Source organism: Chironomus tepperi, unplaced genomic scaffold, assembly GCF_022539635.2.
Source record: "Chironomus tepperi strain 1889 unplaced genomic scaffold, CSIRO-AGI_Ctep_v1 contig_408, whole genome shotgun sequence".
NCBI classification, from domain to species: Eukaryota; Metazoa; Arthropoda; class Insecta; order Diptera; family Chironomidae; genus Chironomus; species Chironomus tepperi.
This window is the reverse complement of record NW_027226530.1, coordinates 64,123-283,025: the sequence shown is the minus strand read 5'-3', so window position 1 is coordinate 283,025 and position 218,903 is coordinate 64,123. Positions and strand designations below refer to the sequence as shown.

The following is a 218,903-nucleotide window of genomic DNA, read 5'->3' as shown; positions in this document are numbered from 1 at the left end:
ATAGTAAGTAGTGAATGCTCTAGTTCTATAATCTATTAATTGCATTTTATCATAAATTATAAACAATTTCTAGCTACGCATTGAAATGGACAATGGAAGGAGGAATCATTCCAGAAAACAAATATCCATACCTTGATGGACCAGGAACTTGCTCAAACCATAAAAGAGAGGCTATTGGATTCGTTGACGCTCCACTATTCCATGATTTTAGCAATGGAAATGCTGACTATATTAAGTAAGTATCAAATCAAGTCAGTCGAATTCCAATTCTAAAATTTGCTAATTAATTTAATTTTATAGGAAACTTGTTTCATCTTACGGACCAGTTTCAATTACTATTTGTGCTGACAGTAACTTCCAGCATTACAGTTCTGGTGTATTTAACGTTATAAACTGTTGTAGAAATGTTAACCATGCAAGTAAGTTGATACGGAGTTATTCACTTATTACGTAACGCTTTGAGGGTAGGGTGAGAAGGATTAAGTTCCGGGGAAAAGCAGGCTCGACAAAAAGTCGTTACGCAATAAATGAACTGAGCTAAATTATCAATTATTTCATAATAATTTCTAACAATAATTTTCTATAGTTACAATTGTTGGATATGGAACTGACGCTAGATTCGGAGATTATTGGTAAGAATTTAAAATAATCATAATTTTTCATACTTCATTGATCATTTAATTTCAGGCTGATCAAGAACAGCTGGGATCTATCATGGGGTGAAAATGGATTTGCTAAAATTGCAAGAGGGGTCAATCTCTGTCAAACTGAGACAACCGTTCACTATGCAAGAATTAAGGATGTTAACGGAAGAGTCTGTCCAGTTGCTGCAGAGTAAATGGCTGATCCAGACCTGGATCAATGAGAAAATTATACTGTAAAATTGTTAAATTATTGTTAAAATTTAAAAAAATTTTACGAAATTAATAATAAATTCATTAATTTTTTTCATTAATTTTTTCTGTATTTTTCATTCTCTTTATAACTTTTTTTGTTTGTTTCATTAACAAAAGACTACAATGAATGTTAAGAAGAGGAAATTATTTCTCATTTTTTTCACAATATTTATCCATTTTTCTTTTTCAGATTTTTTTTTTTATTTTAAATTTTCTATTCACAAAATTATTTAATTTTTTTTTGTATCTCCCTCATTTTTTTTTACTTTTCATATTTACTAACTAAATTATTTTTTTTTTTTATTAATTTGTGTTTGTTTTTATGTGTGTATGTTGGGATCATAAGATGAATTGAAGAGTTTTTTTTATTCTTTTCAAAAAATAATAATTAAAATAAAATTGATAGAGAGAAAAAAATAATTGGAAGTGTTTTTTGGGATTTAGATACAAGATAAGTCACTAAATCAGAATCTAGTAAACAAGGGCAACTCCCTATTCCTGAATACGCCCTTGCTATTAAAGTTGTAAATTAAACATTAGTGAAGTATCCATCCCATCTGTCACTAGCTAGTTTGCAATAACTTTTAACAAAACAATTGATAATTCATAGCAATATTTAAAAAAAATTGTTATTATTGAGACTTGCTTAGGATATAGTGACAGGAAGAAACTTCATTCATTCATTCATTTACAATTTCATTTTTTGTAACTAAGTCAATGAAATGTTTTTTTTTAACAAATAATTTTTAATTAATTACAATAATTTAATTAGGGTTAGTGCTTTAGCTTGTCTTTAGGCAACCATAGGTGACGTCATTACCTCATCAGTCCCAACCAAGCATCCAACAACTAACCCCAATCATACAAAACTCAAAAAAAAAATTCAATTTATTTCATCTAAAAACTAAAACGACTGAGCAACGTGGTGCTGTTGAAAATAGCTGAAAAAGTACCTAAGGCGGACCTAAGTCAATGCTTGATAATTTAATTGCAGGAATTGATGCCTTTTGTGGCATACTTTGTAGTGCTGCTGCTTGCTGTTCACGCAATTCTCTACGACGTCGCTTACTTGTTAGCTCATGACAGTCTTGAGATGTTGGAAGGTCGGGTGGTGGAAGACTAAAATAAATTGGAAGCAAAAATTAAGTAAAAGCTCAAAATTTTCAAAAAGTCATCAACTCACGTTTCAGGTTCAATATTCTTCAGCCATTGACTCTTGAGTGCATCCTCAGCAGTAATTCTCCTTTCTGGATCTAAAGTGAGCATTTTATCAAATAATTCCAACGCAGAGTCAGGCATATAAGCAAACTCTTCTCTCAGTCTACGACGATACTGTTTCTTAGGCTGTAGTGAATTAAAGTGCGGTAGCTTAATGACATTTGGCCATACAGCCGGTGTCGGTGATCCACAAAGGCGTGAAATAATTTCTAATTGTAGCGGCTCTGAACTTCCTTGGAACAGTGTTTTCTTTGCAAATAATTCACCTAGGATACATCCGACAGACCAGATATCGATTGATGGGCCGTACCTAGAAAGATGATGAAGTTTGGTTAGATTAAGGTGTTTATGGTTATAGGCAACTTAATAGTGAGTACTTACTTCTCTTCACCCAGCAACAATTCTGGCGGTCGGAACCATAATGTGATAACTTTATTAGTATATGGTCGTTCACGATCTTCAGCATCACGTGCAAGACCAAAATCTGCGAGTTTTACTTCTCCACTGAAATTAATCAAATCATTAATACCAAAGTACTAAATATGGTAAATTAGAACTTACCGATTATTCATAAGAATATTGCTACCCTTAATATCACGATGAAGGAAATTCTTCTCATGACAATATTTGAGCGCCCTAAGCAACTGCTTCATAATCGATGCAATATGAATCTCCTTAAACTCAACTTGCTCATTTTCTAATAATCCCATTAAATCATGTTCCATATATTCAAATACAAGATAGAAGGCACCGCGGTCTTTACAAAAGTCTATGGCTTCCTGCTTATCAGTTACTATTTCGCGTAGTTTAACTATGTTTTTATGATTGAGTTGACGAAGAATTTTTATCTCGCGTACGGCTGTGATTGGAAAGCCTTCCTTCTCGTTCTCGAGACGAACTTTCTTTAGGGCAACAACTTCTTTTGTAATTATGTCACATGCTTTATACACTTGTCCGTATGTACCTGAAATAATTAGCAAATATTAGAATTGTGTAAAATTATTGTCATCGACTTGAATCCTACCTTCACCAATCTGCGCAATTATCTGGAACACTTCAACACATCTCTCACCCCAATTGCCTTCTGGTCCATCTGATAACCTCCTATTAATTATCTTTGGCCGAAGTAGTTTGGCAGCAGAATTTGTCGTACCATTGCCCCTAATTTTCTGTCCCCTCTGTGCAATAGACGCATCATTTTCATCATCACTGAGATCCTCAGTTCCTGGAACTGTTGGTGGCATTGGCAATTCCGTAAGTTTTACTTTCTTTGACGGTCCAGCCATTGGTGCATCCTTAGGCGGTGATGGTGTTTTAATATCCATTGGCACAATCACACCAGGCGGCATTGGAAGTTCTGTCACCTTTCTTATCACAGCTGGTGCTTCACTTGGTAATGGTGGTAATGGCGGTTGCTGTTGATTCTTTATGACACTATCCACCTCGTGAATTTCAGTCGATGCCATTGGAATTCCATTCGCCGGTGGAACTGGAATGTCCTTGAGATCACCATTTGTGTTATTCATTAATGGTGGCGGTTCTGTCTTTCCTGTTGCTGTATCAATATTATTATTTGTATTTGTATTTGTTTCCGAGAGAATCTCTTTCAGTACTTTATCGCGCTTGAGTTTACTGCCTTTAACTAGTTCCGCAAATAATGACGTGTCGTTGATATTGATTGACTTTTTCGGCATAACTTTGGCGAGTAATGAAGGCGACGGTGAACGTGATGATGTTCGGCGTGGTGGCGGTGATGGAGTGCGATGATAGCGTGATGGTGGTGAACGGGTTCTGTGACGCCGTTTACGTGGTGGTGTTGATGATGATCTACAAGAATTAAGATATTTGGTCAGTTTTAAGGAACATGGATTGAATATCATTGACTACTCACTTTGATCTTCGTCTTCTCTCATGTCTTTTCCTAAGGCTACTACTATAAGGTGATGATCGTTCTCTATCACGACGCCTTCTACTACCAGGCTCGTATTCATAAGGCGACCGTTCTCGGCTTCTTGTTCTTTTGCGATATGATGATGATCTTTCGGGTGATACGTGTCGTCTCTTTGTTGCTGATGATATTGTTCCTTTTTGGGATGTGCCTAAAATGTAATGATTCATAGTTAATATAACAATTGTTGTTATTGGAAATGTTATAACGTAATTAATTTAAATTTTTTAAGATTTCTATAGATGGTTGTTATGAGAATTATTCTTGGACATGGACTAAAATCTGATAAGAAATCATGTGACTTGTACATCTTCATAAAATTGCATGCTATTTTAGTTGAATTAAATTGAATGTTCATTCAATTACAAACATTAAGCATAGGAATAAGCCCCAAACTAGAATGTATTGCACAATTAATTTGTATGACCAATGAAGTAAGTAAGCCCAAAAGTACATGTCTGAGCATCTAGAACGCAGGATGTGCAAGCTTATTTACATTATTAACTGAAATAATTATTTTTAAGAGGAAGGCCGTAGTCCAGAGCAGAAATTAAAAATATTGATATACGGCCATCATGACGGTTGATTTCGATCCATTTTTACAATATAGTAATACTTAACATAATTTAAGTCTGTTCCAGTATGGTATGATACCCAATTAATACAAATCAGTTAATCGATCATGGATTCGGTTTAAATTCGATTCTGTGATATTCAACAAAAAATATATCAATAGGCACTATGCCTGAGACACAACTGTCTGGTACCGGATTTTGGATCGATTAGCCGACTAGAAATACATTTTCAGATCTGTAGTATAGTTTATAGTATTTTAAGATATAATTTGCAGTATAGATCTTGCACAATTCAGGATAAACCATAAAAAATTTAAATATATCCAAGGACATTGACCTCATATCCATAAAATTTAATAAAATAGTTAACTTACTTGACGATAATGACGAATGTCTTCCTGAGCCATGTACAATACGTTCATCAACACTAAGTCCTACACTTCGATCATGTTTCGATGATTTAATTGGCATGGGTGGTGTATGAGGTGATCGATAGTCATTTCTTTTACTCGGTCCAGTTGGAGGAATATCAGACAATGGACTTTCTGGACTAATATTGATTGACTGAGGCGTACCACCACGCGATATTGGTGTATAGCTATTGAATTTTCTTTTTGGTGTATATGAGATTTGGTCGAGTGGTGGCGTAAATCCATCATCAATCTTTTTCGAGTGATCAACTTCATCCAGAATTGCATCATCGTCGGATATCTCCTCAATTGTATCGCTTGATTTTCGTCGTCTTTTTCTCTTTTTTGATTTCTTTAATTTCTTAGACTTTTTCTTTGACTTTTTGCGCTTCTTTGCAGACGTTGTGTCACTGTATGTCTCACTATTATAAATCTCGTCATCATCCTCATCCATTAACTTGTCAAGATCCTCATCATCGTCATCAATTGGCTCATAAATATTATTATTATTACCAATCGTTGATATCTCATCATCACTAACGATTGACAATCCATCCGATGGTAATTCACCGGCCTCTGGTGCTGATAATTCATTACTTGACACATCCGAATATTCAACGAGTTTATGTTGATGCGACGGTGACGATTTTGATGGCTTTCGTAGCTTCTTCGAGTGTTTTGAATTTTTCTCCATGTGGATGCTTGCCATTCAGCATCACATGCAGGAACCAAGTTTTTATCTTTGTTGACTTCCACGCGATTTTAGAAATGAATTTTTTTTTTGTGTGGATACCAAAAAAACAACAACAAAATAAATTTACTTTTTGACACTTTTTACTAGAATTTTCCACACTGGATCACAATTTTTTCACTCAATTATGTTCATTGTCACTGTTATTATGGCCCGGTCACTTTTAATCACTCAATTGCGGTTTATTTAATCAAATTCTAATTCACTTTTTACACGAAATTGACAAACTTTTTTTTAGAAAATAAATTCAGGTTCTTAAATGATAGTAAAGAGTTTAAAGTGAATCTATTGAGCTATATAGTAGTCGATAAAGTTTGACCGTTGTGGACATAAAGTTTCTTAAATTTTATCAAACTCAAAAACGTTTTTGTGATCGCAAAAAATGAAAAAAGTTTTTTTTTTTCTCTTTGATTTTCAAAAAAAAGTGAGTTTGCTTTTCAATTCTTATTAGAATTGGCAGGAATGGCTGAATTGTGCTGAATATATTATTGTGTGCAGGTGCGGACAGGCGTGTATTTAGGAGATGATGATTGTGTGAGCTTACAATATTGAATGAAGTAGTTTGACACTGCAAAGTGCTGAAAATGTCCAAATGAAAAGTTTGAATTTTTTTTGACCGTTAAAGAAAGTTTTGAGAATTTTTGAAATGAAGTTTCTAAAAATTGTGCAAACTTATTTTTGTAAATAATTCAAATTAAGGTTATTTTGATGAAAACTTTAATTGAGATTTTAGAATGTAAAAATTTAAATTTGGAATTTTAAAATGAAAAAAAAAAAAATTTTTAAAAATTCATACTTTTTTTCTTTTCTAGAAGTTGTATAACTTTTTGAAATTTTGTCACAAAAATCTCAAAATTCATAAAAAAAAATTTTATTTTTAAAAACGAATTAGAATAATTAAAGATTTTTTCAAATTAGTTGTCATAAATATCAAGAATCGCATCGCAATTATTCAACCTTTAAATGTTCTTTAGATTTAAATTTCATTTCAAATGTAAATATTTTAATATAAAAAATTTGTTTATTTCATGACTTCAAATTTCATTTGATTCATAAACAAATTGAAAACAATAAATGTCGTATTAAATTAAAATTAGTGAATTTGAAACTGTCAGAAGTTGTCTAAAGACAGATCCAGCTTCCATTTGTCAACAAGAGTATCAACAGGTCAACATGTCAAGCCAAAAATGCTGCACAATATTTATAGTAGTTATCCCCTAATAATCTATACCATGCATTGAAATCTTATCAAATATATCAGATAAAAAAAATATTTTCATTTTATCAGTAATTTTTAATTTTTATCGAATTCAGTTCAAATTTGATAACTAGTTAGTTCACATCTATTTAAGAAATTTCCGTACATTTCTTTTGTTATCAAATTAAAATTGAATATATTTTTAGAATTGATGAAAAAAATTTTGTGATTTAATTGTTGAAAGGTGAGGTTCCAAAATAAATCAATCTTTCGAATCCAAATTTGCTGGTCTGCAGTGCAGCAGAATTTGCAGTCAAAATCAAGTTGAATATTTTGAGTTGAATTTTTTGACTATTTTGAATTTTTTGAAATATTTAACTAAATAATTGTTCAATTTTTCTCATTAGATTCTCTTAAAATTGACATCCACTCCACCCCAACGACCCTACAAAAAATTATTATCAAAACAGCCCTCATTTCACTACCCAAAAATGTTCCGAATCGATTGTAAATTTGAAGCATGGCCATGGATCGATGATGACCGTTACTCATGCAGCATCAAACGCAAAACAATTCCAGATTCAAAGAATTTAATCCTCGATGGTCGTCATTTGGTTCCACATACCAATTATGATGTCACAGGTGTCAATTTTATCAAATGTCGAATCACAAAAATTCCAGCAAGTTTGATGATTAAAAGTTTTCCATTTTTGCAAGCCTTATCGCTGTCAAATTGTGGAATAAAGGAACTACAAAGAGAAAACTTTTATGGACTGCATGACTTGAAGGTTTTGTGGGTCGATGAGAATGAATTAGAGTTCCTGCCTGGTGACTTATTTATGGACATGAAAAAGCTCGAATTTGTGTCATTTGAAAAAAATAAAATTAGATTTATTGATGCTGAATTGTTGGATCCGGTGAAGAATTTAAAGTTGATTAACTTTTTTGGAAATGTTGGCATCGACAAAGTCTACAATAGTATCTTTTTGACTCAAGGTAATGCAAGTTTAGCGGAAATTAAGCAGGAAATTGCTGAAAAATGTAAACCGCCGTTTAAAGAAAATCCAAAAAAATTGGAAGAAAATGACGATCTGCAGCAAAAATTAAAAGCTAAGGAAGCAGAAGTTGAGCAACTTAAAGAAAATCTTGAAGATATGAAGGTTGTGGCTGCATCATTGCATGATGAAATTGAAAGAATGCAAAAGGAAGCGGAAAAGTTGAAAATTTTTGATGAAATTCAAAAACTTTTTAAGGACGATGAATTTAAGGACTTGACGGTGCTTGCTAAAGGTGAGAAATTCAAGGTTCACAAGATCATCATGGCTGCCCGAAGTCCAACAATGTCAAGAATGTTGAGGAATCGACCAGATGTTGAAAGTTTGACATTCACTGACATTCCAGTTCCTGCATTTAGGGAAGTTTTAAGATTTATGTATGAAAATTCAATGCCAGTTGATGATGCAAATTTTACAGACATTTTCGCAGCAGCAAGTAAATTGGAAGTGACAGAATTGAAAGAGTATGCAGTCACTAAATTAATCAATACGATTGATGAAGAAAATGCTGTTGACATGCTGTCAATAGCTAATAAATTTCAGAATGATGATTTGAGAGAAAAAGCATTCGAGGAAGTCCAAAAAATGTTTCCGGGAAGAGAATTGAAGCCAGAAATGGCTATGGATGCTGCCAAAGTTAGAAAACTGATTGAAGCTAAGAAGAAATTTGAAGAAGAATTTGAGAATATTTAAGGATATCGATGGATTGTGTGGGGTTTAAATAATAGAGGGTGAATTCAAATCAATTTGGATTTTAGTGAGGAAGCGAAAGGATTTTTGGGGGTCAAGTCTGCTAGAAATATTTCAAATATTTATAATTCCAATAAAAGTAAATTTATTTAAATATAAAAATATAAACTCAATTTCAATTTATTTATATTTTACAGTACTAAAGAGTAAGTATGTTTGTCACATAGTTTTGGCATTGTTGTATTGGACTGACTCACATTCATAAGGATAATAATCATATTCAACATGTTGGTGGCGTGTGCAAAATAAAATTAGTATAAAACAGTGCAGCATCTCCATCATCAGCATCATTAACGGTGGAAAATTTGTTAACTAAAGTTAATATTCATAAGTTGTTAAAATTCAATTGAATCTTGTTCAAATTGGTAAGGTTAAGTTCTGATCAGCTGTAATCTATTGCCACTCTCAGTTGACTTCTAAAACTGGCTTTATCGACAGTCTTCTTCCAAGAAAGAAAAATAAGTTTAAACTTTTAAATTTATAAAATTATTTAATTTATTTCATTTAATATAGACGAAAATATACACGAAAATGGACAAAGCAGCCAAAGACAACCATGGAATGCAATTGAATCCAAACAATCCACGCTATCAAGATGGAAAACCTGCTTTTAAGGGTCCAAATGAAAAACCAGTATTGGACAACCGATCAGAACAGTTGAATCCGAATAATTCAAAATTTCCAAAAGATAAGCAGCGCTAAAATGTGTGTGATTGCTTGTTTCAGCAAACAAAATGAAGCCAGATATAGTTTGGAGGAATTAAATTGTCAAATGTAAAATTTTCTGGCAAATAAATGAAAAGCAATTCCAAAATCAAGAAATTTTATTTCTTTTATTTTTCAGAGACTTACTCCATAGATTATCACTACGTACACCTTCAACTATCCACATTACAAACAATCTGCCTCAACTACTCTAAAATTGTTATAAAAAATTGGAAATCTAAATTTTTTCCAATACAATTTTCGAAACAATAATACAATTAGAAAAAATATGAAAATTATTGCTCAAATTCATTTGAATTTTGGCAACCGATCGGAACAGACAGAAAAGGAGAAAACGAGAAAAGTGCATAAAAATTTAAATTGAAAAAAAAAATCAAATTGAAGGACAGTAATTAAAAGAATTGAAGAAAATAAATATTTGATGACAAAAAGTTGTGAAAAATCTCAGGAAAAGTTCTCAGAAAAAAGATAAAAAAATTCAAAAAAAAAAAAATTCAAGGAGGAATAATGAAAAATTGATTTTTTAAGGATCATGATGCAAGAGTTTTGAGAATTGAGAGAACAAATTGTGAATTTTTTTTTGTGAAGGTTACCTCAATATCTGTGGATTATAACCTGAAATACTTGGATATCTTTTGGATTATTGTGGTTAAATTTGTGATGAAAATATTTTAAAAATTTAAAAAATAAATAAATTTTGAACCCATTTGGGAATTCCTGACTTTTCTGAAATGTCAGTAAAAATCTTGGTGCTAAATTTGAATAAAAAATTACCTGATTTGATCATAAATGAGATTGTCTGCAGTTTAAGACAGTAAGTTCAAGGACAACAATTTAAAAAAATTACAAAAGTTCAAATTTTGTGACTAAAATTCAAAATATGCAGTATATACAAATTAGGACCTAATTAATATAAAGTGAAAAATTGAATCTTTAGGTCATGGAATTTAATAAAATAAACAATCATCGGTGATTTTTAAATTAAATGTGGATTAAATATTTACAAAAATAAGTGAATATGTCAAAATGGATTTTATTGACAATAAAATCACAAATAAGGAATACGATTATGAGTAAGTGTGACGGATTTTTAAACAATTGTGCCTGAAACTTAGCATTTAATAAAGATTTTTGATTTTTTCTCTCAATTTTGTGAATTGTAAAATTTGACTCTAAATAATAGTCTCTGAATACATCCCTACTCATATGTTATGAAATGAATAATCCTTCGATCAGACTATGATAATAATAACCATGATACACATAAGTCTAGAAAACCTCAATATATCAATAAAATTTATGTTTTTTTTTTGAAATTTTTAAAAATCTTGATGTGTTGTGCAAAATTGTTACCCTTACTGACAAGAGTCTACCTTTTGGGAAAAAAATCTTTAATTTACTAGGGTTTTCCAGTGCTCGAAGTCGACTTAAATTTCAAATTCGAGTTGAGTCAACTTGAGTCTTGTGGATGCATCCTTATAAACTAGTCAATCTCAAATATAGCTTTATTTTATCAGCAAAACTGAGTGTTTGAGCCCTGTTATCAGAAGTATTTTAAAACCTAAACCAAAATTCCTAATAGGCAAAGAAACTGCTTATAGGTTCTGTAATGATCTTTCTTTACCAAGAAAGTATTCTATTTGCTTTTTAGAGACTTATCTCATCTACAAAAGAATTGAATGCAATATTCATGCTGACATTAAATGTGATTGATTTTTTGTCGTGAAAGTAAACATGAAGAACTTAAATGCTTGGGTCTGCACACAGCTAAATAATCTACGAAAATTTCATCGATTTTTACTTTTTCAATTATTTATTAAATTTCCTTAATTTTCTTTAAAAAATGATTGAATTTTGTATATAAAATCTTCAGTTATGTTCAATATTTTTGAAATTTTGATTGACCTTGAAATTTTTCCTATTATTTTTAAGTTAACCTGAGACTAACTTCATAATTCACTTTATTAAATTGAATTTTTCAAATTTCAAACAAAAACTTTTCCTAATTCATGTAAAAGCCTCAAAAATCCTAAAAATTTCGTCCTTAAAAAATAATTTTAAATTTCCTCAATATCGATTTTCATGGACACAAAAAGTGCTTACCCCACCCATTCCACATACCCAAAAATAAGCCCACCATGTCACATGCCTTTCTCAAAGTCTAATTGAATTTCCATCGACATATGAGCATGATATGATGTCATTGTCGAACGATGGAGGCTTAAAATCGATAATTTCTTTGCTATTTTGAAGCGTAAAAATGAGAACAAGGTGGCAATGATGGTGGCAATAATTGGTTGTCTGGCAGAGTTCAATTGAATATCGAAAATAGCGCAAAATATATATTTTTTATGCTGTTTTTATTTTTGTTATCTTTTGACTTTAGAAATATAGAGAAATTTTAATCGATATTCATCGACCTTTTAATCGCATTTTTAAATACATAGAAATTCTTTTTACACATTTTCCGTTTTGTGCAAAATATTTTTATTGTTATTGTTTGGTTTGAGATTGTATGGTTTTATGTATGTTATGATTATTAATTATTGATGGTCAATTCATAGACAGTGTTGGATTTTGGGGAATTCAAAGAAATTTCCTTAATTTTTAGTCAAAAATTAAGCAAAAAATTAAATATTTTCCCACATACGCTCTAGTGTGGGGTTGGATTCGGTGAAATATGGTCCCACACCAACATTGTTCTGGAGCCACATTTTTCGTCTTTTCTATGCTTCCGTTATTGTCTTTCGGGTTTGAATATAGGCTCAAAAAATTAAAAAACTAACCCCAAAATTGTGTATGCTAATTCAAAAATTTAGTAACTTAGCCTCAACATTCAGGATCCTTATTTAAAAAAATAGAATCATAACCTGAAAATTCATTACCAAAAATCTCAAAACTAAATTGAAATTTATTTCAGATCACTACCAAAGCTCAGCAGTCACGATAATGAGGAGGAAATTCCTGATAAGAAGAAGGAAGTAAATTATTTCGAGCCAATTCCTCATGATCATAATTTATGTGAACGGGTAGTTATTAATGTGAGTATGACCTTTATTGTTCTTCAAGCATTAAGTTGGAATTCTTGAGAAATTTGATAAGTTTCAGATTTCTTGAGCTTCAAAACAACCAATGATGTATCACTTATTGAATAAACATTTCAGATATCGGGTCTCAAGTTTGAAACACAACTGCGTACATTGAATCAGTTTCCAGACACTCTTTTAGGCGATCCGTCCAGAAGGATTCGCTATTTTGATCCTCTAAGAAATGAATATTTCTTCGATCGTAACCGTCCCAGTTTTGATGCCATTTTATATTATTATCAGAGCGGTGAGCATCAACATTAACGACATAACCTCAAAATTTTAATTTATATTCAAATCTTCATTCAGGTGGCCGACTTCGCCGTCCTGTAAATGTCCCATTAGATACATTTAGTGAAGAATTAACATTTTATGAATTAGGTGAACAAGCAATTAATAAATTTAGGTAAGTATCAACTTCATAGGTATCAACATTCATTGTTCTTAAATAAACAGCATGACTACTTCGATATATGCAGCATGTGTTACTCATAATTGCTAAACCCCCTTTTTCTATCTCATTATAGAGAAGATGAAGGCTTTGTGAAAGAAGAAGAGCATCTTATGCCTACAGATGAGTTTCAAAGAAAGGTTTGGTTACTCTTTGAACATCCAGACAGTTCTTATGCTGCTCGAGTTGTTGCCATCGTTAGTGTCTTTGTAATTCTTACATCAATTGTCATCTTTTGTCTCGAAACGATGCCGAAATTTAAACATTATAAGGTAATTTATAAAATATTTTAAATATTAAAAAACCGTTAAAAAATTAAAAATTTCTGAATTTTAATTTCAGATTCAAGCAATGAACATGTTCAAGACAGACCGGAAATCCATGGGAATTGAAGAAGATGAAGTTCCAAATTTGTATGATCCATTTTTTATAATTGAAACGCTGTGTATTGTGTGGTTTACAATTGAATATCTAGTCAGGTAAGCTTAACTTTAAGTCTTAAAAATGTCAATTCTAACCTCAAAATTATCTTCTATTTTTAGACTCGCATCATGTCCTGTAAAACGAACCTTTATCTGCGATATGATGAACATAATCGACATAATTGCCATCATTCCATATTTTATTACTCTCGGTACAGTAATGGCTGAAGATGAGAATCTCCTTTTACTACCTATGGCTCCGATTGGTGATAAACTATCAAATCAGGCTATGTCATTGGCCATTTTTCGAGTTATTCGTCTCGTACGTGTTTTTCGTATCTTTAAGCTGTCAAGGCATTCTAAAGGTTTACAAATTCTTGGACGGACACTGAAAGCTTCGATGAGGGAACTGGGATTGTTGATTTTTTTCTTATTTATAAGTAAGTAGGGGAACATTCGGAGATTAACTTTAATCTAACTCCAAAATTGATTATTTTAGGTGTCGTTCTCTTCTCATCCGCCGTTTACTTCGCTGAAGCGGGCAGCGAAAGTTCACAGTTTAAATCAATTCCAGATTCATTTTGGTGGGCAGTTGTAACAATCACAACTGTCGGTTATGGAGATATGGCACCAATCGGATCACTTGGAAAAATTGTCGGTGCATTGTGTGCGATTGCTGGTGTCCTTACGATTTCACTTCCAGTTCCCGTTATTGTCAGTAATTTTACGTACTTCTATCATTTAGAAACGGATCAGGAAGACATGCAGAGTCAAAACTTTAATCACGTCACGAGTTGCTCGTATCTGCCTGGAGTGCTAAGTAGGTTTGACTCAATTTTTTAGTGTAAAAATTGTCGACTTATTCCAGTATTGTCCAAACATTGTGCCACGACATACCGGTGTCATTTGTGAAAATGGCATGAATCGACAAGGTGTGCTTTGGCGCTAATAGTTTGGACAATACTGAATTATTACGTGAACAGCTCCTTTAGACATTTTAAATAAACTATCATATTTTCATTTCCAGTTCATAAAATGCGCACTGAAAATCTTCAACCACAAACTCCATCAGAATCGGATACAATGGAGACAACATCAGGTGTTTTGAGTGATCATACGCACTTACTGCCTTTATTGAGATCTTTTAGTGATCATACGAAGGAAGAAAACATTGCTGCAAATGCTGGCTGCAGTAGCATTAAAAAAGACATCAATATTGACGACAAAGACAAATCGCATCTAGTCAGCGATAACCAAACATATCAAAATGAAGACGAAACTTGTGATGATGATTTTAAATATCCAAATATTAGAGTAATTAATGAAACTGATGTTTAAAATAATGAAAAAAAAGTTGGGTCATTTCTAGTATTAAAATGAGTTTAGAGTTCTAATATCCATTAAGTGTAACTGCTTCACTATATTTGCTGCCAGTTATGATTAACTTTGCTGATCTTTCCTTTTAAAAAATATCAAAAATTTTAATTATTTTGATTTACATTTGCTCAATTGTTATGAATTATTAAGTAGGTAAAAAATATAAAATAAATCTTCATAAAAATATTTTCGTTATGAGCTAAAGTTGTATTTAGGCTTATTTGTTAGAAATACAATGTTTAATTTAATATTAGGTAAACAAAATAAATATAAAAAATATTAAAATAAAATTAATTAAATTTAAAATTTGAGTTTTTTTGACTTTTTGCTGATTTAAAAAATTTCAGGAAATTTTGCCATTAAATTTGAAAAAAATTCGATTTATGTGCCGGCAGTTCTTCAACCCAAAATTATTGCCACAACACCAAACATGATCTTCAAAAACCAGGAAACACAATTCAAAATTAAATTTCCTTTAATTCCGCTAATTTGATTATATTAAATAAAAAGACGGAAATTCAAATGTCACGGCAACACTGACAGCTCATTTTGTGCATTAATCAACTGCATTGCATGATTGTTGACACGTTGAAATTTCATAATTTCCTCATGACTGACATTTGACTCAATTAGATGTAAAAAAAATTGTGCTTTCTCTTTTTTCCGTGTGCAACTAGTTGAATTTTGATTCCTTTTTGTGTTTTTCCACGGCCTTCAAAAGTGGTTTTCAGGATAAATTGATTTAAATGGATGGAATGAGGAATTTATTGCAGAAATTTTTTGAAAAAATTGAGCAACTGGATTGGAAATAATTATGGAATATTGAAAAGTTTGTAAATTTATTGGATATTGTTGAATCGATGGAATTTTTTTATAACAAAATATCGATCGAAATTAGATTTTTGCGGGATTTTTTAAAAATATAGAAAAGACAGAAAAGTACAGAAAAGCGGATAAAAGATAGAAAAGCGCATAAAAGACAGAAAAGCGCATAAAAGACAGGAAAGCGCATTAAAGACAGGAAAGCGCATAAAAGACAGGAAAGCGCATAAAAGACAGAAAAGCGCATAAAAGACAGAAAAGCGCATAAAAGACAGGAAAGCGAATAAAATACAGAAAGCGCATAAAAGACAGGAAAGCGCATAAAATACAGAAAAGCGCATAAAAAACAGAAAAGCGCATAAAAGACAAAAAACCTCAAAAAACAGGTAAATATTTCACTAAATCTGAAAAAGAAATTAAAAACTCCAAAAGATTCTTTTTAGCATTTAAAATTTTCCTTTATTTTTCACTTTTTTAAATTTTCAAAAACCAATCGACAATGAAATCTATTCTTACCTAATTTTATAATTCATTCATTTTTTCATCATATATTTTTATATATTTCTTGCATATCGTTTTAAGTAGATGAGTGAGAGAGAAGGAGATAGAAAATAAAAGTATTTTTTAAATTTAGTTTTTTTTTTTCATTAAGATTTTTTAAGTTTTCAGTAATTTACGTTTTTTTTTGGTAGTTATTTAATATATTTTTTTACTTTTTCATATTAGATGTAGTTTTTTTATTTTTAAATAAGAATTCTTGAAAGTTTACGCACATTTTTGTTGATAATTTAAAAACTTAATTAAATTTTGATTTTTTAAAAAAAATAATTACTTTAAAATGAAAGAAATTAAAAGTTAATGTTTGATTTTTTCTGCATTATTTAATATTTTAAACTTTTTTCACTCCACAGAGTTCTAAATTCTCCCTTACATCATATTTTCTTCGATATTTATTGCTTATATTTTAACCCTGTATTAAATATACAAACATACAAAGTAGATTATTTCCATTCTTATTTAGTTTTAGTTTTTGGAAAATATTTCTATAATTTTTCTTTTATTTTCTGCAAAATATTTTCTATAAGTTAGAAATTTTTCAGTTTTATGGTTTCTCAGTCGGTGTTTTTGTGTTACTTTACGGAAATAAATGTTAAAAAAATTAAAAATTCTGTGCGTATCCTTCCAAATTTTTCTCATTTCATCATTTAAAAAATACTTTTTTCACATTTTTTTCGTAAATAAATTTTTCAATTCTTTCATTTTTTTCATTTCTTAAGTGTTCAAAAAAATATTCTTATTATTTTATTGCTCAAAATTGTCATTCTTTTCCTCTAAAGTTGTCCGATATTTGAAATACTTAAAAATAAGTTAATCTGCTATTCTTTTTTATTTTTTAATATTTTCTTCTGCTGCCATTATAAAAAATATATTCGACACTAAATTTTTTTTCATTTTCTTAAATATTTTTTACGTCTTTCTTTCGTCAACATTTTTTTAATTTAAAGTTAATTTTTTTTTTAAATCTTCTGTCTTTTTTTGGTGAAATTTTTGTGTGTTTTTTGTAGTCTTGTTGAGATTCTTACCTGTTAGACTATTGGTTTAATGTGAGATGCTTGATTCTTATGTGTATTTTTTGAGGTTATGTCTGATTTTTGTGTTAAGTTTGAGTAAAATCAGTAGGTTTTTGGTGTACATGGATTACTTTAGTCATTCGTTGTAAATTTTGAAACCTATTTCTAAAAATGCAGAGCTCTTTTTCAAAAACTTCAAATTAATCTAACCTCAGTCGAACCCTAAGTGCTTTGCAGTCGAACCACAAAGCATTGATTTAAAGTGATTGAAATCTAACCTCAAAATATTGAAATTTAATGCAAAATTAATTTAAAATCTAACCGAAATTTAAACCCAAAATGAAAAGTTTAGCCTCAAAAAATTGAAACTTAACCTCAAAATAATCAGCATAACCTCAAAAATCCTAGTCTGATTCTATTGCATTTTTTAACCATTTTAACTTACTTTAAATTTAAATTTATTTTTAAAAAATTTCACGCACACATTTTTTTATCCTCATAAACTTCGTCATCTACATAGAAAAATTCAGAAATAATTTATTCTTCATGTTGAACTTCCACGCGTAATTGATGAAAGCTTTTATAAATTAATTCATATGAGTTAATAGAAATTTAATATTATTTAGAGATATAAAATTTATGTATTATAGTAATTTTAAGTATAACATTATAATTATTTATTATTATTATTATTATTATTCTTATTATTATTTATATTGTTATTATTATTATTAATATTATTATAATTATTATTGTTGCTATTCATGAGTAGATATGTTTACGTTATATAAATTTCTCTTATTATCATCATTAAATGCTTATTAAATTTTTTTTCGTCATATATATAATAATATATTTTTCCATCAACTTCCACGCTGAATACGCAGGAGCTGATGTTGCTTTTTTAAAATTCAAGCAAAACTCAAACTGTTAATTAAACTAAGAAATCAAAAATTATTGGAAGTTTAAATCTGTAATTCATTAGAGCATTCCGTGTGTAAATTTTCATTTAATTCATCCAATGTTCTATGAAGTTCCATGCGGAAGCTGTTATTGGAATTTAAATATTTTTTTTTTCTTCATTTTTTATTACTTTTATGGCAGTTTTTGTCTTCACAGCCAATGAATATTTTTTTTCTTCTCTATTTTTTAAAATATTTTTTTATTTTAACTGTTATGTTTTTAAAACTACATTGTAGCTTTGTCTCGTGTCTTTTTTGAGCTTCTGGAAAAGGATGAAGGAGGATGAATGGAACTTTGAGATTTTTCAGTTCTTCAAAATTGGAAAAATTTTTTAAAACGAATTAAATTGCATTAGTAGGAATCCATTATGGTAACACTCCTTAGTGTATCCATATTCATAATTTTTCAATTTACTTTACTCCTGTAAAGTCAATTTCAAGTTTGAATTTTTCAATGACACACAAAACAAATCGTGTGTCCTGAGATATAATTCATGATACACCAAAGCAACACCTTTGATGATCAACATGAATTATAATAATTATATTAAAACTGCGGTCTCCAAAAGGTGGATAGCGCGTAATATATGCTGCTGCAGCCGCACCTAGCTTAACTCCACCATGCACAAACCTCATCTTCTCGCGGTGAAGACCGTTAATCCAAGCCACATAGTGGGGCGGGCTCAAACGAGGCTCTGGTTAATACAGGGTGCGTTGGCCTAGATAGCCGCAACCCTTAACAACATGCTAAGAAACCAAGTTGGAGGTCATGGATCACAACTGATCAGTACGACCAGCGAAGTAAGTAAGTATAATAAAACTTCACTCTTGTATCGTACCTCAAGATATATATAGATCACTGGGTCGATGTGCAATGGTTAAATCCCGTCCAGTAGAAACTGAATAATTTCTTGACAATCGAGTTAAATTTAACAAGACTAGTTTAAATTAAATTTGAGTCGACCTAGACCAGATTTTTGATTGATTAACCTATTAGTGCTATTTGGTTGTATTATCGAGTTTGCTCGAGAAAACAAAGAATTAATTTGAGTTCAATTGTCTTAAGTAAATTAGACTGTATGTTCTTAAAAATGCAAATAATAGCAAAATTGCATTTGAATATTTTACAATAGCTCTATTTTAGTTCCACTCATCCCAACTCACATCAATCCAGAAGCATCAAACCGTTCTAAAACATTTCTCATACATTTCCACATTTCATCCTTAATAAGGGAAATATAAATTTCCATTAGCTGCACTTGAAGATGCAGAATGTGAAATTTTCTTCATTTAAATTTATTTAAATTTTGATGTTTTTTTAATGAATGACTTAAAGGACATTTCTAATATAATATTTAGCTAATTGCAAATGCTCATTATTCTATCGATAAATTTTTTAATGATTTTATTAGCGAAATGATTTTTTTTTTTTATTTTTTTAGATGCTCTTATGAATCAAAAATTTGATGATGCAACAAAAACATTTTTTGGTCTAATAAAATAAAAATTAAATTTAAATATTGCACGGTAGAAAAAAATGAGTCAAAAAAGCTATAAAAACGGCAATAAAATTTTTTTCTCTCTTAATTTATATAATTTTTTTTGGGGTTATAAATCTATAACATATATCGTTTATTAATCAATCAACATCTATCGCCACACAATATAAATAATTTTTTTTTTTTTATATTTTTAATATATTTTTTTAAATTTCTTGTGAATATCATCATTTAACTTCCATGCAGATGCATTAGATCTCTCTCATGTTTAGCACGGAAGTTTAGGGTTTCGTGAAAAAAGTTGCAAAAATTATTGAATATCGTATAATAATATATAATATATAATTCGTTATAATTTATATCTTCTGTGTTTTCTATTTTTTAAATTTATCAAAATAATTCTTTTTTTTTCTTCTTATGCTTATTGATCTTTAGATTTAGATTTTTTTAACTTTAATTTTTCCATGTTTTTCAGTCGGTTTTTCTTATAATTTTCTCTTCTACAGTTTTCACTTTTTTATCTCAAATAATATTTTTTTGAGTTTATCTGTTTTAGTTTTAGAAATATAAATATTTATTCTGATTTTAGGATATTGCAAGATGATTTAGAGAATCGAGTTAGGAGAAGAAAATGAAAATCCATTCAGTAGGTGTAGTTTTGGATCTCTTAACAACAGTATTTATGCAAAGGGTCAAAGGATATTAAAGGTTTTGGAAATTTTATATGAAAAAACCGTAAAACAATTTCTCCATTGCAATAGATCACTAGAATTCGATCCTGTCAATGATGACCGATAAAAATCTATAAACTCCTTAAAATACTGTTTTTATTGAGATTATTTTGAAAGCTGAGTAAGCTGTACTTATAGAATCTTATTAAATTATATTGTTAAATCAATATAAACCTAATGAGAATGGACATTAAGTTCAACAATTGTCAAGTCGAAACTCGCATTTAGATGCGCTTGAGACAAAACAAATTGAGTTTTTAATGTTTTAGAATTTACCATGAAAAGGGACTTGACTCATTTGACTAAATCGAAATATTTTTGAATTCCTCTATTTTCACTAAATCGAAATATGTGTATTGAGCTCATGTCGAGCCAAGATAATAAATTTACACGAATAATTTGTGCAAATAAAATCGAGTAGTAAAAATTAATTAATCATTTTCTTCTCCTACTACCTCATAATTGTTCATGACTTTCAAATTTTTGATTTTTATTTTATTTTATTAAAGGAAATGTTTTAAAAGGACGTATGAGAAAAATTAAATTTTTGATGTTCTTTTTTTGGAATTTTAATTGATGCTCAAGTGGTCGGAGTTAGATTTGATTCCTAAAAATATAGGACATTTGATGTAATTTAATGTAAACTTTGTTAACTTAATTCAGAGCTAGAAGTCACCACAATTGAAATAGAATTGAGTCAGGATGGCTCGACTCAAATAGAGCTGATTTCAAGTTGTTTGCAGTTGATTTGATTTTTTTATGTTTACTATAATGAGTCAACTTGACTCAACTTCAGGCTCTGATTAAGTTTACCCCCAAATTTAAATTTGAGGTTTTTTGATTTATTGTTATAAATATGCTGAAATGACTCATGTTTAATTTTATGGCCTTATTTGATCATCAGTCTTGATTTCAAACTTTACTAACTCAGTTGATTTTAGCTAGTCAAGTTTCATATTTTAGAGCCTAAATTAGGTTCTAAGTAGGCCAATTTGTTCACTATAGTGCACTACTAAGAGTCATTTTACACAATTTAAGCTAACAAATTTATTGTTTTAGCCTGAGCCACGTGGTTGTTGTCAATAAACGGACTCAGACACAGTCCTTAAACCTGACCATCGAGAGCAATTTTCTGAGATTTTTGACTTGATTTAATTATTTAATGGAAAGACTTTTTTTAAATTTTTTCATTTTTGGTTCATAAAACTTTGCATTATTTTACGGTAAATCTATTGTAATTAAAGTTAATATAATTTATGTTAGTATATTTTATTTTATCTTATGTCTGTCAGCCTTTTCTCACTTATATAAATTTAAATATTTCTTATATTTTTTTATTATATTTCGACATTTATCGTACAAATGCATTTAAATTTATATTTTTTTTTCATCTGTTCTACATATAAAAAAACTTCTACTAAAATAATTTTTCTCACCTTTTTTTCCTTTTTATTTCTTTTTTTTCGTGTTAAAAAATATTTTTTGACTTTTTTGCCGAAGATTTTTTTTTATTTGAAATTGAACAAAAATTGTCACACATTTTCTTTACGAGGATTATTTTAAAATTATTATTTAGTTTTTTTTTGAAAATTTAGCATGAAATGTTTCGTAATGTATGGAAAAACAGTTGCCATCAATAAGTTAGTATGTGTCTGGGTATTAAAGCATTTTAAAACTTTTTAAAATTTTATAAAAATTTATAAAAATTTTTAAAGTTTTTTAAGTTTCAAAAATTTTTAAATTTTATAAATTTTTTAAGTTTTGAAATTTTTAAATTTTTAAAATTTTAAATCTTCTAAAAAATTTAAGTTTTGAAAATTTTCAAAATTTTAGAAATTTTTAAAGTTTTAAAAAATTTAAAAAATTTCAAATCCCCATTACAAACCTTTAAATGGCCAACTTCGTCACATTCTTATAAAATCGCATCAATTTAAAAAAATTTAAATATAATTTTAATATATAGATATAGAGATATATAGTTAAATTTTTCAATATAGTCATCATATATTTAAATTTTTTAATATAAATTTTTAGAGATAAATTTTTTTTTTCATTCATATATAAACTCTACTACGGTAAATTCAGCAAATAAATTTGTTAAAAAAATGAATTTAAATAAATTTTTATCTTTCATAATTTTTTTCTTTTCTGTATTAAACTTATTAAAATATTTTTTTATATATATTTCTTAAGAGCAATTAAAAATCGTTAGACTTTTATATTCACAATGACTTTTATGTTCGTGGATGTAATTAGGAGTCTTATTTTAATTAGTAGACCACCTTGAGGGGATGTTGTAGTTCTGACGTCATAATGACATCAGTAGACCCCCATCCTACATCCTAATATAAACTTTAAAAGTCTTTATCTTTCATAAATGGATAAATCTATGCATTTATTATGTATAATTCATATTATTTCTCGTTTACTGGAAGGATGTGGAAATGTTAATATAAATTTCATTTTGGTAACAAAAAATAATTTCATAAATTAATTTAATAGAATTTTTTTAAACTTCAAGTGACTGAATTGAAGTAAATAAATAAACTTTTATAAATTGTCCTTCTTGTGAGCTTATTTTTGCACGTTTTTAAAATGCAGATCATTTTTGAATAAATTCTTAACTTTTTTTTTTTTGCTAAATTTTCCTGTTTTTTGATTGCACATTTTGTCAAATAAAATTTTAAACTTTAATGTTTTATGAAAAAATCTGAAATTTTAAACTAAAAACGACAAGTTTAACAAAACACATTTCAAATAGTGAAGATGATTTTGATGATATGAAAGGTGATTTAAAATAATTTAAATAAAATAAATTTACCTCCTGAAAAATAAAAATTAAAATAATAAAAAAATAAAATTTTACAAGAAAAAGAAATTTTTTATTAAATAATAAAATTATAATAATCATAATAATAATAAATTTTAATAAAGATATAAAAAAAAAGATTTTCTGTTGAATTTAAATTTTTTTTAAATAAACTTAACAAAGAAACAAATATAAAAAAATTATATCTTTTTCTTAAACGTCTTCAGTTTTCTTTTTGTGATTAAAGAAAATTTTAAAAGGAAAATTTCTTGACGATCTTATTAGATTCGAGTAGCACATCGATCGAAATCTGGATTCAGACGTCTGTCTATGGTCGGGCTGTTGATCAATTAGCCGCTTTGTTATTTTTGAGAGAAATTTTGGTTTTATGAGGAAGGAATTAAAGAAGTTCATGAAGTTGAGATGAAATATGCAGAATTTTTGTATCATGAATGTTAGGATAAGGATGATTTATGATTAATAATGAGTTAATGATGAGATTGTGGCTGATAATGTCATGGATGGGATGAAAGTATCAAAAATATAAAGTTTTAATCAATTTTGTATGAAAATGCACTGGATTTATGCAAAATGGTGCAATGAAAAGTGAAAGATGATGAAATTAATGATGATGATTAAGATGATGATTAAGAGGGTGATGATGATGATGATAATGATGATGATCATGATGATGATGATGATGACCAAGAGCATATTCAAAGAGAAGGATATTGGGGGTCAACTCCGTTATTTCGATTTAAAAAAACCAAAAAGCCCCCTAAATTTTGTGTTCCAAACAAAATTCTGTCTATGCCCCTGATGATGATGACTAATGGGAGTATCGAGGGTATCGAATGACATTAGTGATATATGCTGGACTCAGAATGAATATGAATGAACATGAGTTTGATCAAATGATTAATTAAAATGAAAATGAAATGATTTAAGATGAATGATTAGTAATGAGTCATGGGTAAGGGAAAGATGGGTTAAGGTGTTAAATGAGTCGATAATGAATTTTAAAATCTCCTCAAATTCCTTCAGATAAAATTTCTTTTTCAATAATTTTCCTTAAAAAATTTTCAATCAGTAAAAAAAAGTTTTAATTAATTAAAATATCGTCTAATTTTTTTTGTCTTCCATTTAAATTAATTCTTTTAAAATCTATAAAAAATGAATCATTTAAAATATAATTTTAAATAAATCTATGCATATGTACTTTCCATTTTTTCGTATATGTTTTGCATTAAAATATCAACTTTGTTATAGAAATTTATTAATTATTTGTTTATATTTTTTAGCAGGAAATTTTAATTTGTTATGTTGAAAAAGGTGAGCTTTAACATTTTAAATTGTAAAAATAATTAAATTTTTCAATTTTAAAAAATTTAAAAAAAAAATTTAGATTTTTTAAATTTTGGAATTCGAATTTTTTTTTAAATTTTCCAGGAGGATCAGTTTTAAAAGAAAATTTAATTTCTCACCTTTTTGTTTGAAAATATAAATTTTTAAATTAATATTATTTAAAAAATTCTATAAATATAAAACTACTAAATCTCTTTTTCTCTTTCATATTTTTTTAATATAAATTCTTTGAAAACAGAAAACAAAAATTTTATAAAAAAGATTTTTAAAAAGTTTATAAAATTTAATAATAATAAAAAAGAAAAATAAAACAAAAAACAGAAAAAAGCCGGAAATTAAACTGGGAATTGTGAATTTTTTTAAATTTGTTTTTTCTTAGTTTTAAACTATTTTTAAGTACCAAAATGTCTTCCTAGTATGTCAATAATGTCTTAAGTTCCTTAAACAGAAATAGGAAAAAATTTCATGAGTAGAAAAATTTTGCGTCCATGACAACCAATTTTCACTTTTTTTTTAAATATATTTTTAATATCAAAAGTTTTTTTTTGAATTTAATCTAATTATATTACTTTTTAATAATAAAGAGCGCGTTTTTCGCGCACCTTCAGAGAGAATTTTTTCAACTTCCACGCGCAAATACTCGGAAATTTTTTTAAATATTTTTTCAAATTCCACACTTTGTGAATATCAAAAATCTGAATTTTATATAGTATTTATAAAAAAATTTCACTAGTTTCGATTAAACCTAATTATTATTTTAATTTAAGTTAATTTTTTATCAATTGTTGCCTCGTATAAAAATTTATAAATTTTTGGAATTTTGCTATTTTATCAATTTTTTAATTTCACAATTTTGAAGCTAAAAGCTTTCAACTTTTTTTTTAGATTATGTGCCCGATTTAATTTACTTTTTAACTACAATCGCCAATCTTGTAACGCACTTTTCACGAATATTAATTGGAATTTTACTCATTCTAACCTCAAAATTAGCGCGCTTCTCACTTCCTGTACTGTCTTCATTACCAATTTGATTTATTTTGAAATTCTACTCACAATTGTTTCAATAAATTTGCATTCAAATTGATTATTAAATGTTGAAATTAGATTAAAAAACAGAATCTATAAAGCTATATAGGACTTTTTAAAATATGAATATGAATAAAATAAATCTTTTAATTTCAATAGTTGCTTCTGTGGGATATCTTTTTTTCTTTTAAGTTTTGAATTTTGTTTAAAGTTTTTTTTGTTTTTAAAAGTGTTTAAATATTTTTTTTGTTCTTTTTTTATCGTTCACATTGTTCTTTTTGGTTTCTGTTGGAAGGTGCATTGTCACATATTGTTTTGAAAGTATTTTCTGGAGTTAAGGACGAAGTGCACTTTAAGTTTGGTATTCAGTTATGCTTTAAGGTCCATAGCTAGATTGTTATTAGGTGCAACATGCCCAGGTAGCACACGGCGTATAAATGGCATAAATTCAACCCAGAGACTGATTTTTTTATAAACGTGCTTGTATCCTAAAATACAGCTCTGAGTATGGTACCTAAGAGTAAATACCTTAGAGTAAGGTAACCTACACCTAAACTAAACCTTATTCTAAGTTATAACTCAGAATTCGAGCATCTGTAGGTTTAGTGTAGATGTAAACCGAGAAAATGGCTCCAAACTATCGTGACTCTGGATTTAAGGTAGATTCAATTAGATTCGGATTTAAGCCAGAATCAAATAGGCATGCAGCCGGATTTTTGGCCATTTCTACACCATCAGCCATCGGGAAATGTTAAGATGCCATGAGATACTCAATTGGACACTCTTCGACCAAATAAGCACTGAACGCATGTTAATCCCATCCCTTAAAATGCACAATTGGCCATAACGTCCAGAAAACTAAAGTGTATTATTATATATGATTACTCTATGTAACCGTTCCTGCATCAAATCTAAATGTACATAATAATAAAATCTATAATAATATATAATATAATATTGAATATTAAAAATTGTAAAATTATTATGTTATATACTCTGTCATCAATATAAACTTCTTCATTCGTCATTACTCGCTTAAAAAATAATTGCTTTACAATTTCATCTTAAAAAACGGGTATTTTTTAATTATTCTGAATTCGTATAAAAATGAATTTTTTTTATATTATTATGTTTTATTATTTATTGAGAGATTTTTTTTTCTTTCTTCCATTTTAAATATTTTTTTTTATCTCCGTTTAATGGCTAAAGTGTAATAATATCTCTGTGTGTTTATCATTATATGTTTTTATTATTATTAAGTAATTTTTTCTTCATTTCTTTGCGTTTTTTTTTAATTCTTTATACGATAAAATTTAAAATTTTAAACTTTATCCCGAGCAGCACAATGTGATGAACTGCATTGGTTTCCATAAAAATGGGTCTAAATTAGTCATCACAGTGCCATCAGGGCGACATAGCGTTGCCCCAGTGTGCACATTGTGCTGATCGGATACGTTATGAATTGTTTCAAAATTAACGAAATTATGTTTGATGTCAAATTTTCGAATGATTTGAAAACTCCAAAAAAAAATCAAATTTAAATTTTTTCTAGAAATTTTCAAAAATTTTCCGGAAGATTTTCTCAAAAGAAAATTAATAACATCTCGTTAAACGTCTTTATTTTTGCATTTTTACAGCACTAGTTCGCAATCACGACTCAATCACTCTACGTATATCCTTTACACATTCTTTATACAATTTATTGTAATCGCCGTATTCGATGCATTATTTTTGCATTGCTGCACGTTCATGTTTTGTCGTAAAATTTTGATAAATTTGAAAAAATAATTTATGGATTTTTTGGGTCTGCAAATTAAAATTTTCCATCAATCTTGTTTAGATTTTCAATTCGATATATTTCAATGGAATTAAATATTACTTGTTATTTTCAATTTAACAACTCTTATTTCCTATTTTTCCACAACCATGATTTCCATATTGAATTTCTTACGACAAATGACTTTGATTTTATTTTTCGACATCCATTCGTAGCTGATTTCTCATTATTTTTTTTTATCATTAATTCAATCTCAAAAATGTTATAAGAAAATATTTCACTTTGATTTATTAATTTTGAAAGCAATTTTAGCGCAATTTTCTCAAAATAACTAAAAAAATTTGCTTATTTTTTCCCATTTAAGAGCAATTGATTTTAATTTTTTTTTTGTTCCTAATTCCAATGGATGTAAATTTTAGCTAATTTTGAGCGCGTTTTTCACGCACTTTTTTACTATTTTTGGTTCAAAAAATTTTCTTTAATTTCGAAGCTCCAATTTTTTTTTATCTTATTTATAAAAATCAAAACGGAAAAAAATTCACTTTTGTTTCACATCGAAAATGTTTTATGAACTTCCACGCTGCTTAGGCATGGATTTTTATGGATTAATATTGCGACATGAAAGCTTACGTTGACAATTAATGACGACAATTATTATTCTTGTAACAAATAATTGTGAAACAATTAGATGGTGAAAAAGTAGTAAGGTTAGGGTGTTTTTGGCGGGAAATTTTGAATTTTAAGGTTAGTTCTGATGATGATCTCAAAATTAACCAGCCAAATTACCCAAACCCTTATGAATATGAACGATTATGATGACATTTTTTTTGCAGAAATGAATGGTTCAAGATTGGATTTTATACAAAAATTATGATTATTATTGTTATTATTCACATATGTGGTTTTTTTGAGATTTTATATTATTTCATTACATGTACGGCTAGTGATTTGCTGTTTGTGCGTTTTCATATTTGAAAATCATAGAAATGCAAAAAGATTATTATTTTCAGTTGAATATTCAAGGCTAGGAGGTTATTGGACATGAATTTTTATAGATTGATACCATTTGAGGTACAAAACTATAAAATATAGTCACAAACCCCATAAGACAATGAAATTTTCAATTTTTTGAGTATTTTACATTTTTCTGGCGTTATTACTTAATAACTTCATAAATTTGAATTGATTTTAAGTTTTGAACGTAAATACGAGAAAAAAAAATATTTTTCAACAGTTGCGATAATTTTGTCTTTTTAATTTTCCACGCGGAAGTTGGCATGTGGCCAGTTTTTTCAAGATTTCCGTAGACAATCCAGAATGTCTTTATTTCTTTTCAGACATTTTATCATTTGATAATCGATAATTTTTAGATTCTGAAATCTCAACTTCCGCGTGTATTTAAGAATTTAGCCATAATTTAAAGGCTTCTTTTTTAATTTAAATTAAATAAATTTTTTGTTCTCTTGGGCAATTACTTGATCTACAATGATTCTTATTTCTTTTGATTCTTAATGTCTTTTTTTACTAATTATGAACTTCCACGCGCATGCAGGGAATTATGAAATTAATTAAATTATCCAATTTTCTAAAACTTAACATGAAATTATAATCTTCAAGATTCAAAATTTTTAACATAAATTATTTTTCTTCAACTTTATCTTAGCTGCCGCCGAGAAGTGTCTCATCATTTAAAAATTAAAATAATCAACTAAAATCATTTATGAAATTTTTTTTCTCACTTAATTAATTACTACATTTAATCTTTGTGTATGTCTCTGTGTGTGTCTGTGTACATATCATATAAAAAAATGTTTCCTTTTATGTCAATTTAGACCATCGTCTTCATTGACTGTGTTGGTTTTTGATTACAGATCAAGCACGGTTCACGTGCATCACATGATCGTTCACTACATTCAGCACAATAGATCTGATGACCGCATGGGATGAGCATTGAGTTGATTTCCTTTTCTCCGCAATAAAAGCATGTTTTGATCTTATTTGCATGGCTAGACGTTAGCAGTGAGTCTGTTGGTGAGGCTGATGCTGTTGGTGATGAGCGAGATCCAAGCATTGATGAATTTGGAAGTGACCAGATGTTAATTGGTGATGAATCGCCAATACCCTCGTCGCAGTCAATTGAATTCTCATTTCCTATTGTCTTCCATAAATCTATCAATTCTGGTCGAATCATAATTGATGCTGATTTTGATGATGTTGATGAGCCAGATGATGATGAGCAAGTCGATGAGCCAGTCGATGATGTCATTTGTGCACCATTTGTGAATGCATTCATTTCTGTGTCCTTCATGTCTAATTGTTCGAGAAGTGAACTTAAACCGTTCTTGTAAAGGCTCGAGAGAAGTGGAGACGTAAGGAGTTCTTGATTCATGTCATTTGAGTGTACATTGCCGGTTCTTAATGCGATGTGTGCTTCAATTTGTTTTCTTGCTGACTGAACATTATCTGGTAGGCCTGTGACTTCAAAGACTGGCTCTTTGTCGCGTGATGGAGTCACAATATAAGTCTGTGTTGATTGCTGAATGTGCTTGATTGTTGCACCTTTTGGTCCAACTACTAGACCGACTAAAATTGAGAACATTAAGTCATGGATATTAAAATTATAAATTGAAGATTTTCTCAAATTTTGTGGAAAATTAAGCAATTTTTGATGATAAAAGGCAAATTTTGGAAAAATAATTGAATTTCTACGTACCAACTCTGTATGGAACTCGAACAAGTATGGTAACCTGTCCAGGAATTGTAGGCGGGCCTGGCGGCGTTCCCTTTAATCCACCCAACAATGATGGCTTTCTCGATGCACGAATCAAACTGAAATGTTCAGCTGCTGATAAAATTTCACGTTTTGCTTTGGCAACATCCTCTTTACGTCCTGTGACAACAAAAACTGGTTCCTCGCCACGTACTGGTGTCTTTATGTAAGTGTTTGTTTTTGCACGAAGTGCTTTGATTTTGCAACCTATAAAAATACAAAAATGATACATTTGGTGAGTAAATTAAGCCTTCTTTTAGATTAGATCATAATGTGTAAGGTAAAGTGCATCAAGTCATCCCATAGCTCATTCATAAAATCACAATTTACATCATGCTAAACAAAATTTGTATTTAGTGTCTGCAAAAATGTTCAATAATATCCATTCCACACCCCACCGAGAGTCAATTTACATGTCTGGAATTAAAAAAATTTCAATTCTTTTTTTCTATTTACGTCGTTGCATAAAATCTGTCTGCTCATGCTGTTCATGCATTCCAATGCACGTCGTCAATTGCAGAATTTCATCGCCCAGCCACCCAAGTCTGCAATAATTTTACTGGTTTAACAACACCATAAAAAAAATTCCTTGGAAACTTTCCAGCGCCCATTCAAGCCACCCACTTAATGTACTTTCTTGTCAGCCAGCAATAAAGAACCAGGAAGCAAAACTATGGCAACGACACATAAATGAGGGTGGCAGTGTCGAGACATGCGCGATACTACCACTCAACACGCATACAGTCACATCATAGAGTTCCTTCGCCCCGAGATTTTTCCATTGCAGAAAGGCACATAACAAAAAAAAAATCTATGTCGATGCGGTGTGTTTTGTCTGTAAAAAAAAACTGAATTCTGTGATGTTATGCCACCCTTTTATATATATGTCATGAGTATGTAGTTGTACGATGTGTACGTGCATATATACCATTAATATTTATGAATGTAGTCGAAGTTTTGTTTTTGGAGTAGAAAATTTTATTTTCACGATGAACACTTTTGTGTTGTGTGTTAAGGATTATTTTGATGTTTCTCGTAGGGAAATGATTAATAATGAATTGAAATGGGATATTTTTGCCTGCCTGCCTGCCTGTTTTGCAAGACGATGAAATGTTTCTTTTTGTGAGGTTGGGAGTTCTAATGGGAATAGCTATGAACATAAACATTTTTTGCTGTTCGGGAATTGAATGAATGAAAAACAGGAAAGTTCCGGAAAATCTGAGAATTTATTTTATTTTCTTTTACGTTCTATGCATTTCAGGACTAACGACAGTTTGAAATGGGTTCTGAACTACTCTTTACTGCCTGGAGTTTTCAACTGTTTGCAACAACACTGACAAAATAGAAAATAAAATTACAATTGCAACATTTGGCACTTTATGAACCTAACTCTCATAATTCATAAATACAAGCCAACCGGGAAAACTGATAACAACTAAACACGTACTGCACATGTTTATCAAGATACCAATACTTGGTATTCTAGGCGTATAAAGATCAAAATTCGAGCATAAACATCATTGCCCACAAATATCAAACTTCAATTCACATCAAACTGTAAACAACATCCTTTAAACACCTTTGTGCGTCGCTGCTTCCATAACAAGGAAGATTCTTCCATTTTATCATGTATTTTTGTGTTACAGCTTTCTGTAAACATTTACAATCACTTTGTTTGCCATCATTTTTTTTTTCAACTTTTTAGACTTCTTGTTCACATTTTCTGTCTCTGTCTCGTTCATTTTTTTTGTGCCAGAAGCTTCTTGCTTCCAGTTTGATGAATACGTAGTAATTTTTTTCAGTTGTTTATATTTTAGGGCTATTTGCTAGGGATATGATGGTGTATGGGAGGGGAAGAGTGATTGGTCATGATATTTATTTAAGAACATTTAAAAAAATCACCAGTGAAGACTGCATTAGACGCATCCTTAGGCAAATTGAACAAAATTGGTCATTTTTAGAGAAAAATTTAAAGAAAATATTCAATATAAATTTTTGAACCCCTCATAAATTTCTAAAAAGTCACTAAATTCACCCCCCAGAAAATCCACTTACAACTCCAAAATACTCTACAAAATAAACACAAGACGTAATGACATCATAAAAAATCACAAAAAAAGGTTTTCATTGTTATCAAAACTGGACCAAAAATTTGCATAAAAGGTAGATAAACTTTCCCACTCCTCAATACAATTTCATTTTGTGCAAAGAAAAAAACATCTTACAATGTTGTGGGCTTGAAGTAAGTTAGGCATTGGACAAGAAAATAAAGAATAATGAAAAGAATCAACAAAAGTTAAGTGATGGAGATTTTTGCATTTTGAGATGTAATTGTTGGTTTTAACAGTCACTTAATTAGGTAAAAATGGCATTTACGATGACATAAGGGAATCTTAACGCAATGTTGATGATTTAGAGTAGGACAAGGTGTCTTGATGGCTAGATTATGCCGCTACGGCTGTCCAGAATATCACAAATTGGTTAATTGAGCAAAAATCTGACCCTAAGCCGGCGTGACTCTGACTTAGTGACGGATTTGGTTTAAATGCCTAAGTCACGCTGACCTGGTGCTGGATTTTGGATTGATTAACCAACCTGTGCCAAACGTGCTGTGCAATTGACAACAAAATCCCCAACAACCCCAATTAATACTCAACTATGAAATCCTAAGCCACATTTTCAACCTTTAAACCATTAACAAGAATTCAATCGCATTCTTCTTACCACAATTTACAATTTAATTTTAAAGAATAGAACAGCAAAAAGTAGCAAAAAAAAAGAACAAGAACTAAAGAAAAATCGAATAGAACGCAATGCGAACCAATGACCGCACCGAAGGTCTTTTTTCTTCTCAAACCCATAAAAATTGCTGTTTTGATCTTCTTCTTCATCATACACGCTACTCTTCGCAGCAAAACTTAAAGCTGAAGGTGTAGTTAATGATTATAGTCGATGATTCTCTTTTGTTGAGAATTCTTTTGTTGCTTAGTTTCTCTTAGTGAACAACATGTGAGTTTCTTTGTCGAAATGAACAGACAAGTGGATGATGGATTTGAATTTTTTCTATTCTTTTTTAATTGAGATTATCGTGGATTTCGTGCTTCTTTTTGAAAGAGTATTTTGCTTTTTGGAATTTTCTTCGATGAGAATTTTTTGAGAGAACAAATCAGCTGGATTGTTTTGAGGTCTATATTGACTCAGCTGAGCGACTTGTTTGGTGAGATTTTGTTTTATTTTTTTGAGAATTTCAGAAGGTCTTCCGGTTTTTGGTGAGAATTGTGGAGAACATGTGCTGAGTTCAAGCACATGTTGGAAAGTTAATTTGCAAACTAATTTCGATGATTTATGATCGAATTCCGATCAAATCAACTCTCATCTATCCAAATAAACCCTTGTCACACCTTATCCACTTCCTATTTCTACTTTTAAATATCCTCCATTCCTTCTCAAATTATAACCAAATTTATTAGACATAAAAAACTCATGCAATAATATTAACACAAAATGAGTATCCATTCACATATTTATTACGTGTATGTGTACGCGTTATACGCATTTTGATCGATAAAAGTGAAAAATAAGAACAGAAGAGGATTTCAATTCACTAATGAATGTGAATGAATTGCATCGTTGTCGAGTTGACGTGAAACAGAATGTCAAGAAATTGGGGGAACTTTATTCTAATTTTTGTAAGGTAAATTAAATTAGGACTTCTTACGTGAGGTAATGGATTCAAAAAATTACAATATTATGAGTTACTTATGAAACATGTGCTTTGGTGGAATATTCCAGATTGTTCGATGTATTGTAAGTAAGTTGTTCATTTTTTGATGTACTTTTAGAAGTACTGAGTTAATACCAGAGTTGGTAGGAATTTGAGGGGTCGGACTGCAGTTGAAAACTTCCACACTAGAGTCCTGCCAATTCTGGCTGATACTTAATAAAGCATAAGAAAAAATAAACAAAACCTCGTGGTTTTCATTCGTTAATTCAACAATGTTGAGGTTAGATGCAACAAAGTAATAGACAGCTGATTTAAAACCTCAAAATCCCATAACAGAAATTCACTTTTTTCAATTTAACAGCAATAATCTAGAAAATTCAACAACTTCAGTCCCACTGCACCATCAAAACAACATAATCAAAAATCAGATAATCTTCATCAATTCCATCATCATAATAAACCTCCAGACTAGCCATAAATCTTTAACTATTGAATTTCCCATCAGCTCAATTATCGCCGTCTCTTATTTGATTATGATCGCTTCACTTTCTACTTCTTGTTACTTCTTGTTGCTTCTTTCTCAACTTTTTCTTTCAGCATAAGAATTTTAAAGAATTTCCAGTCGTTGTTCAATCACAGTCAATCATAAAAAAGTGATCGAGAAGAGAAGAAGAAAAAAAAACAAAAACAAAGAAGCAGCGAAAGTAAGAAGAAAATGAGAAAATTTGTTGCAAACAAACACAAACACACACTCAGCTTTACACACATACAAACAGGTTGGTAGACACTTACGTTCAAGAACATTTTAATTTACTTTCGCGATATGGAGAAGTAACTATGAGCAAAAGCACGTAACAATGTGAAGAAGATTTCATTATTTAAAGAAAGAGAAGTAAGTTGGGAAGGATTTATGGGATGATGGGTGGATAAAGGCGCATATGGAAGGGGGAGTATAGTGGTCTAAGTTTTCTGTATTTTAGGAATATAGCAGACATATTAGGCTTTAATGCTCATTCTTACTATAAGGATCTGATCACTAACCTTAACCTGAACAACAACTTTACATTCCCAATCCATCCAAATCCATTAATGACCCACAAATGACCCATAAATGATCAAATTAGTCCACTATCATAAAAATAAAGCTAAAAAATGTTAAACAATACTTAAAGATAGAACAGAAGAGAAAGAAACTGAAAAATCAGTGGTGAGGAAGAGAAAAAAAAATAACAAAAGAGTAAAGAAGAAGAAGAAGTCGGTAAAGCAAGCAAGCAAAGCAGGCAGAAGAGCGCGCGTCGCAAAAAAGGCCTTGAGACGCTCGATAAGGTTCAATGACAACTTTTTTTTTTATTTATGTATAAATGGATGAAGAACTTATGAAAGAAGCTCAGGTATAGGATGGATGGAGTAATAACAATAGCCATGTGAATGGATTTCGATCAAGTTTATGGAAGTGGAATGGATGAAAAATTATTTTTTTCAGGTTTTAACTATGACTTGACGGTTTTAAATGACAGTTGGATTAATTAATGAGATTGATTTGCTTTGGATGGAGTTAAGTGACCGGCGACTGTAAGCGGAATTCTCGGATTTTGGGTATTAGAGATAGTTAGGGGTTTTAGCATGTCTTGGCTTTATTGTATAATATTCTTTGAGGTCATGTTTGTGTATCTTCATGCTTATATTCCAAAATTATACTTTCCAAGAATTACTCGAAAATATTAATCATTGAAATTGATAACAACAGCCTCAATATTTCCAAATAGATCATTATAATGCTTTTGTCAGTTCCCCATAACACCCAAGTATAATCATAAGTCATAGTCATGACAATCGGCGTATCATTTAACAATATTCGGAAATTTTCAATTCAATTCCGTGGAAGAGGAAAATAAGGCAAATGAAAATCCTCATAGGGGTTGTTCACTTATTACGTACGCTATTTTGGGGGAGGTGGAACTGCAATTTTGTAACAGCTGTAATAGGAACGAAATGAAAATCTGATGTTTGCGTAACGTAATAAGTGAAGAGCCTCATAGCATTGTGATGAATAAATCTTTGTGAATCTGAGGCTTATCGAGGATTAATTTTGATGGTCGCTTTTTCCTTTTTTATTCTTCTTCTTGATTTTTCCGCTTTGGGCTTCAATGAGATTTCTGCGAGAGTTATGTGTGCATTTTATGTTATTATTTCAACGAGATATGATACGAACACTAAGTAGAACAAGCATACTTGACGGATGAGGGTGACAAATCTTTTTGAGTCAATGAAAGGATATTGAGTGATTGACATTTTGTGATAACTTTGTTGGCTGTATCTGGTGATGTAAATGTAGGAGTTTTAGATGGTTTAACGATTTGCTTGAATTGGACTTAATTGGATTAGAATTGAACTAAATTGAGTGAATTCTTAATGAAAGTTTTGCACGTTTTATCAAAACCAAATCTTTAATGCAGTATTCTCCTATTGTTGGTTTGAATTTTCATCTAAATCTTGCAATAAATCACGAAAATCTTCAACATTCCTGTCAAATTCAAACCTGACAACATTCAGAGAAACTTCAAATAAGGTCAAATGCTCGTTATTCTACCAACAAAATTTTATGCCTACGCATGAAGATTCTCAGAATTTAACCTAAAAATGACAAAAACTGAAAACTTTTTCAACAAAACAGACCCAAATAATATTTAAATTGAATTTAATTTTTCCTCAGTGTAAATCATATTAAAGGCACATTAAGTAAACTCGACATGAAGGAAAAATCTTCAACTATGTTGCTTTTTGGTTGATTTTCATCTTGTTTCTTTAACTCGTCGTGTAATTTCAGCTTTAGATTTCAAGAATTGAATAGAATGAGACAAGTACAGAAGATAGAAGAAAAGAATAAAAAGTGGAATTTTTTCAAACTCAATTAATTGTTTATCTCAATGCTCTTTTTCTATTATTGTAACAACATGTGCTCGATTAAATCTGCGATTTCTGCTGTCGCTGTAGAATTTTGAACAAGGTGAAACAGGTTCGTTTTGAGATTTTCTGCTAAGTCAATTTTCGTAGAATTTGGAATAGATTTTGTCTTAATCTAATCCAGATTCGACTGCATCTGGATTGAATCTGGTACAAATTATCTTCAATTTGGTGCTAATGTAGCTAAATCTAGTCCCAATTCAAATGAATCTAGATTAAATTCAAATGAATCTAGTACTAATGATGGCTAGATCTAGTCCATATTTGAGAAAATCTAGTCCAATTTCAGCTAATTCTGACTGATTCTAGTTCAAATTTGTCTTAAGGATTCAAGCATTCTTAAAGGTAAGCGAATCCAAAATTCTCATCATGAAAATCCCATCAGCATTCCCAAATCAAGGAGATTCACCTTCGCAACACGCGTAAATACACTTCTTCCACCAAATATACGAACGAAAAAGAATATATTTAAACATTATTTTTGGCTTTTCACGTAAAATTAAAAAATAAATTCTTTGTTGTGTTCTCTTTTTCAAGCTTCTAGCACGCCGATGACCGCACAAGACCTTGACTTTAGAATTTTATTTTGTATTTTACTAGAAACGTTCTATTGCGATGTGGTTTGGATTTCTTGTTCTCTCCGTGTGTTGCTTGAAGATTTTTTTTTTATTCTTTGAATTACTTTTCAGTTTTGAGAAATTTTTGAAATGGTTTAATTGATTTTATGGCGTGGATTTGATGGATGAAATTTATAGTTTTGAGATATTGATGGATCCGGGTTTATATGATGGCTTTGATCAGTGTACAACAGCCTGACTGATGGGATTGTGTTACCTAAAATCCAAAACACCGAACGTCACAATGCAGCGATTTTGCCTTAAAATGGATCGAAATCGTGATGCTGTCAGGGCTTAAAAATCCAATCCAACCAAAAAATTCAGAGTTTCCCTCTTGACCATAGCAGGCACAGTGTAAAAACTGGATCAATTCAAATCAATAGAACCCAATTCCCGGAAAATTAAGCACAATTGAAAACCACAAAAGGCTTTTTAATTATTTTCCCTCTCACTTGTTCCTCTTTCATCCTTCAATTATTAACTTACTGTTGATGCTAATTTTCATTACAACATTAAATTGAGCATAGAAGCATAACCGCAAACGTAAGCATTAAACATTCTTGGCTACTCAGCGTATTCATTCAAAGGTTTTTCTTGTTAAAGCACACGAAGATGGTAAAATGTGAGTCAAATGTGGCAACAAAAAAAACACACAAACACAAAGGAGAAGAAAACTTTTTTTTCATTCTTGAGCCACAGACACAGCTTTTCATCGCCTTAGTCACGTTTCTCATTTTTCCTCGATGTGAGTTTCATTGGGGGTACAACCACATAGGCAGATTTTTTATTTGATTTCTTTGTGTGCGTCAATAATCTCAATACAGGCCCATATTTCGCGGTTACTGACTTTCGCTTTTTCTCTTCTTCCGTTCTGAATTTTTTTTTTCTTGTTTTATTCTTGTTCTTTGCTCGGTTTATGTTGTTTTGTTAAGCAAGAATAAATTTTTTTTTTGCGCGTAAAAGAAAGTTTTTGTTCTGTGTTTTGCGCCATTGGGTTCTACCCCCTCCCCCTCTTTCCTTACACTTACATCCACACACACATACATAGATAAAATTTCCATTTTCCTTTCCACATCATCCTATGCGTATGAAATTTCTGACGCAAATATAACATAGAATGGATAAAGAATAGAACGCACACAAAATGTGTGGGAGGGGGTCATGAGGGGGGTGAGACATAAAAAATTTCTTTTTGAGCCGTGTTTTATCGATTTTTTTTTTCGCTCCCTTTTTTGCCTTTTTTTCTGTTTTTGTTTTCAAATGAAAATGTTTACTTTTCTTTTGTATTTTTCGTGCTGAGCTGCTTCTGTTGTTGTCTTTTGATGATGATGGAAAATTTTCTACACTTTTTTTTCTTTTTTTTGTAGATGGAAAATTGATTGTTTTGAAGTTTTCTGGTAAATTGATGAGATTGATTGAAACATTGAAAAAGTTTTTCTTTTTTCATGTGAAGGTTTTGATGACAAATGAAGGTAGACAATTGGGAATGTTTGATAATTTTGATGGGAAATCTCTGGTGTAACTAAAGGATTATTGGCTGTCAATTTGAGAATTTTTAGTTTAGTGAGAATTTATTCATTTTGATGCCATCAGCATTTGAGGTTATATTCCTAGAATTTGAGGTTATATTCCCAAAATTTGAGGTTATATTCCTAGAAAGTGAGGTTATATTCCTAGAAAGTGAGGTTATATTCCTAGAATTTGAGGTTGTATTCCTAAAATTTTGAAGTTATGTTTTGATATCTCAATATCTAAGCAACAACTCAAATAAACAACATTTGATGCCAGATGTAACAGGAAATCAGCAAACATCTATGATATCCGATAATCTACTTCCTTATCCCTTTAAACATCACTTAATTACGGTCATATCAAGAACATTACTTGCAAAAGTTCATAATGAAAATCATCGTAAACACTAAACATTAAAAGTTCATTCACACTGTCATCTACTTCATCTTGTCCCTTGCCGTCTCTTCCTTGCTTTTCATTTCATCTAAACTATTTACAACAATTTTCTTAAATTCCCTTTTCAAATAACCCATAGCCATTTTACTCTGACTATATTAAGCACAGTAATATCACACCATTAACAAGAAAAACGAAAGAAAAAATATAAAAAAAAGTTTCTATGTTCCAAAAGGAAAACAACATAGGGAAAAAAATATCAGGAAGAAGAAGGAAAAGCATGAAAAGTTTCTTCACCTTTTGCTATTAGGTTGAAAAATAAAGAATGAATTGAAGAGAATGAGAGAAGAGTTCTTCGTTTGCTCACAGAGAAAGAAGAAAAATTATTTTGCTGCGCGTTTAGAAAAAAGAAGAAAATTTTTCGTAAAAGTTGAAAATGCACTTTAGGGTGTGTGTTTTGAGGCGCATTTTTTGAGGCTATGTTGTTTAATATTTAGATAAAATTGGAAAATTTGATGCTCATTTTTGAGATAGTTTTAGAAAATTCGAGGTGATACTGCCCAATTTTGATTTAATATTGGAAAATTTGAGGTTATGTCATCAAAAATTGAAATTAAGTTACAAATTGTCGCACCTTAGCAAACCAAATATACTAGACATCAACCCAGCACATTCAACATGCCATCCCATCCACTCATAAATTTCCAATTCTAATACAAAATTGAAATTATTTTCTATTTCTTTCTTTTTTTGTTGTTGTAATCCCATTCTTAATGTTTATGTTGACTATGTACATTCACAAAGTTTTTTCTACACTGTTTGCTTCTAAAGAAGATTAAAATATTCTAAAAATAAAAGCCAAATAAATGTAAATTGAGTGAAAGGGAAGAAGAAGCTTTTAATTACAAATAATGAAGGATTTATTTTGCTTTGAGTTGTGTAAGCTTCTTGTTATTGTTTGTAGAAAGCACTTGTGTGCTTTTTTGGAAGATTGTGTTTTACAAATCGAGGTTATGTTTGCGAATTTTCAATTTTGACAGACTTTAAGGTTATGTACGCAAAATTTAAGTAGAATTCACAGATTTAAAGAGAATTTTCACAAAAATGTTTTATTTTTCCATTAAGTGCCTCCAAATTTTCCACTCCATAATCTCAATTACTTCCCCATTCCATTCACCAAAATTACCATTTCATTAATTACTTCCTATCCAATTTTATCATACACCCTCCTAATTATTATTAGTTCTTATACACTTAAGCAAATTTCTAATTTTTTTCATAACATATTTTTTCTTTTCTGAATCAAATCAAAAAACTGCCTCTCATTTTCATTTTCACGTCAAACTTTGTCCATCAACTTATGCAAGCCATTCACAGTCATTTTCATACGCTCAATATATATATATGAGTGAAAATTAATTGAATTGCCATGTCTGGATGTGTTTACGGCTCGTTGAGCTTTTTTTTTTTGTAAGTGAGTAGAGTGAAAGTTGGACGAGAATGAAGAAGGGGAGGAATAAAAGTTTCAGTGAGTTGAAATTTTTATTAATGATGACGTCCATGATTGTGGATGGAAAATTTCGTTTGCACTTGAGGATAATTAAATTATTAGTGGACTAGATTGGGGGCGACTTTGGATGAATGAACGTCATTAACGTGGATTTTTTGAGGTTAGGTTGATGAATTATTTACTAGGTATTTACAAATTTGCGTCTAAATGTCATCAAGTGACTTAATTTGATGTCTAATGAATGCTTAAGAATCAGTAATATAAAATTGAAAAAACACGTGGTTTTAAACATTGGACTTAAAAGGTTTAGTATGATCAGCAGCAAGCCTTTAAATATCAAATTCACAGCTTGAATTCGACTCGAATTTTTCAATGCTTTGCTAGGAGTTCATCGTTAGTCTAGCTTCATAACACGTGGTTTTCGAAACTAAATTTAAGTTTTTCTTCAAAAAATAAGATTTTTCGTTAAAAATCTGATCAATTATTAGATAAATCATGTCAGATCCGTTCATGGAGGAAGAATTGATTGAATAGTTCCTCAACCTTTAACACATTTGGCTCCTCACAAATCAACATAACCTCTATTTACCAATATTTATAAACTTGAAATTCATTTTATTCTTAATTCTTATTTTCTCCTATTTGACACTTACTGAAAAAACATTCGAAAAATTATCAACATGAAAACAAAAATACCTAACCGAATAAGAAGAAGAAAATGTACACAGTAATCTAAATAAACAACACACGACTGACATAATGAGACCATTGACCACCAAGAATATTCTCATCAAGAATTTCATTTTTGTTCTTTATGGTCGGTCGCTTAAAGAAAATTTATTAAAAATAATCAGATTTGAAATTTGCGTGACGCGATCGATTGGCTGGTGGACTAAAAAGTGCTTTAAAAAGCCACCGACCTAGCGTAAAATTTTGGTGGATTTTTTTAATGTTTATAAAATTTAAGAATTTTTAAAGCTAGCTAAGAGAAGATTTACTGCATTTTAATTGATTCCCGCAATTTCTTAGCTATTAAAACACCATAAAAAACTTTATATTTCCAGATTTTTTTCTCTTTTTTTTGACAATTTCTCGTTATCTTATCTCGTAATAGAAAATATTTCTTTGTCAATCTTAAATTTATCATTTTTATTTTATCAACGATTTGATTTATATTTTAAAGTCAATAAAAAAGCACGCACGTTTTGTGAATCCGGCGCCAAATGTATTGGGAATTTAATATTAGAAATGAGAAAAAAAAACTTCGATGAGGTCTTGAATTTATTAAATTTTATTATCTCTTGGGTCGTGTTGTGACGCATGGTTTGATATTAAGCCAGAATTTGGAGACAATTTAGAACAAATCCTTCTAATTTTTGTAGTGAATGAATTTTTTTGACAATAGCTAGCACATTCCTTGGTTAATAATTGCTTAACAAGCCAGGTTGCGTCACAGGAACCGAAGTACTAAGCCATTCCGCCACCGAGCCATTAAGAATCTCAATTTTTCCCAAAACATATCAAAATAACCGAATTTTCTCTTCAGGGACCATAAAGAATATTTACTAATATATTATTGATCTGTTTAATCATCAGTTCTAAATATTAAGCCTCAATTAGAACTTACTAACTATCTATAGATCCAAATCATCCAACGTAATACAAATTCACTCATCAAAACTTTTCAGACAAATCGTCAACACAATATCATCATCATTATTCCCCAACTTGAACCGTTTACATAAATTTTTTTATCCAAAACCATCACCACAGCTTCAAACTTTTACAAATGAGACATCAAAGCTTTCTGCATGCATCTAATACCAAGAAAGAATAAAACTTAGCAATGAGACACATAAAAAAATAACTTTACACATCCAAGAGAAAAAGCTTCCAAACGCATCGTCTTGTGCATGAATTTTTGGGAGATACGTGCAGTTACGATTAAATAAACTAAACTATTTTATGCTTGTGTCTGTCTGAAGACTTCATTGCCAATTCTTATTTTGAGAATTTCATCAAGAAAAAGAATGAAAATTTTGGTGCATTGTCTCGAGCAATTTTGCTGTAACTGTCTGGAATGATTCTTTTTTATAGGTTTTGAAGATGAGATGAGAAAGAAGACATGACGTAAAATTTGTCATTCGGATTTTTTGTCAAAGTGAATTCCATCAAATAAAATTGAATACTTAACTCAATTTTGGGTTGATTGAGATGAAGTTTGATGAAATGTTGACGATAGTTTGTATTTATTTTGGATAATGGAATCTTTGGGGTTGAGGAACTGATTATCTGTTGTGCTGTCATATAAGGTCTACAAACTATCTTTGTATTCCATCTCTAGATGTATTCTGAATAGCACAAGTCAGTTAATTGACCAAAAAACCGGCAACAGACCGGCGTGATTCAGGCATAATCAAATCCAACACCAAGTGACCAAGTAACCCCAATTACCAATTTCTGCTGTTCGGGACGACTTCTACATATTATACGATATCCAACTAAACTTTAATTTCATTCTATTAAAGAAATTTTCCTTTTTTCTAGAAAATCACACGTCTTCTTGTTCTAGTCAGTGCAATGAAACTATTTATAGATTTACACACATCAACTACGTAGTTAGAAATAATAATAAGAATCTTCATTAAAATTGAAGTGCAGAAGAGATGCGAAAAATGAAAACAAAATGGATTCGAGCTGACTAGAATTAGAATTGCAGGAGGAAAGAAGAAAAGAAAAAAAAAACTTTTTTTTCGTATGAGTACAGAAAGGAGTAAGATAGAATTGTGGTTTAAGCGCATTTTTTGAGGGACGATATCGATAAAAAATCTGGAAAATTTTCTCAAAACTGAATGTGAATAGTATGACTAAACCCAGCCTTACTAAGCTCAAGATACCCCAATCTGCTCCTAACACTTCTCCAAGATATCACGCTAACCAACATCACACTCGAAAACAAGAAGAGGAAAAATTGCAATGAAATTTTATTTCAAGATGAAAACCAGAAAGTAGCAGCAAATAAAAAAATCTGTCTTTGTGCTCATCTTGAATGCACTGGCATCCTACATGCACTGGCAATGTCAGTTTGGTTTTGAAAAACGGACGAAAAAGAAGAATCTTTTTTTTTTGCAATTTTTACTCTTTTTTTCGTGCAGAATTTTCTCATTTTAGGTATTTATAGAAGAAGAGATAAAATGTTCATGAAATGATAATTAAAACAACGTCTTTTAAATAGAAATTCTAATGCTCTTTGGGGGAAAATTTCAACTCCCTGTGGTGATAATGAAGTAAATTGGAATTTACTTATTGAATTTTAAAGTGAAGCATTTTTCAAGGTGTGAAGTCACAATTCAAGAATTTCAATAAAATGCATCCAATTGCCGGCACCATTACTGACACAAAAATCCAATTTATTGACATAGTTACTCAAAATCTTAAATAAAATGCCTATCAAGTCCAAACAATAGCATTAAGACATGAAGATACAAAACAACAAAAATTTGCCATGTGTTCAGGCACAGAACCCCAAAATATGAAAGCAAAAGATCGAATCAGGATGATGTAATTGCCGGATCACAAAAGCTTTTATTGTTATTGTTACGAAAGATGAATCAGAAACTGTAAAGAAATTTCAAAAAAATGAAGATTGAAAGGATCTTAAGATTTATTGAGGACGAATGTCAAGAGAAAGAAGAGATTTAGTACGGAAGTATCACCTGGATGTCCTGGGTCGATTTACTCAAAAGAAAAATAAATGAGATGCTTAATTGAGTGTGAAGAATTTTTTTCATAATTTTTGTGCCTTATAAATAGGATGAGATGGAAAGAAAAGTAAATTTGCAGTAAATTTTGCCAAAAATGAGGATGTGATAATGTAGAAACTTTATTATTGATGTATAGACAGTAAATATAGAGAAAACTATAACCTTCAACATGATGTACAGAAAGACTAAATCAATGGAAATTGGCTATCAGATTAGTAGAGACATTATGTGATTCGTTGACTTTCTAGGCAGAGTTGTAAGCCGACTTGAAGTTTTATAGATTTGAGTCGAGATTTTCTCATTGTTCGGAATTTTTGAGAAATAAAGCCAGCATTTATCCAGCATTAAAACAACTTTGGAAAACATACGGCTCAGAAATGGTAAACCATCTAGAGCCCAGCCGATGAGACACTGGTGTGGGATTAGATTCGATGAAATCCGGTTTGAGGAACCTTGAATCCATTCATCATATTCAGTATAGACAGTAAAATATTTCACTAAATGTGAACATATTTTGTGGACTCAAATTGAACATGCAGCTTTCAAATCAGAGCCTTTCTTTCATCTTCTTCATCCTTTTTTGATCTTCTTTACTTTATACCTTAATTCTTTTCCTTCTTGTTATATCCCAAAAACATCTTTCGTGCTTCATTTTGCATGCAATTCTTTAAACTTTTTTGTACCTTCATTTTTCTAGATTTTATGCAATATTGGCTCTTTTCAAATTTCACATTTGTTCCTCAATCTTATTTATCTTCCCAATTTGTTTTTTCTTTTCAGCAACAAAATTATTTTTACCTCGCAATTCTTCAATAAATAATGCCCCAAATGGAGATCAATTTCTTTTCTTTTTACTCAAAAAAAATTTCTTTTGTGTGTTGGAAGAAAAGGAACTGGGGAGAATAAGGATAGAATGAAAAGGAAGAACAATAACAATGGACAAAAAAATTAAAGAAATTATCGAAGAAGCACCTTGACTCAGCAGATGTTGTATTTCTGTTGTCTACAAATGAAAGTGTGTATTTAAGTGTTTCTAAGGAAATTGGTTCAGAAAAGTTTCGATGTTTGTGTTGATGTTCAGGGTATTAAGGATTGGTTTCAATTTGGTACAATTTTACTGATTCTGGAATTCAGGATAGCTTGTCATAATGTAATAAACAGTTTAGTGTTCTATTTTAAACCCATCTGAAGGCTCAGGACTCAGGTCGTTTCCCTTGCTCATCGTTTGTTGAAGTTGAGGATCACATTGCCAGAATCCTTCTTCATTATCATTATTATATGGCACACATTAACATATTCTAGAGAATCTGACTGAATTCATGAAAACTCAAACTATTCTTTAACATTTTACATTAATTTCAACTCGAGTAACTTCAGAATCATGATTCATGTCTCATGTACCATATAAATATTCAAGTACACCCCATCATTCCATTCACATTATTATTATCATCATCGTAACTGGAACAACAAGATTATTGCAGACATCATACATTTCCGTTCTTAATCATTTCTCTCTCTATTTCTTCCCAATTTCCATATTCCAATTCTTTTATGCAAAATGATTCCTTCAAGTATGTAAATGTGCATTATATTGAGGAACAGTCCCATCCTATTTCATGTTTATTTACTCATTTTTATCATGTAAAAATGATAGTTTTACTATTTAGAACTGTTTTTCAACATCATAATCTCATTTCTCCACTTTTGGATGCATTTGAATGGATAAATTAAAAGACTGTTTGTATTATGGCATGTAGATGATATCATGATGACGGTAATAAATGCATGTAATTTTCTTGGTTAAAATGCAATCAGAAATAGAGAAACGAATGATTCGTGATTGTCTGTTTGAATTTTGAACATTAAGAAAATGCTTACTGCCTGCTTTGAATGTGACGCACATACTCATAACTCAATTTAAGAGACACTTGACAGTAAATTTTGAGTTTCTATGCTCCTAGCGTAGGCAGAAGTGTTTAGAGGTGAGGAGGTTCTTGCATTGGTTCCTATTAATCTAATGAGTAGCAAACAGTTTCCAAATCTAATATACAATGTGTATAGTAAACTCATGTATCTTATATATCCCGACTACTACCACCCACATCTGTTTGCAATGAAAAATGGAAACTTCGAATTGCATCAGAATTGCAATAAGTATCAGGATTAGAATAAAAGTGCAAAAACTCGATGAAATGAGAGCACAGAAAAAAGAAGAAGACATTCACAACTTTCAGACAAAGAACAACCAAGGAAGAAAGCATTTGAGCATGAAAATGAGGAAAGTAAAAATACGAACTGAAAATTTTTTCAAGGAAGAATAAATTGCAGCATTGCATCAGAACAAAGAATGTTCCTCATGAGGAAGTGACGAATGGAGTATGAGGAAAAATTTCCAAGGTTCTTGCACTCACTCATTGATTCTATTCAGGATGCACAAGTGCTTAACATGATTGTCACAATAAAAAATAGAATTTGATAGTCAAGTTGTACAGCAGTAGCAATACAAGCTTTTGCTTCTTGATGTGACATTTAATGAGGATTCAATTGCTTGTTGTTAAGGATGATGGAAAGATTGCTCTCATGTGAAATGATGGCAGTTTCAATGACTAAGATGATGATGATAAAAGAAGGTTGATATGTAATCGAGGGGGAGTTATTAGACGTGATGTGGACATAGATGAGATTGGAATGCAGGTAGATGGAAAAATGAGGACAATTAATGATAATTTGAAGGTGATGTTAATGGGATTGTATATGGAATTGAGAGTGTTTTGCTGTTTCAATATTAATAATTCTCAAGAAGCCTTAAAAGTTAAGTGTTGGTTGTTTGTGGCTTACAATCTTCCTAAAACTTGTCACAAGACCTTAAAAAATCAAACTTATTGATGGTTTGATGGTCAGTTGCCCTTCATTGATTGTTAGTCTCCGTCCTTGTCGTCTGGTACACCAACCCCTAAGATTGAGGAGATCTGTAACAAACCACATGCTATTCCTAGACAATCTCCTTAAATTCCCATCAAAACAACCACCAGACAACACCACATAGATTGAAAATTAATCGATTATCATAAAAATATGAATATTACCATCATAAAAATTTAATTTGTCTCTTTGCTTCACCACAGAGCAGCACAAAAAAAGACAATAACATAAAAAATTATTAAGAGCATTTTGAGAGCCTCTCACATATGTAGACAAACAGTCAGTATACAAAACAACATGTAATATCACATAACGAGATATTGAAAAAAAAAGGAAAGAAAATGCGGCAAGGCTGAAGAAATGCCGAATACAACAACAATAAAAAGCAGGAAGAAGAAGAAAATTTTTCGTCTGCCATCAGCGCCAGATGTTTTTGTTGTTACACGTTATTTTTTTCCTGCCTATTCGTCTCACTCAGTGTATTTTTTGTTACTTGATATTTAATGATCGGAAGGAATGGAATATTTTTTATTTTGGTGAATAAATGAGTAAATTGTTTGTAATCGGAAGGATTTAGGAGGCATTGAATTAGCTATTTTAGGTGTTGATGGTAAATTTTGAGGTAAGGATTCAAATTAGTTAAATTGGATATAGGTACTTAATAGCATTCAATAAGATATGAAATCTAAGAATGGCAAACCTGATGAATTCAGAGCATGAATCAACAAAAGTAGGAAATCATTCCCTGATCACCCCAACTGACCTCCCACAGGTGTAAAAGGGCATTTTTTTCATGTCCATATAATTAGAAAATACGTCACAATACCCAAATGACCAGCCACTCAATCCATCAAAGTCAATGAAAAAAAAAATTTTTTTTGCTGACGAAATAAAAATTTTGTGACATGTCAAGGCTATGTGTGACATAAATGGCTTTCAGCATTTTCCATTCCACATTTTTTCTAATTTTTATTGCGTACGAAAAAAAAGTGGCTTTGTTGGAGTTAACGAGCCATGTGGGAATTATCATATGGTAGTTAAAAAGGTGGATCAAGCGGAAGGGTTCTTCTGTATTGCCAAATATGGACTGGGACTATAAAAATTGACTGGGAAAAAAGGATAAGAATCCATTCTGAAGATAGTATTTAGGAATGTGGTATTAAACACGTGTTTGGATAGAATATTGATAAATTTTGCTAATTTTGTGGTCAAATTACAATCAATTTAGGCAGAACTTAGAGAAATTAGACTCCAAATTGGGTAGTCAGTAGAGTTAACATTATCCCGACTCCAATGGAGGCGTCTTCAATTTGAAGTCCTGCCAATTCTAACTCCATTAATGTAACAAGCAATTCCATCCCCGAATAGAAATTTCAAAGACTTACTCAATTAACTCTACTTTATTGAGTCATTCTTGACCCTCCAAACTTGTCCTCAACTTTTACTTATTTTTGACAAAAAATTTTATTCAAAATTATTCAAAATATATTTTTTAAAACAACCACAAAGCTAATAAGCATAAACAAAGCTAACATAAACACTAGCAAATGCTAATGAGAAGGTAATTTATGTTTAAGTAATAATCCTCAATTTTATTGACTGTTCATTATCCACCATGTGGTGATGGTGTTTTATGACTGTAAAATCGAGTGACTTGTGAACGGTAATTTGTGTTTTATGGGTGGATGTTGTGTAAGAAAAGGGAATATGGATGCTTGAGTGATGAAAGATTGAATGATGAATAAGGAATTTTATAGAGTGTTAATTGACAAAGGTTGTTTGGTTGGAATCAAGTGGATTTGGATTTGTGATGAACTGATTCTTTGTGAAAATCAGAATTGACAAGACTCGAGTGGAGGTGCCTTTTGTGGTCTTCAAAAGTCCTATCAACCTTATGTAAACTTAAAATTTTTCAGATAATTCGTCGAAGTAACCAAATTTTAAAGGTTATGTTCATCCAATTCCTGTGTACTACCTCCAAAATTAGATCTTTATATTTATTTTACCCACTTTATTTCTGACTGTTCATCAACCTACACACGCATCCTAAAAATGCTAGTATCTTCAAAGTCAATACCATTCCTCGCCTGAAGAGCAAGAAACAACATTTACCTTGATCTCATTTTATGTTCTAGGAAGTAAAAAGTCTTTGAACAAGAAAGATTAACAGAGTTAAGGTGCAGTTATATGAATTCTTATAAGAATCCTTTTAAGAAACGTGCAAAGTAAAAAAAGGAATCAAAATTTCGAGAAGCACAAAAGAAAGAACCGAAAAAATGTTCATTCCAGTTTTTTGGCAGCTGCAATGTTATTACAACTTACTATTTGGTAAAATGTTGAGAAGTGGTTGTAAATTGTATTTTTATGAAGTAAAATTTTGGAAGTTTAGATCAAATTTGAGAATTTTGGAGGTTAGGGGTATTTTGATCAATTCCTACCCCTCTATTAGTACCCCAACTTCATCAAAACATGCTATATAGTTTTCAATTGCTACAATCGTAGTTCTTCCTTCCTCTATCATTATCTTTAATTGACAATCTAATGACGGCTCAAGACACACCCCAATATCCCCAAAATGCACATTGCAATGACCACATTTCAATTTTAATGACTTCAAACTCTTAAAAATGAATTTGAGTTAAAAAAGGATGTCAAGACCCCAAAAAAAATGGATATTAAAAAAGGGAAACAATTTATATAATCATTGACACAACAGCAGCTGATAAATGTCATGACAATAAAATATTTATAATAATGATGAAGTAACCTCAAGCATGTATTAAGTGCATCAACATATGATTAATAATTGAGTAAGAAAAATGAAGACAAATGAATGAATGAAGAGGAATAAGGAAAAAATATAATATACTTAAGGAATGAAGATGAGATGAACAAGTTTTCATATCGAGGACATGCGGGTTATTGTGAACCTTGTACAGTGTAGACAGACGTTTAATGGATATTTTAATTTTAAACTGCTTTCTAAAATTCAAATTTTAGCAAAATTTTGAAATCTAATTTCTCAGCCACAAATACAATAATCTACAGTCATATTGCCAAAAATGTCATCCAGTAGCACATTTTTTTTTCTTAAGAACGACACCGAAAAGACCCGAAAAACTCATCAAAAATGAAAGAGAAAAAAAAAACTAGAACAAGAAGGAATAAAATTAAGGATAAAAAAGAGAGAAGTAATAAAACGGGAAGAAGGGAACCCGAAAAAAAGGAAAAAGAAAATCGAGAAGAACAGAGGGGGCAGGTGCAAGACGATCGATACAAACATGAAGTCAGTCTGTCATTCATTTACTCAATTTTATTTTTTCGTTCTGTTTTGTGTATTAAGAATGAGAGAGAGAGGCGAAATTATACAAAACAGCAGATTGCATTTCAGGTAAAAACAGTCGATCCATGTTCCCCTTTTATTATCGGAGGTATAGAGCTGCACCATGTGCTTTTGGTTCCCGCCAAAAGACATATTATTAATTGAATAAATTTTGATGATTTTTTTGATCTAAGGATATGCTGGATGTTCTATGTTAAGACTGAACACTTAAATACCCCGAAAAACACAGCATGAGTTAAGAGACACTCAGAGTAACCTAGATGAGCCTATGGTAACTCTCAACCCGATGTAAGCTTGTGCAAATCACTAGACATCCTTAGTATCCCCAAAAAAATAAATTAAATTTCAACTCACCTTGTCGTCCAACAATTTCAGCAACATGCTCGCTACTTGGAACTGGTACACACTCTGTCATGTTCTGTGACTTTTTGCGATCATCAAAATGTACACCATTAAAATTAAGCATGGATGTGAATGCATTTAGTGTACTGCCGGGTACGATACCATCTGCAGGCATATTGAGTAATGCAGACGATAAGTCATTAAGTCCTTCAACATTTGTTGTTGTTCCATTGCCGCCCATATCAAGCATTGAGAGTTCAAGTGCTAATTTTTCCAATGCACGTTGATCGTTAAGATGATGATCGGAACCGACCTCAGTTACACCACCAATAGGCGATGATGGTGGTGATAGAAGACGTTCGGAGATTTCAAAAATTGATGTCATTTTTGTGTTCGCCGGGAATTTTTTTTTTTTGTTTTAATATTTTCACTCCACAAAAAATTTGGAATTTTCTATCTTAAATTTTTAAATTTTTATGTATCAAAAAATTGCTTATTATTTTTCTTTTTTTTGGAAAATTTTGCTAGATTCTTAATTTTATATATCTTTTTTTCTCCAGGGTTGTCAAATTTTGCACGAAAAAAAAAAAAATATTTTTTTTTATTCACCGCGTGCTGAGAGACAAAAAAATTTAATTTTCACAACTTTAAGGGAGGAAAAAAACTCTTAAAAAATTTTATTATTATGTTTTATTTATTCCTGTACGGCTGACTTTAAAAATTTCTTCTAATTTTTTTTTTTAGAAATTTTTATTTGATGTCTATTTTGAGTTATTTTGCGCGTGTTTATGGTACGATGAACTAACAAAGACTGAAATACATACAGGAAAAAATTCTCGAGACGGCGAGAATTTCTTCTTATTATTCACCCTTCTTTTTGGTGTTATTCTTATTTTGCCGCGACGCGTCGGCTGCTTGATGCGCAGCTTTGACTTCCCCTCTTTTTTGTATTCTGAGAGAATTTAGATTATAAATTGTGAAAAATGTGACTGGAGAACTTTTCTGAAAATTGTCAACTTTATGAATAAATTTTGAATTAAATTTAAATTTTAAAAACTTTGAATTTATTTTCACTTTTAAAATATTCAAATTTTATCAATTTTCAATCAAATTTTCATTGAATAATTTATAAAAATTTTAATTTTTCCTTTGTTGTTCCGCACAGAAAAAATCACAATTGAGAATGACTTTAAGGGGAATTGTTCTCATCTGTGTAATCCTAGAGAGTGAAACTTCTTCAAAGCCATCTGGTGATGGGATTTGAAATTAAATTTGAGAATTATTCTTGTGCAAATCTGAAAGAATGAATGGCTTAAGGTGCTTAAGATAAACAATAAGTTTGAATTCTTAAAATCCAAAAATAATTAAAATATTTCTAAACTTAAATTTTATTTCCTTTCTTCAATGTGCCTTTGTACATGCTACCATATCTATTCTGACTGTGAGGCTGCCACCATTCAGGCAAGGTTTGTTTGGATAGGCTTTTATTCCTTCAAGTTCATATCTCGATATAGAATTCGATTGTCTGCGGTGGATTATTGAGTAACAGAGGGTACGACTGACAAGTCCCAGCATTTTTCACTCGGGTCTGAATTTAGAGTCAGTAGAGTTGCATTTACAATTTCATATAACTTTGCGATTGAAAATTAAACAACAATTTTCAATATGTGACATTATGGATCCCGTAACAGGCACATTATGCAAATCCTTTTAGGTACCGAAGTGGAATTTCTGCACCAAGTAAGTATGTTCTTTGTCTGTTTGGTATCGTTACTATGTTCTATCAAATTTACTAACCAGCAAGGCGAACGCATGTTAAACACTTTCAATTTAATAAATTTTAATATTTTATATCCTTTTTTTCCTTATCTTTGGAGTAAATTTGAGCTAAATTAAGCAATGAATGCAAAATTCCAAAAAAAGGAAATAATAAAAACATCAAAGTAAACATTGGACATCTTCTTCTTAGAAATCATACAACCACGTGCTTTGACAATCATTTGTTCAGTAATTCAGTTCATTTCATTTCAGTTCAACTATTTACACATTCGAATATCCTCCAACTCATTTCATTTTATTTTCATAACTGATCTTCTCTTTTCATTCATTCAAAGAACGTCGTCGAGCAAACAAATAAAAAATAATTTTTGCTGTGTAACAAAAGAATTTTTTTGAAAAATTATCAGAAATTATGACGACTTTGTTGATTCCAGCTGGAGTGGCTGCCGGTCTTTATTTGATACGAAAACAAAGAGAATATTCTTGGGGTGAGTAAATTTGGATAATTGACATTTTTGTACTAACATATGGAAGTGAAATTTGTAATTATTGAAAGTTAATTTTGGTGAAATTTGAGAAGATTTAAAAAATAATTGAATAATTTTGAGGAAATTTGTATGAAAATTTAAAAAATGAATTTAATAAAATTGCAAAATATGGAATCAAAGACTATCAGTAAAGCAACAGATTGAAGAAATTATAAAAGAAATTCAGAACACAATCTAATTATTTTGTTTGCATTTATAATTATCAGAATTACTTAATAAATTTGGAGTGAACTTTGGACTTGTTTATTCGAAAATAATTTATTAAATTGCATTTAATTCAATAATTGTTTAAATTGTGTCACAAAATGTGTTGACAAAAACAGAACTTTGTAGTGATCAGCAATATTAAGTAGCACAAATAATTGCTAAGTGTCTTTGTACCTCAAATTGTGTGTGCTACTTACTTTTTCATATACATTATTTCGAGTGTTTACAAGTTTATTTTAAAAAATTATTATTAAGCAGAAATATCCAAAATAATTCAATCAAGCATTGCCATCTTTCACATTTTCTACATCTAAACTTTTTGGTTGCTTGCCGTGAACGATGCCATAATAAATTCTAAATTCTTGTCCAATTTTAGGCTGGGTCAAGACTAATCACAGCCTAGAAGGCAAAATCTTCATCGTAACAGGCGCCAATACTGGCCTCGGCTATGAAGTCACTCGCTATCTTATAAAATGTGGTGCAACTGTGATTCTTGCATGTCGTAACCACGATAGAGCCGCTGCTGCTATGAAGAAAATCCGTGAAGAAACAAAAAAGGGTGAAATGGTTCCAATTGAACTTGATCTTGCAAGTTTTGAGTCAATAAGGAAGTTTGTTGGAATAATTAAGGAAAAATATCCAAAATTTGACTGTTTGATCAATAATGCAGGATTGGCTGTGCAAACTGATCAGACTACAGTTGAAGGAATTGAACTTCATACAGGAACTAATCACATTGGACCGTTCTTGTTGACAAATTTGTTACTTGATGATATTAAGAAAAATAATGCTCGTGTTGTTGTTGTGTCCTCCAAAATGCATGAACGTGCAACTGTGGATTTTGAAAATTTTGGAAAATATACTGAAAAGCCACGCGGTGAAAGGTCAAATCATCTTTACAACAATAGTAAATTGATGAATTTTTATTTTGCCAAAGAACTGTACAAACGTGGAATTGATGTTCATGTCTGCTGTCCAGGATTGTGCAACACTGACTTTTTCCGAGATTATGATCCGAAATTTTATCATTATATCCTCTTTTCTCCTGTCATTTTGTTCATGTTGAGGTCAGCTGAGCAAGGTGCACAGAACATCATACACTGTGCATTGGACAACTTGAACAGTGAAGATAAGAATCCAGACAAGTCATACATTGTGATTGATTTAAAGCAAGCCAAGTCAAAGATAGATTTGAGTGACGAAGTTTCGGAAAAGTTGTGGAGTGAAAGCTGTAAACTTTGTGGTTTAAATTAAAGAATGATAAATGTTAATGCTTGCTGTTGCTTTTCTTGAGTGATGTGGACAAATTGTCAATTTATGGGTGTCTATTGGCTACATCGTAAGACTGTCTTATTCTATATTTTACAATTTTTAATGATATGAACGCTATGTAGGGACGTATTCAGGCTATGCATGATGATTTAATCCCAAAAACTCAAATTTCATCCTCCCCACCTAAACATTTCCTGACTATGCTCCTGAGGCTATCACTAGTGCTATGTTTTAATTTTTAAGATATATTTTGATCAATTTGGCATAAAAGAATCTAATAAATACCAAAGTGGACACTGAATATAAGTCCATAATTTGTCTCAGATCATTTGAGGTGTCCAGTATTATTGCAGAGCTTCAAAACAAATGTGGTTGTAACTGTTGACTATAAATACCTTTAACTTTAAATTTTTATATTATTTACTATGATATTTTCATCAATATTTATTTCATCATCAACTCCTGAGCATCATTAGTCGATTAATTGATCCAACATCTGGTACCAGACTGGTGTGAAGCTGACATGGTGCGAGGCATAACTCGAATTCCGTTTGAACCTAGCATGAGGCTAGATTTTTCATCGATTAATCGATTTGTGTTATTCGGGACCGTTTCATGCATAAATTTAGTAATAAAATATACTATATGTTATTTACAAATTACAATGTTTAATCTTTAATCAATAAATATTTCAAAAACTTAAGATTTCTGTGTTTTCATATCACTAAAAACATGCTTAAATCAATCTAGGTAGCATTTTATAAGAACTAGCAGGACCGATTTTCATTGGTTGAAATGATGTTGTTTTTAATGTTAATCTAGCGAATCACGTTGAGTTTCAAAGTCCCGAGCTGAATATTGTGTCGCTATGGCAGTGTTAAGTCACCGCTTTGAAGGTAAAACGTGAAAATGCCTAGATGGCAACATCATTGCTGCTTTGGCCAATTTATATAACGAAAATTGAAATTCAACGCATTGTGTTGTAATTTCTGATGAACATGCATTAGCTGAATAATTGAAACTTAATTGCATCAGTGATGGATAAAAAGGAAGCTTTCTTTATTAGTTCAAAATTCAAGTTGACTTGAAGCTCTGGATTAATCCAAATAAAAATATGCTGTTTTATAAAAGTTTGCACCAATCAATTAGTACCAATAAAACAAAATATTTGACTGTGTCAAGCAATACATGAATAGAACTAAAACAAGTTTTTTATATTCACATTTACGATCTGTTTTTGGTGTGGTTTTTCAAATAAAATCTCGTAGTAAAAATTATCATATAAATTCAAATTGCTAAATTATTCAATTCAGGAATTATCACTATTTTCTTAAAAACTAACAGTTTATTGAATTTCAAGCGATCAGCCCAGACCTGAGATCTAGGGATCCAGTGAAAAAAAAGAGTCGGAATCCAGTCTTTGGAGATCTAGTAAGATCCGGGTCACTTCTTGATAAACAAAACAAGATCCAGTAAGATTCAAGTCACTTCCCTACCCACAATGCAAGATCCAGTAGGATCCATGTTACTTCCAAACCCAAAAAACAAGATCCAGTAAATTTCAAGTCATCATACCAGGTTTTCAAGAATTTCGTCATTTAACGGATTTTCGAAATTTAAAACACATAACGGGTACGATAAATTCAAACTTTGTTCTGTAAACACTGTAAAAACATCAAAGAACATTGAAAAACACTGTAAATCAATGAAAAAACATGTTGTTGTTGTTTATCTTTGTTAATTATAGTATTTATGCTATGATTTGAAACTTTTAGCATTTGCCCGAGTAAAACAACAGTACGGATAATAAAACAAACCTGAGTTCTCTACGATGTCTGGTTTTCGAGATCTCGAGTCCCAGCCGAACAAAGTGCTTGAATAAGCTACCTTTTTGAAAAAAATTTCAAAAATGCGCTCCTTTCAAATGGATGGAGTGAAGAGTCGGAAGTCTTTGGGTCGAAGCCAGAATCACAGCTTGTAGATCAGCTTAGGGACACTCATTTTCCACTGATTTACTTCGTGCTCCTTTCGAGAATATCGGTCCCTAAGCGAAAATTTCTGAAATTTACTTAAGTCGCAGCATAAAGTTAGTCAAAGAATAGCTTTGACTACCTACACAACATTGGTAGAATTTTGAAGATTTTATTTCTAATTTCTGCCAAAATTTTTCTTAACAAAATTATTCAAATTATGATCAGTGTCTAAGTCTAGCTCAAAATTAATATTTGTATCTTTTAATATTCTCTCTCGAAAATTCCTTCAGTTCTTTGTTAACAGTGATTGCAGAATGTTGTCATTTAAAATTTTGCCAATTTTATTCTTCTTATTAAATTTTTCAAATTTGTCAAATGGAGATTGTGGTCGATCATATCAGGTCCGTGGTGCTGTAATTGGTGGAAGTAGTTTAACGTCAATTCAGCGAGGTCACTTTCCATGGTAAAAATCAAATTTATGTCAGATACTGTTTAAAAAATTGCCCAAAAAGTTAAGGAGCATCCTTATGAGGATGCTGGCAAAATTTAGCATAATCAATTATATTGAGTATTTTTGGATTATAAATATTAAAGTTATATATTTGAATTTCAGGGTTGCAGCACTAGTCATGAACGATAATTCATATTTTTGTGGTGGAGTTCTCATATCTAGCAACAAAGTCTTGACAGGTAATAATTTATCCTTTTTTTACTGCAAAATATTTTATGTAGATAAAACTTTCGTATCTTAGCTGCCCATTGCATGCTTCCAAAAGACCAAAGAAATCAACTTTTAGCCCGGGAAGTAAGGATACTTTTAGGCGTTTTTGACCTGAAAGATCCCTTTGAAGTTGGTCGATTTTCAGCAGCAACTCGAGAGATTAGATTACATCCAGATTGGAATCCTGATACAAAAAATTATGACGGTGATGTTGCTATATTGGTGATGGAGGAGCAAGCACCAATCAACAGTTATATCCAACCGATTTGTTTAATTCCACCTGATTCTCCATTACTGTCAATCGACCAAGGAGTTGTTGTTGGATATGGACTTAGTTCAACTGAAACATCAGCCCCCGAACCAATTCCTAAAATATTGGATGTTCCGATTCATGGAAATGAAAAATGTTTCTTAAAAAATAAAGAATTAGCTGGAATATCAAGTTCTAAAACATTTTGTGCTGGATCTGGAACTGGATCTGGTGTGTGTTTAGGAGACAGTGGAAGTGGATTGTACGTAAAGTCTGGTGAAACTTATTATCTTCGAGGACTTGTGTCTGCATCGCTGATTACATTGAAGAGAACTTGCGATGTTAATAACTATGCAATCTACACCAAGATTAGTGAATATTACAATTGGATAGCTGGAGAAACTAGCCTAGGTAGTGGTCAGTCTAATAACAATCAGATATCGAATGTTCCAATTGTGATCCAAAATAATCAAAATTTGAGGTATTGAAATAATTTTAGAATTTAAAAGAAGGTTCTGAATTTAATATTTTTTTAGACCAACTGGATATGACAACATATTTCTTAATAACATCGGAAGACCTCAACTTAATCAATCACCATTTGTAATTCAAAATTCTAATTTCAGGTAAGAAAAGACATAATTCACCGGTTTGGTAACGAGGTTCAAATTTAAAGAATTTCTGACATGATGTTGATCTACCTTTACATTTGTCACTTCACATCAAATCCAAGGGAGAAGTTCAATTAGGGGAATATCCAAATATTATTTGAATAGAAGGGAACTGGTGTTGTTTTGAAAATTGTTTGCATCAAACGCAAAATTTTAGGAGAGTTTTTGAATGAACGCAAAAGGGGAAGGGGGCTTGACCATAGCTACTATGTCTTTTATAAGAAGGCGGTTTGGCAAATATGTGCATAAATAATTTGGTAATAAAAACATGAATGACAAAATTTTAGGCAACAACCAATATTTTACAACAATCAGATTAGTCAGCGAATAATTGGACCGCAGCCAGTACAAAATGTTCAATTTATTCAAGATCCAAGGTTCATTCAGAATCCATTTCAAAGGTAAGCATCCTTAAAATTCCCAATCTAGATTGTATTACCTTTTTACAGATTATACTTGAAACAAATTAATTTAAATTTTAGAACAATAAATGTGCAACCAGGATTCAATCCAGCATTTTCCAACGGAAATTTTGGACCTTCACAAGGCTTTATTCAAGTTCAACGAGTTGAAACGTTTTGCATTCCATGCAGTGCACTACGAGGAGGAAATTTTGTTGGAAAATAAAATCAATTCAAATATTCAATAAATACGAAAAATTCTCATAATTTTATTAAATTGTTTGATGGCTGTTAAGGAAGAAAAAGTAAAGAAGTACGTATGCATAAAATACCAGTTTTTAGCGCATTTTTGAAATTTTTTTCAAAACGGTAGCTTAATAAGACACTTTGTTCGTTCGTTCGTTCGGCTGACGTTAAAAACTTTTTATCTAGACATCGTAAAGAGCTCGGAATGGTTTTAAAAGATGAGTTCCATAAAGTTATTGCGGCGCCGGGCATTCAAAAGTTTCAAATCAAAGCATAAATACTATAATTAACAATTTTTCATTTTTTTATACAACAACACGTTTTTTCATTGTTTTACAGTGTATGTTGGATATGGAACAAGTTCACCAACATCAGCGCACTATGAAAAAATACCAAAAATTTTCACTTTACTAGGAATATCAAGTCAATACACATTTTGCATAGAAACGGGAATGGGATCAGGTGTTTGTTCAGGTGACAGTGGAAGTGAATTTTATGTAAAATATGGGGATACTTATTATCTGAGAGGAATAGTGTCTGCATCTTTTGCAGCATTTGGAATGCTTTGTAATGTTAATGACAGCAGTGCTTACTGATGTAAGCAATTATTATGACTGGATTTTCGATGAAATCTCTATGGCTACTCAAGTAAATGAGTGAGTCTTATTCTAATTAACAGAATCATTTTAATTAAGCTATTTTATTTCAGTACCTACAATTTAAGATCCATTGATGACCTAAGAAATACAATCAATAATTTAAGTAATGAGGATGTGTAAGTAATCCTTAACTGGATGTAATCTTACTAATTTTAGCAATAATTGATTATTGTTTGTTTATTTAACTACATTTTTTCGCCTTAAATCATGTGTTGACAAAGCATGGCCAAATCAACTTAACGTACCCAGGATCTGTTCTCTTATTACGTAACACAAATAATCAGCATATCTTCCAAGTCTTGAATGAAAAATAAATCTAAATATTTTTTGAAATTACATATTTTTATTAAGCAGTTATATAAATACATTAAATTTATCTCCCAACAAGCATTGCATGAACTTCCTCAGGCTTTTTACTTAGCAATTGTTCCGGATTCGGATATTCACCGGAATGAATTTTCTCATACAATTGCTTATAAATTGCAGCAATCACACTGAATGCTCTTTTTTGAACAATTCCAGCATAATTTGTGCTTTGAAGTAAGTTGACTTGTGGTAGGATCAACATTTCTGGACATTCAATGAATGCGTCAAGCTTCTTCATGCACATTTTTAAATGATGAATATCAAGCTTATTATCACTTTCTATTGGACTCTGTAAGACTGTATAAATAGGTCCGAGGTTCAAATTAGCCACAATGCTGCTCGCTTGTTCACTTGTTAAAGTTTCAATTTGTGCATCCGCTTGACCATTCAGCCTTTCCATACGTTCATCAATAAACTCGTAGACACCAAGTGTACTGATTATTTCATATAAAACATTAAGGAAGTAGACAGCCATATCAATAGCTGGAAGATGTGTAATCTGTTCAGTCACAGTCAACAAAAGTGGATCAATGACAACTCCAACAATTTTTTGGATATCCTGCTGTCTTCCTTCAACCATATTTGCGACATTTAAGAGCTCTTTAAGCATATTGAGGAGTCTTTTAACCGCCGGTGGGGCAATCAGCATGTCTGATTGTTTCAAGTCCTGTTGGGTGTTTAAGATGTCTCGAACATTTTGTGTCAATGAATTCAAATAAAATTGCTCGGAAATTTTCTGAACTTCATTTAGGGAATTTTCCAGCTGTCCAGTTTTGACCATTCCTTTGATGATGTTGTAATAAAATCTGACTAAATTAGCAATAGAATAAAGCACAATTGTGTCATTTACTGTATTTAATACTGTATCAATTCTAACACGAAGTGGATGTGCTACACCATCCGCAATATTTGCCAAAGCACCATCAATGACCTCAGTCAAGTCATTCTTATCACAATTTCTACATAAAATCAGCAAACTTTCACGTTCGTTGTGGATTGATTGATGTAACCATGCAAAAATATCCGCAATATATCTTTTAGAGTCATGGACATGAAATTCAATTGGTTTATTGCCATTCTCACCAATTGTAAGTGCCTCAATGAATAATTTGACCAGAACTGATCGTCGATTTGTAGAAAATTCATCAATTACATATTTGAAGAGGACCGGACGATCCTGAAGCTTCGACATTGCCATAATTATTAAATTAGTTAATTCATTTGAGACATCAAGGTTCCTACAATGTGATTGTGTCCATCTGTATAGTCTCTCTAATCCAGCTTCTTGATGCAATGCCATTTCCTCCATTATATCCATTGCTAGACTTTCAAATCCATTTTGAATTAAGGAACGACATTCATTATGGATTGACTGAACATGTTCGAGAACTCGAAAGAATTCGAGTGAAATTTTTTCATCTCTTGTGGTTCCATAGAGAATCTGATGATCAGCATGAGATAGTTGGAAGTGAGACAGGAAGGCTACAGCAACATCATGATGAACTTGAAGTTTTGACCTTTCAATCTGCAAATCATTTGTTTGATTGATCAATTCATGAGTTTGTGTTTGTGTCTGTTGTAAAGTTTCTCGCATTTTACTGACTGACTTGTTCATTGAATCAACTTCCGATGACAGAGAATCCAGTGACACTTTTACAGATCGAAATGCGGCAAGAAATTTCTTATTGATTTCTAATGAACGTCTTTCAATTTGTGATCGAAGATTGCGACGGGAATCGAGCGTGTTGTCGGTGAAGAAGGTTGATAAGTCTTTAAGACTGTCCACAATTTCCTACAAAATATAAAAGTTTTTTGATGACGTGAAAATTGGAATCAAATTTTTAAGATTTTTACCCTGTCAGTGTCATAGCGTGTCTCGAATATTTTGTTGAGCTTCTGCTGGACATGGTCGATGTCTTGTTCAGTTGATTCCGGCATTTTTTGGAATGAATTTGATTTGATTGAAGTATTAAACTAAAAATTAATTTCTTGAAATTTTTTATTGTTGTGAAAAAAGTTTCTGATGTCAACAAAAAAAAACTTGGTTCCTGTGATTTGCTGCAAGGGCGGAAAAATTTAATTTTAGAATTTTAACTGTTTTTGGAATAAAGATTGGATTCCATGTATTAATGTAAATACCGGTATTGAATAGGTATTTCATACAAATTACTATTGTAAACCCTAGATTCATTATAGCTCAGCATTTATGAATAGCTTAATTTATGAATATCAGGACATTTTACCTAAAATTCATCATATCTTACTCATTTTAATATCCTTCAAAGAGATCATTCATTATTATTTCTCACTAATACAGCATGAAAAAATCTGTATATCTTTATCATCTAATGATATTGCACACCATACATGAATGAACCCTTAATCAATTCGTAATCATCTAATCCTCAGAATTAATTGATAACTCAATACTATTTTTAATCGATAAGAATTCTTATCAATTTTCACTTCCCAAATAAGATGTTCTTAGGATTTTCAATTTCAGTTGTTCGGGAAGTTTCAACTCGAATTATTGTGTTTTGGTTGACTTAAATAATAAACAATCATGTGGAAATTATTGATATTTTTACTTTTGCTTGTTGAATTTTCATGGCAAACTGAGATGATTTCAAGATATAATGATGAGTTGTGTGATCGACAGTTGGCTTTGTTTAGTGAATCTTTGGCGACTCCAAGAGAGGAATGGGCAGTGAGAAGTAATTTATATGTGTATTTAGGGATTTAAAGAATTGTGGATTATTTTGTCAGTGTCTGAGCCTCTTGAAATGTTAATCCGAATAGCTCAAGTCGGTTCATTGATTCAAAATTTGATTCTGACTTGTTGCCGGATTCGATATTGGTGGTGAATTTTTGATCGATCAACTGATTTATGCTATTGGGGGTTTATTCAAGCCGTTGTGTTTATTTGTCTGAACCGCTATGTTTGGCGTATAGACGACAAAATGGCAAAATTTTCTAAATTTTAAATTTAAATATTTTGCAGTGTTTGACTACTGGGCAAAAATTCAATCGGGATTGACCGCCGGTAATACTGCAAATTTTGGTCATTATGATGAATGCATTCGATTTTTACATGACACAAGGAATGAAAACGTGGGACACATTCAAGGACAATATTGCTTAATCAATCATCGTTCAACAGAAACTAGAAATGACACAGATTGGAATGAGAATTTTGATTGGCGAGAAGTGTAAGTTTTTTTTAAAGCTTGACATTGAAATATTTTTAAATTTAAAGTACTTTTTAAATTTTTTTGATATCTTCCAGTGGACTTTACGTCAGGTCACTCAATGTAGGTCTCCGTAGTGGAATCTGCATCCCAGCGACATGCTCACCATCTAAAGCTGTTGATTTTGCCAACAATTTCTTGATAAGTGCTGACTTGATCGCAACAGGTGCAAGTTGTGATATAAAAGATAGATATAGTTTCAATGGGCTGGATGTGTTCGCTATGTGAGTCTAAACTTTTTATGATAAGATATATTTATTTTCATTTTTGGAAACACGCGATATGGAAACAAGATTTGTTTTCATTGACGGAATTCGATAAGAAAATCCCTTATTTATTGTGCTTTCCCGAAAAGCACAGCTTGTTTGCTGGGGTAACGTTGCGTCATCCCATACAGTTAGATGCAAAGTTATCCTGACATGCCAACTCATAATTTGTGCTGCTCGGGCTTATCAATTAATTTTGTTTGTTTTTTCAGAGTTTTGCTTTCATTTTTTTTAATTGTTGTGGCTGCAAGTACAATCTATGAGATATATGCTTCCAAGAACTCAAGTAAGCTATGATTATAAATTTTATTTACCTGATATTGAGATTATTTCAATTTTTAGAGTCACCAAGCAAGCTCCTTTCATCATTCTCATTCTACAAAAATGGCTACGAACTCTTTGAAGTACAAAAAGATAAATCGCCATCCTCAATCAACAGCATGCATGGAGTTCGAGCTTTGTCAGTCTTATGGGTTGTCATGGGACATCGTCGATTCTTTCATCTTATCTTTGCTCTCACAAATGCAAATGAAGTCAACAATTGGCTTGAAAATATTAGAACTGTGATTTTCCAAACTGATCATTTAGCTGTTGACACATTTTTTGTCATGGGTGGATTGCTGGTTGTTTTGTCATTTATTAGGGATTTGGAGAAGAAACGGGCATCAATATGGAGGATGTACTTGAGAAGATATATAAGATATACTCCATTATTGGCTATAATAATTTTATTTCAAGTCACTTTATTGAAGTTTGTCGTATCAGGACCTAGTTTTGATTGGGAAGGAAATGCTAGAAATTGTCAAACTAATTGGTGGGCTGCACTGCTACATATACAAAATTATTTGGACTTTACTAAAATGGTAGGCAGATTTTCTAGCTTTAAGCTGCTTTCCCGGAAACATTCAACATAGAAATCGTAAAAAATTCATCTACGTGACTCTAGCTATAGCTGGATTATCGTCCATTTCTTAATCATGTGCTTTCCGGGCTTGTTGACATGAAAATCAAGTTTGATTAATCATTATTTATGTTCTTAGTGCATTGGCCACTCTTGGTACTTGTCAGCTGATTTTCAACTTTTCTTAGTATCACCACTGTTCATCTTTGGAATATGGAAACTAGGCAGAAAATTGCTCTGGATGCTACCACTTATAGCAGTAATAACAGTTGTGTACATTTTTCTGATGGCATTCTTTTATGAAGTGCCGGTATTTTACTTAAAATTGTGAGTATTTCTTGATTCCTGAATCGACCTTGCCTGCATAACACAGTTCGAATTTAAATCGAATCCTTCACCAACTTTGAGGCAAGCCAGATTTTAGATCGATTAGTCATCTTGCTTAGCTATTCAATTTTCTATTATAAATTTTAGGCAATTTCTAACATTTTATCAATTTATCAATTATTCAACAGGACACCAGAAACGAGTGAGATTTTCCATCGATTTATTTATTTCCCAACTCATGCTAGGTAAAATTAGTAAAATATTATTTAATGGTCGTAAAATAATTTTGCTTTTGACTTTTAGAATGGGACCTTGGTTCATTGGAATGACTACTGGATACCTAATCTATAGAAATCGAATTGAAAAATATAAGTTACCTAAGGTGAGTTTTGATGATAGTTCAAATACATGGTAATCGGTCCGAATTCCGGCCCCAAGTCAATGTGATTTTAGTATGGTGTCACCAGGTCAGAGTCACGCTTTGCTCAGCCTGGATTTGTGATACTAACCAATTTATGCGATTCAAATTCCTAGAAACATCAAAAGTTGACAAAAACATATTTTTCCTCAGATTTTCTTCACAATCATGTGGATTGTCGCCTTATCAACAATCTTTGCAGTCATCCTTGGCTTCTATCCATTCATGCAGATGAACAACAACACAACAACAGTTTTTCAAAATGCATTTTATCTTGCAACTTTTAGAAATGCATTTGCATGTGGAGTAGCTTGGATAATATTTGGATGTGAAAATGGAACTGGTGGAATAATCAGATGGTTCCTGTCGTGGCCTCATTGGCAGCCGATTTCTAGAATGGGTTTAAGTGCTTACTTAATTCATCCAATTTATCAAACAATTGTGATTTTTGGACAAAATCAGCCAATTCATTTTGATGAAATCACATTTGTGAGTATTTTAAATTGAAAATTTGGTGTAAATCTAGCTAAAATTCAATTTTTCATTTCAGTTGCATGCCTACTCTGGAGACATACTTGTAGTCTTAATTCTAAGTGCAGTTTTGTATTTAACATTCGAAGCTCCTTTCGCAAACATAGAAAATTATTTCTCAAAACGAAAGTCAAATCAAAGTTGATAAAGTTTATTATTTAAGAAGGATGTACAGAGCTATTTTAGATAAAAGTTATTTTGATTTTTGCAGAAATTTAATTACTTGTGTTTAGGCAGAACTTGAATAAATTTGTCAATAAATTTAATTTGTTTTCCAATTTTTCATGTATTATATCTTATGCTGCTTTTTTTAAATTCAGATTTTTGATAGATTTTAGAAAATGATATTGAAAAATCAGGTACAGGGATAACAATAATACAGGATTTTTATCAAAACAATAAACTTTTATTTAATACACTGAGATTTCAGGTACCAAAATGTCTTATAAAATGTATTGATTTATTAAAATTATTATTATTTATCAAATCGAATTAAACTTTGAACATTCAATCTATTTCAACTTGAAATTTTAAAAACCATCAAAATGAATTTCATTAAGAAAAGCTTCACAAATCAAATAAAATATAAGAAAATAGACAGCGGTGATCAACAAAATAAAAGAAAAGGGATTATGGATAGAGTTGGAGCATATTCAAACAATCAAGCTTTTGAACAACAAGTTTCAGAATCATTGCATTTCCAAGATGTAAATGGAAACAACAGTAATCAAGACAAATGTCTACAGACATCGAAATTTGCAACTAATAAACGAAAACTTGTAGATGGAGATAAGCAAGTACAGAGAAAACTTGATCGATGTGAAAACTCAAAAATTGTTAAATTAGATCAAAAAGTGCGAATGTCTGTAAATTTAGAGTTGAACCAGACCAACCACTCAAATATTGCCAATGAAGTTCAAAAATATCCTCAAATTATTGAAGAAAATGGAACAAAAACTAAAAAGTTATCCACAAAAGTCCAAGAATTTGATAAAATTGAGGAAATTTCCGGTGATGTAAATTTGAGTAAGCAGATAAAAAATAACAAAAACAAGATGTCAGGTATGAAAAGGGTGAGAATTGAAATAAACAATATAAAAAGTATGTGGGGACAAAAAACTACAAACATACGCAAAACATCAACAATCTCAAAATCAGGTAATGAAAATCTTCAAATCTCAGAGAATTATACAGCCTTAAATCCTGAAGTTTCAACAGTCGGAAATTTGTGTTCATCAAATAAAGTCACAAATAAAAAATCCAAACATTCGGTTAAATTTCCATCAAGAAAGTTAATCACAAAAGCTTGGAAGAATCGTTCAGCAGTTTATCAAGTAGAAAAAAGCCAACATTCAGCCATGCGAGTCAAAAAATTGTCAGATATGCCAAAATATCGACGAATTCGATCGAAATCCGTTGACCAAAGAATTGATGAGGAAAAGTCTTCAGATTTGAGGGAAGTTTTTCAGGAATCAGTTTCTTGGATGTCAAAAAGTACAGAAAATATTGATAATATTTTGGACTGTGGTAGAATTGAGGCGGATGATTCTGAAGATGAACATTCCAGAAATAACAATTTAAACCACAAAATTGAGATTAATCCAAAAATGTTAAATTGTGAAAGCTTTAAAATTTTGGATGAAAATGTGAATCAAAAAGAGAATATTGAGGAAGTCAATCAAGAAGAAATATCAAAAAATTGCCAAGTACATGATCATCAGCTCCAATTATCTTCAATTCATCAAAATTCAATAAATCACACAAGTTTATACGCCAGCAAATTTGCAAGGTCAATTCAAGAGTACAGTCAAAATAATCATTTTAATGACGCAAATTATGAGAATTTCAAGGATTTATCAATTTTGAGTGCAGAATTATCAATAAGTGAACAACAGTTGAAACTTAATGAACGTCTAGTGACCTGTTGTGAAGATAAAGAATCAACAATCTCAGGATCTTACAAAATTGAAGAAAGGATTAAAGATTCAGAATATAAGCTCAGAAATCTAGCTTCATATGCTGAAAATACCATGAAAATAATGAGTTTAAATCAAACAATTGAACGAAGTTTGAGAGATATTGAAGAAATTTCACCTTGTCCATCAGAGGATGTTGCAATCAATTCTCAAAGTTGGAACCTAAGCAAATCAAGCTTTTCAAATAATTTGCCAAATTTATCGACAAATCAAGATAAATTTACAGTAAATCCATCAGAAACAACACAATTAAATCCACAAATATTATCAGAATATTCAGTAATTGCTGAACTCAGAAAAGAAATTCAAGATCTCAGACTCCAGAACCAACTTAAAGATCTCAAAATCGACCAACTTGAGAAATGTGAAAAAATTAAAGACAAACAAATTGAAAAAATTACAAAAATTGCAATGAAAAAATTCTCGGAAGTACAAAAACGTGAAAATTTGTTAAAAATTGTTAAAATTCAATCGGAAGTTTTAAATGAAGTTGCAAAAGTTAAAACAGAATTGAAGATGAAATCATTGGAAGTGGAAAAATTTAAAGAAGTTATGACCAAAAAGGATGAAATAATTGTAAAACTTGATAAAAAATTGAATTCAAATAATTCAAAACTTAAAAGTCAGCTTTTAACAATTGAGGAACTACAAAAGGTACTAAAATTGCGCACAAATGAGCTTGCAGTCATGGGCAAATGTTGGGAAGAATCGCATGAATTTGCATGTAAACTTTATGAAGTCAAAAGGAACGAATGGAAGCAAAAGTTGCTTGATTTAAAGAAAGTCATCAACAATTTGGAATTAAGAGTTGACAGTGAGGAACTAAAGCTGCCTAAAATTCCTACAAAAAAGATAACCAGCACATCCACAGTCCCAAATATCAACGAAATCACAAAAAAATTCATTGAGAAAAATTTTGAAGCCGAAATGATTCCAAAGCTGATAAAATGTTTAGACAACATTGAGAACTGAGAAAATGAATAAATTGGAATCAAAAGGAACAAAATTCCTTCAGACTTAGACAATATTTCGTGTTAGGAATTAGATTAATTTGAAAAAATTTCTATTTGTACAATTGTTGTGACGTAAATTGAATAAAAATTGAATTTCTTTACTAAATAAAATTGTTTTAAAATATTTAGCACATATTGAATTTTTGCGGCTTTTCTTTCAGAGACTTGAACGTTCATGAATATTTTCAACTGAGACAACATTCTGCAGATGATTTACTTTAACTCAGTTGTTATTTTGGATATTATTACTATGAGAAGGACGAATTAATTAACGCAAATATATACAATATTGACTCTATAGATGTGATATGTTTGCAATATTAGATCATTTTTTGATTGTTAAGTATATGCCGGTTACAAGTAGTATTATGAGTCTTATCAAGTCATCTTATCAACTAGTCATCTTCACGTTGACTATGCCATATTAAATCTGAATTAATTTCGAGTTCAGATAATGATAATAAAATTATCAAAACTGACAGGATATTAGTTTAGTGGAAAAAGGAACTTTGGGAATTACATAACACTTATGGACTGCTCTTCCCATCTTTATGACAAGGTCCCTTAATGTCAAGGTCACTATTTTACAAACATAGATTTTTAAAATATTCAAGTAAATTAGATAGTAATCTTCAGAGTTGGCAGGACTTCAACATGGAGGAGCTTCCATAAAGGCGTTCAAAAAAATGCATTGAAGTGTTTTTTGGACATTTAGAATCCGTACCAGCCCGAAGATCTCCCAACTCTGGTCATCCTACTCATTTTACCAATCCATCCAACATAAATTTACTACAAAAATATTTCTTAATTAATTTTCTTCCTCAATCTTCAATTTAATACTACTACGAATCAAAGTCTTTACTTCACAATCTTATCAACAACTTTATAGTATCTAAATGGTTAAACCCGTCTTAACTTATCGACTTTTAAGATTTGATAAGCTTACCAAGACCCTTCATGTATAAATAAACAAGAAATCTGTAAAAATACTTTTAGTTTGCGCTAAAATGTTGCGTCAAGTGCTGATTATTTGTACATTGGTTGCTGTGGCTTTTGCCGGAAGTAAGGATAATTATTTACATAAGGAACTATCCACTCAAAAATAATATTATTTTCAGCCATCAGAGATTCGGACTTCCAAAGCCGAATTGTCGGAGGTGCACCAGCTGTCGATGGTCAATTCCCATACCAAATTTCCCTTCGTAGCTTCCCAGCTTTGGGACATTTCTGCGGTGGTTCCATTATTAGCGAACATTGGACACTTTCAGCAGCTGTAAGTTATTTTTCCTACAAAATCATATTTGTTTTTAAGTAAATCCTTTAATTTAATCTCCACAGCATTGCACAATCAACAGAACACCTGCAAATACCCGTATCGTCACCGGAACAGTCTTATTGAATGGTGGAGCTGCTCCAGTTCAACGTGAAGTTAGCAGAATTGTCAATCATCCAAATTACGACAGTGCATTGATTGCCCAAGAGTAAGATGAACACGTTGAGCACCAAAAATTGTCAATTTTAATATTATATTTTATAAATATCCAGTGTCTGCGTCGTTCGTGTAACAGTTCCATTTGTTTGGACACAAAATGTTCAACCAATCCGTGTTGGTAGTGAATTTATTGGCGGTGGAGTAACAGCTATTGTCAGCGGATGGGGTGGTACTACAGTCAATGGTGGAGCAGCACCAAAGTAAGTGTAAACCAGCTTAATTCACATTCGTAGCCTCCTTTACACCTATTTATAACCAATTTAATTCCAATTCCAGCAACCTTCAATGGATTGCCAAGCAAACAATCACAAATGCCGATTGTCGCGTCCGTATGGGAACAGCCAACGAAAGATTCGTTATTGACAGCAAGATCTGCACATTCACACAAGCTGGACAAGGAATTTGCCAAGGAGACAGGTATGAAAATTGTCAAATAATTGAAAAAAAGGTCAAAAATTTAATTAATTTTAAAAATATTCTAGTGGTGGCCCATTGACAGCTGCTGGATCAGTCATTGGTATTGTATCATGGAACATTCCATGCGCACGTGGATTCCCTGATGGATTCGACCGTGTTTCACACTGGCACAGTTGGATTAATGAAAATGCTGTTGGTTAAACATGTTTTCTGAATAAAAATTATGAAAATTTTGTGATTTTTTGAGAAATTTGAGTTTTTGAGAATATTTTAGATTTGGATGACAAGACACAAAATTCATTCCAAGGCTTGTTACGCGACCATGAAATATTTTCCCATACAAAATATAAACTAAGCTTATTTATCTAATATTCCAAACATTTCACATATGTTTTGCTAAACAAATTCCTATCTTTTGTATTCTGCCGTATCTCAATGCCTGATAAACGAGGTGGAATGCTTCAAAAATAGAAATTTTTTCGTACTTAAGTTGAAGTTATTTTGATAAGATTTGTTATCAATAATTGGCTAATTGGGAAAGCCAAAATCTTACTACGAAGCTGACCAAATGCCATGTGAATGTCATATCGATAATAGGGTTCAGTCACCATTAAATGCACCGCTTCCGACTGAGCTCTGTGTTGGGATATGTATTTGAAATGATAGTTTAAAAGCCTATCTAATTAACTCAGCCTGAAGGGTAGTAGATCAACAGTTAAAATATGATAAAATTAATTTTCAAGCCTTTAATTTACAATTTTCTGTATTTTTTATGAAAATTTGTAGATTTTTCAGCATTTGTCCAGCTTGGATGTCCAATTGTAAATTCCATAAATTCAGATATTTCTTACATTAACTTTAAAAAGCTCGGTAAAAGCTCTCTAGACATACTTGAACCTCCAAAAGCTTTTCTAAACCACACCCCATCCACTGATAAATTTTTACTTTATTTTCGTCCAATTAAAATAATTTCACGATACCAAAAACAAAGTGAAAGTGGAAGGAGAGCCGAAAATTGACGGAAATTTCACAATAAAAAGAAAGGAAATTATTTGGTCCATGTCATATCGATTTAATTTATCGAATAGTGAGAAAATATGAATATTAAAGTGATCTTAGTTTGTGCCTTAGTTGCGATCTTTTTCGCACAGGTAAGTTAGTATCTAGGATTAAATTTTGGAAATTGAACTTGACTACAATGATATCAAGGTCAGAATTGTATCTAGTTTGGATAGATTCTGTATCTAGATGTCTATGTGAACGAGATGATCCTGGACTGTAGTTTTGAACATAAAAAGTCCACATCATAGTTTCCAGGACTCTATTTTGGAGTCGAATCGGAAGAAATTGGAGTTCAGACTCTCGTAGGGTCGGATTCCTTTCGAGTCGTACTGTCCAGTGACTCCCGACTCCCGATGTCTTGTTAATTCTGATCTCCTGAATCTAAAGAAATCTAAATCTATTTTTAGGTCGCTGAAGGAGGTCCGATCGCTAACTTTGTTGCCTTCGTCATCTCGCTCTTATTCTCGTTGTTTGAAATCCTCTTGTCAGTTGTCTTTGATGTCTCATCATTCACAAGTTTGACTGCATCAACGGTCAACTCCACTGCTCCAGCATTTGCATCGGTGAGTATTTTTAATGCCTTACTTTTTTAAGGATTTAAATTTTTAATGATTTGAACAATTCTAGATTGTTGGTGGTGGCCGCTTCTCAGCCATCATTGCAGCATCATTCAACTTGGTTGCTATTATATCCGCAAATATGCAAGCAATTCAATGTGGAACAGATCCTGTAGCACCATCAAATACATCTACGACTAACTCTACAACTGCTACTAATACTACATCCACCAACTCAACTACAACTGCCTCTAATACCACATCATCAAATTCAACATGTTCTTCTGGATCTACACCCAGTTCCATCAGTTTGATTGATACCACAGGAATGGTATATCAAGACAGTTCCGTTGGAATTGCATACTTGATGGTCTCAATTTTGGCACTTTTCTATGGACAATCAGTTTCAGCACCACCATATCCAGATATGGGTATTCCTGCACTTCCATCCAATACTTCAGGTTCCAATGTTTCTCAATCTGTGCAAGTTAAAGCAGCAATTTCTTATGTCAATGTAACAATCAACTTTATCAACATGACTGGTCAACAATTTGAAGATTTACAAGGAGCAGTTTCAACCGATTGTGGATGTCCAAATACAACTAGTGTTGCTCCACTTGTTGCTGAATGGCAAGCAATATTAGCAGCACTTCAAGCTATGGCTAATAGTACTAGTAACTCAACTGCCGGTTCAAACACGACAACAGCTTCAAATTCAACTTCAACTACCAATTCGACTTCAACAACAAATTCGACTTCCACAACAAATTGTACATCCTCATCAAACACAACATCTTCTACAAACTCATCCACAATTGCTGGATCTATTGATATTGCTGCCAACCTTACAGCTGCTCTTAAAGATCTAGAAATGTTACTTCTTCAAGAAGCAACTTGTGCACCATGTTTGGCGATGAATGCTAGAAAGCATGGCGTTCAGGACATTGGTTCATGTGGTACTACAAATGCAACAGCATGTGCTGCATCTGGATCAAGAAAATTGAAACGTAAAGGACGATTGGAGAAATTACGTGCTAAATGCCGTCGTGCAATTGGTAACAGAATGAAGAACTCGATGAAGAAGCGTGTCCGTAGTCGTGCAAAGAAATTCGCAGCTGGAGCCAAGTCTGGAGTTAAGAGATTCTTCAAGAATATTAAATATGTCTACATTCCACCAGTTATGGCATCACTTAATGCTTATGCAGCTTTAATGGCAAATCTTAGTGACAGTATCGCCTATCAATCTGATTCCGCATTAAATTCAACCGATGCTGCATCCAACTCAACTGGAAATAGTACCGATTCAGCCATCTATACAGCCACAAGTAACGTAACTGACATGTTTGCCAACTTTACTGCTATGGTCATCAATAATACTGCTACATATCCTAACTGCACACAATATGGTGATATGGCATTGACAATGATTTCTCAAATTAACGAACAAATTATTGCATGCGGTAATCAGTCAGATACAGCACAATCATCAGTTTATGCTAATGTTACCATCAACATTGTTGCAATGGCTCAACAGTACAATAACTTTGCATCATTATCTGATAAATGTACACGATCATTTGCCAACAGTTGGTTGTGGATGTACATCAAGTGGGTCTTTTACAGAATGGGTATTACGTCTGGAATTCCAGCATTTGTCGCTTGCCAAACTCAGGTTTGAATGAAAATCTTTAAATTCTTTCCAAAAATTAATCAAGTTTAACTTATTTTCAGGCTCAAAGTAGTCTCTTAGCATTCTTGGCTACATTCAATGCCACAGCTAATGCCACAATGACAGCTGCAAGTTCCAACACCACTTCTGTACAAAGTGCCGAAGCCACTTGTATTGCCGACAGTCTTACTCAAGCTCAAGCAATTTTAGAGATGTTTAATGCTGCATATCAAAATTGCACAAGTCCTGGATCAGTTCCTGCTGAAACAACAACAACTACTACTACAACAACAACTACTAGTATGAGGATTAAAAAATTGAATTTATTAATTTATTGATGTGATTTTATTTTATTTACAGCCACAGTAGCTCCAACTACAACAACTAAAGCAGCCAATTCACCATTTACATGTAAGATTAAGGCTTAAAATCCAAAATTGACTCAATTTTTGCTACTTTTATTTTTTACAGATCCAACATGTAATTTATCAATGAACACGGCTTGCTTACTTGGCTTAGCTACATGCACATATCCATACATTTCCTCGTCTGGAAGTTGTCCATCTGGAACATCATTGAATACTGGCCTTGGTGGACGTGGTTGCTGCAAATAAATTCTGAAGCATTTTTAAAGGAAAATTTTTCTTTTTTGAAATGTTTATTTTTTATTATTTTTGATAAAACATTCTTTAAAAATATTTGAATCAATAAAAACTGTGTTGTGGTGACAGCAAACTTAAGATATGATTGAATTATTGTAAACTGAAACTGAACTTATCCTTTAAAACTGAACTTATCTTTTGAAACTGAATTTGTCCTTTCAAATTGAATTTATCCTGTAGAATTGAACAAATCCTGGGAATTCAACTTAACTTTTAAAACGAAACTTGACTGTTGAAACTGAACGTGTCCCTTTGAAGATAGGAACTTGGATGCGACTCGGATTTTTCTTAATTCAACTTCAGCTTTAATAATGAATTTTCTTTAAATTTCAACGAATAGCGAGTGGAATAGCGAGGCATGATTATAGTCATTCTATGATATTGCATTTCGACGCGAGACTGCAGCAGAAAGTTCATTACAGTCATTGTCATTACCCTTAAATTACATAAATCAAAAGAAATGCTCCAAAAATATCTCTTGTTCCTAATATGTCATTACATTGTAACTGTCTAGAGACAGAACTATAGTTCAGTATTTGTCTAGTTCCACGAAAATCAAGTTTTTCACTAAACACAAGGTCTGGTTATTACAACTTGTTCTAATACAGCAGATGGCCGCCCTACTTAAAGTCCTGTAAAGTAGTGGAGATGAATTGTTTGAACAGCACTGCTGTATAGGAAAAAGAGAGTTTAGATTCTGATATCATAATAATTTTGTATTGACTCAGAATCAATATAAGATCGACATGTGATCAGATTGATGCAAGGAATCTCCTGAAGTTGATTTTGAGAATGTCAATCAATCATTATGATGACTGAACAGATTCCTGAATTAGACAATTTGAAAATGAAGTAAAAATCCTATATATTCTAAAATATCAAAAAATTTCAAAGAATAGAGTCGATCTCAGCAGACTACGTGGCTTAAAAGTAGTTCAAAGCCTTAATATTTGTCCTAAAAGAGTCTCATAAAGGAACAAACATTCATCAAGGCATTGCATGTGACTATTTAGACAAGTGTCTCACTGTTTCCAGCTGTCATGTTGTCAGCTCTAAATTTGCGTCTTATTTCAATCCAAAGATCCACGTCAGTCGAATCCAATTGTTGGTCCTGACTTGTTGGCAATTTTTTTGAGAAGCTTTTAAGCTTTCCGACTTCGTTTTTGCGATAAAAAAATTGAACCAATGAGAAAAATTTGAAAAATATTCAAAATTAAGGCGGAGAAAAGTGATCCGAAGTATCAATGATGTTCGTTTGACAAAAAGTTGGTTCCGATCGTTCCATTTCAGTCACACTTGTCTCACGATTAAGTGAAACATGAGAAGAATTTTTATTATTTTTTTCGTCTTCCTTTTTGGATGGGTGAGCATTTTTTTGGACTTATTTTGTGCATTTATTGTGGATTTTTTAAATAAAATTTAAATGCATTTTAAAAAAAAAAGTCATTTGAACTTGAAAAAACCGTTAAAAATTCAAATTGAAAATTTGCGTGAAAATGCGTAAAAATTTTAAAACATTCAAAATTTAAAAAAAAATTTAATTTAACTTTTAACGTTTTTTCAAAATTTGAAATTTTTAATGGAATTTCAAAATTTAAAATTTATAACGGATTTTCTAAATTTAAAATTTTTAACGGCCGTCACATTTAAAAAATCCGTTAAAAAATTTAAATTTTGAAAAACTGTTAAAAAATTCAAAATTTTAAAAAACCGTTAAAATTCAAATTTTTAATATTCCACAGACCACAAATGCACAGTCCACAAATCCATTTACTCCGTACTGTGATGAGCTCACAGCACTTCTACCACAAATACAGTCATCAACAGTGAATGTGACATGCACATTTCCACTGATTCAAGACACTCAAATTGCTTTGCATTACTGCACAACATTCATGACGAGTTCACTAAGTCCATCATCAACAACAACTTTCCTTGCCACTATTTCTGGCCTTACTGCACAAATTGAGGGCTTATATGCTGATTGTCTTAAAAATGCTGGAAATGTAACAACAACAACTACAACAACGACAACAACGTTGCGTGAGACACTTTTTTATTTTGGTTGTTGTATTTGTTTTAAAATTATTTTTTAACAGCTCCTGATGAGAGGCTTACGTTGTTGCCACAATTTGACTTTATTATCAGCAACTTAACGTCGCTGTTTAATATGTCAACAGCATCGTCAGCAGGCAGTTGTTGTCTACAACCAATTAAAAATGACATTGACTTTCTGGTCAGTTGGACACAAACACTCAAGTCTGGCATTTTATCTCAGAGTTATGGACTAGAAATGAATTACGTCCAGAGTCTGTACAGCAACATACTACAACTTTATTCTAATTTCACAGATTGGTGAGTTTAAAAAAATTTAATTTTTTAACGGAAATTTTAAATTCAAATTTCAGTCAAACAGTTGGAAATTGTTGCAATTTAACATCAGTCTTAGCAACTACAACAACGGTTGCTACAACAACTGTAACATCTACTACAACATTGCCACCAACAACAACAACCACGACAACGACAACAACATTACCACCAACAACTACTACAACAACAACGCTGCCACCAACAACAACGACAACAACCGTCGATCCACGTCTTATTTTAATGATTCCATTGCAACAACTTCTTGGTCAACTGAGTGTCTTATTACAATCAGTTCAAACCTACAACGGTACACAGTCAGGATGTCCTCCATTTATTGCTAATATAACAAATTTAATCAGCTTAATTCAAGACTTAGTTGCAAATATGTTGTTGATTGACATTTCTACATGCACAGCAACTGTAAATAGCTTGCAATCACAGGCAGCACAAGAAATTGCTAACTGGGCTGCTTATGTGGCTTCTGATGTTGCCACAACAACCACAACAACAACATTAGCAACAACAACGGAAGCACCTACAACAACAACAACTACAACAACCACAGTTGATCCTCGATTAGCTTTAATAAGTTTAGCACAACAACTTCTAGCCAGCATCAATGCATTATTACAGAGCATACTAAATTACAGTGGATCTCAAGCAGGAGTTCCACCGTTTGTAGCTAATGCAACATCTGCAGCTAATGTGACTCAAGGATTAATCACAAACATGTTGTCAATTGACTTTTCAATTTGCTCAGTAGCATTGACTGACTTGCAAAACTTCTTCAATCAACTAGCTGCTGCATGGGCAAATTATGTTGCTAATGACATACCAACAACAACAACGACTACTACAACAACTACTACCCAAGCACCAACAACAACAACTACAACCGAAGCAACTACTACAACAACTACTACCGAAGCCCCAACAACAACAACCACAACCGAAGCCCCAACAACAACAACTACAACCGAAGCCCCAACAACAACAACTACAACCGAATCCACAACAACAACAACTACAACTGAAGCACCAACAACAACAACAACAACAACTACAACTGAGGCACCTACAACAACAACTACAACTGAGGCACCTACAACAACAACTACAACTGAGGCACCTACAACAACAACTACAACTGAGGCACCAACAACTACAACAACAACAACTTTAGCTCCAACAACCGAAGCACCAACAACCACGACAACTACTACTTTAGCACCTACAACTGTTCCTCCAACAACGGTTCCACCAACTACTGTTCCTCCAACAACGGTTCCACCAACAACGGTTCCACCAACAACTGTTCCTCCAACAACGGTTCCACCAACAACTGTTCCACCAACAACCGTTCCACCAACAACGGTTCCACCAACAACTGTTCCACCAACAACCGCTGCCCCAACAACGGTTCCACCAACAACGGTTCCACCTTCAACAGTTCCACCAACAACTGTTCCACCAACAACTGTTCCACCAACAACCGCTGCCCCAACAACGGTTCCACCAACAACGGTTCCACCTTCAACAGTTCCACCAACAACGGTTCCACCAACAACTGTTCCTCCTACAACCTTAGCACCAACAACCGTTCCTCCTACAACGGTTCCTCCAACAACTGCTGCCCCAACAACGGTTCCACCAACAACGGCTGCTCCAACAACTCTAAAACCAACAACTGTTCCTCCAACAACCGCTGCCCCAACAACTATTCCTCCAACAACATTAGCACCAACAACTGTTCCTCCAACAACATTAGCACCAACAACTACAACGACTGCAACAACAACATCGACTCTACCACCGCTGAACATAGGAATCTGCTCCAAGACATATTCATTCTTGGGTATGTCAGTCACAGCATGCATAGTTTATGGATCATTCACATATCAACAAGCTTACGACAAATGCAATCAAAATGGAATGATACAGCTTGCTATGGTCAATGGACTTCAATGGACGGCATTTAATGCCTTCTCACTTGTTGCTGGACAAGTAGACTCAAACTTCTGGCTGAATGGTCTTTATGATGGAACTGGCTGGTATGCTTACTATCCAGCACCTGTTGCTGTCTATCCTGGAATTGCATCGATGATACAAGGAACTCCAACACCTGGATCGAATTGCTTAAGACTTAATAAGCCTGGACCATTGAAGGCATGGGCATTTATGGCTAATAGCTGTGCAGCAACAATGTCTGCTTTGTGTCAATATTAATGTTGTTAATAAAATTTTTGACTTTTTTTGTGCCTTCAAATTTGATGCGATTAAGGAACTTAAACTTAAGTTCAGGAATTAATAAAAATTATGTTTTGAACTTGCCCTAAAATAATTTTGAATTTGCTTTATAATTTTGAATTCGTCTTAACATTTTGAATTTGCCTTTAAATTTTGAATTCGTCTTAAAATTTTTGAATTTGATTTAAAAATTGTGAATTCGCCATTAAATTTTGAATTCGTCCTAAAATTTTGAATTTGTCCTCAAATTTTGAATTCGTCTTAAAATTTTGAATTCGTCCTCAAATTTTGAATTCGTCATAAAATTTTTGAATTTGATTTAAAAATTGTGAATTCGCCATTAAATTTTGAATTTTTCTTTAAATTTTGAATTCGCCTTAAAATTTTGAATTCGTCTTAATATTTTGAATTTGTCTTAAAATTTTTAATTCGCCATTAAATTTTGAATTTGTCTTTAAATTTTGAATTTGTCTTCAAAATTTGTTTAAAAAATAAATTGACATTTAGAATATGTTCTTGATAGTTTTTTAAATTTTACAGTATTATGCATGAACAATATCAGACATTGAAATTGAGTCACCAAGAAATTTTGCCTTGAAATTCAAAATTTAATTACACAAAAGTGAAATGTAAATAATAAACTTTCTAGATTATTTTGACAGATGTTACCGGCCTACTTTGTCTCGTTATTAGCTGGCAATATGAAATTCATACCTGCAAATATTTTCGGTATCATATTCAGAACACAAAGGAAAAAACTTTTTAAACTGTTCAAATATTTTTTTGAAATAATTAGAAAAAGAAATTGGAAACAGTTTTGTTTATTTGGAACTTTCGAGCAGCTTTTTCTTTAAATGAGAATTAATAATGAAATATTTCAGATTTTTAAAATTTAAAATTTTGAAGATTTTTCGAAAACAGTGTAAACAAATTTTAAAGCAAATTCAAATTTTGAAGACAAATTCAACTTTTTAAACAAATTCAAATTTTGAAAACGCTAATTCAAACTAGACATGTTTAACAGGCATATTGAGCATGAAACTGAAGCATTTTGAAAAAATGAGTTTTCTGTTGTCAAACATTTGTCTAAATTTGGAAAACTAAAAATGAAAAAAAGAGTGAATTCAAATTTTGAAGACAAATTCAAATTTTTAAAGCAAATTCAAATTTTGAAAGCAAATTCAAATTTTGAAAGCAAATTCAATTTTTCCAGACCAATTTAAAATTGAATTGGTCAAATTCAATAAACTAGATAATATTCAAGTCTCAATTGTCCTCATTTTATCCATCAAGCTTCATTTCCCATATTTTTTCCATATCAAAATCAACAACAATAAAAGCTTTCAAAAAGCTCATCACAAAAAAGCTTTGAAAAGCTTTTGAACAGCTCCGCCCATAAATTTTCAATGCAAATTTTAGTTCCATCCCCAAAACAGCCGAACTGAGACGAAGTCGTTGAATAAAACTTTTTGACTATCATTTTCGGGCACTCACAATTGTTTCAACTGTGAAAAATGAATAAAGTTATTTTAAGTGCCTTTGTGCTGCTCCTTGTGGCTCAGGTGAGGATTTTTTTTTATTTTTATTTTTTGCTTACGTGGAAAAAAGTTTGTGTCAATTTTTGCGCTGCCATTGCAATTTTTTGCATAATTTTAAATGAGTAAAATAATTTTAAACTTAAATTAAACAAGTTAAAAAAGAAATAAAATTTAAAAAAGTATTAAATTGACAACAATAGTTTACATTAGAAAAGCAAGTTAAAAAAAAATTACAAAATTAAAAATATGATGAAGAAAAAAATTTAAATTGGAAAAATTTTTAAAAAATTTAAAATGTTGAAAAATTAAAATTTAAAACCAATTTAAAATTTATAAAAAATAAAATTTGGAAAAAAATACATTTAAATTTGGGGAAAAAATTATTTTCAAAAAAGTCTAAATTTTTAAAAGGTTAAAATTTGGAAAATATTCACTAATTTTCTAAAGAAAAAGGAGGTCAATTTTTAAAAAATTAAAAATCAAATTTTAGAATAATTACTGAAAAATTCAAAAAAAAAATAATTAAATTCTTCAAAAATTCAAAATTTAATTAAAATTAAAATTGACTCTAAAAAAATTAAAAAATAGAACATAAAATTTAAAAATTTAAAAAAGTTCATTATAATTCAATATTAAATATTTACAATTAATTAAATATCAAATTTTTTTCCAACATTTAAAATTTAAATGAAAATTTGTACTTTTTTTAATTTTTTTTTCAAAATTGAAAAAAAAATCCAATTTCAAAAAGTAAAGTTAAAGAAGTTCAAAATTTTTTATAAAAAATTAAATAAAAATTTTATAAAAATTAATTTAACAAAATTTTTTTTAAAAAATTTTACATTTTGAAATATTTAAAATTATTGGAAAATATGAAAAAATTTAAAAATTCAAAAAAATAAATTTCAAAGTGGGACAATCAGGATTTCCCAAAGTCTCGGTTTCGACGAATTTTTGAGAACAATACCAATTTAGAGACCTTAACAGAGACTGCGGCTAGAATGGAATTTTCGTCAAATCTCTTGATCAAGTCTAGAAACTCTAAGTCTCGGTCTCAATTTCCCCTAAATAATAATACCCCATGCCATGTTAATAACATTCCACCTCAATCTCACATTTCCAGGGCATCGAATCACAATTTCCTATATTAAATTTTATTGGGACATTAATCGTTAATTTAATTACGTTACCGTTGGCCTTAACATCATCATTTGTATCAACTGTAGCTTACAATGTTCTCAGCTTTACTGGCTTTTCCCTCAACTGGCAGTTTTCGCAGTCAGATTTTTTGATCTACGTGAAGCCGCCTGTGGTCATCAATCCATCGACTATAAGCACGTCTGTAAGTATCAAGCCTCAAACTAGTTATGTCCATAATTAATCACAAATCTACAATCCATATAGACAATTCAGCTAGTCAGTCCGTCACTGAAAAGTCTGATTACAACCATAAATACAACAGTGCATGGAATTGATGCAAATGTTGCATCCTTCACATCCACCCTTAATAACAAATCATACTCAAATTGTGGACGAACATTGGCATCACTTGCTGTAAATCTCTATGACCAGGCACCAAGACGTTTAGGATACTCAATGATGTCCATAGCAACAGTCATGGGTGGTCGACGTCCAAATCAGTCACCATTTGGATTGACACCGTATGATCCAGTCTATCCAGTTCCATCGACAATACTTCCACGTGATACTGACAACTTCCGTGCTAATGTTGGTGTTCATGCTAAAAATTTCATCTTATACTTGCCGTACTTGTTTAAGGACTTGAATGATGCAGCAACAACTATTCAGAATTTGAGAGCTCAAATAAGCGGTGGCTGTGTATGTCCATCAAGTTCATCTGTTCCTAATCTCATAACTCAATGGACAAACCTTAACTCATCAATTGCTGGATTTACAACCTCAACTGTCACGACCAAGACACTCGTTCAAGTCCTTACTTCCACACTTCTTACAAATGTGACAGCAACTTTCAATGCGACTTACTTGTGGATGAATTCCGTCCTCAGCTGTACTCAATGCCTTGTTGGAAGCTTGAAGAACAATGGATCGAGATGTGTCAAGGCTTACTGCAATAGTAAGCCACTAAATGACAGCACTAGTGCTGGATTTAATGACACTTCATGTATAGCATCTGGATTGAGAGCAATTGGTCGATTCCGTCACAATTTACAACATGATTATGCCTTAGCTAGAAATGTTGAACTTCGTGCTCAAAGCTTCTTACTATCCAGAGTCAATCGATATGTCAATGACCATTCAGGATTTGTAATTAAAGGAATTCTCAATATCAATACCAATACTGGACTGTTAAGGAACAGCATCTTTAAAACTAGAATGAAGACTTTTAAAACGCATATGGACGGCTTCCAATTGAACATTCAGGCATCATACAATACATTAGGCTTAAATATCAACAATTCAATTGCTGCCTTTAATTCCTACATTGACACAGCAATCCAAAATTCCACAGCTGCGGTTTCATCATCAGCATTGACATTCGCTGAGACTGTCATCAATTCATCAAGTCTTTATCCATGCTGTCAGCAATATGCAGGTCAGGCACTAGACATTCAAGATAAATTACAAAGTGATGTTAAGTCATGCATGCAAAATACAGCCACAGCTGTTAATAATATCGCAGCTAGCATGACAACTGATTTGACAAGTCATGGCAAGAACTTTAATAGATTTACAAGCACTGTCGATTCCTGTGTCAATACTTATTGTAAAGGATGGCCATGCGTTAATGCCTTCCTGTTAGTTCCATCCTTTGACACTCATGTCTCAAACTGTGTAACAGCTGTTAATACTGGACTTACTGGATACAATCCGAATGTATTTGCAATTGGAAATGCCAGTATTGCATCTGTTGCTGCAAATATAGCCTCAGCCAATGTCACATTTAATCAATGCATCAATGTTGCTGTTAGTAATGCACAGCAGAGACTATCAACTGTCCAGAGTCAATACAGCACTTGCAAAAAAGTCGGAACTTGTACAAATGGAACTACAGACATGCGACCAACTTTAGTTCCAATCATTGATCTCATTGTTACCAATTTGACAGCAATTTTGAACCTTAAAGGCAACACAAGCATTGATCCAGCATGTCTTAGTGCTGTAATTGCTGATGCTCAATTCTTAATGGATCAAACTAAGGCAGTGAGTAGTTCCTTAATGTCACAATCTTATGAGACTGAAGAAAAGGTCTTGAACTTCATTTTGACGTCAACTGCAGCTGTTAATTACAATCTTAGCTTATGTAAGTCTGACAACCGAACGATCTTGTTGCCGAGAATCGCCCAAGCCATAACAGACTTGTCTAATCTATGGAACCTAACCATGAATGTTACTGGTCTTGATCCATATTGCCTAAACATGTCACAGCAAAATATCAGTGGTGTTATGGATATGGCATTGAGTCTACAGACACAGCTGAATGCAACAGATTATCATGTTGATTTTGCATCTGTAGATGCACTGCCAAGTATTGTTGAGCAACTTCGTGCTGAGTTTAATGTCTGCATGAATACTCCTTATGACAACAGAACTGCATTGATTCCCAACATCAATCAAGTCATTTTGAACATTCAGGCATTGATAAACATAACACTGAACTCATCAATGGATTCAAGCTGTGCTGGTCCATTGCTATCAAATCTTACATCTATATTGGCTGTAGCTGAATCCATACCGATATCAATCTTCAATTTCGCTTACGATGTTGACGTCCAAATTATTACAGGCATGGAAAATATAACAATTGAGCTCCAGAACGAACTTGCAGCTTGTCAGGCCTTTGATAATCGGACATTACTGCTTCCAAGCATCAATCAAGTCATTAATGATATTAACAGCTTATTGAACCTGACTCTCAGTGCAACTGGTGATCCTGCATGTTTTGCATCATTGACAGCTAATATGACAGCTGTAATGAATTTGACTGTTGATCTACAGACATCATTGACTGACTATACTTATGATATTGGACTGTCAGTTGTTTCCCAGTTACAACTAATTGCATCCGAATTCCAAGCTGCTTACAATGTCTGTTTGGTTTATGACAACAGAACTGCTTTGATTCCCAACATCACTCAAGTCATTTTGGATCTTCAGACAATGATTAATATAACGTTAAGTTCATCAATGGATTCAAGTTGTGCTGGTCTATTGCTATCTAATCTGACATCTGTAATGGCTATAGCTAAAACCATGCCTACTTTAATCTTCAATTTCACTTACGATTTGGATGTCCAAATTGTTGCTGGTGCACAAAATTTGACAATTGAGTTGCAGAAGGAATTGGCAGCTTGTCAGGCCTTTGATAATCGGACATTACTTCTTCCTAGCATCAATCAAGTCATTAATAATATTAACGTCCTGTTGAACCTGATTTCGAGTTCGACTGCTGATCCTGGTTGCTTAGCATCATTGACAGCTAATATGACAGCTGTGATGAATGCGACTCTTAGTCTGCAAGCATCATTAACTGAATACACGTATGATATTGGATTGTCGATAGTTTCTGAGTTACAGCTAGTCACAGCCGGATTCGAAGCTGCTTATAATGCATGTTTGACTTATGACAACAGAACTGTATTGGCTGCAAATGTCAACAATATTCTCACAGCTGTGACAAATTTAACCAACTTGCTTGCTAGTTCAACTGCCAGTGCATACTGCTTAGGTCCATTACAACAAAATGCTAGCATTTTAACCAATGTGTCCATCATGATTCAAACTGATATATACAATTACACTTATGACATTGGACTCGCGATTGTTACTGAGATGCAGTCATACTTAGCACAGCTACAATCAGCATATGCTGCATGTTTACTATTTGACAACAGAACATTACTACAACCTGAAATCATAGCTGATTCAGCAAATTTGAATGCATTTGCTAATATTCTCATGACATCGACTGCTAATCCTTACTGCCTTGGTCCAATCCAACAAAATTTGAGTAATTTACTGACCTTGCAGCTGGCTATAGAATCAGGACTATTCAATAGCTCCTATGCAGCTGATTTGACTCTTATGGTCAACTTTGATGTCTCATTTGCTCAACTTCAAGCTGCCTATAATGCCTGTTTGGTATTTGACAACAGGACCTTACTAGTTCCAACAGTAAATAGCCTTGTAGCAAATTTGACAGCTCTTGCAGCTATTGTGGCTAATTCTACAGCTAGTTCATATTGCTTACTTCCATTGCAATATAATATGTCAATCTTGATGTCGATTTCATCTACAATATCTACAGACATTTTCAACTACACTTATGACATTGGTGCTGCAATAATTTCTGGATATCAGTTGGCATTACTTCAAGCTCAAGCTGCTTATGATGCATGTTTGACATTTGACAATCGAACTTTATTGGAAGTAGAACTAACTGGAGATTTAGCAAATTTGACAATCTTTGGAAACATTTTGTCATCCTCAACTGCTGATCCTTACTGTCTTGGTCCAATTCAACAGAACTTTAGTTTGTTGATGTCCGTAGCAGCAGCAATACAATCTGGACTGTACAATTCAACATATTATATGGATATGATTAGTCTTATTGATTTGGATACTGCATTTGCAAATATTCAGGCTTCATATGCTGCTTGCTTGGTGTTTGACAACAGGACATTACTAACTCCATCTGTCACAACTGTATTGAATGACCTAGCAACCTTAAATAGCATTTTTGCTAACTCTACAGCAAGTTCATACTGCTTAGGTCCATTACAAGCTAATTTGTCTGTTCTCATAACTGCATCTGGATCACTACAAACTGATATCTTTAACTACACTTATGACATTGGAGCTGCAATAATTGCAGGATTTCAAGTATCCATTGCTGAAGCACAAGCAGCTTACAATGCTTGTTTGACATTTGACAACAGAACATTGTTACAAGAGGAACTGACTGGAGATCTAACAAATTTGACAATTCTAGCCAACTTGATCATGTCATCAACAGCTGCTCCTTACTGTCTAGATCCAATTAAACAGAATTTGTCAGTCATTCAAACACTTTCACAAGCCTTACAGTCTGGATTATTCAGCTCAACTTACAATGAGGATTTAGCCAATATGATAAACTTGGACAAACTTGTGGCACAATTACAAGCTGCTTATGATGCCTGTCTGTTGTTTGACAATAGAACCTTATTGGTTGCAGAATTACCATCAGTTATAACAAATTTGACAACCTTAATTAATCAAGTTACATCTGCAATTGCTGATCCAGCATGCTTAGGACCACTACAAGCTAATTTGACATTGATGATTAACATTTCACAGTCATTGCAGATTGAGCTGTTCAATTATACTTACGACATTGGATTAGCGATTATTGGAAGTCTACAGATGTCAATAGCTGATGCTCAAGCTGGACTAGCTACATGCCTAGCTGATCCAAGAATTCCATTGCTTTCAATCATTTCCGGTGCAGCTGCAAATGCTTCAGTTTTAAATAATCTTCTAGCTAATTCCACAGCCAGTTCATACTGCTTAGTTCCTCTACAGCAAAATGTCTCACTTTTGTTGAACATTTCACAATCATTCCAACAAGACTTTTATAGTTATGACTATACAATTGGATCGACAATTTTAAGTAGCTTACAAAGTTCCTTAGCTGATGCACAAGCTGCATATGAAGCATGTTTACTATTTGACAATAGAACATTATTGGAAACTGAACTAACTGGAGATATGGCTAATTTAACAACCTTAGTCAATACGATCATGTCTTCAAGTGCTGATCCATACTGTCTTACAGCCATTCAACAAAATGCAAGTGCTATTCTAGCTTTAGCTCAGGCAATTCAGGCTGGACTTTTTGGCAATTCTTACTTCCAAGATTGGGTGAATATGCAGAGCATGGATGTGGCTGTAGCTCAACTTGAAGCTGCTTACAATGCCTGCTTACTATTTGACAATAGAACATTGTTAGTTCCAACTGTAGCAGCTCTACAAGCAAATTTAACTATTCTTGCTGGCTTAGCAGCAAATTCTACAGCAGATCAATACTGCTTAGGTCCTCTGCAATACAACTTGACACTTTTGCTCAGCATGACTGCAAATCTACAGATTGACATCTTCAATTATAGTTATGATATCGCAACAGCAATCCTTAATGACTTCCAATTGTCATTAGCACTAGAACAAGCCAATTACATTGACTGCCTTGCATTTGACAACAGGACATTACTACAACCAAATGTCACAGCTACTTTGAATGACCTAACAACTCTGTCGAATACAATTATGGCATCTACAGCTGATCCTTACTGTTTAACAGCTATTCAACAAAATGTCAGTATGATGCTATCTGGTGCTGTCGTATTTTCATCGGAACTATTTAATAATTCTTATGAATTAGACCTGAATGTTTTGTTGAGTTTGCAGTCAGCTATAATTGATATTCAAACTGCTTATAATGCTTGCTTACTCTTTGACAACCGAACTCTTTTAGTTCCAACCGTTGCTGCTTTACAAGCCAATTTGACAGTACTTGCTAATATTGCAGCTAATTCTACTGCTGATCAGTACTGTCTTGGTCCTCTAAATTACAATTTGACCATGCTGGTTAGTATGGCATCAAATCTTCAAGTCGACATCTTCAACTACAGCTATGAGATTGCATCCTGGATCATTACTGATTTTGAAGCTGCATTGGCTATGGAACAAGCTAATTATGCTGCATGCTTACTGTTTGATAATCGAACTTTGTTAGAAACGGAACTGACTGGAGATTTAGCAAATTTGACAGCATTTTATAATCTTGTTATGTCCTCAACTGCTGATCCTTACTGCTTAACAGCCATCCAACAAAATTTAACGATTTTGAACAATTTCGCACATGCATTGCAGTCTGGATTGTACAATTATTCTTATAGCACGGATGCAGCTATTCTGGCAGAAGTTGATGCGACATTTGCACAGTTGCAGATTGCATATATAGCCTGTCTTAACTTTGACAATAGAACTTTGTTAGTTCCAACTGTGATAAATGTGTTGGCTAATCTGTCAACTTTGGGTGACTTAGCCATGAATTCCACTGCAGATCCTTACTGTCTCGATCCAATAAAACAGAATTTGAGTATTTTGGTCGGGGCATCTGCATCACTTCAAATTGACATTTTTAATTACACTTATGACATTGCTGCGACTATTATTGCTGACATTCAAGCATCTATTGCTATGGAACAAGCAGCTTATGATGCATGCTTACTATTTGACAACAGAACATTATTGCAAGCTGAAGTCTCAGCTGATTCAGCAAGTTTGAATGCATTTGCTAATATTCTCATGACATCAACTGCTAATCCTTACTGCCTCGGTCCTATCCAACTAGATTTGAGTAACTTACTGACCTTGCAGTTAGCTATAGAGTCTGGACTATTCAATAGCTCCTATGCAGCTGACTTGGCTCTCATGATCAACTTTGATGTCTCATTCACTCAACTTCAAGCTGCCTACAATGCCTGTTTGGTGTTTGACAACAGGACCTTACTAGTTCCAACAATAAATAGCCTTTTAGCAGATTTGACAAATCTTGCAGCTATTGTTGCCAATTCTACAGCTGATCCAATATGCTTAAGTCCAATTCAAGCTAATTTGACTATTTTGTCTACGATATCAGCATCACTTCCAACTGATATATTCAATTATACTTACGATATTGGACAAACAGTGATCAGTGAACTTCAAACATCATTAGCTCAAGCACAGGCAGCTTTCATAGCTTGTCAGACGTTTGACAGTAGAACTTTACTGATGCCAAATGTCACAGCTAATTTAGCAGCTCTTAATGCTCTCAGTTCATTAATAATGAATTCAACAGCTGATTCATCATGCTTAAGTTCAATCCAACAAAACCTTAGTATGATCATGAATGCATCGCAGCTCCTTCCAACAATGATATTCAGTTTCACATACGATATTGACGTGTCGATGATAACAACCTTGACAGCATCAATTGCTGATCTTCAAGCAGCTTTCAATGCTTGCCTTAACTTTGACAACAGAACAACGTTAGTTCCAACAATTACAACTGCTATTACTGACATCAACAGTCTGCTTGCATCAATTCCATCAAATAGTTCATTAGCTTGCATGGCAGAACTCCAACAGAACCTGACAATTCTTCTTAGCACATCTACGTCCTTACAAGTTGACATCTTCAACTATACTTATGATATCAGTGCATCTATTGTCCTCGATCTACAACAATCAATTGCAAATGCTCAAGCTCAACTTACAGCTTGTCAAAATTATGACCCGAGATCTGCATTCTTTGCTGTCAGTTCCGCAGCTGTATCTAATTTATCAGCAATTGCTGCTGATATTTTAAATATTCCATCGACATCACCTTGCTTGAGTGCAGTTCAACAAGCTATGGCACTGCTTAACAATGCATCAATATCATTTAATCAATCAATTTTAGTCGCGACTTACAACACAAGTGTAGCCAATGCTGCAAGTTTAACTCAGGCAATTCTTGATCTTCAAGCAGCGGAAGCAGCCTGTAAAAATTATGACAATCGAACTGAATTTATGGGAAGTAATTTAATTTTGGCATCAAATGTATCTGACTTGATGAACATCATATCCAGCTCTAATGCTGCGAGTGCCTGTGTCAATCCAATTCTACAAGATGCTGTGTGGCTATTGGGAAATATAACTGCATTCAATGGAACAGTATTGAGTAATTCTTATTCGACAGATTTGGTGACATCAAATAGCCTTTATGCTACATTTAGTGCTATCCAAGCTCAATGGAGTGCCTGTCTTGTCTACACAACAACGAGTAAGTAAACTTTTTTGTTCATTATTTAGTTTTTTGATTGAAATTTGATGATTCTGAGTGCAAACACCGGTTTTCTGGCTTAAGGTCTATCTGACTCGTTGTCCTCGAAAATAGATCTAGAATATGCGACAATCACAGTGATCATTGAAAAAAATGGAGTAATTTCACGTAAATATCGTCCAATTCTCATCTGTTTTCATCTTTAGAATGTTAAAAGAGTGGATGAGAACTAGTGAGAGTGGGATGAACACAAAATTCAACTTACTTACCACGAATTCAATGAACTGTTGCTTAGATGCTTTCAAAATTTCACAAAAAGTGCTTAAATTCTGATGAAAAAAATATTTGAAATGAGAACAATTTTATCAATGCCTACTTAAATTAAATTAATTTAAAAAATCACTAACAAAACGTTAAGAGTTTTTGAAGTATAAATTTTCAGTTAAAAACATAATTTTTAGTGATTCGTGTTAGTGATTCGGAATGATCGGTAAATAAACATATTATTTGAATAGTTTTTTAAACAAAATTTTCACTTTTCTTTCATTTTAGCAACTGCTCCTACAACCACTACAACGACAACAACTACAACTACCACCACTTTGGCACCCGTTCCTACAACACCAATTACAACTGCTGCACCAACAACGACAACAACGACAGTGGCAACTACGAAAACATATCCAGGTATGTACGCAAAATGGAATGTCTTGTTGAAGGTTTTGAGTTATCCATTGGCATAACATTGACTTCTGATATTTGTGGTCATTTATGCTTTCTAACTATCGGGATCCGGACTAGGATTTCCAGGGAAATATTGCAATTCAGAGTCATGGGTAGAGATTAATACTCGATCGATTTGAAAGTTCAAGGCCGGCTTGGTTCTGTTTGGGATTGAATTTGGGAAATCTTGGTGCCGGTCTAGAGAACTCTTAGCTATCAGTAAATTCAATATATTCAATATTTACAAAGCATAAAGCCATTAGTGCTTTAATCTTCATATTTAATAGAATCAATTAAGCTATACTAATCCATTATTTGTTACTCGAGTAATGAGTACTGAGTAATATTTTTAAAAACTGTTGAATTAAGCTGCGATCTAATAATTTTCATTCCAAAACTTCTCAATTTAGCTACGACAATAGCCAACCAGTGTGGCTATTGCTATCAGATTCCAACAATCAACAGCATCATTACTCTCCTTACGAATTTCTCCAACTATGCCTGCATCTGTCCAACTGGATTCAAATTGATCACAAACTTTGTCGACGCTCTTATTGGATCTACTCATCACTGCTGTAGTTACTGATTTGTGTGCACGAAATGTTGAAAATCGAAAATTGTAAAACATTTTGTAAATTTGAAGTTGGAGAAAAATTAATAAAAAGGAATTAATTAATATTTTTGCCCATTCGAACAAATTGGCTTTGTTTTGACTTTTTTAAATTTTAATTTTATGTTATTTTAAAATTTCTCTTAGGTTTTATAGTTGGAATCAAACAGGAAGTATGAATAATTTTTAGTTTTTCGCTCACATACTAATATATTTCTTTTCATTTTAGGTGAACTGTGAGCTGATGATGAGCTTAGATGAAGACTAAATTTAGGACGATTTGAAGCACCACACCTGGCAGCATTTAAAATTGAACAAAAATAAACTAAAATTCGCAAATTTGAAACAGTCTTTTAATTTTCAAATTGAGCAATTTTACTACCCAATATATTGGGGTTTTCGACTTTTGTAGTCGAATTCTATTGATCTTTAAGACTATTTAGTCAATTTCAACCAAAAACTTAAAATTATGTCAAATTAAAGCAAAAAATTCATGAAAATTTTCTCATTTCTTTAAACTCTAGCAAATACTACAACTGACCCCAGAATTGCTCTCAATTCAACTCTTGCAAGTGCAACGGCAACTCTCAATGACTTACTCGCACAGATTCAAAACTTTACTGGCAATCAAACTGGAATTCCTGGATTCACAACTGCAATTAATGATTTACTTAATCAAATTCAAGCTCTTGAAGCGAACATGATGAACAACAATTATACAACAGATGCAGCACTTGTTAATGCTATCCAATCTGCAGTTGCTCAACAAGTTGCTGACTGGGCTGCTTATGTCACGAATTCTTCAGCTACAACTTCGACGACTATTGATCCAAGATTGGCATTACTTACTGAAGCTCAAAACTTGGCGACAATACTTGCTGGATTGACTCAAGAGATGCAAAACTATGCAGGAGATCAAGCTGGAATTTCAACATTCTTGGGTCTGACTTCAGATTTAACGACTCAAATTCAAAACTTGATTGCCAACATGATGAGTAACACTTATGCAGTTGATGCTTCATTGTTGGCTGCTATTCAAGATGGCATTGCTCAAGATGCCGCAGCATGGGCAACTTATAAAGCAAGTGATACAGCACCAACAAGTGCAGCAAGTAAGACAGATAAATTTTAAATCTTTAAAATAGACTTAAGTATTTAATTTAAATTTTATTTTTTTATAGCTTCAACTGGAGATCTTACAACGACAGCTCAAGCCTTATTAGCTGATTTGAACGCATTATTGCAGAGCATGCAAAGCTTTACTGGAAATCAAACAGGAGTTCCTGGATTTGTATCTGATACAACAGGACTAATAACTATGTTAGAAGCTCTTATTGCAAATATGGGTAGTAATACTTTGGTTGATGGCATTGCAGCATTGACTGCATTGCAAAATGCAGCAGCACAGGAAGCAACTGCTTGGGCTGCTTATGTAGCTGGAAGTTCTTTAAATACCACAACTACAGCGACAACAACAACTACAACTGTTGATCCAAGATTGGCTCTCATTGCTGAAGCTCAATTACTATTGACGAATCTCTCTGCATTGACTCAGGATATTCAAGCATTCACCGGTGATCAGTCAGGAATTGCAACATTCTTAGGCTTAACTGGAGACATTACAACACAAGTCCAAAACTTCATCAATAATATCATGAATAATGACTTTACAACGGACGCTGCATTGTTGAGTAATTTACAGAACTTTGTAGCTCAGGATACGGCTGCATGGACTGCTTATAAGGACAGTAATACTGCTTCAACAGCTGCTGCCAGTAAGTTAAATATAATATTTAAAATAATTTTATCTAACTTCAAAAATAATTTCCAACTTTAGCATCAACAGCTGATCTTACAACCATCGCCCAAACATTGTTGTCAGACCTTAATGAATTATTGGCTAACATGCTTAATTATGCAGGAAATCAAACCGGAGTCACAGGATTTGTAGATGATACAAGCAATCTAATAACTCAGTTGGAGAATCTTATCGCAAGCTTTGGCACGAATGGATTACCGGCTGACATTTCAGCTCTAACTGCACTCCAAAGTCAAATAGCTCAAGAGGCAACAGCATGGGCTGCATATGTGGCCGGTGACGTTTCTGGATTATCAACAATTACAACTACTACAACCACAGCTGATCCACGATTGGCACTTCTTGATGCTGCACAAGGCTTACAGACTGTTCTTGATGTTTTGATGCAGGATATGCAAAACTACACAGGAAGTCAGGCTGGAGTATCGACATTCTTAGGATTGACTGCAGATTTGATCACTCAAATTCAAAATTTGATTGCTAACATGATGAACAACACTTATGCAGTTGATGCTGGATTGTTGGCAACTATTCAAGATAGTATAGTTCAAGATGCCGCAGCATGGGCAGCTTTTAAAGCAAGTGATACAGCACCAACAAGTGCAGCAAGTAAGATGAAGCTTTTTAAAATTAAAACCTTCAAAATTATTAACCGATTTTTTTTTTTTGTAGCTTCAACAGCAGATCTTACAACAACTGCACAAGCCTTATTAGCAGATTTGAACGCATTATTGCAGAGCATGCAAAGTTATACTGGAAATCAAACGGGTGTTCCTGAATTTGTATCTGATACAACAGGATTAATATCTATGTTACAAGATCTCATTACCAATATGGGTATTAATAGTTTGGCTAGTGACATTTCAGCTTTAACTATCATACAAAATGCAGCTGCACAGGATGCAACTGCATGGGCTGCTTATGTAGCTGGTAGTACTTTAAGTACCAACACAACTACAACAACTGTTGATCCACGTGTTGATATGACAACTGCAGCACAACAGCTTCTTGCGGAACTTCAAACTTTATTGCAAACAATTCAAAACTATTCAGGAAATCAAACTGGAGTTCCTGGATTTATCAGTGACACCTCATCTTTGATTAGTCAGGTGCAAGATCTGATCGCAAACATGATGAACAACCCTGCCTCAGTTGATGCAACAAGTTTATCTGATTTGACAACTTTGGTAACTCAAGAAGCAACTGCTTGGGCACAATATGTAGCGAATGACGTTACAACAACAACTGTCGATCCAAGATTGGCATTACTTACTGAAGCTCAAAACTTGGCGACAATAATTGCTGGATTGACCCAAGAGATGCAAAACTATGCAGGAGATCAAGCTGGAATTTCAACATTCTTGGGTCTGACTTCAGATTTAACGACTCAAATTCAAAACTTGATTGCCAACATGATGAGTAACACTTATGCAGTTGATGCTTCATTGTTGGCTGCTATTCAAGATGGCATTGCTCAAGATGCCGCAGCATGGGCAACTTATAAAGCAAGTGATACAACACCAACAATTGCAGCAAGTAAGACAGATAAATTTAAAACTTTTATATTGCCAGAATTCGAATGCAAGATTTTTGCCCGAGAACGATTTTTGCCAGATTTTGCAAGAATTTCCATACATTAAAAACCCTTAACTGCACGACAATGCAAGAAAACCGCTATAAAGCCTGGCAGATTTTGCCAGACAAATCGTCCATAACTTGACTAACTTGCATGCAAGTTATGGACGATTTTTGAAAGATTTTGAAAGATATTGCAAGATTTCTAATTAAAAATTTAAAAATTATATTTTTTCTATTTTTTTTCTCATATACTTCACAAGCGTTTGAATCTTTTTAAAACCTTTTATACTCGTCCGATTTTTGCCAGATTTGTCTTGGGATTTGACTTGAAGTCCTACACTTAACCGCTGAGCTACCGCTATTTGAAATTATATAACTTTATGTATGGCAAAAGACATATATAAGTTACTAATGAATTTCAAGCATGAAATATAGTTATATTTTAAATTTATTTTTTGAATTAAATTTATGTTGTACTTATTTAAAAAAAAACCTGAAAAAAACCCTATTTAATTTTTCAAAATATTTAGTTTAAATGTATTTTATTCACATTGTATTCACATGTGAATGTATTAAATTTGTTTAGATTCCGAAGTTATTTTTTTAACTAATGACAAATTAAGAATAAGTTGGTATAAATTTGTTTTTTAATTCTACATCATAATATAGATCTCTTGGGAGGAAATTGCGAAATTCCCTTTATGTATTATACTGATTTTCAAATCAAATCATTTTAGGTACAATCAAGAAAATTTAGTAACGAGAAACCGAAATCTTTACTTCTAATTAATCTAGTAAAACGTGTGTCCGGCATAATCTGGGAAAAAATCAGAAATATAAAACTTATAAGATTCTCTGAAAATTCCAAAAGAAAAAATTCAAAAAAATATCTGGCAAAATCGCTCAAGAATCTTTCAATTTCTGTCCGATATTCGAAAGACTTTTTCATCCGAATTTTGCAAGATTTATCTTGCACAGTCGGACCGAAAACTGCAAGATTTTTCGAACGTTTTCAAAGAAAATTCTGACAATAAGATTCGTCAGATTTTTGCCAGAAAATGCAAGATTTTTTTTCTGTCAATATCGTTCAAAAATCTTTCAAAATCGGACGGAGTTTTTCGTGCGAAAAAAAAATCGTCCAATATCTTGCGAAAATCTGGCAAAATCGGACGGACAAAAAAAGTCTGGCGAAAATCTTTCCATTTTGGCTCAAGGGTTAAGTATTTCATTTAAATTTTATTTTTTTATAGCTTCAACAGGAGATCTTACAACGACTGCACAAGCCTTATTAGCAGATTTGAACGCATTATTGCAAAGCATGCAAAGTTATACTGGAAATCAAACAGCAGTTCCTGGATTTGTATCTGATACAACAGGACTAATAACTATGTTAGAAGCACTTATTGCAAATATGGGTAGTAATACTTTGGTTGATGGTATTGCAGCATTGACTGCATTGCAAAATGCAGCAGCACAGGAAGCAACTGCTTGGGCTGCTTATGTAGCTGGAAGTTCTTTAAATACCACAACTACAGCGACAACAACAACTACAACTGTTGATCCAAGATTGGCTCTCATTGCTGAAGCTCAATTGCTATTGACGAATCTCTCTGCATTGACTCAGGATATTCAAGCATTCACCGGTGATCAGTCAGGAATTACAACATTCTTAGGCTTAACTGGAGACATTACAACTCAAGTTCAAAACTTCATCAATAATATCATGAATAATGACTTTACAACAGATGCTGCTTTGTTGAGTAATTTACAGAACTTTGTAGCTCAGGATACGGCTGCATGGACTGCTTATAAGGACAGTAATACTGCTTCAACAGCTGCTGCTAGTAAGTTTAATTATAATATTTAAAATAATTTTATCTAACTTCAAAAATAATTTCCAACTTTAGCATCAACAGCTGATCTTACAACCATCGCCCAAACATTGTTGTCAGACCTTAATGAATTATTGGCTAGCATGCTTAATTATGCAGGAAATCAAACCGGAGTTACCGGATTTGTAGATGATACAAGCAATCTAATAACTCAATTGGAGAATCTTATCGCAAGCTTTGGCACGAATGGATTAACGGCTGACATTTCTGCTTTAACAGCACTCCAGAGTCAAATAGCTCAAGAGGCAACAGCATGGGCTGCATATGTGGCCGGTGACGTTTCTGGATTATCAACAATTACAACTACTACAACCACAGCTGATCCACGATTGGCACTTCTTGATGCTGCACAAGGCTTACAGACTGTTCTTGATGTTTTAATGCAGGATATGCAAAACTACACAGGAAGTCAGGCTGGTGTACAGACATTCTTAGGATTGACTGCAGATTTGATCGCTCAAATTCAAAATTTGATTGCTAACATGATGAATAACACTTATGCAGTTGATGCTGGATTATTGGCAACTATTCAAGATAGTATAGTTCAAGATGCCGCAGCATGGGCAACTTATAAAGCAAGTGATACAGCACCAACAAGTGCAGCAAGTAAGATGATGCTTTTTAAAATTAAAACCTTCAAAATTATTAACCAATTTTTTTATAGCTTCAACTGGAGATCTTACAACGACAGCTCAAGCCTTATTTGCTGATTTGAACGCATTATTGCAGAGCATGCAAAGTTATACTGGAAATCAAACGGGTGTTCCTGAATTTGTATCTGATACTACAGGACTAATAACTATGTTACAAGATCTCATTGCCAATATGGGTAGTAATAGTTTGGCTAGTGACATTACAGCTTTAACTATCATACAAAATGCAGCTGCACAGGATGCAACTGCATGGGCTGCTTATGTAGCTGGTAGTACTTTAAGTACCAACACAACTACAACAACTGTTGATCCACGTATTGATATGATAACTGCAGCACAACAGCTACTTGCAGAACTTCAAACTTTATTGCAAACAATTCAAAATTATTCAGGAAATCAAACTGGAGTTCCTGGATTTGTTAGTGACATCTCAACTTTGATTAGTCAAGTGCAAGATCTGATTGCAAACATGATGAACAACCCTGCTTCAGTTGATGCAACAAGTTTATCTGATTTGACAACTTTGGCAACTCAAGAAGCGACTGCTTGGGCACAATATGTAGCCAGTGACGTCACATCTTCAAGTAAGTATATGGACAACCTATGCAAAAATTATTTTTAAAATGAGTATTATTTAATTATGATGACATGGCTGATTTTACGAAAGTATTAAAGCCATAAAAGTGACTAAAAGTGATTTGAAAGTGATAATGAGAGGAAAAGTGAATTTACTCAGATTTTTGGTAAGGTTTAATTTTTTAATTTTTCAGCAACAACAACAACAGTTTCAATTGCTAGCACCAACTCCACTGATACCACATTGGCATCAACAGACACGACTCAAGTTCAAAATACAACAACTGTTGATCCACGTTTGGCTCTTTTGTCTACCTCACAGATTCTACAATCGAATCTTGCTGCATTGGCTCAAGACATGCAGTCATATACTGGCAATCAAGCCGGAGTTCCTACATTCACAACACTAACTGGTCAATTATCTTCTTCAGTTGGGGATCTGATCAATAATATTATGATTAATAACTACTCAACGGATGCTGCACAATTGAATAATTTACAGTTATTATCATCTCAGGATGCTGCAGCATGGATTGCTTACAAGTCAACTGACACGAATGCAACTGCTGCTGCCAGTAAGTTTTTGCTGTCATAAAGTCAATTTTTGCTAATATTTGTATTCTTTTTTATAAAGCATCAACTTCAGCTTTAAATACAACCGTGGAGTCAACCATCAGTGACTTAAATATGCTACTACAAAGTATGCAAAATTATGCTGCAAATCAAGCAGACGTTCCTGCTTCGGTTAGTGACACAATCAGCAATATTCAAAATTTGATTACACAAAGTCAAAGTTTGAGTGAAAATTTGGGTGCAAATAGCTTAGCAGTTGATATTGCAAATGTAACTGCACTACAAAGTCAAGTAGCACAGGCCGCAACCGGATGGGCAGCTTATATTGCAAATATTTTGAGTGCATCAACTGCCACAAGTAAGATTTGATTTGATTTTTTTGTACTTCTGCATTGTAAACTTTTTTTTTTTAATTTTAGCTGCGTCATCAGCTACAGCATCAATTACAACAGCTATATCACAATCTAATTCAACTACAATAGCACCGAGCTCACCAAGCTCAACCGATAGTACAACTACAGCATCAATTGCATCAACTATATCGCAATCAAATTCAACAACACCAGCACCAAGCTCAACCGATACTACAGCTGTGATTTCAAATGCAACTACCTTAGCTCCTGTTGCTTCTAATACATCAGATACAACAACTGTGTCATTGAATACAACAACATTGGCACCTACAGTTGACAATGCTACTACAACAACAACTACACAGACTTTAGCAAATGTAACTACAACAACACTTCCTGTAACTACAATTCCTACAACAGCGATACCCACTACCGCAGTGCCTACGACTGAAATCCCGACAACATTGGCTCCAACCACTTTACCTCCAACTACGTTAGCTCCTACAACTTTAGCACCGACAACCTTAGCTCCAACAACATTGGCACCGACTACCTTAGCTCCAACAACTTTGGCACCGACTACCTTAGCTCCTACAACTTTAGCACCGACAACCTTAGCTCCAACAACAATGGCTCCTACAACAACGACCACAACAGTTATCACAACTACAACTTCAAAGACATATCCATGTAAGTTGAAAATCGTCAGTCCAATGCACAAGGGGTCGATTTCTCCGTTGGTGGTATAGTTCTGTATGGTACCAATTCCACGATTGGTGTACCAATATCTTGACACTGGAGAAATTGATCCCTGACATACATAAAGTATATAGCTTTAAAATTATTTAATCATTTCAGTAACAACAATTGCTGGACAATGTGACTGGTGCTTTAAGATTCCATTACTTAGCTGGGCTCAACTTCTCATCAGTTTTAAATCGACAAACTGTGGCTGCCCATCTGGCTATGTTGTTATGAGAAATTGGACCGATTTGATTTTCGGCAAAGAACATTCATGCTGTTATTAAGTTCCATGAATGGTAGAAATTGCTGGAATTTACAATTTATTTTCAGTGTTGTTATCTAAAATTTGACAGATTTTATTTGGTAAGAAGTAAAATTTTATAATGAGTTCTATACTAGATGACAAATATGTATAATCAATTTTTTTGATACTTTTTTGATTTTTAACTTTTTGGACATTTAACCAAAAAATTATCTAAATTTTCTTTTAAAAAATAAATAAATAATTATGAAGACTGAATAAAAAGTCACAATATTAAGCATGTAGCTCCATCTTTTGAAAAAAAAAATAATCTGAAAAAAAAATTCAAAAATATTTTGACAGTTACGATTTTTGAATTATATGTTGTGATGCTTATTAAGAAGATATTTACAGTACAACAGAAAGCTGAGTAAATTAGAGGTAAGTATAAGGAATATACAGCAATTCACATCATTGTAGAGTCCGGCCTCAAGAGGACGTGCCCTTTTAGACTTTTGGAGTCAGGCATCAGGAGAACAGCCAAAAATTGTTTGTATGCATCGAGGGGTTTTGGGACTTCCTTCACTAAATTCCTAGTTGATTCAAGAATTGTTTTCCAAAAAGGGAGGTGGAACTTGAACAAACCCCTAACCCCCACCTCAATACGTCCCTATTCTGGGCCCACCAGATGATTCGCATCAACTCATTTCCTTAATTAAGCATCATTCACTAAAATGGTCCATAAATAATTTTTAAAAATTAAATTTAGCTTAAACATCTTAAAATTTTTATAGAACAGACGGAAATAAATTTTGTAAAATTTGAACTCATCACCGTCACCATTAGTATCGATCACCTTCCGCTATTTCTCACTAAATTTAAAATAACAAACGTTTTAATTGTTTTTAAAATAGAAGAAAAAAGAAAAACAACAAAAAAAGTTTTTCACGAAAAACAACAAATTGCGTCACAAATGACCGCGAATATTGGCAAAGATTTAAAATAGACAAAAAAAATTAATTTGAGATGGGGCCAATTTATGGACATCAGATCTGAGAGAATAAGAGAGTAGAAATGCCCGAACTTAAGGTGAATGGCATCGTAAAGTGAGAAATTAAATTTTTTTTTCGTGAATTTTTAAATTTATTTTTGAGTTTGAAAAAATTAAAAGAAAAAATTGATTAAGGATGTAAAGCTTTGTTAGACTGTCTTGAAGAATTCTGAAGTTGGTTGAGGCAGTGATTCTCAAACTTTTTCGTTGACGTCATATGGGTTCGTCTTAATATGCTCGCTTTTAAGGGGGAAAGAGAAAGGTATCCTGAGAAGCTGTCCAGCTTAATATGTGAACGGCCCCATACTGAAATTTAGAAATAATTCTCGAGACTCCAAAATCCTTAACTTAGTAATGGTGGGATCGTTGCATTAATTTTTTGGAGCACAGTTTGAGTAGCACTGCATTAAGAAAATGTGAGATTGAGAGTCGATGAAAATTAAAGTAAGAAAATTTAAAGAAATGCGCTTTTAACTTTCAACAAAAATCTTCACTTCTAACTTAAATTTTTCTGTTTACACGTTAACCCGGGGGCGGCAGATGATTATTCTCAGATGCTATAATTGCTAAAGATTTAATCATCGTAAGGTCTACAAACTTTCTATTGACTTTCAGGAAGGTAAAGAAAATTTAGATGCTCTTTTTTCTATTTTCAGCAAAGTTGAATGAGTTTAAATTTTTTTATAGTTCATGTAAACAATTTTCAAGGAATTTGAAGGTGAAGGAGAAACATCGAAATTTAGTGACGATGTAAACTTGTTGTTTTGGGACGGAAACTATTTTTGAAAATAATTTTGAGGAAATATTATTTACCCTTTTTTTTTGAGGAAAAGCGTATTCGAGGAAAATCACGTAAGCCTTAGTCGTGACAATTTTCACGTGAATATTTTATTATGAAAAGAAAATTATGAAGTCATTGTGCCAATTAATCAGCAGACACAAAGCTGTTTATTAGGTCTAAGCTATTATTTTATAAATTTTCTAGTTCGTGAACATAAAATTGTTATTTTGATATTATTGTTGATAAAATTCCTTTAAATTAAAAAATTTCTGAAAAAATAAAAAAATTCGCTGAAATTTTTAAATATTAAATATAAGTATATTAAATATTAAATAAGAAAAAATATTTGAATTTAATATTTTAAATCACATTTTTATTGACTTTTTTTTATTCATTTTTTAAATAAGATTTTTTTTTGTTCCTTACAAAGTAATTGTTTTCATTTGTATTTTGCGGTGATTAAATATAGTTTTATATAATATATTATATGAATTTGATAATATTCTAATTTTTCATTTCACTGCTTGTAAGTTCTTTTTATTCTCAGTTTTTTTCAGCACATTAATCCAAATTGGAAGTGCATATTTAAATTTTAATTCTGATTCATCCAAGCGAGGATGTCAAATTTTCACATTTTTTTTATTTTTATCACAAAGAAAATTTATTTGTCAATTTGTTAATTACTAAAAATATATAAAAAAAAGTGAAATAAATTTTATAATTTTCAGTACATTTTTTATTATTGGAGTTTTTTTTAGTACAATTTGAGTCGAATTTTTTTCAATTTTTGAATAAAAAAATTAAATTATTGAATTTTTGCTGGTTTTGTGGTCAAAATTTGATGATTTTTGGGATATTTGATACAGAAAATGATAAAATTCCCAAAAATCTTACTAAATTGCTATTGTTGGTCTCATCGGCCTTATGTTATACAATTATTATTTAATACTGACTTGAAAAAGGGTCTATGAGCTAAAAAATGTTATATATGTGAAAAATACTGAGTTTATAGCTAAAATTATAAATTAAAAAATATTCTTGATGCCTTAACAGTTTTAAGCCATTAAAAAACATCAAAAAATATTCAAAAAAAGATGCAAATTATTGAGATCGTGGAGATTTAAAAAATAAGTTTTTAAAAAAATAAGAAAAAAAAAACTAAAGCCAATTTAACACACAAAAAAAAAAATTGCAAAAATTAAGAAAAACTTATAAAAAAGTCAAAATTAAATGCCTTTTGTGTGCTGATTTTTGAGCATCAACCAAGGAGCCACGATAATTTTTTAAAAATTTGTTAATCCTAAGTATTGAAAAATTTGTTAAATTCCTAGCAAAAAATTTGTAGTCGATAATTTAATTTGCATTCACATTGATAGGATACAAAAAATTTAATTTTTTTTTTTTTCATCATTTTTAGACTGGATTTTTGGGATGTGAACCCAAATCCGCCATTTTGTTGTTTTCTTCGTTCGTTAATTATTCAAAAATTTGTTAAATTTCTACTTTTGCTTATCACTTTTACATTTATTATTTCATATATTATTATTTCTTATCTCTTAAAATTGATTAATCACATTTCGCATAATTTCTAAGAATTCCTAAATTTTTTATCATTTTTTTTTCTTTTTTAATTTTCAGTTTTTGCAAAAAAATCTATTTTTATGGATTAATTTTGAATTGCTTTGGGTAGGAGGTGTCATTGCTGTAAAGTACAATTAGAGGTACTTGAGTACTCTTTAAGAAAGTTGAGTCAAATATTGATAATGTACCTTAATACAGGTCCAAATGAACCTCCTACTTAATAACAAACTATTGAATTTATTGAAAATTTACTTCTTGGTTCTGAGAAGATAGAAAAGTTGTGTTTTGGTGGAGGGAAAGAAATTGGAAAATCCTACTTAAAATTACCATTCTTAAGAAATTTGAACTTTTTTCATATCACGATTAATTGATTTTTTTTTTAATTTTCATCTTCTCACATTTTGAATTTCTTGCCTCAAATTATTATTTTTTTTTTCACAATGTCCAACATTTTGTGGACTTAAAAAGTATTTTTAAAAATGCAAAAATATTTTTCAATATAAAAAAAATTAAAAAATTAATTAGAAAGGACTACGACAACGAGAATTACTGACACACACACAGGAAATCCAACATTTAAAAATCGCGCGCTTATCACAAGTCGACAGAGTGTACTTAGTGGTGGGATGGGTCATAGGCTTGGGTGACTAGATGGATATGCTTACTCAGCAAAAGAATAATTATTCAATTTGTGCTTGCTAAGTGTATAGTCACGGCTTATAACGATCGTACTGGCACGAGTAAGGTTGCGTAAAAATTGTGGCATGATTGATGAGATCCACTTACTACGGCTATGTTCCTGCTTTAATGTCAACCGCAATTCAAATGTTGCGACTGTATTGAGATCAGTATTGCATGTTGCAATCTCATTACTTCCACTTCCATCACCATTATCAAATTCTATACGAATATTTGCACCACGAATTCCACAAGCTTCCTCATCTGATGCACTTAACATATCAATTGCAATTCTTTCGAGCATGTCACATGGCAGAAGTACCTCAGTACATGCCAAATGTCTTTGCTTTGCATCTCTTAATGTTGCCATTAAGACATTTCTAACATGTTCAATTTCTGCTTCATTCCAATGTGGTAATGTAGTCAAGAAACTATCCTCATCTTCCCATAATTGTTCAATTGCTGCCATCCCTACTTCTTCTTTTTGATGATGACTGTGATGATGTTTTGGTGATGGCTGTTTAACACTTGATGATTGCACTTTCTTTGCTACTGTTGGTGCTGTCCATCTTAATGTATTGCTGCCATCTAATTTTTCAATGATAAAGTAAAATTTATTAGTAAAAGATTCAGAATAATCGTTAAAAGTTTGAAATTTGAGTGACTGCAAAGGAACCAAAGCTGTGTAATTAAATTTCACCCACTTTTTGTTGTTGCACCAACACAGTGGCAAACAACTAGGCACAAATACATGTGTAATATATCAATACATTCACAACCGCTCTCATCAGCTGATTGTGCCGGTTTTGACTTTCCATTCGCTTGTATTTGTGCCAATTTTTCATTACTGCCGTTACTGCGCATTCGCTGACTAATTTCAACAATTACCGAAAAATTGATTTTTGTTACAAAGTCAGCTGGAGATTTTTGTTGTTTTTTCTCCAATTCGCGCATATGTGTTGGAACTGCACACACAGGCACTGCTTAGCAACAGCAAACGAATCAATTTAAATAAAATGCACAAATTGCATCACTTTTCCAACTTTTTGTTGCTGTTGAGAAGCCGGCAGAATTGCGAAAAAAATTAAAGTTTTTGAAAAAAAAAAATTGCAACAACAAAAATGACGCGAAACTGAATTGACTTGACTGAGACTGAACGTCGTCAATTTTGTGTTCTTTTTTAAGTCGATTTTCTTCGCTGTTGTTGGATTTGGAAAATGACTTTGTGAAAAAATATTTGGTTGATTTAGTGGTTTTATGATATTTAGGGTCTAATTAGGGACGCTAGGGAGGACTTTGAATTTTTTAATGATTTTTAGGATTTCAATTTATTTTTTATTTGATAACTAAATTTGTGAGAAAAGTGGAATTTAATTATTTTTTCTTTAATTTCTCATTTTTTTCTACTTTTTCTCAATTTTTTCATTTTTTTGGACAATTTAGAATGTAAAATTAGATTTAACAAATAATTTCAATTTTTAAGAATTTTTTAAATTTTGCTAATTCAATTTCTATTTTTTAAAGTCAATTTCACCCCACCAAATCCCATGAAAATCCCCAAACTCCCCGAAACAGTGAAAAAATCAAGAAAATTTCATCAGAAAAAAAGGAGAAAAAATTTCCAGTACACAAAATTTTTTTATGCTGCTCGTTTTCCCTTTTCATTGCTGTTTGAAGGTCAAATTGGATATAAAAGTAGGGAAGGGTGAGTGAGCGAGATGGGAATAATGAGTGAGTGAGATAGAAAGATTAAGAAATTCGGAAGGGAATTCCCTTTTCTTAAGAAATTTTTGGTTCCTTTGCAGGTAAAAAATTTCACTTTACACAAAAATAAATTTTGTGGACCAAAAAATAAAAAGTCAAGTGGATTTGCCGAAATCTTACCTTTAGCTTTTGATGGCATGACGTGCATGAATTCATTTTGAACTGCTAAAATTTCCATTTTCATTTCACTTTTTTAACTTTTTAAGTCTTTTTTCAAAAAATTTTCTTCAACTTTTTTGAATTCACAGCACAGAAAATTTTTTAATTTTAATCACTTTTTAGTTCTTTTTTTTCCATTCGATGGTAAATTTTCAATTTTTCTGTCTGATTTGTGGACGTTTTTAACGAGTTTTCCACAATAATTTAAAAAATCACAAAATATGTTTAACAAAAAAATCACAAATTCTGCTTTTTTTGACTTTTGGTTGCTGACTAAAAAATATTAAATTAAATTAAAATTTTCAAGTTTTTTATAAAATTTTTTCAAAGCAGAAATTTATTTGAGTTTAGTTTGCTTTTTTGATGTTACAACGTTCACTGCTGTTGACGAACTGAATCGACTACTGCCGACTGTGAGCCGGTTTTAAAGATTTTTGTCGGCTCTCCAATACACTCAAATGCACGCACACAACTTTACTTATTGACTAACTTTTTTGTTATTTTTGTGGCTTATTTGCTACTTTTTTGATATTTTGGTATGAAATTTTTACAGATTTTGACACTTTCTGTAGAATTCTTGAAATTTTCCGGAGAGTTTTCATCAAATTTAGGAAAATTTCAGCTTTTTAAAATTGCTCTGAGATTGATGAAAATTGCGATTGTATTGAAACTTTAGATGTATGGAAACCAACACAAATGTACTGAATTTGTTGATTTTTTTCACGTTTGTATTTTCTTCAATACATTTTTAAGGAACAGTCAATTCTCAATTTTGTGGATCTATTCAGCAGTGTTGTACAATTTTGTAGGGTAAATTTAATTTTTGGTGGATCTTTGGAGGGTACTGTTGTGTATTTTAGTGTATCAAGTAACTTTGTGGCACTATGGCTTAGAAATTATGATCATATTTGCCGTAAGTCAACACTAGAATCATAGGTCCAAGTTCAAGTATTTTTTAAAGTCATTAAAGTTTCCGTTAAGTCTCTTTTGATGCCAACAGATAGGAAATTTTGAAGTAAGTGGATAAAACTAGATCCTTGTTGATTTTAGCAACCAAACAATCCTATTTAAATAGTTCCTATTTATGGACAATTTAAGATCCAACACCTATAACTGTTGACACCTAAACTTGTTCGTCATTCTGTATTGATATTGTCTAGAAACAAAATCTATTTTTGAACTGAACTTATCCTTCAATAAAATTAGAAACATCCAAAAATTCCACAAAAATACTGAAAATTCCAATAAAAGTCCTTCAAAAAGTCACAAATTTTCTTAAAATGACCCGAAATGATGACGAAACTGTCGGTTGAATTTTCACAGATACCTCTTTCCATCGCACTCTCTCTATTCATTCAGTTCTTCTTCTATCCAACATAAAATTTCCATTTACTTACATTTCTCTGTAAGTTCCAAATCCACATTGAAATAAACAGAACTGAGCAGAATAGAGCATGTAAGTACAATGTAAGTGAGTGAGTGAGTGAGATGTGTAATTTATGAGAATTGAGGCACAAATACAGTCACAGGCATGCACAGCATAACAGAGTATGTAATGAATAGTCATCAGATGTTGAGGGAACACAAAAACAGCAGAAACAGAAACAACAAGTCTTAGGAAAATTTCTATTGCGCACAGTGTTGCCAAGTTTTCATCGCAATTTCCATTTCCACTTCCATAATTTTTTTATGTCCTTTCGGAACCATCAACAGCTGATTTTCATTGATTTTCCATTTCTTTATGAATAAAAAAAATCTCTCAATGAAAATGAAAATTTGGCATCAGTGCTGTTCTGCTGCTGGTGCTGCTGCTTTTTTCTTGTTCATCATCCAAAAGCCGGTTTTCATCGAAACGGCAACAAAAACTATCAACATGATGAAAAGACAGCTCAAAAAACGAAGTTGAAACGAGGAAATTTTCTTTAATGAGTTGAAATTCAGCAGCAACAACAATTTACATGGCACTTCCATCAGATGATTGTTCATGGGTGTGTTTGGTTCATGATGTAAACGGGTTACTTGATCGTACATGATTGGACTTGAATTTGAAGAGGCTATTGATATTTTGCCAAACTTAACTTATTCCTGAACTAAATTGGATTTTGAACTGAAATTTCATCTAAATTAAGCTTAAACTAAGCATAACCCATAGCAAAAATTCAACATAAAGTGACCATACAACGGACATCAAATCCATCTCATTCTATTTCGCCCTTCAAAATTTTATTCCAGAACATTCCCGGTTTTCTTGTTGCATTCACGAGAATTTTTCGTTTCCCCTTTCGAATTTCAATTCACTTTTTTCGTTATTTATGTTTTCTCATCCCTCGCTGTGTGAAATGCTCAACAGCACTACCAACTTCAACTACCTTCATTTGCATTTTAATTTCTCTTTTTGACGGTTTTTTAGTTCATGTTTCAAATGTTTGCATTTTTTTCTATTAAATTTTTTAATAAATTCGTTGATTCCAGCTTGGGAAAATTGTTTTTATGGTCTAAATTTTTGGAAGGATTATGTTAAGTACTGTAGGGGTGTTGATTGATATTTTAACGGATTTTTAAATAATCTTGTTGATTTTTTGGACACTTTGTTGATTTCTGTTGATTTATCCAAAAATTTTCTATGTTTGCAAGTTAAAAACTTGAAATTTTGATGCTAACTGAACCAAACCCCCAAAAAAGTTCACCGAAATCCTAAAAAACTTGTCAATTTCCTCACAAAATCAAGCAGTAAAATCTTATCAATAATCGTAAACAAAACAGGAAAAAGGAAGCAATAACCATCAGCAACATGAGTAACAACAGCAGCAGCAGCAGCTATGCAATCAGTAAAAGAAGCAATAAAATCCAAATGTGCAACAGTTTCGCTTCCAATTTTTGCAATTTTCATTCCTATAGAAAATTTTTCACAGCTCATAAAAATGAAAATGAAGCACAAAAAGCAACAGAAAGGGACGAATTCGCTTTGATTGCAATACACGCACGCAACCCTCATCGAAAATCAGAAGAAAATAGCTGCATTTAAGAATTTCGCTTCCATTTTTCGTGAGTGTGTGATTCATTGCTGTTCATCGATTTTTTTGTCCCCTGTTGCTTATTATGTGCTGTGTATTCATCCTTAACTCACTCCAGAACTCCTTTTTAGTAAGCGTTTATTGCGCGTTTTCTTCTTCTTATTCGCAGTTGAATTTTGTTTGTGGAAAATGAATGTTGAAGGGTGTGGACACTCGAGTGACTTATAATGTTGACTACTGCGTTATTTAGAAACTTCTAATTTTGTTGCCTTAGAAATTTTTAAAAAATATTTACATTTTTTAGCATTCGACAGTTTACTACAGTGTCTAAACCTTGTTCCCTAAATATATCCATCCACTTCTATCCATTATTTTCTTTTCCTTCACATCGCTGTTGCTCAACACTGCTATTACGCAATAATTCTTATTCTTTTGTTCACTCTTCTGATTCCTTTCCATTCCCTTCTTTTTATTCCCTATTTAGCTGTGTGCCTCTTTTGTTCTCAGCAAAAAAAGTAATATTTATGCTGTTCTGCTTCTTAATAATGACGTTTATGATTCCGCGAGAGATTTTCGAGTGCCATTATGAGCACGTAAAGGGAATAAAAATTATTACTGCATGGATTAATTCAAAGGAATAATCAAAAAAAGGGCGAAAAAGATCTGAGAATTTAAATTTATTCTTCTTCTTTTTATTCTCACATATCTTTTGTTCCTTTACTTCTTCTTTTTTTTCTTCAATGCATTCCTGTTCAATTGAATTTTTATTATTTCAAGTTTGACGAATCTTTTCTTCTTGAATTTCTTCTTTTTGTTCATAACAAACATATAAAAATTAAACAATTGATGACAGCAAACAATGACATGATGAGGGCAAATGTTGGATGACTAGATTTACTTCGTGGTTTTTAGTTTCGTGTTAATGGAATTAAAGACAAGGGGAGAGAGTTTGATGGGAAAATTGGTGAAAATTCAGGAATATCAGTTAGACATGGACAGTAAGTTGATTACTTAATAGGTGTGGTTAATTTTGGAAGTAAATAATTTTAAATTTTCATTAGAATACTACTGAAGTCATTTGAAAAAACTCAAAAGAAATCAAATCCAAAAAAGTTCTACCTAACTTCAGAATTACCTTGATAATTGTGCTAATTAATAATTTAACCCATTGACTCACACATTTAACCCACTTATATCCTACACAAAGAACTCTAAAAAATTACAAATCATCCAATTAAAGTTCCCTCTGCGAGTTCTCACATGTAAATTTAATTATATCATGTTTGATCAAAGAAGACCCTTGACTACCTGAATTAATAATTTACTGTATTACATACTAAAATATGAAGTATCAGTTATTTGTTAGCTCCAATTATTGCTAAAATAATCAGCTGTACAGACCCGAAGATAAATTCAATTTTCATTACTTTTAATTTTCGGTTTTTTCTACTTTTTCACTTTTTTTAATTAAAATATACAAAAACAACTAAAATTGACTTCAATTCTTCTCGAGTCACGCTTAGTTAGCTTGGGACTCTACTCGCATGAGAAATTGTGCGTACGTGCGAAATTGAGAATAGAAAAATTTAGTTTTTTATTATTTTTTAAAAATACACAAAATAAGTTGTAAGTTATGGAGTTATTGAGGGATAAAAATGACAAAACGCATATTTTTCTAGTAGAATTTTGAGGTTATGTTCCGAAATACTAATGATTTTCTGTAATAATTGAAGAGATTTGCACATTTTAAGTTAGATTCCCCCACCACTAAGAGACATCCATCCACCCCTCCCGTCTTTCCCGCTACATGCATCCCTGATTGAAGCCAATAGACAGCCATGACAAAGTAACTTATTAAACCCAAGATAACATTAAAATTATAAAAGGCAACAATGGAAAAACATTTTCAAAAGATTTTTATCACATTAAGAAATTTTTAAAATACTTTATTGTGTTTTGATAACAAAAACAGCAACCCCGAAGAGAGAACCAAAGAAAGGAACAAAAAACATTTTTGCAGGTAAGTTTGTGTCCATTCAGTACTTAAAATTTGAACTCCCGTCAAGAGGCAAATGAAGCTTGAAATTTTAAAGAAAAACCAAAATTTTTAAACAATAAAATTGACCAGCACAATGGATATGATGCAATAATATCTTGTCTATTCATTGTCATTTACTAATTAATTAACGTGACGTAAAACTTTCTTTTGAGTGAGGAGAAATTGAATTGAATAGGGGTCGTCCTTATTTTTTGGGATGAAAAGTCCTTAAAGATTTGAGTGTATTTTATTTTTTTGCTCGATGGGCATGGACAATTGATTATTGAAGAAAAGTTTTTTTGATGGTTTTTGTGACATAAAAAGGAAATGAATTGAAAAGGACTTTTTTGGCACATTTTCTGCGAAAAAATGGCGCTATTGCTTATAGTTGATTAGATTTAGAAGTTTCAGGAGATCTTCTTAGAATTTGAGTCAAATTTGTCAAGCAAGTAATTTGATTCGAATGGCACACGCTCCAGAAATGGCCAAAAATCCAGCTCTGGATCAACGTAACTATGTCCTTAGAAGAGAGTCAATCAAAGTTCTCAACATTTGAGATTTTCAGAGTTAATAAGACTTTTGAAGTCCGGACCCAAAATAAAGATTATTTCAGATTTTACATATTGAAGCAGGAGCTTAGCCAAAGGGATTTAATTTTTTTTTGCATAAAACGCCAGAATATAAAGAGTTTGGGGATTTTGATCTTGCAAGCAAAATGAAGATTTTTATCCAAAAAATGGAAGTTTGACCCCCAAACAATATCCCTCTTTTTCCCTGAAATTTTCCAATATTGAAGTCCTGCCAACTATGGTAAATTTTGCAGAATTTATTGGAAAATTGTCCAAAGTTTCTCAATATTGGAGGTAAATTTTATCAAATAATATCAATATCGTAGTATAAAGTGACATTGACAATTAAATAAGCGGTGACGAATAATCTACATGTCATGATAATTTTTCGTGCCTTTTAGTAATATTCCTTCAAATCACCTATTGTATTAAAATATTCCATGAATCATCCAGGAATAAATTTATTCCTACTTCACGAACTCATTATTTTTTACTCCAATAAAGAATCACTTTGAATAATATTTTCAAAACAAATTTAATGACTCATTATTTGCCACTAAAAAGCTATTTACAAACAACAAAATGCCATGAACAAAATTTAAATTTTTAATTAATTTTTCATATTGATCGATTAGTCATTTTCGAAGCTTTATGCAATAATTAACCTAATGTCGAATTTAGTTAGTGCTTGTTTATCTATCCATTCACCGATAAAGGTTTTATTTTCGCTTTATTGACACACACGGTTTGCTGTTACACTGATTATTCTTTCTATTTTCAGTTTAATTAATAAAAATAACACGTAATGCGTGATTTGAAATTGTAATGACATTGTACATGTGAGCTGATTTGTGAATTTAGTTACAGCAGTTAATTACTTGATTTTAACAGCTATCTAGAATAGCACAAATCGGTTAATGGATAAAAATCCGGCCTTAGGCAGACGTGACTTTGATTTAGCCAGACTTTTGCCAGAATCACGCCTGCTTGATGCTAGATTTCGCATCAATCAACTGACTTGTGCTAATCAGGTTCTAGTGTTTGAAAAACTAGAGTTTTGGTCAGTTCTGTATATGATTTATTGTATGCTGTGGTAGAAGGTCATTCTAGTTGCTTTCAAATTGAATGTCATTGGATATCCAACAGTACATCTCAATTTTCATATTATTGTACATTATGTCTTTTCCAAAATTATCTCAAAACTTGTCTTTCCATCTAGCCATCCAAATTTCAAAAAAGTACGTCTTTATTCTTCTTTTTATATTTTTTTACAACCTTACATTTGTAATCGCAAAAAGCCATTAGATAAAAGTAAAGGCAGAAAAAAACATGAAAAGAAAGAATAACAAAGGAAATTGAAAGAGAAGAGAAAACCAGTTCCAATATCGCGATGGATTCTCGCTGAGTTTATGATACTTTTCAACTGCAAATCCCTTTTATTTACTTCTTTATTTTTTCTATTTTTTATATGCCAACTTTTTTTATATCAATTCGAATTTCTTGAGGTGAAATTTTTCAGAAATTTCGTTGATTTTTGGGATTATTTTTTCCAAATTTTGAGCATTTTGAGTCTGTTAAATCCGACACCAGAATTCTGGCTCAATTAAACAAATTGGGCTATCGGGTAAATTTATAATTGACGAGCTTGTCAGGTCAGTTTGGTAAATAATTAGAAAATTGCAATAAAATCCAGGGAATATGTCTGAAAATTTCAGAACGACTTTCTGTCGCAATTATCACAAGGGCTTCAACTACTTCTTCTTTGCTTTTGTGTTCTTTCTTTTATTTAACTTTTTTTAATGTTTTGTTTCTCTTCTCTTTTTTCTTACTTCTTTCTTTATTTTCTAAAGGCACACACAGAGCACGACCGAGATTTCTGGAAGGGAAATAATTTAAGATTTGAAGCACTTTGTCGATTAGATTTCTTCTTTTGCATTACTATTTGAAAGAAAAGAGTTAAAAAGGGGATTTGATTTGTGTAATATTATGTAATAGATTTTGTATTGTCGAAAAATTCTCAGTGAATTGCTGAATTGTAAAGGATTTTTTTTTATTTATTGTTTGATTGAATTGCATAATAGTTGAGTAATTGAATTGAATTTTAGAAGACCGGATACTTTTGTTTGTTTGAGATTATCGGGGTTAATTGTGAGGAAAATAAAGAATTTGACGAATTGAATTTTGTAGGAGTTTTTGTGTCGATTGATTTTTGGGTGAATTTCTCATGAAGCTTAGGATTGTCAATCCTTTGAGATCGATTTGAAATGTGAATTTTTTGCAGGTGGATTTTTCTGAAAAGACTAAATATTTGAACAGAATCTTTGAGAATTTTTGAAAAACTATTAAATTTTTAATGAATTTTTCAATCTCTTAGTTAACGAAAAATACCCAAAAAACCTCATAAAAAATTAATTTCTTTAACTTTTAAAATCTCTAAAATAGCAAAATTCAACTTAAATTTCTTCTAAACTAAATCAGCTCAGCAACGAATTGCTGATGGCATTAAGTAGCTCATATCATGATGATGACTTGTGTTGTTGAGTATTTAAGTATTTTTGGTGTTGTTTGATGATGCCTAAATAAATAAGCTCATTAAAACAGGATAAAATGAAGTTTATTTTTGAGTTTCATAGCTTGAATAACAAAAAATGTCTAATTACGTTCAATTTGTTTGACATTTAATGAATCACTAAGTGCTTATGGATTTAAATTAGTTAATGAAGCTTTACAATGAATTTTTATTTTATTGATTTCAAAATTTAAAACTTTTCAATTTTACTTTTTTAGTTTTTAAAATTTTAGGTTGTGACTGAAAGTTTAATAGGTCTTTGACTAATCAGACGATTACGTGGAACCACTGTTGTCATCGAGATACGTAACCACCTATCCAAACTCATAAGTATTACAATGCATGTGAAGGATTTTACAGGACCCAGTCAATACTTAGTTGGCAATTTCATAACACAATTGATGATTTTCGATACGATGAACTTCAAATTGATTTGATTTGTTGCCATTGAGCATGAATGATTCACAACTTTGCACAATTGAATGATCCATGATATATTAATCAGCGTCTACTGAGGCGACAACACTTTCTCTGGGATTGAATCCGTGTCGCTTGCTTAGGACTGCTTCATTGTCATTTGCGTTGAGTTTTTATTAATAATAAAGTTCAATCAATATTATACTGTTTTTTGTAATCAGAGCTCGAAGTGAGCTCAAATTTTGTGTTGATTCAAGTCGACTTTTGCATGCAAAATCCGATTGTGGTGTTGACATCCTCCAGACAAGATAATTTTGAATAGACTTTTACTCTATATGTTAAAAAATAATTACTTTTGTATTGAGCAATATCAGTGGATGTCATGAAAAGGCTTTCACTTGAAAATTGGTCAGCTACAAAGTCAGACTTCGGTTTCTCCAATCTAGTTAGCGTAGTAGACTGTTTGTTAAATATAAATAGTACTCATACTAAAGAAACCATTACGAGCACATAGTATTGCTTTGCATCCTCGATTAACTTAAAACCATTTCCAACTTGACCTCTTTCGTACTTCAATATTAAATTTATTCTTCACTTCTGTCTTCAGATTTCTTGTTGTTTTCATTTAATTTTTTTTTTACAATTTTTTGCATTTTTGGTTGTGTCTCGCTTTTTTACTACTCTTCATTTCTCCAATTTCTTTTATTGCTATATATTTTGTTGTCTTCCCTTTTTCTTCTCGTTTGCTTTAATTTTATAAAATTGAATATAAGAGGATTTTTTGAGAACGTTTAATGTTTCACGGATAATGAAGCATAAACAACATCAACTCGAATTTATTTTTACATTTTACATATTGTTTCGTGTTCGCTTTAAATTTTGGGCTTTTCAGCGAAGTTTTTTTGGCTCAAATGCCTTTACATTATAGTTTTGAGACTCGTGAGCCTAAACACCTGAGTATTGGGGTTCAAATGAATTTACATTAGATTTTTTGAGATTCAAATGCATTTACAATAGTGTGTTAATAAATATCCACAATAGTCCACTTTTCTAAATGACCATAATCCATACAATTTATAGAGGTGAGTTTAGAGTAAGTGAGATAGAGATAAATGGAGATATTAAAGAAAAAACAACAGCAATAAATGAATGTAGTATTAATAAAAACAATAATAATGATGGCAGTAAGAAGTGGCAAAAAAAGAAACAAGCAAATGAGTAAGAAAGAAGAGGCAAATAAAGAAAAAATAAGAAGAAAAAGAAGAAGCGGACACAAGAAGGGCAAAAATGTATTTTAAATTTATTTTCGATCCAAAATAAAATACCAGTTGAGAGATTGGAGAGATCTTTGGTGGATCAGAACGCATATTGCGACTATTAAGGAAATTTTGGGCTCGTGTGAAGGATGATCCACAAAAAAATCTAATGTAAAGGCACATGAATAATTCTGGTGTGCAAACACCTGAACCTAAAAGAAATATGAAGACACCTGAATGTCGAAAACTCTAGTTTGAAGGCACCTTAATCACAACACGACATAACCACTTTGTCCACCATTTAGTTTCATAAAATCCGCTAATGAGCGAATGGAAAGAAGTAAGAAACCAAAATAAGAAGAAGTAGAAATGAGAATGAAGGATGACTATGAAGGTGAAAGAAAGCAAAAAGAAAGAAAAACAAAAAAACGGAGAGAAAGAGAGATTGAGATAATTGGAAACAGCACGTCCATCATATGATTGCCGGATGATCGTGGCATACGTGATGATATCATTCATTCTCTCCATTTCACTCTTTATATATAGTCAATTCGATTCTTTATACCTCCTCTTATGTCATATATGAACAATATATAAAGATTGTAATTCAGGTATCAGAGCATGTAATGGAAAGTTCCACTTGGGAATATAGAAGCTCTCTTCAACTTCTATTTTTTCTATTTCTAGTTTTATATTTCATAAAGAATAATAAATTTCATTTTATGGATTTATACATATATCCATATAATTTTGTCAGTATTTCATTATGTGTTTTAATTGTCTATGGGTTATCGAGTGCCTTGGATGTTCAGGAACATATAGCCGAAATGATAAAAGGCTAAGGATGCAGCTTATATTATGATCAAATTGTTCCAAGAGGGTAGGTTGTGCACATCAAGGCAATTTTTAAATTTTTCTTAGCATTTTCGGGACATTAAATTTGTTTTTAGAACTAGATTCTATCATATCGAGTTTAGCTCTAAGCAAGATTACGATATACCGTCAATTCATAGAGGCATACTATTAGGCTGATTTATTAGAATATTTACTGAAATAAGCTCATTATCCTTGGTATCGAAAACTGTTATCAGTCCTATGAAATGTCAATATACTTGGAAATTCAGAATTGCTCTCATAGATATCATCAAATAGTTGTGAATGACAGACTCATATAACAAATACCATCTTGTAGATTCAGTCGAATACTCATTTTCATCATACCTACCGAACATCACATCTAGTAATCCAAATAACAAAAGAGGCAGCAAAAAATACATAAAAAATTTCCTACTGAAATTCATCAGTTCTATATAAGGGATAATGTGTCTAAGTGCGTATGATGAAGGGTCTTCAATCAACACAATGTGTATATAAATTAATAGACGAAACGCTCACAATCGTATAATATAATAAAAATAAAATTGATCTTTTAGATTGATGAAAATGATGATGATGATGATAGGAAGGTGAAATAAAGAAAAATGATAATTATTAGGTACGGAGTTAATTTTCTGGTTACAAAAAAAGTCAAAATTGATGAATTTTTTTGTGGATTTTAAATTTCAGCAAATTTTTTCTCTATTTAATTTTTAAATTGACTTCAAATTCATTTATTTTTTTCATCCCATAAAAAATCGAGGGTGTGACAGTCAATGATCCGAATATTTGGTCACTTGAAGCTCAATCAGAATGAATTAACAACAAAAGTTGATTAAATTTTTCCAAGAAGAACTTGATGCCTCATTGCTTACCTTTTTTTAATGACATTCGTACATTATTGCCAAGTCAATGGAACGGAAAAAAAGTAATATCGAGTTCTGGAAACTTTCTTCTTTTACTTGATGGAGCTGAAAATGAGAGAAAAAAGTTGTCTTAATGACTGCTTTTCGTAGAAATTTATTGCTAGATTTTTTCTTCAATTTTATTGATTATTGTTGTTTTATCATGAAGTAGTAATTGGTGACTAGTTATGACTTTTTGAACTATAGGTGGGGTCTTCTAGGAATATGAACTAGAAGTTCAATGTTTTAGTTGATATTTTTTATTCCTTTTTACTTACTTCTCTGTTCATATATATCAACTGTGGTCTATAACCTTTACTAGAAGTTACTTGAATCTAGCTCTATTGGTGTCCAACATTTTACAATTTCCAATTCCAAATAAAATACTATCTCCATCAACCATCGCCATTCATTACTCAGAACCATCTCGAGCAGCATTATGCAGTCGCTAGAGTACTACTATGCCATCATATTTAATGATATGAAGTTAGTTACTGTCTTATGAATGATTATTTTGCCCAATCTTGAGATTCTCCTTGATTAGGACATCTGCTGTATTTTTCCGGGACGCTGCTGCTCTTTTCTACCTTGCTGCTGTGTCCCGGCAAACCCTCAAAATGTCCTGATTTTTCAACAAATCATAAACTCCATACAAATATTGGAATTTTCGACAAATTTTGGACATTTTCCCTTTGAAGGCTCGAGTTCAAGCCTAGGACTGAAATTATTTTTTTCAAAATTTCACTTATTTTCTGCTCTTTTTTGCAAGTCTCTAACGTAATTAACTAGTTCTTTGAATAATAAGACTCAATGTAGTCCAAAAGAGCCCCAAAAGTGTCAAACTTAGAAATGTCCCGATTTTTCGCCAAAAATGTCCCGACATTTTGCCAAAATCCTCTGGTCATCCGATTCTTGATGGTCCTCAACAATTTGCGGATACAACATTGATCAATTTTACCTTTTCACATACTCATATACACTTAAATGAGCTTGTCTATGAGTATGATCTATCAATATAATTGATCGTGCAAATTTTTGTGAGCTTACTAATGAGCATGCTTCATGTCTGTTCAGGTTACTTAGTAAGAACAATGCTATGCTTCAATATATTGCTTTTTTTCTGCTCAACATAACACAATCAATATTTTTTCGAATTGAGCATGTTAAAATAGCTGAACATAAATTCATCAAGATGGAAAACAATGTTAGAACACCTTTGACGGTTCCTTTAACATGAATTCAAAGAAATTTAATAGAAGAAATAAAAATCCACCAAAAACATTTGTTCATTTCAGCGCCAAAAATACATTTTTTTGTTAATGTCTTGAGCCGTAAAAATTCGTCATTGAATTTTCGTTTCTTCCTTTTTTCTAAAAAATGTTCGTCCTTTTTGTCATTGCCGTGCTACAGAGAATACTTTTTATCTCCTGAGAATTTTTACGACTTTCCTGTTAATTTTTATATTTCTTGCTCCTTTTCCTTCTTACATCCACAATAACGAGTCACAAAAGAGTTTTTTCTTTTAATTTCTAAACAAAAAATTGAATAAATTCTATTGACATAAGACGTGTCATAAAAATGCGAATTCAAAAAGAGCAAAACAAATTTTTATGAGCGATCGTAAAACTTTTATTTTTTTCTTCTTACTCATTTCATTATTATTGACTTAAGGTAACTTATTGTGATTATTACAACTCGAAAAAAATATGTGAATGACAAGAAGGGAAGTTAGAGAAGATGAAGCTCAGATGAGCGAATACAACGCACTAAGGTTTGCTAAAGTCTCGGTTTTGATGAATTTTTGATAACTGAACCTAGACTACAACGGAATTCTTCAAAATTATTTGAATCGGAAACAAAGCTTTAGTCAATTTAAAGTCTATCAAGTCCTTGCTCAGAAGTAAATCAGCAACATATTCCATCCAACTCCCAAACTGCACAAAAATGCTTACATTTTCATCTACAAACCCACAAAAAAAGTAGCAATCATTACAGTAATAAAAACTTCTACTTCCATAATGTTTCTTTCGCAGAGAAAACAATCCCAAGTGATAATTTTTTTTTGTTCAAGACTATAAAATGCAACTTTTATGGCATTTGATTGAATAGATTTTTGCATCCGATGGGACTCAAGTCGTAAAAATTCGAATATTTCGTCAGCTGTGATAATTTTTTGTTTGCAAATTTTCTTCCGCATCTGCGATTTTTCTTCCTTAAAGCAACAATAAACTAAAAATTTGCTTATTGAGGGATTCAGCGTAGCAAAATTGCTGATCAATTGCAAATTATTTTTTCTGTCTTGTGTCAATCGTCGCCTGGGGTTTATTATGTCAGTCTTCTCGTTTATTTATTGAGCAATTTATATAAGCATTGCAAAATGTCACTTTTGTTAAAGATTTTTATTGATGAAGCTGCGTGAGATGAGCTGGCATGTTAGTAAACTTTGTTAATTTATTGCTGAATTTGCTGATTCTGTTTTGACAGTTGTTTTGTGTGCAATAAAATTTGTAAATGATAGAAACATAAATTTTTGGAATTTTGAGGGATGTTTTGTATTTTTTTAATGCAAAATCATGTTGTTAGATACAAAGGTAAGAAATAATTGAAGTTAATGTGATTTAACTGTCTTTTTGTTATGTAAAGATATCAAGTTTATGAGTATACTGTCAGATAAAATCAAATTTTAACGGATATACTGGTTTCAGATTTTTAAAATCAAAATTATCACATCAATCCTGAAAACCACACAGCAAAAGATTAGTTTGATTAGAAACAAGTAGGAGGCTGGTTACTCTGGAATTTAACCAGAAACTTGTTAATAGTATTGCCCAAATTAGAGAATCTAAAGTCATTTTGACCTCATCCATACTCCTTGATATATTTAGACTGCTACATCTACTTGATGCCTTTTTCAAAACCACTGCTTAGTGGACACTATTAAGCTTTAAGTGAACTGTTATGTTGGTTACCATTTTGACAACATCGTATTATGCAATGAAGGGAAATCTGCAATGTTCATTCAGAATAAAATCTGCCTGCATCTTCTGAGAATAGGCATCATGCAATCACTTTAAAAATTTAAAGCCCAGACATGTTCAAGTCTCCAGGAATCTTATTACAAAGAGACACATGTAACATATTTCATTTATGTTTACATTTTATGTTCAGTTTTACCTCCAAAAAAATCTAATTTTCGACCCCACATATGCTGCATTTGCTGCTAATTACAGAAATTTTGCCTTACAAATCTTTAAATGCCTATCGTAAAATTTTTAGAAATTGCCATTTTCAAACCTAGAACATTTGCTAGATGTAGAATTTTTATCTATTTTCCTAAAAATAAAAGTTGTGTCCTATCCCAGCTCAGCACACTGCAATCAGCACCGCGCACAAATTTTTGTAAAACGATAAATTTTTTATGGCACATAATTACACGGTTCCATCTGACGATGAAAAAAAGGAAAAAAAGGAAAATTTATGGCAAACATTCACAAAAAAAAGTTCTTTATTTAATTCCAACCTATTCATTCGATGTTGATGATCACAACCTTTTTGTTGTGTGAGAAGAAATAATAAAAATAATGAAAATGAAAGGCAATAGAAGTGAAAAAAAATAATAATAGGAACGATGGCGAATGAAAAAAAGGGAAAGGAAAGGTTGCTCCAATATATTCATAGTCACTTTTCAGATCCACTATTTTAGATAAGCACTAAGCACAAAGTACATGAAAATTTGATTAAATGAAATGACTTTCAGGAACGCTCGGTTCTGTTCTCGTCATGAAGGCACAAACAAAAAAAAAACTGAAAAATGTGAAAAGAAGATGTAGGAAGGATGATGAATGTGAATATAATTGCCCCCTTTTGCCTTATCGCTATTCATACACGTATTCAGCGTTTTGTTTGCCTTAATAAATAAACTTATTATGATTATATCGTACAGCACCAAAAATTGTATGAGCAGTGAACATATTAAACTGAACCATTAACAGCACCCACAAAAAATATTTTTATTTTTGAACAGGCTTTGTTGTTTTATTAAATGTGATTGTGTTGAGAATATCAACAATGAGTGAAATATTTGCACATTTATGAACGTTCTGATTTGTACTGGAAAGTATTCAAAATTTCAGAGTTTTTGGGATATAAGGATATAACTTTGCGTTACGTTCTTTGAGTCTTACGACAATTTAACGAATGAAGGTTCTCAAACTTAGACCTACAGCCCTTGTCTAGTCTCAAATCCATGATCATCGAGTCGGTGTGCAATGGATACGTCTCAAAGAAGGGTTCAAAGGGTTTTGCAGAATACCCCCTCCTGAATATGGCTCTTCTAAGCCACCAAACCACTTTATTTTCAAATACACAATAAATATTTAGAAAACACAATTCTACTCTACCCAAACGGGGTAAAAATTTATGCAATAAGCTTCAACGAAGCGCTTTAAAACCTTCAAATCCACCTTCAACATTCATTTCAAACTCAATCTACACATCAAATGTGTACAAAAAGATTCATAATTTTTATTATTTTTCATATTCTTTTGTGTAACTTGAATAAATAAGTGATCGACAATCACGACAAATCGCCATTAGATTTAATTAGATTCTCAATTCCCTTCAATGAGATTGTGCCTTTAATTCATTAAAATTTCATTATTAAAAATAAGCATTTTTTTATGCTCGATTTGGTTCATAATTTTGATTTTTTTTATTCGTTCCATTCTCGACTGCCTTCTTATGATTCTTTTTTTTTTCGGGCTGCCCTTTTCATGATTGATGGTACGAGAATTAATGGATGAATGGATTTTAATGTTCATGGATGGAGCACTGCTATTATGATGTTTCATTTGACAAATTACTTTTTTTCTCATTTCTCACGTACGAAAATTGGATGGAAATAATAATAAAAAAATATTTTTTATACAATTTAGAAGTGGAAGTAGCAACAAAAGCAGCGGTAGATGTTGAACAATAATTTTTTTTAGGTACAAATTAATGAATGCTATAATTAAATTTAATTAAAGCTCTTTTTCTCACTCACTCAATTAAAAATTATTTTCGGGTGCAGTTGGATTATTTTTGAAGGGTATCTTGGATGACTTTCCGGTTAAGATCCCAAGCGGCATGGTGAAACCGTGAAAATCGATCCAAAACAACTGTCGCGGTGTCGTTAAGATGATGACGCAACTCTGCTCTTGCAACTCCGAAGTGCTGCCTGGGATATGTTATTTAATGAATGTTTGAAGCTGCATGAAGGATTATTAACACATAAGATAGCAAATACCTAAACACAGCACTAAAAGTGTGAATTATTATCTCATTAAAATGGAGTAAATGTCTTGTTACACCCCTGCTGAGGAGGTTATATTACATTCTAGGATATCAAAAAATCAAGTTAGATATTCTTATCACTCAAAGCAACATTAAAAGTCTTTCCATAAATAATCAAAATGAATTCACTCAGCATAATTATTGTGGATAATTTCCATAACCTGAGCTCAAGAAAACATTGAAGAATAAAAAAAATATTGCTGATTAAATTCAAACGATGAGATTTCGCATAAATCAACTTATAGGCTTGGCTGAAGGCCAAATTGTGCTTGTTTATGATATTTTTTTCTAGCCAAGAAGTGATAAATTTTTTTGTGTTCTTTATTTATTTTGCTTTTTACTTAATGAACTCTCAAATGATGAAGATTCTTCTTTAGGTATGAATAATTATTTTGAGATGCTTTGGGGTGTTAAATGATTTTAATTAGGTTGCAGATTTAATTGGTCTAATTTTGGAAGTAAACAGCTTTAATTTAAAGTCAAGTTGGCCTAAGGACAGATTTAGGATAACTTTTAAACTGTGTCCAGGGTCGTATTCAATTCCTCAAGAAATTGCTATTGATGCTCCTGGTTAGCGACACCAAACTTTATTCAACAAATAACTGGATCCAGTAATTTTCAACTCGAAACACTCCACAGATTATTGCTGTCATTACTGTGCTAATCCAATTACATTTAGCTTTAATAACAAAATGAAATAAAAAGCTAGCAAAAAAATATCGACGATGAATAATTATTAGACGAGAAATTAACATACATGAAGCAAATGAATAAATTCACGATTACTTCATAAAAAATTAAAATTGGAAAAAGAAGTTTAAATCCAAAAGGTAAGCTATGAATGTCTTAGTTTTGAAGTCAAATATGAATTCATAATTGATGAAGAAAAAAAAAAGTTTCATTCTGTTCTACGTTGTATACAAGCAACAAGCACCAGCTGATTACCATAAAAACAACAAATTATTCAAATTGTGGAATTAAAAACCTCTGCAAAGCACTCAATCGTGTTTGTTTTATTTCATAATACAGAAATACAGAAAAAAAAATATGAAAATTGAGAGAATTTGCTTTTACACCTCACAGTTTTCAATGCTCCCGCATTGTTTGTTTATTAAATATTCTGATCATATACAAATGACAGCTTGAACAATTTTTAATACGCAAAAAACTGGTTGAGCAAAAATATTCTCGCATATGTAACAGAATATGAAAATGAAAAAAATAATTTTGAGAATTGAAAGATTTTTTTGGTGGAATTACGCTGTTAGTTTGTTATGAAAATAATTAATTGTGCTAATTTTTATTTTTTGAAGAGTATTCGAGCTGCGATAAATCTTAATAAATCCATTAATATGGGTTAAAAATATCCCATCACAGTGCCATTAAGGCAACTCTATGTCAATTCGTAAATACAATGACGTAGTGGCACCATGAAAGGAAGCTGTTGACAGAAACAGTATTGGATTTGGTATTGAAAACTGGCAAGTGGAAGTCAGCGATAGGGCTAGTTTCAGGTGGCATCTGAGGAAGGAAATGGATAAAAATTGATCTGTATATCCAGCGAAGTAAGTAAGTTCACTGTTCCTATTTCGCCCTTAAGTTGTGCCATTCAGTTTTCTATTTCTCATTATAGACCTAAAAATTCAGAGTTTCAGTATCCAGAAACAGCTCAAAGAGGTTGTCAAAGCTTGAAATCAACTCAAAAGTTAATTGAAGTTGACATTTAGTTACAGAGCGGGACACATTTGAGATATATGCTAAATAAAAACTCATGCCAACATAAAACTCAGATTTCGATGTTCCAATAGTATCCAAAACAACACAGCATACCCAAAATATTTCCTCAAATTACATCCATTCCCGTCCATAATATACGAAAATTAAAATTTAAATTGACGACATTAATTTATTATATTTCTCTTTCATGTTTTTTTTCCTCTCAATTCTGACCATTTGTGAAATATTTTTTTTTCTGTGTGTAACTCGGCAGCCACCAAAAAATAAAATAAAACTTCGTAATAAATTATTTAATTTTTTGCGTTTTTTGTTTACTTTTTTTTATACTGTGTAAGCTTACAGCACGAAGAGTAAATGACGAGAGGCAGGAAAACATGTAAAGATTCACATGAAAGACGAGAAAAATCATTTTTGAAGTAATTTTTGACAGCACATGAAGAAAAAAAAAGAATTAATATGAAGATAATTAGATTGAGGGAACAAAAAAAAGCGAGCAAGAACAACACAATTTAATGTTTTTTGTTCATTTCATGTCATGAACGGGAAGTAGGGAGATGAATTAAAAGAGATAAATTCATGATTTCTTTGAGCATTGTTGTCGATGCCGAGTGTTGGTGATGGATGTGGTTAGTCTGGTTGGATTGTCCATGTCTTATGAATATATTGGGATTTGTACCTTTTATTGAATCTGTGGACTAGTTACTGAGTCTTTGTACTCCTTGTTGGACCTATCTTAAGTAGAATTTGATGTGATTAATCCGCGATAAGTATAATTAACAAATTAACATTTGCAGTTATTGGCATAATATGTTAAGTTTGTAACTGGACATAGAATGGTCTAATCGCCGCCAGCTCGTCTTGGATCCGTACCATTTACTAATTTATACATTCCAATCATCAATTATTAAATGCGCTCCACACAATCCAATACTCATCCACACCATAGCTAATTTAGTCATTGTTGCCATTTGACTTTGAAGCATTACAAGTGAAGGACACAGAAAAAAATTCTTCTTCATCATCTTCTTTATGTTTCGTCGTGAAGGTGAAAGAAAATGAAAATGAAAGAATTTTTTTTTATATTGAAAAAAAAAGTAAGGTAGAAGGTGAGGAAGATAAAGGAATAAAGAACGAGCGAGAATACAAAAAAAGCAAGACATAAGAAAGAGGCTTATAGAACATCAGAAAGAATTATTTTTTTTTATTTTGCTGGAAGGTAATTTATGCTTTATTCATGGGTGGACACTAATCGCCGGAATTAGAAGATTTCTTGTACTTATGACAACAATATGGATGTATTGTTTTTGAGGGATGTAATGATATTGAGGCTGTGGAATTAAGAATGTTTGAATAGATAAATGCAAAGCTCGTGGGGCTTAATTGGATTGATTCAATATTGTTCTAGTAAATCTTGAAAGAGATGCTCGTGGGATGTTGAAAAAATTTGGAAAATAATTCTATTTATAGGAATATAAAGGTACTGGAAGTCTTTTTTCCCTCTTATATTTGAACTAAACATTCAGGGGCTTAGAATCTTGCTGATTTCATGTTTTCTTACTTCAAACTGTAAACGTCGACCTGGAACCGCGACTCATTCTTGAATCCTCGAATTTATTTGAAAATGCTGTGAACCGCATCCCGTTTTGTTCGTGGCTTACGACCAAAGTGTGTCATAGCACAAAAAAATTTAAGCAACACTGGATTAACCAGTTTGTACCATTGAGATTTATTCATATTCCAAAATTTACCCAAACCCTCCTAACTAGTCCCTATATAAAAAATATCTAGTGACTTATTCTGAAGCACACACTTTACATGATTCTGCATTATTCTCATTTTTTTACATCTCTTTTCAAATGTTTACAATAAATCCTTAAATCCATCATCAAATTGAGATTGCGATCCTTCCTTCTTTTGATATTCTTTCAACCTTCCCATTTTATTTGCTGATTTTTTTTTATAAAGAATAAAATAAGTTTCTTATTTTTCAATATGAATAATGGAGAATATACGAATAAGAAAGGAGATCAAGAGAAAGATAATAAAAAAGGTAAGGAAAAAGTTGATATTTTGCCAAGTGCAACACCTGATTCCAATCAATAGATTTTTTGTTGTCCATCAAATGAATGAAAGAATCTTGCCAAAATAATTTATTTATTTCAACCATAAGCATTAAAAGGAGATGAAAGCTGAGGATAAGGATGTGATGGGCTTTTGGATATGTTCAGACCGTAGCTTACTTCCATGACTTTTTTAATTTACTATCAAATTTAAAACTATTGTAAATTAAGATCATAAATTTGTATTTCTGGCTCAAAACTAAGTCGATGCTATTAAGTTTTAGTTTAAAAATTAAGCCATTAGCTTCGAACGGTCAGACTATACTCAATAATATCCTATATGGATAATAGATATTTTCAACAAAAGAACTTTTATTTGATTTATTTTAAAAGGTTTTCTTAATCCTCTTTTCAAAAAATTTTCATGCATGAATTATTTTGCAAAAAAGCTGATTTACAGATTCTGATATTGATGTTTGCTGCATGAGTTTCGGACGAGTTTGAATGCTAAATATCAGATAACAATCGAAACAAACAATGCAAAAAAATCTTACAACTTTGCTTTCGTCTTTCCTTATCAATGATTGGATTTGAATTTTCCAGTTGCTTTGAGATGGTTTCTACTGTTCAATGGCTGTTGTTGCTATTGTTGTTGAATTGTGATGATAGAATTATATTGTTATGTTAAAGGAATTAATTTGGTATGGATATAATGAAATTTAATATTTGGTCAAATGGTTCGGATTAATACAAGGATTTTAGAGTTATTGAATTTTGGATATGGTTGTATCTAAGCAACAACAGCTTTAAGCAATGACTTATTATCAAATCTAAATTTCACATTGTTGATGTAATCTACATTAAATTAAATAAATTCTGTTTTGACTAAATTCAGCTGTTTTTCGATAATATTCACAAAAACCACTAAAAGTGACTACGTGCCACATTATATACATCCCCATAAAACCCATTTTAAATGAATTGATGAGCAAATAATGATCCATCGAAAACCGCTATCAAAAATACATTTTAAAATGCAAGAACACATTAATCAAATATAAAAATGATTTAAAAATCCTTCAAAAGACCTTTTAAAATTTAAAAAATCATGAAAAATGACGCATTAAAAGGATTCTCACGTACAATAGCTGCTACCCATTTTCACATATACACGCATGAATATAAATGTTTATCCATAAAACTTTATTTTTAAATGGATACAAAATCAAATTTTGGATGTTTTACTTTTTTTATTGCTTGATTTTCAACATAAAAGAAATCCTTAAAATTACCATTTTGATGATTATCGAAGATGCACATTTATTTTCAACATAAAATCCGGTTTAAGTGGCATGGCTAGAATTGGTTTTGTTGATAAATTGGGGAAAAATAGTCATCATCAATGCTGATTTGATTTTCAAAAAAGCAAGGTTTTTTTTAAAGTAATGCAAAAGTCGAAGAATGTGGCTTTCCGAGGACAAATCTGTCAATCCAAATCCATATCTATTTACCATATTTCACTGGGGACTGTATAACCTTATCAACAATGAGTCTCCCATATAGAGGATCCCTCAAGGTCTTTTTGACCCTAATGGTAAGGCGATACCCTCATGGCTAATTTGTGCTGCTCGGGATTTCTAATGTAAAACTTAAAATCTTTTTATTGCTGTAATTTGAAAGCAACAAAACCTTAGAAAAAAACAATAAAAACAAATTCAGTAGTGCATTAAACACTTTTATTTGTTCTCTAACAAAAAAATAAAATCTTTATGCTCATTGTCCTGCACATCTTAAATTTTCCATAATTCTTCTTTTATTGCAATATAACACAACACACATACAAATAGAAAATTTAGCTATTGTGAATAGATGAAAACACTCAGTAAATTATTTTCTTGACATTTTACAGCCTCTTTCTTGTGGTGAATTGTAAAGGAATCATATTTTACAAAAGGATATCTGAGCCTGAATTTGAAGATATTAGAACTGAATTGATCCTGAAATGACTGAATGATTGCTGAGATGACTGAATGGATTATGAAATGACTGAATATATACTGAAATGTTCAAATAGATGACGAGGTGACTAAATGGATACTGAGTTAAATATATGGATACTGAACCGATTGAATGGATGTCAATATCACTAAATGGATACCGAGCCGTTTGGATAAATCCAAAGATGACTGAAGAAACACCTTGATGACTTAATGGACAATGATACGATTGATTCGATGCTTAGGCGACTAAATGGATTCTGATATGAACAAATGGATACTGACATAGATGAATGGGTGCTGAGGTTACAAGAATAATACAAAACTGCGCTCCATCCATCTCATCATTCCTTACCCCATGCATCACTAAACTTTATAATTTTTATGGCCTTTTAAAAAAGTTCTTTTAACAAGGATCAATTTTTTTTTATCCTTCTCTTTTGCTGTGATCTTTGTCAGATCATTAAAAATTAAATGAGAAAGAAAAAAAAGTTGTTAAAAATCTTCATTTATTTTCTTCTCGTCATCATTCTTTGCATGGGGTGAGTGAAGTGAAAAAAGAAATATAAGAAAATAAATTGTATATACATTGAGATTTATGTCTAAACACGAGAGAGAGAAAAATGAGTTTCGTTTTCTTTTGGTACTGTTGGGTGACAAGTTACTTTTCGGATAAATTTATGGAAAACTATATTGACAAACTTGGGTGGTTCAAATAAGTATTGAGTCATTTCAGTCATTTCTGTAAGACAATTTTGTAAGAAAATTTGAATAATTTTTTCAACTATGGGGAGTTCAGCATCCTTGTCAATCTGACTCGGTGGCTGGCTAAACGTCAAGTGTTTTACCTTATCGTGGTACTTTCTGTTTTTACTAAGAACGCCGCTGACGACCGAAGCTGTACAGGGTTAAGTACTTTAGAGGATAAATTAAAACAATATTCAAACTCCTCGCCTGTAAGGTGACAGTTCCTCAATACAAGCTAGGTTTAGTAGGTTTGCAACCTGCTTTATTCGAAACTAAACTGTACAAAGAAGATCACAAGAGGATTCAACTCAATAAAGATTTGATTATCATGAATAAATTTGGCCAACTCAGTAAAATTTAATTATCTCAAACTTTTGAAATTGGATCTACTTAACAAATGTTTCTCATTTCTGTATTTTCTTAAAATCTAATAATCAGAATAGCAGCCATAATAAACCCATAAAATCCTCTCAACCACTAGACATCCAACAGTACTTAAACATATTACATGTCACATCCATTCGCATGTAAGTGTAAAAAACACAAAAAATTTTCTTATTTGCTCGTAAAAAAAGATTTTTAAAGATGAAAAATAAAATAAAATCTTTAAGATGAAAATGCATCCATGCAGGCACTCAGTTAGTCCGTCCGTCATTCAGTCATCCTCAAAGGCAAAGAAGGATGTATGGAGACCAAAAAAAAGAGAGTCTATATCCAAAATGTTTATATTGTTACACTGCATGCACCAAAAATCATCGACAATAGAGAATAATATTGTGAAAAGACACAGCAAAATTCTCAGGATTCGTGCAGAAAAGAAAAGGAGAATAAGAAGCAGGCACCATACTATGTAATAATAAATGCATACAGACATTCCGCTGCACTGCATGCATGGGTGGATATGCAGGCCAAAGAAGAAGCGAACAGACACACACGAAATATGAGACCGAAATTAATTCCTCCTTTCATGCCTTTACGTGCTCATGTGTGCCCTTCATACATCCGTGCATTTCTTGAATTTTCATGAACATCCAAAAAAAAAAAAGTTTCCTTCTTCTTTGTTACTTTGCTGTTGCTGCTCATGCTCACTATTTACTTTTTAATGTGTCTCTCCATTTACTTTGACTTTAGCTTCACTTTAACTTCTTGTTCTTGTTTATTTCATACTCGTCGTCTTCTTTCCACGACAACAAAACCGTGTTCTTTTTATTTAATGTCTTTGCTCTTCAATCGTCTTTCAAAAATGAGAAAATAAGAAAGAAAAAAAAAATTAAAATTATATAAAGTATAGAATTTGAAGAACAAAGTGAATGTGAGAATACACTGGGAGGAATATTAATGAATACTATTGTTAGAAATATTGGAAATAATGGATGAAGTATGAAGCATTAAGCTTATAATATATAAGAATCTGGCTTAAGTCAGCAGCAGAGCTCGTAGTCGAATCGACTCAAGTCGAAATTTCCATACAAAATTCAAGTCGAATTTTAGCTCTGGTCAGCAGAATTAAGTGAATATCAGACTATAGCTTATTTTTGACAATAATACACTGATCAAGAAAATCAAAAGAATAGAAGATTTTCTAGCTATGCTGGAATCTATGTGCAGTCACTTCAAATTCACTAAGCCTGAATCATGTTCCCTCTAGTTTGTAAAATACTTCAAAAACAGATATTTTCCCCATCTCATGGACATACAGGATTTTTATCTGTCTGTATGCTTTATCAGAATTCATTCAAAAATTAGTAGTTATACCTCCAACACGACTGACATTAATTCTTATCTTAAACTCAAAACCAAGCAAATTAAGAGCATTAAATCTTTCAAAAGGTTTTCGATGATAATAAACTCAAAGAAAAATGGGAAGATTCAAAATATTCTAAGAAGACCCGTGTCTAAGATAAAAGACATCAGACAATAGTTTATTGTTAGAGCCAGCATAAAACTGGAATAAAAGAATATGTGAGTCATAAAACATTCTTGGAATTTCAATATTTCATCCAATTTTAGTTTTAATTCTAGGAAGAACTAATTGTACTGCACATAATTTAGTTAGTATGCAACCTCAGGAGTGTATTCAGGATCCGGAGTTTGATTGAGTCAACCTTGTTCCTCCTTCTTTAGCAAAAAACTCTTCAATTTGCTAGATTTTCTTGTAAAAATGCCAAAAATCCCTTACATTTTTACGAAACATGCAAACAAATTTCAAAATTACCCCAAAACTTTTATGGGTACTCCCCTGACTGTAAAAAATGTAGTTTCTATGCAAATTCAGTAAATAAGATTCCCATGAGCATAATTCATCACTATCAGTGTAGCGAATTTCTGCATGCAACCATGAATCATTTCTGTGAGTGCATGAATACCAAATTAAGTGAGTAAGTAAGTAAGTAAGGAGAAATAGAAGGCAAACACGGCACAGAAATAGCAGAACTGGAATTGGATGTGAGGGAATCAGAAACATAAACAAAATTTTTTTTTCTTATTTTTTAATTTTTTTCAGCTTCTTGTTTTGAGCATTTTCTCTTCTTTTTTCTGTGTCTTTACTACACTGCGCTTACTAAATTGTCTTGTGTTTTTATTGTTGCTTTATAGTCTGTTTGATTGGCCTCCTTTGAGATGTAATATAAAATCTAATTGTTGATGCGACAGTTTTGGGGATCGTAAAACGTTGCTTTCAATTTTATTCAATATTTTATTCCAATTTTTATTCTTGCTTATTTTGGTTGTTGTTGTTGTTTTGTAATGTATTCAGGCTATTTTTGGATTTTTATTCTTTTTATTCCTGAATAATATTTTATGAGGAATATTTTGAAGTTGAATTTATTTACACGAATATTATAAATCGGTTACAGGTCGACGTAACTCTGACTTGATGCCGGATTTGGTTTTAAAGTACTCAAGCTTGATGCCTAATTTTTGGAAATATTAGCAGACTGGTTCTATTCAAGGCACCGTGAATAACTTAATTTTATCTAACTCACTTGCCAGCTGAAACTCATTTGGATCCACTTAAAGTGCAACTAATATCTAAATTTTGCTTTATCATATACATCACATAGAAGCACTTCCTTTATCCCAGAACCAAACGAAACTATAAAAAATGTCTTCCTTGATCCCATTTCAATGATAAAAGTCATTAAGACTCAATGTCACCATCACAAAAAAAAAATAATAAAGAAAAATTGAAGGACATAAGAATCAACTTCCCTTCCTTTGCATTTTGCACTCAATTATCCTCACAAAAAAGACAGCAAAAAATAAGTTTTGTTAGTAAATAAATTGACAATTGATGAATAAAAATATGTAATGACAGATGTTATTATCCTCATTTTTCAACTGTAATTAATGATCTTCAACTGTCACAGACTAGTCAATTTGAAGATGAGACTAGAACTTCATATCTTTGAAATCTAGAAGGGATAATTATTATTTGAGAATATTCGGTGTTGAGGAGGTACAAAAATCTGATTTAGGAATGTCAAAAAGTTTTGTTCAGCACACCTAAATATTGGCGACAACAGACATATGCCATAACTTGAATATGCCGTAGTCATATGTCCTGATCACATTGACAAGACAGACGGAGCTAATTGATGGAATCTTCTCAGTTTGTACGTCTCAAACTCCAGCAACTCTTCAATCACCTCAACTCATACTCATCAAAATTGTACAAACAGATCCAAAAACTTCATTAATGTTTACATAAAAATCATCGAAAGAAAAATATAAATTTTAAAAAAGACGAAATAAATTCTTCGAAAAAGTGAGCATAAACAGATCAAAAGAACAAACAGAGTCCAAAAACTATGTCAAGAGCTACACAAACATCAAACATAATTTTGTATATTATTTGTCCCACACACAATAGATACAAAATAAATATAAAGTAAATCCTTTCCACGAAGACGAGCAAATGTTCAAACTCCTTTTAGAATATTTTATTACCTTCTGCATGTTATTAGCACAGAATTGAAAGGATTACGAAAGGTTGCAGGTGAAAATAGAATTCAAAGAAAAAGGTCGATAATAAATTTAGGTTTTCGAAGATATTTTTTGAATGATATAACTGTCAAATGGGAAGGTTTGTAGGAAGATTGATGCAAAAATTGTAGGTAGGATGTGTATTTGCAAAATCATGATTGTAAATAATTTAAAAGGTGTCAATGGAGTCCCGAATGATTCAAAGTAGGCTAACAGAAAGACATAATAAAATTCCAGTTTCCATTTGTTGAGGGTGGAACTCTAATAGAATAAATCGATTACTAACTCAAACATGTAACTGTGTAACTCTAACTTGATGTCGAATCTGGTTTGGATTTGGTTTAAAGTGTCACGACGGCCTGGTGACAAATATTGAATTGATCAACAGACTTATGCTTTTCGAGTAATTAAATATGATTCGATTTAAACCTATAAAGCTAGTCATTTCCATTACCCTTAAAGAAAATGAGCATGTTCACCTAAATGAGCTCCTAAGTATGCTCAATCAGTATTATTGAGTATACTTTGGCCTAACAAATGAATGAATATACAAGACGTACCTAACCAAACCTTATATTTAAATATCAAATGAAAACTATAAAATTAGAGAAAAAAATGAATTTTAAATAACTCGTAATCATATTATTGATCATTATAATTAAGAATAACAGCTATTGATCCACCCATAAATCCATAGAGGAAATAAAAATTACACAGCAATTTTCATAAGATTTAAAACATCCAAGAGTAATAATCAATTTGTGAACTAATTTAAAATTGAAGACTTACAGAGATTCTTACGAAAACTAGAAAAATTCTCTCCCAAAACGATGATCATAAATTTCACGATCTCAAGGCAACATAAACTTTTAAAAATAAAGAATTAAGCTCATAACTTATGATTCTGATGATTTTAAAAGAAGAAGAAAAAAAATCCCATCTGATGAAGAAATTTTCAAAATGTTTATAATTTTCGAGAGTAAAATATTCCATAACATAACATAATAACAAAAAAAAAAAATATAAAAAACTATTAATAGCGATGCATAAACCTCCAAAAAAAAAGAGTGCCGAATGCACAGTAACAACACAACACATTTTCTTTCATTCAAGATCATCGAGTGGAATGAGAAATGAAAAATGAATACAAATTATCGAAAATGTTTTGAAAGCCAATCGAGCTCGCAATATGTTATGTTAAGTCACATCCATGAAGTCAGTCATCATATGCACATATGATATTCTTAATTTATATATTCTTTTTTTTTATTTTCAAGAGTGAGAACTGACTATGGAACAAAAAATCAATATTTCACTGCTGAGCCACAAGCAAAAACATCTGCTGACAACTCCGAAACCCATTACTTCCATTTCCATTTCTCTTATGTTATTTGATGTATGAAAAACATCTTTTTTTTTTTACTTTACTGAGTTTCGTTGAGAATTTGAATTCTTTTTCAGTGTGATTAATTGAAATTGAAACGGCAAAAATACATGTATGTGAATGCGAGTCAAAAAAGACATATGGAAAATGTTTTCATGGAAAGGAAATTAAAGACGAAATTGGATGGTTGATCTAGGTGGTTTTAGGACAATTTTTTGATTCGTCATGCACTTAAGTTGATTGTTGTACCGAATAGAAAGTAATTTGAAGGTTTAAATTGAATTTTTGGTAATTTGAGCCAATCTGCATACTAATGAGTCTCTGGAACTATCTAAGAATGGATCACAATCCTTAAACAGACCGAGAATCCTCAAACTCAACTTTAAAAAATTTATTTTAATAAAAATCAAATCAGTAAATATGGAAACTCCGGTAACAATCTGCTCGGCATCCAACCAACACCAACTCAATTCAGTTCAATATCCGCATCTATTTAAGTCAAAACTACAAAAAAAGAAATTGTGCGTTAAAATGCGTTAAAGATAAAAAATCATGGAATGAAAAAAACATCAAAAGCACACGGAAATGAGCAAAAAACACACCGAAGCTGTATGAAAAAACATTGGAACTAAAATGACTAGCAAAACGTGATTAATGAACGTGACAAATCGACAAAATTACAATCAAGCTTGTACGCTCATGCCCTTAGAGAATTTCTTATTCCAATTCAGTCTCACATATTCGTCCTAAGGGTTTAACCTTTTTCGTGTCTTAATGCCTTCTTTGTGCCTTGAATTACGAAACAAATAATTTTCATTTTATTCTTCTAAGACTTTTTTTTTTTTGCTTTTATGCACTGCCTTTTTTACCAAAGCATTTAATTTGTCAATTATTATTGCTGCTTTTTTTTGCTTACTTTGCTTCTTTTCTTTTTCTTTCTGCTGTTTTCTTGCTTGTTTGGTGCTGGTTTTAACTGAGAATTTTGAAAAAGTTGGAGCTGATTTTGCAGATTTTCTTAGAATTTGATGTTAAATGATGAATACTCATATCAAAATGTCCATGCTAAATATTTAAAAAAATCCAGCAATATAGTCAGTATCGGTCACCAACTAAAAGAGTCCATTGATGGATCAAATTTGATGTTGATTGAGTAAGCACTTTAAAAAGTAGTTGATCCTTAATGTCATTTGATTTAAATGTTATACCTATTCCAATTTTACTAGATCAACTGCGCTTCCATTCACCCTCAAACTCGCAAATTTCACTCCAACTTATTCATTTTTTTGCTTATTTAATGCTTGCCCGAGTTCTCCCATTCGAGTCTCTTTTTTATATATTTTTTTCATTCAATTTCTTTTTCTTACTGTTCTTCGTATGTATGTTATTTTGTATATTTATTTTCAAATTTATTGTTAAATTGCCACGATAAATGTTTATGCTTCTTATTATTCTTGTTATTTTCTCTCTTACTGTAGTTCCTTCATAATCTTCTTTTTGTTTAGAATTTTGTTTTTGTATCTTTCTAGAATGGAAATGTTCGGCACCAGTCGACTGAATGGAATTTTTTTTGGAAGTTTCTTGTAATTTGAATATTGAATTTTGGCATTAAATTTTAAAATATTCTGAAAATAATGTAATATGAGTTTAATTTTTAAGTAGATCTTACTACATTTTGGAGGTGTGTCACATGACTATTGTCAGCTGAGCTGTATATTTTTAAGAAATTAAGCACATTTTGATTTATTTCACATTTTTATTAAACTTCTTTTACAATTTGTTTGTTATTTTACCACATCAACTTAAATACAACAATCCCTAACCCAACCATCAATGACACCAATGGCTTGATCATAGCACCATCACCTCCTTCATCATCTTCTACTCCGAAATTTTTGAAGCAAGTCTCAAATTTAGCCAAATTATCAATACGATTTTTAGTAAATTCTTCAAACTTTTGATCAACGCATTCATTTCTCTCAAACTCTACAATTTCTAAAGTTCTTGAAATGTTGAAGAATTGAGGATCAACAAAATTGATTTTATTATCATTAGCGTAGATTTCCTTGAATTTATCCATTCTGGTTGAGAAGGAATCAGCAGAAATTGTTGTTAATTTATTATCGTTGAGGTTTAAGACCTGTAAAGACCTTAATGAGCTGAATATTTCTGATGGCAAGTTAGTAAGTTGATTATCGTTAAGTTGAAGCTCACGAAGTTCCTCCATTCCTTTAAACCAGGTTTCATCTAATGATGAAAATCCACAGGAACTAAACCAAAGTGTATGAAGTGTTTGTAGAAAATCAAAGGCATATCCATCAATCTGAGTGAAGGAGTTTCCATCGAGGTAGAGATGCTCGAGGTTGGTAAGTGTCTTGAAGGTATCTCCATTGATATATGTGATCTTATTATGTCCTAAATCAAGCAATGTCAATTTAGTATTTTCCTTAAATGCATTTCTTGACACTTCTGTAATTTCATTGAATCCCAAATATAAAGTCTGAAGATTAAGACACTTGCTGAATTCTTTATCTCTAATAAATTTAACGTGCATTCCATCAAGCCATAAATCAGTAAGATTTCCGAACATCTCACAGATAATTGATGGCACATTTACAGCTGTTCCTACTCTAGCTTCAGATGCATACACAGCAACTGTATTGCTATCCGTATAATTAGTTACATGATCACCAGAAATCGTTGTAAAGTCATCACGTCCATGAATATTGTCGATTTCTAGCATGCAGAAATATTCTCGCATCCAGCCTTCCATGTATGTGCATGTAAGTGTAGCAGGACCATTGATACGGTCGTTGTCATTAAAGTTTTGGAAGCATGATGAAAATTGATCCAAATTATTGTCACGATTGATCATGAATGAATCAAACTTTTGATTGATGCACAAATTTCTCTCAAACTCAACAACATTTAGAGTTGTGGATAAGTTGAAAAATGCTGGATCAATAAAATTGATTGCGTTGTCATTTGCATGAATTTCTGTGAATCTGTCCATACGGGCTGAGAAGGAATTGGCAGAAATTGCTTCAATATGATTATCGTTGATGTTTAGGACCTGCAAACTACGCAATGAGCTGAATATTTCAGATGGTAGTCTTGTCAAGTGATTGTCATTGAGTAACAGGACATGAAGCTCTTCCAGTCCATTAAACCAGGATGGATTTAAGGATGTAAAACCGCAGGAGTTGAGCCACAAGTTGTGAAGATTTATAAGTGGCAAAAATGTTTGTCCATCGATTTGGGTAAATGGATTGTGATCCAAATAAAGACTTTCCAAGTTGTGTAAACTTTTGAGTACATCTCCATGCAATACAGTTATTTTATTGCTTCCTAAGTCTAGCAGCTTTAGCTTAGAGTTAGCTTTGAATGCATCCACAGATACAGCAGAAATCTCATTGTGTCCCAAGTACAAAGTCTCAAGATTTAAGCATTTGCTGAATTCCTTATCACCAATCGATTTTACATGTAATCCATCTAGGTATAAATCAACCAGTTTCACAAATTGTTCACAAATTCTTGATGGCACATTCACGGCTGTTCCTTCTCTAGCTTCTGATCCATAAACGACTGTTACTGAACTGTCATTATTTCCTCTAACATGATCGCCTAAAATTGATGTAAAATCATCACTTCCTTCAATATTATCAATATCTAACATGCAAAAATATGGTTGCATCCAGCCTCTCATGTATGTACATGTCAATGTACTGTTTTGGGCATTTAAAGCACCAAAAAGTGCAAAAATGCACAAAATCTTAAAAAACATGATGAATTAAGTTTAAAATTTTATAAATTACTGAACAACTCTATGAAATAAAACTGAAAATTACTTGTAGTTAATCTTATCACCGAATTACTTTAAGTGCGTTATTCGATTAGAATAGTATCAAGATAGATTGCAGACAGGGTTGGGATGGCTAAGTAAATAATGTTTAATGTTATAACTTGCATGGCGCAGATAGTGGTGCATTTTTGGATTTTACGAGTCTGGATTTTCTGAGTCCCTACCAATTCTAAACTTAACTTAATATCACCTAATAAACAAACCTCAAATTAGAGTTTAAGTCGATTAGACTAAACCAGCATTTATATGCATCAACTCTGCCAAAAGTAACTAAACACCAATAAAGCAATTATTCTACAAGAATCGAATACAATACAAAACGGTAAATGATTAGGCAATTGTATTTGTGGCAGATTTGATTGATTGTCATAAAAGTAAAATTGATAAGATATTGTTCTCAGTTTATACCCATTAAAATCTCAGGGTTTGAGATATCTGGGGACCAGTTGAGTATGAAATGTAATAATTTTTGTATTCTGTTGACATTCAGTTTGATTAATTTGGAATTATTTGGGCATATGGCATGAAAAGTAGTCGTTAATCTAGCCCGAATTGCACAAATCTGTTGATCGATCAAAAATTTAGCCCCAGATCGATAAGACTCTGACTTGTTGACGAATTCGATTCAAATTTACCATCATGTCAAAGTCATGCCGGTTTGGTGCAGGATTTTGGATTGATTTACTGACTTATGCTGTTTGGGTGGTTCACATTAGGTTGGAATTATATATAACTAGTAATTTATGACTTAATTTAAGTAACTGACTCCTAAATCACATGAAATAGTCAAACCCTTACTGAAATATTGATAACATCAAAAAGCTGAATAAAAACTAAATTTTTCTCCATAATTTCCACATTTCTATTCACAAACCCTCCCAAAATTCTGTACATCCTCAGTCAAATCACAAATTCAATCATCAAGTGGTGCCGAAGACTCCATTATGACGTCTAACTCCAGAAAAAAATATCTTCATATCATCATTTACAATTCTTTTTCCATTTTGACTTCGTTTTGTTCAAACTCATTTGCTTTCCTTCTCCATTTCTCGTTCATTTCGCTGTTCTTCCCCAGCTTTTTTTTTGCTTACACATCAACTAAAATTGAAGAAGAGGAAAAATAAAACTAAAGAAAGAAGAAGAAAATTTATTTTCATTCTAAATTGTTTTTATTTCGATAAATTTTTATTTTATATCCATTTATTTTTCAGGGAAGTAGATTGGATTGAGTTGAACAGCAAAAAAATGAAAATGATAACAATAATAAATGTTCTCCATAAATACGCTCATATATTCCTTCTTATTCCGTATATACATATAATTTTTGAAGCACATCGCAATGAACATAAAGTGTTTTTTCAAAGTACTAAACGATTTGTGAATGGGCGAGTCTGTAGAATGATGAATGATGTTAATGGTTAGCTTTATGGAATTGAAGATAAATTTTGGTAGAGTTTCTGAAGAAATCTTTTAAGTCTTTTGGAGTGACAATACGCGAAACTAATTTACAGCTGAGTTATCTCTTATTGGAATGGTTTTTAATGGTTCTGTCATTAGATACTGAGTAGTGTGGACATATTAAAAATTCTTTTGGCTATTTTGGATCTTAGTCATGAAAATTGCATTCATATCTTATGAAATGACATCGGAATATTCAGCTAGGGAGGGGAGATTTGGAGTCAACTAATTTAAGTCATTATAATCATTGTTTATTAGGAAACTAAGCTCCTAAATTGTATATAATCAACACAAATTTTCCAAAAATACATAACTTTACATTCGTGTCAAATAAAAATTAAATTTATTCTCAATAAATTTCATTCAATATCTATAAAAATCCATAAATTATCCACTCATCTACATAATTTCCCAGTCAGAAAAAGAAACAAGAAATTTAGTTGCATTCGCAGGGGTCGTTTTCGTTTATTATTTGTAGTTGATCGTTATTGCATAGTGTTGTCTGTTTATATATCTTTACACAGTATGTACATACGTTCGTTAATATGATATTGCATTGTACCGTGCACATATATCCATATGATGAAGGAATAAAATTAATGATGGTGATTGAAATGGTTCCAGTCCATCAACGTCATAATCGCTCCCATCTTCATTTATCTTCATGTCATTTCTGCTTTCATTCTCTCACTCACTTCCTCGCTCCCTGCTTGTGTTGCTGTTGTTGTTTTTGGGGGATATTAGAGTCAACATCAATTTGTATGAATGTGCGAACGAGAAGTGAAAATAAAAGAGCGATGAGTGAGCGAAATGGAAAGAGAAATTTTTTTTAAGTTTCAATTTATTTCTAATTTTCTTGCTTTCTTTTTTTAAAGAAGAGAATCAGTAGAGTGATAGTAAAAATGTTTATAGATTGAGCGCATTAGGTTGGCAATTTTTAGCGCATTTTTGAAATTTTTTTCAAAAAGGTAGCTTAATAAGACACTTTGTTCGGTCGTTCGGCTGACGTTAAAAACTTTTTATCTAGACATCGTAGAGAGCTCGGAATGGTTTTAAAAGATCAGTTCCATAAAGTTATTGCGGCGCCGGGAATTTAAAAGTTTCAGATCAACGCATAAATACTATAATTAACAAATTTTCATTTTCATATACAACAACAACAAAAACATCAACACGTTTTTTCATTGTTTTACAGTGTTCTTCAATGTTTTTCGATGTTTTTACAGTCTTTACTGAACAATGTTTGAATTTTTTTTGACCGTTATGAGGTTTGAATTATGAAAATCCGTTAAATGATGAAGTTCTTAAATTTTTGGAAGTTTTATATAAATCTTGTTTTTAAGATCTTGAAGTGACCTGGAACTTATTGGATCATGGTTTTTAGTTCTGGAAGTGACCTGGATCTTACTGGATCTTGTGTTTTAGTTCTGGAAGTGACCTTGATCCTACCGGATCTTGTTTTGAAAGTGACTTATTAATCAATTACTGATCGCTGGGACAAAAATGCGCTTAAGTCCCTCGATCAATAACACGAGGACTTTTGTAATTTTTTGATACTAATAACATTCTGAATAAAAAATTGCCGTCTTCCGAAAACAAGGCACGATCTCAATTCCATTAACTACTTTTTAAGTCTCTAAATAAGTAAGTAAATTGACTCTCTAACTGTGAACCCTCAATGATGATTATTTGTTACTGTTACAGCTCAAATGTCACATTATTCCTTAACAGATAATGAGCATACAAGCTTAAATGAGCGTTCTTATGAGGATACTCAATATAGTCAATTGACTTTAATAATTGATGACGTTATATCTACTTAGAGACTGTTTTATCGTTAAATACTAAGTTCGCCAATCACAAATTAGTCAAATTATTAAAAATCCAGCCATAGACCGGTATGACTCTGACTTATAGTTGAGTTGGTCGTTTGGCTGACCACAATACATAAAGGAGTCATATTCCGGATTAATTAACAGACTTGTGCTATTCCGCTAACTGATTAAGTCTCAGACATTCCGACAAAATTCATCGAACATAATACCAAACTCTCATAACAATTCGCTAATGTAAAAAAACATCATTGGAAGCAGTCAGCTCATAAAACTGCTCTATTCAATTTCATAAATGAAACGATTGTCATTAATTTTAATTAAGTGCATCAATCGTTTTGTTGATGAGCATTATGATATGGGCAAATGGCTGTAAATAGTGGCTGGGATGTCAAGTCAATCGAAGATGAAGAAAAATAAAGTTTAAGCTAAATGAAACGACGAAGTCGAATTGAGTTTAATGCCGAGAGGGCCATTGAGACTACTTAAATCATATTTTTGGGTAGATATTTTCAAGGCACCAGGCATAGTAAGTCATGACTGGCTCCATTTATCGATGAACTTCTTCGTTTTTCGTCTGGTTTTTGTTCAAAAGTTTTTTTAGTGAAACAAACATTCACATTAATTATAAAGTATTACGATAAGAAACATACAAAAAGGTTTTTTTTCGTCTTCTTTCTTTCACTTCTTCTATTTTTGTTGTTGTTGCTGCTCCTCTTGTCCGATTGTTTTTTTTTGGTACTGTTGCTGCCACTGCTGCTTTATTTTTACACAAACAGCACATATTCGATGAAAAATGGGTATAAATGGCAGAAATCGTACAATCTGAGTTAAACCAGGCAAAAAGTCGCTTTTTCTTACTCGCTTTATTTTATTTTTTAATTTTTAACCTTTTCTCTTTTTTGCGCTGATGGTGCGCTGTGATTTTTGTGCAATGTTGAGGGCTTATGACTACAGATTGTCCTGAATTTGTTTGATGTTTGGTTGCATCTTTATAAGCAGAGATCAAAATCGACTAGAGTCGAGTCGACTCCATTTAAAATATGAATCAACTTCGATGTCTGCTCATGGATAAGGTGGCGTAGCCTTTAAATATGAAATAACAGCTGAATACGATAATATTCCAAGTCAGCACATTCATGTTACTCCACAGAGACAAGCAACGGTCTGAAAGTTAGATTAACAAATAGGAATACTGAGACAATCAGACAGAACTTAATATTAAACCAATAATTAAATGTCATTCAAACTAAAGCGCCTTATATCCTAGCAAAAATACTGTCACAACCTAACTCTTCATTTTTATTTTTCTCGAACCATTGTTGCTGCTACCGCTCATATAATACGATAAAGATCACAATTTTCTACTCATTGTGTTGCCAGTTTTTTTTTTTTTTTGCTTCTTTGCTTACTCACTCGCTTATTTACGATTAGATGTTGTTTTGTTGGAACTAGTAAGTAATAAGAAGTGGTAAACGTATTGGGTCGAATGATGTTGTAAATTTAATTTTCTTTTAGGTGGAACTGTGGATTTGCTGTATGGTTTAAAATTAACTTAGATGGAGAGAAAAAATAAGACTTAAATAGAGTTGTAGATCAGATTGGATTTTTTGAGATACATAAATAAATATGGACTGTGATTCCTGAGGAAATTAGAGTTGAATATGAAATTAGATAGGGCTTGTTTTGGGTTTCAAGTGGATTTGTTATCAGATTATTTTGGGTAATAAAGAGAAATTTGAAGTTATATATTTTAATTTTACTTTAAAAGCATACGGCATAGCAATTACTGCAAATACGATCCGAAGCCAACTTGACTCTGGCCATAGGTCGGATTTCATCGAATCTGTTCAGGACATTTATATGCCTTGTTTTTGCTTGAATACAGATAAACTTGACTTTCTAGAATAGAAATGAGCTGAATATTATTCAAACCACAAAAGACCCTCAAAAATGACTAGATGAACTTGACAGTGATTTATGGACCAACAGTACAATAATCTTAAACTGTTAAAATGCAAATTATTTCCAACCGAATTTCCATTGAATGATCTTCTTAATTCAAATATCAAGCTATAGGCAGCAGCAGCTGATCATAATTTAAGTCCGAAAAACATACGCTGAATTTTTAAGTAATTTACAAGTCAAAATGTATTTCTGTTTTGTGGAATAATCAAGCTAATAGTCTTAATTATCACTTCATGGCTCCGCCAACAATACTGTTTTTTTTTTTTTGAGAAGCATCAACTGTCGTTTATTCTACTGACATGGTTGAATGCGGTGCTGTTTCAAGGTCAAAAAAGACAAGATAGAATTATGAGAAGGGAACTCTTTTTTTCTGTTTATATATTTTTTTGGAGTTAAAATTAATTCAATTAACTTCAAAGAAAAACATATTGCATTACATTTTGTGTACTTTTTCAGTCTTTAACAACATTACAAATATAAATTTTTATTTTATATTCAGCTCAGCTCAACTCGATGCACATAGAAAATATAAAAAGAAGTAGAAACCAATTTACCACATCAAATACGGAATACATATGTAAAGCAGAGTGAAGCAAAATAGAGATATATAGTAGCACATAATGTATTTTCAACTGAAAGCAGGCAAATAGGCAGAAAAGAGAAGAAAAAAAATATTATATATATATATAGATATACAACAGCGAAACATAATGAAAAGTTCGAGGCATGGAAAACAGTTAGCTTGACATTAAATAAAATGAAATATACAGAAATGAGTGTGGGGTACGTTCGGAAATTACGTGAATTTTTGAGGTTTTTATTGATATTTCTTTTTGCTTTAGATTTTATTAAAATATCAAAATTTTCTGCATTTTTAAGATTTTTCTTTCCTTAATTCCTTGATTGATTCAAAATTTAGCATTCAATCCGAATAGCACAAATCAGTTAATCAATCTAAAATCTGGCATGACTCTATCATTATGCCGGTTCTACCGAGTTCGACACAAAATTATTTAAACCTATCCAAACTCAAAGAGTCGAAATATTACAAAAATTCTGTTAAAATTCATCATTTATAGCTACCATCTCAAAACATCATTAAAACACCACACATCACTCATAGTCATTCCCTCTTAAAAGCAATAAACAGCCGACAACAACAATAATGTATGGAGGGCAAAAAAAGCGAATGAGTCGAGTAAATAATGATGAAAAAAGTATAAATTGTACATAAATGTTTCTATATACATAAACTCTCGCATATATATTTGTACATGGTAAACAAAACTCGATTTCTCTGTACACAGTGTGTATATGTCCAATTTTATGAGGCTCGTTCGCTCGCTTCTCGGATGATTTTTTGATGTTGTGTCACTTATGGCTTATGAATATTGGATTGAACATATATTGGATTGGTTTATTACGATAAAGATAAAAATGAAAATGACACATAATAATAAGATCTTTTTGCGAGGTGATAAGATGAAGAAATTTATTGAATCAATTGCATTGTCTTTTTGGCACGTTTGAATGGGATTTTCGGGGTCTTTTAGGTAATTTGAATTTTAAACTTTTTTGAATAAATTTCATGAAAAGTGCTTGAAATTTAAATGATTTTGAAGGTTTGATTGATAATTTATTTGTTAATTTTATGATGGAACTTAAAAATTTTTAAAATTAATCTTTACTAAGGAACTGTTGTATCTAGTGTTATAACTTTGGATGAGACCCCGAATAGTACAAATCGGTTAATCGATCCAAAATGTGTCCTCAGGGCGACATGACTCTGACATGGTACTGGATTGGATTCAGAGCAATGCCGGATTTTGTATCGATTAGCCGACTTTTGTTGTTAGGAGACTTTAATGTTTCTTACTGAATATAGCGCACAAATAAGTCTATTTTGTGTCTTTCAACTGATTTTTAAAATTTTCAGCATACAGTTTAATATTTACTAAAATTTATCCACAGTACAAAAATCTGTGAAGTCTCATCAAGAATATACCGCACACTATGTCTATCAATTTCATTTTATTGCAAAAAATCTTAATAAAATTTTCAAATATCATCCAATTCAAATAAACACTTATTCTCCATTTGCGATGTTTTACGAGCAGTTATACTAGTAATTTAAAAAAAATATTCAGCATAAGTATCCAAGAAAAAAAAATTCAAAACCTATAAAAATAAACATTTAAGTTATCATTTAAAAAAGACAAAAGCAAATTATCAATAAAATAAATTAAAAGAGGTAATAAAAATGCCCTAAAATGGAATAAAAGACTCGTTGTGGCTCACAAAGAAAGTTTTTCTTGTTGTTTTTTAAATCATAAAAAGGCTTTAAAAAAGGTCATACATAATAAACACCGCTTGAAGACAGCGCACAGCAAAATATTGTAACGAAAAAGTCATAAAAGTAAATGGCAATCAGATGTAAATCGAAAAACCTTAATAGAATGGCATTAGATGAAGAATATTCAGTGATTTGAGTAGTTTAATGGGTTATGTGACTTACAATTGTATTATGGACAATTTTGGCACATCAGGGTGTGTATAGAGTCACAAATATTGACATATTTAAAGCAATTTAAATCACAACTCTTAAATCTAGTTCTAAATTGAGTAAAATAATTGAAAACCTTCTCACTTCCATCAAGCTTCAAGCCCCTAAGCATCACCAAGCCTCAACAAAACACAAATAGAAAAAAATTAAAAAGTTGTCATTAAAAAAAATATCATTGAACTCTTTTGATCGCCTCAAACTAATCCTCGACTCAATCAACAAAGTCTCTAATACATCTATCGCGGGTTTCAGCTTATACATAGCCAATGTAGTTGAATGAAGGAAAAATATAAAAAATAAACTTAATTTGTTAGCATGATTTTCTGAAATATGAGTCGTTAGCATTGACTTTTAGTCTAGAACACGGTATAGGAGTTTCCAGGGGGTACCAGGGCTGTAGTCAAATAGGAGGAAGAGGGTCAAAACTGTAAGCCCCTCTCCTGGACTAGCCCCTAGGTAGACTTCCCAGACTCATAAACTCGGAACTTATCATTGATTATTTTAACTGAAATTATCTTACAAAATACCGAAAACTCTTTATAAATCGTATATTAATATTAAAAAGATATTAAGCACTTCTCAGATACAAACTACACCAATTCTAAGCAAAGTTCAAATTCGCCACAACTCGCCATCATACCCAGTAAGTGTACAAACTCACTCTTATGAAAAAGTCAATCAAACACCACAGCAAGAGGAAAGAAGACAGCGTAAAGTGAGTGAAAAGGAGCAAAACGTAAAGAAAATAATAAGCAGCAACAGCAAACAGCAGCAATAAACAAAATAAAATAAAAATTTAATATATAAATAAAAAAACATGAAACTTGATTTGCCATTTAGAGAGCTATATGCCGTGCAGTATATAAGCAGTTTTATAAGCTCACAATAACAAGAAAATGCAAAAACAAAAACGGCAGTGGAGCGACAGTACACTGTGATTTCACAATTTACAAATAGACACATCGGAGCGAAGGTGTGCCTTCCAATATGCGCCAATATGTATATAAAATAATAAAATATATATAAAAAAAGACTAAAAAGTAAGGAAGTCACTAGCAACTGAGTGGTTAAAGCGCATTTTGAGCTTAAATTTGTTATACAAGAGTTTAATGAACTGGAACTAGATCAAGTTAAATGTATACTTAATTATACATTGCATGCAAGTACATATGGCACAGATAAAGTGCAACTATAACGCATTTGTGAGGTTATGTTTAGAAAGCAATGATATTGAATGTTGATGCACATAAACATGGTGTATATCTTACTAGAACTTATTGTAAAAAGGACAAACTGACTCAAAATTGTTAAACATTTCCATTAAGCAGGAACCAGAAAAAAAAATTATTGCAACAACAAAGTGTTAAATTAAAATCAATTCCAACTCGTTTTGCGAGACTTTTGAGCTTTATTTTTTTTCTTTGCAGCCTTAAACACAACTTTTAGTATATATGACTTTTTAACACATTAAAACAACTTCTCAAATCATTCATCTATTGGGCATTATGCCAAATTGACATTCAACACCAAACAAAGCACAAGCTGAAGTCTTTAAACTGGTGCAATTCTGTAATTACACGTGCTGGATGAATTGATGACTTTTCACTTTTATTTCGTTTCTTTTTTGTCAGTTTTTTGCATATATGCGGCACGTTTTGTTGCTATCCGGAACATGTTGGAGCATGAACCGGATGGATTCGGCATGTATAAATGAAAGCTACAACCATTGGCAGATGTAGTCTTTATTGTCGAATGATCAGCTTGTTGTGAATATTCTCGTGTTGTTTTTTTTGTGTTTATCATGTTCTGGATGGTGTTGCTGGATGGAGTGAATGGAACAGGGGGTTATGCGAATAATAAGTTTGATGATTTTATAGATTTTTACCTGCATTTTGTGATTATGTTTTCAAATTTGAGGTTATGTTCCTAAATCTAAGACTAGGACTCAAAATTTGAGGTTGTACTCCTAATTTTATGGCCAAATATGAGGTTATGTTCATGAATTATGAAGGAGCACTGAGAAATCATGAGAATTTGTTCTGAAACATTAGAGTTAGGTTTAATGATAATCTGAAATCTAATCGAAACGTTTTAGAACCCCAACTGTTCATTTCACATCAGCTGCACTTCCCCTTGACCATTTCTTCCTTTCAAACTTCCTTCCTTTCCACATTCCCCTGCTATTTTTACAGTTCTACTTCTTCTTCCTCTTCTCTCTCACTCATCGTCATTATTATTATTATTGCCATTCTGCTATGTCAGCACATCGACAGGGGATGAATTGTTGTTGCCGTGTGCTATTTTTGCAATTTACAATAAACGAACGAAAACTTGTGTACGAGATACAAAAGGGTTCCACGAAAATGTGCCCGATGTATTTTTCCATCCTCAAAAAAAATATGGCAGAATGGAAATAAAGATAAGGCATTTATGAATAGAGCTAGCAAAAATATCGTAGAGATTCATTGAGGTGGAAAGGAATAGAAGAACAAAAAAATGAGAAAAAATATTGTTTGCTTTATGATGCATACAATTGTTGAATTACAATATTTTTTTGAAACATCTTTTTTATTGCCTCGGTACCCCTAGCGTATCTGTGGGATACTTCCACACGTCAATATTCAATATTCAATAGCCCCTTTTCCATTTAGTTTTTTGTCGATGCCGGTTGAAAAATTCTTTTCAAATAAACACACAAAAAAAAATTTATTCTGAAAACAAAAATTAAGACAAATTGAATGGAAACATCAAAAGTTGAATTGAATGAGATACGGAAATTGCCTTGGTTAATTTACTTAAACATTTTTTTTTTTGTTTTAACTTAGCTGATGTTTTGGAATTTGGGATTTTGTTATATAGTTTGGCTGTTTGTCCGTTTTATTAAATTATGGTGGATAAAATGTGGCAGCTTTGTGACCTATGAACATCTTTCCAGAGAGGCACAGGCTGTAGAAACGACCGAAAATCCGAACTCAGTTTAGTATGAGTCTAGCTCGAGCTCTGACTACATTTCTGTGCCGTGTGCTTTCCTGATTTGATATTTGAGTCCTAATCCTCTGAAATGAACTTCAAGTGGCACTAGAAAGTCAATTTATGTGACCAAATGGTGTAAAACTATGCTTCAAAAGAGTAAAATTGCAAAAAATTCAAAATTATTCAGCTGCTGGGTCCTTAAACACATTTTGAAGTAAACAACACCCCTTTGATTTTACATTCAAAATTTCATGAATCCTTTGAACAATTCAATATTTTTATTCAAAAAGATTTGAAGAGTTTGGAAAAAAATAGTTTATTTCCAGATCACTGAACTAATTATATTTATGTCATATGATACTCAAAAAACAGAACAAAAGGAACCGATCATATCCTAAATATTTTCGAACCATCAAGAAACGGATGCGACTGATCCTGAGGAAATGTCTTTGTCACATTTTTATTTTTTTGACCAAAAATTAATTTTTGATAAAATAAAACAAATTTTACAGTTACAGGATGATTGTGGCTCATTGGATGACTTTTGTCATGACTTGAGTTATTTTGACAGATATTTGTGTGAAATAAAGGAACAATTAATATTTCTAGAGGGATGGAATTGATATTGAAGGGATGTTTTATTGTGGTTATGGTTCTTGAGTTTGCTGTATGGAGAAATCGACATTTTGAACTTTCTCGAGGTTGCTACTTTGAAAAATTCCCTTGTAGTCTCTGGTCTCTGTCTCGGAACTCGTCAAAACCGAGACCTTGGGAAACCTATCAACTTTATGCGCATTAATTCACAAATTTCGCTCCAAAAGCACATTCCAACTCGCTATTATGTTGCCTGTTGTACGCGCTGTATCTTTATGTCTCTCAATTCATTGTGTTTTATGTTCATTCTCTCCGTATTATTATTACTATTTTTTTGTGTGTTGTGTTGAAACTCCATTGAATATAGATGACTAATTTACATTATTTAACGCAAGATGCGCCTTTACAAATAGAGAGCAGCAAATTCTACGAATTTTTATTTTTGAAATAAAAAAATGGAAATGAAGATCATTTGAAGGTAGAAAAAAAAAAGAATTCAATGAGCATACGGACTGCCTGGTCTCTTAATTTTGTTCGGGGTTATATTTTTGTGTTAATTTATTATCAAACTTATTTCAATTCGAAGCAGATCGTTTGTGTGGACACTTCTGAATAGCCTATGATTCGGTTGGCCATGGCAAGCTGATGTAGAAAACATTTTAGGATGTATAATTTTTTGAGTACGGGCACTCAGAATTTTCGATGAGTTTCAAGATGTAAGCTGCAATTTTTTATGAAAAGGGAACCGAATGTTTTTAAAAAGTGAGCCATTTGTGTCTAATTTATGAGATTTGTTGGGTAGCATGTTGAATTTTTGATTACTTCCTCAATAAATTTTGAGACCAAAACATTTAAGTCGACTAAAGTGTTGAATTTTGGTACGTGTGGTCTATGAACTGAGTTGCTAAGGTCAAATTACCAAAAACTGCTAACAGAATCAGTAAATGACCATAGTAAAGGTTGCTTACATAGTCCATATCAAGCTTAAAGTTACCAAACCTAAAAATCTTTAACTCTTCCATATCAGATACATTTGAAGCACAAAGTTATTGCTTTGTTTTTCAGGAACAAACAAAAATCATAAAAGTTTTTAAACGACTGTAAAAAAATATAAAAATTCATGAGCATTAAGCCTCAAAAATCGCAGATAATGACATGAAATATTGCCAACATTTTTTTCATCAAGCGATTAAATTTTCCAGATAGGGTCAGCTTACTTTAATTTGTTGCCTTAAAGTCAAAATGTCAATGTGAGCTCGTCTCTGTTTGCATGTAGATTTGCAGAGAATTTAGCAATAATCAGCACAACAGCAACGCAGAAAATTTTGGTATTTAAACATCAACAAAGCAGGGAGTTTAAAATCACATAAATTTTTTTCCATCTTTACTTTAACAAAACCCACAGCGAGATCATAAAAATTATTTTTATTTCATAAAAAGGGATTTCATATACGTTAAACTGTTACAGCATACAAAAGGGCTTTAAAATTATGAGTTTGAACAAAAAGGAGTTTAGGAAAAAAAAACTCATAAAAATTATCAAACATATGCGATTTAATCGCACATTTCCTATATTAAGGATGTGTATTATGGAGGATGTATGCGATAAAGCGGAAGTTTTAAAACTGTTAACAAAATTATTGAACAGAAAAATTAAATTTTAAAGAGATTTATGAGATTTTTTTAGGAAATTGGTAGTTCTATTACTGTAACTTAAAATCCATGATAAGATTTAGTTAATAATTCATAAATTTTAACGAAATCTGTCAGTATTGATCTCAGTGAAGCTCAGCTTAACATGCGCAAAGCCTGTGTGCAGATCTACTAATCAAACCAGTCAAATATTCCAAAACAATTTAAAATCTAATTCATTGCAGAACAAAAATTTCAATATAAAATCTAGACCCAAAAACTGAGCACCCTCAATTCAATTCAAATACACAAAAAAACTAGATCAAAGTATCATCACTCAATCAAATTGTTAGAGCATGTTGATGATCACTTGAAAAAATAAATTTAAGACGTCTCTAATTTCTTTTTATCACAACTGCTTTTTCAGTTTTACTTAAAAAAATTCTCATATATTGTTGAAAGACAATAGAGGTACAAAAAATAAGAAGAAAAGGTCGAAATGGAGGACATTTGTGAGCAGGCAAGAATAAAAAGAAATATCAGTAGCATTGGCATATCAAATTTCACAAAAATTAAGTTTCATAAATAAAAAATTAATTATAAATTAGTGAATTATGTAGAAATGAGTACAAACATAAAAAAAGCTGAATTTTTACACAGAACATTTATTATGTACATCAATGTTCCATTCGGATAAGCTACAAACAAAAGAGATAAAGTAAAATGAAACCATAGAGGCAGCTAGCATCACGTCCAATCTATTATGAATTGAAATATTGTAGATGAACGATGGATTAGGGGTTCCTGGGTGAATATCATAGTTTAATTTGGTAATTGAAATATATTTTTTGATGAATCCTAAAGATGTAGTTGAAGTAAAGTGATCTGATGATACAATAATGTTCTCGGAAAGCACACGACGAAGAAATGACTGAGAATCCGGTGCTAGATCGACTTGACTTTGACTTAACTAAGGTCTCTGAGGTAAGATTTCATTGAATTTAGTGATGGCTAATGTTTCCAATTATCAACTCTTCCCTTAATAGCGTATTCGGGGGGTGGATAGAGGATATTTGTGTCGAGCATTTTTGAAAAAAAAAACTTCGCTTTTAGTGGATTTTCGTTCCAAAACCCAAAATTCTCCTCAAATTTGGACAATAGCTTCAAGCCCATGCTTTGCACCCCCTTCACTTTCATTACAGTAATCATATATGTCAGTTTGTCCAATAATTTTCCATGTAATCTCTACAAAATATTCCCAGTCTAAATCCACTGCTAACCCCTAAAAATCATCTCATATACATAAAACTGTAATTTAATCTCCAATTCCATAATATCAACAACACAAAAAGAGCTGAAAAAACAACAACAACAAAGTTGTATGTTGAAAGAAAACAAAAGCAAAGGCAGTTCATAGTCGAGTATGAAATAAAAAAAAAATAAATAAATTACATCATACAATTTCACTCTACATTATAATCACACCATTCATCATCATCGTCATTGTTGCTCGGCATTTGTTGGGTCAAATGAATCGCGATTTCATGCAAAATAAAATGAAAAAAAAGAGAAAGAAGAAGAAATGTGTGTGGAGAAATAAAAAAAAAAGTCGAGAGGAAGGGCGCACAACTTTATATTTTAGTTTTTGAATCGCTTCCGAGATTGTAATGGCTTTGATGTGGTTATTTTTTGGGATGGGGATGAGGTGAATGAAACTTTGATGTCTACAAGTAGTTGCATAAAACTAGTTTTAGTTTTTTCGGAGTGGGGTTTGTGAGGTGATTTTGTAAGACTTTATGTTGCTTTACCGGGTTTTGTTTTTTTCTGCTTCAAGTTTTTCTATGAAAAAATAATTTTTGATGTTAAAAGTCATTGACCGAATGTGTTTCGTCACTACTTTTTGTAATCGCATGCTCTGTACGATTTTAGGCAACTTACATCAATAATCTTTGAACTTATATGGATCATACCATTTAGAGATGTATAATTTGAATCAGACTATAGTCATGACACTGTGTAACTATTGACCAATATTACCAACAAAATCTCAGTACCCAGCCCCTTATTTACAACTTCAAATCCCATCCATCAAGCACAGCAAACAACAAAAAAACAATGAAAGTTGATTCTGTATAGAAAGCGGATCTTTTCTCGCAATTATCATATCGTAAGTCATTTTCGCATGGATCATATCATGATGTTCATGATGATGGAGTTTAGACTTCAATTACCTCAACTACTCGACACTCTTTTTTTTTTTGTTGCTAGTTGCTAGTTGCTATGAGAGATAGAGAAGTAAGAGAAGAAAGACTGAAAAAAAGACAGCTAGTCTTGATGTTTATGTGGCAGCAAAAGAGGAAAAAGAAAACTGAAAATAAAAAGTTCAATGGAACTTTCCACTCTCCATCTATCTAATGCAAAATTGTATTTGTCACTTTATTGGTCGTACTTTAGTTTGCAATGGTGGTGAACATTGAAGCTTGCCCGAATAGCACAAGTAGGCTAATTGATACAAAATCCGGTCCCAAACTGGCGTAACTCTGACTTGGTGTTGGAATGGGTTTAAATCCGGCACCAATTCATTTGTGATATTCGGGTTGTTTTATGATAGTTTAATATTTCAGCTGTGCGTCAGCGAAACTTTAACCTAATCCAACCTAGTCCAGAGCTACAATTTAGTTTTGTTCTCAAAATTCAAGCAGATCAAGCATGAAAACTATCGAAAAAGCACACATTTGGCAAGATTCAGGCTGATGACCAACTTATTACTACAACATCACTAATCAGTCAGCCATCCAACAATTAAGTCAATCAAATAGCTAACGTGTCAGGCAAACATATAAATCAATATTTGGAATTAATATTTCTATCTTCGTTAATATATGTCATTCGGAATTAATTTAGAAATGAGACTAACATCATATTAGAGGAAGACAGTAAACTCTTTCACAAAATATAATGCACAATAAGTTTCTCAGATTTTCATTACTTATCACACATTATCCACCACTTGAATCATTTTCATGTACAAATATTAAAATAAAAAAGCGTATATATAAAATATTTACAATGCATTCAGTCAGTTGTAATGGCAGTAAACGTATAAATATACATGCATGGCTCAAATTAATCATGATCAATCAACTTGATTGTTGGACTCTTTTTATATTCATAAAAAAAAACTTTATAAATAAATAAAAAAAAATTGTACATGCTCTGGGAGTGAGATTGTGTGTGTAATTGTGACTATTTAAACATTTTTATTGATGACATGAGATATTACTATCCACTTTAGCTACTTACAAAAAAATATAAATGAATTTATGAACAGTCAATCCCAGTTGGTAATAAAAAATTTAAATAATGAAAAAAATTTCCATTATTTCGACGCTTTATGGGAGCTATTAGTGTTGTAACTACTTCATTACCATTATTTTTTAGGATAATTACGTTTATTCTTGAGAATTATGATTACTTTTGGTGCTATTAGTGCTGAGTTGTGTGATTTTTTTTTGGTAGTTTTAAGATTTATTTTATGGATGTAAAGATGCTGAGTAAATTGTTGTAATTTGGAATCACTAATGTTTTGTATTTGGGCCTGGCAAGGGGCGTGAATGTGATTGTAAGGAGTTTATGCTATAAAAAGATTGTTTGGTGATCCAGAGGCATAACTTCAGAGAGATATATGTGCTGGAGGCACCCACAAAACTAGCTAAACCATGTCCATTAGAGTTTATACTTAATATCATGCCTACAAAGGATATTTTTGGGACAACGTTAGATAAATGATCTGAAATTGTGTGCTGTCAACATTTTCGTGACACAATAAGTTGTCGTGAATCATAATATTAGAAACACTACATTAAACTGTTGAATTAATGATTCGAGTCCAAGGTATCGTTCATAAAGTCACTTCTGTTCCAAAAATCCCCTTAAACTGTCAAAAAAAACTCATAATTATTAACTTTTATGTCCTTTTCAAAAACTTGACAATCTTTTATTTCTATCTGGACAGTAATCAACCCTTTGGGAGTTAAAACTACAAAAAACATATTCCTTATCTATATACATTTATCATATAAAAAAATTCAATTAAACTCTCCTATTGTCTTCACCTTCCAAACCCCTATCTTTTTTGCTACCCTATAAAAATTTAAAAGTCATCGTGTCTATCGTGTAAAGAGACTTGAGCGCATTAAGACCGAAACCAAGACTACAGAGGAATTCTACGATACTGGCTCCTAAAAAGCATTGGCTTCGATCTTGAGAACCTCTAAAAAAATACACCAGCATTTCAAACAAATAAGTAAGCAGCAAATAAGAAGTGATGTCTAGTTGAGAAGATCTCGTAGCTCACACAAATGCTCCAAATAGACTAGACTGAGTATACGTCCACAAATTGAGCATCCACAGTTATATTGATTGAGTTTACTCATGAGCATCTTCATTTGAATGTTCCTTCCTGTTAGCTCCCCATTTATTAATCCGATCAAAGTGAATTAATAATCGTCACTTTTTTCAAAAAGTGCGTTAAAAACTCCTTGATGAGTTACATAAAAAATTCTAATTTATAACATTGTTCTTTATTTATAATTTACTTGATACTCATAATCATACTGCTTTGGTAATGACTTTCCATTACAGCAGATAATAACAATGAATACTGTAATGATGATGAAGACTGATTAGTTTTGTAAAATATGAATGTAACGAAAAAGTAACACAGTTGATTACATTGAGCTTATAGGACATTTTACTGATAATTTTATTTAATGTATATTTTGTTATTTGAGTAAGTTGCGTTAATGATGAGTGATTGAGTGACTTTTCTTCGTTCAAGTTTGCCGAATGGATTGGCTTGATTGATTGAAGTGTTTTTATTATAAATGATTAAATGGAGATAAGATTTGTTATGAAATGTGAAATTTTAATGAAATCTTGAAGTTGTTCTGTGGAATTTTTAAAGATTTTGATTTAACGTTCTATTTTTGGGGTGGTTGCGGAGTTGCTTTTTTGTGAATCAGAATATTTCCCAAAAAGAAGGGAAGGAGTTGATTCACAAATCCCTCCTGAATACGCTTCTGAGTCAAGCCATAGTATGGTAGCTTATCTTGATCCCAAAATTGTATTCAAATTTATATTTTTTGTTTTTTTCATTTCAAGTCCATAAAAATTCAAATAAAAATGAAATAAATTACATCAAACGATCTAAACTGAAACTTATTAAATTAGAACAGAAATAGAATCAGTTTGCGTGACGAAAATTTTAATGCCCGAAAATCCGAAACAAAAAAGTCAAATCAATTACCTTAAAAATCAACAAAATTAAATTTTTATATTCACACCGTTTTCACGTGTGAATGTATTGAATTTGTTCAGATTGAAAAATCAGTTTTTGGACTTTTCAGCCAAACTAAGCAAAATGGCATGTTTTGTTCTATGGCAAAAAGTTTGTGCCTGGAATTCCTCGCCATAATCAAAAAACAGATTTGAAATTGATTGAGGCATTGCTGAGAAAATCGAAAAATTCGCTTTCTGTAAGCAAGCAAACAAACAAGCAAACAAACAAGCAAACAAGTTAATCAGCAAGAAATCTCAATAACGAGACATCGTAGAGACTTCTAGTTTTTTGCGATCGATGCATGCTGCTCTATAGAAGAGCTGATTAGATTTTGGGCATGACAGGAACAGCCGTTGCTTCTAAAAAAGCAAAAAACTTTCGTTTTCATACAAAATTTCAAAAACAATGGTTATTATGATTTTTAAAAAATTGAACATTGTATGAAAATTACCAAACATGTGCCAAGCGAAGCTTGGCCTACCCGCTGGAGCCTGATTCCTCAAACATTTGGCAAGCGAAGCTTGGCCTACCCGCTGGAGCCTGATCCCTCAAACATTTGCCAAGCGAAGCTTGGCCTACCAACTGGAGCTTGATCCATTTCAAGTCAAACATTTGCCAAGCGAAGCTTGGCTACCCGCTGGAGCCTGACTCCTCAAACATTTGCCAAGCGAAGCAGCCGACCCGCTGGAGCTTGATCCTCAAATCATTTGCCACCTTAAAGACTATTTATAGAACGGTGTGAATTATCCGCATTGGGTTTCTACCCGATACTATCTATCAATCTTCCACGAAAAAGTAGAAAAGAAAAATCTTCTTGCTGGGACTTAAATGTGAGTCTAAAAAAACGTGACAAGATTCAGCAAATTAGTAAATCATGTCATGAATATTTTACCACTTTTGATAAGGCACAACAGAAAAATAAAAAAAACTGAAAAATCATGAAGCAAAATAGAGAGGAAAAAAATTATTGTTAATTTGACAGAAAACATAAACAAACACGCACTTGCACACGATATATATCATGTTGAACTTCAATTTTCTTCTTATTCATTTTCGGTCATTTCATTTTTGGCCTCTCTATAATTGTGCCCAAAAATAAAAACAAACGTTCAATCATAGCGTTCCATCAATTTAGTTGGATATGAAATTAATTTACTATGTCACCTTTGACGAAAATGTGAACTGAAACTAATAGTATGTTAGCACGATATAAGGTTAAAATTGACTTTTGGATCAAAATGTTTTGTAGCTTCACTTTTATGAGTTTTGATTTTTTTTAACATTTTGGATTTTTGGATAAAGTTTTTGTGGAAAAAGTCTAGAAATTAATTTGAATAACTTGAAAATTCAGCAAATAACCTCAAAATTAGGAATATTTTTTAAAAATCCGTTAAACTAGCAACTAGTTCCATACTCACCCTACCGAACAAATCTGATCAAATATAAAAGAAATTAAAAAAATTCGTTATTGTTGTTGTTTTTTACCATTTTTTTTCGTGAAAATGAATTTAAATTTAAAAATTAATTTCAATTCAGATTGTGTGTGTTGTTATTGTTAAAGGAACCATGACATGACTCGATAATGATTCTTTGCATACACAATAAGCACTGCTGCTGGGGACGTATTTATTTGTTTGACTATCTCTCTATTGCCCGTTCCGATGTGTTGACTTCGATTGTTTTCCACTTCTTCAACTCATTGTTGTTCATCATTCCTCCTTCAATTCTTTTATTCTTATTCACATTACGTGTCGGATGGACGCATTTGAAATGAGATATTGTTATTTTGTTTAAAGAAATTGTATTAATAATAATAATAATTTACTTTTTTTGTGAATATTTAATGAGATCAAGTAACGAGAAAAGGGAGGTGAAAGTGTTCATAAAAGGGAAGCAATGAAGAAGTTTCTCCATTTGCGGTTAAGTTTCATGCTGTTTATTGACGTTATGGGAGATATTTAGCTACAAAAGGTGACTTATATAGAAAATTAACGCAAATGTTGCTCAGATGAGGAGTAGACACTTGAATTTTAGGTACAAAATAAGGATTCCAATTCTGAACCCCAAAATTTTAATTTAAAGCACAAAATCCAATTCAAAACCTCAAAATCTGAATCTTAAGTATAAAATTCAATCTTGAACCACAAAATTCGATCCTGAACATCAAATTTTGAATTTCAACGACAAAATCCAATCCTCAACCTGCAAAATTTGAATGATAACCTCAAAACTTTCTCAAAATTTGTTAACTTTCACTTTGTTCTCATATAAAGACAGCATTTACAGCAAATAATGTATAATTAGAGTCTACACCTGCCACATATTCTGAATTGTTCTTATTCAGTAAGTGAAGGTGACACATTGTGTAATACGTGTGCTGGTTAAGGTGTAAATTCCACAAAATTATATAGGGGAGATGAGTATCATGTGCACATGTGAATGGATATAATAATAATTTCAAGCATTAATTTCCCACTTCATCATAAATTCTACGTAACGATTCAATTGGGATATGAAAACTTTTTTCTCAGCATTTTCATCCACATCCATTATCCCCATTTGTGATATTAAAATATATTTTTTAGATGATGAATAAATGAAGAAGTTTGAAAAAAGGTACAAAATTTGATTATTTTCTTGCCTCAATTTGCAGCACGGAGAGGCACAATAATGAAGTTTTTCTTTTCTCGAGATAAGACTCATCATCTTGTGAAAAGTTTTTCATCATTTTAGTCGACAGGCAAAAGTTCTTTCTCAAGATAAATTTATAATTTTATGCGTAAGGAAGTCTTTCAGCTGAGAAAAATTTAGGTTAATATGAATAATTTTGAATTTATCACGCTCATGAGTTTTGGGCAAAGTTTTGAAATTATTCGTTTTTTTTTGCAGCATTTGGAGTGAATTTACAATTTTGTTTAGAAATTGGTGCGAAATTCGGAATTTCCAGATTTGAACAAAAAGTTTATGGAATTACAGTTGAATTCTGGACAGAACGCGTTACACAAAAGGAAAATTCACCAAAAAAGCTTTAATTTCAATCAAAATGTTTCAGCATTTTTCACTAAGCAACAGGATATTATGATTAAATCCTAATCCACCGAAGCACAAAACGTTGAATAAAATATAAGGTTTTATATTCCATCAAAAATTTAATCTTAACTTCCTAGAATCCAATTGAGACATTTATTTAATACTTCCCGTACTGCTTAGTAATGCCGCTTGTTTATTTATACAAAAAGATTAAATTTAAGTATCTTATCATTTCTGCCGTCCCTTAAAGAGGGATGGTTTGCTTTTTCAAATTGACTTTTTTTCCATTTAAGTTAAAATCATTCAAATTCATATTTTTTGGTGGGTTGAATTATAATTCCATTGATAACCGTTAGTGAATGATGATTTATTTAACTATGAATAAATTACCATAAGTAATGAAAGATTATAGATCTTAAATATAAAACAAAAAAGGCATTTGAAAAAAATTCAAGCTCTACATATTTGAAAATTTTAATATCTACATAAGTGCTTAATAGTAATAATCTAAGTGCTACTCAAGAGATGAAGCCTGAAATTCATTTCAATATTGCAGAAATTTTGGAGGTTTTTGCAAAAAACCACCAATAAATTCAAAATTTTTATCAAAAATGGAGTTCAAGATCTCTAAGTTGGATGAACAGGTCATTATTGACACTCAAGGTGAGAGTTTAGCTTCCATATTTAACTTAACTTGGGATTCTCAACCCACAACTTTGTTTGCCAGGACAATACCCCATTCCTGAATAATTATCAGTCACTCAGAAATATATTTAATATAAAGAAATATTAAATTTTCACAGCATTTATCCTCGGGCTACAAAAAGTCCAACAAACCATCAAAAAGTCAAACAAAGAATTTTCTTTGAAATTTAAGAAATATTTTAATTTAATAAAGTAAATATTTTCTCTAAACGGAAAAAAAACTCACCAAAAATAAAGTTTTTCTAGTGGAAATTAAAATCTACTTGACATGAAAAAGCCTAAAAGAATTTTTCCATTTCCTTAATTTTCATTTCCATCCTCTTAAGCACTGAACAAGTTTTCTTAAATTATTCATAGAAAAATTTTCACTTATTTTTTTTTTTTCAATTTTCATCCACAAAAAGAATAATTGAGTTATTTTTTGGTATGGAGGAACTGGCAAAAAATGAAAAAAGTTAAAATTCAACCCCAAAAAAAAAACCTTTTTACTTATTCTTTCCCCCTTTTCCGTAACAGCAGCTTCAATATTTCGTCATTTTGAGAATCCTTGTGCTGTGCATGACAGGTTTTGAAGCACATACACATTTTGCCTATTTTCTATGGATGATAACCTAATGAACTCATTATTTATATCCTACAAAACACATAAAAAACATTTCATTTTGTGAAGCACAATCGTTTTGAAGATATTTTCGATAAGATTTGCTTTTATTGCTCGTCCGCATGCACTATTCAATTCCTTTTCATCCTAAAATATTGTTCATTCGGATCTTTTTGTTCGTTATGCTCGATAAATATAGGAAAAATGGCAAAGTCGGGAAGTTTGAATGTTATGAGAGAGATGTAAGCGCATTTGTGGTCAATTTGAATATAGAGACTTAAACTGATCCTTAAGTGAGCGTAATATGCGTCACAGGGCTAGTGATAGTTCGCTGAGTTTGCGTTGGATCTCTTTAATCCAACATTTGACAGTACTACTGTCTGTAGAATAGAAGAGGCTGCGAACTGAGTTTTTAGACCATCATGTGATTAGAGGAACGTTCCAACATCTAAATTTAATCAAGCTTAAGTCTGACTTAAGCTTCCAGTCTCTCGAGTCAAGTCGGCTGGAATTTAGTTCATTTCTACGTTACAGTCCGGATTTTTACGCTAAGTGCCTTCCGGGGTTTTCTTTAAATTCTATTATTTTTCCAAAATTTTCTATAAAATTCACAGAAAAGTTCAGAATTTTTAATATATCAAAATATTTATCAAGCCCTGTCAGGTTTAAAAAATAACACAATTTCAGCGAATATTCTGTTATAATTAAGGATTTCATTAATCAAGGAATATATTAAAAATGTAAAAATTTAAATTAAAAAAAGTTCAAAGATTTTACTAAGCAACAAGGTATACGATAAAATCCCTAATTACCTTCTGGATACAAAGATGCGTGCAAGTCAAAATTAATTTACATTAATTAAAATTTGCCTGTAATATTAATTTTGTAGCTGTTTTAATATTGTAGACAATCTGATACGCCAAAGCACTGACTATTGGAAAGAGCTGCAAAAATAATTTTGTCAATCTCACAAAATGTAAAAACCTCACCCGAAAAATATTTTCTATTTTGCCATTTCGGTTCATTTAGAATTGAAGAAAAAGTGAAATTGTTGCCTGTTGGGATGATGACTATTAGTGAGGGATTATTTTCAGTCATTTGCCAATAGATATGTCCAATAGAGTCCGCATTACCCTTCCCATTTCCATTTAATCTTCTCTCTTTTATTTAGAGCAATTTAAATGAAAATGCTATCCATATATTCAACTATTATTACTGATGTACAGGCTATAACACCCAAGGCAACTCATGACAATGAATGTGAATATACGGGCGATATTGGATGAGATGAGATGAGATTTAATCCCTTTTTTTGTGCTCAAAACTACAATGTATCATGGTGTGTATGTAGATTTTTCTACGTTCAACATTCATTTTAAGCTCCATTTGCTTCCATTCTTCTATTTTAACCCTGCTCAATTTCTTCCTTACTCATTCTACTTTTATATTTCACATTTTCTCGTTCATCATTCATCTACTGCTATATGGTGATGTGGTGGAGGTTCTATCGCATCTTACGTTGCTTTTTAAACGAAAAGAATGGATTTTTTGGACACTCGGAGAAATTTTTTGAATTTTGCAGTAATAAAATAGTTTGATTTTTTTCAAAAATCTAAGAGTTTGATCAGCTTAGGTCAATACATAATTAAATGTGTTTCATAATTCCCCAAAAATTGTATCTAGATATCATTTAATCCAAACCAGCTACACACCCCAAAGCCTAAAACGTGCTCCACGAGTTCTTCACGAAAATGTAAGAAATATTCGTATATTTCCTTACTCATTACTTTTTTTGTGTATATTAAGTCATAAAACTAGTTATAGTGTAGTTATAAAAGAAACTAATTTTGCTTATCAATGAAACATTTTAATATTCTAAATACAAAATTATACTCATTATGCCTACAGTACTTAATAATATTGTGACCAAAATTCATTGCTCGACATTTGCACGTGTCCATAATGAAACTGTTTTAAGCACGAAATTGACAAGTTGCTGCAATTGTTGATGGTGAAATTTTGAAAAACTTTAGCTAAAAATTTCTCTGAGTGTATATTCATCTCATTTCATTTATGTTCATCATTCAGATTCTTCTTCATCATTTTCATCATCATCATCATTTGCTTTTGCTCGTCGGGTGTTATCTTCTCCTTTATTCTTCCCATTGAGCAGAGCAACAAAAAAAAAGTTTTTTTTCATCATGTTTTATCGTGCAAAATCATGAAAATTATTGCATGTGATTTACACAATACACAGCACAGATAGTGTTTTATATGTGCTGAAGGTGGTGATGAGGGGGATGTAAAGTGAGAATGTAGGCTCGTTTACTTATTGCGTAACTTGTATAAGTTCCCCCAATAATTTTATTTATGAAAAGGAAGGGAGGAGGTCGCGTTACGTAATAAGTGAACGAGTGTTAGGGATATGTTGCTGCATACGTTAAAGCGAAGGCAAATCACGAAAAATCCCCTTCAAAATTTAATTTTGCCCTTTTTTGTTTTTCTTTTCCGTAATTTCAGTTCTCGATTTCTTGTTGCGGTTTCAATCTCATTGCAGAATCGGAGATAATAAGCAACGATTCCGAGAAGAAGCAGCAGCAAAAAAAAAATTAGAGTAAATTGAATTTTTTTCCTCGAATCCCCTTTCGTTGCTCATTCGGTAATGATAATCATTCCGGTTCTATGGAATATCAGCTAGAATAATCCCTACCTTATTCACATTCATTATTGCTGTCATTCACAAAATGATATCCTACATATTTCTGTTGTATTCAAACGAGCAAGTTTGTATCTATTTAGATATTCATGCCATAGCTTAAATTACATTGTTGCTGTTAAATCTTCACTTTAGTTCTGGTTCTGCTTGTTTTCTTTTTCTTCATTTGACTTGCTTTTTTTTGTTTTTGTTACGTTTGCTGCTGCTATTTATTTGCTCGAAGTGAATTTTTTTTTAATATCAAGAAGTAAGAATACACGAAGAAAAAAAATGAATGAAATGTTCTTGCAATGCCCTTTACGGTCTTCTTTCACTTTACTTTTGGACGTGTAGCTCACTTTTTACTGAATTTGACTCCATTTGGTTGCGGTTTGGGAATCGCATTTGTGGCATTTGATGAAGCTAATTCATTGTTGCTTAAGTCATTCTTTATGATATAGAACTTTGTTGTGAATCGATATCAACCCGGAATGTAAAAGTTTTCGAGATCTACACCAAGACTATTCAGTCGCGCTACCTAAAGGCAAGATATGGTATCCTTCCACGGTATATGGATTCTACAACAAAATTTGTTCAATTTAAATGATTTTCTGTCATAAGAAGTCAAAAATAGCAGTCATGGTGCCGTCAGCATGTCAGTGTTGCCGGAATAGAACAAATCAGTTAATTGATCCAATATGCAAGAACCAGGTTGGTGTGACTATAGCATAGTGTCGAATTTAAATTGAATCCGACACCAAATCAGAGTCAATCCTGCCTGAAGGCGGATTTATGATCGATTAACCGATTAGTGTTATTCGAGAAGATAAGTTTCGACTAAAACATCCTCAAGCTTTTAAATTGAAACCCATACCGACTGCGCCTTAGTTTCATACTGCACCCAATGGTCTAACTTACTTGGTTTGACTTCTTTCACTTTGTTTTGTGTTTTCTTATTGTACATTCTACTTGTAATATATTTTTATTCTCCTTTCCTTCCCTCTTTTGTGTGGATTTTTTTTTTGCTGTTTTTAATAAAAGAAGAATTTTTATTTTATTTCCATTTCATTGTAGCAGAGTTTGATTTATTTGTATGAAAAACTTTTTTTAACATTTAAGATTATTCTTTCTTATTAAAATTGAAAACTTTTTTATTTATTTAAATGGATCTGAAAGGTATTAAGGTATCCTGAGGGTATCAAATAGCTGCAAAAATTACGTCATTTGATAACAAAAAATGAAATTTATTGGAATTAATAAAAGTTGGAGATAAAAATCCCTGAATAAATTTCCTAACATTTAATTTAAATCTAATTTAACAATGTGTATGAAAATAGGATGTAGCCTGATGTACACAGGATGTTTTAGTGATCCAATAATTTAAGTGAATTTTTTTTTCATCCAATTTAAAAAGGAAATTAAATTTTTTCATAGTAATTTGTTCATGAAAGGCCCGCAGGGATATTTAATGACGAGCATGGAAAATGTTTAATAATTTTTTAACAGAAAATGAAATTTTTTTTCTCCTCTCGTTTGCTTATGTAGCATAAAAAGTTAGATGTAATGGCTATCGCAAATGTCAAGTTTTCTGTGCTGCAGGATGGAGTGAAATCTGGGGCGTAGTTAGAAACCGAAACGAATTCAGGAGTAATTTATCATCCTTTTTTGAAAGAAACTCTTCAATTTTTAAGCACTAGTCGGTTAATCGATTCAAATTCAACTCGATCTCTTGACGTTTCGAATTTAAACCAAATTTTAAACGAATGTTTCGCCAAGGCAGAGTCACCTCAATCTGAGGCCAGATTTTTGGTCGGATATTCGATTTTCCAGGGTGTTCATGAATCACAATCGATCAGTAAGTCCAGCAAAGTAAATAAGTAACCGATTTGTATTCAACTGTTGAGAAATTTCCATAAAACTCAACTTCAAATAGATGAATTTAAGCAGGGATCTCACAAAATCTATTTAAGACTCTAAAACACCCTCGACTTATAAATCGAACCAATTTAATTTCCATCAAAATTCAATCAAAAAAATCAAATCCCCAATTTATTTTTCAATGATTTTTCTTTTCCTACTTAAATTCTACAGTTGGAATAACAACCAATTTCATTTCCTTTTTCAAAATATAAAATTATCTTTCTGCAAAACTTTTCAATTTCCACAAAAATTTCTGCTTCAAAAATTAAATCACTTATTATTTTTCAATATTCAAATAAAATGAAATCCTTTCAATTAAGCTGAGCACATTTTGTGAATTTATTTTATCAAAATCAACATTCAACTCATCTGGGATGTAACCAGGGCTGTTTGAAATATTTAGGGATGGTTTATGCAATTTTTTCACTAGAAACTTTAGTAATTTGAAGAAATTTATCCAAAAGAGGACTTAATCCCCTCCTGAATGCGCCCCTGCAACTCATAATTCTCCCAATGTATTTCCACAACCGCCACAAAATAAACTTTTCAATTTTACTTCATTAAAAATTTTCCATTTTTCATATTTTCTATCGTGGCTTAGTTTCTCATGAATATTTTACACTAATAGAATTTTAATCAAATTTAAAAGTTTTTCTTATTTCAATGATTTTTTTGTTGCGTCATGGTGTGAGGAACTAATGCGTGTAGCGTAGCAAAATGTTTAATAACAATAATTTTAGGAAATAATATCATACGGTAGTAATAATTAGAGGATTATTCCATCAAAAAGAGCACTAATTACATCCCAAAGGGATAAACAGAATGTACGGACGTGAATTTTGTGCTATCCTATGTTTAGTCATGCTTGTTCGAAGAACATTACATTCATTAATGCTTAACATTTTCAAAATTGATTTTTTTGTATCTTTAATGAATTCATTGAATTGCTTTTAGCAATAGTGCTTGACTCTTGTTGACTTACTTGTCATTTTGGTTTCATTTGCTTCTAGCATATGTAGCGTTTTCCAATAATTTGTATGTATCTTGCTCTATCTCTGGCTACCGTTGGCTAATTAACAATACCAATTGCTTTTACATTGGTCCAATCCAATTAAGTGTTGGCTTTAGTAGAGTCGGTTTCTAAAAAATGGTTCGGACTTCAATAGAGTCGGATTAAGGAGCTCATTATTGTTCAGTGGAATCGAACTTGGAACTTCTTGTGAGTCTAATACCAGAGTTGCCAGAGGATTTTCGCAAAAAAATCGGGACACTTTTGAAAAAAATCGGGACATTTTTAAGTTTGGCACTATTGGGGTTCTTTCGGACTATTTTGAGTTTTAATATTCATAGAACCAGTTAAGTTCTGGGTTTGAACCCGAACCATCAAAACAAAAATGTTAAAAATATGTCAAAAATTCCAAAATTTGTATGGAGTTTTCGACTTCTTGAAAAAGTCGGGAGACAGCGGCATGGCTGAAAGCTACAGCAGCGTCCCGGCAAATATACAGCAGATGGCCGCCCTATCTAATACAGACTAACCACCAGAGTCCTGTCAATTCTGTCTTAAACATGGCATTAATCACCGGATAAATATCAAATCCACATTTTACTAAAAACCAGTAAATACCTTACATAACATATAAATCATTTGTTTTATCTCAAATATCTTTTTACCCCTTCCGCTTCCAATGTCTTCTAAACTAGATCCAAAATCCACTCCAGTTACATTTTTCCATGTTTTGTTCTACAATAATTAAAAACATCTTTGTCATTGTAAATAATTTATTTTTAAGTAACCCAATTTATCATTTTGAAACGATGTGAAAAATATTTTCTTACTCGTATAAAAATTCTTATAGCTTTTTATAGAACATAAAATAGTAATAATAAGAAAGACAATACATAATAAGAAGAAGAAGCATCAACAGTAATAAAATAAATCGGAGGGATTTGGGTAAGAAGCAAAAATTCCTTGGAAAAATGAGAATAATGAGTAACAGAAAAGTTCACATATGTGACACATGTGCAAGAATTTAAATGAGAATATTTACAAAATGAGTTGATGTAATTAATATTAATGGTTGTTTGAGACGCATTTGAGGATGAATAATGTTGATTATTTGAGATTTGATTTTAAATAATGAATCTAGGGTGCAGAACTGATCAAACATGGGTGGTCATTTGATTATTTTTGATCAATTTTAGATTTTTTGATCATTTTTGATCATTTCTGATCATTGTTCATTCTCAAATCGATCCAAAATTCGGCAGCAGGTCACCATGAATCTGGAATAGTGATGACTTTGCCAAATTTGAACCGAACAAAATTCAGAGTCACGCTGACATTGGGTCAGTATTTTGAATTTTCTAGGATGTAATCACTTAAATTTGCAATTTTATTAAGACAATTTGTCCCATAAATTCCATAAGTTAAGCCCAAAATCACAGCTAATCACATAATGTTTTCATTCGAACAATTCAAAAAGGCAAACACACACAGAGCTTGAAGAATTTTTAATCCCCATTAAAATGACAATTTTCTACATTTAATTAATGATTGTTACTAACAGAGTTGAAATTTATATGAAAAATGTAAATAAAAATATCATTCATTAATTGTTGTTGTTGTTACTCTTTCAGTACAAACGATAAGAGACTTTTATGTAAAGTAAAGTTAAATTTATCTTCATTTATTTAATTGGATGTGCTGAACATTTACTGAGTGAAATATGAGACCTAAAATAATTTTCTCCTTTTGTAAGCACGAAATTTATTTAATTATATTTTCATCTTGTAATTTTTGCTCCTGTTTGTGCTGACACAAAATGTGAAAACATAATTTAAGAATTCATAATCATGAAATTTTAGACGAGAATATATTTTGACTTACATGTGTAGATTTAAGAATGGAAATTAAATTCCTTCAGGCGTAGTTTTTGAATAAATATTTAAAATTTACAATGTACGATCTTCGCTTCTTGGATAATTTTAGATTTATTTTGAAACTGTTGTGATTACATGTGTAATTTTTTAGAAGAAAATTGAAATTTTCGAGCAATTGACTGCTTAATTCTGTACATTTAATGTAAAGATTTGTTGATATGATGAAGTTATTGCTGTATTTTTGAGTAGAATTAATTTAAATGTTACAAATTATTATGACTAGATGAAAAGTTTCAGGTCCCTGTTTACCAGAGTTTCTCATTTTAGTTCTCCGAGTAAATCGTTTGAAATGGCCTGGACATGCATACATGTAGATTTCCAAACGATATCTCAGTGCATAGGGTAACAGTACCGGACTTGTTAGAGATCTTAGGAAAGAAAAAATAATTCCAAGATGTAGAAAACTATGTTAAAATTCGTATCATTCCGAAGAAGTTCTTGAAGGAAAGAGCCGAGGAAGTATATATATGACTGAAGGGCCCAGCCTTATGAGCTGGAGGCACAGCAATTTTAAATCTGTTTTACCACACCCTTTTAGACCTACAGTTTATAGTGGGATCCGAACCACTTGCAGTACTAGCACTTTGCCGATGAAGTAAGTAAGATAGATATTCTATGAAGGCCGAGGAAGTAAGTAAGATAAGTAAGATCTTTAATAATAATTGCCTTTGAGTTTAAAAGAATCAACTCTGCTTTACACTAGATTAGGGTTTTCTATCCCGGGATTGAGTTTTATGAAATCCTTAAAATTGCATTGAATCCAAACCCGGAATTCAGCATATTTTAATCCCGATATTGACGGTTTCCTTCACACTTGTTTCTACTTAATTCTATAAAATTCCCAACAGATATTTCTACATGAAATCACTTTCTTCCCAAGAATAATTTTCAGTTACGAAACATTTTTTTTTCAGTTGATCTAAATGTGAGAACGAGAAAATAAAAATAGACCATAAAATTTTATGTGTTTTAGATAGGAACGAAAAGAGACATTTATGAGAGAAAATTATGAAAAACTGTCACTTTATGTTATTTTCATTAATATTTAATGGAAGTAGAAAAAAAAAGTTATCAGCAGCAGCGTAACTAAAATGCGTGCACATTCGGATCTCAAGTGCCTCTTTTCCCTTTTCGATTTTCTCCCTTTCTATTTAACATTTATCTCGAGTACTTTAATGTGCATTTTGAGAGCAATAAGAGCAACAATCAGAACCACCACGATACATAAGAGTTAAATATGTTAAAAAGATAAGGAAAATTTGAGAAAATAAAAACTGTTTACTGGTTTTTTATTGAAGCCAGCATTAACAAACATAACAAATTAATTAAAACTTCTTCTCATTTTTCGCTCAATAAAAATTTATGATGATAACTAATCTCTCTTAATGGCATGGCATCGTATGAGACTCGCATGTTTAATGTTTTCTCAATTGACTCAATTATGAGATTAAATTGAAATGTTTCTTAATTTTGCTTTTTTGTCTTAGCTTTTCTTTATTTGAATCGAGACTCAAATATCATAAATATCGATTCAGAATTAAGTATGCTGTGTGATGCGGGACCGTGTAGGCAAACAACGATGAAACCCAAACTATAAACAGTCATGCAGACCTGAAATTCAAAATCATTATAATTTTTCCATATGTAAAAGACAAAGCAAGATTAATTGACTTTTACACAGCAATAGAGATAGAAAGACGCATGACAAAACCTAAGGGCATTCAATTTACAACATAAGTAAGCATAGCAATTTGATATAAAATTGGATTTCGTTTATATTTTTTTTTTGTTTTTCATTCTTTAATTGATTTTAATGTTATTATGAGGGCTTTATGTACTTAAAAAAGGGAAATTGATATTTAAATAAATTTAGTCGTGTAATTTGTAATTTTGTTGTTGTTGTTTTGTTGATTGTCAATTTAATTTGAGAAATTGAGATTCCGCGGGCAGAGGTTTAATTTGTCATTTCTGGATGATGGTTTACAGGAATTTAGATTAATGAAAGTCGGATTTGGTAGATTTATAGAGTTTTTGGGTGTCCCACACCACTCCTCTGTCTTATCCATTTTTAATACATTAACTCGCTATCATCTTGTCCCCCAATTCTCAAAATTCTAATTTGGGAATTCCATTCCATTTGCTGTAATTCGAGTTCATTCAGTCAAATTTAATCGGAAGTGCTTTATTACATAATTATTTTGGTTCTATTGTCTTTCATAGTCTTCGTTTTCTTTTGTTTAAATACAACACCGCTGCCACTATGAATACCAAAATTATAAATTTGAATTTTTTTTTTTTGGACGAAACTTGATACAGTTTGAATGTTCAAAATGCGGGTCCGATATCCGATAGTTTTCTTGCCATTGCTCAAGGACGAGATGACTTATTAAAATAATTTGATGATGTGACGAGTTTTTTGTCAAATTTTATGAATCAACACTTTATTTGAGACTAGGAAGTCTTTTTCTCGGTTTCGAGAAACTTTAGTAAAAACCAGAACTTGAAGTCGGATTTTGAATGCAGTGATGGAGTCGATTTCGAGCTCAGGTGAACACTTAATGTAGCAAATTAGTTGCAGATTAGTTCAAACACCCTCATCAGAGTCATCTTAAAATTTAAATACAAGATGCATTCATATTCGTCATACTTAGTATCATCAATAAGATTTGCAAAATATAATAAAAATGTTGTAAAAATCTCCAACAGAGATAATTTTCATATTAAGAGATTATTGGCATTGGAAGTCATTTCAAAAACAAGAATCATCCAGACTCTGTTTTTTTATTATCGATAAAGTTTATATTTGGATTTGTAATTGACTGACGATTGAATATTAAAGATTTCTGGTGTGAATTTTTGTATATTTTTGAATACAAAATTAGAAGAATTTTGAAAAAATCGTGAACGTTCTTGTTTTTTGAGCGGTATAATCTAGATTTTTGTTTTGGCAATTCACGTTGAATCTTGATTGGGAATTTCTAAATATTTCTGTATGTTGTTCTCCTTGTGATTACTTGCATTGCCATTTCAAAACAGAATTTTTCAAAGTTTTTAAATATTTTTTAAATTTTACGATAAATTTGATTAATTTTGGATCAAGCTGAATTTAATTTAGAATGAAAATTCATCAAAGATGAATATTAATTTGAATAATTTTCGGAAATTATTTTACCATGTATCAAATTGAACTCTATTGATATAGTAGGTTGACTATATTCATTCAGTACAATCTGAGAGATTCACAGTCATCAAATCAAATTCGGAGTTGAAAATTCAATACCAGATCCAAGTTAAAATTGATGGAAATTCGGAGTATGACCAGGAAGAATCTCTTCCCTGTATGCCTCTGCTACATTACCTAGTCATCCTTCTAAAAAAATCAATAAAAAGTAAAAAATAAACCACAGAAAAAAATCATAAAAATCCACACATAATAAAAGTTTGTTCATTAACAACAACAACATCTACAGCAGTTAAATTCACAGCAGTTACTGTTTCAGCTCTTTTTTGTATTGAAAATGATATTCAAATTTATTCTGAATTAATTACAAATATCATTAAAAAATTAAGTTTTATTTTCTTTCTTTCTTTATTTATGGTTCTTCTTATTTTCTGGTTTTTAGTTCGTGGCTGAATTTTCTCCACAATTTATTAAAAGCATCCGAAATTTCAGTGCATTCATATAAAATTGTCAGCTTCCAATTTGTCTGTCCATCTCTTAGATTTAAGAAAACTGCGCTGCTGTTTGTCGTGGCTGCATCATGTTCTTCATTTTCTTAATTTCCCTTCATTTACCAATTCTGTTTATCATTTCGATTGCATATAAAATGAGACTCAAAATCATACAAAAATATTGCAAAAACCAGTTTTATTTTCTCGAACTTTCTTCTTCTCTCCTGCCGAGATTTTTTTTTATATTTTTTTATTTCATTTTGTCTTGTTCAAGTTCTCGATGCTTCATGCGACTCTCTTTCACGAACAAAAAAGAAACTGATGATGATGACGAAGAAGAACAAGAAACTTTATACACAACAGCAAGAAATTACTTCATCAATTTTGTTATTTTTTATGGTTTTAATATTTTTTTTTCTTCTTTTTTTCGCTGTGTCCTCTGCCTTTAGACTGAAAACTCGATTCCTTGGGTGGATTTAGGGATATATTGTATCCAGCACCTAATCTAATTTAATCAGAATCCAGCACCAAATTAGACGCAAAACTGGACCGGTTGAACGATTTGCCCTACGCAAGGGGTTTGCCTAAATCATCTTTGATAGTCGAAAAGCCGTTAAGCTGTCTTGACGTCATCATGATCTCTATTTTTGGTCCATTTTGTCGGAATATGCTAGAAAATTGCTACAATGTACCACTCGGGATGACTTAACTTATCACGCGATCTCAATTAATTACAAAAACCTCCTGTACATTCCAGAAAAATCTACAAAAATCTAAAACTATTTTCTAAATTTGCACAAGGAACACTCTTGCTCGTATTTTTTTACTCTTTATATTTATTTTCTCTTCTTTCTTCAACTTGCTTCTTCCCTTTTTTTGTATTTTTTTTCTTGCCTCTTAGATGTTGTTTCACTATATATACACACTCGTTTAAGAAGAACTTGAAATCAAGAAGAAAACATAATTCTTTTTTGGAAAAAGAAGACAAAAAATCAAGTAAGAAATAATTTGGATTTTAAGAAGTATTTTTGGCACTTTTTGGTGGTGATGATTTAGTTTAGTGATTTGATCTTCCTGTTAATAAAGTGTCAATGAATCTTATAATTTACATTCAAAAGTCATTAAATTTGCTTCTTATATTTACTTCACTCAATCAGTTTTCGACGAAGTCTGAATGCAGCAAAAGGTACTCTTACCAAGAAAGTAAGTAATTGCTGTTTTAAGACAGTCGTTTATTCACTGTTTTAAAATTCAAAATGCAGTTGGTTGAAAATCCCCAGGTTTGAATGTGCCAAAAATCTCAACTAAAATCCTTTAAAATAGTCAATTCTAGTCTATAAACAGTAGGACAGCCATCTGCTGTATTTTTGCCGGGACGCTGCTGTACTTTTCTCACTTGCTGCTGTGGCAGGACAAAGCCTCAAAATGTCCCGATTTTCCAACAAGTCGAAAACTTAATACAAATATTGGGATTTTTGACAAATTTTAAACATTTTTCTTTTTCGATTTTTTCGAAAAGCGTCCCGATATTTCGCGAAAATCTGTAGGCCACTCTATTAAGCAGTAAAACCATGATTTTCACATTTTTAACAAATCTCAAAACTTTAATTTCGAAAAACATAGTACTTTAGAAGCCCTACATAATACTGAATTACCAAAAAGTATTCTAAACTCTTGCCAACATATTTGAATATTATGCAGCAACTCACAACTCATATTTCATGAAAAAACAGTATAAAAAATAAAAGATCAAGATAGAATGGAAAAAAAAAGTTCTCGTTTTATTTTTATTTAAACACACATAATATTCTTCTTTTTTGTTTAATTCATATGTTAATTTGATGCCAGAATTTCTTCTTCGTGTTTATTTTCGCGTATGTTATTATTGGTGCTTCTCTTTTAATTTTATGTTTCGCGTTTGCCCTTGCTTATGTCATGATTCGATTGTGTAATACATTAGAAGTGGAAGTAGGCAATAAGAAGAAGACAAAGAATGAAATATAGAACGAAAAAAACAAGAATAACTGGGAGAATCGAGAATAATATTATGTATTGTTGCGTAATAGCAAAATAGCAGCATTTGAGTTGGTTATGAAATAAACTTCTTATGCTTGGGATGACTCACTGTGTACATTTGGTTCTTAACTCATCAAATTTCAGGTTTACTATTACAATTTATCACAAGCTTCATATTAATATTTACAATCTTACATTAAGTCATAAGAAAAAGATTCAAAATTTATATAAAAAATAAACAAAATCTGGTAAAGCAAAAGGTTTCTGAAAATCAAGGAAAAATTCCAAAAACTCAGTAGTCATCATTATAAATCACCCCAGTGTCCACACCCTTCAACATTCATTTTCCACAAACAAAATTCAACTGCGAATAAGAAGAAGAAAACGCGCAATAAACGCTTACTAAAAAGGAGTTCTGGAGTGAGTTAAGGATGAATATACAGCACATAATAAGCAACAGGGGACGACAAAAAAATCGATGAACAGCAATGAATCACACACTCACGAAAAATGGAAGCGAAATTCTTAAATGCAGCTATTTTCTTCTGATTTTCGATGAGGGTTGCGTGCGTGTATTGCAATCAAAGCGAATTCGTCCCTTTCTGTTGCTTTTTGTGCTTCATTTTCATTTTTATGAGCTGTGAAAAATTTTCTATAGGAATGAAAATTGCAAAAATTGGAAGCGAAACTGTTGCACATTTGGATTTTATTGCTTCTTTTACTGATTGCATAGCTGCTGCTGCTGTTGTTACTCATGTTGCTGATGGTTATTGCTTCCTTCTTCCTGTTTTGTTTACGATTATTGATAAGATTTTACTGCTTGATTTTGTGAGGAAATTGACAAGTTTTTTGAGATTTTGGTGAATTTTTTTGGGGTTTTTGGTTCAGTTTGCATCAAAATTTCAGGTCTTTAAGTTGCAAACCTAGAAAATTTTTGCTTAAATCAACAGAAATCAACAAAGTGTCCAAAATATCAGCAAGATTATTTAAAAATCCGTTAAAATATCAATCAACACCCCTACAGTACTTAACAAAATCCTTCCAAAATTTAGACCATAAAAACAATTTTCCCAAGCTGCAATCAACGAATTTATTAAAAAATTTATTACAAAAAAACGCAAACATTTGAAACATGAACTAAAAAAACCGTCAAAAAGAGAAATTAAAATGCAAATGAAGGTAGTTGAAGTTGGTAGTGCTGTTGAGCATTTCACACAGCGAGGGATGAGAAAACATAAATAACGAAAAAAGTGAATTGAAATTCGAAAGGGGAAACGAAAAATTCTCGTGAATGCAACAAGAAAACCGGGAATGTTCTGGAATATAAATTTGAAGGGCGAAATAGAATGAGATGGATTTGACGTCCGTTGTACGGTCACTATTTGTTGAATTATGCTATGGATTATGCTCAGTTTAAGCTTAATTTAGATGAAATTTCAGTTAAAAAACCAATTTAGTTCAGGAATAAGTTTAGTTTGGCAAAATATCAATAGCCTCTTCAAATTCAAGTCCAATCATGTACAATCAAGTAACCCGTTTACATCATGAACCAAACACACCCATGAACAATCATCTGATGGAAGTGCCATGTAAATTGTTGTTGCTGCTGAATTTCAACTCATTAAAGAAAATTTCCTCGTTTCAACTTCGTTTTTTGAGCTGTCTTTTCATCATGTTGATAGTTTTTGTTGCCGTTTCGATGAAAACCGGCTTTTGGATGATGAACAAGAAAAAAGCAGCAGCACCAGCAGCAGAACAGCACTGATGCCAAATTTTCATTTTCATTGAGAAATTTTTTTATTCATAAAGAAATGGAAAATCAATGAAAATCAGCTGTTGATGGTTCCGAAAGGACATAAAAAAATTATGGAAGTGGAAATGGAAATTGCGAGGAAAACTTGGCAACACTGTGCGCAATAGAAATTTTCCTAAGACTTGTTGTTTCTGTTTCTGCTGTTTTTGTGTTCCCTCAACATCTGATGACTATTCATTACATACTCTGTTATGCTGTGCATGCCTGTGACTGTATTTGTGCCTCAATTCTCATAAATTACACATCTCACTCACTCACTCACTTACATTGTACTTACATGCTCTATTCTGCTCAGTTCTGTTTATTTCAATGTGGATTTGGAACTTACAGAGAAATGTAAGTAAATGGAAATTTTATGTTGGATAGAAGAAGAAGAACTGAATGAATAGAGAGAGTGCGATGGAAAGAGGTATCTGTGAAAATTCAACCGACAGTTTCGTCATCATTTCGGGTCATTTTAAGAAAATTTGTGACTTTTTGAAGGATTTTTAATGGAATTTTCAGCATTTTTGTGGAATTTTTGGATGTTTTTAATTTTATTGAAGGATAAGTTCAGTTCAAAAATAGATTTAGATTTTAGACAATTTCAATACAGAACGACGAACAAGTTTAGTCGAGGATTAAGTTCAGTTTGACTACGGCTATAGGTGTTGGTTCTTAAATTGTCCAAAAATAGGTTTGTTTGATTGCTACAATCAACAAGGATCTAGTTTTATCCACTTACTTCAAACTTTCTTATCTGTTGGCATCAAAAGAGACTTAACGGAAACTTTAATGACTTTAAGAAATACTTGAACTTGGACCTATGTTCTATTGTTGACTTACGGCAAATATGATCATAATTTCTAAACCAAAGTGACCAGAGTTACTTTATACACTAAATTACACAATGGAACCCTCCAAAGATCCACCAAAAATTAAATTTACCCTACAAAATTGTACAACACTGCTGAATAGATCCACAAAATTGAGAATTGACTGTTTCTTAAAAATGTATTGAAGAAAATACAAACGTGAAAAAATCAACAAATTCAGTACATTTGTGTTGGTTTCCATACATCTAAAGTTTCAATACAATCGCAATTTTCATCAATCTCAGAGCAATATTAAAAAGCTGAAATTTTCCTAAATTTGATGAAAACTCTCCGGAAAATTTCAAGAATTCTATAAAAAGTGTTAAAATCTGTAAAAATTTCATACCAAAATTTTAAAAAATGTTGCAAATAAGCCACAAAAATAACAAAAAAGTTAGTCAATAAGTAAAGTTGTGTGCGTGCATTTGAGTGTATTGGAGAGCCGACAAAAATCTTTAAAACCGGCTCACAGTCGGCAGTAGTCGATTCAGTTCGTCAACAGCAGTGAACGTTGTAACATCAAAAAAGCAAACTAAACTCAAATAAATTTCTGCTTTGAAAAAATTTTATAAAAAACTTGAAAATTTTAATTTAATTTAATATTTTTTAGTCAGCAACCAAAAGTCAAAAAAAGCAGAATTTGTGATTTTTTTTGTTAAACAAATTTTTGTGATTTTTATAAATTATTGTGGAAAATTCGTTAAAAACTTCCACAAATCAGACAGAAAAATTGAAAATTTACCATCGAATGGAAAAAAAGAACTAAAAAGTGATTAAAATTAAAAAATTTTCTGTGCTGTGAATTCAAAAAAGTTGAAGAAAATTTTTTGAAAAAAGACTTAAAAAGTTAAAAGAAGTGAAATGAAAATGGAAATTTTAGCAGTTCAAAATGAATTCATGCACGTCATGCCATCAAAAGCTAAAGGTAAGATTTCGGCAAATCCACTTGACTTTTTATTTTTTGGTCCACAAAATTTATTTTTGTGTAAAGTGAAATTTTTACCTGCAAAGGAACCAAAAATTTCTTAAGAAAGGGAATTCCCTTCCGAATTTCTTAATCTTTCTATCTCACTCACTCATTATTCCCATCTCGCTCACTCACCCTTCCCTACTTCTATATCCAATTTGACCTTCAAACAGCAATGAAAAGGGAAAACGAGCAGCATAAAAAAATTTTTTGTACTGGAAATTTTTTCTCCTTTTTTTCTGGTGAAATTTCCTTGATTTTTTCAATGTTTCGGGGAGTTTGGGGATTTTCATGGGATTCGGTGGGGTGAAATTGATTTTAAAAAAAAAAATGATTTAAATTAGCAAAATTTAAAAAATATCTAAAAAATTGAAATTATTTATTAAATCTAATTTTACAATCTAAAATGTCTAAAAAACTGAAAAAATTAAGAAAAAGTAGCAAAAAATAAGAAATTGAAGAAAAAATAATTAAATTCTATTTTTTTCACAATTTAGTTTTTAAATAAAAATTAAATTAAAATCCTAAAAATCCTTAAAAAATTCAAAGTCTTCCCTAGCGTCCCTAATTAGACCCTAAATATCATAAAGACCACAAAATCAACAAAATCATCTTTTTCCACAAAGTCATTTTCCAAATCCAACAACAGCGAAGAAAATCGACTTAAAAAAGAACACAAAATTGACGACGTTCAGTCTCAGTCAAGTCAATTCAGTTTCGCGTCATTTTTGTTGTTGCAATTTTTTTTTTCAAAAACTTTAATTTTTTTTCGCAATTTTGCCGGCTTCTCAACAGCAACAAAAAGTTGGAAAAGTGATGCAATTTGTGCATTTTATTTAAATTGATTCGCTTGCTGTTGCTAAGCAGTGCCTGTGTGTGCAGTTCCAACACATATGCGCGAATTGGAGAAAAAACAACAAAAATCTCCAGCTGACTTTGTAACAAAAATCAATTTTTCGGTAATTGTTGAAATTAGTCAGCGAATGCGCAGTAACGGCAGTAATGAAAAATTGGCACAAATACAAGCGAATGGAAAGTCAAAACCGGCACAATCAGCTGATGAGAGCGGTTGTGAATGTATTGATATATTGTGCATGTATTTGTGCCTAGTTGTATGCCACTGTGTTGGTGCAACAACAAAAAGTGGGTGAAATTTAATTACACAGCTTTGGTTCCTTTGCAGTCACTCAAATTTCAAACTTTTAACGATTATTCTGAATCTTTTACTAATAAATTTCTTTTTATTCTTTAAAAAATTAGATGGCAGCAATACATTAAGATGGACAGCACCAACAGTAGCAAAGAAAGTGCAATCATCAAGTGTTAAACAGCCATCACCAAAACATCATCACAGTCATCATCAAAAAGAAGAAGTAGGGATGGCAGCAATTGAACAATTATGGGAAGATGAGGATAGTTTCTTGACTACATTACCACATTGGAATGAAGCAGAAATTGAACATGTTAGAAATGTCTTAATGGCAACATTAAGAGATGCAAAGCAAAGACATTTGGCATGTACTGAGGTACTTCTGCCATGTGACATGCTCGAAAGAATTGCAATTGATATGTTAAGTGCATCAGATGAGGAAGCTTGTGGAATTCGTGGTGCAAATATTCGTATAGAATTTGATAATGGTGATGGAAGTGGAAGTAATGAGATTGCAACATGCAATACTGATCTCAATACAGTCGCAACATTTGAATTGCGGTTGACATTAAAGCAGGAACATAGCCGTAGTAAGTGGATCTCATCAATCATGCCACAATTTTTACGCAACCTTACTCGTGCCAGTACGATCGTTATAAGCCGTGACTATACACTTAGCAAGCACAAATTGAATAATTATTCTTTTGCTGAGTAAGCATATCCATCTAGTCACCCAAGCCTATGACCCATCCCACCACTAAGTACACTCTGTCGACTTGTGATAAGCGCGCGATTTTTAAATGTTGGATTTCCTGTGTGTGTGTCAGTAATTCTCGTTGTCGTAGTCCTTTCTAATTAATTTTTTAATTTTTTTTATATTGAAAAATATTTTTGCATTTTTAAAAATACTTTTTAAGTCCACAAAATGTTGGACATTGTGAAAAAAAAAAATAATAATTTGAGGCAAGAAATTCAAAATGTGAGAAGATGAAAATTAAAAAAAAAAATCAATTAATCGTGATATGAAAAAAGTTCAAATTTCTTAAGAATGGTAATTTTAAGTAGGATTTTCCAATTTCTTTCCCTCCACCAAAACACAACTTTTCTATCTTCTCAGAACCAAGAAGTAAATTTTCAATAAATTCAATAGTTTGTTATTAAGTAGGAGGTTCATTTGGACCTGTATTATGGTACATTATCAATATTTGACTCAACTTTCTTAAAAAGTACTCAAGTACCTCTAATTGTACTTTACAGCAATGACTCCTCCTACCTAAAGCAATTCAAAATTAATCCATAAAAATAGATTTTTTTGCAAAAACTGAAAATTAAAAAAGAAAAAAAAAATGATAAAAAATTTAGGAATTCTTAGAAATTATGCGAAATGTGATTAATCAATTTTAAGAGATAAGAAATAATAATATATGAAATAATAAATGTAAAAGTGATAAGCAAAAGTAGAAATTTAACAAATTTTTGAATAATTAACGAACGAAGAAAACAACAAAATGGCGGATTTGGGTTCACATCCCAAAAATCCAGTCTAAAAATGATGAAAAAAAAAAAAATTAAATTTTTTGTATCCTATCAATGTGAATGCAAATTAAATTATCGACTACAAATTTTTTGCTAGGAATTTAACAAAAATTTTGAAAAAAAAAAAAATATAAAAGTAGGAATTAAAAATTTTTGAAAAAGTTGATAAAAAACTATTTTTTTCAACTCTGCACGAAACATTAAATTTGTGAAATTTTCACAATATTTATGAGTATTTTTAAATTGATTGAAGTTTGGCAATTTTTTGGTTTGATAAAATTTATTTTTTTTATATATTTAATACTTAAGTGTATCCAAAGGAATTAGAAAACAATTTGAAAGAATCTAAAATTTTTGGATTTGCTCAATTGTTTCTCTAAAGCCTCATTGGATGTATAAGAGTAATTTTTACATCATTTATTTTCAATAATTAATTCATTTTGTTTTGAATCTCCCACAAAAGTTTAAAAAAAAAAAACATGAAAAAAAAATTCACATTTCGAACTCGATCTCACGACAGTATTATATATGTTTCTCGCAATAGAAGGCAATATGTAATACTAATTTAAAAAAAAAAACAATAATTATAAAATATAGAATATAAAATTACAAAAAAAAACCTCGAGTAAGAAAAAATAATAACGAATAGAAAACGGTTAATAAGAAATTTTAATGTAAGAAAAATTTTCCTTGTGAAAAACATGAAACAAATATCATTAAAAAGTATTAGCGGCAGTTTTTCAACGAAAAATGAAACATTTTTAATTGTCGTCATTTTATGAATGACTTTTTTGCATTTTTTGAGTGTATTTTAATTTTTTTCTGTTTAAGGAAAACTGAAAAAAAAACTTTTGTTTGCTTTAATTTTTTTGAAAATTATTTCTGTATTATGAAAAATATCTTGGGGTATCTGGGGGTACCTTGTGGGTAAAAAATTACAAATTTATTAATTTAATAATTTTTGTCAACAATTTTTATTATTTTAACCCCAAACAACCCCTTTACCCACAAAAAATACAAAAAAACTACAAAAAAACTCAATAAGTGATTAAAATATTCGTGATAAGAATAAAAATGTTTTTAATTAATTTTTTTCTCTTCTTTTTTGTAACAAATTTAGTTAGGATATAGAAATGATAAAAAATTGAAAATTTTATTTAATTATGTATCGAAAGATGAATTAATATATTGACGAAATAAGAAAAAAATAAAAAACTACAAATTGAAACATACAAGATTGATATGTGAAAAAAAACTATGAAGAAAAAAGAAATATTTTGTATTTTTAATTTATTTAAATTTTCAGAGCAACTTTTTGAATTTTCAGGGTAAAATTTTATTATTTCAGAACTTTTTCAGCTTTTTCGAATGGTACAAATTTTTAATTTAAATTTGAATTTATCACATTAATTTACAAATTATTTATTTATAATAATATGATTTTTTTTTTTTTTTTATTTTTTACTTCAAAAATATTTAATATTTTAATATTTAAATTAAAAAAACTTAATATTTAATATTTTTTTTATAATTTTTAAAATTTTTATTTTTTTTAAATTTTTAATTTTTTATTTTTTTTTAAATTTTTAAAATTTTTAATTTTTTTTAAATTTTTAATTTTAATTTTTTTTTAAATTTTTAAAATTTTTTTTAATTTAAATTTTTTTTGGGTTAAATGTTTCCATTTAAAAATCTCAACAAAGTCCAATCTTACAGAAAATTTGATCTTAAAAAGACCTCAAAAAATCTCACGTAGTCTCCAATGATTAATTAACATGACTAAGACAAACTCGAAAAAAAATCAGGTTTATCTAGTTGCTGTCCATACCTTCGAAAACAAATCGAGCCTCTACTTCGTTCATGACAACAAAAAAAAAATAACAGAATTTGTCACAAAACACATTAATAAAATTTCACGTAAACATCAGCTCATATCTTGTGTAATTTGGAAGATTACATAAAAAAAATGAATTCAAAAAGGCAACGACACGGATTTTTGTAGTCTCGGTGAGCTATTTATTGGTGACAAATGAGATGAGCTGATGCGTATCGGACGATAGTGATCATATGTAGACATCTATTGGTTATTTTGTAGGCAAATATGACATGAATTATGAATAGATAAGCCAGATTGTATTAAGGTGTGAATCATATAAGGAAGTTAAGTTATTTTTTGCATGTTTGAGTTGATTTTGGTTATTTATTACAGAATATATCTTAAGACCTTCGATTTAGAATTTATGTTTGTCTTTTAGGCATTTAGTCATTTATATTGGATGTTAGTTCTAGAGCTCGAAGTTGACACGATATCAGTGATTCATCACCAAACTCTCCCGAGTCTCAAATTCATGATCAATATTCCAATAATTAGGTTCAATGCTACTAAACCATTCCGGCATCGAGCCACATCAACTCTCTATATCCATCCGTATCCAAAATCAATCTGTTCATCGTCACTTTAACCTCAATTCCTCATTTACATTTGTTTTCTCAATCGCGAAATTTCCATTTGAATGACAAATCATCGAACACAATCGAGAGCAAAGCTACAAGTTCAAGGCTATGTGCTACGTGTCGATGACTGATTCAAATTATATTTTTTATCACAAAAAAAAAGTCGAATGATTTTTTCTGCTCTGTAATCGGTTGAGTCAAATTTAATACACGTTATAAAAAATTCATTTCGATGTTGTTGTAAAAGTGAAGAAAATCACGTTAACCGGTAAAAATATGCGAATGGATGACAAGTGACACTTATCTAAGTGAAATAGTTAGCATGTATTTGATGAACTCAATTTTTTGATTGATTTAAATTATGAAAATAAGTTGATTTGTGGATAAAATAGATTGGTGATGAGCTAATAGCTCACATCACGCTGTCGACATTTATACGGCAACACCTTTGTGCTGCTCGGGTAACAGCTCTAAAATCATCAAAAAATCTGTCTCAATTTCCACAAAATCTTGCAATAAAAAAATATTTTTTTAAAAACTTTTTCTTCTTTCTTTACTTGTTTCACAGTTATATGAATGATACACGTGCTGTCGTGAAGTTTATTGATCTTTATATATTTTTATATATCCTACTTTTTATATAAGTGTTTCTGCTGCTATAGCTGACCGATTAAATTAACATTTTTATCAGTCTGAGATGAAAACTGCATTTAAGTTTCATGCTAAATATAGAATATATTAAATTAAACTGGTTTTCGTGTGTTGTTCGAGTTGATGAATTTAGAGTTGTGAATATTTATAGGTAGTTATAAGTCGCTGATACTCATTTTAAAGACACTCACAATAATTGTGCAATTTTTGTAAGTTTTTCAATTTATGAAGTTTGCTGAAATTGCAGAGTTTTAGAATTTGTTCATTTTTAATGTGTGTATAAGCAAGGAGAAGAAGTGAGGTAGATGTATTGTTGACATGGGTCTTGACTTCAAGTTGCTGTTTTATATCTTAATTCCAGAAAATGTGACGAATTGAACCTTTGATGAAAATCAAGTTGAATTTCGGGTGCACAATTGAGAATATAGTTTCAACATTTATCTTATACCTATGAGTCAGCCGATTTACACATTATCAACTAAAACGGATTTTTCTATACTCACTTGAATGACTTCTAAATACATTTCACATTAATTAAAGCTTAACTAATTTGATACAACCATTTAATTTTGATTTATTTGATTATTTTATTTTCTTTAACAATTTTATCGATCGAATGACATTTCAATTATTTAATTCACGAGAAACCTTTTTCTAAAGTAATCGAAACTACTTCAAAAATTGTATTTACATTTCCTACCCAACCACAAGGTTTTATTTTTCTAGAAATTCACACAGAAAAAATAAATTTAAATACCGATAAAAACTAATTCACACCTAAATGAATTCCAAAAATTTCTTCTCAATATTAAAAACAAAAGAAAAGAGTGTAAACAAATTACTGACTCACCTCACTTCATTTCTCAAATCATTTTGTTGATAATGAGCGTGAAAAAATATTGAAAAACTTCTTTTTGTACTTCACGGCTGATTAAGCAGGTAAATCACTTAATTTTATGGAATTAAAATGTTTTTCTGTGTTTCGATACTTGCACTTGAAATAGACCAGGGGCGGACTCAGGGAGCGAGTATGACCCCCTTCCCGTGATTACCTTTTGATTCCCTGAAATCTACACAAAATGTTAAATTGCCTCTTTTCAAGAAATTTCCTTAAGTGTCCATTTATTCTACTAATACATACCGCTTTAAAGCAGCACTCGTAATCCACTTCTAATTGCATTAAACATTGCGCGATCTTACTTAACACTTGTACATTAAATGGTCTTTTACTTTGTGGTAAATATCACATAAACTCTTCCTATATTGTTCTAATCTAATTACTTAAAAAATATTGAAATTTAATGCCTTAAACGCAGCCAGTTTTTATACCTTAAAAGGTAGTTTTTCTTCATTTTGCATTTACTTTTTGTGTTGCATTGATGCGACTTGTTTATAATTAAATATAACTTGTTATTGCTTGAATACTCGATGGAGTGCTACGTGATTTTCTGCATGTAATTATGGATAAATCGATAAAATTTTGTGAGATAACATGGCAAATTGTGAATAAAATTATAATGAAAATATTTTAAGAAGGACACGTCGATAAATGTAAATTTGCTTTTGAGGTAATTTTGAGAATTGAGATTTTAATCTCAAAATAATTTCCCGAGCAGCACAATGTGTTCGCTAGAGAATCGTTAAATATGCAAAGTCGTCCTTGCGGAACCGTGACGCCTGGTTTCGACTCCTTTATAAGGTGCAAATTGAAGATTTTGTTTCTAAAAGGGGAGGGAGGGTCGCAGTAGGTTGAGCCCCAAAACACCTTACCCATCTGAATACGTCCCTGCTAGACTTATACTTGACATTATGAACACTCAGCCAATAAACTCAAGATCTAAACTGCTCATTTTTAATAAAAACAAATTAAATATTATCCAGCTGCATATCAGTAAACAAGTAGCAATTAAGTAGCATGAAGACAATATTTATATTAATTTTAGGTAGTCAAACAGCTTTTATATCGTCTGGGTCAGTTTGATGAGTTTCATGAGAAATTGTCTGACCTGAAAAGTGTCATTAAAACTAGTTTAATTGATAAGAAAACATATTTGTTTATTAATCTATCAAGTAAATGTACTAGTTTCTACTTAAGTGCTTCATTTCTACTATGTTACTAAACAGCCTGACACACAAAATGCTCACAAAAAGCATCCAGCAGTTACTTAATTAGAAAAGTAATTTAAACGTGTAAAATTATTCTTAATTCATTCCCATTAGCTTCTTACACCTTTTTTTCCTTTCATATTTTGGCCCTTCGTCAGGTTTTAATCAATCTCACCCGTGAAATTTTCAGTTTTTTAAAATAAAATTTTAATGGCATTCGCAGTTGTTTCACAACCACCAACTGAACGCAGTGAGTAGCAAATATTTACATAAACTTTCAGCGCCTCGCCTTTTTTGTTATTTTGCTTAATAATGAGAGATTCATGCAGAACCCCAACGAGGTCATTTGATTGCATTTACTGTACATTTAATATTGTTGATGTACGCAATGTGGCAATTACATGTGGAGATATGAGCCAGTGGGCATTAAAGTCGAATGTAAAGGTCTTCAGACGTTCTCAAAGAATTGATATGATTTCTTTATTTGATTTATTCTAATGGGGTCGTTCACCTAGCCTGGATGGCATATGGCATAGAAATAGGAACCAAAAACTTGATTGAAAATTTGGCATAGTTCAGTCGACCACATTGGTTTACACTCATCCTCCTATTTTATGATGAAAGAAGTTTGGAAATCTAATTAGCAACTCATCATATGCTGACTGCCTCTTTTTGACTAGTTTGTATTATTATTGTATAACCTTTTGACTCATTTCCACTTCACAGCAGGCTATCGCCATTTCAAATATTGACCGTTGTTATTTGAATGAAAAAACGAGGAAAAAAACTATGTTTTTAAAAATAAATGACCGTTGAAATTTTGATGTAAATTCAAAAAATGTGGACGTTACAAACAAAAAATTAATATTTCTTTGAATTCTGATGATGTAACTGTTTTTTTTCATTTGAGCAATGATATCAATGATCATTTGAGCCTTAATTTCATTGAATTTCAAGAAAAGGAATTGATAATTTTTAAAAATATTTTTCGTTGTTTACATTGAATCATACTCATCCTCCTATTTTATGATGAAAGAAGTTTGGAAATCTAATTAGCAACTCATCATATGCTGACTGCCTCTTTTTGACTAGTTTGTATTATTATTGTATAACCTTTTGACTCATTTCCACTTCACAGTATGCACAAATTTATTTCTTCGTCTTCATCATCATCATCAACGATACTTTTTGAACCATCTTTTGTTGCTAAGACGAAAATGAGGAAGAAGAAGTAAAGTTGAAACTCATACTGAAGAAAAAGGTTGTTAATTAACAAACGCGTGAGCTGAGAGCTAGAAAAATTAATTTTAATCAAATTGGAATTGCATAGCTGAATTTTAGGCAGTCAAATTTATGAATGGAAGTTTATTTAGCTGTTTGGCATTCTAGTTTGAGAATTGAGGATCTAATTGGGTGTTGACTGTTCAAAGTATGTTGAATTAAACTCTCGAATAGATAGATGACCTAAAAAGCACTAATCAAGGGTACGCAACCTATTTTGACCTTACCAAATAATTAACAATCCTAGGAAATGCGTTCCGTACCCTCCAAAACCTTACAAAGCTCATATAAACTCGGTTAATTTACTCAATTCTCCATCATATCCCACTGTTATTAAATACATTATACTAATATTAAAAGGCGTCAGTAAAAATTATTACTGTTCATCTTCCAGCCATCAAATTTGTGTTAATAATAATTATAGGATGCCTCAGACCAACAATCACAATGAAGTTCAATTAAATGTGTCACTAAAGCATAAATGTTGTCAATATTGAATACATTTTAGATACACTGATGGAATATTTTTGAAATTATAGTTTTAAATTCATCATTTTTAAATTAAATTTTTATATTTAACAAATTTAAAAAAATAATAATTTCTTTGAGTGTATGTATTAATGACAACATAACGACTGAATAAAAAAATAAATAAATTTGTTTAAAGAAAACGAGAGAAAAATTGGAGAAATTTCTTTAAATGTGAAAGTTCACTTTTCGGATGTGTGGTGATTTTTATCTTTTAATGGCTCATTAAATGTGTTAATATTGACTTTTTTTTCAGATATTGTACATTTAGCTATTTTTTGCTTAAGTGAAAGAAAATTGCTCAATTTGTTGGATAAGTGTGAATGAAATTAAGATAATGGCTGGATTTTAGGAAGTTTAATTTCTAACTTTTTTTTGAAAAGTTTTGGTTTGTCTGTGGCCTGGTTTAAGCACAAGTCTCTAAGTTTTGGCTGAATCGTATCTCGTGTTCTAAGTCTTAAATGATAGAAACTACACGTGGCTTTTAATAAAAGCTTTCTATAATCTACTAAGGGGCCATTCGTAAAGTAACGCTCTTAGAAATAAGGGAGTGGTCCCCAAAGTCTAATCCAAATTCAAACTGTTCAGCGAAAACAAAAATATTGTCATCAAAAAGCATCCGGTGCTTTAGAAAATAATCTGCCTTAGTAACCCAAATGAATACATTTAAGCTACTCGTGCATGTAAACAGTTCTCAGAAACTCAAATCTTTCTCATCTACCGGAACATATAATACCAAAAAAAGCAGTATGAATAACAAAAAACCTCTTAATTTCTGGTAAAATTACCATCTAAATGAAAATGATCATCATCACTAAGCTGTTAATTGCGATGAATCATTCCAATTATTTTTTTTTTTATTTCTCCATCGATTATCAAAAAAATACTTTTTTTTCTCTCCAAATTGCATCTCGAAAAGTCTTAAATCGAGAGAATTACCTCAAAAAACATCATTTCTAATTTTTTTTTATATTTCTCGCAAATGTAAAAGTCGGATAGAAATATCTTGTTCGGCGATCATTGCCCTTCCCTTTCTCTAAGTCGCGTTTGCTGTGTACATTGAAAGTAGTAGGAAAAAACAAGCTCATTTGCAAGTGACTATGCGAGTTCAACAACTTATTATACAATCAATTTTCAAACAAACAATTGACGATAAACAATGTAATATGAATTTTGCGACGTTTTGATGATCACAACGTTTTGTGGTGGATATTGCATTGTGCAACCCTTGTGGAGAATTTTATTCAATTTAAGTCGTTGCTTCAATATTGGGTCGTTGCTTTAAAATTAAGTTATTGCTTCAATTTTAAGTCATTGAATTATTTTAAGTCGTTGCTTTAAATTTATGATTCTTCTTTAAGTTTAAGTCGTTGCTTTAATATTGAGTCAATGATTTAAATTTAAGCCATTGTGTTAAATTTAAAACGTTGCTTTAAATGTAAGGCATTAGTTCCAAATTAATTTTTAATCAAAATTGTAACACTTATCATGCTTCAAAATATAAGTCAATGCATCAAAAAATTCTGACGATATTTCCGCACCATTCATTCTCTATGTAAACGACTCAAGTGATGACATATATTATCCGCAAATAGAATACAAAATGATGAACATGAAATTTTTATTTTCTTATTTTGTAACCAAAATGTAAAAGTTTATTTCGTTTATCTTATTTCATCTTTAGCGTCAGAGATCAGTGACCATTTTCAAACTATGTTCAAAATTTTTATTTTTATTAATATAGTATTCTTCGTCATTTGAATCGTTGGCTACCCTTTTGTTCGTTTTTGTGTGTCCGACCAAATTTTAGAATATTTCTAATGGTAAACTAAAGCTTTATATCCGCATAGAATGCTTAAATTTCATAAAAAACTTAAATTTCCTTAATAGCTCTAATGATTAGAATTGAATTTCATGCCTGCTTGACGAAGAAACAGAATTCGAAGACAACTTGGATTTTGTATGGAAAAGTCATATAAAACTTAAGTCAACTTCGACTTCTGCAGAGAACTAAACTGGCATTAAGTAAAAAGCAAAAAAGTTTTTCAACATCTTTTGACAGAGTCAATTCTTCATAAAATCAGAAAATCTACATTGAATGAAAAAAAATGAATAGAAGAGAATGGCGAATAGAATAGGAGATTAATTGACGATGATAAGTGGATGAAAAGCAGTTTTTATGAATAGAATAGAAGTTCAAGGTTCAAGTGACGTTTTCTGTAATCAATTAAGATGAGATTGTAATAAGTTGAAGCTAAATTGCTTCAAATTAGAGGGTTTAGATAAAAAGTTGTTGGTTTTAAAGATTTGAGTCGTTAAAGATCTTAAGAAAAGGTTGAATTTTGGTAATATCCGTATTAAATGACTTCTGGGTACGTATAAAGAGTTATGTGATTTGTAAATTGTATGTTACATACATCAGATGGCTCATGTGCCATATGTCATCTTTTAAATGATTTTTTGATGACTTATTATAAATTTTTTGATCATTTTGATTTGGATTAAGGAACTGAAACTCTTGGAGCCTCTTCAATGACTCTACCAGAGGCATATTGAAAGGGGAGGTTTTGGGAGTCAATCCTCTCCCCCACCCTTTTTTTTTTGAAAAAAATCTTTAATTTTATGACTAATTCTATGATTTAATGCAATTTAATATAATATTATATACTATGACTAACTCCTAAAAAAACTTTACATTTCTTCCTCGATTTTTCACAACAAAACAATAATAACAATTGCGATTTAAATAAATAGCAAACAGGCATATATAATTTTATGCAGATTTTGTTTTTGTTGACTCAAATAGCTTTTATCTCATTAATATTATTATTGTTGTATACTTGTTTATACTATTATTCATAAATCTATTTGTCACAATTGCTTATTTTTTCGCTGCACATTTGCAGCAAGAGATCAAAACGAGCAGAGAAAAAGCTGTTGAGAATTTAAATTTTTTTTTTCTTCTCATTTTCGCTTGTGCAAAAATAAGGAATTTAATCTGTCAACGTTTCATGCATTTATAATATAAATTAACATTAATGAATTTATTGATAGATCGATTAAGCACATGTTGATGTGGGGGTTGAATCTAGGTATTGTTGGGGTGTTTGATTGTGCTTTACATTTTTTGACTACTTAACATATTTAGTGCCCAAGCCACACTATCGTAAACCTGGCAAATTTTATACTTTTTTGATTCTTTCAGCATCTTTATATCTAAAATAGATTTTCAATTTCAAAATTGAAATATTCATCAAAATTCAAAAAATTATTCACAGTGAAGAAACTTCGAGAAAAACAAGTCTGTTCAAAAATTGAAATTCAATTAAAGCCACTAACCGAGTTGATCAATTGGTACAATTCATTCATTCATTTACATTTCCTTTATATCATCAAATTCAGATTAATTTTAAAAAAAAAAAAACTATTTTAAAATTCGTATTATAATTTAAAATTCACTCTATGGGGTCAACAAATTTCCTTCAACCGAATGAGACACACTATGTGGAAATGAAAAATAATTTTTTTTTCGTGTTTTTCAATTTTTTTTTTGAATTTGAGATTCAACGAGTCATAAAAATTCTATTTATAAAGAAGAAGAGTGAATAAGAAATGAATTGTTGGGAACTAAGTAAGTGGGGCTTTTAATGGATCTGATGCAAATGACCTGTGGTTAATGAACCTTTGTCATTTTTAGATATAATGAGATTTGGCTTTCATATTTACAATTCATAATTGGGTGTTTTAGTTCTTCAATCTATTAGCTTCAAAATATCAAACTACTTACGAAAACTCCAGCATCAGGCCGGCATCAGGCCGACATGACTCTGACATAACGTCGGATTGGTGACCGAGCCTGTCACTAAGTCAGAGTCCTTCCGGACTGGGGTCAAATTTTTAATTGGTTAATCGATTTGTATTCGGGAGTGTTGCACTTATTATTGGAAATTGGCAGCAAGTAGCCAGCGATTCAAGCGTCATTTATAGGACATCAAGTATCACAATTGATTGGAACGACCAATGAAGTAAGTAAGTATCCATAAAATCACCACAACTTCCTTACACGGTCATCAAATGATCATCATGATTATAACCTAAAGTTCAACAGCATTGCTCATCCTTTTTATGTAAATATTGTCATCGCTATAAAATAAGAACAAAATGATTACAAATAACGAATAAAAAAATAGTATTAAAGTCATAGTAAGAACTTTGTGACGTCAATGAGTTCTTCGATCTGTCGGATTGTTTTAAAGTTAGAATAAATAGGAAATGAATTACATTTGGTTGTAAATCATATTCTTACTTTATTACTTCGCTGGTCGTACAGATCAACTGTGATCCATGGCCTCTCGCAGATGTCGCCTTTAACTGGTTCTATCGCCGACTTCCGCCTCCCAAATGCCAATACCAAATACAAAGCTGTCTCTATCGACAGCTTCCTTCCAGGAGTTTTTCGGTCTACCTCGAGCTGTAAATCATATTTACACAACTGATATTGTTAGCCTGAGATTATGTAAGTTGTGGACTAATATGGTAATAATGTGGACTATGTTGCGGCAATTGATGAAGTTTTATGGCTTCTTGAGGATTTACACCACCTCGATATGGACGGTTTGGTCACATAATATAGATTATAAGAGCTAAAGAAGTCAGTCACTCATTATGAAATCTAGTTACGCAAGAATCTAACGAAATTCAAAAAAAAATCCCAAAAACTCTGCAATCACTTCCTTTAATCAGCTAAACATAAAATTCCAAAATTTAAATCATCTCCAAATGCCAATCACCTTTCGATTTTACCTCCACATCGTAACACATTTTGTGCTTTATTCTCTTATTTTTTTTTATCGTCTTATAAATAAATTCAAGAAAATTTTCATTCATTATGAATCACGTGAAGCACACGGAGCAGCACTGAAAGAACAGAATGATCAAAAAAAGTGAAAATTTATGTGCATAAATGCATGAAAATGATGCTTTATGCTGATGTTATATTCATTTTGAATCTAATTTTGTGGAGGTTGTTTTGTGGATGTTTATGAGGAAATTTGGATGGAATTGATTTTTATATTTTATTGAGTGCTTGTGGATGATGATTAACTTTTGAGAATAGATGTTGTTGCTGATGTGGTCCAGTAGAACTACATAGCCCCACTACTAGTGGTGTCCAAACATCTTTTGTGCCGTATATGACATACGGTTCAAGTAGTAGGGTGTAGGGATTTAATATAGTTTTGACAACACTGCTCAGCTACTCTATATATATTGCAACAATGTAGTTAATTTTTATATTGTTTTTTCATTATAAATTCAATTGAATAATCTAAACATTCAATGCAGTATGAATGATAAATTACTTCAATCATCGAGTTCTACGGCACGTGTAGCTTTATATGATAAAAATGTATCTACTATGAACAATATATTTCATTCATTTTTATATCGATTATGTCATCAAAAATATTATTGACCGCTACAGCGTGTTGTGTACTGTAAAATATAAAAAATTAATTCTTAATCATTGAAAAAGACAAAAAAAGTAGTAAAAATTCTTAAAAAAAGCAAAAAAGGAATTGGGCTCAGCCGGGATTTGAACCCGGGACCTCTCGCACCCAAAGCGAAAATCATACCCCTAGACCACTAAGCCATTTCCGAATCGATACTCATTTTGGCGTTTGGTACTATTTTAGTCTCTCACTGACTCGATTTTTTTTCTCTCAGTTATCTCTCCATGTTCAACTACAAAAAGCTTTTACATGGCAACATGCTTCGCTGTATATAATTTTCATGTCTTGAACGATCAGTACAATAGAAAAGTAGAAACTGGATTGGAACCGTTCACTTATTTCGTAACTCTAGTTAGAGCCCCTCCCCATTCAAGGGAAAGAAAGTGAGGCCGAGATTTGGTTGTGCCTCAAACAATCGAATTGATGGATCGAAAAGTCAATATTTTGTGTTACTTAGTAGCTGAAAGGCCCCCATTGTAAAATTATTTTTTAGATTTATTTCATTATAAAGTGTTCGTTCATATGGCTGACTGTCCTGTAAATTTGTCTGACAACTAAAATTGTGCGCTGCTAAGTATTCATCACCTAAGGTCACATCTCTACCACTGTCTTATCATTAACTAAAAATCACTGAAATTAATGTATTTTTAATTATGAACAATTTTTCTCTATCGTATCACACACAAATCATAGCGTGCCTTTCTGTTGCCTTTGTTTCGCGATCTAAATGATCTATTTGATGTAAATGTCAATCATTATACCTTTATAATGAATACATTAAGTCCAACCCAGCGAGTCAACAAACTCTGACCTGACTACAGACTGTTGATCAAGCATGTGATGAATCTTATGAATTTTAAACGTCATTCAGATCTCATTTGAGATTCAATATTTTAAAAGTTAAATTAGATTGCAATTGATTTACATTTTTTTATTGAATGTATTGAACTGAATGAACTGATGAAATCGCATCCGCTGGTGTCAGAATGAGGTCTCGAGTGAGGTTTGCATTATAAATAATTTGTTGGAGTTGAGTTCAATGAAATTTGACGTAGATTTCGAATGAATGGCATTGAAGTGTTGGAACTTCGAGTTTTGAATTGATTTAGAGCTGATGAGATGACCAGAGGTGTCAAATTGAATGGCAGGACTAGAATTTCAAGGCTATTACTCGACAGTTAAGACTTTGACTCCTGTGAATCACCTGGGACATTAGCAAATTAAGATAATTACTGAATTATTTTTTCTCGACTCATTATTATAGTTTATTGCAACAGCAAAAAATGAAACTTGTGCTTTCAGTGCTTCTCGAAAATTATTTTTTTCTTCCCATAAAATGGCTTTTATTTTTTTACTCTCTTTTGTGGATTTTATTCGTAAAGTGGCGGTAATTACCAACAAAAAAAAAGAAATTTTTAAAGCTTTTATTGAGCTTTTCTTGGAATTGCTTATGTGCTTTTAATTAAGTTTTTGAATCTTAATTGTTACTAAGTCATTACTATTACTAAGTGTAATGACTCAAGTTAAATGCAATACAGCTCAAATAGAAAGTAATATTATGACTCATACTTTATTTTTCTAGAAGAAATATCGGGCATTATTTCGAGTTATTGCGAATTTTTTAAGATTTTAGGTTGGTATGAGTTGTTGATGAAGTTTAGAATTGCATAATTCGGCTAATTGGTGAAAGATTCGACTATACATCGACTTGATTCTAACTTTGTGCTGAAATTTGGTTGTGACACCATCTGGCACCTTGCCAGAGTAAATGTGAATTTTCGATCAATTAATAAACTTGTGTCTTTTGCGAGTGTAATTACATTGTAGTTAAGCATAAATGAGATTATCTTGAGTCTAACCTAGGAGTGGCCAGAATTTCATTCTTGCGGCACATCTTGTGAGTAAGTCTCGACTGAAATCGACTGAAACACCTCAGGTCTAAACCTTTCAAATCAAAGACGATCTTTTGGAATTCTTACTGAGTTCTAGTCAAGGTTTGAACTTGGCGGTACCTTCAACCTCCAACTCCATATAAATACCGATAATAGAATTTTCATTTGAACACCACCGATACCGCTTATTTAGTTCTAGAAACATATTCCAAAAATTAATCTTCAATGCATTATTCAGTTTGACATTCTATATCCAATTAATTACACAATTTCAAGTACTATCCTTAATCCCCACAACAATGTTGCCGTCAATTTCTAGAATAGCACCATTTGATTTACGATTTCATTCACATTTTCTGAAAATAGCTCCAAAAAAAAAAAAGAATTTAAGGTTTCCAATATTAAAAAAAAGTCCTTGACGTCAGACAAGCATTCAATATTTCACAATGACTCGGACGTCATGATCCGTATTGCATCAATTATGTAAATAAATCAATGAAAGTGAAACAAAGGAGTGAGTGAAGCCTTTCGTTAGATTTTCTCGAGGATGACTCTTAATTTGCATGAAATAATTCACGTAGACCAGAAAAACAACAACAATGGCTGATGACTGACTAGGTCAGCAATAATTTTCTATCAAAATAAAATGTCTAAGTAAGCAAAAATTGAAAATTTCCAATTAAAAGGCTCAAATTTCACACAAAAGCTGATCATTTAGCACGATTATGATTGGTTTCGTATCACCTGTGCGGATATTTAATTTCACATGAACTATCAAAACAACAAAAAAACGGTTTCCTCGATTTTAATAATAAATAATTAAATGATTCACCTCTTTTGTTATAGTTTTTTATATAAAGCGATGACGAGTAGAAGTTTTTATTGGAAGAAAATCACGTAGACCAATAAAATTATTTGTCGGGTAATGCACTTTGTGAATTCATAAAGGTGAAATGAGTTGATTGACTTTCTACCTTAATAGTTTAATCCCCAAGGATCTAACAATCAGGATTAAATACGATTTAATTGGAGAAAACTGAATTTTTTTTGCATGAGCAATCCACAAGGTTCTTTTAGTGGATTGTGCAAAAATCTTGTGGATTATGAATGCAGTGATAATCAACTGATAATGATTATGATTAATTTCCAGTATTCTAGGTCTCGGCCTCGAAAATTCGTTGAAACTAAAGCTATGAAAAATCCTACCAGGAAGGCATTCGATGTAGAAAAGGATAATATCCATCGTGATTTTCTTCTGGGACTTGTATTAACGTTCTTAATCCTCTAGATTTCACGATTTCTCGGTCCCACATGATTTACGATAAGTGTGACGGGTCAGGAAATCCCGAAATAAATTCAATTTAACATAAGCGAATTTGATCATTTGTAGAAGACTACAATCGGTGCATCATAGTTTCTAGGATAATGCTTCATAGTCTCATTGATGGGACAACGACGTTCAATTGCACGGCTGGCTTTCCCCCACATAGGTGAATTTTAATTTTGCCACAGTAGATATACCCTGATGTGAAGTATTATGAACATTAGGTCATAAGCTAAACCCATCATTCATCCAACAATATATCAACACAAAAACATCAAAAAAATGATCTCACCAATTTAAGTAATTCAGCGCTTAATTACCATCAAATTAATTTTTTCTCAATAATTCTTAATAATTACTTATATGTGTTGCTGTTTTTCATGCAAGTGCGATTTTTGCACTTATGAGATATAATTGCATGTTATTCGTTTGATTTAATGTGCGGCTTTTAAAAAATAAATGGATTTTTTTTCTGGAAATTGATTTGTTGTTGCCTGAAATTAAAATTGAAAAAAAAAATCATGTCAGTTCATTGATCTGTTAATATGTGCTCTTTTTGTTGAGTTTTAATTGTTTTCATGCAACTTATTAATCGTTTAATCTTGATGATAGCTGTTGTTATTGAATTATTCTGAGGTTAAGATTGAGATTGTTTGTGGTTTGGAGTTGATTGATGGCAGGTGGTCACGTTTTTATTTCTGGGTTGAGGCTGGGATTTTAGGAGTCAAATGATGAAATTTTTTATTTGCTTTTTTTCATTTTCGACCAACTCAAGTCATGATAAATTTAGTCATATTTAGTTCAAGTCCAGTTCAAGTAGAGTTGAGTTGTCAGGACTTCAATGTAGAAGCACCTTCACTGTTGTCAGTTCTCCAATTCATTCGTGAAAATTCTTTAGTTTTTGATTTTTGAATCCGGAATCCCAAGTTCCTGCCAACTCTGGGTTTAATTAGACTTGATTATCTTAAATAAAGATATTTAGAAAATTTACAAAGAATTCTGTAATCATTTCCTTCAATATTATCCAGATTAATAGATAAATCTCATTAATTACTTGATGAATTTGCAATAAAAATCAATTTTATTACAAAAATGTGATAATTTACGATATTTTAAATATTTGAATGTAATTTAAATAAGTTTTTCCCACAATCAATAGAATTTTTTTTGGATAGTTGCCAATAATGTCAGTAAGAAATAATTGAACAAGAATATTAAACTTACATTGTTTTAGTGGGAAAATAAAATTTAGTTTTTATGCAAATTATCAGAATAATGTTCACAAATACTGAAATTGCATGTATAGAATAAAAGTCAAATGTTAATTGACAATCTCAATCTCAATTTTTGAGAATAATATATTCAATATATTAGTATAATCTAATACATTACGTAAAATGCAAAAAATTAAGAACTTTTTTGGAATTTTTGTCTCGACAAACTTTAGAAAATTGAATAATTTTGTTCAAAAAGACGAAGCTTTTGCAGAAAAATACAGGAAAGAATCCTATTTGATCACACGGACTCCTTCCACACTTGAACAATTTCGATCCTTCGATTTGTGTATAGGTTTAAGAATCAAAAGCAAAAAAGCTACAATGTTAACCATGAAGCAATTAATATGCAAAATTACTATGCATTAGTCATTCAATATTATCCATATAAACTACTTAACTCCATCAAGAATCTGACATTTGTTCCACTAAAATAAATTGCAATCATCAACTTGTTACACAACTCAAGGTGTCCTTTAAAGTCAGTTCATTCATTCAACCCAACAGACACGTGTAAACAAAAAATCGATACAAGTTTCTTTATTCATCAGATTGAATAAGAATGAACACACAAAAATACTCACGGCTATGCCACGAACATATAAAAAGAATATTTTTATATGTTTAGGTTTCGGGCAAATTATTCTAACAAGATGAAGAGATTCGAAGGGCTTTTTCATGTTATTGAAAAAAAGCTTTCACGATGAGAAATTGGATGAGACTGTTTATTGTTATTTTTGGTGCATCAAGAAGGAAAAAGGTTGAGATTGCGTGCTTTTGTATCTTTTTGGGTATTATCATGAGGATTTGTCATTTGATTGAATTATAGGCCGATTTTGTCTCGAAAAACATTATCAAATTGAAGAATTTTGTCCATAAAATGAGGATCAATTCCTGCTCCCTTTATGCGCCCCTTCCATCAAACTTACTACTTAAAAGTTAAAGCAATAAATAAATCCCGCTCAAAGCTACAAAATCAAAGCAACACTAAGCACTTGCAAATAATTGAAAAGCTTTTTCTTGCTTACTTTAACTTTTTGAAGCACAGCAAGCAGTTAGCCCCGAATAATGTTACTTTTTTTCTTTTTTAACTTTTCAATTTTTCAACGGCTGTAATTTGAAAATCTCAAAAAAGCTCAACATTAAGTTCAATGAACGGATAATTAAGATTATGTCATCATGTAATAACGGGTTTATTGTGAGAGTTGGGCAGAGTGGACTCGATGATTTGTTGCTAACTAAAATTTTTTCAGTCATTCTAAAATTTGAACGAAAAGTTTTAAATTTCAACAAAATTAGTATAATTTTTTGAAAAAATCTATATTTTGCCCACTATTCAATTTCAATACAATTCTTCTAATTTTCAAAATTACATACATTCATGTATTTTCTTTCCATTTCTTTATTCCATAAAGAGACTCACTGTCTGTTGCTGACGGTCTTACAAAAGCCGAAGGTAGAAAACATGAAAATGTAATTGAAATAATTACGAATGTTATTATTCCACCTCTTATTTGTTTTATTTCAATAATTCTAACATTTCTTTTAATATCACACACGTGTCACTCATTAATGCGTCACCCACGCAACAGATTTTTTCTGTTTTTTTCACCTCTGAAGGTTAAAATTGAATTTTTATATCCAAAAAAAAAAGTGAAGAAGAAACAAAAGATGATGATAAATTTGAGCTGATTCTTTACCAAAAAGAATATAACATGCAGGAATATATTATGTGAAAGTTTCACGCGCGTTTGACAATGCCAAGCTGTCAGTTTTGGCACGTGGACTTTTTTTCCTTTCATTTTCCGAATTGATTTTTCCGACTAAAAAGCGATTAGTTTTTTGTTGAGTTGTTATTGTAGAGGAAATTCGGAAGCAATTGCTTTGATGGATTTTGTGTGAAAATTCATGAATGAAATTCAATATGCATGTAAAAATAGAGTTATTAGAATTCTCAGCTAGAACACCCTCAATCGGGTCAACTCAATACAACAATTAATTCGTATGAAATTCAAGAATATTACCCGGAAAGTACAAGTCGGTTGATCGACCCAAAATCGGACATCAGGACGACATGACTCTTGCATAGACTTGAATCAAATCCTGCACAAAGTCATAGTCACGCTGACCGATTTTTGCTTTCGCTGTTTCCCTTTTACTTTAGATCAAACGTGAAAAAAGTCACGCAGCTTATCATGTTTTGAGTTTTCGTTTCCGAAAAGGACTTTTGCTTTTCACAGAGCAGAAAATAAATCTGTTGATGATTTTCATACTTTTTTTTTCAAAATTTTATGAATATTCCCATAGTAAATCAACAAAATTTTTACATATAATTCAAAACTTATGTTTAAAAAGATTTTGAAACACGCGAAAGAAAAAGAAATTTTTTGTTTTGTTTTGACATTGCGGACGAGTCAAGGTGGTCAGTTGACATGACATGATGTATGGTCAACAAAGTTTAAAATAGAAAAACATATGTGAATATTATTAAAAAATTAATTTTCATGTCAAAAGATGAGTTTACGGAAATTGAGGGAATAAGGAAATAATTTGATACTGAAAAGCAATTAGAAAGATTTTTGTATGAGCTGTTCTAGCCCAAATTTTTCTTCAAATTTCTATGAACCTTTAAAGATTGCATCGCTTCGTTGCCAAAGCCAAAAAGGGCTCTTTTCTATAATTTGATGGGTATTTCAAAATTTTTATCCTTAGGAGGCTGAATTGTTCAGCGATAAAAAGGGTTTCGATACGTGATTCTCTTCTAAGAACGTCGAGTTGATTTTTGAACGATTGTTATTATATATAGATGCTGAATGTATCTTCAGGGATTTTTTTGAGTACTGAAAAGATCTTCAATTCCTCGAAACTCAACAAAGATTCAATCTCATCCAAAAATACTTCAATTTTCCATCAGTAAATCTGTAAAACCAGGAAAATACATTGACAATCCACTCTGCAACAACAATTCATGTTTCCCACACCAAAAGCACTTTTTCTACTGTCAAACTTATTTTTTTCATAGGCATAACTCAATTCCTAATAAGATTAATACTATTGAGTATGCATAAATGTTTGCAATGAGATATACAGCACTCATGAGAGTCATTAAGGAATTAAAATTGCATAATGGTTAAGTAAGAGCAATAAAAAAGTAAAGCATATGTAAGACAGCCGTATAGTAAGAGACATTGAGTTGGATGGGGGTTAATATGGGTATTTAATTTTTCCTCAACTAGACAGGCTTCCCCAAGTATTCCATAAATCCCATTCTCAATTCCTTAGCCTCTTGGGTATTCTAAATTGTCCTAAGTGGCCTTATGTATCCTAGCTGTATCTGTGTATCTCAAACACTCTTGTGAACCTCAAAGTCGGCTTTTCCCTCATGTCAAGCCAACAACATTGTACCTACATTAAACTAAATTTTATATGATTTTAGATCAATCCATAAACAGCCATACCCCACATATTAGAGGAGGTACAAGAGAAACAAACGCCAAAGTCATTAAAGTCAATCAATATCGATTTTTCTCCTGCAATTGTCTACTATTTTTGCGCAACATGTTGCAAAACTTTATTTTTTTTGTTCGGCTCATAAAGTAGGGCTCCGGCAGATTAATTTTGCGCACTAATTAAGCTGCGTGCAATGAAATTTATGTGCCATTAACGCAAATGCTTATAAAAAACATTTCTTCAATTAATTATTTCACAAAAAAAGAAGGAAGCTTTTTTTTATTGTGTTATTATGAAATTAGTTTATTGTAGTGAGAGCGTTTGTGGACTTGTACAACTTGATATGTTTAATCGCATTATGAGCTCATGTAATCGGAGGTTGTGTTACATGTGTGAAACTGTAATTTTATGTGATTTTTTTTTTGTTGGATTTTAATGCTTTTTGTCGTTCGACAGGTCTTAAAATTGGTATACTTAGAGGACAATTCGGAACTTTTGTAGCTCAAAATGATGAATTGCATAATACGAAATTTTGCATATTCAATAATATACTTTAAACTGGTTTTTCTAATGCAAAGCTAAACTTCTAGTCTGACTCTATTGTTTATTTGACAAAATGTACCATACTAGAGCTTACAATATGGTCTGGGTCGGTTTAAACATTTAAAACCTCCACTTATACATTTTCCGTGCTTTAGGGTGTGATAGGCTTATATATACTTAAGGACATGAGCTACAAGTTGTACATACCTTAGGCTCTATACATAAGGACAATTTGGGATAATCCAGGATACTTAAGTATATAAAGGTTTCACTAACCTAAGCGTGAGCGTCCTCATCAGTATACTCAATCAACAAAAATCATCATTTTCGTTCTATTACTTGTGCCTTCCGGGATTGATACACTCTGAGTCATGAAACTGCGACTAACGGAGGACAATACAAGTTCTTAAAAATTTTATTACCAATTTTTTATGACCGAAAAAATCGAAATCTAAATTGACTTGAAAATGTAGCCTATTAAAATACTCAATAATTTTTAAGCCTATTTTTTTGTGCCGATAATCTGTCGTAAAAAGTTTCGAAAAGCGAGTTTTCCGGATTTTTACATTTTAATTGCCTCTTTAATTGGTCATTTAGTTTTGACAGTTTTAAATTTATTGTGCAACTGAATTTGCATTAATGGGAGCTATTATTGGGGATTTGCTTAACTAATCTGGTATTGTGGTAGCAATTCGGATTAAAAATCAGAATTTTATGATGATTCTTCGTTTTATTGGTGTAGGAGCTCGAAACTTAAAGTTGAAAATTAATGATTTTTATTTGAAAATATAATGAAAAATTTCAAATTGAAAAACTTTTTTGATATTTCTAAATTTTGTTAAAATTAATTAATTTTTAAATTTTACTAATTTATCACTATATTTTAAAATATTAAAAATTTAAATCTGAAAATGAAATAAATTTAAACAATTTAAATTTGACTTGGTTTTTTTCTTCAATCTTCGTCTTCCTCTCAAAATTTTTTTTATTCTTTTTTCTAAACATTATTTTTGATTAACAATTTTTTTCCCCTTTCGCCAGTTTTTTTTAAAAAAATTTTTGTCAAAAACAAAACTTCTCAACCAAAATTTTATCTTTCTCGAAATCAATTTTTGGATCTTTTTTAAAAATCTTCTTCTTAAATTTTTTTTTAAATCATTTTTTTTTAAGGAGGAGATAGAAAAGTCTTAATAAAATACAAATAGGTAATAGGTAGAAAAGTCGCGCATTCACAAAAATTATTTTGTTCAACATTAACAATTTATCTAAATTGGAATTAAAAAGTTTAAAATTCTCAGTCGCAATTGAGGATTATTGAATGACTGAGATGATTTTTGAAGGGCTGATTTTAATGATTTGAGGACTATTTGATGTGCTTTTGGGGGTACTAAGGTGTATCTTACTAGATTTCTAGTTTGTAATTGAAATTAATGATTAGATTTAATATCACATGTTGTGTGTTTGATTCTAAATGAGCTGATGTATGTGGCAACTGATTAAAGCTATCAATTTAGTCTAAAACATGTAGTACTATAGAATCTGTATGAAGTATGCATAAATCCATAGCTTGTCAGCTATATATTTATGGTACAGATATCCATAGCACCCATAAATCAACTATTATTACATCTTAAATGGAATATTGCACTACTTTTAAGATATACAGCCTCAAAATAATGATATAATAAGAGACATAAGTGCAGCTAAGGCCACAACAGTCTCAAAAAGTAAAAGTGATGTTCTGAGTACTTGGCAATCACAACTATAGCCCATTAATATGAAACAACTACTAATCTCATTATCAAGTCGTAATTTGATAGTTTAAAGCTATTAACTTCCCCAAAAAAAGTCATTTAAATCCAAAATCATGAAATTCCCTTCAAAAATGAAACTTTTTTATATCCGTAGCTAAACGAAAAAATTTCCAAAATCCCATCAATTTCACAATTGTCTATGTTACGCAAAAAAATCTCAAAAAAGTTTTTTTTTTAATTAACCTTAAAAATTAAACAGTAGCATCACATTAATTATTTTTTTGAGATTTCATCGCAATTGCACCACAGACAGCCGTAAAATTGCGTAATAATCATCATCATTTTTTTGGCAGTTTTTCGGATCGCTTGACTACATATTTTTTTAAGTCTAATTTAAGTCGAGTATGTGTAATTGGATTATATATTGTCCTAACTTTGAGCATCTTGCAGTAATTATTTGGTGTCAGAGGTTTCATGAAACAATAACTTTAACTTTACTTAATAGTGATGATGTTCATGTGATGACTGTTCATATGAGGAGTGTGAGTATGATGATGGAGCCTCATGGGAGACTTCATGGTGTTCATGATGTTCATGATGGGCTGGTGGATGGACTGGAACATGAACTGCATGTGGAACTTCCTTGTGGACTGGGAATTTGACTTCCTTGTGGGTGATGTATGGTTTGTCAACTGGGACCTTGACTTCATATGGAACTGGTTTTTCGACGATGTATGGGACCTTCTTGATGACTTCGTAGGGTTGTGGAACTGGTACCTTGACTGGATATGTAACCTTCTTTTCTACTTCAACGGTGTATGGTTTGTCGACTGGGACCTTGACTTCATATGGAACCTTCTTTTCGACTGTGTATGGGACCTTGACTTCTTTGTAGACTGGGTATGGTTTTGGTACTTCACTGTAAGGTAAATTATATTGAGGTTAGCATTGTCTATATTTTGTGAAATTTTGAGGCTATAAAAAATTATTTTAAGATTAGTTCAACTTACACTGGGTATGGTCTGTCGACTGGAACCTTAACTTCATATGGAACCTTCTTGATGACATCGTATGGTTTTGGTACTTCAACAGTCTTTGTTACTTCATAAGGAACCTTCTTGATGACTTCGTATGGTGTTGGGACGTGTTTTTCGACATTGTAGTTGACCTTCTTGATGACTTCATAAGGCTCTGGGACGAATACCTTGACTGGGTATGGTTTTTCGACTGGTACCTTGACTTCATATGGAACCTTCTTGATGACTTCATAAGGCTTTGGTACTTCAACTGTGTATTTTTGGACTTCCTTAACTTTGACTGGGTACTTCTTGATGACTTCGTATGGTTGTGGAATTGGAACCTTAACTTCATAAGGAATCTTCTTCTCAACAGTCACTGGAATTTTCTTGATAACCTCAACTGGATATGGAACCTTCTTTTCAATTGTTACTGTTTTGATATGTTCTTGATGATGCTCATGGTGGCCTCCATGGTCTCCACCGTATGATGGTGTCCAATCGTGGCCTCCATAAGAACTGTAATGAATTCCACGTTTCTCGACATTTTGTGATTCTTGCTGAAGTTCAGCTTCCTTTGGAGCTTCACAGTTGGCTGAAACAGCCAAAAGGGCAACGCAACAAGTCACTAAGAACTAGAATAATGATTGGAGAAAGAGGGGAATTGAGTTTAGAATTTGTTTTTCTTTTGAGATTAAGCTATGATTTTTCGAATCAATTTTGATGTTATTGAAAGATTCGTGGGTTTAATAAGTATTATTAAGAGATTAGGATGTAGAATTTTTGAGGCTTCAACACCTTATTGGATATTTTTTGATTCTCTATAATTATAAAATGCCCACAGGAGGACACTGTTTGAGAAAAACAGTATAAGTTGCTTTAAGTGTCAATTTGAACAATTTCTAAATATTTTATCAGTTATGATTCACTTAAACAATTCCAGATTATGCCAAATGCATTTTTTAGAATACTTAATAGACATCATGAACTTTGTCATATTAAAATGTATCCCAAATTTCTATTTGCTGAGTTAAATTTAGTTCAATTTTGAGATTAAAATCCAAATTGTGCACCAAAATTCTTCACTTTTTTAATTCATTTGAACTGATTTCAATTCACAAATTCAATTTTTTCACAAATTTATTCACTTTTTTATTTTCTCAAATGTTCAAATTGCTTCAAACTGTTCATCTTCTTTAATAATTTTGCTGAATCTTTCAATAATTTTTCTTGTTCTTTGAAATATAAAATTCACAATTTTTTTTTAATTTACCATTCGCATTTTCAAATTTTTCTTCTAGCTTAGACTTTAAGAGGTATTAAAAAACGAAAAGGAATAGGAAAGAAACCAAAAGTGGTACTGAATTGGAATCAACACTGTACCTGGTATTTATATCAAAAAAATTATATTTTTTTTCTTCCATAATCGTAAGTAAAGTTGAGAGTAGTCGTTATGCAGTTGGAGCGTAAGCTTCATACACTCACCCGCCACACACATCATCCATCCCACCACCGAAATATGGACGGAAAAGCAAAGCAAAGCAAAAAAACAGCTGAAGTTGAATGGAAAAAAGCGAGCAAAACTTGCTGAGAGTCAGCGTAATCCGAATGAAAAGGAAAGAAGAAAGAAATGAAAAAAGAAGGTAATTGAGCGTATTGTAATTATTTTTTTAATATTATTGTATAATAATGCAACATGTACGTCAATGTTAAAAACTTTTTCATTTTAGTTTTATGCTTTTGATTTTTTCTTCGTGTTTTTATTTTTTGCTTCTGCTTTTGCTTCAAATTCAACTCAAAAAAGCTTTCATTTGAAATTAAATTTATTGGAAAAGTGCGGAAATTTATTTGGGATTTTGTAATTTAAGAGCGTCTTTTGTGTGAATAATTAAAAATTCTGATTCAAATCAGTCAAAAAATTGAAAATTCTGGCACAATTAAGCCATAAAACTGTAAAATCATCAAATTTTCAGCTCATTTTCATGTCGATTGACCTCATTATTACCAATAAAAGCTCAAAAATATCTCATAATCCTCAAGCATTAACTGAACAACAATTAAGCCCACAAATTATTCAAAACTAATCCATATTTAATCAGCAATTATCTCAATTATCTCCATTTTTCCAGTCTCAATCAGTTAAAATCAACCAAAAATGTTTTCTGTCATTCAACTCGACCAAATCAGATTCACGAATCAGGGGCGCATTCGGGGGGTTATTTTGGAGGCCAAACATCCCAAACTAGAATAAATCCATCAAGTTCCTCTCATTAAAAACCCCAAACCCCCTCAAAATAGTCTCTGACTACGTTCCTGCCAATAAACTCCAAATTGGCAACATTTTTCTGGAAAATCGTGTTAAAAAATTATGCGAGCAAAAACAAGAAACTTTTTTTCATATTTTTATAAAAAAAATTAAATTCAACCATATTTTTCGGTTTTAATAGCTCATAATTGTAGCGGAAAGAAAAGAAAAAATATTTTATCTATTTTGTTTTTGAAATTAAAAATGAGAAAATATGTTCGTAGATGAAGTTTGCAAAGTGTTTTCAAGACAGGTGGTGCGGTTGGAATCGCTAAGAAGTTGGTGAGAAGAAGATTTGATGGATTTGTTGTTGTGCTTGTTGTGGATGAAGAGCTATTTGGAATTTTGATTGAGAATCGTTGAAGAAGATTTGAATCCAACTTCGTAGATAGTAAAAGACCATATGGACGACCAAAGACCAGTTGGAAAGAGGCTGTTAGATAGAGACAGTGCTGTACTTGATATTCGCAGACGGAAGCCAGCGATTAAGCCAGCTTCAGACGTTAACTAAGAGATAGCATGAATCACAATTGATCTGCACGGCTAGTGACTTGAGTAAGTAAGTAATCAGCAAAGTTGAACATGCTCATCTTTGTCTGTTAATGTGCTACTCATCCATAGAAGTCAATAGAACTCCCTCAACAAAAGCGAAACTGTAATCATAAAAAATCATCTTAATTAACTTACAAATTCTTGATTAATCATCAAAACCAAATTTATATCCCAATTTAGAAACTTAAAGCATTCTTCAATGTTGCGAAATCACAACGCAGCAAAAAATAAATCTTCATGATCTTCATAACGGAAGATCTCAAAAAACCGGCCTGAAAATAAATTCAGCTTCCTATTAAAAAAATTATTCACTGACTAGTTTCATTTATCTTTTTATTCAAAACTCCAAAAACAAATTAGAAATTTGCATAAGAAGTTGAGATAAGTATTGTGTTGTGGTTCTGACGCAATCTAAGAATAAAGAACGGTAAATACGGATATCCAACAAGTTTATTTTATTTTTGACTTAATTCACAGTTAAAAGGGTTTGAGGCGCGTGTTGGAGGCAGAGTTGGCAGGACTTTGTGATTATGGACCGTAAAAGGCATCTGAACTGTAATCTGAACTCCTATAAAAACGGGAATGTAGACGGACTCTAATCGAGTCTCCTTTTGGGGCTTTTGAAGTCCGAGCTCACAGTCCAGAAGTCCAGCCAACTCTGCTCTGTTTAGTAATCATAAATTCTAAAATTCCTATTTAAGAATTTTTACGATTATTATGTTATTTTTAAATTCAAAAACAAAACAATAAGAACCAAAAATATTCTCGAAGCGCCCAAAAAAAGATTCGTTAATTTTTGAAGGACAAGGTCTTTTGCATAATTTTCTCATCACACAGAACTTCAATTAACATATCCAACGTCTTGTCACCATATCAAGAATTTTTGAAGGTCTCAGACATCGTAAATATTAATTTTTTAAGACGTCTCCGACTAGATTATAAGTAAAACCAGTTTTAGTCTTCAATCCAAAGTTGCAAAGTCTTCATAAATTTATTTTCAATAACATCGATTTTTATGAATTTTTATTGGTCAATTTAATTTCACTCATATCAGAAACTAGAAATTTATTCATTGAATTTTTATAGTCCATGTATTAAGTGGCAATTATTGAAGATGAGTTTCTATGCTACAAGCTGGAGAATGTGCCATAAATTGACTGTAAAATATGATTTAAGGCATTAAATTGACGGCAATAAGAAGGTTACTTTGAGCACTTAAAGGAGAACTTCTTCGCTTTACGGTTATGACTTCCCAGTAATCATACATCAGACTCATATTTTTTCGAAAGCTGCATTTAGCCTTCAAATTAATTGAAATCTTTTTAATTTCATCTTGGAAATCAAAATTTAATCTGTAATAAAAAAAAAATTATTTTTAATTCATCTCAAAGTCATGAATAAAACTTTAACAAGCATAAAGCTTTGGACCTCCAAAACTGAAGCATTCATAAAGTTTTGTGAAACAAAATATATAACAAAGATACTGAACATATAGTTTTATTTAGAAGTTGTTAAAATTAAGTTCGAAATTGCATTGAAATATAAAGTGGATTTATTGGAGCTGTAAAAAGTTTTTTGTCAATAAATATTTCTATTAGACAAAGAGCATGCTATCGAGAGCTACTTACTTACTTCGCTGGTCGTACAGATCAGTTGTGATCGAGAGCTATCGAGAGCTAGCTTACCGTAAATATACTAGATGGGTACAGTCATGAGCATTGCTCCCAACTTTTACTGCTCTTGAGAACATGATCTTTGCCTGCTGGGATACAACACTTATAAGATGATAGGGAGGGGGTTGTGATCTTCTTAATTGTACAGATTCATCTCTAATGTCACAAAGAATTATCTTAATTCTTCAAAAAATAACCATTTATGAGCAACCAAGCCTCAAATAGAATACCACCAATAGCAAATTAATTGAAATTCATAAAAATGTAATTTTTCACAATTATCAAACACGAGCAGACATTTAGTCGACAAAACAACCAACCCTAATAATATAAATCACTCATAATAAAATCTCAATTCATCAAGCTTGTTGCGATATCGCGCTAAGTGCGAAAAGCTTCAAGTTAAAGTTAATTCGAGTCTGTGGCTATGCAGCGCTTTTTTTGCAATTCGTTATGTATCTATGCAAATTGTATGATCTTTTTAACAAAAATCATTTAAAGATATTTTTTGTATGAATAGGATAGACATGTCATGCAATGGATACATAACATCCTTACACAATTCAAACAAGAAGCAAACGAATAAAGTGCTTCAATAAAAATCAATAATAAAAAACAACAACTGAACCACTTTAAAATTTAATATCAATCAATCTGATTGACCTAGTTTTCTTATTGAAATCAAATTTGTTACAATTTTTTTATTACAACCACAAAAAGGTTCATTAAATTACTCCACATGACACCTGATTAATCAGCACATTTAATGATTGTGAACACGGGTTTCTATTACTTTAAAATGTGAGCATGTCTGAAGAGTTTGAGTGTCCATGTATGGATGAGTTGAGTAAAAGTGTCTATGAGTCAGTGGTAGACAATCTGTGTACCACGACACACTAGTGTGCTGTCGATGTTTTCTGGAAATGTCAGGGAACGTATGCTGTGTGTGATTTCGGTTGAAGCTTACCATCTAGGTGTTCCGCGAAAAATAAAAGCTTGAACACCACTGTTCTATACGATACAAAATGAGTTAGTGAAGATGACGAAGATGTCCAGAAAGAGTTAAAGACAGCTAGAAACTAAATCTGAAGAAAATCGGGACTTCTATTTCCCAAAAGTCATAAATTCTATGAATTCTTAGTTATAAAAATGCGCTTAAGGTCCTCAGACTCATTAAACATGAGTAACGCTCCACTCTTATCCATCACCACTTAATCATGCGATCAAAACATGAAGTGAGAGTAATATGAAGTTGACATCGACATTGATGACGAAGAGGTGAAGAAGAAGAAACGTTTTTTATGAGCTTTTTGTGTGCTTCTGTGTCAGCAAAAAATGAAATAAAAAAGAAAGAGAAAAAGTAATAAAGATTGTTGCGAATGTAGTGTAAGGGAAAATGAAATTAGATCAATGTGTAAATAGTGTCAATTTAAAATTTCTTGTTGTCAATGTTGTTGGATTTTATTTCTATTTGAAAGCAGATTCGTTGCATGACTTGATCGTGAGTTAAATGAATAGAGTTGAGTGATTGATAAAAATGAAAATTGTATTAATTGAGTGAATAGATAAAGTGATTTGGAATGCTGTAAAGAAACTTGGTATGACTTCTGTGTCTCCACTTGGCATATCATAAGTGACACTGGTATCTGTTACAGCTCAAAAATTTACTGCTGATATTAATGAATGCTTCAAGACTTAAAATTAAAAATTTAATTTTTTGACGGTCCAAACATGGTTGTGAGTCCACATTACAACTCACTGAGAATGCTCGCAACGAAGAAATGGCTAAAAATCATGATCCAGGTCAACCTGACTCTGTACTCAATCCAGAATCACGGTGGCAAGAGGCTGGATATTCAGTCATTTCTACGCTGTGCGTCTACCAAGTTAAAACTGCCTCAAACAACTTCATTTGTTCCTAATTTTATCCCATAAAAAATCAACCCAAACGACATTAATTTGCAAAACTGATAAAAACAACAAAATTACTTAAAATCTATTGCAACAATAACTCATTTTCAATGCACATTAATAACATAATTTAGAAATCGTCTAGCGAAAATGAAAATTAAATTGAAAATGTTCATAAATTTAACAAGCTATTAACGGGTGTCAATCGCTTATTCCGTAAGGCAAGGAGGGGTTCTGTTAGTGGGAAGGGGTTTGACTAATGTCAAGCTTCATATTGAATCTTTTGATTTTTACTCTAATTTTTCTATAGGGAGGGAATTTCAAAAATGCTCATTTTTTGTGTCACCTAATAAACGAATAACCGCCGCTTAGTGTAATGCAACATATGAAAATTAAAAAACATAAAATGCCAATTACAATATACAGGCATGACTTACAATAGATGTTTTATAATAACAAATAGTATTCATGAAAATTTAATAAAGAAATATGTGAAATTAAAAGCAAAAATATGAGAAAAAGTTGAAAGTAAGGAATGCAGTTGAGATGAGATTTGAATGAGGCGCATTTGTTAAAAAATGGCATTTTGATTTGTGATTTTTAAATTAAAAAAATCATTAAAAATTACAATCATTATGATTTTGATGATAGTGTCTGATAGTTGGACCAAGTTGAGTCTCAAAAGCCTCTTTTAACTCTCAAAAATACATCCAAATTGATATCACATTCCACTCCAATTTGGAACAACATTTTCCTAATTCCATTCATCAATTCAACCTCCACAAAAGTGTATTTCAGTAGCTGAAAAATATCAAATCATACACAAATGAAAACATAATCAGTAGCTTTTGTAAGAGCAAAGAAAGACTCCGAAAAAGCTCATTGCATCATTACAATGTCTTGTGATTTCTTCTTGTCTTGTCATTCATCAATGGCAGATTAAAACGTGATTAAACTAAATCTGATAAAATGAAGAATTAAGCTACCGGTTTTATTATGATGATTGCAAAAATGTGAGATTCATTTGAATTGATTGAAGTGAAAAGGATGAAATTAAAAAAGTATTGATTGAGGCAGTGGTAAAAGTTGGAAATTGTGGAGAAATTTTATTGAGTATGAGGAGGGAAGTAGCTCCCCATCACTTCACATTTCATGCAATTGAAATAATTTTATGTGCTCATTTTTTTGCGTTGATTACGTCAAGTGGTAGGTCATCTAATATACCATCGAGTTTGCTCATAAAAATGTATGCTTAATGCGAATGAAATGAAATTTTTCATTTATTGTTGTTTCATTCGTTTACCTACTTAAGAATTGAGATATAATAATGGCTGTAAGTGAGTGAAGTTGGTGATGAAATGAGGAAAATTGTAATAAATTGGAGTGGACGTAATAAATTTGAGGGGGCTAATTGGATAGTCACCAAACCCCAATTTCTTCCCTTGAATTCCAACATCTACGGCACATTTCACTAAATTAAAGTGAATAATTCAAAATCGAGGATAATTCATTTTGATGAAATCATTCGTCAGTGACCTTTTCCAATAATTTACCGAAAAAAAATCCCTCAAACTGATCATTAACTTTTGAAAATGTTTGCAAAATATTGACATCGAAAAGCCGACTAATGACCATGTGAATCTACTGATCATGAATATTGCATGCTGATTATGAAATTTTACTTTTTTTGTCTATATTTGAACAGCTATGATGACTGTAATTCAGATGCATGCTTTGTCGGTTAAGGTAACATTATTATAAATATATTGAAATTTTTTTTCTAGAACTAAAGTGTGCTGCAGCACAAAAAAGGTTGTCTATTATTGCTAAAGGGTGGCAATTTGTTGCAAAATTTACTGTATTGCTGAAGGTCGCGGTTGTGATTTTATTTTTATGAGCTGAGCTTCAAAATTCTAAATTTTTAAAAATTTTAACAATTTTAAATTTTGAAATTCAAGAAAAAAAAATATGAATGCATATTAATTTGGTGTTGCTTATTGATACAAATACTAAAAACATGTTTAAATATTCACGGAAAATAAATGGATATCCTGCATTACCAGTACTGTTTGTTGATTAATTACAATGATACCCTCATCCGTTGTAAATATTTTTTTTTTAATATTCATTAAACTTAACACTTGTTAAAATTTAATTACTTATTATATATCTATACAGATCAATTGTGATGCATGACCTCCCAAAGCTGCTGGCTGAAGTTAGCTCTGCTAGCGACTGCCACTTGCCAATTCCCGATTTCAATTGCAATACTATTTCTATCAACTGATTCTTTCAATGAGTTCCTCGTGCATTTTCTTATATCTTATATAAAAAGTCTAAAAAAGCAAGCAACTGTCGCCATAATCAGTAGACATAACTTCCTTAATCATATCTTAATCCCCTCTAAATTACCATAACTAATATATTTTCATCTAATTTGTCTATATTTAGGTCACATAGAGGTTAATGTCCGATTGATTAATTGAGACATTTCAGCTAAGCGCCAATAGACAAACTTAATTAACATGTTGCAAGCTTGAATTTCTTGTTATTCACTCTTTGTTGGTGTAGTGTATTTATGCATGTAGTAAGTGCTGGTTGGATGACTGACTTGATTATTGTGATGGCAAGTTTGGTGTGTAGATTTTGATTAATTATTGCTTTGAGTAAATGCGAAATTTTAAATTGATGAAAATTTATTTGAACTAATTTATGAGTTACGCATGAAAGGAGAATCAAATAAGATCATTTATGATCGAAATACGTCATTTTGGATTTTTACTTTCAAGGTTAATCATCATCAAATAATTGCTAAATTTCAAAATTCAAAGATTAATCATCAAAAAATAAAAATTCCCATTTTGAGCCTCTAAAATGTAATTAATCGTAACAATCTAACGACAAATAAGAAGAAATCATCAAAATTCAGCAAAAAAATTCAAAAATCAGACAACTACTGTCAGTGAAAGGCAATCAAAGCGCATTTAATAACAAGAAAACAATTCAAAAAGTGAATGCCTTCATAAAAAAATATTAAATTTTTGACATTAGTTGAATTGAAGTTCATACGAAAATAGTTTAATTGCGATGAAATCTGTGGCACCTTTATGATGAGAATTGTGCATGAATGATGTTTTTAGAGCTACCAAAAAAATTTTAAAAATTTTTCAAGGTTAAAAAATTCAAAAAAATAACTTTTTCTATCTTTGTCTGACTTTTTTCATCTCTTTCAGTTTCAGTTTTAATTTCACGCTTTCGTTGTGCTTGAATTCGTATTTTTCTCTTTTATTTTCTTTATGTGCATGCACAGTACATATAACATATGTTTGTAGAGTATTTCATGTATTGAGCTAATGGTTGAAAGCTCTAGAGTTTAATGAGGAGGAATGAGGAATCGAATGTCCACATTTTGTCTCTGAAAACAAGAATTTAAACAGTTTTAATTAAAATTTTCTTCAATTTTAAGTCGTCGCTTTGATTTTTTAAAAAAAAAAATATGACGTTGCTTCAAAATGTCCAAGTTTTTGAGTCATGGCTTCAAAAGTACAATTTGCTGAGTCACTGCATCAAAAAAGTGCAAGTTGCTACGTCGTTGCTTCAAAATGTTAAAGTTGCTGAGTCATTGCTACAAAAAAGTTTAAATTGCAAGTCATTGCTTCAAAATTGTTAAACTTTCTGAGTCATTGCTTCAAAAAGGTCAAATTTTTGGGTTATTGCTTCAAAAAGTTTAATTTTTTAAGTCATTGCTTTAAGCAACGCAAGAATTTTGAGTGCAAATATAAAAATTCGCTTTGTACTTTCTTCATACCTTCCCGACTTCTTACTTATTCATCTATGTAGCATAAAATCTATATTATAAATGCAAATTAAACATACAAGTAAAACTTTATGAGCCTCACAAGCGTTAACTCGATTGAATAACTCAAAACAACACAAAATTTTTTATCTTTTCCTGTAAAATAATTGCTAGCATGTTACGCAACCAAGCTTTAATGTACATAGATCAAACTTTTTTTTTTTAAACACAACACGTAGAGGCAGAAAATCAACATTAAACTTGACTTTGAGATGAGACTCGGCTGGATGACAATCTCAATTAACACATTAATTGTCATTTAACGCTTCAAAATCTGTAATTATAAAGTAATTTGGGATGAATTGGAACTAACAGATCATTTCAAGGTCATCAAAATCAAGGAATTATGTAATGAATTCACTTTACAACAGAAAAAAAGGGAAAGGAATTAATTGGTGAATAAATAAAGACTTTTTGAAATCTTTTGTGATTTCTCTATTTCAACTTTTAATAGCTGTAATTGCTTAGTTTTATTGTTGCAGCTTTTATAAGTCAATAACTTGTGTAATATTCTTTGTTAATATGATTGAAGGTGAATTGAGACTTATTGATGTGATCGTCTTACAGGTTTGCCATTTTAAACTCCGATTCAGAGACTTTGACTGAATAATACTTAACTTCTACATCCAGGGGCTTTTTACCTTAATTTTAAAATTGTAAAAAATCGCAATTTGTTCAACCCTTGAAATGGAACCTTGAAGCCAACAAAATTTCACATCATACCGAAAGTAATTAAATCAAAAAAGATCTCACAAGCTGACATGCTTTCACTTTCCGTGGTCAAAATGAAATTTTAATTCATAATTTTTGCAATTCAGTAATTTACGGGGCAAATTATTGACGCACACAATCGATCAGCACTTCATTTTCTCTTCAAAAGTAATTTACAAGTCATATAGCAACAGCAATGATGAACATCAAGTCAACTTATGACTGCTGGAAATACAATCTGTCGTTTACAATTTAATCAAGTTACTGTTGCTGCAACTGCACGTGTTTCACTCAGTCAGACTCATATTACATATTCAAAATTTATTATATTACATCTCCTAGAAATGACAATTTACATTCACTTAATGACTTATGGAGCAAGATGATGTCAAGAACAAGAAATGTCTGTTGTACCAAAGCATTCAAGCATGTGAACAGTATGATTTTAAGGATGTATGAGATTTTGGGCTTATCAGTAAATTGTGAAAGAAAATTAAATGACATGTAATAATGTCAAGTGAAGATGATAAAAAACGCTTTTTTAAAAAAAACCAAAAAAGATGTAAAAAAAACTTGCGAAAAAATACTTGATCCTTAAGACTAAAAACAAAGCGATCTAAAAAGAAGTAAATAATAAACCTTAAAAAACTTTTAAAAAAAAACGCTTTTACCTTAAAAAACAGAAAAACGAAAAAAATGCTCTAAAAAAGTAGAAAATAAAATAAATCGACGCTTTATAAAATTTGGAAATATAAATATTTCTTGAGACAATCAAAAATTAAACTCAAAAATTTTCCCAAAATATAGCGATGGAGTACAAGAACTCAACGACTAAAAAAGCGTGGGGCGTAAACGAAAGATTAATTTAGTTCTTAAGTTTGTAATTTGACCGCCCCACGCTTTTTTAGTCGTTGAGTTCTTGTACTCCATCGCTATATTTTGGGAAAATTTTTGAGTTTAATTTTTGATTGTCTCAAGAAATATTTATATTTCCAAATTTTATAAAGCGTCAATTTGTTTTATTTTCTACTTATTTAGAGCATTTTTTTTCGTTTTTTTTTTTTGTTTTTTAAGGTAAAAGCGTTTTTTTTAAAAAGTTTTTTTAAGGTTTATTATTTACTTCTTTTTAGATCGCTTTGTTTTTAGTCTTAAGGATCAAGTATTTTTTCACAAGTTTTTTTTACATCTTTTTTGGTTTTTTTTAAAAAAGCGTTTTTTTTAAAAAGTTTTTTTTAATGTATTTTATTTACTTCTTTTTAGTCGAATCACTAAATAATTAATTTTAATCGATTGTTGATATAGATAACAGATGTTGCCGGATCTCGCTTCGCTCGTCCGACAGTTTTTAGATCACAGAACATTAGTTGTGAGAAAATTTTCACGCCTTCACTCGCTTCGCTCCGTTCAGGTCGCAAAAATTTATGAGCTTCGCTCAACCAAGTCCGAACTACGTTCGAACTGCTTAAGTTCGAGCTTCGCTCGGATCACAGGGGTTGTCGGATTTCGCTTCGCTCGTCCGACTGTTTGTAAATCACAGGACATTGGTTGTGGGAAAATTTTCACGCCTTCACTCGCTTCGCTCCGTTCAGGTCGCAAAAATTTATGAGCTTCGCTCAACCAAGTCCGAACTGCGTTCGAACTGCTTATGTTCGAGCTTCGCTCGAACGTCTCCACTTTGCTTCGCTTCGTTCGCCCGACTGTTATTAGGTCGCAGTAGTGTCGGACTCCACTTCGCTTCGCTTCGTTCGCCCGACTGTTATTAGGTCACAGGAGTGTCGGACTCCACTTCGCTTCGCTTCGTTCGCCCGACTGTTATTAGGTCACAGGAGTGTCGGACTCCACTTCGCTTCGCTTCGTTCGCCCGACTGATATTAGGACACAGGAGTGTCGGACTCCACTTCGCTTCGCTTCGTTCGCCCGACTGTTATTAGGACACAGGAGTGTCGGACTCCACTTCGCTTCGCTTCGTTCGCCCGACTGTTATTAGGTCACAGGAGTGTCGGACTCCACTTCGCTTCGCTTCGTTCGCCCGACTGTTATTAGGACACAGGAGTGTCGGACTCCACTTCGCTTCGCTTCGTTCGCCCGACTGTTATTAGGTCACAGGAGTGTCGGACTCCACTTCGCTTCGCTTCGTTCGCCCGACTGTTATTAGGACACAGGAGTGTCGGACTCCACTTCGCTTCGCTTCGTTCGCCCGACTGTTATTAGGTCACAGTAGTGTCGGACTCCACTTCGCTTCGCTTCGTTCGCCCGACTGTTATTAGGTCACAGGAGTGTCAGACTCCACTTCGCTTTGCTTCGTTCGTCCGACTTCGAATTCAAATAGTGATGACATATTTTGATTTATGTGCAGTCTATAGATCAACAAGTAACTTATGAAGATAAAGTTAGTGTATGACATGAACATCTCTCG

General features: G+C 31.6%; 17 protein-coding genes, 1 long non-coding RNA gene and 1 other non-coding gene across 20 annotated transcripts; 12 read left to right on the top strand and 7 right to left on the bottom strand.

Annotated features, from left to right (window-relative positions):
• Positions 1-1,099: 1,099 nt before the first annotated feature.
• On the bottom strand, positions 1,100-6,250 carry Cdk12 (Cyclin-dependent kinase 12). The gene is made up of 7 exons (XM_070648627.1): positions 5,012-6,250; positions 4,006-4,213; positions 3,139-3,941; positions 2,676-3,078; positions 2,496-2,618; positions 2,080-2,424; positions 1,100-2,015 (listed from the first exon to the last, which is right to left on the bottom strand). Exons 1-7 carry the CDS (start codon positions 5,754-5,756, stop codon positions 1,850-1,852), a joined length of 2,793 nt encoding a protein of 930 aa, XP_070504728.1. The 5' UTR covers positions 5,757-6,250; the 3' UTR covers positions 1,100-1,849.
• A 558-nt stretch (positions 6,251-6,808) lies between these two features.
• LOC139096835 (uncharacterized) lies at positions 6,809-8,910 on the top strand. Its single transcript, XM_070648592.1, has 2 exons — positions 6,809-7,240; positions 7,404-8,910. Exon 2 carries the CDS (start codon positions 7,488-7,490, stop codon positions 8,742-8,744), a length of 1,257 nt encoding a protein of 418 aa, XP_070504693.1. The 5' UTR covers positions 6,809-7,240; positions 7,404-7,487; the 3' UTR covers positions 8,745-8,910.
• An 11-nt stretch (positions 8,911-8,921) lies between these two features.
• LOC139096836 (uncharacterized) lies at positions 8,922-9,623 on the top strand. Its single transcript, XR_011545004.1, has 2 exons — positions 8,922-9,166; positions 9,315-9,623. It is a non-coding gene; the product is annotated as an uncharacterized lncRNA (long non-coding RNA).
• Positions 9,624-10,473: 850 nt separating this feature from the next.
• On the top strand, positions 10,474-14,824 carry LOC139096854 (potassium voltage-gated channel protein Shaker-like). Its single transcript, XM_070648610.1, has 9 exons — positions 10,474-10,600; positions 12,448-12,568; positions 12,692-12,860; positions 12,923-13,019; positions 13,141-13,336; positions 13,407-13,543; positions 13,607-13,926; positions 13,986-14,306; positions 14,514-14,824. The coding sequence occupies exons 1-9, from the start codon at positions 10,554-10,556 to the stop codon at positions 14,822-14,824; spliced, it is 1,719 nt and encodes a 572-aa protein (XP_070504711.1). The 5' UTR covers positions 10,474-10,553.
• An 11,300-nt stretch (positions 14,825-26,124) lies between these two features.
• Positions 26,125-52,078, bottom strand: LOC139096891 (RNA-binding protein MEX3B). The gene is made up of 3 exons (XM_070648645.1): positions 51,305-52,078; positions 30,139-30,402; positions 26,125-30,008 (listed from the first exon to the last, which is right to left on the bottom strand). Exons 1-3 carry the CDS (start codon positions 51,675-51,677, stop codon positions 29,254-29,256), a joined length of 1,392 nt encoding a protein of 463 aa, XP_070504746.1. The 5' UTR covers positions 51,678-52,078; the 3' UTR covers positions 26,125-29,253.
• A 1,316-nt stretch (positions 52,079-53,394) lies between these two features.
• LOC139096832 (retinol dehydrogenase 12-like) lies at positions 53,395-55,801 on the top strand. Its single transcript, XM_070648589.1, has 2 exons — positions 53,395-53,559; positions 54,203-55,801. Exons 1-2 carry the CDS (start codon positions 53,484-53,486, stop codon positions 55,078-55,080), a joined length of 954 nt encoding a protein of 317 aa, XP_070504690.1. The 5' UTR covers positions 53,395-53,483; the 3' UTR covers positions 55,081-55,801.
• Positions 55,802-57,340: 1,539 nt separating this feature from the next.
• Positions 57,341-60,206, top strand: LOC139096831 (chymotrypsin-like protease CTRL-1). 2 transcript variants are annotated; one of them, XM_070648586.1, is made up of 7 exons: positions 57,341-57,534; positions 57,685-57,761; positions 57,824-58,523; positions 58,579-58,668; positions 59,001-59,114; positions 59,196-59,427; positions 60,070-60,206. In XM_070648586.1, the coding sequence occupies exons 1-6, from the start codon at positions 57,386-57,388 to the stop codon at positions 59,338-59,340; spliced, it is 1,275 nt and encodes a 424-aa protein (XP_070504687.1). In that variant the 5' UTR covers positions 57,341-57,385; the 3' UTR covers positions 59,341-59,427; positions 60,070-60,206. The 2 variants fall into 2 exon arrangements, with proteins under 2 accessions (XP_070504687.1, XP_070504689.1); XM_070648588.1 differs by lacking the exon at positions 60,070-60,206 and adding an exon at positions 59,700-59,734.
• Positions 60,207-60,340: 134 nt separating this feature from the next.
• Cog6 (conserved oligomeric Golgi complex subunit 6) lies at positions 60,341-62,419 on the bottom strand. The gene is made up of 2 exons (XM_070648585.1): positions 62,240-62,419; positions 60,341-62,177 (listed from the first exon to the last, which is right to left on the bottom strand). The coding sequence occupies exons 1-2, from the start codon at positions 62,321-62,323 to the stop codon at positions 60,393-60,395; spliced, it is 1,869 nt and encodes a 622-aa protein (XP_070504686.1). The 5' UTR covers positions 62,324-62,419; the 3' UTR covers positions 60,341-60,392.
• Positions 62,420-62,901: 482 nt separating this feature from the next.
• LOC139096829 (nose resistant to fluoxetine protein 6-like) lies at positions 62,902-66,356 on the top strand. The gene is made up of 10 exons (XM_070648584.1): positions 62,902-63,099; positions 63,387-63,594; positions 63,672-63,857; positions 64,112-64,185; positions 64,242-64,762; positions 64,940-65,127; positions 65,316-65,372; positions 65,431-65,509; positions 65,699-66,034; positions 66,096-66,356. Exons 1-10 carry the CDS (start codon positions 62,949-62,951, stop codon positions 66,219-66,221), a joined length of 1,926 nt encoding a protein of 641 aa, XP_070504685.1. The 5' UTR covers positions 62,902-62,948; the 3' UTR covers positions 66,222-66,356.
• A 265-nt stretch (positions 66,357-66,621) lies between these two features.
• Positions 66,622-69,024, top strand: LOC139096853 (putative leucine-rich repeat-containing protein DDB_G0290503). The gene has a single exon (XM_070648609.1). The coding sequence runs from the start codon at positions 66,622-66,624 to the stop codon at positions 69,022-69,024; it is 2,403 nt and encodes an 800-aa protein (XP_070504710.1).
• Positions 69,025-70,036: 1,012 nt separating this feature from the next.
• LOC139096839 (chymotrypsin-2-like) lies at positions 70,037-71,224 on the top strand. Its single transcript, XM_070648594.1, has 6 exons — positions 70,037-70,127; positions 70,184-70,338; positions 70,404-70,546; positions 70,611-70,757; positions 70,834-70,974; positions 71,040-71,224. Exons 1-6 carry the CDS (start codon positions 70,073-70,075, stop codon positions 71,173-71,175), a joined length of 777 nt encoding a protein of 258 aa, XP_070504695.1. The 5' UTR covers positions 70,037-70,072; the 3' UTR covers positions 71,176-71,224.
• Positions 71,225-71,999: 775 nt separating this feature from the next.
• Positions 72,000-75,002, top strand: LOC139096837 (serine-rich adhesin for platelets-like). The gene is made up of 6 exons (XM_070648593.1): positions 72,000-72,125; positions 72,444-72,599; positions 72,664-74,265; positions 74,325-74,562; positions 74,623-74,673; positions 74,734-75,002. Exons 1-6 carry the CDS (start codon positions 72,072-72,074, stop codon positions 74,874-74,876), a joined length of 2,244 nt encoding a protein of 747 aa, XP_070504694.1. The 5' UTR covers positions 72,000-72,071; the 3' UTR covers positions 74,877-75,002.
• A 1,125-nt stretch (positions 75,003-76,127) lies between these two features.
• LOC139096874 (mucin-2-like) lies at positions 76,128-79,638 on the top strand. The gene is made up of 4 exons (XM_070648629.1): positions 76,128-76,287; positions 76,667-76,967; positions 77,024-77,279; positions 77,333-79,638. Exons 1-4 carry the CDS (start codon positions 76,243-76,245, stop codon positions 79,521-79,523), a joined length of 2,793 nt encoding a protein of 930 aa, XP_070504730.1. The 5' UTR covers positions 76,128-76,242; the 3' UTR covers positions 79,524-79,638.
• A 1,397-nt stretch (positions 79,639-81,035) lies between these two features.
• LOC139096852 (pneumococcal serine-rich repeat protein-like) lies at positions 81,036-100,978 on the top strand. Its single transcript, XM_070648608.1, has 14 exons — positions 81,036-81,106; positions 82,206-82,424; positions 82,487-90,911; positions 92,769-93,356; positions 93,426-94,019; positions 94,082-94,672; positions 94,736-95,599; positions 96,892-97,485; positions 97,549-98,139; positions 98,198-98,770; positions 98,957-99,337; positions 99,397-99,693; positions 99,755-100,378; positions 100,547-100,978. Exons 1-14 carry the CDS (start codon positions 81,059-81,061, stop codon positions 100,714-100,716), a joined length of 14,559 nt encoding a protein of 4,852 aa, XP_070504709.1. The 5' UTR covers positions 81,036-81,058; the 3' UTR covers positions 100,717-100,978.
• A 1,878-nt stretch (positions 100,979-102,856) lies between these two features.
• LOC139096880 (protein charybde-like) lies at positions 102,857-107,080 on the bottom strand. Its single transcript, XM_070648637.1, has 2 exons — positions 106,649-107,080; positions 102,857-105,352 (listed from the first exon to the last, which is right to left on the bottom strand). Exons 1-2 carry the CDS (start codon positions 106,710-106,712, stop codon positions 104,748-104,750), a joined length of 669 nt encoding a protein of 222 aa, XP_070504738.1. The 5' UTR covers positions 106,713-107,080; the 3' UTR covers positions 102,857-104,747.
• Positions 107,081-137,307: 30,227 nt separating this feature from the next.
• LOC139096875 (leucine-rich repeat-containing protein 15-like) lies at positions 137,308-139,389 on the bottom strand. The gene has a single exon (XM_070648630.1). It carries the CDS (start codon positions 139,353-139,355, stop codon positions 137,361-137,363), a length of 1,995 nt encoding a protein of 664 aa, XP_070504731.1. The 5' UTR covers positions 139,356-139,389; the 3' UTR covers positions 137,308-137,360.
• A 39,142-nt stretch (positions 139,390-178,531) lies between these two features.
• Positions 178,532-182,969, top strand: LOC139096881 (protein charybde-like). The gene is made up of 2 exons (XM_070648638.1): positions 178,532-178,968; positions 180,271-182,969. Exons 1-2 carry the CDS (start codon positions 178,905-178,907, stop codon positions 180,873-180,875), a joined length of 669 nt encoding a protein of 222 aa, XP_070504739.1. The 5' UTR covers positions 178,532-178,904; the 3' UTR covers positions 180,876-182,969.
• Positions 182,970-194,294: 11,325 nt separating this feature from the next.
• On the bottom strand, positions 194,295-194,366 carry TRNAP-UGG (transfer RNA proline (anticodon UGG)). The gene has a single exon. It is a non-coding gene; the product is annotated as a tRNA-Pro (tRNA).
• Positions 194,367-203,645: 9,279 nt separating this feature from the next.
• LOC139096876 (mantle protein-like) lies at positions 203,646-206,834 on the bottom strand. The gene is made up of 3 exons (XM_070648632.1): positions 206,753-206,834; positions 205,474-206,114; positions 203,646-205,382 (listed from the first exon to the last, which is right to left on the bottom strand). Exons 1-3 carry the CDS (start codon positions 206,759-206,761, stop codon positions 204,962-204,964), a joined length of 1,071 nt encoding a protein of 356 aa, XP_070504733.1. The 5' UTR covers positions 206,762-206,834; the 3' UTR covers positions 203,646-204,961.
• Positions 206,835-218,903: the final 12,069 nt, after the last annotated feature.

Excerpts from the sequence above, each read along its gene's own strand:
- LOC139096881 (XM_070648638.1), top strand. The coding sequence starts at position 178,905 with ATGAAAATGGAAATTTTAGCAGTTCAAAATGAATTCATGCACGTCATG. Across the intron at positions 178,969-180,270 it reads CATGCCATCAAAAGCTAAAG|ATGGCAGCAATACATTAAGA; the intron begins GTAAGATTTCGG and ends TTAAAAAATTAG.
- LOC139096854 (XM_070648610.1), top strand. The coding sequence starts at position 10,554 with ATGGATTTTATTGACAATAAAATCACAAATAAGGAATACGATTATGA. Across the intron at positions 12,569-12,691 it reads GTGAACGGGTAGTTATTAAT|ATATCGGGTCTCAAGTTTGA; the intron begins GTGAGTATGACC and ends TAAACATTTCAG. Across the intron at positions 13,544-13,606 it reads ACAATTGAATATCTAGTCAG|ACTCGCATCATGTCCTGTAA; the intron begins GTAAGCTTAACT and ends TTCTATTTTTAG.
- LOC139096835 (XM_070648592.1), top strand. The coding sequence starts at position 7,488 with ATGTTCCGAATCGATTGTAAATTTGAAGCATGGCCATGGATCGATGAT.
- LOC139096876 (XM_070648632.1), bottom strand. Across the intron at positions 205,383-205,473 it reads GTCGACAGACCATACCCAGT|TGAAGTACCAAAACCATACC; the intron begins GTAAGTTGAACT and ends TTTACCTTACAG.
- LOC139096891 (XM_070648645.1), bottom strand. The coding sequence starts at position 51,677 with ATGACATCAATTTTTGAAATCTCCGAACGTCTTCTATCACCACCATCA. Across the intron at positions 30,403-51,304 it reads TGAAATTGTTGGACGACAAG|GTTGCAAAATCAAAGCACTT; the intron begins GTGAGTTGAAAT and ends GTATTTTTATAG. Across the intron at positions 30,009-30,138 it reads TCGAGTTCCATACAGAGTTG|TCGGTCTAGTAGTTGGACCA; the intron begins GTACGTAGAAAT and ends TCTCAATTTTAG.
- LOC139096829 (XM_070648584.1), top strand. The coding sequence starts at position 62,949 with ATGTGGAAATTATTGATATTTTTACTTTTGCTTGTTGAATTTTCATGG. Across the intron at positions 63,595-63,671 it reads AATTTTGATTGGCGAGAAGT|TGGACTTTACGTCAGGTCAC; the intron begins GTAAGTTTTTTT and ends GATATCTTCCAG. Across the intron at positions 66,035-66,095 it reads ATTTTGATGAAATCACATTT|TTGCATGCCTACTCTGGAGA; the intron begins GTGAGTATTTTA and ends TTTTCATTTCAG.
- LOC139096874 (XM_070648629.1), top strand. The coding sequence starts at position 76,243 with ATGAGAAGAATTTTTATTATTTTTTTCGTCTTCCTTTTTGGATGG. Across the intron at positions 76,288-76,666 it reads TCGTCTTCCTTTTTGGATGG|ACCACAAATGCACAGTCCAC; the intron begins GTGAGCATTTTT and ends AATATTCCACAG. Across the intron at positions 77,280-77,332 it reads TATTCTAATTTCACAGATTG|TCAAACAGTTGGAAATTGTT; the intron begins GTGAGTTTAAAA and ends TTCAAATTTCAG.
- LOC139096837 (XM_070648593.1), top strand. The coding sequence starts at position 72,072 with ATGAATATTAAAGTGATCTTAGTTTGTGCCTTAGTTGCGATCTTTTTC. Across the intron at positions 74,563-74,622 it reads TACTACAACAACAACTACTA|CCACAGTAGCTCCAACTACA; the intron begins GTATGAGGATTA and ends TTTTATTTACAG. Across the intron at positions 74,674-74,733 it reads AGCCAATTCACCATTTACAT|ATCCAACATGTAATTTATCA; the intron begins GTAAGATTAAGG and ends TATTTTTTACAG.
- LOC139096832 (XM_070648589.1), top strand. The coding sequence starts at position 53,484 with ATGACGACTTTGTTGATTCCAGCTGGAGTGGCTGCCGGTCTTTATTTG. Across the intron at positions 53,560-54,202 it reads ACAAAGAGAATATTCTTGGG|GCTGGGTCAAGACTAATCAC; the intron begins GTGAGTAAATTT and ends GTCCAATTTTAG.
- LOC139096831 (XM_070648586.1), top strand. The coding sequence starts at position 57,386 with ATGTTGTCATTTAAAATTTTGCCAATTTTATTCTTCTTATTAAATTTT. Across the intron at positions 58,524-58,578 it reads CAAAATAATCAAAATTTGAG|ACCAACTGGATATGACAACA; the intron begins GTATTGAAATAA and ends ATATTTTTTTAG. Across the intron at positions 59,115-59,195 it reads ATTCAGAATCCATTTCAAAG|AACAATAAATGTGCAACCAG; the intron begins GTAAGCATCCTT and ends TTTAAATTTTAG.
- LOC139096852 (XM_070648608.1), top strand. The coding sequence starts at position 81,059 with ATGAATAAAGTTATTTTAAGTGCCTTTGTGCTGCTCCTTGTGGCTCAG. Across the intron at positions 90,912-92,768 it reads TCTTGTCTACACAACAACGA|CAAATACTACAACTGACCCC; the intron begins GTAAGTAAACTT and ends TTTAAACTCTAG. Across the intron at positions 94,020-94,081 it reads TGCTTCAACAGCTGCTGCCA|CATCAACAGCTGATCTTACA; the intron begins GTAAGTTAAATA and ends TTCCAACTTTAG.
- LOC139096875 (XM_070648630.1), bottom strand. The coding sequence starts at position 139,355 with ATGTTTTTTAAGATTTTGTGCATTTTTGCACTTTTTGGTGCTTTAAAT.
- Cdk12 (XM_070648627.1), bottom strand. The coding sequence starts at position 5,756 with ATGGCAAGCATCCACATGGAGAAAAATTCAAAACACTCGAAGAAGCTA. Across the intron at positions 3,942-4,005 it reads GAGAGAAGACGAAGATCAAA|ATCATCATCAACACCACCAC; the intron begins GTGAGTAGTCAA and ends TAATTCTTGTAG. Across the intron at positions 2,619-2,675 it reads AATATTCTTATGAATAATCG|TGGAGAAGTAAAACTCGCAG; the intron begins GTAAGTTCTAAT and ends GATTAATTTCAG.
- LOC139096853 (XM_070648609.1), top strand. The coding sequence starts at position 66,622 with ATGAATTTCATTAAGAAAAGCTTCACAAATCAAATAAAATATAAGAAA.
- LOC139096839 (XM_070648594.1), top strand. The coding sequence starts at position 70,073 with ATGTTGCGTCAAGTGCTGATTATTTGTACATTGGTTGCTGTGGCTTTT. Across the intron at positions 70,128-70,183 it reads TGCTGTGGCTTTTGCCGGAA|CCATCAGAGATTCGGACTTC; the intron begins GTAAGGATAATT and ends TATTATTTTCAG. Across the intron at positions 70,758-70,833 it reads AATGGTGGAGCAGCACCAAA|CAACCTTCAATGGATTGCCA; the intron begins GTAAGTGTAAAC and ends TTCCAATTCCAG.
- LOC139096880 (XM_070648637.1), bottom strand. The coding sequence starts at position 106,712 with ATGAAAATGGAAATTTTAGCAGTTCAAAATGAATTCATGCACGTCATG. Across the intron at positions 105,353-106,648 it reads CATGCCATCAAAAGCTAAAG|ATGGCAGCAATACATTAAGA; the intron begins GTAAGATTTCGG and ends TTGAAAAATTAG.
- Cog6 (XM_070648585.1), bottom strand. The coding sequence starts at position 62,323 with ATGCCGGAATCAACTGAACAAGACATCGACCATGTCCAGCAGAAGCTC. Across the intron at positions 62,178-62,239 it reads CACGCTATGACACTGACAGG|GAAATTGTGGACAGTCTTAA; the intron begins GTAAAAATCTTA and ends TATATTTTGTAG.